This window comes from Ambystoma mexicanum, chromosome 8, assembly GCF_040938575.1.
Source record: "Ambystoma mexicanum isolate Mex_15411 chromosome 8, UKY_AmexF1_1, whole genome shotgun sequence".
Lineage (NCBI taxonomy): Eukaryota > Metazoa > Chordata > Amphibia > Caudata > Ambystomatidae > Ambystoma > Ambystoma mexicanum.
In genome coordinates this window covers 417,498,708-417,787,065 of record NC_090929.1, presented here as the reverse complement: position 1 = coordinate 417,787,065, position 288,358 = coordinate 417,498,708, and positions in this window count along the sequence as shown.

Sequence of the window (288,358 nt, the reverse complement as noted above, 5' to 3'; positions counted from 1 at the left end):
AATCTCACACAAGATAAGAATTAAGCCCTACTAGACTTAAAGAATGATACCAGTATTGTCATCCGCCCAGTGGATAAGGGTGGTTGAATTGTCCTTATGGACACATCAATGTATCTAGCTGAAGCCCATAGACAACTACATGATATTCATTGCTATGAGGCAGTTGGAACAGAAATGTTGTTGGAGACTAAAAATATACATCATTCTTTGCTTAATGAATGGCTCGAGCTGGGGCTTTTTGTGAGGATTAATATTTCTTCCTCAAAAACAACTACCAGTCACTCCTATTCTGTACTTTGTACCCAAGATACATAAAAGCCTCATGTGCCCCCCAGGTAGGCCTATCATGTCTTCCATAGGCAGCCTATTAGGATATACTGCCAAATTTGTAGATTGATTCTTGCAACACTTTGTTAATATCCTCAACTCTTACATTCGAGATACCACAGATTTACTTAATAAACTTGTCAATTTTCTGTGGGATCCTTCTTACCTTCTTGTTTCCCCAAATGTCACATCTCTCTATACTTCTCTTCAATACATATATGTTAAGAGCCTGCAGATATTTCCTAGTGTGTAGATCCATTAGTACAGACAACAGAATACCATGCTATTAGATATGCTTCAATATTGTCTGAAACACAATTCTTTCATCTTTGATGGTAGTCTTTATAGACAAACATGAGCCACTCATATTGGGTTGTGCATGGCACCTCCTATGTGAACCTTTATATGGGTTGGTGGGAGCAGACAATAGCTTGGAGCGACGACATTAACTAAGATACTGATCAGATAGTGGTTTGGTACAGGTTAATTGATGATCTGTTTCTAATATGGAAAGGCACAGAGCAGGACCTATTATTGTATATTGAACAGCTCAATGATAACACTATGAATATGAAATTAATCATTACCACAAGCCAGACAGATTTTGGTTTTCTGGATAGTATGTTGGAAGTTCAAGGAGACAAATTAATTTCCACTCTGTACCATAAACCCAAGAGTTCAAACTCAAGACTCTGTGCCAAAAGTCATCATCCAAAACCACTTATTAAATCTATACCCTACTGACAGTTTCTTATGGCCAAGCGTAATTGTTCTGAGGATATTGATTTTTCTTCTGAATCACATAAAAGAGGTGTTTGCTTTCTACATAGAGGATGCACCTTTGACACTATCAATACATCTTATGATGAAGCAGCTACTAAAAATAGAAATGATAAAACTTGATCCAGTTAAATTGAAGAATGTAGGAGATAAAACAATAAGATTTATCACTTGATATAATCATCAAGCACATAACATCAGGATATTGCACAACAAACACTGTCCGATTCGATTAGAGGATACAGATCTAAGACAGGCACGTAGTGATGTGCCACAAATAACCTTTTCTAAAGCTCCATCACTTAGAAACATCTTATCCCCCAGTGCTTTAAAGGTACACATACCAAAGAAGACTGGGGGTTCCTTCACATAAAAAAATTGGTGAATTTGCTATGAAGAATATTTTTGTGTGTCCCAATGGCAAATTATGGAGCTATAAACACAAAATAATGTGTGACACCAAACATGTTGTCTGTGTGTTGGAATGCAGTTGTGGTCTGCGCTAAAGAGGATCGTCTATAGGACCCCTTAAATTACGCATTCTACAACACTACAGGGTGTTGAAGAACTTAGGTGGAAATTATCTACTAACATAACATTTCCTACATACACATAATTGAGATGTGCACTTTGGGAAGTTCTTTGGTCTAGCCCATGTCAGTGAACATCATAGAGGAGGCCATAGGGAACTTAGATTACCCAAATTGTAGCCTATACTTATTAGCAAACTACACACTATGAAACCATTTGGCTTTCACACAGATGAAGAACTATATGTGTTTCTTCAGTAACCTGTGAAGGACCCTTGGCTCAAAAGTTATGATGAGGAAGGATAGCTCAGGGGCAATGTTTTTGTCTTGGAAGCAAGGCAGCGTGGTGCAACACATGTTCGAACCTCAATCCTGTGCTTAGAAACCACTCACTGGTATTAAGCACGTTATGAATTAACAATAAAATAAAATAAATGTATAATATACACTGGGCCTCATTACGAGGAAGGCGGTAGAGGGTTAACAGCGCCGGTAGAGCTGTCGGCTCCATTATCCATCTACCGCCTCATTACGAGGTATGCTTGCGGGTCCCGCTAAGGACGTCTGGTAAAACCAGGCATCTTTAGCGGGACACGCTAGCAGACCAGGATGCTAGCAACGGGCTCATTGTTAGCATCCTCCCCATTCCCAATTGAGCCCTATTGGGGCTCAAATGGGAATGGGGATGTACCGGGTCCGGGTTCCAGGAAAGGGAATTACCAGGCCCTCCAAGGTCAGAATGGCCTGTTAATTCCCTATTTCTGGAACCCGGACCCGTACCCAGTATGGGGTTAGCCATGCCGCTAAAAGCAGCATCGCTACCTCCATACTCGTAATGAGGTCCACTGTCCCTAAATATGTATGCATAGAGACCCTATCACCAATTAGATTTAGAGACTGCTCTGATAATTGTTAATGGGATTGTTTTTAAACATGTATGCATAGGGACCCTATCATGGATTAGATTTAGAGACTGCTTTGATAATTGTTAATGGGATTTGTATCAACTATTTAATCATTATAACACTGGCACATTTAATATCCATGTGATTTTACTCAGCAATGAATGATGCAATGTGTCTTGCTGCAATTTATTGTATTAGCATTAGCACTTTACTACTGCAATTTATGCACATATATTCTAACAATGTGACTTTCTTCAAGAATATTGTAGACAATGTTCCTCTCTGTATCTTATGTATTTAACAGGATATGGTCATGGATGGAATATTTCTGGCTTTGACCATGAGACTATGCCCACTGGGGCAAGATATGTTCTCTGTTTTCTCTCTTTCATTTTGTTTGTGAACCAATTGGATATAGAGCGAAAGTGATGATTGCACTTTACAGTTGTTAAATATATATCTGTATAAACAATTACATTTAATGGTGGGACGTGCCACCCCCTTCTGTTTGTTATAGCACCTTAGATTTTACAGTCTGTTGTTGATAGAATGATTATTTGATTTGTGACTTTGTTTCTATTTATAAATGTTAACTGCTTTCGCCTAAGTAGAAAATCATTATTTTGTTATTGCAGTTTTTACTTAACATTACATATACCCGACACCATTCCAAGATGGCGCTTGGTGTGGGCAATGATGAAGACACATGTCATTGGAAAAATGAATGAAAATCTGTTAAGGTTACCCAGTCAAAAAAGGTAAGCACTAAAAATGTTGGGATTGCAAGTGTTAAGATTCGACACTGGAAAACAAAATGTAGAGTTAACCTAACATAAAAGAAAAACATAATTAAAGCATCATTGGTGTAGCCCTAAATCACCCTCGCAACTAATTTGCAAAAAAGGGAAAAGCAGAAACATATTTTTACAATACACAGGAACACATTCACAAGAACAATTCAACACACAAGTAAAGGCTCACCCCCTCACTGCACACGTTCTAACCAATGACATAAGGAAACACTCTCAACCAAACCTTTATAATAAAGTACTTGAAACCATATGTCCTCATTCACAATTTGTAATAATAATCTCCAAACCTACAATGGAAACATGTGCAAAAACCATGTCTAATGTAAAAGTAAAAAAGACATACTCTTCCAAGTATAGCAACATCACCAAAGAAACACCCTACTTTACATCTTACCATATATTACCTGATATGTTCATATCTTTATCAATATCCCTGAAAATTATTTGAGACATTGTTATTATTAGAGGATAGAACACCATTTAACAAATACATGATTCCATTTATGTTGTACACAAAGTTTGCACTGTGCAGCACGTGATCAGGTGTGTAATTTATTGTGTCACAATATGTTCATTGTTGGCAGTAAAGTGTTATTTTCTTTGAGCTAAGGTAGAATGGCAGTTTCATACAAAATCATGCAGGTATTGTATACATTTCATGGGGAGTGTTTCTATAATAGTCATGGCATCATCATATCACTCATATAATTCATACCAAATGGAGTGTTTGCTTATTTAGACAATGAATGACCACTATTTGTGAATTTAGCATGGGGATATAAAATTGCGTGTGTATTGAAGCTGGTTCCACAATTTGAAACTTATTTATGAGTATAATTACTTATTAATGTCCGCAGTCTAACTCAATTGACCCTTTAGCACAATACCATGATACAAGAATGTACACAATAATATTAAGCAATCACCATGATTAGTGATTGTAAAACTTTGCGTTATTGGTATTATACATAGGGCATACATCTCATTGCATGTAGTATTTGAGAGTATTCCTTTAAAAGGGATTTTATCTATCTTTGGTATTTGGACTAGGAATGTATTTTCATTATTGGTGAGTGACTGTTGTATCTGTACACAAAGGACACTGCTTAATGTGTGTATATCTAACCCCAAGTATGTGGTTTGCAGTACCAAGGAAAGATGTAATCGTTGAAACACAGCCAGAAACAGGTCATAAGGATCTCGTTGTTCCTGGGTTGCAAACATCTGTTGTAATTTTCCCAGTGTTTGCATGAATGGTATCTAAAATTGTACATATAGCTAAGTGAGACACATGTACTTAAACCTTTTGGATTTCATGGATTAAAGGTTTTGTTTGTTGGCGTATGTATTGTTATATTAGCATAGCAGCTAATTCCAGTGCTCGTTGAGAAAGCTGGATGACTATTTTCTAAAGCTGTTAACTTTGGTGGTGCATTTGACAATGCATCAATGGTTTTTTACTCTTTGTTTCTTCCCTACATCACTAGCAAGATTTGTATTTCTTAGCATTATATTTATCTACAGACTTTGCTTTTTTTTTCTTTTCTATGTCAATTTGTGGTAAGAGATGCATATAATGAATGCAATCTTTTACATGTTTTAATACAGAAGATATGTTCCATCATTTTATTGGGTTCAAAACTTTTTATACACAATTCATTAGATATGTGTACACTTGAAACCACAACATAGCTCATCCTAATTGTGGAAACCTTACTTGCAACATCAACTACTGTACAGTCTAAACTGTGTTTTTGTGACTGGGAATTGTTTTCTTGTAACCCTTAGAGATGCCCAAGTAAAAAAGATCCAGGTAGATTTATACAAATTGTTCGTTTGTTAGGCCCAAACACAAGCAGATACAAAATAAGAATACTATATTTTACACACAGTGATATCGACATAGATGTGTGCAGTAGGTAGTCCCAAAGTGGAACTACACAATACCTTATATTTACACACATTTCTAAGCAATCAGGAATAGCAATAGCAGAGGTGTTTCAAGTAAAGTGGGGAGGAAAAAAGTGGTTAAACAAGTATACAACAATATGCCCTATAATTATAATGCAGTACACTTAACTTAAGCAGTCTTTCCCTAACCATCAAATAGAGTCGTGTGTCATGAAGAGTACAATCCACATGTAAATAACTACTTATCCACTTAGGAAGTGACCAAAGTCTCCCTTTAACAAAATGCGGCAAAACCCAATAGGTAAGTTTACTTGAAAGCAAACTAATACTTTAGTAAAAGAATGTGTTTCCAAAAAGGAAGGAGGTCACTCCCAATTTCTATACACTGAGAGGTCCCCAGAAGAAATTCCCAAGCAGAGCTCCACTGTGCATGGACATGTAATGGTAGTGTTAAGGATTGAACGTTACACCTGTTAAAAATCCCTGTGGTTAAGTTGAGCACCAAGCGTTGTATGTGCACTCGGCCCATGAACTCGGATTGTGAAAATTACCTTCACCAGGTTAGTAGAAATTGCTGGGGACGACCGCTCATGCTATGGGTCTTATTGCAGCTGGTCCAGGCCTTTCTGGTTAAGTGATTAAAGTAAGTGGGTTTGAGCTCTACTTCTGGCAGTTTCGGTGTTGCACAGCTGGACAGAAACGAAGGTCTCGGATGATGAACGCTGCTACTCCCATGGTGAAGCATGGCCCCCAGGGCACTACAGGCATGAGGAGGTGGAGAACAAATCCATCATCATGGGTCAGCAAGCTCGGACTTTGGCAGCAGGGATGCACAAGCTCCAGATAAGCCCCTCTTCAAGGTAGAGAGTGGCTGCTACAGGCAATAAGGTTCCTGGGCCACATGCTGAGGCTCTGTCAAGTCTCAAACCTCAAGTCAAGCAAAGATGCCACTTCAGTGAATAGCCAACACCGAGGATGCCCCAGGGACACTTCCAAAGACCACCGTCGATTGGACAACGTTGCAGCAAAGGAGAATGATTAAGCACCCCAGTCCACATGAGAAAGTCACCAATGAAGGTTTTCTCTGGTCACTGGAGAAAATCCTGAGGATCCCTGGTGGCTGGAAGCAAGGTTTAAAAAATACACAACTAATTGGGGGATGCTCTCATCATGTTATTTCATAATGTGATTGTAGTGTTTTCGTGCAATGTATCCCACTATCACGCAAATTACAGGGGGATACATTCTTGAATGTAGGTTTAACTTAAAGTTTGTTTCCGATGCATTATGCCCAACATCATTAGTTTAATGTGCACACATTTGTGAAGTGAATTTGTTTTCCCTCACATTTTGCATGTTGTCAATTGTTTTAAACATCTTACACAGGATTATTTTTAAATAAATGTTAATTGCATGCGAGCAACCACCACCATTAGCCCTTATCTGCTGTGGTGTCCCCTGCATGACATTTTAAATGTCCATGCGGCAAGTGGACAAGGATAGAGTAAAAGCAAGGCAGACTCGCTTCTACTCTTTCTTTTTCCACTCGTCATGTGGCAATGTAAACACTGCTGGCCCAGCACGCAGCGTTTACTAATGGATTCCTATGCAATCCGCCTGGTCTTGACCAGGTGCAAAACCGTGAAGGTTTCCCCAAGAATCCACTTGTGGATGCCTGCATAAAAATCTCATGCAGCTGTACAATGAAACGCACTGATGAGATGGAGGAGGAATGCACACCGGAGGACTCATCACCACTCTATGCCCCTCCTCCGTCTCGTCACTCCTGGAAAATGTGGCAGTGTGTTAAATGGAGGCATATAAGCATGACTGCTCGCTTTAACGCCTCCCTTTAACACCCTGCCTCATTTCAAATTAGGCTGTCAAACGTCCATGTGAAGAAGGTGCGCCAATACAAAGGTAGAGAGGTTAGCACAATCTCACTTCCTCATTTTATGTTGTCAATTACTACTATAGTAATAACGTCTGTTTGAATAAATGCACTATATGTTTTCCTAATGTGCTACCATTTAAAAAACGCATCAGTGGATCTTGAATACATAGTTGTAGTATTAATTGTTAATAAGGCATACATTTTCATAAGGTAACTAAGATATAGGGCCTCATTACACAGATGGCGGTAAGGGGTTACCGGCACCAGTAAGGGCACCGGTGCCGGTAATCCCTTACCGCCCTACTACGAGGTCCTTTTGCTGGTCCCTACCTTAACGGCTGGTTTTACCATCCGTTAAGGACGGGACCCGCAAAGGGACCTTGGAGGCAATTACGGTACCGCTGTTTGCGGTACCGTAATGGCCGCCTTCCCCATTCCCATTGAGCCATATAGGGGCTCAAATGGAAATGGGGAAGGGCCAATGGTGAATGGGGAATTACGGCCCTGCCAACCTTGGAATGGGGCGGTAATTCCGCCATTCACCATGGCGGGATCGGTAAATTACCGGCGGCAACCATAGCGCTAATAGCGCCATGGTTACCGCCTTCCGTGTAATGAGGCCCATATTGTTTTAAATGTAAATAGCAACAACTGCGTCATATGAAACAGCACGGCACATATACAATTATACTTTTTTTGTACAGTGTAATGTTATTGTATATTTGCCATAAGTAACTGTTATTTTCCTATTTGCCTACAGAATGGCTCATATTTGTTCATGTTTCGTTTACTTATGATGGTTTAAAAAATATTACAAATTTAACATATCGTACATGTATAGTTTTTAATCAATCGTGTACTACTTCCACAAAAACACTTTGAAATTACTGTACCAACAATTTCATTATAAGAAACAGCACTGTGCACAACGAATTATTATTGTGTCAAACAAATGGAATTATATTGTACATTTGCGATAGGTAAATGTTTTTGTCATATTCATTTGCAGAAAGATTGCATTCTTTTTTCTTATTAGCTTCTTATGGGTACAACTAAAATCCTATGTTAAAATTAGCTAAACAACGTGAATTAAATGGAATTGTAATCAGAGGGGCGAGATTTTAATGAATTATTGAATGTGTGGGCTGTTAATGGACATTGGAAATCAGGAATGTCAGTTATGCACTTCTCTCTCTATATAGAGCCACCCTCCGACCACCCGCAAGCACCTGCCACGCTAGCACTCAACATAACATCCCACTGACATACAACTGCTGCTCTTGAGATCAAATAAAGCACAACCAAATTACTTTAAGTGTTGCCCTTCTTCAATGAAAGTCTTGCCCAGTCATTGTGAATTTCCCAATTTCCTGCTGATCTCAATGTTCTCAAAACTCGCTTAAATAATGAAAGAGCATATGGTTCGCAACCCCCATATGTTTGCACCATAAAAAGCTGTGTCCCAAGTGTTCACTGCATTAAGTACAACATTGTGTTAATATGGTGGCGATCTGAAAAGTTGTACATTTGTGCCGTCCACCTGATTCAATGCAGTAGCACACTGCTTATTGCATGACATGGCTCTTGGGTGTTCTGAGAACACAGTAGCCAAGTAAATAAAACAAATTAAGTTTTTTTCACTGAATTTCAAAGGTTTGTGTTACTGAAGGTGATTCATAATGTTACTACACTAGACGTCAATTATTAGAAAGCTTAATATCGCCTTTTCACTGATTGTACATTAGAGAGCTTTGATTCTGCAGTTATGGCTAAGTTGGGGTTTGGGATGCGTTGGCATGTTCGATGGATCAGGAGGAAATGAACAACAAAAAAAGTATACATGCCCACTAAATTAATTTGAAAAGTTTTCTGAAGTTCCATTTATGGGAGAAAGTTATATGGGGGGAAAAGTTCCATTTCCCATTCAAATATCCATAAGGAATTTTTGGTCTCATATACAGAAAAAAACACGTTCCACCAATCCTTCAATACGAGCAGGTGCCTGGGCCACCTCGAGTGCTTGCTTGGTTTTCAGAAAAGCCAACCAGTTTGTTTGTTAAAATAAAAATCTTATTCACTTTGACTTATGTATGTCTTGGCTGTTAAATCTGGGGATTCCCATTTTGAACACAAAGGCTTCCATTGTATTGGATAAAGTGAAAATAATTCATTTTTATTGCATGGGAACAGGTTTGTGACTATCCATGGGTATCTGTTGACCCCCCGCATCAGAGTGGGGTGCTCTTTCACTGGCTAAGCTCTGACTGCAAAATCTGAAGTACCAGTCATCTTGGATCCAGAATCTCCATAAGGAACTTGCATATATGATACCAAATCATGCAGTGAATAAAAGTACATGAAAGGGCCGTATAGGAGGCCACTGGGGTTTATGACGACCTCAGTGTGGATGACGGCATGGGCAACAGTGATGGGATATGGACCGCTTAACAAAATTATGAAACAGTTTGGTCAGGGCAACTGCTGATCCTGGGCGGATCCGCAGATCTATCGCTGTAGGAAAATGATCTCAGTTGGAGCATAAGGTGTTGTTTGGGGGAAAGTCAGAGGCTATAGGGTGAGGGTATGATGAACCATGGTGGATTGTCATTACCAGAAGTTACGTTTTGTTTTAACACATAGGATCTTCCTAGGAACCACACATTCCATACAAAGGGTGTGCGGACATTTTTACAAAAGCACCATATAGGAGGTCCTAGGGTGGTGGAAGACATGCCTCAAAGGCATAGGTTATGGAGACCTTTGGGGCAAAAACGTTGATTTTTGCCTGTGGCAACCTTGGATTTAGTCAGGATGTGGATTGTGGAGAATATTGGCAGATACGATTTTTGACAACACATGCAGCACCGCCACCTTATTGGATAACTTCCAACACAGAGGCTGCCAGCAACCACTGCCAGTCTTGCTCCAGTCACCTGACCTTTACACTGTACTTTTCATATGCTGCTCAGCCTAACAGAAAGTTCACATTTCTGAAGTTAAAGTATGTATTGTTTAATTTCTTTTTTCGATGCATTTTATTTAGGTTAAAAAAAGTATTTGTAATGGTTGTCATTATCTTTAAGATTCATATTTGTGTTAAAGAATTAAACCTACCTTGCCATGTTTTAACCATATATGCTATATTAGGTTTCACAGCGCTTGCCTAGTATTTTACAAGTGTTCATGAATTTTACTGTATATTTGTGTCTCACTTCAAAGTTTCTTCATGTGCTTTTTTCAATGTCTGGTTTAAACATTTATAACAAAAAGAGGATGTAAATTTTTATCCATATGGAGATAAATGTGTTATTGAGTAGCACAGTGCTTTCTTAGCACTTTAAAGTGTTCTCAGCGGTTCTACTGCATACACATTGCGTATGTAGCCCTGGTTTTATTTGGCCCTTGGCCCACTGGAATGGCCATTGTCCCTAGCCACGGTGGGACGATTCTATGCCCCGGCCCCTAACAGTCCATCTGCAAAAGAAGGTGTGTTAGACAACCTGCAAACAAAGATGTTGTCCCAAGTAATTCCATAGGTGATAGTTTACCACCTGAGTTCCTAACACTGATTACGACACTCAATGACCACAGGATACCAGCACATGTTTTAGCCCCAATGGGGGAATTCTATTAAACAAATCATTAATTTAATACTTACTAAAATGTATTATGACTCCACCTCTTCTTACCACCCTGACCGTAAGGTCGCCTCTCCAGGGGATTCTGCATAAACTACTCACTTCATTCACAAATGGGTTCCATATTGGACCCCCTGAGGTAGATGAGCCTATGGACACCCTCCATATTAAGCCCGGAGTTAGCTCAGAGTGATACCTCACCTATCTCAGGGGCCTAAGTCCAGGCCCCACACATACTACCCACTACCAGGTCCCTCTGCAATCACCCTACTCACACCTCATGTAACACTGGCATTTACCTCCCTCCTTAACTTAAACATATACACATGTAAATACACATATGAATAATAATTTACATAAATACATGGGCGTGACTGCTGCATCTAACCACGCTCAAATAGCCCTCTATTTCTTCCCTCAGGGCTCTGACAGCCCCATACACAGTATCATGATGTTTGTCCATTGGGGCAGGGACTGCCCCACGTGTGCTTCTGATGAGATGGCTCACCCCTGGTGCTATCTTCTTCTATCGCAGCACTTGCTCATTAAGCATGGTAGGCTTATTTATGTGAGGTGAATGTAAATGGGTTTGTTGTATGCTGTGTAGCTGCTTGACATAGAGTATACAATGTGAAACAAGGAATTTCTTTTATTTTATTAATGTGACAAATCCCTGGGTATTGTCACTGCTTCCAAATGGGGAACCCCTTCCCATGAGACCAGGGAGGTGAGGCAGCTACTCGATAGTCCCCCTGGGGGTGGTACTCAGCAGGTGGATCTCATGGGAGGGGAAACCATCTGTCAAATCAGTGACAATATTATAGGGTCATGAGTTGTTACCCTACCATGTCCCTAGAACCTACTGGGATTATGAAGAGTACAACTGACCCAAGGGAGATCAAGGGTAGAAGGACTGAGACAAGAAGAACACCTATGACTCACTGGGAGTCCTAAAGATCAGTACTGGGATGAAGAAGATGCAAAGAGCAATGCAGAGTGCCCCTTGGAACCAACACGAGCAGTCTAGACAATTTGGAATAAGAACTGGGACGAAGAGGAGGAGTGGAGGCCTGAAGAGTATTTCTAAGAACCATAATGGGCAGTCTAGTTGTTGCCAACTGCTCATTGGTCAATGTAGAGTAGAAAAGGAAGAGAGTCTCATGAAGTAGTTGTCTAGCTCTCCCATGAGGAGCTGCAGGAGCCAGCACGGATCAGGAGGGAGGAAGGAGCACATCAGGATGCCAAGAGGGGAACTGGAAGGATCAGGTCCAATACAGAGTGGAAGGACCAGAAGGCAGACTGGCAGAGTGAAGCACCCAGTGTTCCTGAAGCCTAGGAAGACTGTGAAGGGAAGACAGCGCTGGCCAGAGGAAGATTGAGACTGCAGCATTTCCCGGGCACACCCACTGCAAGGCTCCCTAGAGGTAGGAGGAGCACTTGGGCAGACTGGTGGGAAAATAAGAAGGTGCAGTCAGCATCTTCATAGTCACAGTACCTGGCAGGTAAGTGAACCAGGTCGGTTGCACAGCAAGAGAAGCTTAAGGGTCTGGGACCCACCACACATAAACAACACAAATCATCTGCCTCGTGGCAGTACTTGAGAGGAAAGGGCACCATGTATCTGAATCCCACGAAAAATGGCTTCCTCCCTTTCAGGCAATGAGTTTGTCTATAGCATCTGCCCACTACACATACATGCTACCCATTCAATATATAGGTAGACACACAAGGCCTTTCAAAAATAACACATATTCTAATGTCTATCACAGTCATAAAAAAAACCTATACAGCTGAAGTAGTACATATAAAAAAGGAAAAAACCCTAATGGTTCACAAAGAAAAATACATATTTTTCACCATTTCATTGAGTATGCATCTAAACACCCATAATGTTTGTACAAAAGCATGCTGCAAATGACTTAGCAAAAAGAATATGAATCAAAGAAGTTAATTTAAATGTAGTGGTCTAGAGATGATTACAAGAGAAGTGTTTCTAAATTCCTTCGCTTAGTAAATCAACAAAGGTTTAAGCAGTTTTCTAAACGTCAGATGACTTCTTTCAACCTTACCCACTACATTAATATACTATCACTTATAGTAAGGTTTCAGAGTGGGGACACTCAAACTCTGCTGGCATGTTGGAACAATCAGCTTTGTTTAAGTTTTAAAAATAAAATGAAACCCTTACCTGTCCCTAGGTCTAACAGGGATACCCCTGCCTCAACATAAATACGAAGGGTCCTGTTGGAATGTTCGAAAACAATGAAGTGCAATCTCCTGTGTTTAGAAACCCCACTCTGTCCCTTACACTCTAATCTGACTCCAACAAACACACAAAGGTTGGTGGTCCAGAAAAATGACTCCCTTTTTCTGGACAGCAGGTTTACACCCAGGTTCTTCCTGGGTAGTTCAGACAGAGAGAATGACTCCCATTCCCTGACTGCAATCCTTTTCCTCCAAACGTCAACAAAGCAAAGTGCCAAAGTTCCACTCAAGGCAAAGCAAGTTGACCTTATAAAGTTCAGCTGGATTAGGGGCATGACTCCCCGCTCCTAACCTTTCTCGGGTTCTCACAAAACATAAAGGTCCCCTTCACCAAGGGGAATGGCTCCCTTCCCCTGGCCTATCTCAGGCTTATATTACACAACACCACAAAGTTCTTTTCACCAGGGGGAATGTCCCCTTCCCCTGGCCTTTCTCAAGGCTTTTATGACACAACAACACAGTGTTCTCTTTGCCAGGGTGAATATCTTCATTCCCCTGGCCTTTGCCCTGGCCTTTCTCAAGGCTTTTATGACTCCACACAGTACACAATGTCCGGAGAATAACCTCCTTCCCCTGGGCTTTCCTTCCCAATTGTAAGGTCTCTCATAGGTTTAAGACCTCTGCTTCTCTCTCTTTCTGCTTGGGCCAACTTTGTTCACTTCCCTGCCAAGTAGTGGTGGCTCCCAGACCCCGTCATTTGCCTTCAGATACTTGGTTTATTAGCTTAAACCGAGCTATGTGGTCCTCTTTTTAGGGGCCGTGTGGGTGAGGACTAAACTATGACACAACAACCACAATCCCATGAAAAATGGCTTCCTCCCTTTCAGGCAATGAGTTTGTCTATAGCATCTGCCCACTACACATACATGCTACCCATTCAATATATAGGTAGACACACAAGGCCTTTCAAAAAATAACACATATTTTAATGTCTATCACAGTCATAAAAATGCTATACAGCTCAAGTAGTACATATAAAAAAGGAAAAAGCCCTAATGGTTCACACAGAAAAATACATCTTTTTCACCATTTCATTGAGTATGCATCTAAACACCCATAACGTTTGTACAATAGTGCATACATAATATGTGGACACACCTTAGTTGTGCGTTCTTATTACAATGTTCTCCTCTTCTTTGGGAAAAACAATTTGGGCAATTTGGGCACATTGGTTTTACCAGCCGTTAAGGAAGGAGCCCGCAAAGGGACTTTCGAGGTAATTACGGTACCGCAATTTGCGGTACCGTAATTACCGCCTTCCCCATTCCCATTGAGCCCTATGGGGGCAAAAATGGGAATGGGGAAGAGCCAATGGTGAATGGGGAATTTCCGCCCCGCCATCCTTGGAATGGGGCGGTAATTTCCGCCATCCACCATGGCGCAATCGGTAAAATACTGGCGTCAACCATGGCGCTAATAGCACCATGGTTAACGCCTGGGTCGTAATGACCCCCAATAAGTGTTCAAAACCGATTTACACTATTGAGTTCTTGGCCCCTGGCAATTAGACCAGTTTGGATCCGAAAGATCTATCAGAAATCTGCACAAATCTTTGCTTTTCACTGAGGCATATATAGCAAGTTTTAGTGGCCACGCAAAGTCAACTTTCTAATATCCATCTCAGAAGAAAGTGGGACTTACTACTTTTGAATATTTTTAACTTTGGTTTGTAACATGTTCTGTATTAATGATGGGAATCAGCTATTGAGCCATTAGTTTGAACTCTTGGATTGTTCTCTTTAGTGTGCGTGTGTGTGTGTGATGTGCTTACTCCACGAAAAATGAGTTATCTCGAAGTATCACACCCTCTTGTCTATAGCATTCTGAAGTATGTTAAGAGGTTAATTTTCACAGGTGGTCTACTATATACAGTGGGCTATTGTACTGTTGTTTCAATGAGAATTAGGTTACATAGTACAAACATGATTCCTTTTCCAGTGTTCAGTGTAGATGTTTTATCATGTTTTATTTCGGTTCTCTTCATGTTGAGTTCTTTCTCCTTTTCTTTTTTTGGAACTTCTTTGTGTTTTTGTACCATTTTTCCCATGATTTAAAATGTGATTAAACACAGGTGAAATCAAATGTTGGCCTTTGCTTAATGAAGTCTATCTTTAATTTGGAATAATTCCCATGGACAGGATTCAAAAGAAGACTGAGATATCTTGCAGAGACTTGTTGATGATTTCCATGGTTCAACATGTGGATTACTGCTGAAAGCTACCACTTTCCACGCATGCAGAGTGTTTTCTAACATGTTCTTGGTTTCACAAAGGTAAAAAGTGAAGATGTGTCTGGAAAGACAAAGAGAAATCAGGTGGTGCAAATTCTAACTAGTTTTATTGTAGATTATGTGAGGGCTTTTCAAAGCAGAAATGTTTTGGTTTTTGTATGCATTTCTAGGGCACACCATAAATGAGCACAAATTCTGTGTAAAGTATCAGATTAAAAGAAGTGTTATATTTGACGTGGCTATCTACAGCAGAAATAACGTTTTTCTTTTTCAGATACATTCTACATGGTGAGGGAAGTCTGTACGTTTCGCCTCCCTGACTCTGGCCACTCTTTCACTTTCCTGCTCTCCTTGGAACCATTTCCTTTTCACCCACTGACCACGGCCTGGCTGTCACCCATGACGGAGTCACAATTTGCCTCTACACAGAGAAGACTCAGCCCTTTGGAACCCTATGTAGATGATGTGCGCAGTATTAAAGTCTAATAATGTTACATAATATGACATAACAAAAGATTCGTACCTGAGAACACAACAGAAGTAGTTAAATAATTAGATTACTTTTTTCACTTATGATTTATTGGCCTTTAAAGGGCCGTTTTCTTTTTTACAAAGGATTTTATAATTTAAACTTACACACAGATTATCAGTTCTGTTGTACCTTTGAAACAAAATATGAAAATGCCTTTGTCTTTAGGCGTTCAATTAATTTAATTGAAGGGAAGTATGTCAGGTAAGTGTTCTCCAAAACAGAGCAATATGTTGTTCGGGCCATGGAATTATTGTAAAAACTATGAACCAGTGATTTTTGTAAACATTGTATTGCTAAAAACATTTGACTTGCCAGACGGATCTGGCTGAAACTTCCCAGGGAAATTGCCTGTCATTCCCCTTTCCCCCAAACTCAAACATTTGGGGAAAATGTGTAAAATGGTTAAAACATTATCAAACATAGAAAAAACTGTTTTTGGAGCGAGCCCATTCATTTTCTTATACAGAAAAATGAACATAATTTGGACAGGCATACAGGGAATATGACTTCATGGGGTTGAGTCAAATAAAAACACAGAGGGGGGCAGATATTTATTTTATGGATAGGTTTAAATCCATCTAGTAGCTTTTTTAAAATTTGATAAAGAAGGGGTTGCAGGGGGATTCCTGTGATACTGTGATAATCCCATGGGAATGCCCAAAACAAACAGGGTAATTCATAGAATTTCGCACAAAAGTGGCGCACGCGGCTGTTGCACAGTGAGCCCGCGCGAATGTCTGCGCCAGCTGCGTGCGCTAAAATCGATATCCGCGCACAGCGTATTCATGGATTTCAGCCTCCAAAACCAGCCGTGGCGCAGAGTGGCGCAGCGACCCTGCAGCTGCGCCAGTTACGCCCCCAAGAAAGCCCTTGCGCAAGGAAAAGCCATCAAAATTCACAATTCATCGCAAAGGGCTGTGCTAACCTTGGACCAGTATACAGGGCTGCCAAACAGCAAATGGCGAGCGGGGAACGTGTAGTACTGGGGTGCGCGGGAAGTGCCACACGTGATTTCAGCAGGGTACGTGTATTTCTGGGGTGCAGGGAAGTTCAACACGCGATTACAGCAGGGTAGGTGTATTACAGGGGTACGCGGGAAGTTCCACACGCGATTCCAGCAGGGTACGTGTATTACTTGGGTGCGGGGAATTTTTACACGCGATTTCAGCAGGGTACCAGTATTACTGGGGTGCGCGGGAAGTTCCACACACGATTTCAGCAGGGTACGTGTATTTCTGGGGTGCAGGGAATTTTTACACGCGATTTCAGCAGGGTACCTGTATTACTGGGGTGCACGGGAAGTTACACACGCGATTTCAGCAGGGTACGTGTATTTCTGGGGTGCGGGGAAGTTTAACACGCGATTTCAGCAGGGTAGGTGTCTTACTGGTGTGCGCAGGAAGTTACACACGCAATTTCAGCAGGGTACGTGCATTTCTGGGATGCGGGGAAGTTTGACACGCGATTTCAGCAGGGCACGTGTTTATTATAGGGGTGCGCGCGAAGTTACACACGCGATTTCAGCAGAGTACCTGTATTTCTCGGGTGCAGGGAAGTTCAACACACGATTACAGCAGGGTACATGTATTACAGGGGTGCGCGGGAAGTCCCACACACGATTCCAGCAGGGTACGTGTATTTCTGGGGTGCGGGGAAGTTTCACACGTGATTACAGCAGGGTATGTGTATTTCTGGGGTGCGTGGAAGTGTAACACGCAATCACAGCAGGGTACCTGTATTACTGGGGTGCGCGGGAAGTCCCACACGCGATTCCAGCAGGGTACGTGTATTTCTGGGGTGCGGGGAAGTTTCACATGCGATTTCAGCAGGGTACCTGTATTACTGTGGTGCGCGGGAAGTTCCACACGCGATTACAGCAGGGTACGTGTATTACTGGGGTGCGGGCAAGTTTCACACGCGATAGGCCCTGTGCGAGTGGGGTACGTGTATTCCGGGGCTGCAGGGGAGTCCTACACGTGAATTGGCAGTGTGGGTCCTCCCAGGTGTTCCGTCTACACCCTCCATGGCCCCTGCAGGCAGACCGCACCACAGGGGACTACCCTGCACCCCTGGTCATGTCCCGCAGGCAGCCCATCCACCATGGGCATGCCCCCCCAGCCAAGCCACATGTCACCTTGCACTAGTGACCACCAACGCATTACCCCCTTGAACCCCCACCACACAGCAGTGCAGGTCACCTGCCAGCAGGCACACACTCATCTCCCCTAGCACCCCCCCCAGCAGTGTGGGGCATCTGCCAGCAGGCCCCCACTCATGTCCCACCCATGTCCCCTTGCACCCCCACCCCCAGCAGTGCAGGGCACCTGCCAGCAGGCCCCCACTCATGTCCCCTTGCACACCCACCCCCCAGCAGTGCAGGGCACCTTCCAGCAGGCCCCCACTCATGTACCACTCATGTCCCCTTGAACCCCTACCCCCCAGCAGAGTGGGGAACCTGCCAGCAGGCCCCCACTCATGTCCCACTCATGTCCCCTTACAGCACCACCCCCCAGCAGTGCAGGGCACCTGCCAGCAGGCCCACACTCATGTTCCCTTGCACACCCACCCCCCAGCAGTGTGGGGCACCTGCCAACAGGCCCCCACTCATGTCCCCTTGCACCCCCAGCACTGGGGGGCACCTGCCAGCAGGACCCCACTAATGTCCCCTAGCATCCCCACCCCCAGCACTGAGGGGCACCTGCCAGCAGGCCCCCACTCATGTCCCCTTGCACCCCCACCCCCCAGCACTGAGGGGCACCTGCCAGCAGGCCCCCACTCATGTCCCACTCATGTCCCCTTGCACCCCCACCCCTCAGCATTGTGGGGCACCTGCCAGCAGACCCCCACTCATGTCACACCCATGTCCCCTTGCACACCTACCCCCCAGCAGTGCAGGGTACCTGCCGGCAGGCCCCCACTCATGTACCACTCATGTCCCCTTGCACCCCCACCCCCCAGCAGTGTGGGGCACCTGCCAGCAGGCCCCCCACTCATGTCACACCCATGTCCCCTTACACCCCCACCCTCCAGCAGTGCAGGGCACCTGTCAGCAGGCCCCCACTCATGTCCCCTTGCACCCCCACCCCCCAGCACTGAGGGGCACCTGCCAGCAGGCCCCCACTCATGTCCCACTCATGTCCCCTTGCACCCCCACCCCCCAGCATTGTGGGGCACCTGCCAGCAGGCCCCCACTCATGTCACACCCATGTCCCCTTGCACCCCCACCCCCCAGCAGTGCAGGGCACCTGCCAGCAGGCCCCCACTCATGTCCCACTCATGTCCCCTTGCAGCACCACCCCCCAGCAGTGCAGGGCACCTGCCAGCAGGTCCCCACTCATGTCCCCTTGCACCCCCACCCCCCAGCACTGAGGGGCACCTGCCAGCAGGCCCCCACTCATGTCCCCTTGCACCCCCCAGCAGTGTGGGGCACCTGCCAGCAGGCCCCCATTCATGTCCCCCAGCACCCCCACCCCCCAGCAGTACAGGTCACCTGCCAGCAGGCCCTGACACATGTCCCCCAGCCAACACGTCATCACAATCTAGATCCCTGGCCCTTATGGCCAGCCTCCACATACCAAAGACCCACCCAAGTATTGCACCCACCCACATAGAAATGCCAATTACATGACACAACCCCAATGGCAAGTATGTAAATGAAGACATGTCCCTCACACAAACACAAGTGCAAGTGAATCTCAAAACCCATATCATGACATGCATGAAACCAATGAGATAATACCACACATCGAAGTTTGAAGAAAAAAATGTATTAAAAGCAACATGAATGGAATTAAAATCAAACAAACGACAATGGAAATTAAAAAAGAAAAGCTGCATGTCTGTAAAATAATGAAAAACAACAAATCATAAACCAAAGGAAAGGTGTCCAAAGGCACAGTTCCAAAAATGAATTCCAAGGGGAAAACAAAAGTGAAAACCATTGCTCCAGGGGGAAATCCAAACAAAAAAGTAGAATCCAACAGTCAACTACACACAGATGAACAATCCATGAAGAAATGAAACCTATCAAAAACTCCTACCTAATAAAAAAACTATATACAAAAATGTGGTCCATTGTCCAAAAGGTCCAAAATAAAGAAAAAAACAAAGGAAACCTAATACTAACTAAATAACTATTTACAAGGGCAGCGGGCAAGTCCAATGGCTCACATGTTGATGCTCCGGGGCAGGGCATCATCGAACTCCTGCTCGATGTCCCGGAGGCAGTCCTCTTCCATGGCCCTTTGGGTTTGCAGGGACGATGACATCTGGAACTCCAGGTCCCTGCGAACGGCCTCGAGGCACTCGGCCCGCCTCAGGGCCCTACGCATGGAGTTCTCTGCCCTGACCATCGTGAGTCGTGCCTCTTCCGCCTACTGCAGCTCCGCATCTATCGCATGGCCCAACCGCTGCCACACGGAAGACACTTCCCGTCCAGGGTCCTCCTGCCCTCCGGCCGATGCGTGCCCCTCCGATGTTGATGGCCCCGAGCCATTATTGCTCCCACCTACTGCCTGCTCCTGCTGCTGCTGTCCATGTGCCCTGTACATCCTCCATCTGCTGGTCTCCAGTTGTGGTGTCCACCCCTGCTGACCGCTGACTCCTGACTGTGGCAGGGATGTGAGCTCCACCAAGCTGGCTGTGTTGGTCAGCCCAGGTCCACAGGGGGCCCTGGTGGAATCTGGGCCGGAAGACGATGTGGAGAACGACCAGCACATAGCCTCCACAGAGGAGGAGAGGTCCGCCAGAGTGCGCGTCACATGTAGGAACCCTCTGACCAGGGCCCCTCCCAGCAGTGCTACGTCACGACGCTGTTCTTCGTGATGGCGTGCATTCTCTGCCCAGGAAGAACGCACGTCATCATGAATTACACGTGCGCAACGTGACACCCACCAGGATGGATCCCATACGGTTGCGGGACCCCTCGTCCGCAGGTAGTGGAGAGGCCGGTGATATGGCACTCTCCCCTACCTGCGGACGGGCTTGGGACGGGGCCTCCCTGCTGGTGCATGATGGTGCAGTCACAGGGTCAAGGACAGCGACATGCACAGGCCCCTCCGCGGTGACCTGTGCTGCCTCCTGACCCTGGCCCTGGACTGCACCACTTGCACCAGTGGTACTTCCCCCACCAGGCCCCATGTGCGGCCCAGTAGCGGGCTCCTCCTCCTCTGTGGAGACCACCAACCTGGATGTCTCCACACCGTCTTCCGCCATTGGAAGCCCCTGTGGAGGCTCACCCGGCCCTTCCGCCACAGCAGTTGAGGCAGACGCAGCACCAGCCCCCTCGCTCCCGGATGATGGTAATTCCTGGGAGGGTGGCTGGGCCTTGCGTCGCCGCCCAGTGGAGGCATCCCCGCCGCCTGGCTCCACAGCGCCGTCTCCGCCCTCTTCTTCACTTGACGCTGCGTAGAGGGAGACATAGAACCCAAGCATCAGGGTACAGTACAAAATACCCTAGACAGGAAGCAATAACACATGAGTGGCACTGTCAAATGTCACTTCCATCCTGTCATTCCACAACACATGGGTGAATGCACACAACACACATGCAGAAACAGTCCGTGCGCCTGCAATCAACATCAACATCCATGTAGAAGGGCCCCTGTAAGCCAAGATGTTGCCTTCAAAGTCACATGCATCCATGGCATTTCAAAGTCACACACACACTTCTCAGGCACACACACACACATGTGCACCATACATGTACATGACATCAGCACCCATTCCTCACCCCCCCTCCATGTCCAGGAACAGAGACAACCATGCATTCATGTGTGCATTCCACATAGAGCTCCCCATGTTGCTTTAAAACACATGCACCAACCATTTGGCTCACACATAACTGGTCTCACATGCATGACCATGATGTCGCTGCACACACACATATCCATACATGGTCTATGTCACACATACAGGCAAGCATCAGACTACCAGCACACTGCAACATGCACTGTCTCACACAGCAATACTTGGCCACTTACCGCTCAACTCCAGATGGGTCTGCCTCCGAAGGATCTGAGCATGGAGCGCTGGGCCTACGCGTTCCAGGACCCTCATCTGGATGGCACTCAGGCGTGCCTGGCCCCCCTCCATGAGGCGCCGGGCTTTGTGGAGGGTCCTGGACCTGAAGTCCTCCCAGCGCTTCTTGACGTGCTTGATGTCGCAGGTTGCCACCCCCTCCGCGTTGATGGCAACCACTACGTCGTCCCAGATCCTCTCCCGTCCTTCCTTGTTGGCGCGTGATGTTCTGAAGAGGGCATCATAATGCCCCAGGACATGCTCCACCAGGACACCAACTTCGGTGGCAGTGAAGCTGGTGGCCCTCTGCCTCTCTGGCTGGGGGTTGCTAGTGGTGCCAGATGGTGTAGTACCCGACATGGCAACCCCAGAGGCAGGAGTGGGTGGGCAACTGGGTCCTGGGGCTGGGCTGTGGAGCGATGGAATCCCATTCGGGAGTCTTCTATTCCAGCAGGGGTGGGCACAGCAACTGGACCCCTGCAGATGGCTGACGTGCATGCACCAAATAGCAGGGCACGTGGGCAGCAGGCAGACAGGCAGCAGCATATGGCTGGTGGGAGCGTGCTCGGGGCTCCTGGGGGCAGGAAAATAGCCTTCTGGGCAGGAGCGTGGTCTTCCGTGTGTGTACGCGTGGCCAGCTTGATACCGAGTGATTTGGCACGGGAAAATCTTGCACGTCAGCGTGTAATTCGAGGAAAGGCCCTTAGCGCGTAAGCGCGTCAGCACACGTACACGATATCATTGGACCAAAGGCCCTTAGCGTGTAAGCGCGTCAGCACATGTACGTGATATCATTGGACCAAAGGCCCTTAGTGCGTAGGCGCATCTGTGACGTATTGTGCACGGGCTTTGCCCTTTCGCGTGTAAAACTTGCTGCGCACTCCTGAAATTCACGTACTCCCTTGACCAGGGCCCTTTTGCGTGTGAAACTTCACGCGAACACCGTAATACACGTACCCTGCTGAAATTGCGGGTGAAACTTCACGCGAACCCCAGGAATACACGTATCCCGCTCGCTCGCACAGGGCCAATATTCCTGGGGTCGTGTGAAGTTTCACACGCGATAGGCCATGTGCAAGTGGGGTACGTGTATTTCAGGGGTTTGTGTGAAGTTTCACACGCGATAGGCCATGTGTGAGTGGGGTACATGCATTACTGGTGTTCGCAGGAAGTTTCACCCACGATAGGCCCTGTGCGAGTGGGGTACGTGTATTTCAGGGGTTTGCGTGAAGTTTCACACGTGATAGGCCATGTGCGAGTGGGGTACTTGCATTACTGGTGTTCCCAGGACGTTTCACCCGCGATAGGCCCTGTGCGAGTGGGGTACGTGTATTTCAGGGGTTTGCGTGAAGTTGCACACGTGATAGGCCATGTGCGAGTGGGGTACGTGGATTACTGATGTTCGCAGGAAGTTTCACCCGCGATAGGCCCTGTGCGAGTGGGGTACGTGTATTTCAGGGGTTCGCCTGAAGTTTCACACGCGATAGGCCATGTGCGAGTGGGGTACGTGATTACTGGTGTTCGCGGGAAGTTTCACCCGCGATAGGCCCTGTGCGAGTGTGGTACGTGTATTTCAGGGGTTCTTGGTAAGTTTCACACACGATTTAGCTGTCAGAGCGGGGTACGTGAATTTCGGGGGTGAACGGGGAGTCCTACACATGGATTGGCAGTGTGGGTCCTCCCAGGTGTTCCCTCTACACCCTCCATGGCCCCTGCAGGCAGACCACACCACAGGGGACTACCATACACCCCTGGTCATGCCCCGCAGGCAGCCCATCCACCATGGCCATGCACCCCAGACAAGCCAACTGTCCGCTTGCACCACTGATCAACAACTCATGTCCCCCAGCACCCCCACCCCCCATCAGTGCAGGGCACCTGTCAGCAGGCCCCCACTCATGTCCCAGCCATGCCCCCTTGCATCCCCACCCCCCAGCAGTGTGGGGCACCTGCCAGCAGGCCCCCACTCATGTCCCCTTGCACCCCCACCCCCCAGCATTGTGGGGCACCTGCCAGCAGGCCCCCACTCATGTCCCACTCATGCCCCCTTGAGCCCCCAACCCCCAGCATTGTGGTGCACCTGCCAGCAGGCCCCCACTCATGTCCCCCAGCCAACACGTCATCACAATCTAGATCCCTGGCCCTAATGGCCAGCCTCCACATGCCAAAGACCCACCCAAGTATTGCATCCACCCACATAGAAATGCCAATTTCATGATACAACCCCAATGGCAAATATGTAAATGAACACATGTCCGTCACACACACACAATGGGTGCAAGTGAATGTCAAAACCCATATCATGACACGCATGAAAACAATGAGATAATACCACACATTGAAGTATGAGCAAAAACATGTATTAAAAGCAACATGAATGGAATAAAAAACAAACAAACGACAAAGGGAATTAAAAACGAAAAGCTGCATGTCCGTAAAATAATGAAAAACAACAAATCATAATCCAAAGGGAAGGTGTCCAAAGTCACAGTTCAAAAAATGAAATCCAAGGGAAAAACAAAAGTGAAAACCATTGCTCCATGGGGAAATAAAATAATAAAAAAGATGAATCCAATAGTGAACTGTATACAGAAGAACAATCCAGGGTCCATGATCCCAACTGAAGAAATACTACCTAATGAAAAACTATATAAAGAAAGGTGGTGCATTGTCCAAGCGCAACCAAAATAAAGAAAAAACCAAAGGAAACCTAACACTATCTAACTATTTACAAGGGCAGCGGGCAAGTCCAACGGCTCACATGTTGATGTTCCAGGCCAGGGCATCATCAAACTCCTGCTTGATGTCCCGGAGGCGGTCCTCTTCCATGGCCCCGAGGGTTTGCAGGGACGATGACATCTGGAACTCCAGGTCCCTGCGAATGGCCTCGAGGCACTCGGCCCTCCTCAGGGCCCTACGCATGGATTTCTCCGCCCTGACCATCGTGAACCGTGCCTCTTCCACCCGCTGCCGCTCCGCATCTATCTCATGGCCCAACCGCTGCCACACGGAAGACACTTCCTGTCCAGGGTCCTCCTGCCCTCCGGCCGATGCCTGCCCCTCCGATGATGAAGGCCCCGAGCCATCATGGCTCCCACCTTGTTGCTGCTGCTGCTGTGCCGCTGCCTGTGCCCTGGCTCCTGCTGCCTGCATATCCTCCTCCAGCTGGGGTGCAGTTGTTGAGGTGCCCACCCCTGCTGGACGTCCGACTCCCGACTGTGGCAGGGATGTGTCCTCCACCAGCCTGGCCGCAGGGTCAGAGGCAGCTCCACAGGGCATCCAGGTGACACATGGGTGGGAAGATGGCACGGAGGATGACTGGCGCATAGGGGGTTCAGTTGAGGAGGGGGTCGGAACAAGGTCCACAAAACGGAGGAATCCGACCATGGTGAGCTGTCCCAGTGGGTCAACGCGGTCAACGAGCCATGCGAGAAGACGTGCAGTCTCCCCATGAAAAGACTGCAGGTCAGCTCGCATGGCATGTTGACGCAACGCCACGCCACCCAGGACAGGCTCAACCCGGTGCCGGATAGCCACATCTGCAGGGAGAGGAAGGCCAGTTGGTGTAAGCCAATCCCCTCCCTGAGAACGGGTCTGGACGTAGGTATCCCTGCTGGTGCAAGATGATGCAGTCACAGGATCGGGGACAGGATTACACACAGGCACCTCCGCGGCGGCCTGTGCTGCTTCCTGTCCCTGCCCCTGCACTGCACCAATAGCACCAGTGGAATCCCCACCTCCAGACCCCGTCTCTATCCCTTGCACGGCCTCCTCCTCCACCAAACCCCCCACCAACCTTGATGACTCCGTGCCATCTTCCTCCGTTGGGCCCTGTGGGGTCTCAGCTGCCCCTTCGGCTGCTGAGGAGTCCAACTCCAACCTCCGCCTCTTGGACCTCCCCTCGGCAGCTGCGACCTGGGACGCGGCACCGGACTCCTCACTCCCCGACGAGATGACAACCTGAAGGGGAGCCGGGCCTTGCGTCTCCGGCTGGCGGTGCGATCCCTGCCGCTGTGCTCCACAGCACCTTCTCCGCCCTCTTCATCAGTTGACGCTGCAGACAGGGAGAGATAGGAGACAGGCATCAGGGCACTGTACAATGGACTCATACACACATGACAGTTGTACATGAGTGGCATTGTCAAACTTCAGACATGGCATCACAATCCCCAACACACATGTCATTGCAACTCACACACATGAGCTATTCCACAGCCATATTGCAACAGCCAGCACCATCCATACATATACAAACAGCATGAGCAGCCAAAGGTGAGCCAGACATCACATGAAACACAGGGAGTGCACTAGACATGCACACACGCCACCACAATTACATGCATGTGTACACCTCCGTCAACTGTCGCAGTGATCGGATGGGCATCCATGTCACATCTGGCAATCAGTCTTCTACATATCAGTCTCACATGCATCCATGTTGCATCACTGTTGCACCCATGTCAAATACAGACACATGCACATCTACACGGTGCATATACATGCAGCTGGAACCAACATGCATGTGTGACACCACAACCATGCCAACTTACATACACAGTAATCAAAACATGTGTGCTCACACATCTGCATTTGGCCTGCATGCTTACCCACACATACACCATCCATGTGTCTCACACATGAAAGGACTTGCATGTGTCAGCCTCACAGCCCTGTACATACACCTCCATACATGGCCCTACAAAACCACATGTACAACCTGCACACTACTGGCACACCACCACACGCACAGCTTCCAATCATTATGCATGTACACTTACCGCTCGACTCCAGACGGGTCTGCCTCTCAAGGACCTGGACGTGGAGCGCTGGGCGTATGCGTTCCAGGACCCTCATCTGATGTTCCGACAGGTGGCCCCGGCGCCCCTTAGATTCTGCTGCCTTCAAGAGGCCTTGTTGAGGGTCCTAGACCTGAAGTCCTCCCAGCGCTTCTTGACATGTTGGAAGTCGCGGACTGCCACCTCCTCCGTGTTGATGGCAGTCACGATGTCCGTCCAGATCCGAGTCCGTCCTTCCTTGTCGGCGGCCGACCTTCCGAAGAGGGCATCATACTGCCCCAGCACTTGCTCCACCAGGACACCAACTTCGGTGGCAGTGAAGTTGGTGGCCCTCTGCCTCTCTGGCTGGGGGTTGCCAGTGGTGCCAGATGGTGTAGTGCCCGACATGGCAACCCCAGAGGTAGGTGTGGGTGGACAACTGGGTCCTGGGGCTGGGCTGTGGAGCGATGGAATAGCAGTCGGGAGTCTTCGGTTCCAGCAGGGGTGGTCACAGCAACAGCACCCCGTCATTTCCTTGTACGTTCTTTTCGTGGAGAGCGAGTGGGTGAATTCTGTACTTCTTGTCGGTTCACATGCGATTTACTTCACAGCGTTTCTAGTTCATACTCCCTGTTACCTCTGACAGCTTTTTTCTGATTTTCTGTTGGGCCTGTTTCCTCCAACAGTGTTCACTTCTTCTTTTGTCTTGTCTCCTCAGACAGTGTACAATTCTTCTTTTGGCGGGGGTGTTGCGTATTTTTCAGGCTCATTTTCCAGGCAGACGGTGAGTCGCGCACGTATTTACCAACTGTGCTTGCCCCGTGTGTCGCATACCCCTTCAGAGGTCATTGTAGGCTGCGTGTAACACGCGTATGTTCATTTTTGTGTTTCTGGGTGCCACAGCGTAGTGCGGGTTCATCTTTCCACGCACGTGGTCTACGAGGGGTTGCGTGCACGTTATTTTCTGTTTTTGGGGTGCCTGTGCGTTGCGTGACCCGTCATCTTTCCCCAGGGGCCACATACAGCCTTGCTAGAGCACTAGGGTACAAATTCCATCTAGTACCCTACCCCTTTGACACCCAATTGCCCAGGACAATAGTTTACTGCAACTCCCATACGCACAACAACATCAGTGCCATGGTTGGGAGGCGACCAAGCGGTAAGGGTGGCAAAGGTGGCCGAGCCTCAAGAGGTGGCCATGGTGGGCGCGGTAGGGGACGTGGCCGGGATTTGCAGGGTACCCCTAGCCCCCCATGTGTGGAGGACCAGTCAGGGACACCCATGCCCCCCCCATAGTTGAGGGAAACGTGGCTGACACCATCTCTGCTCAGCCCTTGTTGGACCGGCCCATTGTGGCTCCTGACCTGGCAGAGGGTGACTCCCAGGCTGACTTCCAGGTCGCCAAGTCTAGGCCACGTGTGGCGGTGCAAGTTGGTGTCACCAGGCCACGTAGATCAGGGGCAGCTATGTCATCTGCTGCCCCGAGTAGGCAGGGTGGGGAGGCTGCAGGGGCAGCTGCAGCTCCATCCACCCCAGCTCTGACTCTCCTAGCCAGGGCAGTGTTGGTCCCAGTCCATCTTGCTAACGTTCCCCCTGACTACATAACACTTCAGCCAATGGCTGCACCAAGTCCCATGCTCAGTGTGCATTCCCACACTCCAACTACCCAGTCCACCAGTGCTCCTGCCCCTAGTGGCCAGAGCGGCGTAGGCCACTCAGGATCCCCACCACCTTCCAAAAAAAAGAGGAAGAGTGCTCGTCCACTACAGGCTGATACCCCAGACACGGCTATGCAGCCCGGCACGCAAAGGAAGCGTAGCTTCAATGATGCCGAACGTGATGCACTTGTGCAGTATGTGTCTGCACATGATAGCAAAATGTTGATCACTTCAGGGTGCAAGACCACACCTGCTCGACGTCAGGCACACTGGCAGACTGTCACGGACATCATAAGTGCCCTTGGATCAGTGAGGCGCACAGCTGGTGAGTGCTACAAGCGCTGGAATGACCTTAAGCTCAGGGCAAAGAAAAAGCTGGCCTCAAGTCATGCCGCTACTCTGGTGACTGGAGGTGGGTCTCCACAAGAGGACATTGAACTCACTGTACATGAGTCTGTTGCTGGGACCTACATCAAAGAGGAACAGATCCAAGGTGTGGGAGATCTGCCAGATTACGAGGCATTGTCCGGTGAGTGCACATGCATGTGTGTGTGATCCATGTGTATGTTGTGTGTGAGAGGGGTTCTGATTGAGTGCCAGGTGAGGGTGTGTGTGCATGAGTGGTTTGGGTCACCCATGTGCTTCATCCAAAACATTCTGCGCCCCTGGATTTGGGTATTACAGTATCCCTTCTGCCCACAGTAGACTTTTTGTGCAACATCACGCCAGTTGCCCTTGAAGTGGCATCTTGCAACAACATTGTTCCGTATTTCTCATTGTTCATTCAGGCTGATTGTTTCGATCCCCCCACTTTCACTACGCATTTCTCAGCCCTATTGTCAAACGATATGTGACATGCCTATGGTACATGCCATCTGTGTGATGTCATGTGTCAAGTATGTGGATTGGACATGCCACTCGCAGGCCAATGTGTGATGGCTCTGCTAGGCAGCATGCAGCTAATGTGTTGCTCTTCCATCTTGGTGTCATCAGTGTCTGACATTTTCCTCCCCTTCAAACTCAGTGACAGTGCATGCATGGGAGGGTTATAGTCATGTGGGACATGTGTCAATCAAGTACTGGTTCTCTAGCTTGTGAGGCCTAATTGTGTGCCATGGTGCTAATGCCTGTTTCCATTTTTTGTCTTTCATGTTTCTGCAGGGGATGACACACTTGATGCGGTTGATGGTGAGGAGATGGTGCAGACCCAGGAGGGATCTCAGGCACGACCGGGCACCAGTGGGGGACGGGGTGTGGTGGTGGGTGAGAACCCACTCTTGCTGTAGACCCTTCTCTCCAAGGGTGTCTCTGGGTGCACCTCCCCAGACCTCTTTTCGGGTGTTGATTTGGATGATGAGACCTATGTGGCTTCAGAAGTAGGTGTTTCTGGGAGGGATTCTGTTCTGTCCGACCCACCTGCACCAGGGGTACAGCCCACTATGGGGATGTCAGTTTTGGTAAGTCCGCCTTTGGTGGTTACGGATGCAGGGCCACACTCCGCAACATCTGATCCTGTTCCTGGGCCAGCAGATCAGAGGGGGAATGCAGTCCTGCAGCCTCAGGCAGTGCCGACACAGCAAGGCACAGTTTGCCTTGCCCCAGACAGGTGTGGTGCCCGCCAACGCGGTGGCCGTACGCCACCAGGCAATACCTCATGGGAGAAATCCATATACGGTATGGCAAACCAACAGGCAGCAGCATCTGAGATGATGGCTCAAGCTATGGAGAGGGTGGCCACTTCCATTGTCCCCCCAGAAAGGCAGATGGAGCAACTACAGCAGGCAACAGACTCCATTTGCCAATCACTCAGGGAGGACATGTTGGCGTCCAACAGGGACGGTCGGGTGGCCCTGGTCACTCTGCGGGAAGCCATTTCTTTAGAGTCCCAGGGCCAGAGGGAAGCCCTGAGGGTAGAAGTCTGTCACCTCAGGCAGACTCTTGTGGAGCTTGAGGCTTCCACTGTCACAAGGACAGAACAGCTGCTGGAGCGGGTCACACGTACGCTCTCAGCAGAGATGCAGGCAACTCGGGAGGAGGTCCGGGCATCACGTCAGGTGGTGCATGGGGATCTCCACACCATATTCCTCCGGAACGAGACCTTCCACACCCACATGCTTGCTGCCATGGAGGACCAGACTAGGGCTTTGCGTGGGCTGCCTCCCATTGCACCACCATCTCCTGTGGCGGCAGCAGCACAAGGTGATGAGAGCGACCACAGCGATTCTGAATCTCTCACGATAGCGTAGCCGTGCAGGCCATGAGCCCATGGAGGTGGGTTTTTTTTGCATTGCAACATCCACACAGGTGGCTGTTGGTGTGCACCTTGTCCTCTGACCTCCTGGGTGGCCTCCCCCAACCCCTCTGGCCCCCACATGGCCATTTTTGATTTTTGATTTTTGATTTTTGATTTTTGATTTTTGATTTTTGATTTTTGGTTTTTGATTTTTGAGTTTTTGTTACAGTGTGTTGCCTTGTGTGGCTCCCGTGGGCATCCACTGTATTCCGGATGGGCACATGCAGGCTTGTCCTGAGTTTGGGTTAGATGCTTGGGTTCGTGAGACACACACCCCTCCTGCCTCCCATTACCATGGGCTTGCAAAGGGTGTGCCCAAGTGACAGTAAGTTACACAGTGATGTTGGACTCCCATGACATGTGTGGGCAGTCTGTAGTCAATACTGTGTATACATTCCTAGTGCATATTGTTGTAGTATTGTACATTGCATGGTGTATTGATGTGTGCTTGTGCATCCGTGTCTCCCTCCTAATTTGCAGGTTCATTCCTCATGTCTTCACAAGGCCGTCTACTTTGGAGATGGAGTTCATGTTGTAAGCAGTGCACTTCCAGATTTGCGTGGCCCCAACACTGTACAGTTGGAAGAGGTCGATGTGCTAGCATCACCAGGTTGTAAGTCTACGTATCCTTTAACTTAGTACTGTCATGTGAATGCTACGTTTGGGGTGGCTAGCTGCATTGTATTGTGGTAAGTCTTTGGTCATGTGTGTTGTCAGTTCTACATTAATGGGAGCATATTGTGTGTGGCCATTTTCCATTCGGGACACTGTACTTTGTGACACTTGTGTCATGTTTTGGGGATTCCTTTGTTTTCTTTCACATAGCATGACATGCCATGGTGTGTTGGGTGGCAGTGCTGGGGAGGTGTTGGGTGACATGGCACTGTTGTCATGTTGCATCTTGCAAGGAGGTAATGATTTTAGCAGCATAGAAGTGTGTCTTTTGATGACACAGCATTGGTGGTGTTTGTGTCGGTAGGAATGCACCCAATGGAACACTACCAGGTGAACAATCTCAGGTTGGTATGGTTTTGATAGTTGACTGTCACTTGACTCATAATCATTGATAGTCAGCTGGTATGTGCCTGTGCACTCCACAGGGGTGTGATTTTAGGTGAAGTAATTAGCCACCAGCTGCGTACGGGCTGCCACACCCCGTGCCCTTTCCCCTCCCATGCGCAGTGGGCATGCATGTGGTTGGGGATGTGGGGGCACCACCATGTCCACGGGCAGGCCCCGGCGTGTTGCAATGTTGTGCAGGACACATGCTGCCACTACGATCCTGCACACTACTGGGGGAGCGTATAACAGCTGCCCGCCAGAACGGTCAAGGGAGTGAAAGCGTGACTTCAGCACTCCGAATGTGCGCTTCACTATGCCCCAGGTTGCAATATGGGCTGTGTTGTATCTTACCGCGGGTGGCGTGGTGGGGTTCCGAATTGGCGTCATCATGTGGGTGCTCAGAGGGTAGGCACTGTCCCCTGGGGAGGTGGTGATGGGTATCATTAGTGGGGTTGTGACATTACTCAGTATCTGACATGCATGCATGTGCTGTGGCATTTAGACTCACCAATCAGCCATGTATCGCCATGCCGACCAGCTTCTAGGTCCCGGTTTAGGGTTGACATTCTGTAAATGAAACTGTCATGGGTGGACCCTGGATAGTTGGCATATACTGAGGTGAAGATTCCCTGGGCATCACATACTACCTGGACGTTGATGAAATGCCAGTGCTTGCGGTTTCTATAGATGTGCTCAGGTGCCCTGGGGGGACGTAGAGCCACATGGGTGCAGTCAATGGCACCTAGCACTTTGGGGAAGTGTGCCACCCTGTAAAAATCCTGGACGACAGCCTGCCTTTCTGCAGGTGTTCTGGGCAGGTATATGTGCCTGCGGACTGATGGGCGTGCAGTCATGATGGCCAAGACCTGGTGTAGGCAGCGTGACTGCGTGGCCTGTGACACCCCCCCCACTATGGCACTTGTCCGCTGAAATGATCCAGTGGCCAAGAAGTGCAGTACATTAAGGACCTTCACCAGGGGGCTGAGTGCTTGGGAGCAGAGGGTGGGTGATGTGAGGTCATCCTCCCACTCACTGACCAGGTCGAGTATTGTGTGAGGTGGAAACCTGTACCTCGCATACACGCGGTCATCAGGCATCCCAAAAAGGCTGGTTTTGGGTGTAAAAATTCTGGCCCTGACTATCCTCCTCCTCCTCCTGTGGTATCCCACGGCCACTGCTGCTAGGAACGGTATATTCATCCTGGCGTCTGAACTTGTTTGTTGTTTGCGCGCACTTTTATGCTGTACGGGTCGATTTACGCCTACTTCCTACTTGCGTACGTGTTTCCGGATTAGCACGTCTTTTTTAGCGTGTGCGTGCGGGCGTTCCACGCATTTGCCTCCTGTACTTCCACGCCCACCACAGTAATACACGTACCCCGCTCACCCAGGCCCAATCGCGCGTGAAACTTCCTGCGAGCCCCGGAAGTACACGTACCCCGCTCGCCCAGGCCCAATCGCGTGTAAAACTTCCCACGAGCCCCTGAAGTACACGTACCCCGCTCGCCCAGGCACAATCGCGTGTAAAACCTCCCGCGAGCCCCTGAATTACACGTACCCCGCTCTCCCAGGCACAATCGTGTGTGAAACTTCCCACGCACCCCCGAAATACACACTATTTTTGACACAGCGGGTGTCCGTGTTTGTTGCGTACCCCTTTGCACGTCATTTGTCCTAGAGGGCCACAGTATGGGACATTCATCGGAGCTGTATATACGGCTTTTTATTAGCGCACATTTTTTTAATGCGCAGGGACGCTACCGCCTGCCTTCGTGTGGCGGACATGTGTTGATGTACATAGTTGACTTTTGGTTTGTGTCGTGGGATCCCCATTTCACTGCTGGAGGGTGGGTGTGCAAGGGGACATGAGTGGGGGACTGCTGGCAGGTACCCCGCACTGCTGGGGGGTGGGTGTGCAAGGGGACATGAGTGGGTGCCTGCTGGCAGGCACACCGCACTGCTTGGGGCTGGGTGTGCAAGGGGCATGAGTGGGGGCCTGCTGGCAGGTGACCCGCAATGCTGGGGGGTGGGGGTGCAAGGGGACATGAGTGGGGGCCTGCTGGCAGGTGCCCCGCACTGCTGGGGGGTGGGTGTGCAAGGGGACATGAGTGGGGGCCTGCTGGCAGGTGCCCCGCACTGCTGGGGTGTGGGGGTGCAAGCGGACATGAGTGGGACATGAGTGTAGGCCTGCTGGCAGGTGCCCCGTACTGCTGGGGGTGTGGGGGTGCAAGGGGACATGAGTGGGACATGAGTGGGGGCCTCCTGGCAGGTGCCCTGCACTTCTGGGGGGGTGGGGGTGCAAGGGGACATGAGTGGGGGCCTGCTGGCAGGTGCCCCACACTGCTGGGGGGTGGGGGTGCAAGGGGACATGAGTGGGGGCCTGCTGGCAGGTGCCCCGCACTGCTGGGGGGTGGGTGTGCAAGGAGACATGAGTGGGGGCCTGCTGGCAGGTGCCCCGCACTGCTGGGGGGTAGGTGTGCAAGGGGACATGAGTGGGGGCCTGCTGGCATGTGCCCTGCACTGCTGGGGGGTGGGGGTGCAAGGGGACATGAGTGGGACATGAGTGGGGCGCTGCTGGCAGGTCCCCTGCACTGCTGGGTTGTGGGGGTGGAGGGGGTCATGCGTTGGTGATCAGTAGTGCAAGCTGACATGTGGCTCGCCTGGGGGGCATGCCCATGGTGGATGGGCTGCCTGCGGAACATGAAGTCCCCTGTCGTGTGGGCTGCCTGCAGGGGCTGTGGAGGGTGTAGTGGGAACACCTGGAAGGACCCACACTGCCAATTCACGTGTAGGACTCCCCTGCACCCCAGATATACAAGTACCCCACTCACACAGGGCATGTCGTGTGTGATATCCTGCGCACCCCCGAAATACACCCCGCGCGACCAAGGCCAATTGCGTGTGAAACTTCACGCGAACCCCAGGAATACACGAACCCAACTCGCACAGGGCCTCTCGTGTGTGAGACTTCCTGTGAACACGAGATTCACACGTACCCAGGCCAATTGCGTGAGCAACTTCACGCGAACCCCAGGAATACACGCACCCCACTCTCACAGGGCCTATCGCGTTTGAAACTTCCCGCGAACCCCTGGAATACACGTATCCCGCTCCCCCAGGCACGATCGCGTGTAGAACTTCACGCGCACCCCTCAAATGCACGTACCCCGCTCCCTCAGGCCCGATCGCGTGTAAAACTTCACAAGCACACGCTAATTTTTCACACAGCGGGTTTCGCTGTTTGTCGCGTACCCCTTTGCACGTCATTTGTCCTAGGGGGCCACAGTATGGGACATTCCTCAGAGCTGTATATTCGTGCTTTTTGTTAGCGCACATTTTGGCGCACATTTTTTTCCAGCGCAGGGACGCTACCGCATGCCTTTGGGTGGCAGACGGGTTTGGGTCAGTGCGCGTCTTTGCCCGTGCGCTGGTTTGCCCTATTCGATTCTATGAATACGTGTTGTAGGCGAGCGTGTGGGCGTTCCGCGCACTTGCCTCCTGTACTTCCCCCGTGACGCCCACATTTTCACGAGTTGTTCCCCATTCCGAGTGTTATGCCCCATGTTCCGCCTACTTTTGTTATGTGCGCTGCGCTATGTGCGCTTTCGCTGTGGCCTTAGCGCACGCCGTTAGATGACCTGTGCGCCTGCGTGCGCCGCGCACTTTTTCAGCGCACATCCCTGATTTTACTCGTGCACGGACTTCCATGAAAAGATGTGCGCTGGTTTCCCTGCGATATTCCCACTTGCACTGCAATTTTCGCTCTTTCACTGCGAATCGCACGTTTTTGCACGCTTGCGCCGACATTTTGGGAGCACATTAATTTCATGAATCGGCCTGAAAGTCTTTTACCCTCTGGGGTCACAGCCTTTAACCACAATTGGTTTAAAGGTGTAAGCTCCTCCTGGCGAAGTGGCCTAAAGGGTGGAACATGGTACTGGCGACAGTGGAAGAATGTGGCGAGTGGGCCAATGTCTTTTATACAAATGGGTGCAAAGTGGTTGGAGGCTTTGGCCAGTAGGACAGTGTTATTTACTACTATAGGGGAATTACCTGAAGTGGGGCAAAGGGCATGGCCAAAGGCCTGTCCAGTGGGCCATGGTGAATTACTACCATAGTGCTGCTAAAATATAGCATAGCAAAACCCATGAAATTCAGTGAAAAAGCTGTAGTTGTGACGCATTTAAGGAAACCCGGTACCACAGTAAAACCTATGTAATTCGGCTGTTGTTGCAAGTGATGCCAACCTCAGATGTTCCTGTTGCTCATAAATCAATACAGGGGAAAAGCTTTGAACAAGGTGTATTAAAGTTGAATTCATGCTCATAATGCTCATGATACAAAACAAGGTCTTCTGATCCTGGCATGCTAAGTTACTTACTGAAGGAGCGTGTGCATACTCTTTAAAAATAGGATATATCCTATTGTTTCTGCTAGGTAAGTATAATGTTGTTTAATTGAAATATGTAAGTGTCTCAAAGATTGCCAGAGTGCAGTACATAGTATTTGTTTGATGTAAATGACCTCATAATTTTTGTCAGAGTTGTATGAAAACATGCTTGTACTCTCATATATCTAGATAGACCTGTCATTAGTGTAGAAGGAACAACAAGCTGTAGGTTTGCTAGAAGCAGGCAGGCCAACTTTATGTGTAAACTGTCTATACAAACTAGAGGTAACCGTTACTTAGGATTCACTTACTTTATTCTGGTGTTGTGGAAATAACAAGGGTGTATCATTACAAAGGTATAACATTCCAATACAGTTAAAACATTCTGTTAAACATTTGTGATAGGCAAGTTACATTTGTGTTGTTAAGAGCTTTGTAAAGTGGGCGTGCAAATTATGCTTCTGCATCACCCCTTAACTGGCAACAATCTATGGGTTTTACATTTTAAATCTTTTTCACTTAATTCCAAAGGTTTTTTTACGGATGGTGTCTCATAATGTTACTTCACTAAACTTCACTTTATAAAAAACCCTCATTTTTAACCATCACATCTTCCAGTGGCTGGTGCTTGTGTGCTACTAGCCAGAAGCAAGGATGGCCTCTTGCACTACGTTATCCGGTCCCTTGCTATCGTCCATTGCCCAACTCTTTTCAATTGAGCCAAAAATCATGCCTTAAAGATTCATCAGGTGCCGTCCCTTTCTGCCCACATTTGTTCTGTGGTAAGCGTTTGCTACTTCCAACTGAAAAGCCTCATGAACGTTTTCCTTTTTCTGCACTTTAGTCATCTGGCTTCAGTTGTGACAGCAAACATTTTGTTTTACATAGACTATTACAACTCTGTCTAAGTGGAATGTCTAGCTTGTCTTATTAAGCTTCTTCAGATGGAAAATAACACTTCAGCACATCATTTATCAGGGACCCACAAGTTAAGACACAGTTGCAATGCTGCTTCACCATGTCCATCAGTTTCCAGTGGAAACGTGTGTTCATTTTAAGGTGCTGTATTTTACCCACGTCACTTTTATTGCATTGCTTCTTCTATTCTTGCATATCAAACCTTAGGGCTTCTGTACCCCATCACTCCCTGAAATTGACCTCTACCTTTCTAATGAAGCTGCCTTGCTTCTGAAAACAACAAATATTGGATGCAGCATTTTCAGTTCTAGCTTCCAGACTCTGGAATGCACTCCCCTTCATCTTTCACAACATTAAGGAACACATGACCTTCCTCTTCATGTTAAAGAATTTTCTTTTATCTGACGGATTCCTTCCATTCTTTCCATTAGCAAATAGAAATACATATGCTTGGGCGAAGGTTACACTTTATAAATGTGAAACAAATAAATTAAAAAGCTACATAGTGTGTACTCGCAGAGAGTCAAGACACAGCCCCTCCTCCTGATCAATGCTATCTCTCCCATGAGAGCCCTCCTGTCCTGCTCTGTAATCAGCATGGCAGCCCACTGCATCAGTGCTGGACTAGCAGTGGAATTCAGTAAGCTTGCAGGTTCTGGAATCAGGATTGATGAGGTAGCCCTGGGAGCGAGGGCTCTGGAACATTGGCATTCATGATCCCAAAAGCTTAGTGCACTGGCGGCTTTGACCTAGCCTTTACCTTTACAGCTTAGTTTACCATTCCAAGATGTCTGCTTTGTTGTATAATTACGCCATTTCCCTGGGAAGCTGGCCGACATATGCTTATTTCCAGTCTGGTGGTGAGTTGGCACTAGGAAGTGGCTTCTGTTGAGAAGGAAATCTCATTGCAACTGTTCCTGTTCTTCACCCGACAGGCGTTGTGCTGAGGTCCTCTTCTCGCTCTCTGTTCCAATGGTCCTTTAATTTTGGACTGTTGATTGATGTTTGGCACTGGAAGGTTTTTTCACATGGCGCTTTTTCCTCAAGTCAGGGCCATCACTCTTAGGTAACTTCAAATAGTTCTGCAAGTGCAAAGGCAGCACAGAAGCTTTGAGGGCATGTTTTTTGTTTATATGCACAAAGAACAGAGGAGTGGAGAAGTCCCTTGAGCATGACCGGTTGGAATGGCCCAAATGACCATTGCTCAGCGATTAATGTGTTGCAGGTATTGACCTCTGCTGTTCAGAGTGAAGACGGGCAAATTAATGTGTCATTCATTACTTCATTCCCTCCCCTGTCTAAATGCTACAGAAATGGAAGGTGCACGTCACTTATAGCATCGGGTTCCTCCCCACCCCCATATCGCAGGTGCGAGAGACAGTATTCACTGCAACAACCCTACCGACCCTACCCCAGAGGAATCACAGAAGAGTTGAATCTGCAAGCTATGGAGGATATGAGTATTTTGTGATCAAGATGACTATAGCAAATAATGTCACTGCTGAACACTGACACACGTAGGTGTGTTAGACACAAAGCATATACACATCCACCACAATGATTCACAAACAATGGGTCAAACTGCACTTAGACACGAAGAATAAACTTGCATTCAATAGGCTAGAAAACACATGCCTCACATATATGCTGAAACACAAGACGCATACGAATACAAAAAGCTTGCATAATGCTGAATGCAACTAAAATGGGTGGCAGTGTAAAACAAGAGTGACGACGAATGGGAGACATTAAGATGCCGCAGGAAGACCTGGTTCACTGAGTTAGTAGAAAAGCCAAAAATGAACAACTGAGACAATAGGTGCATATGCCTTGCCAAGCCTACTGTGGAAGGAAAGGTTTGGGTCGGTGTTCAAGGGGACAGATGATAACAGTTCCCAGACATTAGACACAGTTATTTCAGATTGAATAAAGAAACACATAAAAACACATAATACTGGAAGGTCAGGTTCCCATTTACAAAGGCTTAATATTAAGAAGGGAGTAGCTCGAACAAGTCTCTAGAGGCCGAGACGGGTAAAGACACCTGCATTAACAAGGGCTAATATCCTCATAAACGCTGAACAGAATAATCCAAAATGTGGTCTCCACACATGTGACCTGCAGGTGGAGGATAATGCCTATTCATTAGGCTTAGAGACAGAGGGACTGATACCTTTGTTCCCATTCAGTCCTTGGGACAATAGATACAAGGGAGTGCGATTTTGAAAGATAAACGTCCTGGCTTGTGGCCTACAGAATCAGAAATGATAACCATAGTGGGAAAAGTAGCAACTTGGTGCAATTCTCACCAATCCCAATTGTTAGTCATGTGCTGGTAACAGTCCAATGTGCCAAGGCTGAGAAAGACACCAGTGACCAATCCCTACCTAACTTCAATGCTTGTTTAACAGTGCTGCAATGGCCAATTATTGAGTATTATAATTACACATTTTACTTGTATCTTTTTAGTCGGTGGTCTCAGGAGGAGCCACCAGATAGAGGGTAGCCAATGAATGCACTAACCCCTACACAATATATATCTAGCTGATTCCCTTAATCAATCCCTTCCCACCTTAGGTTTTCTAAGATGAAACGTCAATTGTGATTTCATACCTCTTTTTAAGGTACTGCAAAGTTTGGAATTATTTGAGAGTCACAGAGATTTGCTTGATGTTGTTTTACATGGGGTTTCTTAAATAAAACAGGTGTTTGTCAAATTTGTGGACCTTTCCATTTTTTGGGTGTGGGATTTCCCTTGGCCTGTTCCCTTTGCGTAACCACAAGGGGTTTCCACCCCACTTTTATATGTGGTAGCAGAGGACGGTTAGCCCTTGTAAATATACTGCCTTTTCCTGCCGTGAGCCTAAAGGACTGTGGAGTAGCCCGTGAGGACTGGATAGCCAATCACGCATGACATGAACTGAAACGGTCATCAGGAGCCTTGCTCCTTGCAACCCGGAAGGCGGAATGGCCGATTGTGGAATGGTCGATTGTGGAAGAAGCGGTTCCGAAGACTCCAGCTGATCCATGGATGTAAGTATGAGACCCATGATTTAACAAAACAAGGTGGAAGGGAACTGGCTGTGTATTTTGAGGATTTCTTTGTATACGTTTTAGGGAAGTGATAAAGTGATTAAGCAATTATTTATTAGAGTTTTCCTGTAGTCAGGGTTACAGAATGTGATGCCTTAAGCTCCGAGAAGGGGTAGGGAATCCAAAGAAAAGAAAAAAATAGAAGGTATAAATAAACAAATATGTGTACCAGTTATCCTGTATTGAGGGCATAGAAGAAGGCGTGACATCCTAAGGGGCAGGGTTTATGGAGATTATCTTCTCACAGTCAGGAAAGGAAGATTATTTATGAAGATTACCTTGTTGAAGTCAGGACAGGAAGATTATTTGTGAAGGCTACCTTGTCAAGTTAAGGCAGGATGGTGGCCATTGGGTTTTTTGTGGTTCTGTTGTTTTGATGGTACACCATGTGTTTATTTGTGTAGAAATACTGGTGGCAGTAGAGGGTTGTGAGGAGAATTGTGATGTTGGCAGAAGGGCTGCCCGCCAGTAGGAAGCTGTGATGGAATTGTGGACAATAGACAGGGAAAGCTGTGGTTGTCAGAACAGTGGGAAATCAGTGAAAAGGGGAGAACTTAGGTTACAATTGTGGCATGAGTTTTTGTCAATATTGATCTGTGTCATAGGGCCACATGGAATTTTTGGTTTGGGCCCAGAGGGCAGAGTTTTGGTACGGACAGTGTAATGGAGGTCGCAACCTATATATATATATTGAATCAACAGCTGAATGAAGTGGAGACCCCCCCACTCAAACCTAACCAGAGAAATTCAAAGGGACTTATGTGGTGTGCAATTATGCGAAAATGTTTTTTTTATAATGTTGCAATATACTTGCATTCAAAGGGCATTGTGTTTATAATGTCGAAAATGGCATTGCCATGATATAATATGGTGGTAAAGCAAAGAATAGACAATGAGATATTCTATACACGGACAGAAAATCATTCAGGCCAAAAATGCCTTTAATGAAAATGCATGTAACCAAAATGTGGCTTGAACAAGAAGGAACTGAGGAGTGCTCCAAGTGTGTAATGATGAGCTCATTTTAAAGTTGAAACGTTCGAGGACATCATGCCTTCAGAAACTTGACTAATGGACAGAAACCAGATTAAATCGGGCCTGGTCGAAACCCTTATCTGAAAGAATCCAGCTGCACCAATTATAAGTTGAACCGAGCACCAAAGCAGAGTCAGGAATGCATGCTAGAGCGTATTTCATTTTGAAGGTTTTAGTCCAATTAAAATTAATTGCACAATGAGCTAATGTTTAACAATGTAGTTGCTTAAGACTGTGCAGGGAGAGGTGGGGGCATTTTGATCCATCCCATTTTGCTATAAACGAGCACTGTGTAATGCTGGGAGGGGGTTCTTTTGAGGCGACCACAGCAGATAGGGCTGTGCTGTGTCAGCTATGGTGAAATAAACCCTTATGAACTTAACAGCCTCTGTGCTGTTCCATTTGAGTGGTCGTTATTGAATTGTGTTGGAGTATGTGAATCCTGCACCCCAACCTCCTCAAGGTGCAGCTATCTTATTTTACAGGTACTGGAGGGTGTGCACTGACCTATGGGCACGTCAGAAGACTGTGCGCCCTCCTGTACATTTGGTAGCAGAGGACGGTTTCTGACCATCAATTATTGATAATAAAACATCACCTAATGGCCGTTGATAAAGTAACTCTAGGTCTTCGGCAATATCACGAGTCCTTCGCCATTTCGGGCTGAGTAGACTGTGAAGCACCCCATAGACAATGACTGCAGGCAGGGCCTGAAGGGACCCGGCACATCCCAGCAGACCAGACGATAACCTGAAGAAGGCGGTGATCGAGAGGGTCGGGAGAACAGAAGGTGAGTAAAAAGCTGCCATAGCCAATAGAGACAGGAACACGGGGAAAAAGAATAATGGCAGTCAAGATGTGGGAACAAAACAAATACGTTAACTGCATTTAAAATTAATAACAAGAGTAAAATATTAATGAGGGACATGCATGCAGGTGTTCAGGGTTTGTGTCTGTCTTTTTTACATGTCACGCTATGTATGTGTCTAAATTTGTATGTTGCGGCATATGGCTCGCTTCGTGGCATAACTATTTGCGTGTGCAGTTAAAACAGTGGAACTAATATAAAAATTATAACGACCAGAAAGATCGAAACACGTGTCAGCTGTTTAGTTACTAACAATTTGGTCCAATAAATTGGATTTGAAGCCAAATTTTCAATTTTTGGACTATCAATACAAGAATTTGAATGTTTATTTCTCTTGGATCTGCGCACTGTGATCACCTTCCATTCTTTAACTCATGTTTATATGCACTGTTGTTTGTTAGGGGACATCAGTGGAAGATTACCAGAGCAGCAGGCCATCTCAGTACAAATAAATGTTGGTTCTAACTATCGCACTGGCTACTAACGACCCCTAGCCTGTTCTATTATTTTAATTTTCGTTATTTGCTGGCGCTGCTGACAACCATCACATTATTGTTTTATAACTATGGCAGACTACTTACTCAACAGGGAACATGATCGGGCTGCTCTTTTTGCGCCTAGAGGAAGTACAGACAATGGGCCTCATTCCGAGTATGGCGGTAAGGGATACCGGTCACCGTTAACGAGACCGGTGCCGGTAATCCCTTACCGCCACATTCCGAGTTCCCTTTGCGCCCTAGCAGGCGTTAGGGACGAGGGCGCAAAAGGGCTTTTTAGCCAATAACGGTGACCGTAAAATACGGTCACCGTTATTTGCAATTTCCCCATTCCCCTTCAGTCCTATGGGGGCTCATTTGGGAATGGGGAAGAGCCCTGGGGAATGGGAAATTACCGCCCAGGTCAACTCGGAATAGGGTGGTAATTTCCCATTCCACCAGGGCGGTGCCGGTACGGGCCTGGTGCCGACCAAGGCGCTACTACCGCCATTGGTTAGCGCCGGACTCGGAATGAGGCCCAATGCATTCAGTAGTAACCTCAGCTCAATAGAAACACTTAGGCAAAAATGTATCAAACTGGAATGTCTTTCAAAGAAAGAATCAACAAATATTGGGAGCAAGCTTCCCTAACCAACTATCTGGAAAATGACAACACACCAAGAGGCTTACGCATTCTAATTTTTCTGAATTTTAACAACGATGAAGGCGCAGATTTAGCTGATAAATGTGAAGCCAATCTCTCACAAAGCTCTCGCACTATGATTGAAATATTAATTATGCATGCCCAAAGGGAGCATAAACGAGTACTCACAGCAATTGATTCTCTCAAAGAAGAGATCAAAGCCATGCCAAATCCAGAATCAACTAAAACAAAACATTTTGAAACTATGAACGAAATTCTAAGAGAATACCAGGATGAGATTAAACTCAGAAAATTTTGTAAATACTTCAGAGATGACCAAGATTATAGAAAAGACTGTGTGTATACTTTTCAAACTAAATATGATACAGTTCCATCTAAATCACGAGGCAGTACAGCAAACACTAGCCCTACTAGCTCAGACTCTGATTCAGATTCAGAAGTTTTGGGACCTACCTCTGAAACTCCCAAATCTAATGCAGCCACATCTGATAATGTTAATCCCAATAGAAAGGGTTTTTTAGAGCAAATCAGACGTTTCAAACAGGGCAGCCAGCCTATCACCCCTTCCAAACAAGTAAGATTTCAAAATCCACCGGTTCAAAATATGCCAATACCTATTTCCATGTCAGGGGCAGCAGGGGAGGCCAACGCAAACCTAGAAACCGGGCGCATAGGAATTCTGATAAGAGCCAATGCCAGGAAACAACAGAGCAGGGTACTCAGGCCAACTTAGTTGTGAATTTATCTGACTACAATTTGACAACAGAACAAATCAAGGTCCTAAATAAGGGTCTTTCTTTTGCACCGTCCAATCGTACAGATTATGTACAATTCCAGATAGACCTTTTTAAATCTATCAGGAAATTGAAATTAAAAAAACGTTTTGCTACCCAAGTTAAAATGTATCATCCCAAACCACCAGTACCTGCACAAAGTGAACATACTCTGTTGGATATTGATCATATTGAGACATTGGTATCCTTGGCCACGGAAACAATACCAATAAGAGAGCAAATTATGTCAGACTTTAATATATTCAAACTAAGCATTTAAACATTATGGAACTCAAACCCACATCTAAATTTACACCTATTTTTGCCAGTGACAACATTATTGATACTTTTTACAGAGCTATGATAAAGGATATACACTTACGTTTGGACAAACCTTTAAAAAAAGTTAGACATTATAATTCTGATAGATCAGAGCAATTAGCCTTGAAACAATTAGAGGTCAATTCTGCCATTACTATCAAAGAAGCCGATAAAGGAGGCAATATTGTAGTACTCAATACACAGGACTATATTCAAATGGGTTTAAAACATTTGCAGACACCTGACTGCTACACCAAATTAAGCAAAAATCCTACAAAACAAATTGTATTAGAACTTCAAACCCTGATTGAACAATGGTACACATCAGGATTTTTGTCTGAGGATGAAAAGAAATGTCTTACTATCAGTAACCCAACAATGCTGACTCTGTATTTTTTGCCCAAAATTCATAAGCACTTTGATACTCTCCCGGAAGTAAGGCCAATTATGAGTGACATTGGGTGGGTCACTGAAGCAATTTCACAATATTTAGACGAGATTTTACAACACTATGTTATCAAAATGAGTTTCTACATTAGGGACAGTACACACATTTTACAATATTTACAAACTGTCACATGGCAACCCTCTTTCCTTCTGGCCACCCTTGATGTTGCAGCCTTATATTCAAACATCAAACATGATTTGGCCATTCAGGCTATTTACTATATCTTTCGTAATACATCAGCATCCTATTATTGTCATATACAAATGGTTAAATCATTTTTACAATTTGCACTTACCAATAATGTTTGTATCTTTAACAATGTCTACTACTTGCAGTCCAAAGGTGTTGCCATGGGTGCTAAATTTGCACCGTCCCTGGCTAATCTGTTTATGTCTCATTTTGAGGAAACTCATGTTCTTAACAAACTAGAATTTAACAACAAACTGGTGTGTTGGAAAAGGTACATAGATGATGTTTTAATTATTTGGCAAGGCAGTAGTGACTCTTTTGAAGATGTTGTCACCTATGTCAATGATAAAAATGTTGGTATTACTCTTTCCGGGCACTCAAGTTCTGACACGATTACTTTTCTAGATCTAGAAATCTTTATTGAAGACAATACAATTCAAACTAGAACCTTTCGCAAATCTACATCGGTTAATGCCATATTGCATGCGAATAGTTGTCACCAAAGATCAACCATCCACAATATTCCCAGTGGCGAATTTTACAGAGCTAGGAGAAATTGTTCTAAAAATATTGATTATCAGACAGAAAGCTTAGAGCTTAACACTCGGTTTAGACAACGGGGTTATCGTGCTTCATCAATAAATAAGGCATCATTAAAATATCAATCTGTGCAGCAGGCTGATCTGTTAAGCACTAAAATTCATCAAGATACCAAACAGAGACCTGTTTCTTTAATTACACAGTATACCAGTAATTCTGCAACTCTGTTTAAACTAGCTTCCAGACATTGGCATTTGCTGAAACTGGACCCGGACCTTACACCATATGTCTCAGACAGGCCCAACTTTATTTTTACCAAGGCCAATACACTTCGTAATAGACTTAGCCCTTCCTTTTTGGATTCACCTAATATACAAAGACAAACAACATGGTTGCAAAATTCCAAAGGCTTTTTTAAATGTGGGAACTGTAATCAATGTCAATATGCATATCAGAATTGTCAGACTTTCACAGATCATAATGGTATTCAAACTGAAATTAGAGACTTCATTAACTGCAAAACCAAATTTGTGGTTTATGCTATTATTTGTGTCTGTGATCAACTCTATGTAGGAAGTACTATTAGGCAACTAAGAATTCAAATCAGGGAACATTTATCTTGCATCAACAAAATTAATGCCAATTTCCCATTAGCCTTACATTGGCAAACAGAGCATCAGGTAGCCAATAAATCGGACATACGGTTTTGGGTCTGGCCAGGGTATCTGTTGGCAAACGTGGTGGCGATCTTTGCCTGAAATTAAGGAGATTAGAAAGTGAAATTATTTGTCACTTTAGATGTACTACAGTTGGATTGAACTCAGATCATGAAATGCATGTTTGTTTTATGAATATTCATCAGATTTTACTTTATTGAGATTAACTTTTCTTCAACATTTTGTGTGTGCTTACCTTGCCAAACGTTTTCTTACTTTTTTACTTTTTGTATACTATATATTTGTGATTCATATATTGAGATTATGTTCAGAATTATTTTACTCCTTGCTACATCTCTCTAAATTTGGATACCAGTATCTGAGTACAATGAAGTTTTATGTAAACAATTCAGCATCATAATTTATGCTTTGTACATCAAGCAGATTTTTACAATGACTTACATCCGTTTTCATCACTCATTGCAAAATAGTTATCTATTTGAGGTTCCCAAGAAATGCTTTAGCAACCTCTGCTGCTCCTTATCTGCATTAATGGTATTATTGTGATTGGATCATCCATTTAGAAATCTATAATGCGTAGTGGGAACTTGCACTCGGACCTTTTAACAAATATATATGCTGTCTACCTGTCACTCATATTTGAATATTAATACACACAGACTAAGCACTTTCCTAATTACCAAATTGGTATAAATCAATACGAGTGTTTCCCCTTCTTTTCAACAGTCTATTAGTTACATTATACAGATTTACACAACATATATACTCAATGCGTTTTATAAATGATAAACGCTTCATAGTCCTTTATGAGCGTCTTTTGCTTTTCAATGTGTTAACATTCACATATACCAACACCGTTGTTGATTGTACACTTGAATATGATTACCCGGCACGTAATGTTTCTACTATGACTGCGTGCCGGAAGATCCAATAATATTGGAATGATACGGACGCACGTCAGCGCGGAAGCGTGCGTGCGTGACGTCACTCGCACAAGGTGCGCGTGACGTCACGCGCGCAGCCGTGCTTGAGTTAGAACTCTGCTAGCTCATATAGAGCTCGCACGGTGCCACTTTCTAACTGCTGGATTTTTATCAGATGATGGGGATTTGACCCCAGAACTTCCTTTTATGGAGCTATCTGCATGAGGTACACCTTATTTTGGGGTCATCAAGCCATTATAGATCGATTGGACATTTTTGGTTAATTATTATTCATGAAGGTATTTCCATTTATTTTTAGATTACTCAGACTAATATAAAGATACATACCCCCTGGAGGGTAAGTTATTTTGGTCTCATTCAATTAATAAGCAAGCAAACTCAAATGATACTTATGTTTTGTCATTTAATAGAGATATACATTCAATCAGAGACATTTTATCATTTTAGGCGGCAACAGTGTTACTTAACACATTTTTCTGACAATCACAATATTGGAACTACGGTATGTTTGCAACTTCCCGCATGCACATTATATATTATTATTTATTTATCCATACAATGGTTCACTACATGATATTCTAATTTGCCCCTATTTTCATTTTTTTCTTGTTTCATCTTGGATCACCATTCTATTTTTCATTTGGACATAACCATATACTGAAATACTGGTATGTTACTTTATTTTTGTCATTTGTTTTACCCTGTTTGAAATTGATTGTACATGATATCTATTTGAATATATCATGTTGTTTAATTCACAGCCTTGAGAACGACCAGAAAGGTCGAAACACGTGTCGGCTGTTTAGTTACTAACAAATTGGACCAATAAATTGGATTTGAAGCCAAATTTTCACTTTTTGGACTATCAATACAAGAATTTGAATTTTTATTTCTCTTGGATCTGCGCACTGTGATCACCTTCCATTCTTTAACTCGAGTTTCAAGAAAAGGCATACATTTTTGGGGTGACCCGGAGGGTCTGGGGAAATAACAAAAATGATTCATTCCGATAAGGATGAATGAGCGTGGACGAATAGACATCTTTTGCACGCTGCCAATAAGGTTAACAAGAAATGCATAATTATTGATAGCCTGTGCACGCCTCATCTGGGTTATGAGAGGCATCTGTGTGGGAACATTCAGTATTGCCTAGAGGCAGTACTCTCAGTGAGACACACTATGCAGCCGTGCAGCACTTAAGACAAGCATTTAAAATGTATAAAAGATTAAATGAGATGCCCAGGATCACACAGCGTTTAAGGGGTGAAGCTGGGATTTGTACCAATATTGCAATTCCAAGCAGCTGAGCACTTTCTCTACCAGATCTTAACACAAACTAAAACAACCTAATGTTAGAAAAGGACTTGCAACGTACGCAACCCGCATTTCCAAACCTGACAATTTTTAAAACCAAATTGTTACAGAAGGGGGTTACACAACGTGGGAATGATGTTAGCAGCAGTTCTCCATTATCAAATGGATTTCCTGCATGCAAGTAGGTAAAAACCTCGCAGAAAACAGCACAGTAATGCAAGGGATCCTATATGTTTTGACCAGGATCACTGTACCGTCTTTTGGCATAGCAAGGATACAAGCATGAACACATTTGCTGCACAGTCTCGAATTTGCATACTTGGTTGCCGCTGGGACGGATATTCTTGCACATCTTTTAAGGGATTGCTTAGTTTTAAGAATGCCCAGCTGAGCAAGCTAATTTTAACCCCTATCTGGTGCAGGAACAGTGCTGCTAATCGTGCCGCTTGTGCTGCAAACCCAAGTAATTGTGCAGGTATATTTGTGAACTTCAGATTTAAGAAACGGTTCAGCCAGCCTCACTGGAATGTGCCCTTCTTATCCTTCACATGAACACATATCCCTACAATAAGTGCTTAACACACTGAGACAACTTCTGAACTCCCGTGGATGAATATGTATTTTAACTTTGGCTATTGCCCACGATCAACAACGTTCCCACAGGGGAAAGTAACGCTACAAAGATAGTGTTACCCAAACTATGTATTCCACAATGAAAATGAAAGGCAGTGCATGTTTTAATTGATCAAGGCAGAATGTACTTGTCAAAACCATCAGGCAATGGGTTTGAAGCCTCAGCAGCATGCAATCAAATTCTCCTGGCATGAGCTATTTTAGCCCAATGTAAACTGGAATATTGCTTTAGAACAGGCAGCATTGTGGGGGCCCTGCGCAGCCACCCCATGGGCCCTCCAATAAAAACATCTCTGGGGTCTACTGTCGTGTGGCAAGGAATGAGCGATTCCTAGTAGCATGCAGCATGCAGAAGCCCGTAGGCATTATGGTGCTATTGAAAAGAAGTGGCTTGCAGAATTACAATAAAAGTCATACACTAGGAGCTGTGTGATGCAGCATCGCCTGTGGTTATAAGTGCAGACACTGCTGTGGGAAATGATAAAGGTAGGTAACCAGAGCAGGGCTGACAATTTTGCGAGAAATAAGAAGGGATGTTTCTGCGCCAAATCCACTAGAAAAGCATTCCATGATTTGGGGACAAGATGGGGGAGCTTAGCCCTGTGGCATTAGCCCTTTTTGGTGAATGAGGACAGCAGTGGGTAACAAGGAGTCCATGAGCAAGAGCACTGGGGAGTAGCGCAGGATTTAAGAAATGCTTCCTCCTCGCATTGCATGTCGGAAAAGCTTCTCACCTAGGTAGACCCTGCAGCGACACGTGTTTATGTGTTTATGTATTGTTAAATGCTGTATGGAAACAGAATGCTAGCAGTAGTGGTGATTTTTAACACTAATGTTGCAGGGTGAGCGCACATAACTGAATTGATAAATGAGGATTTTAATCCTTGCATGGGAAGGGGGAATTCAAAGCTGTGTATGACCATCCTGAGCACCCAATGGGGGAACCAGCGATGACAATGAAACAGGTCTTAGCTCCATTTCTATTCCGTTCTATTGTGGGGTGGCAAGCAGCCTAGTGCAGGTAGCCAATCTGGCCCTGGCCAATCATCGCAGAAAATACTGGCTGGGTCATTGTGCCAGCAGTCACAGTGGCACATACATGCAGGACTGCCAGAAACTTAGGCAAATGGAATATGGCAGTCAGTGTGTAAATGTTGCTTTCTATAGTATGCGTGGCTCTGAAGGAGCTAGAGAATGGAGGTCATAGTCTAATTTAGTTGTCTCCTCGCTCTCAACCCCTTTCTGGGTCAGCAGAGATCCTGTAAAGGGAAGAGTCTGTGTCTGTGCATATCTGTGAATGCCACCAGCCTCATAAATGTCACTCAATGGGGTGCTGTTGTAAAAACAAAGAAAAGATATTGAGGCTGAGTACCCCAAAAGGAAATACACCGAACGCAAGTTACAAAGGTACATACAAAGATCTTTTATACTGAACAGTTTCAAAGGACAAAGTAACCGATAGCTATCAGGCCCTCAGTACAACACAGCAAACTCCAACGTGGTTCGGTGTGTTCAGTGAGTGGAACTGTACATTAGAATAGTCTCGCTTTATATACCTTTGAAAACAGGATGTTCAACCCTACTGAGAGTTAATATTGGTTAATGCATTACAGATCTAGGTTTCGTGCAGAGTTCACACAACTGTACATTTAGGGTTTGCCTTTAATACATTCGCCAACAAGCCTCAATGGCAACAGTGTATTTTCTCGCAGAGCCTTCTCAAACAGTTTTATACAATGTAGTCAAACAAGTGTCCACAGTTCAGTATTTGGATACATTGTGTTTGACATATGCTCGCAGATTAGCTTCATTGGCACAGGTAATCCTCTACACACAGGTCAGCGAAGGACAAGGTCTCAGTTCATGACCCTAACATGTGGCCTGCGGGCAAGTTACACATTAGTTTGTACACAGAAGTCAAGACGGCCATGTTACATTCGGAATGACACTGTCCACCATTTTAGACACAGGGTGACTTTACAGAGAGAACCTAAAATGGCGGATAGACCTAAAATGGCAGTTTACATTAACTCTGAGGTCAAGACCTTGCGACGCGGATTTCCTTGCAAGTGGCTTATAAGCAGCTTGGCGTAGGCCAATACACGTATATTCATCAAATAGGAGACACAATACAATTTCCCGTTCGACACTGTTTGGACACGTGGCTTTCATACCCTTTGGTTGCAGACACCTTGGCTCAGATAGTGCTGTATTTCTGATATGTGGACTTTTAGTTAAGTTCATTGTGTGTGTGTGTGTGTTGTATGGCAGAGGCACAGTGTTCCCAGTTTTTGTGGACTGCCTTTGGGGGTGTTGATAGGTGCTTTATTTTAGAAAAGTATATTTGTGTGCATTATGTGTTAATGCCCTCACATTAGTCCAGACCAGGTGTCCATGAGCTGGGAAAAAACCATTGCAGACATTCCAGTGGATTCCAGGCTGTTTAGACTCAAAATTAGACCAGGATTTGTGATGTCATATGTCTGTGGGCTTGGACAGTAAATTGCACATCTTGGAAGCCATTTTTTCCAAAATGCCTTGCAGAGGGAGAAGCCACCGGCACACTGAGTGGGGTGAGGTGGCCTAGCTCACTCCCATATTCCCACCAAGACATGTACGCCCCACCAACTTCCAAGTCATCAGCTGCCACTGGGCTGAACTGACCCTGGCAGCAGCACCAGTTAAATGTACCAGCACTCTGTAAGACTTGCATTTGTGACTCAAAAAGGGTAGCCTTTCCTCCATGGTTGGCCATTGAGCAGCTCATCTGGCACAAAGTCATGTGTATTCTTTCAAAGAATACTGAGAGTTGCATACTGCGGCACCCTGCACTTTTAGAGCCTGTGAGGATTTTGGGAGATGCCTGCAAGGATGGCGGTGTAGTAATACCATTTAACACTGATAAGGACACGAGAAATGAATCAGCAGGGTGTTCTTTAAGTATGGCGGGGAAAAGAACAGGCTTTCATAATATTGAAAGAGAAGTAATGACACAGGGACGTCGTCCCACCAAAAGGATAAGAGGTAGCGGAAGTGACATCTCAATAACACTTGACCTCTGATGATACCACAATAGAAACATTTTAAACATTTTTAAATTCTTAGGGTAGCAAAGGGGACCGCGGGGAAACAAGGGACACCCCCGGGGGGTGCAGCCATGACCCCTGGCGACCCCCAAATGACATCCCTGCATTGGCACTCCAACGATAAAGTGCAACAAACAGAGTGTAGCATGTAACCAGGCATGGTATGAGCAAATGAGCAAAGGTTATTTTACAGCTACAAAAGTAGTGTTAGAATTAAAGGAGGTAGTGATAAACTTCATGAGATGAGGAGCAAGAGATTTTACATGGGGTTTTAAATCAACGTGCAGGCAGGAGCAGGCACTGCCCTGTAGCTGAATGGTCCATTGCCATTCATGCGTTCTATCATTTGTTTTATAGAATGCCCCTGAAATTAAAGGAGATTACTGGATCACCTACGACTGGCTTTTGGGAAGTTTTGGGGATACCACACATGTAGTGAAAGGGGTTTTGGGGGTGCTCCTAAGAATTGTTTCTAGGAGCTCCACCGTGACTGGTAGGACAGTCTGCATGGAGTCATACCAGGGGTGGTAGGTTAAAAATTTTTAGACCTTGTCAGCTGGAGTGGAGAGCATTGTGTTAAATGAAAAAAAATAATAATAATCGTTTTGAGACGGGAGGTTGAGATTCTGGTACCATAGGAATTAGATGAATGAAGAAAAACTTGAATGACAAAGTGTGAAAGCATGATGACAGTGTTGAGGTTACCAAGGAAAGCATGATTATATAGGGCATGCCTTAGTTAAACACAAGCAATTTTGAAGGCATGAACGCGGCAGAAGGCCAATGAGATTGGGTGAGTGAGAAGTAAAAGATTCCAGTATTTTTGCGGCATAATGAATATAGCCAGCGGTATGACGTGGCAGAGGAAGAAGGACATATTCTTAGAAATTCAGGCGCAGGCTGCAAATTATGAACATTTACAGGCATGAGGTAGAAACAGATGGCCTCCAGGAAAATAAAGGCAGCCATAAACTAGGAAAATATGGCAAATAAATAAAAGAGCGAGTAGAATGAAATAAGAACAGTAGTGGTTCAAGTAAGAATTCCGGGGGGACACCTGAGATAAAAACGTAAGAATTCTTGGGGGACACCGAGATAAAAACGTTAGGATTCCGGGGGGGACACCCGAGATAAAAACGTTAGAATTCCGGGGGGACACCCGAGATAAAAAACGTAAGAATTCCGGGGGGTCACCCGAGATAAAAAATGTAAGATTTCTGGGGGGACACCCGAGAGAAAAAGTAAGGATTACCAGGGGGGCACCTGAGACAAAAACATAAGGATTCGCCTTGTTCCTGCACTTTAAAGAGTGGTTAGAAGAAACGTGAACCTAGAGCCCACATAATTGGGGACGATAGGCTACGGTGACGATTAAAGATTGCACAAATGGGGTTCGTTTAAACCCCATGTCGGGGTATTCATTAGAAGGCAGGTATATGTGTGTCCAGCTGGTGTTTGACTAGTCTGTCAAGTGTCTGTTATACCTGTCCTGTTGTATGTCAAATGTAAGGAATTTTGTCTCCTTGTTGGTTGAAATCAAGTAAAAAGTTGAATGCGATTCTACAGTTGAGAAGGAATCGCACATAGATTGATGATCTCAAGTAAATTGGAAGAAAATAAAAATGTAATAATTTGCGGGAAGGGGCTGGATTGGAGCTCACTGCATTTGATGCTCGCTCATAGTAATGGGAGGGTTTGGACTCACATAAGGATATCAATAGAAACAGAGTTAAGCCCGGGAAACATTGCTCCAATTGGAGGAGTGGGTTAAAGGTACCGCCCACAAGATGTTATGCCACGGCCACAAATTGAGCCTTAATCTAAAGCCATTTTACCACGCATGGCAACTTACTTGCATGCCACATATATAAACAGATAGTTAGAAAAACTCTATGCTGCTCTCCAATCGTAAACATATAAGAGCAGGGAAAGGATGAAGAGCCTCCAGCAGCTTGGTTGAAATATGCACTGAGGGGGGGATGAGACACCTGCAGCAATGCCTGCCCCGCCTGAAACAGGAGCCGAGGGAAGTAAGCCTAGGGGACTTTGCCCATTATAGAGAGCTAAAAGCAACCACAGGTTATAGTAACCCTGCTTATGAGCCACCTTCATACAGTAGTAGCAAAAAGCAAGAGAAGTTTAAGAACAAGAATCTCACATCCCTAGCCAAGGGACAAGGGGAGACACAATGATGTGTTAATGAAGGAGAGGATCAAGCACTGACAAGGGCATCTCTCAACAAGGGAGAGAGGGAAGGAAGAGGAAAGAAAGTGAAGACAGAACTGATGAGATAGCATTTACAAAGGACAAATGGATGGGAGGACAAATCTCATTGAAACTCAATGGGAAAGGAAGTGATGATGGGAGGCCTAAGGCGGAGTTAGATGAGGCACAGATAAAAGAAAGAGAAGGAGTTAAGGGACGGAAGGATAAGAAGAAAAGTTAGGCTAAGGCGAGAACAGCTTTATCGCGAAGAGCAAGGAAAGCAGCTCGATCGCAAACCAGAGAGCAGCCTATGAACGTGACAGACAGAAACAGCAAAGGTTAGAACAAAAGGAAAGGTATGTGAGAGAAGGGATGAGGAAATTCAAAGGAAAAATTAATATAGAGATAAGAAAAAGTGAGAAGATAGGGTCAGAGAAGAGGTGAGGAAGCGCAAAAGGATTGGTCACAGAAATAAATAAACAAATAAATGAATAAATAAATCAGGAAATACTGAAAGTGAGTGGTTATCTTGAATAAAAAATGAATAAAAGGGACAAGGGATACACTCAAAAGCATAAAGAAAAAGAGCAAAACGTGGAAAACAAATAGCACTTATGAGGTTTCCTGGCTAACAAAAAAAAGGAGCATTGGGCAATAAAAAACATCAGGAGACCATGAAGACCAAAGAAAAGGAGTAAGGCTGATGGAATTGGGTCAATGAAATGAAGGAAAACTCGCACAAACCATTTTAAAGGAAATATGGTGAAGTAAGCAAAACAACTTGTGAATGACAGTAACAATTTTGATTTATTTTACAGACAAGCTATGGACCTCTTGCGTGGAAGCACAAGAAATTGTCTGCATGGCCTTAAACTAGGGAGAAAAGAGAAAAAGGTAAGTACTAGTTCACGACAAAAGGATGTGAACACGCTATTGATCCACACTAAAGGTAAAGGGATCCAGTTGAGCAACAGGAAAAGGTAGCAAGAGACACAAGGTCTTCACAAGTTAGCTGTTTTTCCCAAGATAGATATAATCAGGTTCGGAAAGAGTAAAGATATAAATGAACAGCATGGCCATTCCAGACAACCACAGAAAACAGAAGAAAAATTGAAGGTGAGTAATTATTTTCATGTTCATAATGTCAAAAGGAGTGTTATGATAGAGGTATGCAAGAATTAGAATAGGCAAAACATTAATGGGAGCAATAAAGGTGGAGGCACGTAGTAAGAATTGGTGCCATAGTCTTAGAAGACAGGGGTAGGCTAGATCAAGTTAGACAGGGACGGTGTGCAGCGAAATGCCTCTGTTTTATCTCCTTATGATGAACACAACGCACAAGCATAGACCATGGTCCAACCAACGAAGAAAAAAAGAATAGGAAGAATGGCTGCTAAGCTGAAAAAGTATGTGTAGCTTACCAGGAAGAATTTACTGCTAAGCTGAGGAAGTATGTGCAGCTAACCAGGAAGAATTTACTGCTAACCTGGAAGAAATACAGCTAAGCTGAGCAAAGAACCCAGCCGAAACTAAGTATCCCCGCGGGGTGGTTGGGAATTAGTTGTTTATGTGCACCAACGAATAGGGGAGAATGATCCAGAGAGTATTTTTTGATAGCAGAAAGGGAGGAAGGGGCTTAAAGTCTGGAAGAAAACCTGACCCCTTGCAAATGCCCGAATGACTTTTTCCTTTATTTTGACTTTCTACAGACGACGGGGATCCCCAAGGATGTTTCTGTCACCTGCTACAGACGTGCCTAGAAGACCAGGAAAAGAGAAGACGTCCTTCGTTAATTGTTTTGTCTCCTATGGGTTGCATGTGGCACCCGGAAGGGGAAATGTGTCCCATGATAGACATAATGTATTGAGTTGTATTGAAAACAAAAATCATTGTCAAAGCCAGCTGACACAGTGCTAGGAATGGGGGAGGTATTTTAGTTATGGTGTAAAAATGGCCCACAAAAGGGGAATGTTTGAAAGGAAATGTTGTGTAGCTTGTCTAGGAGGCAGGGGTGTCAGAGAAGAGGGAATGTCTCAATTTTAGGGAATAAGTAATAATAGCCAATGCGAAAAGAGATTTTGAGGAAATGGGTTGGTAGGAAATGTGTTAGATAAGTAGAGACCCGGTTATTTTACAAAAGAAACTCATTTCGTTTTATATTACAGGTATACGTCGAGGGACCTGTATGCCTTGGAAAATTGACGTGAGGAGAGAGGGAGGTTGTAGAGGAACCCAATGAAAGCCAGACGCTGAATTATGTCTGCAAAGAGACTCCCCCAACCCTGCATCCCCATGCTGAACCGTCCCCTCTTGTGAAACTATCGAACAACGGACCCATTTGAAAGAGAAACACTCTGGGAAAAAGTGAACTTCACATGAAAAGGAAAAACAATGGACTTCTGGTCTTAGGTTCAAAAGAACCTGGGTGTCACGTCCCCCGGTTTCCTAGGGTATTCTTATGCCCAGGGGAGAAGCCCGTGGCGTTTAACTTGGCGTTTGCGGCAACGCCGACGCCACCGCCGGTAATCAACTACATCTCCCAAGAGGACGATGCCCGCCAGGAACCTTTGGAACGCCTTCTACTTCTTTTTGCGTGCGTTCCACGCCTCGATTGCATTTCACTTCCTATAAATGGCCACGCCCCCAACAAGCCGGTGCTCCTAAACCATTGCGTTACGCGAGCTACGCTCTTGGATTAAGTTCCTTCTCCCCTTTTTCCTTGCCTTTCTGGTTCCTGAAATTCTATGCTTACCTTGGACTTTGGACCTTTGTTATCGTCTCCTTGGTTCTGCCTTAGACCTTCGTTTGATCAACTCCCCTGCTCGACCACGGAATACACCTCGGACTGATTTTGGATTCTGCTTCTCATCTCTGGTTTCCGGCCCCCTTCAACCCCGTAAGTCTTCAAATCACTCTTGGCCACCCGCTCCCCGAGTGGAGAACCTCACTTCTTGGTTATTGTTGGGACGCTTTGCTGTGCTCTTCATTTGTGGGATTTTTGGACGCGTTGCTGTGCTCATCATTTGTGGGATTTTTGGACGCTTTGCTGTGCTCATCATTTGTGGGATTTTTGGACGCTTTGCTGTGCTCATCATTTACTCCGCCCCCCTTGGATCTTGAGACACTTGGCTTCACTCCTTGGATAGTGGGACGCTCTACTGTTGACATCACCAATCCATCATTGAGGGAAGTCTATGGTCCCCCTTCATTCTAGCCCTGATCTTCACGCACTCCCATTCTTGTGTATTGTCACAAGTAGGTGTTCCGAAAAAAGAAAAGAATACACAGGTAAGCTTGTGGGGCTCGGAGGGGGTAGAGGGACTGGAATTGTCAACAAACGGTATGTAATATTTGCTTTGTTTGTTTTCTTCCCTCTAGCTCCGCTGTGCGTTCTGCCTTTTTGCCTGAGCCCTTGGCTTGACAGGTGTTTCTTTTCCCTGCAAGCTGTGCTCTCAGGAAGGAAGTCTGGATTACTTTAGCGGCATCTAACCCAAGTGATTCCTCAGACTCATCGTGGAACCCTCGAACCGCGACAGATTTAGGAGCCTAATACTGGTGCCTGTCTGTCCGAGATGGATCCTAATGCAGATCCTATGGCTGCTAGGATGCAAGCCTTTACCACGTTACGCACAGACATGGCAGCAGCACATGCCGCTTTGCACCAACGCATGGATGTCATGCAAAGCTTTGTGCAACCCTTGCCGGTGGATGAGGAGTTTGGGGATGTTCCCGCTCCTGTACCACCACCAGTTCCTCCGACACCCCTAGCCCCTGTGGTGTTGCCGGGTCCTTTTCCATTGGCACCACCGGAACGCTTCACGGGAGACCCAAAAACGTATAGGACATTTGTCAATCAATGTCGTTTACATTTCCTATGCCGTCCCTTGGCATTCCCTAATTCTGAAACAAAAGCAGCTTTTGTGCTCTCTCATTTAGGGGGTATGGCTGCGGCCTGGGCGAATCCATTGTTGGAGTCCAATGACCCGGTCTTGTACGATTTCGATGCCCTACTAGTCGCCATGAATCTGGTCTTTGACACCAGATATAAGGCTCAGGCTTCGGATTTAGAGTTTCTGGCAATATCCCAGGGGAAACAACCTCTTTTGGCGTATTTAGCCCGATTCAATCAGCTGGCCGCAGAGACCTCTTGGCCTGAATCAAAAAAGGCGGCAGTCTTCTATAAGGGGTTATCAGACGAACTTAAGGACGCATTGTCCGTTGTCCCTTCTATCCCTTCCGTATTTCCTGAATTGCTTGATTTGGTGTTACAGGTCGATGCTCGGATGCAACAAAGGCGTGGAGAACGCCGTCACCTTGAGCCTCGCCCTGGCAGATCCGAATTAGGATCTTCTCCAACCTCTGGAGAGGTAGAACCCATGCAAATTGGGGCAGTAAAAGGTCCCCTCTCAAAAGCAGAGAGGGAGAGAAGAATGCAAAACAATCTGTGTCTGTATTGTGGACAAACGGGACATTTCATTCGTGTCTGCCCTAAACGCCCTGTTAAACGGGCGGGAAACGCCACGACCCGTCCCTAAATCGAGCCGACGTGACGGGTCAGCCTTCCAATGGCTCATTCCTTCAAACAGCTGCCGCGCACATATATTTGGATATGTCTTTTATGTTGCCCAATTCTCAAGTCTTTTCTAGTCCAGTCATGATAGATTCCGGGGCAACAGGTAATTATATGGATGAACATCTGGCAGCAACCTATGGTATCCCGGTAGACCCTAAGGAGACACCAGAACTTGTCTATGCAGTAGACGGCTCCTGTTTGGTTTCGGGTCATGTTGTGAAACAAACACAACCCTTGCGGATGAGCACAACGGAAGGGCATGCTGAATACCTGTCCTTCGATCTCATTTCCACACCACAATTTGGGGTCATCTTGGGCCTCCCATGGTTGCGTAAGCACAACCCTATCATTGATTGGGTGGAGCAAACAGTGCTTTTTTCTTCTCCCCTGTGTTTGAAGGACTGCTTTCCACTTCACGGGACATCTCACCCATCTCCATGTAAGGCTCTGATTTCAAGTATCCTCACTTGTAATGCTACTACTAGGATGACGGTGGAAATTCCTTCTGCATATCAGGACCTGATGGAAGTGTTTGACAAAGGTTTGTCTGAACAACTGCCGCCACATCGGGAATATGACTGTCCGATTGATTTGGTACCCAATGCCATTCTCCCCCACGGAAGGATATATTCTTTGGCACGGCCTGAGGAAGAACTCCTAAAGGAGTACGTTGAGAAATCTCTGAGATTGGGCCATATAAGGCCTTCCCGTTCTCCAGCTGCTTCTCCGATTTTTTTTGTCCCAAAAAAGGAAGGGGATCTCCGGCCTTGTGTAGATTATCGTACACTTAATGCTGTGACAATAAAAAACCAGTACCCACTACCCCTCATTTCGGAGTTGTTGGATCGTCTCTCTACCGCCAAACTCTTTACGAAACTAGATCTAAGGGGGGCCTACAATCTGGTGAGAGTGCGTGCGGGCGACGAGTGGAAGACTGCCTTCAAGTGCAAATACGGCCTTTTTGAATACCTAGTAATGCCGTTTGGTCTATGTAACGCCCCCGCAACCTTCCAACACTTTGTCAATGACATCTTCCGAGACCTGTTGGATGTTTTTGTTGTGATATATCTGGATGATATATTAATATACTCGGAAACGTTATCACAACATGAGAACCATGTCCGGACGGTGTTACTCCGTCTTCGGGAACATGGGTTATATGCAAAGGCTGAAAAATGCGTCTTTCATGTTTCCTCTGTGGAGTTTCTAGGATTCGTGATATCCTCTCAGGGTGTTCACATGCATGATGCAAAGATACGAGCAGTCCTTGATTGGCCTGCTCCGACTTCGCTTAAGGGTTTACAATCTTTCCTAGGATTTGCTAACTTTTATAGACGCTTTATTGCATCCTTTTCAGCCATTGTAGTCCCATTGACACGCCTTACCAGTCCTTCAGTTCCCTTTTGTTGGGACATTCAGGCTCAGGACGCCTTTCAGGCCTTGAAAGAGGCGTTCACTACGGCTCCGGTCTTGCTACATCCAAACCCCCTATTACCTTTCATCATCGAAGCTGATGCCTCTGCCCTTGCCCTTGGGGCGATCTTATCTCAGAAATGCCCCACGACTCGGCAACTACACCCAGTAGCCTTCTTTTCCAGGAAATTGACTTCTCCGGAGAAACATTATACTATAATGGAACGTGAGCTATTGGCTATTCGAGCTGCCTTTAAGGAGTGGAGACACCATCTACTGGGGGGTCGACACCCTGTCACGGTTTACACGGACCACCGTAACCTACAAGCTCTATCCACGGTGAAATGTACCAACTCTAGACAAATCAGATGGCATTTGTTTTTTGCACAATTCAATTTCACGGTTTCTTATCGACCGGGCCCCTTGCATGGCAAGGCCGATGCACTTTCTCGTATCGGAGTTGATATCCCCTTCGAGGAGACAGTCCTTCCTGTTTTGCCACACAACACGGTTATGTGTGTCTGTGCTGCAACCGGTTCCTTATTAGAACGGATCCGTCACTGGGCTGCTGACCATGGGGAGGTACTTCAAGGGCTAAAAGCACAATTGATATCGGGATTACCTTACGTACAGGAACGTCTATATATCCCTGATGCTCGGACCCGCTTACAGGCCCTAAACTGGTCCCATGATACACGCCTGGCGGCCCATCCAGGACAAACTAAGACAGCTGATCTACTCCTCCGATGGTGTTGGTGGCCCAATATGAAACGGGATGTGGCAGACTATGTATCTAAATGTGCCGTCTGTACACAATGCAAAACGGTGCCTGGAAAACCGGTGGGGCTTCTCCAGAAAATGCCCATCCCATCACGCCCATGGCACACTGTGTCACTCGATTTTGTGGTAGAGCTACCACCAGTCCAGGGGTTTACCACTATCTTGGTGGTGGTAGATGCCTTCACCAAGATGGCACGCTTTGTCCCCTGCAATGGTGTTCCTTCTGCTCCTACATTGGCCAAGTTGTTCTTCGAACAGGTGGTTCGCCTATTCGGCCTCCCTTTGATCCTTATCTCAGATCGTGGATCCCAATTCACCTCGCGTTTCTGGCTAGCTCTCACTCGATTTCTTGGCATTGACGTTCGTCTATCCTCAGCATACCATCCTCAGACGGACGGGCAAACAGAACGTCTCAATGCCACAATGGAGCAGTATCTCCGATGTTTGTGTTTACAATATCAGTCGGACTGGCTGTCTGTATTGGGGGCTGCGGAATTCGCTTACAACAATGCCTGCCATGCATCGGCTGGTTGTTCACCCTTCTATGCCATGTATGGTTTACATCCTCGAGTTCTACCATCCACCCTTCCTTCGGTGGCACGAGTACCCGCAGCTCAGGCAACAGCCCAGTCCTTGCGATCTATCCGTGCCGCTGTGCTTCAGCATCTACACCAAGCACAAGATTGCACGAAACGGAATGCTGATAGGCATCGCAGGACAGCCCCGGAGTATCACCTGGGGGATAAGGTCTGGCTATCCACTGTGCACCTTCGCATACCAGGAAAACGTAAGCTGAATCCCCGCTACGTGGGTCCCTATACCATCACGCGATGCATCAACGCCGTGGCCTATCGTTTAGGCATACCCTCGGCTTGGAAGATCCACCCCGTGTTCCACGTCTCCCTATTACGGCCTTATGTTGCCGGTACGCGTTTGGGTGATCGTCCCGCTCCCGTTGCGATTCAGGGGGAAGAGGAATATGAGGTTCAGGCCATATTGGATACTCGAGTAATACGGGGCACCCGGCATTATCTAGTAGACTGGAAAGGCTATGGCCCCGAAGATCGTACCTGGGAACCTGCCTCAAATCTTCACGCTCCGCGTCTTTTGCGGGCGTTTCTCCGGTCTAATGGTTCGAGACCCGGGGGAGGCCCATCTTTGAGGAGGGGTACTGTCACGTCCCCCGGTTTCCTAGGGTATTCTTATGCCCAGGGGAGAAGCCCGTGGCGTTTAACTTGGCGTTTGCGGCAACGCCGACGCCACCGCCGGTAATCAACTACATCTCCCAAGAGGACGATGCCCGCCAGGAACCTTTGGAACGCCTTCTACTTCTTTTTGCGTGCGTTCCACGCCTCGATTGCATTTCACTTCCTATAAATGGCCACGCCCCCAACAAGCCGGTGCTCCTAAACCATTGCGTTACGCGAGCTACGCTCTTGGATTAAGTTCCTTCTCCCCTTTTTCCTTGCCTTTCTGGTTCCTGAAATTCTATGCTTACCTTGGACTTTGGACCTTTGTTATCGTCTCCTTGGTTCTGCCTTAGACCTTCGTTTGATCAACTCCCCTGCTCGACCACGGAATACACCTCGGACTGATTTTGGATTCTGCTTCTCATCTCTGGTTTCCGGCCCCCTTCAACCCCGTAAGTCTTCAAATCACTCTTGGCCACCCGCTCCCCGAGTGGAGAACCTCACTTCTTGGTTATTGTTGGGACGCTTTGCTGTGCTCTTCATTTGTGGGATTTTTGGACGCTTTGCTGTGCTCATCATTTGTGGGATTTTTGGACGCTTTGCTGTGCTCATCATTTGTGGGATTTTTGGACGCTTTGCTGTGCTCATCATTTACTCCGCCCCCCTTGGATCTTGAGACACTTGGCTTCACTCCTTGGATAGTGGGACGCTCTACTGTTGACATCACCAATCCATCATTGAGGGAAGTCTATGGTCCCCCTTCATTCTAGCCCTGATCTTCACGCACTCCCATTCTTGTGTATTGTCACAAGTAGGTGTTCCGAAAAAAGAAAAGAATACACAGGTAAGCTTGTGGGGCTCGGAGGGGGTAGAGGGACTGGAATTGTCAACAAACGGTATGTAATATTTGCTTTGTTTGTTTTCTTCCCTCTAGCTCCGCTGTGCGTTCTGCCTTTTTGCCTGAGCCCTTGGCTTGACAGGTGTTTCTTTTCCCTGCAAGCTGTGCTCTCAGGAAGGAAGTCTGGATTACTTTAGCGGCATCTAACCCAAGTGATTCCTCAGACTCATCGTGGAACCCTCGAACCGCGACACTGGGAGACCGACTGTGAAAACAGCACAATGGAAAGGAAAAGGCGACAGGACACAGACGGTCCACTAACGCCAAACTCATGACAACTACACCGGAAGATACAGAAAAGGAAAGAGTGTGGACAAGAGGAAAAGACAAAGTGAATTGAATGATATTCATGGGCAGGTGAAGATGCTCAAGGAGAGATTGTACTTTGTTGGGGTGGGAGTTGCAGACAAGGTGTGACATTCGACGAGACAATGGGCTAATGGGTTACCTCAAAGCTTGACCAAACCTCTTGAGTCTCACAATGGCTGTGAATAGTCCAAGGCATACAGTTAGATTAAAGGAAAACAGTTACAGGAAGTAGGGCTTACGTAGAAGGAGATGACACACACATGTGTGTTTTTAGTTTGACAATACGTTAGTATATGCCACATTATAGGATTGTGTTAAGAAATGTTTAGATAAATGTTAAGGTGAATGGAAATAGAATATGGTTTAAAGTTGTTGGTTTACAAACAACTGAACTTTAAAGACGAAGGAGTGTAATGGAGGTCCCAACCTATAAATATATATATATATATATATATATATATATTATTGAATCAACAGCTGAATGAAGTGGAGACCCCCCCACTTAAACCTAACCAGAGAAATTCAAAGGGACTTATTTGGTGTGCCATTATGCAAAAATGTTTTTTATAATGTTGCAATATACTAGTATTCAAAGGGCATTGTGTTTATAATGTCAAAAATGGCATTACCATGATATAATATGGTAAAGCACAGAATGGACAATGACATATTATTTACATGGACAGAAAATCATTCAGGCTAAAAATGCCTTTAATGAAAATGCATGTAACCAAAATGTGGCTGGAACAAGAAGGAACTGAGGAGTGCTCCAAGTGTGTAATGATGAGCTCATTTTAAAGTTGAAACGTTCGAGGACATCATGCCTTCTGAAACATGACTAATGGACAGAAACAAGATTAAATCGGGCCTGGTCGAAACCCTTATCTGAAAGAATCCAGCTGCATCAATTATAAGTTGAACCAAGCACCGAAGCAGAGTCAGGAATGCATGCTAGAGAATATTTCATTTTGAAGGTTTTAGTCCAATTAAAATTAATTGGACAATGAGCTAATGTTTAACAATGCAGTTGCTTAAAACTGTGCAGGGAGAGGTGGGGGCATTTTGCTCCCTCCCATTTTGCTATAAATGAGCACTGTGTAATGCTGGGAGGGGGTTCTTTTGAGGCAACCACAGCAGATAGGGCTGTGCTGTGTCAGCTATGGTGAAATAAACCTTTATGAACTTAACAGTCTCTGTGCTGATCCATTTGAGTGGTCCTTATTGAATTGTGTTGGAGTATGTGAATCCTGCACCCCAACCTCCTCAAGGTGCAACTATCTTATTTTACAGGTACTAGAGGGTGTGCACTGACCTATGGGCCCGTCGGAAGACTGTGCGCCCTCCTGTACAACAGCATTGTGGTGAACACCCAAATTGGTGTTGTTGAACTCAGTGAGACTTGAGAGAAGATTTGAAAAGTGGTGAAAACTGAAAAACTGAGACATATTGTTGATGAGAATATTGTGAAAATAGTGTGAGAAATACTGAGTGAGCATAACTTGCTAAGAATGGGTAACTGTTGGCAGCCAGAAGTGTGATGTGCCATCATGGGAGACACTCCCCTCATGCACCTGTGCAAGTCCCTTTCGCGGTATAAGACTAAAATATGCAAGTATATTACAGAATGGGCTCGCGAAACAGCAGGGAAAATGGTTAAAGCCTGGCCCCAGGAGAGCAGTCTTTCAAAATCTGTGCTGCAACACATGACCACATATTTATATGCTGCGTACTAGGGAAAAATGTTACGCAATAGGTTAGCAATCCTAGCGCTATGGAAAATGTTTGGGGACGAGGTGGAAGACCCATTCGGGAGAGAGTGGATGCTGAATCAGCATGAAGTAGAGGGGGTAGTGCTCATGGCTCCTCCTCATCCCCAGAACACTGATCTGCCAACTAAGAGACAGAGTTTTTACCCCTTGAAAGAATTAAAAGCAGTGACAGGCTATTCCAACCCTATATATGCGCTCCCAGCATATAGTAGTAAAGGCACAATAAATGAGGCCAAGTTAACTAACCAGAAGCCAGAGTCTGTGTGCAATGAATAGAAGGAGCGCCGCAAGCTGCAGGCAAAGGTAACAGATAGTGAGGAGGGGACACAGAAGCAGAAAACTAGGCAGGATGACCAGGTAGAGACAGGCATTGCATTGAATAAGTGGGTGGGAGGACAGACATTGCTTAAGTTAGACAGGAGGACTGTAGATGATTCTAAGGACACAGAAGAGGGGGCTAAAAGGAGACAGGAAAAGGAGTAAACAGAGGTGAGGTAGAGAAGGAAGGCAGAAGAGGAAGAGAGAGACTGGAAAGAGGTACTGAAGGAGGTAGAGGAGCAGGATAGAAATGAATTGAAATGACAGAAGAAGATGAGAAGGGAAGAGGACATAGGAGAAAGGGAAAAAGAGAGAGAAGGCATAGAAAGGTTGAGGAAGTAAAGGGAAGAAAGGGAAAAACAGAAGGAAGCCATGGAGAAAAGCGTGAGGGAAATAGAGAAAGGGAGAAACAAATATAGTCAAGTAAAGAAAGGCCGCTAAAGCAGGTGGAAAATCTCGGTAAGGAGTTCATATATCAAGGGAAGGAGAAAAGCAGAGAACAGGAGTGGGAAAGAGACAGAAGTAGGGAGAGCCGTCTTAGAGAGGTGGATGCGATAATAAAGAATGATTTGCTTAAGTTCCTTAGAGTAGTCAGCCTGTCAGCAACTTGTGGCGATTAGATATCTGTCAGTTGATGTATGTTCGCAGCAGACAGATTCCTAATTCTGAGGCTGATCAGAACGTTTAGAAGAACAATAGATAAATGAAATTGGAAATCTGTATTATTGCGCCAGACTTGGATTTGATTTCTCCTTGAATTTTTGCATTTGATAGATTTCAGCTTTTTATCATGTCCATGAATAGCCAGATAGTTGTACTTTATGATACAGTATTAAGCAAGAAATAAAATATATTTTTCCCTCAGCACCTGTTTCTCCGTCAACAGATGATGACGGTTCTTCAGGAGGGTTAAGTCTCAGTTCAGCCGAAAATGCATACACACTGCAAAATTGAAAAAAGAAATGAAATAATTATATATTGTTGCTTGACTGTTACATAAGTACATTATGATGTGATAATGATGTGTTATTTATATAGCGCCTTAATCCAAAGCGCTTTACGGAGCACATATTTACATACAATATCACCCAACCGAAATTGGTACTCATTATAGTTCAGGTTGGGCTGTGGACTAACTTGTAGTACAAAATGATACTCACTTTATTGAGTATTATGGTGATTTCCCAAAAATTGCTTGTTGTATAAGCTTCTCTATACCAACATTTTCCTTCCTCTGATAGGCGTGCCAGTATCTGCAGAGTAGTTAATCTGAAATAGAATATTTGGAGACTGATATCAGTTTGCCTACTTAGTTCATGTATTGCATGGTTTATATTTGCGATTACCTAAAATATCGTTTTAGTGATTGCAATGTGTCCATGAAACAATACATGAATAATCCTGCCTTGTTCTTACCTTGATTTCCATTTTGCGTGTGATTTTCTATAATATGGAACACTGCTCGCGGCATGATAACCAGCGATTTTTTTGCAAAATGACCGCTTATTTAAAACAGCATGATGACGTCATTGCGTGTAACGCGCTATCGCGTCATCACGTACCTACCATCTTAGGTTGGGCTATGATGCCTATTGGATAATAACTTACGGTAAATAGATGTAAAGATGAATACGAGCAGTCAGTCCAGAGTCCAACAGCATCCAATATGAACTACATTATGCAATATATTTTGTATACTGCTTTGCATGCTAGCTAGAAAGTAAATTAAATCCATCATAGTCAGAACGTACAAAAACTTCCATATTGCTAGAGGCTGAACAGTCTTTTGAGTTCTTAAGCACAAATTGCTTTGTGCTTTAAAGTAGGTTGATCTTCTCAGCGTCGTCATTGAGGCTGCTATGACACGTGTCCAAAATGCATATACAGTATGCCTCTCTGGATCGCAAGATTTATTCTTTGTTTTACTCCTATTGGAGGCATGCTTATTCTTTCTATGCCATAGAATTTCATATTGTTCTTTGATTGTCCTTTATGTTCCTGTTGATGATGAAATCCCAGAGGGAATCTTATATCTTCTTTAATGATGGATCTGAAGTGTTCTTGAATTCTTATTTTAAGGGGTCTTATACATATAATATTCTGCATAAACATTCTATTGCATAGCATTCTATTGCACCAGAAGCAACTTTCAAAAATCATCAAATTATTGACACTACTTACTATGGTTTACAAAATAACTTAAAATCAAGAAACTAAAAAAGTTTATCAGAGATGAGATGGACTATAAATGTAAAAGGATCTACACGTTCCAAAAACCATCGACATCGAGAACACACCAACCTTTTCCAAAAAGTAGACCACAAAAAATACTGGCAATTCCAACATCACCCTTATCATCGGAAGCAGAGTCTCAAAGTGACACAGATACTGAACAAGTGCCATATATAGCTCCTACAGTCACAACTGCTCCAACCAGTTGTACTTCTTCTTTTTTAGATGTCGTCCAGTACCATTCGATTGATGCAAAAAATACTGACCATGTGCAGCGAGGGTTGTCGGCATGTCCCCCGCTCCCTATGTTCGGTATTTTTGGGCTTTGGAGGTTGCAGAGGTGACCCCTGCTTCCTCAACATTGGAGACAGGGGACAAAAAAAGAAAAAAAAAATAAAATGAAAAAGGGACCCTGCGGCATCGGATCCGACCTGCATTAGAGGGACGGATCTGACACTGTATGGTTGCAGGAGTGGTGGCGGCGAACAAAGAGGTAAGTAGGGTAAGGGGTGCGGGTGGTTGGTGTAAGGAAAAAAGTTTGGTTTGTTTGGCTGAAGTAAAAAACGATTCACAGTGAAATTGACTAGCGGCAATTCCTCAACAAATCTTTTTAATTTGGTCAAACAACCCAAATCCAAGCAAGAGGGGGTGTACCCAGAGGACGATGGTTGTGATTACAAGCTCCGCAATCAGGAGGGTTCAACAGAGGACAGCCCATGTTTGCAGGACCACCTCAGCAATGTTGGACATGTAGAAAAATGGGACACAGCTCTCCAGTATGCAGAAGCAGGGGAGAGAGGCAACATAATTGGCAAGACACAAGAGTGGATGGGGACATTGTATCCCCCACCATACACTACAGAGCCACCTGACTATTATGCCCAAGATCACACACAGCCCAACAAGCACTAATGGCAGTGCAACAGCCCCAATACAAACACAGTAAGCACCCGCACAGACACCGCAACCACAGGTGCAACCGCAAGCACCAGTACAACAGAATATTGTGGCCACATGGAAACGGGCACAGAAGCACAGGCACCCACACCCAGAATAGGGAACGTAACTGTAGTGGGAGGGAACCCTTTCACTGGGACAGGGAAGAATCTATACCCACAATAGGACAGTCCACAGACTAAACTTGATGTATTCAATCCTATCCATTACACCTGACCCACAAGAGGAGCCACAAGTCGGCATGATCATAGGTGAGAAAATGTTTTCCTTCCTTATAGATACGGGGGCAACCAGATACTGTGTTAAGGAGGGGAGTGAGGTGTTGCCATGAATGCACTAGGCTCTTCTGGGGCTAAAAATGTGGGTCCATTTACTGATGACCTTCCTCTCACTGTGGTGGAACATGACCTCACCATGCCACTCTTATGTTCCCGACAGACACCAGTTAACATAATGGGTAGGGACATGAGCAAGCTCAACATGAACATATCCTTTACTGACAAGGGGATACTTTTCACCACTTCAGGGATACACTACATGAACACACATGAGTTTGTGCTAGCATTTTGTGGGCAGACAGTACAAAGGGGCATGCCCCTAGACGCTGAAGTATTCCAGTATGGGGTAAATATTTTACTAGCATAGCTCCCAGGCATACAAGGCAAAATATTGAGGTTAAGTGCAGGAATCATACTCAGTCCAGAAGTCCCCATGGATGAGGAGGAAGGACATGTGTTCCCACTAGAGCTGGAGGCAGTTATAGCGAGGGAAGAAAGGGTGATTCCCCACTGAACTGATCACAAGTGTAAACCATGGCGGGCAGTGATCGCTCCAGATGAGGGACACAGAATGACTGATTTGACAGACAAAGAGTTATTCCAAGATGAGGAAGAAGATGTCGAGGTAGTGTTTTTCATAAGCCTCACTTATTGAGTGAAGATTGAGAAAAGCGAGGTGCCACTGAAAATGGCATTGATCAAAAAGACACTTTGGTTCCCGGAAGAGCATCTAGCACAGGTACCGAGTACACCGTGGACCAGCAGTCTCTATGACATGGCTCTATTGAAGGGAGTAGGGGCAGTTAAGATTACATTCAAGCCAGGAGCAATTTTGCTCAGAGTGAAGCAGTATCTCATTTCCAAGCAAGCAGGTGAGGGTATCTTTGAGACAATTTCTGTGTTTGTGCAGCAGGGAAACTTAGTGCCATCAGAATCCCTGTGTAACACGGCTGTGTACCCAGTAAAAAAAAGCAAGAGGGGATTGTGGAGATTTATTCAGAATGTACAGCCTCTAAACAATATTGTTGAGGCTGACTTTCCATTAGTTCCTAAACCAGCGTCTATATTATGCAACATCCCAGCTGAAGTCAAACATTTCACAGTGTTTGATGCTGTGGAAGACTAGGGGGTGCTCGGTGTCCCCCACAAATGCCATGTGGTGACAGGACAGCACTGGTAAACCAGTTATGCTTCTTGCGTTATGAAGGATCGAGGCCAGTCCGTGCATGCACCCCAAGGCCACCTGTGCTGCTAAATTCCTCATAGGAGAGGTATTCCCACGTTGTGGGGTGTGCAAAGTCCTCCAGTCCGACAATGGACTGCACTTTGTGAATGTAGTGTTTGAGCACATCACAATCCTACTGGGAAGTAAGCATAAGTTCTCCTGCACTTACCACCTGCAAGCAAATGGGAATTGCAAACACTGCAATGGCTTGCTCAGAGAGAAAATTGTCAAATTGAAAATGACTCTGAAAAAAGGATGGCTCCATTGCCTGTCCTTACCACTGTTTTCATTATGAAATCAGCCCAGCTCAGACCATCACTTGACTCTTCACAAGCTGTTGACGGGTTGCTGTATGCGTATACCACTTGCTCCTCCAAACCAGAGTGCTAACTGATGCTCATAGTGACTCTGTTGTTTTGGGTTCTTAGATTTATGATTACCTAGCGGCAATGATGGCCACTGTTTTCTTTTATTTCCCAACAGCTTTGATCATGGCAGGGGAGTTCAAAGAAGAATGATGACGATAACACTCCAGTAGATCTTCAAGACTGTTTCAAACCCTCCACCCCTCTACACTGGCAATACCATCCTTTTGAGAAATGTTACCCGATCCTGGCACAAGCCCCATTTTGAGGGGCTATTTGTTATTGAGGAAATTACCCCACAGCAGTTAAGGTGGTAGGCAGGCCTGCGTGGGTACTCATAGGTAATGTCAAACTCTGTGAAGGCGAGACCTCCCGTGCCCCACGACCAGAACATGAAGCTCAAGAAGAAGAAGAAGAAGAAGGAAGAGGATCACAAACTCAAACCATGACAATGAGCAGACTACAACTGCCAGCGAACTAGTAAATGTATACATGTACACTGTGCTTTTTTATACAAGTGAAGGATCTGCTGACACAAATTGTGTTCCTCAGAACTTTTTTCCTGCAGCATAAAAGGACGAGTATTTAGATAGCTCAAGTGACAATTACCAGATGCTGTCTCTCCAGATATTTCTCTATGCTTTCCTCTCATTCGTAGCATACAGTTATAGTGTGCTTAACAAAAGTAGAGTACCAGTTCTTGCCTTATTACCAAACCCAGACACCGTTCATTTTTGGGAAATATGTATTAGTGATTGCAATACAGTTTTCCTTGTAGGTATTTAGAGTTTAGAAATTGACGTGAAAGCATCATTAAAAAAGAAATGATGAACGTAGTACATTTTGCTAATCACAGGCGTTTGGCTCACAGACAACACAATGAACATGCACCCTTGCAGTATATGCAATCATCAGCTAAAATGATTGAAGCAATATGTTTTGCACTCTGTTGTCTCTACTGCTTTACCCTCCTGAAATTACATAGAAATGTTCCCCATCACGTGTACACAGAAGAATATGGCAACATGACTCCCGTCCCCTTAGTGAACAACGTAGTGACCCAGCCCTTCCTTAGAGAGAGACATCAAGTAAAAGCTGCTATGTGTGTGTTCTCATTCCCTATGCCATGACAGCTTCTAGGACATTCGTAGCCACTGAAATTCCAGAGAATACATTTGGTGACTGTATGCCTAGGGGCCGGTTCTTGGGGAAGTGGGCCATGTAGCATTGAATGGCACAAAAAAGTTCCCCTATGAAGACAGCTAAATAAAAACAAATGCAAGGACAGAGGACTATTGGAGCAGACACAAAATGATACAGTATAGTTTGGATGGCCCATATAGAGGGGAGCTAGACTAGTGAGTCAAAAGGAATTACAGTGTCCAAAAAATGGGAGAAGGGAGATGGGGGGAATGTCTGGATGTTGGGAAAGGCCTCAACTACTGGTATATGCACAGGTGGTTACAGTAGACTATTTGGTCGAAGGACTGATGGGGTGCAAAGCACAAGCACTTTTGACAGTACCAGTGGAAGTGGTACAGACAGAGAATGATCAATGCCTCAATGAGTAGGCAGAGAACTCAAATCTGGTCACATGGGTAGAAAATGAAGCAGGCCCTGTACCCATAATACCCCTTTAGAACGCCTCACTATGCTTCCAAAATAGTGGCAGGTAAAGGTTGGAGAGTGAATGAAGGCTGCAAAGGCGCATAAAAAATTCCTGGTTTTTAAGGTAGGCACAACATTGCTTATGGATCAGTATTGGGCCTGTGGTTCCAAACCCTACATGTAGTGGCCTCCAAACTGGAGGGAAATATGCTCACTAGTACTACTGAACACTCCAGCCTTGGTAGTACCCAAGAAACACATAAAGACTTATGGGTTTCCCAAGATGGATGCACACCAAAAGAAGAAAAGATCCCCGGAAGTAAAATGGGTAAAACGCTGTAAATATCTCTTCAATAAGATGGAAGAAGCACTCAATCAGATACCAGAGGAACATAGATTATTCAGTACAATTGTGGGATGCATTTACCCACTAGGCTCTGCCCTGTGACATCACTGTGTGCTGGTGGCACTGGAACCAACAAAATGGCCGCAAAAAGCCCTATGCGCGCTAAACCTCTGAGAATTACGCAGTGAAACCAGAAAGTTGGCTGCCAATCTACTTTGCCTGTGTCAGTAGGGGAACAGGAAACCACGCTATTGAAATCTGTCATTGGGCTGCCCACAGATGAAAATGGAAACTACATGAAAGGCAGTGCTTCATTGCAAGGAAACCCAGAGGTGCCCTGAAATCCTGTTTTTCCTTGGTTGCTGAAATTACAAAATAATGGTTCCCAAACATCAGATAAGATCCAACATCTGGGTGTTACCCGTCACTTTATTTAAAGAATCCACATAAGCACACAATGTCAGGAGAAGCAGATTTCATCACAAGAATATCCACATTAAAAAAAGGTGCTTTCCTTTGAAAATCTGTAAAATATGGGTGCAGTACCGTTGGGCGCCTGTATGAAAGCTGTCATTAAATTACTCTAGAAGCTTAAACTTGTACAGTAAAATCAAATGGCTGAAATGAAGTGACCTGCTATCAAAAGCAGTATAGGTTGCCACTATTTAATTTCTATGTTTAAAAAGACTGGAATTAGAGAGTTGCTTGCCTGTTTTAAAAATTGTAACTTTAATTTCAACAAAGAACAATGTCACAATTTACTTTAAAGTAACCTGATTCAGCAAAACTTCAAAGGAGCTTCCCCCACTGGGAAACACACCACCCTTCTGCTTCTCATCAAAGGCCAGGAACTTCCATTTAGGTGTTGATTGAAAGGGGAGGGGCACTGGCTGTTGCTCCTGGGAGTGAGACAAAAGACTTACTGGATTGAAAAGAATATGCATATACAAGTGTCAACAGAAACTCCCTCCAGAGGGAAGAGGCAGGGCTTGCTCTTGACCCACCCAAAACTTTGGAGGTGGGGACAGACAGTTAAGTGTATTCTTAAAGCACAAGAAAGTACATGCTTGAAAAGGACTGACAGAGGACTGTGCAAAATTGTAAAAATGTGTAAAAGAACAGTATTGTTAATATGAAAATTCTGGTCATGGTTTAAAACTACTCAGAACTCTGTGCTTTGTTCAGAGACAAGACTACAGAATTTGTGGTTTTGTAGCAAGTGTGGCGATGCCAGAAGCATGAAACTTCACATGATTATGCCCAGATGTCATGCGCACATATGTGGACAAATCTGACATCGGGTACCAGACCAAAAGTGCGAAAAAATTGCCAAATATAGACCCAAGCTCTCACCAAGACGGGGCTCGGATGAACACTTGCTCCAACAAATATCTGATATAAATATGCTATTGGTATTAAGGTTGCAAAATTGTAGATATGTCTTGTATGAAAAATAGATTTCATGTGCAGAAACAAAGGGGAGGTACTCCTTGGATTATAAAATACAGTGTCATCATGACACCAGGTTTTCTTCTCAAATCAGGGGAGAAGAAAGACCCTAACCAATAGAATCCCTAGGGGTGTGCCGAGTAGAAGTCAGCATACCCACCCATTTAGAAAATACATAAATAGAGATAGCTTAGGACCTAGAGACACACACATTCACCCACCATCTGATTGCTGACGAAGCACTTTGCAAGAGAAATCCATATTCCAGACTTCAGATCTTTGAAAGCAGAAATGCCCATTTCCAAAGCTGAAGAGCCCTTCTCAGCTTGGCCTTTTAAAATCCTGAAACCAGATTTTACCCCAGACCTCCAAGGGGAACAAAAAAAAAGAACATTCTGGCTGAGCTGTGCTGCTTTCTTGCTAAGAATTCTTTCCAGAATTCAGAGATCCGACCCAGTAGAGCTGAGCTGTGACCAGATAGCAGCGAACCAGAACCAACCCGTCAGATCCAGTCCAATTTCGCCGTGCAGTGTCCAGGGTGCTGTGCTGAGTACAGAACCAGAGCGCCTTGAGTCCAGTCCGGTGTGCTAGCAGAATTCCAGTCCAGAAAGTATTCCTGACCAGATCTCTGACGGGTCCATTCCAAACAGTGGTAGTGAGTATCCATAGCATAGGATTGTCTCTAGCATATGTATTATCCATAGGTCATCCCTATCCAAACCCACTCTCTTTTATCCAGAACTGCATTGTAGAAAATCTTTGGTCTTACCTGAATATTTTTCTCAATCCTATAGTCCTTTAGTAATAGTAGTGTTAAAATCATCTTTGCACTAATATATTTTCTGAAGAAAGACAAGCGTCTCAGCGGGCAAAAACCAGACAGAGGCGTTGCTGGACTGGTGGCTGTGCTGTCGTGTAGTTTGTGGCTTCATAGATTCCCCTAGTATAAGAAACTTGTTTGTAATTTTTAAAAAAAGCGCAACCTTGTTTTACAAATTTTCATTCTTTCTGAAAAAACTGACCTCTACAAAAACTTTCATCACTTCGTTCATGTGCATGTTAGAAACGAAATTTTCCGTGTGATTAGAGAGATTTATTGTGACATCACCCCATTGGTGATCATTGTATAAACCATTAAATAGTGTGATATATATATATTGTGAAAATACCTAAAATAAATATTTTTAACTTTGCAAAACAGCCTGCTTCCTGGTTCAGTGTGACCGGGGAGGGGGATTCAAAGAGAGAGGTGTGATATAAGGGTATATCATTCAGAAATAAAAGAATTTATAGACATAAATAAATAATTAAGGGTTCCAGCTGTGCATCACATGCTAGGCATTGACTTAGGTGGAGTTCGGGTTGAAATCACTTACACAATAGAGATGTTCTTCACCTCTATTTTTCCTGGGGTACAAGCAAATGTAAACACCAAATGGTTACAAGTCACCCAAACCTTTATTAGTGTTAGTGCTATTTTGATTGTGTGTCCTGAGAATAGCCATCCATCAATGTAAGAAGACTGCCCAAAAGACAGTAGGGATGAAAATATTGGTTAATGTAGACCCAAAGACAGATGCGTAAACAGAGACTGGTGATATACTTTTGTTCCACATAAAAGAGAGCCCCATCATTCCTCAGGGCACACAATTATGTTATCCCTGTGATCCCTGTAACTACGTGGGATGCTGGGTGTTCTGCAAACCTGATGGAGAGTGCTGATACATGACCTTGAGGATGGACAAACACATAAAGAACTCAGGTGACCTGAGGGGGGTGACAAAGATATAGCTCCCCAAGGTACCCACCAACGGGGAGAGTCTGCAGAGAAGTGTGGTCGAGGAAACGACCAGAGATGGGAATAAAGACAGGCACATGTATTATGTCGGCCCTTCCCCTGTCCCGATGCTACAAAAACAGAAAATGCAAATCACTTATAGCATCTGACTCCTCCCCACCCCTATATCGCAGGTGCGAGAGATGGTATTCACTGAGACAACCCTACAGACCCTACCCACAACGAATCACTGAAGAGTTGAATCTGCAAGCTATGGAGGATATGAATATGTTGTGATCAAGATGACAGTAGCAAATGATGTCACTGCTGAACACTGACACACGTAGGTGCATTAGACATGAAACATATATGCAATCACCTTGAAGACACACAAACAATAGGTGAAATTGCACTAAGCTAGAAAACACATGTTTCACATATATGCTGAAATGCAAGACACATAAGAATACAAAAAGCTTGCTTAATGCTGAACCCAAATAAAACGGTTGGCATGCAAAGCAATATGGACGGCACAGTCACGGTTGGCGAGTGGGAGACATTAAGATGCTGCAGAGCTGCTGGAGGACCTGGTTCACTGAGTTAGCAGAAAAGTCAAAATAGGTGCATATGCCTTGCCATGGTTACCATGGAAAGAAAGGTTCGGGTCGGTGCTCAAGAGGATAGACGATAACAGTTCTCAGAAGTGAGGCACAGTTCTTTCAGATTGAATAAAGAAACAAATAATACTGGAAGGTCAGGTTCCCATTAACTAAGGCTTAACAATGAGAAGAGAGTAGCTCAAACAAGTTGGTAGAGGCCCGCATTAATAAGGGCTAATATCCTCATAAATGCTGACGAATTAATCCAAAATATGGTCTCCACACACGTGACCGGCAGGTGGAGGATATTGTCTATTCATTAGGCTTAGAGACAGACTTAGACCTTCATTCCCATCCAGTCTTCTGGACAATAGATACTAGATAGTGCGATGTTGAAAGCTAAACGTTCTGGCCTATGGTCTAGAGAATCAGAAATGGGAACCTATTTGGGAAAAGTATCACATTGGTGTTGTTATCACAAACCCCAATTGTAACTCATATGCAGGTAACAGTCCAAGGTGCCAAAGCTGATAAAGACACCACTGACCAATCTCTTCCTACCTTTAACGCTTGTATAACAGTGTTGCAATGGCCAATTATCGTTCATTATGATGAGATGTTTCACTTGTATCTTTTTAGTACGTGGCCTCAGGAGGAGCCATCAGATAGAGGGTAGCCAATGAATGCACTAACCGCCATACAATATATATCTAGTTGATTCCTTTAACCAATCCCTTCCGACGGATTCCCTTAAATAATCCCTTCCCACCTTAGGTTTTCTAAGAGGAAACGTCAATTGTGATGTCATACCCCTTTTTAAGGTAATGTCAAGCTTAGAATTATTTGAGAGTCACAGAGAATTGTTTGATGTTCATGCTGTCTTTGTTTAATTTAGGCTTTTTTCAAATAAAACAGGTGTTTGTCAAATTTTTGAACTCTGTTGTTTTTTGGCGTGGGATTTCCCCCGGCCCGCTCCCTTTGCGTAACCACAGGGAGTTTCCACCCCACTTTTACAGGAATGTGTCCAATGTGGTACAGTCTCTTAAAGTGGGTCTTTTATCTTAGAAATAACATTATGGTATCTTGCACGACTAGTATTTCATAATTTTATTGGGGCGACGTTTTGTAATTAGTCTAACAATAAAAATTAGTTGCTTGATTCTTGTAAATGTCAACATACTTGCCTGCTTCATTGGCACTCACCATTTGACCAATGCCAAAAAGACACTTTATGATATTCATCAAAGAACCATGGAGGCCTCTCCTGCATAGCCAGTTGAAAGCAATTGACTGCATAAAGCCTTGTGTCACAGAGTACTCTATGTGCTATTCATCAGAGATTGGAGAATGGCATTAAGAATGTGTTCACCACCTATTAAGAGTTAACTAGTCAGTTCAGCAAACTGACTTTCACCTCAATGCAAGAAAGAAGGGGAAGCCAGAGGGTTGGGAGATTAGACCCTATTTATTCACAGGGGAAAATTATGGGAAGAATATAATTGGACAGAGTTTTGAGCCATCTATCTCGTCTACATCGGACGGGCCCAAGGAGATAGGCACACTTTGTGGCTTTCTTACTCTTGAAAGGGCAGGGTTGACATTATCAGGTTGGATCATGTTTATATTGTGGTGAGAAGTTGCATCACGGGATGATGATTCACTTAGTGGGCAGAGCTTGCAAAACCCATATACTCCACCCACATAGATAAAGGTGGATCGGGAGGGACTGATCCACTTCTTCACCTGGTTAGGATTGGCACATGGTCAGTGCTGGAAATGTCCTTGTAATTTTGTGGAAGAATCTTTGAGGGTTGATCATTGTTGGGATCTGGTCCTGGAGATTCCATATGCATGAAAATTGGATCAAGGAAATGAATGGTCCTTTGATAAGCAAGATTGCATAAGGTATGTTTCATGTAATCAATGGTAATGCTCCGGCCAATTGACACTCAGACAGAAGCTAGGAATTCACAGAGAGATGCCCTCATTCAATGAAGGAGCCTCTCCTAGTTCCCCTTAAACATCCTATGTTTAGTAAACACCTCCAAAGTGTAACCTCCTGTGTTTGGGTTTTGTGTGAGTATATTTGGCACTGTGTTTAGGATGATGGAGGTGGTATAATGACAATATGCAGTGAAACCGCAGAAAGGTGTGACCAGTGAAAGTAAAACAAATTTGAGTAGAACTACCTGTAAGGGATAAAACAGGAAATGGGTTAGGCAACGCCCAATAAGAGAGACCCCTGAGGTCTTTGCTGCCCCCGATGATGTCTTGGTGCATAAACTGAAGAGGAACACAGTCACCCTCATGGCCTTATACATGGACCACGTTTTTCAAGTCATTTGGGGAGGTATTGTGGAATTATTTTGATGGCAATGAATAGTTCTTGGTCCTCCACTGAGGAACCTTTGGGTTTTAGTGACCAGCATGGATTCCATGTAGTGGTTATGAGGGGCACTGATTAGTTCCATTACATGTTTTAACAATGTTTCTCCATTCGGGATCAGGGACTGTGGGATTAAAAAGTGAACACAAAGATATCTACAGGAAGGTTGGGTCTTGGGGAGTTAGACAAGGCAATGTGACTACTTTTCCTGCACCATATGTTGTGCATGCTGTCTGTCGAGAAAAATAATCACTCATGACTCACAACATGAGACACAAAGTTCTGAGCATCCCCTTCCCTCGAAAACCCCTGGCCTTTATACCCACAGGAGCTCATGCTTTCCAACGTAAAGGGTGGTCCCCAACAGGTCAAGGTTGCACACTAAATGCACCCTGCTAGCAAAGAACAACGCCTTGTTATATCAGCCTCTGACTCCAGCTGCGCCCTTTCATGTAAGCCAGTGTTATCAGTGAGGTCACCAGCTGCCACCCCTGCTGTCTCCCTTGCGACCCCTGGCATGCCCTCTGCTACCCCTGTTGAAAACAGTTGAAAAATAAATGAAAAGAAACAACAGAAGTAAAACAGAAACCCCATGGCTGAGGGCACCACTGGGTCTTGATTCGTACTTTCAAGAGGTGTGTACCTTCAGTAGTTGCTTAGCAACCACGAAATGTTACAGAATTCTTGAAAGCATGAGTCCATGCTTTCACCCAGGACTGAAGTCCTGGAGAAAGCCAGCGCAAGTTACTGGTCTTGAGCTGAGCATAGGCGGTACGTAAAAGTTAAGTGTCTTTAATCAATCTTTTATGCTTGCTAGCTGAAACATAAAGATGATTAAATAGAAGGAGAGGGCTACAGTCCACCGTTCAACCCTATTTTTGTATTTGAGATTAAGGGACAGGTCGTCAAAAATCAAACTTGTGAACACACATCCTCTACAAAGCCAGGGTTCTCACTTAACTGCTTTCTCTCTTTCGGGGTGTACCCCAAATGGATTTCTGGGGATTTTCTTGTGTGGTATTCAAAAAACATCTTTGACACAAAAAAACACTTCTTTTCAACAATCAGAAGCAGACCCAGCTCCCTCATGGTTACAACATGTGAAATGGGGCTGGGTGGATGGTGCCAGCCTTATGCAAATTTGTTGCTGCTACTTAGACATGGGGATTTGACCCAACTACACTCAAGAGCTACCTGCATCAGATATTCCCACTTACATTAAAGATACATACCCATTGGAGGGAAACAAAACCTCTTGCTTCACATACTAGTCTGCTCTTCACGACTCTTGAACAACGCCTTGATAATGACCTCCAAGGTCGAAACACGTGTCGGCTGTCTTGTGACCAATAAATTGGGATTTGAAGCCATATCAATACGCTGTTTTATGGACTTTTAATGAGAATTTTGGGATCTGCGCATTGAGCTTACCCTCCTTGTTCAATTTCTTATTTACCTGTACTGGTGTTCATTAGGGGGCGCCAGTAGAAGGGTGCCTTTGCAGCAGGCCGTATTACCTTTCTACACTTGTGGTACTAAGTAGCGCACTATTTATGACGACCCCCAGATGTTCCTAACTTATGCAAATACAGGTTCTAAACCTTGCGACTGGTCAGGCCGAAGCAGCAGCGTCAGTGTCCGTGCAGCACCGGATTCGCCACAGCCACACAGTGAACATTTGAAATATGTTACGCGCCTTTTTGACACAGCCACCTTGACTCCTTGAATAGAAAAAATCAAGGGAGATTTCCAGGCTATTCATAGTAAATGTGCGAGGGGGAAACACGTCATAATCAATTTGATTGGAAATTATAGATTTTTTTGTGGTAACCATGAAAACCCATTTTAATTTTTCTATTCATTGGGCCAGCAAGCGTTACAGTGGTCTCAAAAGGCAGGGGTGTTTCTACGTCTGGAAAAGATCTGGGGCTACAATAATGATGGGACTGTCAAGACTCTGGGCTAACTGGTATTTTGGTAGTAGCTCCTGTCTATCCGGGGAAACAACCAAAAGACCTGGGGCTATGGGAAGGGACCTGCCCAAAGCCGCTGAGACCAAGGCACTGGCTCTGCTCCCTCTGCTTCGCCCTCTCCATCCTCTCACACACACAGACGGTAGGATACAGACAGCTCACAGGCTTGGGGGCCTGGACAATCTGTAAAATTACTGCAGTGCAGACACACGATAGGGCGTGTGTGCCTGAGGGTCCACCTTCTTCATTGGGGCCAATGCACACAACAGTGTCACACGAGTGCCCATTTTTGTAGAGATTTGGATTGTCATGATTCTGCCTCCTTTCGTTTTGGTCATCTCTCCTGCCGTGCTTGAGTTTGCATGACTCAACGGCGAGCACCTCCAGGCACAGTAATCTTTGTGCCACTGATATTTTTCTGCCACTTGACTTTGGGTGTTTTCTCGACAATTAGATGGATGAACAAATCGCCTCTGATGATATGTAGCTCTTTTAGCTATTTATCTCCTTTTATTCTTTAACCCTCACCCACCACTCTAATGAGCTTTTCTTCCCTCTCGTTCACGCTCACTTTTTCCACATTTGCATGAATAAAGATAGCGCACCATCCATTCCTGTGGCCTTGTGATTTAGCGTGCCGAAGTGGCAAATGTTTTCACGTGTTTTGAACACAGATCCGAGGCCCAAAATGCAGTATGAAGCACCCAGAAGCAGCCCATCTGTGCCAGAATCACCACACAACAGCATTAAAAACACTCTTTCGGCCACACACATTGGTACTGAAGTGAAAGTCACAAGCACAACACACACACACACACACACAGGCTACCCAAGGTGACACAGGGATCTATCTGACAGCAAACAATGACATTCAGGCCTGTCCCTCTGCTGTATGCCCTTTATGCTTCAGCCGTTTGTGGTCTCCAGCTTTACCCTGGCATACTCCTATTGATGGAAACATCCCGCGCACAGAGGTACAAACTCACATTGACCAGCAGAGCAAAGGCACACACATTGCCGCAGCCTCTCATGGAGTGGCACATCTCGGCTCTTAACACGTGGGCCCGCAACATTACTCACATAAACAGGGATATTGACTGAAACATATACACATCTTGGCACTGAGCTGCCATATAGCTGCATCGCAGATGACATGCTGGGGGCGCCGCCAGGTCCGTTGATGGCAGTGCTATGCTTTGTTGGGCTTACCTGTGCCAATCAGCCCTGGGTGACATTGGCAAATGAGGGTGAGTGGCATGTACCAGCTGCACGAGTGAGGGCAGGAAAAGGGAAATGCCACAGTGAGATTGCTACAAGCCCACTGGCACGTGGGAGTTGAAGGTGTGATTAAGGTATTAAGATTGGAGTATTTTTGTGTAGAGAGTGAGTCAAACGCCATTACCAGATGTCCCGCCCCTAACCTGCCTATATGTTGGGAACAAGAGATAGTGACAAAGACGACACCAGTAATGAAGTCAATGACACAAGCAACCATTGAAGGAAAGTACCCATTAAGAAAACCATTCTTTATGTATCCACAAAGAGCTGACAGTCTCTTGGGGAAGATCCCCGTAGAGCGGGAGAAGATGAATGAGAGAGCAGACTGGTGATGTCACATGATGTAACGTGACGCACTTGTAAGAGATAAGGGTGAAGCACATAAAGAGAACATATAGAATCCAATGGTGAAGTATAGAATCAAGTAACCTCTTATGTGTAAAATGAAGATTACAGAGTGAAGAGCACAGAAAAAATGCAAATCCTTTTTATAAATGTACAGAGTCAGCAAGGCAAGTAGACTTAGTGATCATAAAAGCCAAGCTAGCTATATGTTTTATAATAGACCGCAGGCGGTACCGCCAAGGTATATATAAGCATAAGAAATCTGGATGTTCCACATCGTTTTTTAGCCAACTCGGATCTCATTAGCAGGAAGCCTGATATGTTTCGCAGTTAACAAACATTAGCTGCCGAACAAGAAAGAATCAAGGAGGCTTGTCTGGCCCAGTGTCAAGAAGGCCACTGCAGCCAAGAACTGGTTGTCTATTCAAAGGATACAATTAACACAAGAGACGGGCCAAGCTACTGCCAAGGTGCAGCTGAGAGACAATGAGTGCCAAGTTTTATTTGTTTTAATACCATTTAATATTGAATTGAAGCTTGAATTGTGGTCTTCAGACATGTGACCTAGATGGAAATAGACTCGAGCAGATGACGTTGAGGCAAGAAGATGTGAGTATACCCATACCCCCTTATTATTCCCAGGAGTTTGTGGAGCCTGCAAGGCCATGTTCAAAGGCTAATTGATGACAGACAGCTTGAGTGATGATAGATGTTGGGCTAATTGGGTGAGGAGGTATGGTCAAGACCAACCCCCCACATCTGGAGTACCAGCTTGTGCGCTGCTAGCATGTGGATTATTCCAGAAGGGTACAAGCATGCCAACCAATTATAGAGGGTATCATATTTAAGAGCCCTATAGTTTGTGAACCAATAGATCTCTGTGTATTTTGTGACTATGAAGATGACTTGTAGTAGAGGAAGGCTTAGTGGCCCACCTAATAGTAGAGACACAATCACAACATGAAACCCCATAGAAAGTATGTGTAGATGTTTCCCATTGCCCAACCACAACCCCACATAAGTTTTTACAATTTGCCACATAGCATGACATCAATGATGATGTGTTTGTAGTATAAAAGAGTGTTTTTTATGAAAATCTTTGAGCTTGATACTGTTGCCATCCGTAGATGTCCATTCTACTCCATGTTTTAGATAATTGTTAATAAAACAGCCTACCTTTTGCCAAATTCCTGAGTTGACCTTATTAATGATGTTTGAGTCATTTCTGCATCCCCATCCTTCCCATGAGAGCTCCACCTAGTCTTAAAGAAGCCCTCGGGTTCAAGTGGTAGCGGGTCAGATGGTTTCAAATAAAACATCCATCGGTTTAGTAGGCTTAAGATTCTCGGATAATCCGACACCCTCTGCCATCTAGCTGGAAGGACGCAAAATGTCCTGTGGAGAACGGCCAATATAGTCAAGCTTGTAAGTAAAGAAGATACAGTTCGGACAGGTCCCTCTTTGATGAAACCCTCCTGGTTTCCACAGATGCCGAGCAGACTGAAGGCAACAGTGGCTAGATTGAAGGAGGGGAGACGATACCGAAGGTCCACAGCTGAAAAGCAAATGTGAGTAGAATAAGAGACTGGCAAATTGTGGAGAAAGGGGTTATGATAGAATAAAGTAAGGGGGTTGTCCTAGTGTGTGACAGGGAAACATCAACGATATATGATAGAGTGTTAAGGAGAGAGAAATAGTGTCTCGAAGCCTGGCAGTCCTCGTTCATGGAGCATAGAAGAAGTCATTTCAAAATGCAAGTGGATAAAAATAGACTACACGCAGATAGATCTGCAAAAGGAATTGACTTCATCTCCCACTGGGCAGTATTTTAGGGGCAAGTGAAAAGAGGTGTCATGACGTGCATATGAGAGTCGACTAAGTTTGTCTGTTTGCGCGTTTGATTTTTTAAAGAAGTGTTGGAAAAAACGGCAAAGATAGGCTGTGTTAAAAAGAGACAAAGGTTATCTACTGTAGGTTAATTTTGATGTCGATAATAGAGAAGATTGAAATGATTGTGAAGTAAAGGATTTGAGTGGCAAGTGTGAAGCACACTCATATTTATTATTTTTATGAAAGGGTGTTCTTGTTTAAAGACTGGTAAGTATAGACAGTCAATTGAGACTTGTCAAAATGGGAGAAGACACACCACATGTGCAAAACGATCACCCAAACACATGCCCAAGGTCAAACAATACAGTGCAGAATGGGTAAAAGGCACAGCAGATAAGAAGTTTATGGCCTGGCCACAAAGGGGATCATTGTCAAAAGCAGGGTTGCAGTGCATGACCACACACCTGCATGCAGCATTCCTGGGAAAGAAATTTGAGAAAAGGTTAGCTATTCTAGAGCTCTGGAAAAGGAGGAGAAGCAAGAGGAAAGAGCTGACAATATTTTGGCATGAGCAGGCTATTCTAGTGTCACGGTACAGAATACCACTCAAGATGGAGCACCATTTAACATTTTGGAGAGAGCTGAGAGTACAGTATCCTGATACCTCAGATATGGGTGCAATTATGGTACGTAAAATGCAGGAAGGGGAAGATCCGTTTGCTTGAATTCAGACTATTCAGGAACGGTAGTCTTTGGAAATGGCGGAGCCTTGTGGGAAATCAGTGGCAGTATTTTATTGTTATTGTTATTGTTATTTTGCACTTATATAGCGCCTTATATACCATTGGTATAGTCTGAAGGCGCTGGTAGGTTGAACGCCCTTGGGAACCGAAGTTCGGATCAGTAGAGAGAGTAGGGAGAGTCAAAAGGTGCGTGTGTGCACCGGATATGTGTGCAGCTCGTGCGGTACACGTGTAAAAGCTGCTTCTTATCGGTAGGTGTGGTGGTTGAGAGATCAGGAGAATGTGTTAGTTCTGGCAGGAGTTATCCGGAAGGGATGTGGCTGAGGAAAACGCCTGGCTGGGGGTGTGAGACCAGCAGTGTTTACATAGAATGATGTGGAGTAAGCGGCGGATGTTCTTATGAGAACAGTTATACCGAATGGTGTCATAGTATCTCTGTGTTCTAGTTGAGTGGTGATGTAAAGGAGAGAGTAAGCGTGGGGTGTGGTATGATGGGTTATATGCTCTTTCAATGTGCAAACTTCTAATGCAACTTTCCCAGACAGGGTACTGGGCGAACTTCTAAATTCTATTTTCCACAGAGAGGCTACTGGGCGAACTTCTAAGTACAATTTTCCATACAGAGGCTATTGGGAACATTTCTAAATTCAATTTATCAGAGAGGCTATTGGGCACACTTCTAAGTGTAACTCTCGCAGAGGCTATTGGGTACACTTCTAAATGCAATTTTCACAGAGCGTCTACTGGGCACACTTCTAAATTCAATTTTCCAGAGAGGCTATTGGGCAAACTTTTAAATGCAACTTTCCAGAGTGTCTATTGGATACACTTCTATAATCAACTTTCACAGATGCTATTGGTAGCACTTCTAAATGCAGCTTTCACAGCGTGGCTAATGGGTACACTTCTAAATGCAGCTTTCGCAGAGGATATTGGGCCCATATCTAAATTCAATTTTCCACAGAGAGGCTACTGGGCGCACTATTAAAATCCATTTTCCAGCGAGGCTATTGGGAATACTTCTAAATTCAATTTTCCAGCGAGGCTATTGGGAACACTTCTAAATTCAATTTACCAGAGAGGCTATTGGGCACACTTCTAAATGTAACTCTTACAGAGGCTAATGGGTACACTTCTAAATTTTACAGAGGGTTATTGGGCACACTTCTAAATGCAACTTTCCCAGAGTGGTTATTGGGAACACTATTAAATTCACAGCGAGGTTATTGGGCACACTTCTAAATGCAACTTTCCAGAGTGTCTATTGGGTACATTTCAAATGCAACTTTCCAGAGTGTCTATTGAGCACACTTCTAAATGCAATTTTCACAGAGTGGATATTGTGCACACTTCTAAATGTAACTCTCACAGGGGCTAATGGGTACACTTCTAAATTTCACAGAGGGGTTATTGGGCACACTTCTAAATGCAACTTTCCAGAGTGTCTATTGGGTACATTTCTAAATGCAACTTTCCAGAGTGTCTATTGGGGACACTTCTAAATGCAATTTTCACAGAGTGGCTATTGGGCACACCTCTAAATGCAACTTTCACAGAGGATCTTGGGCACACTTCTAAATTCCATTTACCAGGGAGGCTATTGGGCACATTTCTAAAATTCACGGAGAGGCTATTGGGCACACTTTCTAAATGCAACTTTCACATGCTAACATTCACAGTTCCATCTAGATGCGACACAGGCCGATATTCACAATTCCATCTAAGAGTGGACATGCTAACTTTCACAGTTCTATCTAAGTGTGGGCATGCTAACATGCACAATTCCATCTAAGAGTGGACATGCTAACTTTCACAGTTCTATCTAAGTGTGGGCATGCTAACATTCACAATTCCATCTAAGAGTGGACATGCAAACTTTCACAATTCCGTCTAAGAGTGGACATGCTAACTTTCACAATTCCATCTAAGAGTGGACATGCTAACTTTCACAATTCCATCTAAGAGTGGACATGCTAACTTTCACAATTCCATACAATTCCATCTAAGAGTGGACATGCTAACTTTCACAATTCCATCTAAGAGTGGACATGCTAACTTTCACAATTCCATCTAAGAGTGGACATGCTAACTTTCACAGTTCCATCTAAGTGTGGACATGCTAACTTTCACAATTCAGTCTAAGAGTGGACATGCTAACTTTCACAATTCCATCTAAGAGTGGACATGCTAACTTTCACAATTCCGTATAAGAGTGGACATGCTAACTTTCACAATTCCGTCTAAGAGTGGACATGCTAACTTTCACAATTCCATCTAAGAGTGGACATGCTAACTTTCACAATTCCATCTAAGAGTGGACATGCTAACTTTCACAGTTCTATCTAAGTGTGGACATGCTAACTTTCACAATTCCGTCTAAGAGTGGACATGCTAACATTATGGCAGTCTATGTTATTTGGAGGTAAGATAGAGTGGCATGGGCTTTCTGGAGTGGAGTGATTGCTCTACTCCCCCACCCATACCACACTCACGGTTTTGGTGGTGTCTGTTAGTTGCTGGCTTCATTGGCTTCCCCTGCGGACACCTGCAGACACATCTTGGAGCCGCCTCTGTTGGAGCCGCCCTTGGCCTTGGGGCCCTTAGCCGCTGGGGGCTGCCGGGCAGAGGGCTGCCCTGGGAGGACCAGTGATAAAGGTCGAGGGGCCTATCAGGGGGGGATGGGCGGGAGGGATGGGCTCAGGAAGAGGTTTTAGAGGAGGGGAAGTGGGGACTGACTCACCTGCTCCTAGGATAGGAAATAGGAGCAGGTGCAGGAAGCGGGTCGGTAAACACTGACGCTGCCTCGGCCGCAACAACCAATCAGGGGCGGGGGGCGGGATGGGAGGAGGGAGGGAGAGGGGAAGAACCAGCAAGCGGGGCTGGGGAGCTCGGGGCACGCGGGGGCCTGGGGGCACTTTTGAGCTTAAAAAACGCATGGAAAGGGTCGCGCAAGGGGGACCGACTCACCTGCTCCTAGGATGGGAAATAGGAGCAGGTGCAGGAAGCTGGTCGGTACACCGACGCTGCCTCGGCCGCAACAACCAATCAGGGGCGGGGGGCAGGATGGGAGGCGGGAGGCAGAGGGGAAGAACCAGGAAGCAGGGCTGGGGAGCTCGGTGCACGCGGGGGACAGGGGGCACTTTTTGAGCTTAAAAAAATGCATGGAAAGGGTTGTGCAAGGGGGACCGACTCACCTGCTCCTAGGATGGGAAATAGGAGCAGGTGCAGGAAGCGGGTCGGTACACTGACGCTGCCTCGGCCGCAACAACCAATCAGGGGCGGGGGGGCGAGATGGGAGGCAGGAGGGAGAGGGGAAGAACCAGCAAGCGGGGCTGGGGAGCTCAGGGCACGCGGGAGCCTGGGGACACTTTTGAGCTTAAAAAAACGCATGGAAAGGGTCGTGCAAGGGGGACCGACTCACCTGCTCCTAGGATGGGAAATAGGAGCAGGTGCAGGAAGCTGGTCCTTACACCGACGCTGCCTCGGCCATAACAACCAATCAGGGGCGGGGGCGGGATGGGTGGCGGGAGGGAGAGGGGAAGAACCAGGAAGCGGGGCTGGGGAGCTTGGGGCACACGGGGGCATGGGGGCACTTTTTGGGCTTAAAAAAACGCATGGAAAGGGTCGCGCAAGGGGGACAGACTCACCTGCTCCTAGGATGGGAAATAGGAGCAGGTGCAGGAAGCGGGTCGGTACACTGACGCTGCCTTGGCCGCAACAACCAATCAGGTGCGGGGGGCAGGATGGGAGGCGGGAGGGAGAGGGGAAGAACCAGGAAGCGGGGCTGGGGAGCTCGGGGCACGCAGGTGCCAGGGGGCACTTTTTGGGCTTAAAAAACGCATGGAAAGGGTCGCGCAAGGGGGACCGACTCACCTGCTCCTAGGATGGGAAATAGGAGCAGGTGCAGGAAGCGGGTCGGTACACTGACGCTGCCTCGGCCGCAACAACCAATCAGGGGCGGGGCGGGATGGGAGGCGGGAGGGAGAGGGGAAGAACCAGGAAGTGGGGCTGGGGAGCTCGGGGCACGCAGGGGCCTGGGGGCACTTTTTGAGCTTAAAAAAACGCATGGAAAGGGTCGCGCAAGGGGGACCGACTCACCTGCTCCTAGGATGGGAAATTGTACCACATTTTATGTTAAGGACTGCCAGAGCAAGTGCAGAGGCAGCTCAAGAAGTTAGTGGGTATGGAAGCAAAACCATGAGCAAAAATACAGTTGACCATAGTGCATCACTGTCAACTATGGCAAGAGAAGAATAAGAAAAAAGAGGAAACCAGAAAGCTTGAAGAAGCCAAGGTAGTACAGAAGAAATTGTCAAAATACTTGTTAGAAGGGGCGGTTTTAACAAGCGGAGAAGGGCTAGGAATGCAGCACCTATGGGTGCATCACAGGGAAATAACCAACGTCAAATGGACCAAGTAGAAAGTGGGTTCATGCAGAGAGGCCGAGGAATGGGTTTCTGAGGAAGGGGTGGTTTTCAGAATAACCAAAATAGTTTCCAGAACATGCCGAATGGCAATCAGAATATGAAAGGAGGGCAAATTTGAAGAGCGCCTGTTGTATTTTCGGAATATGGAATGGCAGGCCACATTGCACGCATGTGTGGAAATCAAGGGTACGTACAGAATGGCCAATTTTCAAGAGGGGGGACAGCTTACCCTCCAGCATATAGTCCTCAAGTTAGAACTTGATTTGCACAAGATCAGACAGTGTATCAGCAGCAAGCACCACAAATACAGCAGGCACAGCAAATGCAGCAAGCACTATTGAGTCTGCCACAAGGGTAGTCACACCCATGCAAATACAGCAGACTGCAAACACGGACAACTATGGACACCTAGAGTGGGAGGTACTACTGTAATTAATGTGAATCTTTTCACTGGTACTGGAATGAGCATATATCCACAATAGGACAGTTCACAGGTTGACTTGACCTGTTCAATACTGTCGGTAACACCAGATCCTCAAGAGGAACCGAGGGTTGATGTATCGATAGGAGTCAAATCTTTTTCTTTTTTGGTAGGCACGGATGCAACTCGCTCATGTGTACGGGAGGGAACATTTCCGTTATCGGGAAATGTCATGAATGCTCAAGGCTTCTCTGGAGCTACAAGTAGAGTTCCTTTAACTGATGAATTGCCAATTTCTGTGCGAGAATGTGATATGTCTGTGCCTTTATTGTATTCACGGCAGACACCAGTTAATATTCTTGGGTGAGATTTAATGACAAAGCTTAACATGACGATTTCGTTTACTGATGATGGCCTAGTGTGTTCCACTCCTGGTGTGAAATCAGAAAATACAATATTAAGGCTTTTACACCATGCAAAGAGAAATACACCAACACAGGCTTGTAAAGATTCCCAGAATCTTTATTGCAATACTGAACAGTTTACAAAATAAAGTACACAAATAGCTATTTGGACGTCAGTACTTCACAGAGACCACCCGCAGGTTCAATGTGAGCAGTGAACAGGAATTGCTAGCTGGACATCAGCATATTTATACAGTTTCTTCATAACGATGTCCAGCCTCCTACAAGTTAATCATGTACTGGGCTAGGGTTCGCGCCAGGTTCATTCCTAATTTACATATCTCATGCATGCGGTTTACTTCTTAATACATTTACTAACAAATACTATTATTCTCTGGGTTTAACTTTACACTCTTTACACATTTGCTTCAATGCAGGTCAAACAGATGTTTCGCATGTCATGTTTAAATAGCTTTATCGTTCTTGTATACTTGTAGGTTAACATTGCCGATTCAAGTAATCACCTGATCCCGAGGTCAACAAAGGACAAGGTCTACATGACCCTAACATGTAGCCTGCAGGCAGGTTGGACATTAACTCGCCTACCGAGGTTGAAGAGGTTAAAGTAAGAACAATAGAACACAGGTCGGCCATTTTAGGCCACAGGGTGACTTTGCACGACAAACTAAAATGGCGGCTTTAACCTAAAATGGAGGCTTGGTTAACTTAAGGTCACGACCTTGCGATGCGGATTTCCTCGCAAAGCGCCTGGGCATAGGCCAACATATACAATGAGGACGAAACAATATCATATCAGTTTTCACAAACCCTTCTTTTGGCTTATGCCAAGCGCTAAACTACTTCCGATCACTTTACGACTAACTCCACATTTCAACATCTATACACCCCAAATCATTATCAGACATATCTATTGCCATTAGGTCAGACACTAGAGTTTCTTTCGTCACGTACTCCTTGGAAACCTTATCTGGGGCGTATATTTTATGCCCTAATACATTTGTTGTTTGCGCGCAACATCCCCCTAATACCGAACATCTACCAGGAAGACACTGGGCCTCATTAGGACCCTGGCGGAGTGGGTTTCCGCCAGCGCTAATCGCGGCGGACCCGTCCGCCGTACTACGAGTTCCCTTAGCGCCATGGAGGTTTTCTCCGCCTGGTTTTACCGGGCGGAGAAAACCATGGCGCTAAGGGACCTCGTTGTTAATTACGCCGCCGTACTTTACGGCGGCGTAATTAACTCCTTCCCCACTCCCATTATACCCTATGGGGCAAGAATGGGAATGGGGAAGGGTAAAATGGGGATTGGGGATTTACCGCTCCGCCAAGGTCGGCATGGGGTGGTAAATCCGCCAACCCCCATGGCGCTATCGGCGGCTTTCCGCCATGCTCCGCGGTGCATTTAGCACCGCGGATTCCGCCAGGGTCGTAATGAGGGCCACTGTATACAACAACAAAGGAACAGTAAACTACCCAAGATAATCAGCAAGGCCGAAAGCAGCTTCCATCCCCACGAATGTAGGAGGTCCCAAAACCATGCACTAAGTTCCCAGTTTCCCTCAGGAACGTGCACTTCTGATATAAGAATATGTAGATTTTGGATCGCCCTAAAGATCGTTGGAGAGGAGTCTGGAACGTAAACGCAGCAAGCGGACCCGACTAATTTACATACTCCTCCACGCTCAGCCAGAATGACATCTAATGCCATCCGGTTCTGAAGAGCTACTAATTTTATCGCTTTTTGTTCTAACGTCATATTATAGAGTATGTCAGTGGTCCGGTTGATGGTTCTCTCTAGTACTCTCGCTAGTCCCCTGATATCTTCTGAATTCATAATTTGCCCGAAAAATGGCACAAAGGATTTCATTATGTCTCCTAGAGTTTGCGCTGTAGTATCCCCCTTCACATCTCGTCATGGACGAGTCTTCGAAATTTCTGCAGTACTGGCAATAAATACCCCAGGTAATAGAATCCCTAAATAGCAGGTTCCTTGCCAATCCCTGGGCAACCATGAAAATGCCACATTACCGCAAACAAAATAGACAGGTTCACCTACATACAGAGGTCTTTTCTCACTAGTCAAATTCGCAACGTTGGCGCAACTTCTAAAATCACCCATTGACCGTGTTCCATTCCTCTGTATGCAGAAGGAAACTGAATCGGGGCTATGGCTAACAGAATAAGATGGAGGCGTGGCATCCTTATTGCCTATAGGAGCCATTTTGAAAGAGATCAAAGACTGAAACGGGCGAGACAATCTATCAGAGGGCCTAACAGAAACAACATTTGGCTTACTCCTATTTGCAAAGAGCGAGCATCCCAGAGGCATCAAAACACGTTTTTCAAAACTATTCAAATTTGTACCATCAAAGTTCCCTGAGATGCTGTTATTCCAACGGCCAAAGAATAGTTCTCTAAGAGAAGCATAACAAGCAGTTGTCAAAGGTAAAGGATGAATGTACCAGCCTAGCCCCTTATCCCCATGTTGCGGTAAATGCGAGCAGATCCAGCAGTTAGTCCTATTAAAAATTGCATGAGTGGCATTCATTATTAACAAAAGAGTATTATTCTGATAGTTCCGTCTATGCAAAGAATCTCTAGGCGACAAGGTATGCAATTGTACGGAAGGAGTGGGTAAAACAGATACATTTTCAACAGGTAAAAAGTCCTCTAGCGGATATGCTTCCTCCAGGTACCATAATCCAAAACCAGTAGTTACTAAAAACCCAGTTATTATTACAAAAAGGCAACAATACATTTTTGGGGTCCCCTTACACGCTTGATTATTGTCTCTGCTAGTCACATATTTATCTAAAAGTTCGGTACGAGCGGTAGCGGGTGCAGGCATCGTAGTCTTCAATCGAAAAACACCAATTGTTCGTTTGCTGGAGACTCCAGTCGCGCGTCTTCTTAATGTCTTTCCCACAACCCTTAGCCAACAGAATCCTTTCGTATAGTCGGGCCAAAAGGCAAGCCCTCAAATGATTTCCTCAATCGCACAGTCAAACTGTGCCGTACGTCTATCTTCTTGGACGTAAATTATATTTCACAATTTCCAGTGCTGAAGGATCAGAAAACAGTATGTCGTCACTTCCCACTGGAGGTGGCGAGTGAACGGAAATGGGATCAGAAAATGGATGATCCGGAAGTACCACTGTTGGAGAGTGCGGAGACAAGATGGCCGTTTTGTCTGGCCTTACGAACTCTGGAACGGTCTCCGATACTCTCTTGTCAGTTATTGCTGTTTCGGGCACGTTGGTTACAGCATTGGAAAGGGATTCTGTGTCTTCTGTATCGTATGGCATGGGCTGCGGGATCCGTTTGCTGTGCATTGCGTGTATCCAGTTCTTCCGCCCCGCTACCCGCACCGCAGTCTGGGTGACTAGCAGGACCTGGTAGGGACCCCTCCACCGAGGTGCAAGGCAAGACGACCTTTCGAAAACTTTCATGAGGATCCAGTCCCCCGGTCGTAGACTGTGACCGGGACCCTCGTACCGTACAGGTAATGCCTCTCGCACCTGGTGATAAATTGAAAATAGATTTTTAGTCAACTGGTTACAGTAATCTGAAAGAAGCACATTCTCTACATCCCGCAATGAGCGACTCTTTGGCATACCCCAAATATTAGCAGGCCTCCCCATTACCACCTCAAAGGGAGAGAGCCCAGTCTTAGTTTGAGGGGTTGTTCTCATCGACAGCAACACGATCGGTAAGGCGTCCGGCCATTTTAACTTGGTGCCAGCACACGTCTTAGCGAGCTTGTTCTTCATAATGCCGTTATGCCTTTCCACTAATCCGGCACTTTGGGCATGTCTGGCCGAATGGAACCGTTTATCAATCTGCAATCCTTCGCATATTTGTAGGATTACAGCAGCGATAAAGTGTGGCCCATTATCCGACCAGATGACTCTCGGCAGCCCGAACCAAGGAAAGAACTTTTTCAACAGAGTTTTTGCCGTGGTTATGGCCGTTGCATCTCTAGCAGGGAATGCCTCAACCCACTTACTAAATGCACAAATGACGACCAACACGTATTTAAGATTGTTGCAACGTTCCATCTCAATAAAATCAAAGTGGATGACCTCAACCGGAACAGAAGGTGGAGCTAAACTTCCTCTAGGACTCGAGGTACCTTTTCCTACATAGAGCTGCAAGCAGACCATGCACCCTGGGACAAAGCGCTCCGCAATTTTGAAAATGTTATCATTGGCCCATACACTGTGTAACATTTTAGTCAATTTAGGCGCACAGACATGGGTCGGACCATGAGCCATAATGACTATCATTGTAATATAGGCGTCAGGGAGTAACCATTTTCCTTCAACATTGTCCACCCAACACCCATCACCATCCAATCTCTCTGCACCCTCAACCCATTTCTTGGTCTCCTCTACAGTAGCATCTGCTTGAATGTCTTTTACAGAATCGATACTTTCACCAAAAGTGCAAACATTTACAGTTTCCCTTACAGCATACATTTCTGAACTAAAATCAGTGGCAGTTTGGTTAGATATCTGATCAGCGAAAGCATTCCCTTTTCCTATATCATCTGTAACCTTGTGATGTGCTGTACATTTTACAATGGCTAACTGAACAGGGAGTGCGAGCGCAGAAAGTAATCGCACTATTAAAGTGCTGTGCTGTATTTTTGTGCCATGTGAGGTCAAGAAACCTTGTTCTTTCAAAGTCTACCGAAGTTGTGAACCACCCCAAAGGCATACTGACTGTCGGTATATATATTTACTGTAAGCCCTTCAGAAAGTTCACAAGCTCGAGTTAATGCAATAATTTCTGCAGCCTGCGCGGAATTATGCATAATTCTTTTGGTTTCCACAATCGTGCTTAAGGTAGTGTCATGATCTCTGCTTCCAAAAGGTCAGGGTTTTCCCAACTCCCTTGGAAGCAGATCCATAACCCAGGTTCCGAGTGCCAACCAGTCCCAATTGGGACCTTTTGGACCCAGTCCTGGCGCCAGTGGCACCAGGCTCATAAATATGCCCAGTCCCAGCGCTGGAAGCGCCGGGCTCATAATGCTTGGGTGGACTTACCTGCAGCAGGCCATGCTGCTTACTTGCCTGCCAGTTGAGCCTCTGATCCTCTTCTGTTTGGAACTACTTTTCCTGTTGGGTGGGGCAGGAGCCACTCCCTAGATTCAGAACACTGGAACTCTTCTGGAAAACAGGAACTCTTTTCTTGCCTAGGCGTGGCTGTGGAAGGAGACACCTAAGCACTACTGGAGGCTATTTAAACCACACCCGATGGATGAATCTTGCTTTGCGTTATTCTGCATCCTCAGCAGCAGGACGCTCATCGTGTCTTCTGCATCTGATCCTGGGCCTAAGGAAAAAGGGCTTACCATCCTGAATCCAGTCTTCAGCAACACCTATAAAGACAAGAAAGAACAGGTTAGCATTGCGGTCTTCAGTGACAGCTCTTCACTTACCCGGTCCATCGGCTGTCACCAACGCCTCGTGCTGCATTTCGGCATCTGAAAGACAAAGGCTTACCTACTCTTCGTGCGCTCCGGAGGTCTTCACACTGCATTCCGGCATCTGAAAGACAAAAGCTTACCAACTCTTCGCACGCTCCGGAGGCCTTCGGCGCTGCATCACGCATCTGAAAGACAAAACAAGGTGCGTTTAAAGACATTGGGGAACTTTAATACTCACGTGCCATTACTCCTTTCCACATCTAACCCAGTGGGTATTCCGGCACCCGGCAGCCGCTCCGATCTTGTACCTGCAAAATAAAAGACAGTTAGAGCGCTTCGTGAAGCAGGCAACAAGCGCTTACTTACGTGCTTCCAGGCGCTTCTATTCATCACACGGGCTCCATCTTCAACTCACTGCAGCCCGTCATCCGCCATTGCCGGAACCCTGCAAAACAAGAGACATCATTACTAAAGACTTTAAAGACATTAGAATTACTCGAAACTTACCGTTCGTGCAGTAAACGACGGACAGCAGTCCTCTGAAGTCAAGAGGCCTGCTCCCCTTATCCAGTGAAGAAACTGGTTACAGCACCCTGCCTCGAGGCAGATGGAGAGCACGGCGTTCACTTACCTAAGGTGAGAGCGTTAACCTTTGGGGTTCTACAGGAGAGGAGAAAGGGAAGAAGAGAGAGACATTCAACAACCCAGTTCATTAATCCCATATTTTCTATCTGCAGACATCTTACCCTCCGAGCCAGGCATACAGTGCACAGAGGTCCAGCCCAAAGAGCCAGCCGTGTGTTACACATCACCTTTGAAGATACGGTATACGCCCAGTCAAGACCGGCGCCTCTACGGGAATCAGGTGAGCGTTACAGGTAGTGACGTGCGGAAGTTTGAAACAAGAGCCATCACAAAATAGCTCTCCTTGTGGGCTATTCAAAGGCATATCTTTCAAATCGATTCTACCTTTAGTCTCTTGTTCTGTAGTCTAAAGGCAATCGTGTGACGTTTCGTCATCATCAACTGTATCTTGCGGGACAGGTAAAGGTTCAGCCGGATTTAATACACAACACCTCTGGTGTAAGGTGTTGTGTTTGAGTTCTATTTAATAGAATATCTACAGAGTGAGGTACCATTAAGGTTAACGCATGACCCAGGAGCATTCCCTCGCTCTGTTTTACAGACGCAGCAGCAGCAGCGACAGCTCTCAAACATCTCGGCAAAGCGCATGCAACAGGATCAAGGACGGATGAGGAATAGCCACACGGCCTATTCTTCCCCCCATGTTCCTGCGTTAACACAGCCAAAGCACATGCATCACGTTCATGCACATACAACACAAAGGCCTTTTTGATAATTTGGTGTTCCTAAAACCGGCGCCGAACACAGCGCGGTTTTGAGTAAATCAAATGCTGTCTGGTGTTCCAAAGTCCATGGCAATGGCAAAGAAATGCCCTTCTTTGTCAAAGCCAGCATTGGTTTAATCGTTAACGAAAAGTTAGGGATCCACAATCTACAGTAAGAAGCCATACCTATCAGGGCTCTAACTTCCTTCTGCGTATTTGGGACAGACATGCCAGAAATAGTTTTTATTCGTTCAGGTGTCAACCTTCTTCCCTCCTTTGACAGGATATAGCCTAAATATGCGACCTCCTGACAACAATATTGGAATTTTTTGAGTGAAGCTTTGTGGCCATGTTTTGCTAGATGACAAAACAACAACATGGTGCCTTCTTTACAGGCACCCTCAGAATCCGCAGCCAAGAGGAGATCATCTACATACTGTAGTAACGTGCAAGTAATAGGCAACTCGAGACTATCGAGTTGCTCTTTCAATGCTCTACTATAAATACTTGGACTCTCAGTGTACCCTTGTGGTGCACGAGTGAATGTGAACGAGCGTCCACCTAGGGTAAACGTGAACAAATACCTACTATCCTTGTGTATAGGAATACTGAAAAACGCATTTTTGAAGTCAACAACGCTAAAGTGAGTGGCAGAAGCCGGAATCATAGTTAGTAGCGTTGTTACTTCAGGTACAATGGGAAATTGAGGAGCCACAATTTTGTTAATAGTACGCAAATCAATTATAAACCAAAAAGAAATCGCATTATCACATTTTTTGTACACCGGCAAAATCAGGCTGTTACACAAACTACCTGTAATTTCCTCAATTACTCCACGATGTACAAAATCAGAAACTATACATTTCAAAGCCTGTTCACCTTCCACTGTGATCTTATATTGTGGAATGCGAGACAGTTTTACTCCATGTTTCAGAATAATTTTAACAGGTTCAATTTGAAGAATGCCCACATCATTATCATCAATTGCCCATAAGTATTCCGGAATGTTACTGAATTCTGGCGGTAAAGGTCGAGTCAAAAACTGAGAGGCGATTGATTGCTGAGGTGAAATTGTTAGCTGAACTCCGTCCGAGGAGCAATGTATTACTGCATTCAATTCCTTCAACAAATTTAACCCCAGCAAATTATTGTCAGGCTGAGAGGTCCTGTGTCCGCGGAAGCTGCTGAACCCCCGACAATCCCCTTGAAATGTAATTCCCAGAACTAGATTTCAATTCAGCTCTGCAAACCACACCCCAAAGGGAAAGGGGGAAGTGGATAACAAAACAACACCAGGCTGACTGCGTCAAGGCTAACCAAAGCTGAACCTGCAGAGGATATAAGAAAAGCAGATACAAATCATTTATTTACTTAATTAACCTTAGGAATGGGAAAGACTTTAAATCCTTAACTAATAATTAAGAATCATACCTGGTTCTTCTCTTGAAATTTCTTAGAGAAGCTTGTAAAGAAGCTGAAAATCTCTCTTATTTGAGACTCTTGAAATTCACAGCAACTTCTTAATTTGGGCAAATTTGGAAAGTTTTGTTCTTTGCCTCTTTTACAAAATTCACTAGTTGTCCAGTTAAATTGTCTTTATTTATTCTTTCCTTTTCTTTCAAACTTTTCTTTTGTTTTTTCAAACTATTTACAATTCAATAAAGTTTGTGAATTCTTGAAGAAACACGTGTTAAACACACACGCGGGTTATTTCAATACAGATGAATTGCACGTTGAAAACTTCCTGCATTGAAGAACACGCGCACGGTAAGCAAAGTCCACACGCAGAAAAACACACGCGCTTGCCAAAACACGCCAAGTAGAATTCACGCGCAAACGAGAACACGCGCAGAAAACACATGCGCTAATAAATTCCTGCGTTGATGAAATACCGCGCCTATTCACACGCGCCTTACAACCCAAGCGCAAAGAGTTCACACGCGATCGAGTACACGTGTTAAAAAGGACACGCGCAAGAAACCACACGCGCTATAGAGTTCTCACGCGGAAAACAGATTATCGCGTCAGGAAGCACACGCGCTGGAAACACACACGCTTTAAAGTTCTCAAGCAATGAACGAATCTCACGCTAGGAGCACACGCACTGGAAAATACACGCGCTATATAGTTCTCACGCGACGAAAAGATTCTCGCGCTAGGGAGCACACGCGCTGGCAAACACACGCGCAATTGAATACTCTCGCACGTGCAAAGGTTCAACGATAGTTTCAGATTACACGTAGTATGCGTTTTTACAAATAGCGTTCAAGCGCACTCAGAGAGTTCAATAGTATAAATTCAAAGGTAACTTTTTACGATTTCTCAAGTAAATGTCATTAAGATAAACTGAGTTGCAGTACAAACAAAGTCACTTATCTCCAGAGCGAAATCTTAAGGATCTTCAGAGTTTCCTGTCTTCAAAACGAATTCCTGACAACTGATAGCTTCTCCAGAAACCCCCAAGAAAGTAGCCGCTCAACTGCTAACGCCTGAAGGATAAAATCCACCAGGCCCAAGTCTAAAGCAGAAGCAGCCACTTAACACGTCCTCTCAGCTGGGGTTTAGATGATGAAAGGCAAAGAGTGACAGTTTAGAATGTTCATTGTTGTTCAGCAGTGTCTTCTAACCAATCAGAGCTGTCACTGTGAGACTCCATTTTGCCTTGGGTCAGAACCAGGATTCTGAATCAGCAAGTTAAGGCCAAACCAACTACAATAGAAAACTTCCCACCCACACAAGGCTAATCTAAAAAGGTTAAATAAAGAGAAATAATGAGAAGGAAACTTGAATAAGGGAAAATAGCCTGAATAGGGGAAGGAAACCTGACAGTACCCCCCTCCTAATGCCCAGTCTCTGGGCCTACCTTATGTGGATTTTTAGCATGCAACTTAGCAACTAAACGGGGGGCATGTACATCAACTGAATCTTCCCATGATCGTTCCTCAGGTCCATATCCCTTCCAATCAATTAAATACTGCAACCTTCCCCTCACTTTCCTGGAATCCAAAATGTGTTTAACCACAAATTCCTCAGATGAATCCTCCAAAACCACAGGGGAAGGTGGTGTTCTAAATCTAGTTCCTGAACAAACTGGTTTTAAAAGGCTAACATGGAAAGTAGGATGTACCTTCAATTGCTTGGGTAATTTCAATCGTACTGCCACAGGGTTGATGATTCTCTCTACCTCGAATGGGCCTACAAATCGTGGACTGAATTTATTCTTCCCCTTAATTTTTAGGTACCGAGTAGAAAGCCAAACTAAGTCTCCCGCCTTATATTCAGGACCAGCCTTCCTTCTCAAATCAGCACACCTTTTATATTTCAACTTGTTTTCTCCCAGCACCTTTTTTGCTCTATCCAAGTTATTCTTCATTACCAACAAACAATCTTCCACTCTAGGATTCCCAGAATCCTCCAACACCTCAAAACTCAGAAAGCGAGGATGAAACCCACGACCCAAAAAGAAAGGGGACATAGAAGTAGCATCTTTACCACAATTGTTGTAAGAGAATTCTGCCAACCATACCAAATCCACCCATTCCTCTCCAGCTTGTAAATAACACCTTAAAAACTTCTCCAATTCCTGATTTACTCTCTCCACTTGTCCATTACTCTCCGGATGATACCCAGAAGTCAAACTAACGTCCACTCCAAGTTTCCTACAGAAGGCCCTCCAGAATTTTGAAATAAATTGAGATCCCCTATCTGAGATAACTTGACTTGGGAGTCCATGTAGTCGAACTACACCTTGCAAAAAACTATGAGCCAGTTTTTCCGCGGTAACCTCTCCCTCCATTGTAAAAAATGCGCTTCTTTAGTAAGAAGATCCACTACAACAAGAATGGTAGTACAACCCTTATCTTGAGGGAGATCAACAATGAAATCCATAGAAATAGTGTGTCAAGGACGAGGAGGAACAGGTAATGGCTCCAATAAACCATGCGGCTTCCCAACTTGACTTTTTGCTTGTGCACAGACTACACAAGTTTTAACAAAGTTCAATGTGTCTTGGCGAATTTCTTCCCACCAAAAATTCCTTCGAACTAATTCCAGAGTCTTTCTGAAACCAGGATGTCCTGATAAAATGGATTCATGACAATTTCTCAAAACCTTTTCTCTTAACTCTTCAGTAGGTACATAAAGCTTGTTATCAAAAAAAGGAAGATTGTCTTTCAAACTTCTGGCTGGATCCAGTCTCACCCACTCCTCCATCTTCTGCAAGGACATATTCTGGCGAACTTCATTCAAAAAATCAATTTCTTTAATGGCTCAGCTAACAAAAAACGTTCTGGAGCAATTAGAGGTTCTGGTTCCAGAATCTCTCTCTCCTCACTACCAGGAAATTGGCGGGATAAGGCATCAGCTTTTTTGTTCTGACTTACAGGTTTAAAAGTCACAATGAAGTCATAATCGGCAAAGAATAAGGACCAACGAAGTTGTCGTGGAGACAAGGTTCTTGCAGATTTTAAAAACAATAAATTTCGATGATCAGTAAGAACCGTTACCGTATGTCTTGCCCCTTTCAGAAAATGTCTCCATTCTTCAAAAGCGGACTTTATTGCTAATAGTTCACGATCTGCAATTGTATAGTTCACTTCAGCGGCAGAAAACCTTCTAGAAAAGAATGCAACTGGATGTAGTTGACCAGTAGTTTCATTCATTTGAGAAAGCACCGCCCCCAACGCTAAATTTGAAGCGTCCGCCTCCACAAAAAAAGGTTTAGAGAGATCAGGATGAATTAGAATTGGACTAGAAGTAAACTTTTTGTTTTAACTCTTGAAAAGCTTTTTCTGCTTCAAGGTCCCAGTCAAATTTCACTCCTTTTTTCAAAAGTCTCGTTATAGGAGCAACCAGCCGAGAAAAACCTTTGATAAATCTCCTATCAAAATTGGCAAACCCTAAGAAACTTTGTATTTCCTTAACCTTAGTAGGAGAGGGCCATTCAAGAACTGCTTGAACTTTTTTAGGATTCATTTCTAAACCCTTAGGTGAAATTATAAAACCTAAAAACTCCACAGAATCTGTATGGAATTGACTTTTTTCCAATTTGGCAAACAAATGGTTTTCTCGCAGCTTTTGTAAGACTAAGCGCACATGTTTCTGATGTTGATCCAGGTCAGAAGAGAAAATCAAAATATCATCGATATACACGACAACAAAAATATCCAGGTATTCTCTAAAAACCTCATCAATAAAAAATTGGAAAGCCGCTGGAGCATTACATAAACTGAATGGCATAACTTGGTATTCAAACAGCCCAAACCTGGTCTTAAACGCTGTCTTCCATTCGTCCCCTTCCTGCACACGCACAAGATGGTAAGCCCCTCTCAAATCTAATTTAGAGAAAATATTTGCTCCTTGTATTTGATTAAGCATTTCCGAGATGAGAGGAAGAGGATACCGGTTCTTAACAGTGACTTTGTTAACTGCTCGATAATCTATGCAAGTTCGAAGCGTTCCATCCGGTTTTGGTACAAAAAATAAAGGAGAGGCCGCCGGTGACTTAGAATGACGAATAAACCCTTTGGCCAAATTTTCTGACAAATATTCTTTTAAATAATCATTCTCTTTCTCTGTAAGAGCATATACCCTACTACTAGGCAACATTGTTCCTGGCTCCAGCTCAATTTTACAATCAAAGGGCCTATGGGGTGGTAATTCTCCTGCCACTTTCTCATCAAATACGTCCCAAAAATCTTTGTAACACTGGGGAAGTTGACCCACTACAGCTCCCACATCATGACATCCAATTCCAGTCTCAGCCAGAAAACTAGACACTGAATTACTTTGTTTGACATCTTGCTCTAAGAGACTTCCTGAAAAGCAATTCTCTTTACAAAAATCTGACTGCATGTCAATTGTCCTAACACTCCAATCAATCAGAGGATTATGGAGAGTAAGCCAAGGCATACCCAAAATAATCTTTAACAAAGGAGCATCAATTAACTCAAACGAAATTATCTCTCTGTGACCTCCTGATAACTCCAAAGTTAAAGAACCAGTCCTATGAGTAGTAGGACCAGAAGATAGATACGTACCATCAACAGCCCTAGCCTGCTCTACAACCTCCTTCTGAATAATTGGAATTCCCAAAGATTTTGCCAGACCCCAATCCATGAAATTCCCGGTGGCACCAGAGTCAAGCATAACGGGACCATTTCCCTTACACTCCAACTCAAAGAACAAGGATACATTTACGGTTATATGGGGAACCGCAATCTGTTGTACCTTGACCGCTGAAGTAGAAATCTTCTTGGGAGTGCAACGACAGTTCCCTAAAAAGTGCCCACCTCTTCCACAATATAAACACAGATTGTTATCTCTCCTCCTAGCCTTTTCTTCCACTGTTAAAGGGCCTCAGACCCTGGGAGGTGGATTATTCCCTTTGGATCTACTCTCTACCTTAGGTCTATCCACTCTAACTAGAGACTTTACGTCACTCTGACAATGACGCCTCTCTGCCTTCCTTTCACTCAAACGAAAGTCCAATTGAATAACCAAATCAATCAGACCTTCACAAGTAGAAGGGCGTTCAACTACTCCAGACAATGCATCCTTTAACTCATCTCTAAGGCCCCGATAAAACAACGAGGCCTGTTTATCCTCGGGCCTCTTGCTTTCTAACACAAGGGACTTAAATTGTGTTATATAAGCAATCAAGTCTCTATTACCTTGTTTGAGTTCTAAAAGTTCACCATCCACTTCCAGAGATAACTGTCTTCTATCAAACATCTTTCGGAATATTTCTAAAAAACTGGTGTAATTTCCTAAAACCGTACTCTTTTGACTCACCAACAACCCAGCCCAAGCAGATGCCTCCCCAGAAAGATAGGACAACATAAAAGTTATCTTAGATGCATCCGAGGGAAATAATTCTGGTCTACTCATAAAATGTAATTCACATTGCGTCAAAAACACCATAAACCTCTTGGGATCCCCATGATAACGTTCTGGAGGCGCCAAAGGAACTGGCATAATTAAACTCCTTACCCCTTCTGCCACTGGAGGCGCCCGTTGCATTTGTGGTAAATGATCTTCACCTTCCCTTACCAGCGCCCCCTGAAACCTCATCCTCTCTCCTTTCTCCCCTCTGTTGAATTTGTGTTACTTTAACACTCAAGTCATCCACCTTTTGACTAAGTAAGGCATTTTCATCCCGAGATATTTTCAACTCCTCCCGTAACTCCCTGATCAAAGATCCTAACATCTCCATGGATTCGTCGGGGTTCATGACAGCTCGGGCGGACTAATTTATTGGCCTTTCATTCTGTCAGGCTGAGAGGTCCTGTGTCCGCGGAAGCTGCTGAACCCCCGACAATCCCCTTGAAATGTAATTCCCAGAACTAGATTTCAATTCAGCTCTGCAAACCACACCCCAAAGGGAAAGGGGGAAGTGGATAACAAAACAACACCAGGCTGACTGCGTCAAGGCTAACCAAAGCTGAACCTGCAGAGGATATAAGAAAAGCAGATACAAATCCTTTATTTACTTACTTAACCTTAGGAATGGGAAAGACTTTAAATCCTTAACCAATAATTAAGAATCATACCTGGTTCTTCTCTTGAAATTTCTTAGAGAAGCTTGTAAAGAAGCTGAAAATCTCTCTTACTTGAGACTCTTGAAATTCACAGCAACTTCTTAATTTGGGCAAATCTGGAAAGTTTTGTTCTTTGCCTCTTTTCCAAAATTCACTAGTTGTCCAGTTAAATTGTCTTTATTTATTCTTTCCTTTTCTTTCAAACTTTTCTTTTGTTTTTTCAAACTATTTACAATTCAATAAAGTTTGTGAATTCTTGAAGAAACACGTGTTAAACACACACGCGGGTTATTTCAATACAGATGAATTGCACGTTGAAAACTTCCTGCGTTGAAGAACACGCGCACGGTAAGCAAAGTCCACACGCAGAAAAACACACGCGCTTGCCAAAACACGCCAAGTAGAATTCATGCGCAAACGAGAACACGCGCAGAAAACACACGCGCTAATAAATTCCCGCGTTGATGAACTACCGCGCCTATTCACACGTGCCTTACAACCCACGCGCAAAGAGTTCACACGCGATCGAGTACACGTGTTAAAAAGGACACGCGCAAGAAAACACACGCGCAATTGAGTTCTCGCGCTGAAGCACATGCGCTTGAAAACACACGCGCTATAGAGTTCTCACGCGGCAAACAGATTATCGCGTCAGGAAGCACACGCGCTGGAAACACACACGCTTTAAAGTTCTCACGCGACGAACGAATCTCACGCTAGGAGCACCCGCGCTGGAAAACACACTCGCTGTTGAGTTCTCGCGCGGCGAGCCGATTCTCGCGTCAGGAATCACACGCACTGGAAAATACACGCGCTATATAGTTCTCACGCGACTAACAGATTCTCGCGCTAGGGAGCACACGCGCTGGCAAACACACGCGCAATTGAATACTCTCGCACACGCAAAGGTTCAACGATAGTTTCAGATTACACGTAGTACGCGTTTTTACAAATAGCGTTCAAGCGCACTCAGAGAGTTCAATAGTATAAATTCAAAGGTAACTTTTTACGATTTCTCAAGTAAATGTCATTAAGATAAACTGAGTTGCAGTACAAACAAAGTCACTTATCTCCAGAGCGAAATCTTAAGGATCTTCAGAGTTTCCTGTCTTCAAAACAAATTCCTGACAACTGATAGCTTCTCCAGAAACCCCCAAGAAAGTAGTCGCTCAACTGCTAACGCCTGAAGGATAAAATACACCAGGCCCAAGTCTAAAGCAGGAGCAGCCACTAAACACGTCCTCTCAGCTGGGGTTTAGATGATGAAAGGCAAAGAGTGACAGTTTAGAATGTTCATTGTTGTTCAGCAGTGTCTTCTACCAATCAGAGCTGTCACTGTGAGACTCCATTTTGCCTTGGGTCAGAACCAGGATTCTGAATCAGCAAGTTAAGGCCAAACCAACTACAATAGAAAACTTCCCACCCACACAAGGCTAATCTAAAAAGGATAAATAAAGAGAAATAATGAGAAGGAAACTTGAATAAGGGAAAATAGCCTGAATAGGGGAAGGAAACCTGACAATTATCTCCACAGTTTGTAGTAAGCAGAAATGGACACTGCTCCGTGAAGGGACCCACTGTTATCGGTACCGGCAAAGAGATTGGACAAACTACAGGTGTGCCTCAGAACCCTACGGAAACGTTGGATTGCCCTGACAGAGGAATGTTTGGAACCTGTCAATGGTCAATGGAACACTTTTGTGCTCACGTATCTACTAAAAATAGATGCTTCCTATTTCCCACCGCCATCTCAATGTAGGGACCTTTCTGATGAACGGGAATAGGCGTTGGTTCCAAATCCTGCTTCGGTCAATCCTAACGAAACAGAATGTCATCAAAAGGAAGTTCTTCAGAGAGGTACGCGGCAGAAGAATGATCAAAAATGTTTCTATTATCCACACTCGAAACTTGTTTTTCCTGTGAAAAAGGTTGCTGTGATTCTGGCGTAAACTGACCTCTACCAGGGCCCCCTATACCTGGGCGACCTCTGAATCATCTACCCATGTTCCCAAATGACCTTTGCTGCAGGGTCGGACATTGTGCGCGCCAGTGGCCTTCCTGTCGACAATAGGCACACTGGTTAATGGTTAGCGGAGCCAGGGGCATACTTCCCTGTGGAACGTATTGACCTCTAAATTGCGTATTACCCCCTCTAGGGCTTCTAACGATCTGTTGTAATAGTACTTTTGTTTTCAGGTCACCCTTTTTTTTCTCAAGTTTTTCCTTTTCATTATTCACACGATTTTCATAGTACTGAGTCATGTGCAGTACTTCTGATTGAGACTTCGCCTGCCAAGCGCTTTCGGAGGACATAATCTGTAACTGGATGTCAGGCAGCAATCCACATACAAATTTGTCAACAAACAGCCTTTTCCCTGACTCTGTGCCTAAGTCTTATCCACTGAAATCCGAAAACACTTGTTCGAACCGATTGAAGAACTCGGTAGCACCTTCAGACTTTCCTTGGACACAGGCCGTAAGCTTGTCCCAAATGATTCTTTTTTCAGGAACTATAGTTTTTAATTTTACAATAATCCTATCAGGCAAAGTTAATATCACTTGAGGCGGTCTCTCGCCAGCTGGTCTTTCTCTGTCGAGCCTAACCATATTATCCCATGTTTCTCCTAACCCAGGTACATCATCTACAGTCCTAATCTGTTTCCACAAATCAACTGGCAGGAGTACAGGAAATAATAATTCAATATCGCTTAAGGTGAATACTGATGATTGTAAGACCGACTCTATTTCTTTATAGAACCCCATCGGATTCTTTCTTATATCAGGAATAGATTGCTTTATGGTGTTCACTTCCTGTCTCGAGAACGGGACGTGAACAAACTGCAATACATAATGTGCAGGAATGTCCACAGCGACTATACCTCGTGCAGCATCGGCCGCAATCTCAACTTTTGGGACAAATGTCGGAGGGACCTCTCTCATAGGCAACTGAGAAGTAGGTAGCTCCAAATGCTTACTAAGCAACAGAGCCAAATCAAGCGCTAAGGTTGTCGAAGAGGTATCAATCGAAAAAGGCTCTCTTATAAACACCCAATAATTCTGCGGGACAACAAATCTTTCTTTTTACACACTCATTCTGCAGGTATTCTACCATGACCTGTATCACTTTATTTTGCATTTCTAACGTATACTGACTATACGTGTCATATACTTCGTCTGGAGTTATCGACATATCCGAAATCCATCTTATCGCATCCTTTGTACAAATTCGCGCTTCCTCACCTATCAATTCACAGCGAGAAGAAAACCGTTTCTACAAAAATATAGTACCTAAACTATCACCATTAGTTTCTTCATTCTGTAACTCTTCCAACTCCTTCCTATATACAAAAATCCTCTTGACATGCTCATATACTTTCTCCGCAGTATCCCTAGACAACGCTAAGGTATTCAAATCCCATAACCCTTGTGGCAGATCTACATCTTTTAATCTATTTCACATTATGCTCAAATGAATTCCTAACCCTTCAATAAAAACATTTTTCTCAGGAATACTTTTTAGATTTTCGAGTGTGGAAAAAACATCAGCTTGTTCACCCTTCTCCATACAATGTTTGGCCCAAGCAATCAATTCATTCTTTTTATCTGGGTACACAGTATTACGAGTCACAACCCTTGATCCCGCTCCCTGGTCTACTACAAGCGATGCGGAATCACTTGGAAGAGGAAGAGTAGACACATTCTGAATGTCAAGGAGGCAGGCAAAGGAGCGGCGGCTGGAGGAACAACAGGAAGAACAATAGGGAGGACCGGAGGAACTATAGGAGGAGGAATAACAGGAAGGGGCAAAACACCAGGAAGAGGGACGTACGGGGGGGACGCAGGGGCATCGGGCCTTCGTTCATGCAAAAGTTTGTTAATCAATTCATCGGACGTATGAAAATCTTTTGAAGGGTACATTTTCTGAATGCCTAATTGAAACGCTCTGTCCGTGTTCCTAACTGATTCCAATTGTTTATTTTGATCATATAACAGTGCCTTTTCGGCATTCGTCATATGTTGACGCATATGTTTCTCTCTACTCTTTTGTTGCTGCAAAGCTTCTGTTTTCCAACTGTGCAATGCGTCAAATGCTGCAGGTCTAGCCTGTTTCTTTATCAATACAGACTCTAAATATTCTAACCGAGGGATTTCAAAGCTACCATTGGTTGGCCACCAAAGATTAGAGTTATGTCTGGTCTGTCTGTGCCAAATATCAGTAAATGCTATACTACCAAAGCCTTTCTTACAGTAAATAGTACATGGCGGCGAACCCTCCTTTGGTGCGGGACGGCTAACTTCCAAAGATTGTCTGTCGCTGCGGAATAATGCCCTGAAGCAGGCAGACAATTTCCCAGGCATATCAGAATTCTGGTGTTACCTGGTCAAATAATTGTGCTTGCGAGTACAATATGCCAGATTCAAATTGTCAGGGTTAAATTAAGAATCGGGTCACGATTCACCTGACCAAAGGACTGGGAGGCCCGATCAGGTTACTAAGGACAATTCTAAGGACCCACGTGTCTGGTGATTTCGGCAAATTTACCCACGTCGATATATGGACCCTCGTCAAGACGTCGTCTCGGGCTACAGCTCACCGTTCAGGGATTGGATCATGCTGTTCTGTCGAGGAATTTGCTTCTCGTCCAGAGGGGCCTTTTTGTTGACACCGTCCGATCCCGGTCCGATAGCTGAGCCAACCTTCAACGAGACAAAGTCAATCTTGAGGGTCCCTATTCAGGCGCCATCTGTGAAATCAGAAAATACAATATTAAGGCTTTTATACCATGCAAAGAGAAATACACCAACACGGGCTTGTAAAGTACTTCACAGAGACCACCAGCAGGTTCAATGTGAGCAGTGAACAGGAATTGCTAGCTGGACATCAGCATATTTATACAGTTTCTTCATAACGATGTCCAGCCTCCTACTAGTTAATCATGTACTGGGCTAGAGTTCGCGCCAGGTTCATTCCTAATTTACATATCTCGTGCATGCGGTTTACTTCTTAATACATTTACTAACAAATACTATTATTCTCTGGGTTTAACTTTACACTCTTTACACATTTGCTTTAATGCAGGTCAAACAGATGTTTCGCATGTCATGTTTAAATAGCGTTATCGTTCTTGTATACTTGTAGGTTAACATCGGCGATTCAAGTAATCCCCTGATCCCGAGGTCAACAAAGGACAAGGTCTACTTGACCCTAACATGTAGCCTGCAGGCAGGTTGGACATTAACTCGCCTACAGAGGTTGAAGAGGTTAAAGTAAGAACAAGAGAACACAGGTCGGCCATTTTAGGCCACAGGGTGACTTTGCACGACAAACTAAAATGGCGGCTTTAACCTAAAATGGAGGCTTGGTTAACTTAAGGTCACGACCTTGCGATGCGGATTTCCTCGCAGAGCGACTGGGCATAGGCCAACATATACAATGAGGACGAAACAATATCATATCAGTTTTGACACTGGGATACACTATTTAAATGTGGGTGAATTTATAATGGCATTTACAGGGCATGTGGCTCTGCGAGGAGTGCCACTCGAACCTGAGATTTCTTTTGTATGGGATATGCATTTTGTTAACATGGTTGCCTGGCTTAGTGGGAAAGACTATGAGAATACCTGATGAGTTTGTGTTTACACCACAGATACCTATGAACAAAGAAGGGGGACGAGTTATCTCTCTAGAATTAATAGCAGCTGTATGTAGTACGAGGGGAATTAGCTATGCTTGAAGGATGGGATGAGGGCATGCCATGGAGAACAGTCATTGCTATTGGAGAAGATTATAGATTGACTGATGTCACAGATGAGGAGTTGCTTAAAGACAATCCAGCAGACGATGAATTGATATTTGAAATTAATATAACGTATTGGATTAAGATAGAACATAGAGAAGTCCCACAGCAAATGACGATAGTAGGGCAGCATTCAGAATATTTTGACCAGGATTTAGGCCAAGTGCCAACCACATTATGGACTACAGGCCCCTAGGATTTAGGCCTATTGGAGGGGGTAGTAGAAGTTCAGATTAAGCTGAAACCAGGAGCAATTTTACCTCGAACACGGCAGTATCCCATTTCTCGAGAGGCCTTACATTGAAATGCCGAGGCTGTCCCAACCTTACCTTGAAATCCTGAGGCTCTCTGAACCTTACATTGAAATCCTGAGGCTGTCTGAAAGAGTATATAGGTTCATGGGTACAAACACTTTAATGTTAGGGTGAGTGTTGTGATAAAAAGAAACGAGTACCAAGGCTGGTGTGCATTGGAATCTTACTGATTCAAGCATATACGCCTTTCCCACAGATATTTGTTAAATAGGAAGATCTGTGGTCAATCTTATCACCTTTCTTCCTCAAAGTGTCTCACTCACATTCAAACCAATGGTCAGTTTCTTTTGTGATGGCCACTGATTGTGCAAACACAAATAATTAACAAAACATATAAAATAAGAAATGTACTTGTAGAACTTGCAGGCTGGTCTGCTAGTCCCTTATATTACCAGACCAGACTCAACTCGGGGGAAGTCTCTGTTGGTGGTGCTCTCCTTCTACGTTTAACCATAAAAAACACAGCACCACCTCAATCCACCTCCTCAACGACATATGGGTGGAAGCTCTAGCAAATATGCACCTAACAATGCGACTCTTGCCACAGTGGGAGAGAAAGAGACATAGAGAGATGGAGAAAGAGGCAGAGACAGGAGAGCACAGAAAGACCGAGAGAGTGAGAGAGACAGAGAGAGACAGAGAGACAGAGATAGTGAGTGAAAGAGAGTGAAGAAACAGAGTGAGTGTTATAATGACGTATGATATGCAGGGTACTACTTGTTAGGCACTACAGCACACATTTAACACAATCAATAGGGTTCAGTTGCAGGAGTAGGCACAGATGGGTCGAGACCCTTCGCAATGACTTTACTTTACCCACTCTGTCCAGGCTATGAATAGCTGGATGCATGAACAATGTAGCCATTCTTACGTGGATGGAACACTGGAACAGTGCATGCAAACTTGTATCTGTGTCCAGTATACCTCTGGCTGGGTGAATGCCTGTTTTGTGTGTGTGTGAGGTTAGAGTGAGTGATGACAGTGTAGAATGTGCATGGTCGTTTACTAGAATTCTATTCCCAGAGGTCAAGTGATAAAAATAAAAGTGGGGGACTCGTCAACAAATGCAATGGGATATCACCTTTGCCAGAAATTAGCATATCAAGGTGAAATATGCACATTTCATTAACTTGCTTTTGCATAATCACTGAAATTGCACAGGATGAATGGCATTTGCCTTTCATAAAATTGACACACACACAAAACCGAGAGAGGATATTTTCTTCTAATAGTGTTTTTGAAAACGTTAACATGTGTGCATGTTTTAAACTCCAAGAACCACTACAAATGTTTTTCCTGGAGCTTTTGTTTCCGCTCCTTTCAGCTATTTGCCCCTTTACACTGGAACTCCCTGCCTCTTTCCATCCGCTCCATCCCCACCTATTCTTCAATCCGTTCCTCCTTGAAATCACTCCTTCTTCATTCCCTCCCTGACACCCTATTCTCTCTCTCTCTTTCTTTCTTTCTTTCTTTCTTTCTTTCTTTCTTTCTTTCTTTCTTTCTTTCTTTCTTTCTTTCTTTCTTTCTTTCTTTCTTTCTTTCTATCCCTCTACTACCCCTATCTCAGCTCTAGCCACTCTCCCCCTTTCTCCCTATGATCTCTCTTCCTACTATGTAATTTACTCCATAATCTCTCTCCCTCACCCTTCCTTCCCCATCCCCCTCCCCTTCTCCTCCTCTCACATGAAAATTGTTCTACATACTGTTTTTTGGTCTACTTCATGTATATTGTTTGCTTCTACTGTTCTATGCTTTGTGTATTCTTGTTGTTAAACTGTAAAGCGCCTTGGAGTAAGGCGCTATATAAATACAAATAAATACAAATACAAATACAAACTTGCAGTGCCGAAATGGGACATTTCACCTTTAGTTTGTTATTTTTCATCAGGTCATCAGTGGTAAAGTGTCCGGCCTGCAAACCTGACGATTACGATTTGATCCAGAGGAATTAATAAATTCAAAGAAGGCATTCAGGGTTCTGTCCTGTAATACACTTGGACTTGTCAGGTAACTGAATAAAGTAACTAAAAACCTTCCTGAAGAGTCACGTGCAGTCACTTTACAACACTTTCCTCAGTAGCTGGGGACACTGACAGTGTGTGCATGTCGGTGTAAGGATGTGTGTTGATGTAGGAGCCTCTGTTGGCGTATGAGTGTGTGTGTTATAAGATTGTGTGTCAATGTGGCAGTGTGAAGTGGTGTCGGAGTGCATATTGGGGTAAAACCACGCAGCGTGGCAAGGTGTGAAGGGCGCATGCGCCTATGTCTGGCTTGCTTCTTTTTGTGATCTTGGACACTGGAGTGAGGAGCATTGAATAGACCAGTTTGGGAGTGAGTATGAGAAGGAGTGAGCCCGTGTTGAAAGTCCCCCTGCCACTCAGATGATCACTCTTCAGGGGTCTCCAACAAGGGAAATAAGGTGGTTCTCTGCGTGCAACGCTCATTCAGAAGATGGCAAACCTGCACCGCCCTAGCCCCCCACCACCACTGCACGGCTTCAGAACACGCTGCATTCCAGCTCCCATCCCCACACCCCATACATAGCTGCTGGGTCTCAGTGGCGTTGCTTGTCATTGCACCATTAATGAAGTTTAATTATCTGCTCAGAGCCAATGAATAATTATACATCTTTTCAATATTCAATCACAAGCACTTGAGGCTTCATTAGCCAAAGAGAAGCAGCTGGGGCCCGTGCGAATACCGCGCGCAGTGTGTCTTAATATTCTGTCATGTCGCCATCCATTCAAAGAGTTGATGTATTTACTTATATTTAATGGAGGAATATTTCCCAGGTGCTCCTCAAAGTGCCATGCTGGTGATATTCTGAGTGTGGGATCACGCGGCGATCCCCAGAGCCGGTGTTTATTCCAGTGTGATTACTGGAGATGCCATTCCATCGAACACTTTAAAATGCTGTCATTTAAAATAGAGAACTGTCTCTCAGAAGATGACTACACCATTTGTGAAATATCACTGAGAAATCTCATCTCTTCAGGGCTTTGGCGCCTAAGCTGCAATATCGGTGCCTTTATACAGTTGTATTTACGTGCTCAGTGGGAACCTCTGTTCTGTACAATGCTTTTGGCTAATGTGCCTTCCATGAGGTCTCAGCCTCCAGCGATGAATTCCTGAATCGTCACATGGGGGCTTGCTCGCTGCCTGATTTACAAGGGACGACAGCATCCAACTGTAGGTGATGCTTGAAGCCTGGGGTGTTGCTAGGTCTGGAAAAGATCGGGGGCTAGGCTAATGCCAGGACTGTCAGGACTCAGGGCTAGCTAGCCTTTTGATTGTAGACCCTGAGCATTTATCCGGGGCTGCAACCAAAAGACCCGGGGCTATAGCCCCCTCAGCCCCTCCTAGCACCGCCTCTGCTTGAAGCCCGATTTCACAGTCTTTGATGGACTTTGCATCCACCGAACCGCATCTCCAGTGCCCCCCTTGCCTTTCTGAAACACCCACAATAATAGACTCATGCCAATTGGCTATTTCCAGCCATGTGACTCACAGCTGGTCATCCGATCTTGCAGCCTACTCATTTCTTGTATGCACCTTATCCACAGTTAAGAATCATTAAAGCTTGTCATTTTCCACGGCACCACACTTTGACCACTTCACCTTGGTGACGGACAGGCTAGCGATGGGTCCTCAGACTCCCCCGCCACAGGTAAGCCCACATACACAATCACACACGTGCTTGCTTGCATTGTTTGCTATGCTGTCCTTATTGTCTTGATTGCATCATAATTAAGACACCATGTTTTCCGTTTTTACTGATTTTTACACATAAATACAGGCAGAAGTAATTTTGGGGACTTTAAAGTCTCTTGCTTAGGCCTACAGGATGTCAACCATGCATTGCAGGCCAGTGGCTGTGAAAAGTAACACAAAACAGAGGCTTTAGAAAAAGAATGTATTTCCCTTTTCGAGATGCTTAAAAGGCTGCAGAGATGTTTCTCGGGTCGGCAGCAGCAGGACATTTGTTTTTAAGTTGAACATGGATTGCAGCTTGGTGTGCAAGAACCCAGCTCTGCGAGGAACCCATCAGAGTCATTCAAGGACTACACTTTTTTCATTTTAATATGTGTGGAAAAATACTAGTTACAATATTTATTTAAAACATGAATGTGGCTAAATGCAGATAATAGGAGCACAACATAAATATGGATAATCCAGACAGAAATGATGAAAAACAAATACCTTAAATACCATAAAACCAGCCGTCTAATCATAATATAATCTGTATTATTTAGTGTATTCATATTTAATCCCATTAGAGAATGTTGAAAAGGTGACACATATCAGATATATTAGAATGCACCTAACACTTCGATGGCAATACGCCTGAGAGCTACCGCTCCTTCCATAAGCACTTAAGGGTGACACTGTAACACATCCGTTCGGTTATGCATTTATTTTGATGCAACGGTGATAGCTAACTTATCTGGGAAGGAACGATGCCACTTTCTGAACACTTAAGCTTCTCATAGTTATGGGTACCATGCTTCCAACTTATGCTGGAATCGTCAACCGGTCCATAGCACCTCCTCCATCCATTTTGCTTTCCGACTACATTCTACTTTCACACTGTCTATCCTCGACTGGGACAAGCTTGGCCTCATGGTTTGGCATTCGCTGAATTATTTAATATGGAGTGTGTCCGGGGGTAAAATGTAAAACTAATTCTGGGTTAAACGTCCACTATCATTTAACTGGGCAGCTGGAGCACATTTCAAGCCCATCATGCAGCCAAACACATCCAGCCTCATTTTAAATGAGGCTGGTGTTAAATGGAGGCCTTAAAGCGAGGTGTAATTCTTTAACACCTCCATTTAACAACCTGTCCAATTTTCAAGTAGTGAAGCGATGGAGGAAGGGCCTGGAGCAGAGATAAAATCTCTGCTGTGCATTCCTCCCCTGTCTCATCTGTGCTTTTCTTTGTACAACTGTGTCAGATTTTCTGCCTCGGTTTTTCACCTGGTCAAGACGAGGCGCATTCTGTAGGAATCCATCAGTAAATAGCGCCTCTAATGTGTATTTGCCGTTAGTGTCTACCGCGACACGAGTGGAAAATGAAATTGTTAAAGCGAGTTTGTCTCCCTTTTACTCTTTTCTTGTTCACTCCGCCTTGTGGACAGTAAAAATTGCATTCAGGGAACTCCACAGCATGCAAGTGGTAAAGTAAAGTTGGTGGCCCGTGCATGAAATTGGCCTTTTTTAAAATAAATAACCTGAAAGGTGATCTTGACTGATCTACTCTCATGAAGTGATTACTTTGCTTGTCCAATGACAAGATCGAACTTCTACTTCTTATATCGAAGTTTTAAAGTTTCATTGTTGCGGCCTCCAGGAGAAAATAACACAGCGTCAGTCTAGCCCTTCCGAGAGATATGACAATTCTTGCAATTCTTGTATTTTTTTCCATTTTTAAGGTCTTTGGCATAAATCCTCTGTTTTAAAAGTTAGTCAGTTGTCCTTCATATCATTTAACCGAAGAGAGGGATTTTAGCGTTGAAAAGTGAAGCAAGCAGGTTCATCTCCACGAAGAAAAGGAGAGATGGGATCATCCCGGAAGCCACAGAGGTGATGGACATGTCAGTTGGGAACACCCTGCTGGGGTTGACCCCCAGGGTGCTCTATACTTACTTGATATGGCACGTAATGAACTGGATATCCCAGCCCTTTAAGATGAGTAGCAATTACCCTGAAGATGGATGGGGTTGCACATTTTTATTCATACATCAATAATCTAAATGACTCAGGTAGTTGGCAAAAAGAAGACTGTTTTAATATCAATTATCTAAAACAGGAAGCATAATGAACATCAACGAACTCGCACAATCTTTTTACTCAAACATTCTTAGTAAAAACTGTGATCTTATATGCAAAACTCATCACCAATGACGTTAACCTAAGTATGAACCAACGTCATCCTACGTGGCAAACTACAAAAACCTATGAGTATGGGTGATTGGCTCTGAGTGAACATCTAAGTATACGATCCATACTAGTCTAAAAAAGTGTGAATATTTGATTGGTTACTTAACATCAGGTGGGGCAACTAAGCCCTCCCCTAAAAATGACCACTATGAACATCACTAAATACACAACATCCCATTGGTTTACACAACTATAGGACCCCTAAATACACAGTCCTCCACAATTGGTTGGCACTCTAACCTCTGTCAATACTTTTCCATCTACGTCTAGCAGCCTGCAGGCTGTCCACCCAGGTACTGGTGAGCTCCCCTTAACCATTGCTTCCCACAAATTAGCATATCAATCCATCATCATCTCAGTGGTCTACTGTCAATTAGGCTTTGAAGTTCGGCCTTGAGAGTGTTCTTAGCTCTGAAAAATGTAGGGAGTAAAAAGCATGGTCTGCCCTCATGCGTAGGTGTGACAATCTTGTTCATCCAACTTCATGCTTCCATGTGACTAGAGACAATGGAATTGAGCCTTTTGGTGCATTTAATACTATTTTTTACTAGACCACTGATGTCTTCCTTGTTATGTTCATGCCTTCTGAACAGGAGTTTTGTTCTTTCACACAATTTGTATACAATGTCAGTTTACTCCAATTTGATAAGACCTTGGCTTCTTTGGCTCATCCAGCCTTGTCTGTTGAGATTCTCTTTCTAATTCAATTTCCTTTTTAACTGCGACACACGAGAAATTAGGCCCTCTTGCTACTGTCCAGCACTGCTATAATGCGTAGTGGAAACATCGATCCTTCATTTGTCCATAGGTATATATCTATATGTTGGCGCTTGCCGCAATCTATTCACTATAAGATAGCCTCAAGATTACTTTGTCTGCTTGAATTTCTTTTGCATCTATACACCTGTAAATTGACTTGATGTCTTCATCTGTTTCTGTGGCATATGCTTCTTCACCTTGATCCCAAGATGTCACTTATCCTTGATACTTTCTTGATGCCTTATAGAATATCTGCATCCTCTGGTCTCTGCATCTCTTCTAGGTACGTCATCTCAGCTCTGTTTGACGTATACCGGCGATGGTTGGTGACGTTACCATTCTTCCTTGTTGTTTATTTGCTCTGCTTCTTCCAGGATTTCATTCAAATGGCCATCATATTTTCTTGTATGTAGGTATGGCTTTCTCAATGGGAACCTTGTCTCCAGGATTCTCTTTGATGTCAGTATTTTCACTGGTACCGCACTGAGTCCATACTCTGTCCTTTGTTGGTTCAACTGTTCTGTGTATGTATGTCACATACTCTGGTTTCCAAGATACAGGTATAAATGGTGGAACGATTGAGGTGGGGGTACTTGACTCCTCCTCTACAGTTACCCAAGAACACACATATAGGGGCGTACCACATGACATCCAGATGGTTGATGTAAGCAACTACTGAGGTGTTGTCAGTTAGGACATAAACCTCCCAGCCCTTGATCAGCAGGGAGAAGACCAATGAGGTACACATGATTACTTCCTGTTCCCTCCAGTTAGAAGATTGAGGGATTCCTTGAAGGACCAGAGGCTTATGCTTGCGAAGACTGCCCCTCATCCTTTCACACTCACATCAACTGAGATCAATATTGGAACGGGAGGGTTGAGGAGGAACCCGATCAAGGAGTTTAATTAATCCAACCACCACTCGAGATGAGACATGATCTGAGGCATGCCAAGTCCACTGAACTCGGGGTCCAGTGATGGTGGAGGTTAGTCAAGAGGGTGCAAACATGGAGACAAGATCAGGGTGTGACAAACACTGAAGTCGATGTCAGGGTCTTTCTCAACCACTTCCGTGCAATGACAGCCTTCTGACAAGAGACACATGAAACCTCTTTGGATGATGCAGTTCCACAGTTATGAACCTGGGGTACACTGGGCTCCATTTTTGATCAGGTATTACACTGAATAATGATATTGTCCAAATATGATTGGATGATCACCCTCGTCTTCATGTATCCTCAACATCAAGGGCACTAGAGTATTTGCAAAAACCCTAGGCGTGGATCTTAGACCATTGGTGAGGACAGTAAATTGTAAATGCTGTCCGTCTACTGCAAACCTCAGGAACTTGTAGTTGGTGGACTATAGAGGGATGTGCACATAGGCATCCATGAGTCCATCAATGAGACCAGTCTCTGGAAGACACAAGGGAAATTATTGATTGGAAAGTCTCCAGATTGAATTTGATGAGTGAAGCATGGAGGCTCACCTTCTTGAGGATGGGAATGTGCCAGTAGCCCTTGTATGACTTGCGAAACAGGAAGACAGTGAAGTAGCCAGCATGTCCTCTACAATCTGGATGGACCGGAACAGATTGCATTAATTTCCAGGAGTTTCTGAATTTCATGCTGCCATGTAATGTCTTCTGGGGGTCTCTCTGCAAGAGTGTTCATCTTGTCCTTGTGTTGGAACGGGAAGAGTCAAACTCTATGGTATGCCCTCTTGAGATGTCTCCATGGTATGCACGGTGGAATTGAACCATTGTTGGTAAAATAGCCAAAGCATTTCACACATTGGGGCATAAGGTGTAACAACCAATCAGTAAGGAACAATAATATTTAGGAGGGGTAACTCCTCTGGTCTTGTGGAAAGGAACCCTCTGCTTTCCTCTGAATCACAGATAGGCCCTAGGTCCCATGGTCTGGGTTTTGGGTTTTGGGGATGTTGGTGAGGGGGAGGCTGGACTTGGAGGAGCAGGCACTTTGGTTCCAGAGAAGAGTGCCTTACTGCTTCTCTTCCTTGTGTACTTGGCGGACCATCATCTCCAGTGGATCTCCAAAAAGCAGAATGTCCAGAAATGTAAGGTGGAGTACCATCACCTTCTGGGAAGCACCCATCTGCCAGCCCCTTACATGCAGATGTTTTCTGTTAAGGATCGAGGAGCCTATGGTGAACCACGCCACCCGCATTCCATCAGATGCCAAGTCTGAGAGAAACTAGGTCTGGTGATGCATGCCATTTAGGAAGGCTTTAAATACTAATCCCTCCCCAATTTTCTAGTTGAATTTGTGCAAATGACACCGTAACAACGAGGTCATCCAAGTGACGTACGTGGATAGTAGAAGTTCTACCTGAGGGCCCCATCCACCTTCTTATCCAGTGGGTGACAAACCAGCGCCTCTCCAGTGTCAAGGAGAGATGAAGCAGGTATAGTTTGCCCATGAACATGGGAACTTAAATCCTCAGGCTACCTCTAGATCCTGACCCTGAAATTAGGGATGATTGGAAGTTCTTTCTTTGCAGTACTCCTGAAGTGCCTCACTGTAGGCATGGCATCAGAGCTAGGTGTTTCCATGGCTAGGTCCATGTGGTCCATCATGTGGTTTAGGTCCTTTCCCAAGCATCCTTGTCCAAGTACTTTCCATTTGGCTGCTCGTTAATTTCTTCACCAGAGGAGGTCAGAGATGACAAAAATAAAGGCTACAATGAAGAGGAGGAAGGAATAAGTGAACGGAGTGCCTAAATCCACTTCCACTGAGCCAGCCCCTGCCCTTGGCTGTCCTTTCTCTTGCAAAGTCTATCGGATCAGGGATTTCAGCTGCTTTGCCGAATGGGATTGATCTCTCCTCCTATGAGCCTTCTTTCCTGAGGTGTAAGCTGAAAGACTGTGCGCAAGTGGACAGCACAAAACACCTTCACATTTCTGAATATTTCCACATTTATTTTATTTTATTTTATTTATTCACGTTTGTTGAGCGCACAGCAGCCCGTGGACATAGTGGCACTTGTTGCAGTGGGTGATCATGGCTTAGTTACATACAGAAAATACAGACAAGCACGCTATGAATAGATAGTGTGCATAGTAGAGGAGGTATACAGATAGTGGGTATATGAGTGTAGACAGGTAGTTGAAGAGAATGGTTTTAAGATTTTTACAGAAGGCATAGAGAGACGTTTCAGCTCTAAGAGCAGTAGGGAGCGTGTTCCATAGCTTGGGGGCAAGATAAGGGAAGCTTATTCCTCCTGCCTTGGTCTTTTTGATACGCAGTACTGTGAGTTGGTTGGTGTAGCATAGTCTAGTAGGCCTTGTTGAGTGTGATCTGGATAGTGTGTCTGATAGGTATGAGGGTGCTGAGAGGTTGATGCATTTGTGTGTGGTTGTGAGTATTTTTAACGTAATGCGGTCTTTGACAGGGAGCCAATGAACCGTCTTTCTTGCTTCTGTGATGTGGTCTCTTCTGGGTATACTGAGTGCTGCTCTGAGTGAGTTATTTTGGGTAGTTTGGAGTCTGGCTAGGTTTATTTGGAGGTGCCAGATAGGAGTGCATTGCAGTAATCCAACTTGGCTCCTATAGTTGCTCTGGCAATGGAGAGGCAGTTTTCCTTGGTTAGAAACAGCTTAACAGCATTAATAAGTTTAGTGCTCATTGCGGAGGCAGAGACAATGGCGCTGACTTGTTTGTCCATAGATAATGTAACATCAATGTGGAGCGGTAGAAAGGCCGCTATTGGCTGCATGGCTGCCTCCAAAACCGGGTCTGGGTTCCCTGAATGGGGAATTACCGGGCTATTCTGAGTTTGGTGGGCCCGGTAATTCCTCCCTCAGGGAATCCAGGCCCGAACCTTCCCCATTCCCATTCGAGCCCCCATAGGGCACAATGGGAATGGGTGCAGGGAGCTAACAACGGGCCAATTACCACTGGCCCGTTGTTATGTCCCTGGTCCCCTCGCGGGACCCGGTAAGGACGCCTGGTTTTACCAGGCGTCCTTACCGGGACCCGCAAGGGAACCTCGTAATCAGGCGGAATGGGTTTAACGGGTCCGCATCCATTTGCGGCACCCATTAACCCATTCTGCCAGGGTGGTAATGAAGCCCCGAAAGTTTTAACAGAGGATAAGACTGGGATAACACAGTTGGTGTAGAGCGAGTCAAGGTTAGCTAATGTGGACTTTTGACCGAGAATAAGGATTTCTGTCTTGTCTCAATTGAGGAAAAGCCCATTAGTTTCCATCCAAGCTTGGATGGTGGAGTAGATTTGCTGTAAGGTAGTGGCGTCTTGGTGATGGATCCCTGTAAGGGGAAGGAGCACTTCGGTGTCATCAGCATAGCTGGTGTATATGATCCCAAGTACATCCAGCTTATCAAAGAGTGGCTTAGTGAAAAGATTGTAAAGAGTGGGGGCAGTACAGGATCCCTGGGGGGACACCACAGTGAATGATAGTGGGCTCTGCATTTGCTATATTAGAGAACACTTTCATAGCTCTCTCTGCCTTCTAGGAAGGAGGTGACCCAAGTCGCTGCATGATTGGAGAAGTGTGCAGCATGCGTGAGATGATTGGTGAGGGTATTGTGATCAACCAAATCAAACGCCGTTGAGCGGTCTAAGAGGATGAGGAGGGCAGACTTGCCCTTGTCCATGATATGGGTGATTTGTTTTTTTTAAGTCTAATAAGGCGGTTTCAGTTCCGTGCCCTTTGAGAATACCCGACTTTCTCTTACCTAAATGGAGTTAGTTTCAAGGTACAGTTGGATTTGCCTGTGGGCGGCCTTATCTAGTATTTTAAGGAGAAATGGGACAGTCGTTATGGGTCGGTAGTTATTAGGTTGAGAGGGGTCTAGCGTTGTTTTTTTTTTTTAAGAGCGGGCGCACCCGGGCCTCTTTGTTAAATGAGGCCTTGATGAAGGAGGTAAGGAAAGGATCAAGTGGCTCCGCACATTCCTTGATGATTTTTGGAGGGCACACATCGCCTTTGCATTGTGATGGTTTGAGATGTTTAAGGATGTCTATGTCATCTGCTTCTGTGATTTCCGTAAATGAAAATTTGGTAAATTTGCTGTTTTTGGAATTGGGAATGGTCTGGGTCTGATGGCTCTGCTTAGGCAATGCCTTCTAATGTTCTGATATTTTGTTTTGGAGGAGTTCTATTTTTTTTAACATAACAGATTTTATGCTGGTGCACCATGCGTCATCTTTAACGATCTCATCAGTGCAGATGTTATGTTATGTTATGTTAGATAAACTTGATAAAGCGCACATACACCCAGAGGCATCTTGGTGCTAGCTACTGAAAGGGAATCAAGACCAGTGTGAAGATACAGCCACTGAGGAGACAGCCTAGAACAAAGTAGTTTTAAGCAACCGGCGAAAGGTAAGGTGGTCTTCAGATGCACGGAGGGCCATAGGCAATTCATTCCAGGCTCTAGACACCGCCACCGAAAAGGCACGGCCTCCCACATGAGAGAGATGATAACGGGGGGTGATAAGAAGACGCGCAGATTGAGAACGTAGCAGACGAGCAGGAGTGTAATGGGTAAACTTAGCTTGAAGATATTCAGTGCCCAAGCCATAGAAGACACGATGCACCAGACACATTGATTTAAACAGAAAACGGCAGGCTACAGGAAGCCAATATAGTTTCTTAAGCAACAGAGAGATGTGAGATCCGAAGGGGGGGTGAAGTACGGAACGAACAGCAGCATTTTGTAACAATTGAAGCCTTTGGGTCAGGTAACGGGGCTGAGCCAGGTAAAGAGAGTTACAATAATCAAGAGTTCTGAGAACCAAGGCTGCCACTACCGGAGCCTGGCATTCAGCAGGGATAAAAGGCAAAACTTTCAGCAGAATGCGAAGTTTAAAATGACCAGCGCTACACACACTGGCGACCTGGTTGTTAAGAGACAAGGAGGCAGAGATTTTTACACTGAGATTGCGGACTGATTGGACTGGGAGCGGGAGGGGGCCAAGGCTCCAAGGCCAGAATTTCGAGGTCCAAAAAAGAAGAGGGGAAGAGGTACCCACCACCAGAACCTCGGTCTTACTGCCATTCAGTTTTAGCCAATTAGTCATCATCCAATGCCCTAGATCCTCCAGACAGTTCCTAAGACGTACGGCGGTCAGATGGGAGGGACTGTTAGTTCTTTAAAGATAGTAAAGTGTTCTTTGGTTTGGGAGTTAGCATCAGTGATTCGATGATTGTTAGCTTCAGATTTAGCATTGAAGATGGAGTCTTTGTATTTTTTAGCAATGGTTTGGACGTTTTCTTTAGTGATGTCTTTAGTGATGTCACAGGGGTTGATCTGTCAAGTTTTAAGCGCCTGTCGCTTACTTTTGTGTAGAGTATGGAGCTCCTCTGTGAACCAAGAATTGGAGAGGAATGATTTTTTCTCTTTTTTGTTTTCTAAAGGGGCAACAGTGTTAATAGCACGTGTAAGGGTGTCTTTGAATATCTCTGCTAGGATGTTAGGGTCTGGTGAGAATGGCGGTGCTAGGCAAGGAAGGTCAAGAAAGGCACGGATGTTATCGGCCGTAAGTTTTTTAGCATTTCTAGCAAAGGTGGCAGGTGCTGTAGTAGTAGATTTAGTGCACGGCGTTAATGGGAGGGTGAATTGTAAACAGTTGTGGTCTGTCCATATGAGGACAGTGGTAGAAACTATGGCTGAATCACAGTTATGGTCGATCACCCAATCTAGAATGCAACCTTTGGAGTGAGTAGGAGAAGTGATTTTTTGAGAGAAGCCCAGATCAAGGAGGTCCTTGGTGAGAGAAGTGGCAGTTTTGTCATTCTGGTCATTGAATCCTAAGTTGAAGTCACCTAGGAGTAGTGTTTTGGTAGATTTTTTAATATTGTCTCCGAGAAGGTGGATGACTTGACCTTGGAAGTCAGTGGGGGTACCCGGTGGTCGATAAATGACATGAATGTTTATGGTGTCTTTAGGGGAGAGTGATAGTTTGGGTCATAGGTTGTCAACCTTCTCTTCCCCTTGGTGAGGTCTGGGTCTGATAGATATGTCCTCTTTGAAGATTAGAGCTACCCCCCTTGTGTTTTGGAAGGCCTGTCCTGTCTGAGGATTGAGTAGCCTACAGGTAGGGTTAACGTAATGGTGGGGCCAGATGCTTCGTAAAGCCACGTTTCCGTGACGGCTAATATAGCTAGGTCTTGACTAGTGATAAGATCATTAACTTCTAGCGCATGGGCAGTAAGAGAGCGTACATTGAGCAGGGCACATTTGTAGTGCAGAGGCTGGTGGTTCTTTTTGATAGAGGTGGGGAGCCTATTTTAGTCAAGGAGGTATGTTGTTTGGTCGTGTTGTGGCTGGGCATTAAGTGTGTCAGCTTAGTATTACCGGATTTGCGGCCAAATGAGCAGTGGTGACTGGTGTTTGCTCTGAGAGTGGTGCGTGAACCTAGTCAGGTGTTTCTGAGTGCTGCCAGTGTGGGAATGGCAGAGATGTTCATGGGGTGGGTGCGTGTTCTAAGTCTGTGTAGTCTCTGCTGATGGTTAGGTGCGTGTGTGAGTACCTGTGTAGTGTGATGAGTAAGGTGGATGGGCCTATGCAGGAAGTCCATAGTGTGAGAATTGAGGTTGCTGGAGTTTAAGTGTTTGGCGGGCCCTAACCTGTGATGATACAGTATGCTCTTAAAGGTGAGCAAGGTGCCTATCATGCAAATGTAAAGTGGCAGGGTGTACATACTGCAATGGAGGTTACAATACATTTAGTAGGTAAACAGTATTGTGGCTTAACTGACAATTGCTGTCTAATACTAGTATGGGAACTGTTGGCAAATCTGGTGGTCTGTGGCAGGATATTTCAGGACATAATACTAGAATACATAGATAAATACTATTAGGAACACTACTGTATGCAAATAGTACTATATGCGCTATTAACTATACAATTGGCGCTATGTTAAGAGATATATGAACAGTATGGGTAAGCTATTCCTAACATTTACCTAGATATAGGTAGGAGATAGCACAACTTTGAGCAACATTAGTTAAAAAGTACATATACTTGTTATAGGGCGCATGAGGCTGCAATGTGCGGGAGTTTAACAGAGTTCGAGACAAGCTGTGTCATTAGCATTGCATCAACATCAATAATATTTCGCTGATTATGAGGGAAGAGAACATACTGTTGAATTGGCATACATGATTGTGGCAATATAAACTTTTAAGGAGCACACTTTACAATGTATAACGTTCTGCTTTATGTCTTGAACTCATAGCGTTGGTCAGACGAATATGCCACCGCGTGGTTACAGTAATGGCAGTGTCATATGTAGTTCAGAAGAGTATGCTGGAAGGCAGGGAGAGCGTTCCATATCCTGTATGGGCGTATAGCACTACGGTGTCTAGGTGTGGCTGTGCAAAGGTAGTAGTGCAGTTGCTTACCTGGAAGCTGAGCACGGGCAACGTTCTGTGGCCTCTGGCTCCTGAGGCTCCAACAGGCTCGGGACAGGGGAAGCCTTTGTGTGTAGTGCCTTCATGGGGAGGGCTGGCTCTCGCCTGCTTGTTTTGATTGGGCAGTAAAAACGGGGCAGCAGTCAATCGGCAGCCACATTGGTGATCCTGAAGCACAAGAGTGCTGATGGTCGTCAGATTTGGTGGGCGGCCATCTTTGAGAGAGAAAGCCTCATGGTAGGCAATGGAGGTTTGCTTCTTACACAGACGTGGCTTCAAGCAGGCAATCTATTGCACAGTTGCAGTTGCTGGTAGTAAAGTACCAGTAAATTCACGGCGATCCCGGTGTCAGGTGAAAATAATTCTTTTGCTTGCGATTATAAGTGAAAATCAGCCATCCGGCTTACCTTGCAACAGGCAGTTGCAGAGGGCATTTTCCTCACAGTAGCACTGCTCCAGCAGTGTTAAGGGGGGGAGCCCATGATGACAAGCCAAGAAAATGCACCTTCCCTAGTGATGCAATGCAACGAAAAGTAAAGTGCGTGGCCCGGATAGTGTCTCCTGACAGCCTGTTATGCGCAAGAGACTAGAATTCCCCCAAATAGTACACTCATCCTTATGCAGCCAGTCTTTTTTTTTGTTATTTGGCCATGTATTGTTGCAAATATCCGGTATCCTTCTCTCTTCCTCTGAGCTCATTGCCCTGCGTGTGACCGAAGCAAACCCTGGCCTCAGGGGTCAAGTCCTACAAATTAAAGTGGGGGGACTCATCAACAAATGCAATGGGATGTGACATCACCAGAAATTAGCATATCAAGGTGAAATATGCACATTTCATTAAATTGTCTTTGAATAACCACCCAAATTGCACAGTACGAAGGGCATTTGCCTTTCATAAAAAACAACACACACACAAAACCAAGAGAGGATATTTTTTTCTAATAGTGTTCTTGAAAACGTTAAAAGGTGTGCATGTTTTAAACTCAAAGAACCAATACAAATGTTTTCTCTGGGACTTGCCGTACCGAAATGGGACATTATACTTTTAGTTGTGTGTCATTTTTTCATTTTTGATCAGGTTATATAGTGCAGTGGTGAAGTGTTCAGCCTACAAACCTGACGACTGTGGTGTGATCCCCGTGGTCGGCTTTAACGCATTAATTCAAAGAGGACATTCAATGTTTCTCATTTTAGCTGGGGGGGACTGAGTCCACCGTCTGAAAAAAGTGGGAGGACTCCGTCCCCCCACGTGGACCCTCGACTTGAGCCCTGCCTGGCCTGCATGCTCATCCGTCTCCACAAACCTGCCTGTGTCTCCTAGACCTCCACCCTTGGAAGTTACAGCTCATAGACCCTTTGCCCGCATTCCTGAATCTTTCCTTTTGAAGTAACTGCTGTACGACCCTTCCCCCAGGCCCGCCCTCAATTGCCCACCATATACCTAATCTCGTGTGATCATATATCCTCCTTTAAAACTAACATCCATCCATCTATTTGTTTGAACCGTGAGGCACCAGGGAGAATGAATTACAGATAAAGGCCCTGTAGATAAGGCACCTAGAAAAAGGGCCAAAGGTACCCTTGCCCCCATAAAAGCGTGGGTTAGAATGTACATATATAGATCTACCTTTTGTAGCCTCTTGCGCATGCCAATGGTCATTGTCTAGTTTAGATTAGTTAGGAGTGTGACATCTTGTGATCCATGCCTGACCTTCACCCTCTGAAGATAAGCCCAGCTCACCCATGTGCCAACTGAACCACCCCAGCCACCGCAACCAATTCGAGGCGGCCTTTGCCTACACACCATATGGGACCGTGCGGATTGACCAACTGAAATGATCGTATTGTACTGTATGTCATGACGTCCCTTATGATAAGTTTTGGGTTGAAAAGGTGCTGCCCGTGTAACTGTTGGCAGAGTGCTCTCACGGCAGTAGAGTTCTCTGCATGCACATCTTTATTGATATAAACTTTGTTCAACTTGCAATCTATCTCCTGGCCTCATTCCCTACTGGGGTGCGTCCTTTATTTGGTTTTATTTTGAATCATGTTGGGACCAGGCGCCTTCAAAGTGGTGACCCCGACGTGATATTTCTTGATTCCCCCGTACTGTGGAGAGATCCAGGGCTTCCCCAGGAGGGCCAAACACCACCTACGGCTTGCAGATGTGTACCAAATGCGTACGCTCCTAAGCAGGTTCTGTGGGTCTCCGCTTTGCGAATACCCAACTGCTGGAGCCGGGTAGGGCCCACCGCGGGCAGGCCCCCCTTCTGGCTAGACCGCAAACGGAGGCTCTTGGAATACCATGGACACGTGAGTATTGATTGCAAGAAGAATTAAAGGTGAGAAGTATGAAGTGTATGGAACATATTTAATTAAGGGAACAGCGTTATGGGTTGTGTTGCAAACGAGTGAATAGAGTGATTGTTGAATTTAAAGAGATTGTTCTTTCTTCTATGGCCATTAGGATGTAATATGAATAAGGTGATGAAATAAGAGGCGACATGAGAACCTAGCTCCGAAAGGAAGTGGAAGGCGGAGCCGCATAGCACTGTTCCGACCAGTGCAGGAATATAAGTGGAGATAAGGATAAAGTAGGAGCCTCATATATTTAGAGGGCTTGGGAAAATAGCAGTAGTTCTTCATTTTTAGTTACCTATAATCTTTTGGAGGATGGCCCACGAGGGGCGGAAGTGAGGTGAATGTTGGATGTGTGCAGGGAAACAGATTCTTAATTAACAAAGGGCTGGGGTATATGGGACAGATTTTAAGGTTTCATGTTCTTTTTTCGATGTTGTTAGTAAAATTTGTCAGTCAGTCATGTCTAAATGTTAATTGGTTACTTTTTTTGTGCTTTTGTTGGTTTATCGTTGCACTGCATACGTAATTGATCTATTCATGAACATTGAAATCACAAGCGTAATATCAGAGGTTGAAGGCTAGTGCTATAAGCACGTGAGGTACACAATTTAAGAGGATAAGAGAAATAGTAACAACATGGGCCTAGACACGTCACTCTTGCATATTTGTAAGCACCTCCTTCTCTACAGTGACAAAATAAAGAAATATCATGGACAATGGTTGACCGGAGTAAAAGGGGAGGGCCCACCCCGGGTCTGGCCAGAAGAGGGGTCTTTCGACAAAGTATTATTAGACCTTGTAGAAACGTATTTAATGGCCAAATATAAAGGGAAGAAGCTCCAAAACAGACGCAAAGTGTTAGATTTGTGCAGAATGTTCAAATAAACACCCCCTACAAATAGCAAAGAGAAAGAACAAGAAACACCAGCTATGCCAAAGGATGGGATAGAGGAAAAGGAAAAGGAGGGGGCAGAACCAAAGACATTTTACCCCCTACTCACAAGAACCGCTGAAGGATATTGTGACCCACTGTTTTTGCCCCAACCAAGCACACCAACAACCCCAGAAGCTACTCCCTCTCCCTCATATGTCTGCAAGGACTCCATTTCTTGGGAAAAACACAAATTAAATTTTGAAGCCCGGCCAGGCCAGCAGGCTCTTAGATGTAAATAGTGAATGCCGCCCCAAGTTAATGGCCTGAGATGAAGACCAGAGCCTCTAACAAGGGCAAAAGTGATCTACCACACATTGGAGCCTGCTGGCAAAGCCTATAATGTTATTAGAGCACGTGGCATGAGATGAGGGTATGGTGTGGGTTGAAGGCAGACAGGAAGTGCAAAAGCAGTGGGTTCCGACATCTGCTCTGGGAATGCACCTTGCTGAAACAATGACAAAGCCGTTGTGAGCTGAGAAACCATCCGAGAGTGCAGGGGTTAAAAAAGCAGAGGACTAACAGTGGTGTAGGAACACCCATAAAGAAAGAAAGTTTCCGGTTTGTGGTCTAAATCATGGAAGGAAGTGTGGCATTCTGGTGGTCACAGGTGGGAGTATGGAACTAAGTGGTTTGGCTCAAGATGCACATAAATCTTGAAGGGACAAACACTGGGATCAATTTGGTAGAGCGGAGAAAGGGAAACTTGGAATGCTTTTTAAAATGACACTGTTGTGGCGTATAATAAACACAAATAAAGAAATACATACAAATACGGGCTTCTACTAATGGTTAGAACCTGCATTGCATGTTCCCTGATTGGCTGAGGAGCAGCACACTTTCCATCTATGTGAGCAGTGTTGCCAACTTGGTGTATTTCTCGCTAAATTTAGCGAGAAAGCACGGCCCCCTGGCGACTTTTCTTTTAGAAAAGGCGGCTAGTGAGAAATCTACTGACTTTTTTCTATTGGTTTGGAAACTTGCGTCATTTACGCAAGTTTCCAAACCAACGGAAAAAGTGTGCGTTTTTCAGGATTTCAGGGGTGAACAGTGCTTTCCACATATCAGGTTCACAACGGAATAGCAGCAGAAAGGGCAACGTCCCCTCATGAGAAGGAGATGCAGTCAAGCGCGGCATTGCAGATTGTGGACGAAGGTCTCAGCATATGTTTGTATTTTCTAATCCCGATTACCACGCCACACCAATGATTCTATACAAAGTGCCTTCAGGCAATTTTGTTTCTCCTAAATTTCGCTTCAGTCGAGGCAGTGAACATGCAAAATGCAAACGATCTGTATGGGGCTGCAAAAAAAAAAAAAAGAACACAAAGGCAATTGATTCTATGCCCTTTTATCTACTGCATTTTCATGTCCATGTATGCATATGGATGTAATGAGTTTTCATCTGTGCATTCGCGATTTTTATTACAAAAAAAGGGTGGGCTCATTGAGAGGCTATAACAACCGTGTCATCTGCAATCACTCATCATGCACCTGGTCAATTATGCAAATTAGGCAATGACGTCATTTAGCTACTCCTTGCTACTTTTATGGCAGCCAATAGCTGCTTTCCTTACTGAGGAGTTGGCAACACTGTATGTGAGGCCACTTGGGCAGTCTTGCGTCATCATGCCGATACAGCGTCAGAACCAATGGCGCTGACTCCTGAGATGTTGAGACCGTCTCTTCGTTGTTCCAAAGGAGGCGCAGTACACCCGTCACAAGGTTCCGAGTAGAGCGCCCATGGTGGATATGCAATGTATTTATTTATCGGTCATTTCTAAATAAGGCTGCCAGGTTGCCGTTTTCACAGATGTGTACATATAAATGCAGGAATGACAACAAAAGGGTTTAAATTTACACTAACAGGGAACAAAATATTTATACAAACTGCGCCGTGGCGCTGAAGATATGCATTATGGAGCACATTCTGGTCTGCATATTTGTGAGTTAGTAGGCAGAGTGACAAAAGTGACAAAAGTATTTATTACATGTATTGTTTTAAATGGCGCAGTTTGTATAAATGTTTCGTTCCCCGCTAGTGTAAATTAAAACCCTTTTGTTGTCATTCCTGCATCTTCAGGTGTTTTTTTGTGTTTTTTTGTTTTTTGTCTCTTGAGCTAGCAGCTATCTAGCTCCGCTGCAAACCTGGTGACCCTATGTCACGCTTTTGGTTAGGGTAGCTTTGACTCACTCTCGTTTCTACTGTACTTCCTACCCTCTTGAGTCAAGCCCCCTTCAAAAAAGAGGGTTCCGCCCACTTATCTCTCATACACATAAATGCAGCCGGGAATCAACGTGCTTCCGGTCTGTATTTATTTGGCGCGCGTGCCCCATCTGTGCTTCAATGAGAAAGGTGCCAGTTTTGTTTGGAGAGTTCCCTGAGCACGAAGAACAAACACTGGGGGTTTGATGTATGAGCCAAGCTGCGTGTCCCCAATGTGTTCTTTTCGTGAATCCCTAAAAAATCCATTAACAAACTTTGCAATTTTCAGATTTATGAAGGAAGCCAAATCCTGTGAGCCTCGTGTGTTCTTATTTTCGCTCCTAAACCCAATTATATCAGTCTGTTTTTTTTTAATGATAAATCCCAGAGGTTCACATTAAATTGGTAAATTTCACCCATTTTAACGGCGCTTGCAATCTGGCGGACTATGCTATGAAGCACAGCATCCAAATCTGATTTCCTTGTAAAAGTAAATGCTGCCAACAGCAGCCCCGGGCTGGAGATCCAGGCAAGGATAGAGTTAGTGCCAATCTCTGGGGGAAGTCCTGTGCCAGGTTCTCACGATGGTGGTAAGTGCACACTAGAAGTGCATTATATGTGTACAAAGCTGGAAATGGAGCCCAACTGCCAACCAAAAGAGTCTGTATTTAATGTCTGTACCGCGGTTGGACTGCAAAGCCAACATCTGGCACTAGAATCCTATGCGGATGCCAATGGCTTTAAAATCAATGCAGCCAAATGGCATATTTACACGATAAGAAGTTATCTTGTAAATGGCACATCTCCAATGCCCCCATGGTGGCTGTTAATGAATACAGGCTCCTGGGGGCGTGTGTAAATGACAACTCTAGGGTTATGCCCATTGTAACGCAACTCCGGCATGAGGTGCCTATGCTGCACAAGGTCTGTTTATTCTTCGCAGACATGCTCGCTACTCTCTGTGCCCAGTCCTGACCTTCTATAAGCAGAAACGGGTTCCTTTTTGAACCTACACTTCTGAAACCAAGTTAGATCGGTGTGGTTCGCACTGGAATGCCATAGAAGCAATGTTTTGGAAGATAATTCTGGTGCTTCCCCAGTGTGTCCCCATCCACTTTGTTTGGTACGAGTTGGGCCTTGTTTCCTTGGCCATTATGATTAAATGCAAAGGGTTGTCGTTTTTGGGGAAATGTGTTCTGGCTCAGCAGCATACTTTATTTCCGTTTCTGCCGACGTCAGATATCACCTTGTCTCTATGGGCCAGGGACTGCTTTGAGCTTCTGAACTAAACCACATATTGGCGTCGACCTGTTGTTTAATAATCCGATATAGGCCAGAGAAAAGCTCTGGAGTTACGTCTGGATCTACACGTGCTCACATGTGCAAACTATAAAACCTTTATACATTTTAAATATTAAGTCAAAGCTTTCCATACCCTCCCAAAATACCTAGGGAATTCCCATTTCCAGTATAGAGAGGTCACTTTCTTAGACTGCGCTTGAACTTGTTGCCCACTCGAGAGGTTCTAGGCATGCGCCAGAAATGCAAGATGGAGGAGCGCAGCTGCTGCTTTTCCAGTTCCCTTTTCGGAATTTTTGAAACTTTGAAAAACCTTTCATTATTTTGCCCATCGTTGGCTAATGCGCGTGCCCTCTTTCCGGGACAATGTTTTAAGCAGTTTAGGTTACTCTAAGAGGAGAACGGGTGAGCTATGTTGTTCAGTGTACATCATGTAAATATAACTCTGGCTGCTGCTAGATTTTTAAAGCATGTTGGCATTATATCATAGACGAACTTATTTTATTCTGTATTTATGACAATTGTATTTATAGGATATTCATCCAAAATGAATGGTATTCTTAATATATATTGTGGTTATTGATTTGACACTTGTAATTAGGTTCATATGTAATTTGCATGTTTTGGTAAAACGTTTTTTTACGGATTCAATGTATGGTTTTCTTTTTAACAGTTTTCTTTTCTATATTGTGAAGGTTGAACTATGTTTAACCGTGTGCTATTAATAATAATAAAACAAATTATATAAATGTGGAAAAGTACTAGGTATGAATTCATTTTTACAGGACAAATACAAATGTGAATAAACACTGAAAAAAAGGTCCACCAATAATTATGAATAAAGACAGGAGTACATATAAAAAATATACCGTAAAACCAGGATCCTTATCTGTAATGCGCTCATGCCTGAGATCAAGTTACTTTAGAGAGCGCTAGAGAAGCGGCTGAGTCGAAATGGCTGAGGGTGGGGAAGAGTAAGAGGAGTGGCAAAGGAAGAGGTCATCAGTGAGTCTTGCGGTATGACTAGAAAGGTATAAAGTGCTTCAATCAAAAAGCGAAACACAGGTGCTTTTTGAGATTCCTCCTGAAAGTGGATTAGACTTCTTCACACAGGTGTAGGGGAGAGAGTTCCAGAGGACTGGCACTTGCTCTGAGCATCAACATCAACACAGGCGTTATTTTGGATATCTTGCTACGGCAGCGAGAAGTGCGCTGGATGGCCTGGGGTCCTCGATGGCTATATTGGTTGATAGGGGCTTGCAAGTGGGAGGGGACATTGTTGCGGCCTGGTCTGTGCATGAAGATGAAGCAAAGAGACTGATAGGTAGCCACCGATGCAGTGTCGAACACTGCAAGGAATGGTGCTAGAGCTTATAACTGGATGAGTCAGCTTTATCACGGATATGATAGGATAGGTTACTTATAATGTGCTTTTACGGATATGATATGATAGGTTATTGATAACACGCTTAATACCCAGAGGTTTCTAAGTGCGGACCCTGGGATCAAACCTGTGGTGCTCCCTGACGTCTTGCTTCCAAGGCTAGCACGGTGCCCCTGAGCTATCCTCCCGAGACTTGGATAACTTGTAGAGCGAGTGGGGTCGACTGAGGAAGGCCAATAAAAGGGGAGTTCGGTTCTCATGAGAAATCAATGGTTCTGAAGAGGAAAAAGAAAATGGTTGATGGTTGACTGTCTAGGGAATATTACTATGTAAGGAAACATTGTTATTAAATTATATGCAAATGGTCTAGCCGTAGTCAACCATTTGATACCGCCACCCAATCTTGTCTTGTGGCTTTCTTGACTTTCAAGTCAAGTGTGCCTACAAGAATTATATTTACCATCACCTTCAACCATACATGTCACACCTTGTTCTGGGGTGTTTGATGTCAGTTTTACTTCGGCAGGGAGTGTTCCTGGATTTCCTGGTTGTGCTAGTCCACCCAAAATGGTGGGATAGAAATTCTACAACAGTGTTGGTTTGTTGCCTTAGCAATGACTGTTCTGCTTCTCCCTTAATTGAAATGCTGGGAGATGGTTGATTTTATTTCACTCCCTCTTAGAATTCCTGCTTGGTATGATGGATCGCATGCTTCCTGAGATGGCATTTATTTCAATCAGGTTACATTTCAATAGGATTAGGACGTTAGAGAGCCAGGATAAAACCCAGGCACTCTCCAAAAATGGATCCTGAGGCATGGCTTCCCTCAGGCACCCAACAAATATGTGCAGGGAAGCCACCTGCCCGATAAAGCAGGACAGCCAGGCCCTGACTCCCCAAATGAGTATACATGACTGGTACTTTGTCATCACTTTACTTGAAGGGTGTTATTTTGACGGGATGCCATCTGCCACGGTATGAAAATCTTAGCTTCTTTGATTTGTATTCTTACAAGGATGTGGGTAGTTATGATATAATATGATGTGGCATTTATAATGCGCCTGTACACAAGTGTTCGTATGCGGAACAAGACAAGGAGGAGGAAACAAAGGGAGGACAACATAACAATTTTACTAGTCCTTGTGCCTTTCAGATTGCAGATCGTTCTGTTGCTGAAGCTGCCAATCTGACACCCTTTCATAATGCTCCATACAATAATCATAATGCACACCTGTGCCTTGCTGCAACCAGTCTTTTGAGAACTACAACGCCCAATCTGCAGTGGCTCAGAGCAGGTTCAAATGTCACCGGTGCATCCTGACAGCTGCTCAGAACCAAAGTGCTTGCAGGCAAAGGTGTTTTTCTAATCGTATACACCTTTGACAGAAATTATAATAATCGTATGCCTTAATCAGTCATGGTGGAACACAAATCTTGAATTATTAGCCATGACTGCCTGTGGTATTGTTACAGATAAGGAAAACACACTTATACTGCCACAGCTATTCAACATCACACTAGTGTCAATTCTGTGAGCATGACCAGCTATGGCAGGACTGATGTGAAATGGTGTTTGGTCTGACTGTCCCAACTACAGCTATGTGGAACCATATAGCCAGCATGCTACCCTTTCATTCTCTGGCAGAAATCATTACACCCTCCTGTCAGGGCACAGGAACTTCCCTTCAGGGGTCCCCTGGAAAATGAGCTTCAAAGGCAGCGCTGACATAACAAAAGCCTCCCTGACACCAGGGCGGTGACCACTGGAGACCCTTTGAAGCAGCGGGCATTGGAAGGGGTGGAGTTAGATTTGTGAGAGAGGGAAGGTCAGCCTGCAGATGGTTCCCCTGTCTGGATTCTGAGAGGGCTTGTTCTTTTTCTTGTCCCCTCCACCTGGACAAGGTACTATGGGTTTGATGTCACAACGGAAAGGGCACTTGTTACAACACGGATTGGACCCCTTACAGCAGACATGCTTTGGACCAAACCCCTGTGCCATTTTGCCTTTACAAAGAAAGGGCCAACCCCTCAATCATTGATTCATCTCTGGACTTTCAAGAAGGCAAGAACAATTATAATTAATCTGGACCTCATTTGGGGATGCAATCTACCCCAAAGTCCTCTGCCATAAGAGGTGAAGATAAAAGGCACCCAAGGCCTAGATCTGTGTCCCCAAATGGGGGTGATTCCTGCTGGAGCAAGGCCTCCCTGTTGGCTGCACTGGTGCCAGGACCATGCCACTGGAGGAGAAGGATGACAGAGTCATTTCTAATCCTATCATGATTGTCTTCATGAAGTGTGACAGCTGCGGTTTCATCTTCAGCTTTCACACTTGCAAGGCTGGAAATGCTTTTTTTCTTTTAGAGCATTTCATAGAGAATCTCTGTGAAATGCACTCCCTGCAATGTGTTGTGGTTGTTGAGACCCTGCCATGCATTAGCATCCGCAGCAGACGCCTGACACTAATTTATGCAAAGGGGCTGATAGCACATCTTTCCGCCACTGTACAGTCCCTCTTGAAATGTGAAATGTGCAGGTCACCTTTGAGAATAAGGTGACCTGCTTATTTCTGAAAAAGTAGCATAAATGAAATGAGCAAATTCTCTGTGCTCCTTTAATTTGCACTGCGTTTTGTGGATCTGGCCCTATATTTTCATAGAATACTTATTGAAGAATCTTTTATTTGGAACATTGCCAAACCCCCCGAAGAGTACAGCCTGCCCTTTGCCCATGTTACCTAAAGAGGCAAAGGAGGTATACCTGCTGGGCGGCCCTGTTCCACCTTTATGATTGGCATGACCGCTGGTTTAGTAGTAGTGTGGGGCTGAGTAGGTGATTTCATCCCCGCTCAGCCCTGTTCCGTTGCAGAGGAGTAGTTATTTTGTCACAGTTACCATAAAAGACATTATTTTTTATTTTCATGTTGTTTATTTTATTACAAACCTTTACCATCATTAATAAGATAACAAAAAGTCAGAGAAGGAAAAGTAGAACTCCAAGAAAAAGATAATGAAAACATCAGCAATAACACAGTTCAATCACAGAAATTCTTCTTATATTATGTACAAAACTTAAAACTCCAACAATGTCATTAGATCATATTAAAACAAAGCAAAGAATGTTTCTCACCAATTCATCATACATTACCTACAAAGTTAAAACGCCAACAATTTCTGTATCGCTGCACGAGTCAGTTCCGAACGTACCTATATAAATGTGTTTAAAAACGTCATCCAAGTATTTAGTTAGGACAAATATTCATTTACATTTTTCACCCCAACATAAGAACTCCCATTAACCTCCTCCATTTAAGGCTGGCATCTCTAACATAAAATCACGCAGGTAAGTCATTTGTTTGTTTGTTTCTTTCTTTCTTTATTTGTATGGCACACCGAACCCTCAGGTAACTGGGTGCAAAGGTTACAAGTTTACTCTAAGCTTCATGTTTACAGATTTTGCATACTATGATATACAGTAGAGGACATAGTGATACATACATCAGTAGTGGATACAGAGAGGCAGCAGGATAGTCGTGAGAAAAGTAAGAGCATATTACATAATATAGTATTCAGTACAAACATGAAAAGGAAGTCACTTGTCATTGCTTCTCAGCCAGTTTAAGGTATTGTGCCTAAAACTGTGGAATGATTGTTCCACTCTCAAAGGAGGTGGTCGTGCGTTCCAGGTCTGTGCTGCCATGACAGGGAAGCTAGTTCCTCCTTATTTTTTTAATTTGAATCTGGGTATGACAAGGCAGAAGGCGTTAGCAGATCTAGTAGGGTGGGAGGTAGGTTTCATTAATTTTGTGGTGCAGCATTGTTAAAGCATTTGAATGTGAGGGTGACTGTTTTAAGTAGGATTCTGTCATTGATGGACAGACACTGCTGGACAAGAAAGAGTTAAGTGTTGCAAAGTCTCTATTGCGCTACTACACAATCTACACGTTTTGTTTGTAATACACCTGTGGTTATGCGATTTCAGAACATCCTTCATGTGAAACACGTTCATACGGAACCTCATAAACAGATCCCTGTGGTATGGACTAGGAAATGTAACCAGATATTTCGGTCGAACATTCAAGTGTTTAGTTTCTTTTTGTAAATGCACAAGAAGCCTATGCTCCATCTTCCTCGTTGCCGTCTCAAGCTAGTCTCTATGGCACAACCTTTTTTTACAGCATCCTGGTTAGGCTTTAACACATGTTTGGTTGTATCCAGCTTCATTAATATATTTCTACACTGGTCAACCAACTGCTTCAGTACCCAATCTAGGTTATCGCCTTTCCTTTCTCATAAAACTGGACATTGGGGTGGACTGGATACAAGGCAAGAGATTTCCTTACCAGTGATGCTTACATTGAAAGTAGGCCCATTCCATATAATTGTAGTTGCTACAGATTTGGTAAACGTAGAATCCTTCTCCTTAATGTACCCACAGGGTGGCCCAGATTTCCCATGAGAGGCACAGTGAAGACTATGCACCATAAGAAAGAATTGGTATCACTTTCTGTTTGATGAACTTTCGAACTGGGATTAGTGAGAATTTCCCCGATTCTTTTGTGTATTGCTACACCCTGAGCCCCCAAGCTCTTTACCTTTGCTTTCAGCTCGCCTGTCCGGGGAGCATCATTTACACTTGAATTTATACACACTCCCAAGTACCTTATTATTTCTACCGGTCTTACAATCTCAGTTTCTAATCGCCATCGAAAAAAGCTTTCTTTCATCCCTTAAAATGCTGCGGCACCAAGATTTAGGATTTAGCCACATTTGTCGTCAGCTGGTTGCATTCTTCATAATCCTGCAGTATTTTCAATTTCCTCTGTAATACGATGAACATTTGGTCAAGAATGACCAGATTGTCCGCATACATCAACCAGCCCATCGGATTACCCTTTATTCTAGGGGGAGGCCCCATTCGGTTCCATCACATCCCTTAGGTCTGAAATAAACAGATTAAACAAAACAGGGACCAGGAGACATGCCTGCTTTAGTCCTCTATGTGTTCTAATACTTTCAGACAAAAGGCCTGTGCCATTCAACATAACCTTGATTAATGTGTCTGTATGTAAAGTCTAGATAGCCAAAAAGAGGTCTGTCGGGCAGTTCCATTTTAACAACTTTCTCAAAAGCAGATCCTTGTGCTTGTAGTAGAGATTAATCTTAGCATCACATCTGCATCATTTTGGACCATTATGCTCCTATTTGAAATAAGCCAGTCCTTGTAGCTTTACCTGAGTTTTTTTTACATCTTTCAGTTCTATACTGCCCCAATAGGGAACGTGTCTTTCTAATGTCCTACCGCAGCTTTCTTTTCTGTAGGAGAATCTCCTTATCATAAGAATGTTTTGGTATAAAAGCTGTTTTTCTACAATCTGACTTCCGTTCAGTGAAGTCAGAGAGGACGGGGATATAGTTGATTACAATAGATTGATTATTTACAGTGGACAAATATCTTCTTGTCAATAGTGGCAAGTCTGAAGGATTCAAACGAAGCCTATTTTGGCCCAGGTCTACCACCCCTTCCTTCTCCCAACATTCCCCAAATGATTTAATAGTCAGGCACAATGCCATTTTCAATAATTCATAGTCACTGTTGGAATTATCTCTAATGATCTCACTAAGTGAGTGGTGTTTTGTGAAACAAAGAAGTAATCTAGAGTTGAACCTAACCATCCTCTTCGCCAAGTGATGGCACCCGGTACATCTCCATGCGTGTGTCCATTTAACCATTGGAAAGTTCTCTCATCCATATCCCTCAACCATACTGCTGCTCTGGTTCTTTCCCCCTTACTAACTCCATTAGCAACCCCACCTTTCCCAACGCTAGCCTTTAAACAATCAATATTCAGAACTCCACATAAAATAATCAATGGGTCTGGCATTGTGATGTGATGTGTTGTAATCATCGATCAAAAATGACATACAATCAACAAAGCAAGCTGACTCCCAAGCCACAGGGTTCCAAAACAAATTGATAATTACTAACATGCTATTCGTCACCTTGTTTTGTTTTGCCAGTTTAATTATCAATATTTGGATATACGGGTTAGGATTGTGCTCTTCTATCACCCTCAAAGCAACGCAATTACTTATGCTTTTTAGTAAACCAGTCAAAGGTTTAGCCCTCTGCCCTTTTTTTAGCAGGATTTAAGTAAAGACTAAACCCATCCCCAATAGGTATATTACATAGCCACATTTCCTGGAAACACAAGATATCAAACTGCTCAACATTACACTCAACATTGTTAAATAAGTGTACAAAACACCTTGTGTTCCAAGAACCCATTGACACACAGCCCCCTAAAACAGGTTCCTGGCATTACCTATTGAGTGCAAGGGCCTCAGCCATCCAAACCACAAATCATTCTTCACCAAATTCTGTTTACGGTGCTGTTCCTCTGTAATCTTTCTTGGTGAGTGATTTAGGCAGATGAATGTTATTTTTAAAGGACTGGTGTCCCTGTCCCTCCCTCTTAAGCCTCTGTTAGTATTTACACTAATTGGAAATGGGAAATGGTGTTTAAATACAATTTGGGGCACCAACAACTCTTTTGCCTGTACTAGGTTAATCTTCTTTCCCCTATCATCTTCTTCCTTTTTGTTAGGCACAGGAGAATCATTTCTACTTTCTATTAGATCGAATCCCAAGGATGGTGAAGCATCAAGCAGCAAATTGCGGACCAGAGTAGAGTGAACATGCAAACGGACCCGGTCAAATTGTTTTTAATTGACAAATTCCACCACCGCAGTGTCTGGCGAGTCAATCGCAAGCAGCTTAGGTATATGGTGAAAGGGGCGCAGAACATTGTTGTGGTTCAATATCAGGCCATCTTCTATGGCCAATAATCTTTCCAGTAGTAGGGTGTTGCCAACCACCACCACCTCCCCTGTTGTCGTAGGTCGAGATGATTCCCCTATAAGCAGTATGGCTCGCACTTTTGCTGTTACTCTTTCTTTGTGTTGCTGGTTATGGTCCCCTTGGCGATGTATTTCCACAAATGTACTTTGCAATCTGTTTGCAACTTCTTTAGCGCTTTCCTCCTTTCTGAACAAGCTATCCACTTCGAGCTGTTTTTCTGCAAGGGTCAGGAAGAGGTTGCTTTGATGTTTCTTAACTGTTTTTTCCAGAATTTCAAACAATTTGATATGCTCAATTCGAGCTGTACCCATAAAGGCACTGGACTCTGCTATTGGGGATGAATTATTTACTACCGGCATTTCTGTGACCTCATCATCATAGACTGTGATGCTTATCAGTTCATTTTGTGATGTAATTAGTTGTACAACCCCTCCTCATTCTTCCGTATGAGGATTTAAAACTTGCTCGACTGCTTTTCTCCTTGTGACAATAGCGCTCTTTTGTTGAGACAATTCTATCACTGGTTCGGGCGAGTAGCATCTCAGGTTAAAAGAAATCTTCTGGAACCGTCTGATGTTACATTTTTTATTTGAGTCATATTCTTTGTTTTTTGTCAAGGGGTTTTTATTAGCTTCCATAAATTGTTTTTTCTTTGCCTTGTGTAGAAGATTGAATAGTTGCCATCATCATCTTGAGGGTCTCTAGACGTGTATCCAAAATTGGATCATTAGTCCTTTCTATTGAGGCCATCACTTGTATCTGAACAATTACGATAGGTCGATGATCCCCCGTGTCTTCGGAGGGAAGGTTTTCCACATCCTCCAGTGCTCCTATTGAAGTTCTCACAACCAGCCACATTGGTCTCTTACTCCTATGACAGCTCCACCTTGAGGCTCATTCATGTTCGTTAGAACTACATCTAGTGTCTTTAGGTCCGTCTGGGTACTTATTTCAATCCTGGTCTGACTCAAGTTATTGACATTTTGTAATGGCAAGGTATTCGGATCATTACTCCTCTTCAGTGACTTCAAGGTTTCCCGTAACACCTCCACTAGCAGTTTTCTTTCCTGCATGTTCTCCATAAAATGTTCGGCAAGGCGATTATGAATTGAGTTCTCCGTCTCAGTTTCTCGATCCAGTCTATTTTGTGTCGTTGTTATAAATGATTCAATATAAATACATGTTCAGTGAATCATTGCCGTCACCATAGATTGATCTTTGTAACAGTCATTTATAGCCTTGTAGAGTTTTAGAAAGGGAGCCAAAGATAACATTAACACGGACATCATACTTGCCTGCGTATCAGGGTTTATCGAATTCTCGTGAATATTAGCACTGCTAGTCCTTGGATTTGTGCATGCTTGTCATGCTTTCGAGGTCTTCTTTGAATAAAAGATGAGTCTGAAGTTGAAGACACCGAATCCGACGTTAGATTATGTCTTATGTTGTTTCTGGCATTAACGAAATACCGGAGTGGTGGACACCACAATGTTTACTCGCTTTAATTAAGTGTACCGATCTCTCAGTCAGTTTTATATAATTTTAACCTGGAGCTGCCAGTTCAAAACTGGTCCTATAGCACAAGGACCTCGATAAACTTGATAACGCTGAAACTAAATGGCAATTTCTGTTTTTCATTTATTTTTTCTGGCGCAACAATTGAATATTTGTGGGACAAACCTAATGGCATGTGCGAATTTGTGAATGTATTGTATATATACCATGTGATGTATTCAAATTGACAAATATATTACAATGTTAAGATTGATGATGTAATCAAGTGCCCATGTACAGCCCTGATGAAGGTTCTTACCGAAATGCATTGGCAGAATGTATATTGATGGCAAAACATGATCGCCCCACACAGTACACTGAAAATTAATATTACTGCATAAAGGGGAATATGAATAAAACATTCCTGGCCAAAACTACATGGATATAATTGATGTTTTGATTTAACTAAAATATTGGAGAGAGAATTACACTTCTGGAAATTGCATTATGTACGTTTTACATGATAGAGTGGAGAGGTGCGTATGGTATCAGTACATAATACACATGTCTCAGGTTTCAAAGGTCATTGCGACTGAGCCAGGTGCGGGTTTGGTGCCTGAAGCTGTTGTAGGACTGATCCCGTCTTAGTTCAACTGGTAGGGCATTCCAGTACTGAGATGCTTGCATGGGAAAGCTATTGCCTCCTGTTTTCTTTAGTCGGAATCTTGGGGTTTGGAGGTAGAAAGAGTTGGCTGTTCTGGTTGGTCGTGAAGAGGTTTTTCTTATTATTCTGTCCCTGATGTATGGGGGGGGCAGCATTGTTAGTGTGCCAGTTTTGAAGGTGATCCTATCGCTGATTGTTAGCCAATTGTAGTTTCTGCGCGCATTTGAAATGTGCTCTCTGACTGGGAGGTTCAAGGCCATTCTGAGCGCGTTGTTTTGCAGGGTTTGGAGTTTATTGATGATGTATTTGTTAGCGCCTGCATAAAGTGCATTGCAGTAATCCAGATTTGAGAGGATCAGTGCATTGGCTAGGATAATGCAGCTAGCTGGTGAGAGGAAGGGTCTGCATGCTTTAATGAGTTTGCCAGTGTAGGCAGTGGATGAGGCCAGGGAGTTCACTTGTTTCTTTAAGGACAAGGTGGAGTCCAAGTAGAAACCAAGGGTCTTCACCTCTTTGGCGACAGGGATTATGTTGCCGTCGATATTGAAGGAACTGTAGTTGGAATCGAGTTTTTATAAGTTGTTCTGTGAGCCTAGAATGAGGATCTCTGTTTTTTCGTCATTCAGGTAGAGGCCATGGGTTGCCATCCATGCCTGAATGAGGGTGTACATTTTATTTACTAAAGCTGTATCCATAGCGAAATTGCCCAAAAGGGGGATGAGGATCTGGGTGTTGTCTGCATAATTTGTGTAGGTGACACCCAGTCTGTCCAATTTGTCGAATAGAGGTTTAGTAAAGATATTGTACATCGTTGGCGAGACACAGGAGCCCTGTGGGAATCCACATGTTGTCTGGGTAGGGTCTGCAGAGTCTAAGGTGGAGAAGATTCGCATACTTCTATTGTCGAGAAAGGATTGAACCCAGGCTACAGCTTCACTTGAGAAGTGGGTGGCTGACGCTAGGTGTTTGCAAAGTACTGCGTGGTCCACTAGGTCAAAGGCCACTGACTGGTCAAGGAGGAATAGCATAGCTGTATTTCCTTTGTCGTTAAGTTCGTCATTTTGGGCTTTGAGATCTATAAGTGCGGTCTCAGTGCCGTGCTGAGGTCTGAAGCCAGATTGACGAGTGCCAATGAGTTGGTTAGTCTCCAGGTATTTTTGAATTTGGAGATAGGCCACTCTGTCGATTATCTTCAGGAGGAAGGGGACCGTGGTGATGGGCCTATAGTTAGTGGGGACGGAGGGGTCCAGGGTTTGTTTTTTTAGCAGGGGGAGAACCCAGGACCCTTTTAAACTGCTTGGGACTGTGCTAGATTAGAAGGAGGCGTTGATAAGTTTGGTGACGAATGGGGCTAGGTCTCTGCCGGCATTCTTAATTATCTGGGCCGGGCAGTAATCACCTTTGCAGTTTGAGTGTTTTAGTGAGGCAATGATTTTTTCAGTTTCATGAGTAGAGACTTTAGCGAATTTGAAAGGTGTTAAGCTAAGATTGGGAGTAGTCGTGGGTGTGGGCGTACTGGGAATTTCGCTGATAGGGAGCAAGGCTTTTTTTAGGGTAATTTTGGATTGTAGGGTTTTCACTTTATTTGTGAGGGCGTTTTGGATATTGGTACACCATTGCTTGTCTTTGGGTACGTTGTCAGGTGGTGGTATAGGAGATTCAAGTTCTCGGAGGATTGCAAATAATTCCTTTGTATTGGAGCATGCGTTAGAGATTCTATCATTATAGACGTCTTTTTTAGCTTGAATTATTGTTTTCTTGTAGTTGGTAGTGCATTGTTTGAGTTTAAGTTTGTTTTCAGCTGGGGGGGTGTGTCGCCATACAGTTTCAAGCTTCCTTTTTTCCAATCTCAGTTCTTTTACATGGGGGGTGAACCAAGTATTGGGGTGGGATTGTTGTTTACTTTTACAATTCTTCAGTGGGGCGACGGTGTCCATGGCTATGGCCATGGTGTTGTTGTATATTCTGACCATGGTATCTGGGTCAGAATCTGTTGGCAGGGCATTGATGGTTGGTAGGAGTAGGGGTAAGATATTGTCAGGTGTGATATTTTTTCTGGATCTAGTGGGCACTGATTGTGCCATTATTTTTTCAATCCTGAGCCTCTTGTTGAATGTTAGGTAGAAGTTAATGAGGAAGTGGTCAGTCCACGGCTGGGGTGTAATTTTGGTGATCGTAGTAGGGCAGTTGGAGGTGGCTACCCAGTCTAATATTCTCCCTTTGTTGTGGGTGGGGGTGAGAACTTTTTGGATGAGTCTGTGTCCCTCAAGCATGGTGGCAATAGCTTGCGCTTGTTTGTCATCTGAGTCATTAAGACCTTGGTTAAGATCACCAAGGATCATTGTCTGGGATGACTTTTTTGTGTTGCTCGCTGAGAGGCTGGATAATTCCTCTTCGAATAGGCCTAGGGGCCCTGGTGGCCTATAAATGAGATAGATAATTAGGGTTTGGCATGGGGATATTGGTAGTTTAGCGGTCAGGAGTTCGCAGGATTTTAGGGTGGGCGGTGGTGTTAATCTTACATTCAGGTTGGATTTGGAGATGCTGGCTAAGCCGCCGCCTCTGGTGTTCTGGCGGTCTAGTCTTAGTAGTTGATACTCCTTGGGTATAGCTAGGGAGAGGGCTGGACCTGCTGCATCATGTAGCCAGGTTTCTGTGACTGCTAGGAGGTCGATGTTATCTAGTGTAAGGAGGTCGGCTATTTTAGTGGCATGGGCCTCGACTGATCTAGCATTGATCAGTGCTCCTGTTATGGACATTGTTTTAGCAAGACAGTTGATGTCAGAGGTAGCTAGGGTGGGTTCTTTCGTCATGGTGATAGCAGGTAGTTGTGGTTTGGGATGCGTTAAGTTCCTAGTCTGGTTTTTGGGAATGGTGCGACGGTTCGAGTAGACATTGCTAGGCGCCTGCGATTCGTAGAGGGTGGAAAGTCTAGCCTAGAGTTTCTATGGATAGTAGGGCAGGGTACATATTTAGATTGGTCCATAGTTACCAGTATTAGTTGTAGGAGCAGCAGTGGGGTGTATGTTGATAGAGTCGTGCTAATATGCATTCTGCTGACGTATAGGGTATTATAACTTATACTATAGCGTATAGCTGGGTAGGCTGAGAACACGGGCACAGGGGTGATACGGTTGAGCGGCTAAAGCAGCTAAAAAGCACAATATAGTGGCAGGCTAGATGCAACTATCAAGGCACAATGTGATAACAGGCTAAAGCAGCTACAAAACACAAGTTTTGGCAGGTTAAGGCAACTAAAAAGCACAATATAGTGGCAGGCTAGATGCAACTATCAAGGCACGGTGTGATAACAGGCTAAAGCATCTACAAAACACAATATAGTGGCAGGCTAGATAAAACTATCAAGGCATGGTATAGTGGCAGGTTAAAGCAGCTAAAAAGCACAATATAGTGTCAGGCTGTTTTATAAAGAGCACCATGTTGCCTGCATAAAGCAAAACGATCAGCAAATGCAAATATAACTTGATCCCTCAGTGTATGTGACACTCCCTAATAATATGGTCAGCGCAAATAGAAAGGGGCAGATGGGGCAACTCTGTCTCATGCCTCGCTCGATGGAAAATCTATTAGAAGGCAACCATTACTGAGTATTCTAGCAGCAGGGCGTATATACACACCCACATCCTGCAAAGTACGGCCAGCATGAAGGGAATTCCACAGAATCAAAGGTCGTCTCAGCATCTAAAATGGCAGCGACCGCTGGCAGCTCAGGGTCCCGGGTTTGCAATAGGCCAAATATTCTGTGTAGGCCATACAACGTAGATCTCCCTGGAATGAAGACAGATGGGTCAACCAACAGACATATTTATTTATCTATCTATCTATCTATCTATCTATCTGTCTATCTATCTATCTATCTATCTATCTATCTATCTATCTATCTATCTATCTATCTATTTATTTATATTGAGCCAAAAAAAGGCCAGGTGAATCACAGCGCTCACAGAATGACAAGTACACATATCTACACAACAAGACAAATAAATAACCATCTGAGCACCACATTGCAAAATACTATTATGCCAGCTGCCATTACTTACATTAAACACATTTTTATGGTTTGTTTGAAGGAAGCCAGAGTAGGGCTGCACCTCAGGTCAGGTGGTAGGTAACGTGTTCCAAAGCCACAGGACTACAATATCAAATGCACAATTGCTCACCAGAGTGAATTTTGCTCTGGGCACGTGTAGCAAGTTAGTGTTGTCGGAGCACAATGTTCTCTGAATTAGTAGCTGAGAAATCCTCTCTTATAAATAGCTTGGAGCTGGACCATTGCTGGATAAACTTTTATACATCATGGACAGAAGTCTAAATTAAATGCCAGCAGGATCCAGCACACCCTTTAGGAGCTGCTAAACCTGTATTTCCATTAAGCATGTATCCTCTGCTTCCTGCACCCCAATTATGCGAATATTATTTCTGCTGGATCTAGAACCAAGGTCCTCTTCTCTTGCTTACTCAGGGGGGTCTTCAGGGTTTTCTTAACCCTCTCCATCTCTGGGGACATTGCATCCATCCCCTCTTCTACAGTCTATATATGCTCCTCCATCGCTGCCCGCCGTGCACCATGCTTGTCCAGGTGTGTTTTCATATGGCCCAACTTGCATGTAAAGGAATCATTTTTTGTGTCCAAATTGTGGATACTGACGTGCAACTGCACAAACATTTATTTAATTTCTCCTGCCTCCACTACGGCACCTTCTGAGGCCTCCTGGCCCTGTCCTCCTTCCTGTGGGGTTGGGGCCATGGCTCTCATCCTTTTACTGGTGGTGTGAGTCTAGAGAGAATGTTTACTTTAGTTTTTGCTGTGTCTACCCGTGGCAGGAGAATAGTCGCTCAAAGCCAGGGGAGGGCAAGACAAACTGACAAGTATTCAAGCCCCCCTGGGATCAAATGCCTCCAGACTCACATGTATCAATCTGACCAATAGAGGGTCTCTCTCTCTCTGGTTCTAATATGTCAGTGTTGTGAAGAAAGAGGCCAATTGGGGATAGTCCACAGGCTCTTTTGTCAATGGACTGTTCAGGAGCCAAGAACAACTCCTGCCCAGATGAGTACCTGTCTGAGGCACCAAGTGGCTCTTAGCCAGCAGACCTGGCTTGGCCTCCTAGTTAGTATGCACAAATGTTCCCCCACAAGCCTCTGCCCGCAGGCCTCTCACTTTGGGTTGCCCGATGCCAGCTCATCTCACTCTGATCGAGGATCGATATCCCGCAGTGACACAGGGTTATGGATCCGAAGCAGAATGACGGGCCCTGTGTTGCACAGATCACTCCTCCTTGGTTGCAGCCAGATAGCCTACGAGGATGCTTAGCGGCTTCTTGGACCGCAAGCAGCATCACCCGAACCAGAACTTGACCCTCATCAGCCCGACTACAGAGACAGGACTGCGTCCCTCCAGAAAACGAGCGAGCAGTTTGTGTCCATGCACTAGCCACTCCTAAAGTCGCTGTATCGCACCCTGCCAGACCTCTGCCAGCCACGGGCAAGTGGATCCGATTTGCTATCAGCTCCTCCTACTTTAGGCAGTCCGGATGTATAGAGACTTCAGCCCCACCCGCTAACGCAATATGGAGCATGCTCCTCCTTCCAGGCCTTGGGCAGCAGCAGCAGATGCCGAACTATGTGTCATAAGCAATCCAACCCGACTTCAGCTGCCCGCCGAAATGTACATTTTTCCCAGTGATTTAATGCACTAGTACCCGCCTTTAGGTGGAAGAAAGTTACTGTTTGAAAGTACAATAATTTAGGATATCTCAAGTCATGTGGTATCGGAGGTTTGCCCCCTGTAATGGGAAGAACACCAATTTATTCCAGTACACTTGTAAACCACAGATTTCTCTGTCTTTGTCAAGTATGTGGGACCAGTTTCGGTAGGGTTCCCCAGAAAGATCAAGAGTAATCTGCTGAAAGCGCAATACTATCTTCATGCTGTGGTGCCAGCTGAAACTCATCCTCTCTGGGTCAGATCTCAGCCAGATTGCCACTCGTTCGATGGTCAAAGTGAACAGGAGCAGGGATAAGGGGCACCCTTCTCGAGTCCCCTTCTACAGTGGAAATGTTTGTGATGATACACCATTAACCTTAACCGATGCAACTGGTTGTTCAGAAAGCAGTTTGACTGATTTTAGGAGTCCCTCCCCAAAGCCCATATGTTCCATTATGTCCCAGAGAAAATGCCAAAATACAGAGTCGAAAACTTACTCAGAATCAGTTGAGAGAAACGAAAGCGGGATTTATGTAAAAGGGGTACGGTCAATTGCAATGTGAACTCGTCTCATATTCATCCTAGTTGAGCTGGTAGGCAGAAAGACACATTGATCCGGGTCGATGATGGCAGGCATAACCTTTATGAGTCGATTAGCCAGTATTTTAGCCAGGACCTTAGTTTTGCAGTTAATGAGAGAAATGGGTCTATATGAGGAGCAACTGGTAGGGGGTCTGTCTTTCTTGGGTATGACTACTATTATTGCCCCTCACAGGCCCCGGGGCCATTTACCTACTTCTTTGCACATTTTGAACAAGTCAAGTATGGGTGCCATGAGTTTGGTCGTTTTATCCAGAGATCTAAGGGGAAGCCATTTGGGCGGGGTGTTTTCCTAGATTGAAGCTTCGAGATCTATACAGTGATTTCTTCCTCAGTTATATCCAACTCTAGATGTGCTTTCGGTTGTTCAGTTATACATGGTAGCATTGTATTGTCTAGCGTGCTGTGGGCTTCTGTAAGACTGTGGCAACACAGTTTCACGCACAGTGCTTCATAGAACACAGCAAATTCTTCGGCTATTTCACTATCCCCAATAATCTCCCCAACATTCCTATCTGCTAGTTCCCTAGCAAGGCGTTAGTCTTGCAAGCCAAGTCGATAACTTCCCAGCCTTGCCCGCCATATTGTAAATTCTACTTCTCTTGTCCGATCATGCTTGGCATGCGGTGCCAAGGGGAAGGTTAGGATATTTCTCTCTGCAATGTTGTATTGGTCTTTGCATCTCGTTGGAGCGATTCTAAAGAAAATCCTTCTCCAACTTCCAGAGTTCATTCTCAATATCTTCCATAGTTTCCATTTTAACTTTATTTCTGGTCACTAGTAGAGAGATTATTTCCCCTCGTAATATCTGGCCTGTAACCTGCGGCTGCTGAACACCCAAAGGGACAATTTGATCATCAACAAGTAAAGAAGGCGAGAGCCCAAATTGGAGAAGCCTCGTAGAACTGACTCATTACTGACGATTTAAGGGTGAACATTAAGACAGTGTTTAATAAAGAAGAGAGAAGTTAAGTTGCCCTGCATAACGCTTTTCTTGTGTGGAGGATTCACGACCCAACAAGCTGCGCCGTTCTACAGATTCTGATATTGCTGCAAGAATCCGGGTACAACAACAGTGTATGTATATTGGTCTGTATTGGGGCATATTTGGATATGCAAGTGAACTGGATTCCTCTCAAGCTCCTAGTCGCCTTTTCCTAATGTGCATATGTGCTGTTTCCATCTGCAGCATGCAAAACATTGGCAGATGGTAATGAGTATTTTGGGTTCTGCAGTCTTCTGTTATGGATGGAAGAAAGGGCAGTGTGTATTTGACATGATGGAAACATATGGAACATGCGTCAATCCCCCACTTAATTCAATGTAAATATTACATTGGCTGAATAAGTAGAAGCCAACATGTAAGACGTTGAAGAGGATTTGAGGTGTTTTTGCACAAAACATATAATGTAAAAGCTGTTTGAGCATCATACTTGGCTAATGAGGAGAATTTGCAATCTTATTTTCATCGTTGGCATGGGACTCGTGGGAAGGTTTCTAAAACAACAGTTATGATGTTGGCAATTTTGGGAAAAGCCCTAGAAAGTGAGCAATCACATGGGACATGGAAATGCAGAACAATAAATTATTGCATTGGAAACACACATGTTTCTGGTTGTCCTGCTCCCATGTAGTGACTGGACTTGCCAAAATGCAAATTCACAGGGGAAACAGGGATACCACTGTGTGCCCTGTATGGGGGATTGCTCTCCGTCCATTACTGTGGTTGTACATTAATATGAGCAGGACTTAATAAAAGAACATTATTAGCACAAAAGTGAATGGCATGTATAACAAGTCAGTCACCAACATTTAGAGGCATGGCATAAATACAGCAGCATTTTCTATGGAACAGTACGTACTGGTGCTGAAATGGTGACTAGCAGCAGTATAGACCTTCTTGGTTGATGCTGATTCTTTGCATGCTGGCACATTAAATATGTGGTACCCAGCGCGGTCCCAGACTTTCCAGGGATGCCAGCTGTATTGCATAGCATGTGGGTGGGGATGCTGTCATTTCCTGTCATGTAGTACAGAGCACTTTCACCTTTGCTGCAGAAAGATGTGTCATCCTACTCTGCCCTGGCATGGAAGGTGCTGGCGATGATGGCAGAGTTGTTTTAGTGGCTGCCACACACTGAATCTTTGCACGTTGGTATCCGCCAGGCTGTCATAGAAAGACTGTGTGCAAAGGCCAGAGATTAGCGTTGTCCTTACCTCCTGCATGTGTAATTGTGGCATGAATGCCTCCTCCTCCTCCTGGTTTCCAAAATGGTGTGTTGCAGCTTGGACTCCATTTTATCTTGGTCATCATCATCGTTATCATTAGAGTCATCACCAGTGGATGTGTTTGATGCTGGTAGAGACCAGGAACATCCTACATCCTACACCTCTACAGTTGTTAATCCTAACTTGTCAGTAGATACAATCTGTAACTCCTCTACCCTTCTGCCCACAGACAGTGGGCTGAACCCTCTTTGCTTGACTCTCTCTCGCTTGCACTTTTAGATGCTGTAGACATTTTGACACCTAAGGTGGTCACTTCTCCATAGCCACTCGAAGGAAGCCTTTTTCAGATTTAGCTGCAGCCACCAAATGCACGCTCTTGCTTGAAAATGATTCTAAGATGTGTTATTCATAACTTCACAAGCACTATGTGGTGTGGCCACTTAGAGATGAAAAACTGCTTTGCAAAGTTTGAATGTAATCTAATATTTTGCCTGCCTCTAAACATGTTTTTGATGTCCTTCTCACACTATCATGTTTATTTCATGCAAGTTGGTCAGCCACTGGGAATCACTCCTTTGCAGCACCAAAATGGCACAGTCGCTTATAAGGGGATAACTATGGGGCAAAGGGTTTGTCCTGGAAGCAAGTCAACGCAGTGCAACACAGGTTCGAATCTCGATTCTGCGCTTAGAAACCAATCTCTGGTGTTACTAATGTTATAAAAGAACCAATTATAATTAGAAGTATAGGCAATGAATGTCATTTTCTCCTGCCTGCCAAGAAATATACGATCTGCAACTAGTAGTGTGTCTAAGCACAAAATGTCAATGCTCTCCATTATAGACACAGAATGCACCATCGTCCCTGAATTTGCAAATCACAGTATTTGGTCTGACTGCTAAAAGATGGTGCACTGATTAAAGGCACTGAATATCATTTCATTTTACCAACCAAGATTATAAGAGACTTTCTCTGTAGCCAATATTTGATAATACCACAACAGGACAGCACACTCAGTTGCAGCTACTGAATGGAATATTTTGCCCAGAAAAGAATTCTAACATCTGGCGTTCGTAAAATTCTGAACTTGTGATGAGTGTTGTAAGGGTGCAGAAGGAAGGTTCGGACACAAAAGTGGCATATTTTTGGATATAGGCTTTTATTAACCAATAAATGAGTTGGAAAAATGCCTTTCTAACCGTAAATACTGGGAGGGGTTTCCCTGACTCAAAGGAAACGAAGGAATGCAACAGGATGTCAAAACAAAATATCTATTACCGTTGTGTCTAAAATCCCTATCCCTGCATAGGGTTGTTTTTTTACAAAGGAAAGTGTTCATAATAACTCTTGCCAACAGAAAGGTTCCCAATGTCTTGAGTGGGCTAAAATGCAAAAGTAATGTTCTACCAGGTAAAAGTCCCAGCTTTCTAGGGGTTTGCTTCTTTCCACTGGAGTCTTTCTGGTTCTATTTTCCTTTTCTTTGGAGTCCTAAAGACCATGTATCCACTCAGGTAAATGTCACTGTATTTTATATCTGCAGAAGGGTGCGAGTCTCAGACTCAAAGTTCTTTATAATACTGGCTTGGTGTATTTCCCTACCAATCATGGGTTTTTCATCAAAACAGTGTCTCTTATTCAGGGTCCTCAACCCTGTTGTTCTCAAACTCTCTTTTGGGCACGAGTCCCAGACCTGCGAAGGTGGAACATAATAGCTTGGTTGACTCTCCTGCCAAGTATATGTCCAGCATGATTTACTCTCCAGCCAAGCATGTGTCCACTCATGGACTCTCTTTACATCTCTCAGGTTCCCAGACCCTCTTATTCTTCGGCTTTCATATGGCTCAGGGTCCCAGGTGTGCACTGTGCTCTTGCAATAGCTTGGGGTACTCTCCTGCCAAGTATGTACTCCTTTCTGTAGCGTATCTACTTTATTCAGGGTCCCAGATCCCTATTCTTTCTTATTCTTACATATGTGCGCCCAGACTCACAGTGTGCTGTTGCAATAGCCTGGTTTATTCTCCTGCCAAGCATATGCTCCCTTCAGCACTTTCCTGTCTTCTCCCAGGGTCACTTTCTTATTGTCGTATGAGTGCGGGTCCAAGATTCACACTATATGGGTGCAATAGCTTGATTTACTCTCCTGCTAAGCATATGTGCCCTTCTGCACTCTCTCAGTTTCTACCGGTGTCTCAGACCTTCTCACCTCCTTTTTTCTTTAACTCCTGGACACCTCCTGGACCCTCAGCACCTTCAGCCCTGCCAGTATACCTGTTTATCTGGTGCGCATCTTCCGCGCAGCGGTGCTTCCTTCTGGGACTCCGGTAGCGTTCGATTGCTTGCTTCAGTCGGCGGCATCCCCGCCAATCAGTTTCCCTTCGGTGTCGCGTTGGAGGCCAGTCCCTTCTAGCTCCATGGGACAGAGCTTTCACTTCCTGGCCGGTTCCCAGGTTTCGGACACAGAAAGGTTTTTATTTATTTATTTATGTATTGGTTTTTTATAATGCACACTACACAGCAAAACATGTGTTTCAAGGAGCATCAAGACAAGGTGAGGATAGGGATGAGGAAGAAGGTATGAAACACAAACAAAAACATTCTTAAACAGTCTTGAAACATTCGGAACATGCAAGTGCTATGGCATGAGAGCAGGGGGAGGGGGAGGAGGGGAAGTGCAGTGAGGGGGTAGAAGGGAAGAAAGCAAACAAAAAACACTCTGACTAGGTCGTAAGACAATTTAGAACATGCAGGTGCTGAGACATGAATAGGGGGCAGAGGGGGTAGGAAGGGGAGTGCAGGAGGGAAAGAAGGTGAGAGGTACAATAAATGGAAAAGAAATTAAAAAGTGCAGGAACAAGTGGGTAAACTGCATTAAGGAAAAACCAAACATGCAATAATGATAAGCTTTGTACTAAGCCAAGAGACAAAGGAACGTGCAAGTGATGAGAGATAAGATGAGGGGAGGGGGGCTTAAGGGGAGTACAGGTAGGGGGAAGAACCTGTGCAAAGGGAGAGGGAGGAGAAGGGACATTGAAAGCACGTGAAATGGGTGATTCAAAGGACCAGGGAAGGTGGGTTAAAGTGACAGAGAACTGAGGCAAACCTTGCAAGAAGGCAATGATGGCATAAGCAGCAGAAGTAAAAAGATATTGAGCGGATTGGTAGTCATCAGATAGCACAGGAAAACAAGTCAAGGTTGGTAAGGGGGCGGCAAAATTAGAAGACAGTGAGCACTTAGGTTATGCCAACGGTATCATAGGAAACAAATACAATTTGGTATGGTGAAGATGTAGTGCAGTATCAGAGTGGCTTCTAGATTCATAGAAGGGTGATTGTTCAAGCTGTTAGAGTCACAGAAGGGTGGATGGCCAGACCCAGTAGCGGCAATCGGCAGCTGCTGACAAAGTGTGAAGAGATGTGGGACACATGAAACAGGTGGCAGGTGTCAGGGTGCATGCTGCGCAGGCCGAAACGGAGAAGAGGATCCGAAGACACAGGGTAGAAAAAAATAGCACCTGGGTTAAACAGGAGAAAAACAAAATTCAATAGTAGGAGGCATCATGCAGTGTGATATGTGCAGCTAGATGGGCAGTGAAAGTCAGATACGGTGCATGCAGCCATGGAGTTGTGCGAGGAAGCAACGCCTACCTTGAGGGCACGGTTAAAAAAAAGAAGGTTCAGCGCTCAGGCGGCATGGAGGCAGTACTTGATGCAACCTCAGAACGGCGAGCAGAGAATGCAGACGGGAGCCAGGAGGATGAAATGGGCAGACAGGCACAGCACTCTGGCCCGGCCAGAAAAGCCAGACAGGGATCAGGACCTTAAATGTGGGACTTAGAAGTGGGCCGGCTTTGCCTGCCGGCACCTTGTATTGGAGAATAAGTAACAAAAACTGACCAATCGTTGAGGAGAGGGGCTGGCTCTTGATGAGCAGCAGGGATGCTGGATGAAGCTGTGAAATGCGGCAAACCATGTTTAGAAGGTGAGGGCTTCCCGTTCAAATCAAAGAAGCCCTGTTTGGCTTACCTTCTTACCTGCACTGGTCTTCATGGTGCCGGTAGTCAAGAAGGCAAAGCACAGTATTAGAGTGGAGGTGCCCAGGGTTCAGGGATCATCATCATCATAGTGCAAGCAAGGAAGAAAAAGAAGGCCAAATAGGGACAAGGTGCCTTAAATGTGGGCCCTAGAAGGGTGTCGGCTTTGCCTGTCGGCTCCCTGTATTGGAGAATAAGCAAGAAAAAGCAGACAATCATCGGAAAGAGGGGCTGGCTCTTGATGAGCAGCAGACATGCTGGATGAAGTTGGGAAATGTAGCGGCCATGTTTAGAAGGTGAGGGTTTCTCGTTCAAATCAAAGCAGCCCTGTTTGGCTTACCTTCTGATCCACAATGGTCTTCAAGGTGCAGGTAGTCAGGAAGGCAAGGTTCCTGGTACGCCCGTTCGGCATTACCTCAGCTTCCTGGCTCAAGGACTGCTCTCTCCATGTTGTTTTCCCTCTACCTTTTTGTTTTTCTTTGAGCCAATCATAAACGGTGAAAGACTAGACCGCTAAATCGAAATCTCTGGAGCAATCATCATACTCCTGATCCTCTTCTTCATCACAGTATTCATGCTAAAGCTACATGGCAAGCATTTGGTCTTTCCATGCTTATTAGTCAGTTCTATCAAATTAAGTGGTTTTTCCATACCATAATCGATATTAACACTGCCTAGAGAAATTGAGAGAGAACTTGATTTGGGCAATGAAGGGAGGGAGTGCTAAAGGGGGTGGGATACCACGTTCTCTGGAAGGGTGATCCCTAATCCCATAAAGGGCTTCCTCTCCCATATGATCCTTCCCCGATGCACCACCCCTAGGGGGTCTATTGTACTATGAACGCACCACCCTGCCCCTATGGGAAAGGTCTCCCGCTAGGAGAGAAGAGACGACATCCTCAGATTTGTCACTATTCTAACCTCTAAAAGATGGAAGTCACTTAATGCAATCACCTTGTGCCTATCAAGGAATATACCACTATTTATCTGGAACTAGTATGTGGTTGCACCACAAAAACACCACAGCTCTCAATTGCAACCATTGAATGCCCTCTCTCACCAAAAATAATTCACAACTGTGTAACTTCCAACAATTATTTTGTCTGGGCACAAAAAGTTGGCACACTGATTTACATCCAATTAAGGTAATTTCCTCCTACCTACAAGAAATATTAGTCTTTTCTCTGCAGCTAGCAGTTGTCCACACCACAAAAAAAGACACATTTATTTTTAGACACTGCATGAACATACTTGCTTAAAAAGAATTATAGGATTTGTTATACACAACTTTGCAACTTATGACAAGTTTCTGGTCTGATCACTACGTTTTGACACTTAATGTCATCTCTGCCTGCATACCAAAATATGACTTTCTCTCTGAAACTAGTGTTTGGTCTGACCACAAAAAGACCACACACTCAGTTACAGACACTGATGGAAGTCTCTTGTCTGGAATGAATTATTTTATTTGCTATTCATCTATTTTGCAACCTGTGACAAATGTTTTGTCTGACCACTAAAAGATGTCACACTGATTAAGCAATGGCACGTTGATTTAAAGCCACTGAAAGTAATCTCTGCCTGTCTACAATTATAAAAGCTTTTCTCTGCAACTATTACTTGGCCTCCCCATGGACAAACAACACACTTGGTTACATACCAATACACTCTCTTACCTACAAAGAATGTGAAGTTTTTTTTAATTTACAATATCGGCAGACAATTATTTGGGGTGGCCAGTAAAATATGGCACACTGATATGCAGCCACTAAAGGTAATCTAATCTGCTACTTGCCTCCACAGAATTCTGTGAAGTTTGTGTCCTCACACCGACATGAAATGACACATGCATTGCTGTCTTCCATGGTGGTCACTGGTAGGGGTGGGTGAAATGTTCACCCACGATGCGAATAGTGTGGAATCCGCACTGGGTTCCACTTGCACCCGATCCACAAAATCAGCAATACTTTTCCACCACCACTGAAATTTCACCCGATTTCGTGTGGTTTAGTACCATGCGCGGTGTTTCATTCCCATATTAGTTTCATGTTGCGCAATGGGAATCTTTGCACAGGTCTTTTTTTGATGTGTACTAGTTTTGTGCAGTGACGTGAGACACTTTACACAGGTTTTCGAACTGTATGAGGGTACGAGATGCCCTGCCCCGCTCAAATTGAGCACAGATAACATGATAGGCTGATCAATGGTTCCAGTGTTGCAAAAATCTGAATTATAGTGCTTTTTGAAGGTAAAGAGTGCATATGGGGCGACACCTATTTATGGGGTCAGAATGACTCAGGGAGTGAAGAGTGTCTTCAGTATTACTCACATATCATGAATATATAAACCTATATTCTGGAAACTGGAAGAAAATGAGCTATGCTCGAAAGTAAATTGACTCGCTGTTTGGTAGTATGGCCAAAGAAACTGAAAGATGTTCTAAGATGGATTCCAAATAGAAAATGGCATCTTGGGAGCACGTGTCAAAATGCCTGAATCATGCTTACATATTAGAAGGTCTTTGGCAGCAGTTCAAAGTAAGATAAGCACATCTGGGATGGCATATTTAGAATTTTGGGCAGGAAAAGAAGACATGATTGATAGTAAATTAGAGAAAGGCAAGGTAGTTACCAATTAGTACAGATCAGCTGAAATATTTGGCAGCAAACAAAATGAGCTCATGAGGGTTTTCATGATATAAGCTGCCAACTAAATTTGGCAGGACCTCGAGAAGCATATAAGGACTGGTTCTTAGAAGGAGTTAAAGGATGTATAATTGTGCCCGGCTGAGCCTAAAATAAGCTTATCAGTCTATGTGTCAGTCAGCCAGGGCTTGCCAAGAGTGACTAATGTGGGCTTTGTGAGTGACAAATAAGCCAACCAGTCAAAGATAAAGAGGGCTTTTATTCTGGCTAAGAGAACCAATCAGATTTGTATCCTGAAATTCCATTAAAGTATTGCGTCATTCAAAATACCTATATAAGCAAGCTGATAGAGGAGCTCTGTGTACCTTGCAGTGTATCTTGTTAACCTGTACTTGTTAACCTGTATTAAAGATGACTGTGAACCTGTACCCCAGCATCCGTTCATTTATTCCTATCCCGGTGCCAGAGTCCACAGATGGCAGAAGCTGATGCGTTGCAGTGGGGCCATCTCTACAGAACCTTGCTAAGTTTGCACAGCAGCAATTTTTTACTGTGCTAGGTTTGTTTCGTGACATGAGAAACCTTTCACTTTTTTTATTTGATTTGTGGTAGATTTGCAAAGCGGCACAAGAAACGTTGTTCTGCTGTTTTCGATTTGCACTAAGTTTGCACAGAGGCACAAGCTCTTTGCGCAGCTTTTTGTTGAATTCATACTAGGTTTGCGCAGCTGCATAAAAAACTTTGTGCCATTCTCTTTGATTTGCATTAGGTTCATGCAGCAGCATGAGAAACTTTGTTCAGCTCTTTTTGATTTGTACTAGGTTCATGCATTGGCATGATAAATTTTGTTCTGCTCTTTTCAATTCGTGCTAGGTTTGCTCAGTGGCACAGGAAACTGTGCACAGCTTGCTTCGGGACACACTTTGTGCTACTCTTTTCGATATGCAGGGGTGGTGGAATGGCAGATTTCAGAGAAACGTATCAAAATTTCACAATTTTGCCCAGATCTAGTCATTGGGATGCTCTAGAGTCAATAGTAGTGACAAAAACATGGCCTATCTTATTTTGATTTCCCACCTCTCTCTCAGCCAAATCCTATTCTAATTGCCTGTCTTTCTATCAGATAAATGCTAGTTTATTTTTTTACCTGTCCCTCAAATACAGCATTTTTCCTCAAATGCTCCAACCACCTGTTGCCTCTGCATAACAAGACTGACCCTGAAATGAAAATATGAATGCTCTGTGTGTACTATTTTGTAACGCTCACCTAATTCCCACGGAGGCGCAGGTCTGGCTTCTAGTGCTGATGCTTCTTCAATGGTGAAGCGCAGGACTCTGAAGATGGACAGGAAGGGCCCTCTACTCTGGCTTCTCCGGCTCGCAGGAATATTCCCCTGTGCGTGAAAAGGGAGTATTACCTACTGACTGAGTTATGCTCAAGCCTCCCACTCTCTTCCAACCCTCCACGATACCCTTCCAAGATTCCCCGTGAAGTCTCACCTTAGGGTCTGAAAGGACGAGCTCTCCATCCCGCTTCTGACGCAGGGGCGCGTTGAACCCAGTTACTTCACTGGATTGAGGTTGGATGGGAGTTCAGGTAAGCTTGATTATACTGGTAAGGCGCTGTAAAAGTTCTGTTGCAAGTTCAAAAGTTCAAGCTTTAAATAATAATGTTCATTGTCTTTTTTCAGGTGATGAATGAAGATTCCTTTGGAGACTTCTTGCAACAAAGCGCTGATGTTGATGTCTTTTCCCCATAGGGGCTGGGGTTCGGAATGCCGGAGATATGGCGCCGACCCGAAGTGAAACGTGCAGTTCCAGTAAAGATCTGGTAAGTCCTAGATGAGCGCTCAGGTAATGTTTTTGCATTCGCTCATCTAATGTCTTTGTCTTTTTTCCCCATAGGGGCCGGGGTCCTGCTTGGAAGCAGCAAGACCCGAAATGAAATGGGAATGACCCAACAGGTAAGTCTTAGAAGGAAACTGAGCTTTTCCTATTCCCTTCCTTCTCTCACCTCTTATTCTTGTCTTTTTCTCTAGGCTCTGGGAAGTGGCTGTGTATCGGATGATCGCTGCTGAAGATGGAGGAACCCAGGAAAGGTGGGTGAAATGCAGCGCTGCAGCGATCGTAACGAAATGCTTTTAAAAATGATGTCTTCCCTTTCAGGATCGTCGGTGATGTCTCCGTGGTGCAGATTAGCTAGTAGGTCTCTTGTCTCCCTTTGTAGGTGACCCAGGATGCTGACAGACATGGCTGAAGTCCAGATGCAGGAGCTGACACGGTGAGCGTCCAGCTGCAAGGAGCAGAACAACGCGAAGCGTGAGTTGCTGATCGGGTGTGGTTTAAATAGCTTTGGAAGAAGTTCCAAGTGTGTATCCTTCCTCCGATCAGGTATGTATCCTTCCCCGACCACACCCGGGTGGAAAGTAGTCCCACAGGTAAAGTAGTTCCTATTCAGGCCTCAAGAGGGCCTGGATGTGGCAGCATGGTCTGCATCAGGTAAGTGCACATTAAAACATGTGAACACATGTCGAGCTTTATGAGCCTGGCGCCTAAGGCGCCAGGACAGAGGTCCAACATGAGCCTGGCACCTAAGGCGCCAGGACTGAGTCCAAAGGGCCCCAGCTTGGGCCCGCTGGCACTCCCCTGGGGGAAATGATGCCTGCCTCTGGGGTTGCTGGGTCGGACCTGGCTCCTTGGAGGTAGGCATCATGACAGTACCCCCCTCAAGGCCCCTCCCAAGGTTCTTCCCTCCGGGGGTTTGGGCTTGTTCAGAAATCTCCGGTGAAACCTTTGTACTAATCGAGGTGCGTGGACATGGTTACTAGGCTCCCACGATCTCTCCTGAGGTCCATATCCCTTCCAGTCAACAAGATAGAAGAGTTTCGACTTTACCACCTTGGAGTCTAAAATGTCTTTAACTTCGAATTCTAATTCCCCTTCAATTTGAACTGGATCTGGAGGCTTGGACAATCGGGTTCCTGGTTGTACTGGCTTCAAAAGTGATGCATGAAAAACTGGATGAATACGCATGTTGGACGGTAGATCCAGTTTAAAGGCCACTGGGTTGATTATAACTTTGATGGGATAAGGTCCTATGAATCTGGGATTGAAGGTTCGCGGGCCCTTGAGGGGTAAATGTTTAGTTGCTAGCCCTACCTGGTCTCCTACTTGGTAAGGAGGAGTTTTACTTCGGTGCAAATCAGCGTTTTCTTTATACTTTTTCTTGGCTTGCTGTAAATGAGTTGCAGCTTCTTTGAAGGCTCGGGTTATTGTGGAATGCAGATGATTTACTGCGGGCATTTCCAGGGTCAGAGGTGGATCTAGATCAGAGGTCCGAGGATGGTGACCATACAAAGTATAAAAGGGGGTTTGTCCGGTTCCAGAATGCACTGAATTGTTGTATGCATATTCTGCGATCCAAAGGATGTCTTTCCAATTTAACTCGGATTGGTGTAACATGCACAGAAGATATTGCTCGAGAGTCTGATTGGTTCTCTCGGTTTGTCCGTCGGTCTGGGGGTGGTGGCTGGTGGATAACCGCACATCTATTTGTGCTAGTTGGCAACACTTCTTCCAAAAATGTGAGATAAATTGACTTCCACGATCCAAGACTAAAATGGAAGGGTAACCATGTATGCAAACTATATTCTCCAGGAATTCCTTGGCCAAGGTGGAAGCTGAAGGCAAACCCTTTAAAGGGATAAAGTGGGCCATTTTGGAGAATATGTCCACAATTACAAGGATTGTGTTGTAACCAGCACAAGGAGGCAGATCCGTTATAAAGTCCATTGACAGGGTGTGCCATGGTGCCGGTGGAATATCCAAGGGTTGAAGAAGGCCGGCTGGCCTTTTCTTTTGAGCCTTGTTTTGGGCGCAAATTCCACAAGACAGTACAAAAGACTTTATGTCTTCTCTCCAAGAAGGCCACCAGAAGTGGCGTTTGATTTTTTCCTCCGTTTTAGCGATACCAGGGTGTCCTTCCATTAAAGATTCATGATGATGGGCAATAACAAGTTCTTGCAATTCTTTACTTGGCAGAAACAACCGCTCCTGGAAGTAGGGTAAGTCATCCTTAATGGTGTAATGAGGACCCTTTTGACTCCACTCCAGTAAGGTTGAAGAGTCTAGAAGTTGTTTTACTTGCGTTTGGATATCCTCAATAGATTGCAATGAAGTTAAGCCTAAGATTCTTTGCTCAGGTATGATGGGCACAGGTTCTAAGCTCGAATTAGGTTCTTCCATGCCAATCCGGGATAAGGCGTCTGCTTTTCCATTCTTGCAGCCAGGGCGATAGGTAATTACAAAATCAAATTCTGCAAAGAATAGAGCCCATCGGAGTTGTCGTGAAGATCGAGCTTTGGCTGTCTTTAAATACTGTAAGTTTCTGTGGTCCGTAATTACGGTGATGGTGTGTCTTGCCCCGAGAAGGTAGTGACGCCAAGCCTTGAAAGCAGATTTGATGGCCAGTAACTCTTTATCGGTAATTGCGTAGTTGATTTCAGGAGGAGAACATTTTCTGGACCAAAAGGCCACTGGGTGTAGTTGGTTAGTTTTTGGGTCTCTTTGCGACAGGACAGCTCCCATGGCCGAACTGGAAGCATCGGTTTCCACTATGCACGGGAGATCTGGGTGCGGGTGCTTCAATACAGGTGCAGAGGTGAATTTGATTTTCAGGTCCTGGAAGGCTTGTTCGGCCTCAAGAGTCCATTCGAAGCGTTTGTATTTCTTTAGGAGAGTGGTGATGGGTTGGACTGTTCGGGAAAATTCCGGGATGAATCTTCGATAGAAATTGGCAAAGCCGAGCATGCTCTGAACTCCCTTCACCGAGCTTGGAGATGGCCATTTGAGGATGGCGTCCATCTTTCGCGAGTCCATTCGGACTCCTTGAGGTGTCAGGATGAATCCGAGAAACTCAACTTCTGTGGTATGAAAAACGCATTTTTCGAGTTTTGCAAATAGTCTGTGCTGGCGCAGTTTCTCAAGAACTGCCCTAACATGTTTTCTGTGATCAGATTCTGAAGAAGAGTACACCAGGATGTCGTCAATGTAAACAATGACGAAGACATCGATAAGTTCCCGAAGAACATCATTCATAAAGTACTGAAAGGCGGCAGGTGCATTGCACAAACCGAAGGGCATCACCTGATTTCGAAGAGCCCAAATTTGGTGCGGAATGCAGTCTTCCATTCGTCGCCTTCTTTTATGCGCACCAGGTGATAAGCTCCTCAGAGATCTAACTTGGTGTACACACAAGCGTCTTTCACCTGGTCGATAAGCTCAGGGATCAAGGGCAGAGGATAACGATTCTTAATTGTTATTTGATTTAGGGTGCGATAGTCTATACACGTTCTAAGGTCGCCTTCTTTTTTTGGCACAAAGAACAGAGCTGAAGAGACAGGAGACTTGGACGGGCGAATAAAACCATTGGCTAGGTACTGATCTAAATACTGACGCAAATGCAGGTTCTCAGGTTCCTTAAGCGCATAAATCCTACTACAAGGTAGTTGAGCATTGGGTACCAGAGCGATCTGGCAATCATAAGACCGATGGGGAGGTAACGTGTTAGCCTGTTCTTTCTGAAAAACCTCTTGGAATTCTTGGTATTCTGATGGTAGCTGTACAGGGGTGGAAGTTGCTGTGGCTAGACCCATAGCTGGATTTCTTGGATAACAAGTTGGTTCACAATCAGGAAAACCTATCTTCTTTGCTCGTCAGTCAATTCTGGGATTATGTGTTTCTAACCAAGGAATTCCAAGAATTACTTGAAATTGTGGGGCCTTGATCACATCAAACACGATTGCTTCCTGATGTCCATCCTGACCCACCAGTGTCACTTCAACAGTGGAATGCATTACAGGCCCTGAGGCTATTTCGGTTCCATCTACTGTAGTAATGACATCTTGGGTTACTTTCGGGCGGAGAGGAAGCTTAATCCTGGAAGTCAATTCACGGTCTATGTAATTTCCAATAGCTCCAGTGTCGATGTATGCTTTTATAGCATGCAACTGCTGAGGCTGTTTTGGGTCCACGAGCACCATTGGCATGATGAAATGCGAGGTCAAAGAGTTCGTTTTCTACGCTTGCCGGGCTAGGTAGTTTCCCGAATCAGGTGTCTCTAATTCATTATCAGTAGCTCCAACCACCTTCTTAAGTGGTTTAACTGGACAATTTCGAAGAAAGTGACCGGAAGTCCCGCAATACAGACAAAGTTGTATTTGCCGCCTTCTCTCTCGTTCTTTCTGCATTAAAGGTCCTTTAACACCACCGATTTGCATAGGTTCAGATACTTCGGTACTCTTGGAGGTAGCGTGGGTTTTGATCGGTGCTCGGTTTTCATACTTGAACCGATCTGATTTTCTATTTTGAAGTCTGTGATCAAGTTGAACCACCAAGTCAATGTAGTCTGCGCAGACCTGGGGTGGGTTTACTATCTGAGCTAGAACATCCTTAAGCTCTCCGCGCAGGCCTCGATGAAACAAGGTGATCCTTTTGCTTTCTGGCCATCCAGTTTCCACAACCAGTCTGTTAAAGGTGGCTATGTAGGACAGAAGATCCTGATTACCTTGTCGTAAGGATAGCAGTTCGTTATCAAGGGCCTGTCCTTGAGAGTGTCGAGCGAACAATCTTTCCATGCTGGCCTGGAAGCCCTGAAAATTCTGGAGAATGGGATCATCCTGATTTACCAATGGAATAGACCAATCGGCAGCACTGCCACTGAGGTAAGATAGTATAAAGGCTACCTTGGTCTGGTCGTTAGGGAAGGCTCCGGGTCTGCATAGAAAGTGTAAACGACATTGGTTCATAAAGACGGCATATTTCTTGGGATCCCCCGCAAAACGTTCAGGCGGGGCCAAAGGCATGTGTCCAGGTAGATTAATTTGTACCGGGTTACTCAAACCCATTGATGTGGAAATGTCTCCGGAATTAGGTAAAGGAGTGTGCCCTGGCTGGGCCTGTAATAACCTTTTGGCTAGGTCATCAGTTCTTTCCTTAGATAAGATCAGTTCTCTTTTGAGAGCGTTAGTCTCCTGGCGGGTTGAGTGCACCTCTGCCCGTAATTCCCCCAAAAGCTGGGCCAGCTGGTCAGTCTCGGAAGTCTCCATAGCGCCCGGGTGGGAAATTGTGGGTAGGCTTCGCGTTCTGTAACGCTCACCTGATTCCCACGGAGGCGCAGGTCTGGCTTCGAGTGCTGATGCTTCTTCAATGGTGAAGCGCAGGACTCTGAAGATGGACAGGAAGGGCCCTCTACTCTGGCTTCTCCGGCTCGCAGGAATATTCCCCTGTGCGTGAAAAGGGAGTATTACCTACTGACTGAGTTATGCTCAAGCCTCCCACTCTCTTCCAACCCTCCACGATACCCTTCCACGATTCCCTGTGAAGTCTCACCTTAGGGTCTGAAAGGACAAGCTCGCCATCCTGCTTCTGACGCAGGGGCGCGTTGAACCCAGTTACTTCACTGGATTGAGGTTGGATGGGAGTTCAGGTAAGCTTGATTATACTGGTAAGGCGCTGTAAAAGTTCTGTTGCAAGTTCAAAAGTTCAAGCTTTAAATAATAATGTTCATTGTCTTTTTTCAGGTGATGAATGAAGATTCCTTTGGAGACTTCTTGCAACAAAGCGCTGATGTTGATGTCTTTTCCCCATAGGGGCCGGGGTTCGAAATGCCGGAGATATGGCGTCGACCCGAACTGAAACGTGCAGTTCCAGTAAAGATCTGGTAAATCCTAGATGAGCGCTCAGGTAATGTTTTTGCATTCGCTCATCTAATGTCTTTGTCTTTTTTCCCCATAGGGGCCGGGGTCCTGCTTGGAAGCAGCAAGACCTGAAATAAAATGGGAATGACACAACAGGTAAGTCTTAGAAGGAAACTGAGCTTTTCCTATTCCCTTCCTTCTCTCACCTCTTATTCTTGTCTTTTTCTCTAGGCTCTGGGAAGTGGCTGTGTATCCGGATGATCGCTGCTGAAGATGGAGGAACCCAGGAAAGGTGAGTGAAATGCAGCGCTGCAGCGATCATAACGAAATGCTTTTAAAAATGATGTCTTCCCTTTCAGGATCGTCGGTGATGTCTCGGTGGTGCAGATTAGCTGGTAGGTCTCTTGTCTCCCTTTGCAGGTGACCCAGGATGCTGACAGGCGTGGCTGAAGTCCAGATGCAGGAGCTGACACGGTGAGCGTCCAGCTGCAAGGAGCAGAACAACGCAAAGCGTGAGTTGCTGATCGGGTGTGGTTTAAATAGCTTTGGAAGAAGTTCCAAGTGTGTATCCTTTCTCCGATCAGGTATGTATCCTTCCCCGACCACACCCGGGTGGAAAGTAGTCCCACAGGTAAAGTAGTTCCTATTCAGGCCTCAAGAGGGCCTGGATGTGGCAGCATGGTCTGCATCAGGTAAGTGCACATTAAAACACTTGTCGAGCTTTATGAGCCTGGCGCCTAAGGCGCCAGGACAGAGGTCCAACATGAGCCTGGCGCCTAAGGCGCCAGGACTGAGTCCAAAGGGCCCCAGCTTGGGCCCGCTGGCACTCCCCTGGGGGAAATGATGCCTGCCTCTGGGGTTGCTGGGTCGGACCTGGCTCCTTGGAGGTAGGCATCATGACATATTTTACCACAACCCACTCAAAACATTTTCCTTGACCCCTGCTAATGTTCTGAAAATCTTGATTTGTCAAAAATACTGAATATTTGTGGCTGTTTCAGTTCATGTCCAAACTATATATCCTACAACAAAACAAAAGAAGTGATGGCTGGAAGGTTTAGAATTAATCTTAACTTCTGGCATTGCTCTGGGCAACCATCCAGACCATGTTTGTTTGCCTGCCAAGCCATTACAAAAAGGGAAAGACCATATGCAAATCAGGCTTGGTCCCACCCCAAAAGGGGCAGTCCAGCCCAAACTGCTTGGTCACATCCCTTTTGCACAAGACCACAAGCATCCTCAAACATGTTTTGGCCTCGTTGAGCCTCATCCGTAAGGAGCTGCTTGGGTCTCTTGGCCCAGCAGACACAAGACCCAAGTCTGGGCATACTCAACCCACTCTGGGTAACTACAGCAAAACAAAAGAGGTGATGGCTGGAAGGTTGTGAATTAATCATAACCTCTGATGTTGCAGTGGGCAACTCTCCAGACCATCGTTCTTCACCTGGGCCTGCTCTGTATTATCGATATATGATGGCATGGCCATAGTCTTTACAATAATTGCTACTTGTGAAACCTAACATGGTTGTACTAAAGAGCAAGAGACCCCTGACCGGCCCATAGTGTCAGAGCTTGCTCTGTAGTACTTTAAGATGAGATAGCTGCACCTTGAGGTAGATGGGTGTAGGATGACTTACTCCAACACCAATCAAAAAGGACAACTCAATGGTTTGTCAAAGGGGAGTCTGTTTAATGACAAGTACAAAAAACAGGGAAACATGGAAATCAACATTGATGCAATAGCCCGTTTCGCTTCAAATACCAACGACTTCATGCAAACAGTAACAGTTATACCCAAAAATCATCATCATTGATGTGTAACACTCAAATGTTTGTCATGCAATTCTATTGGTTAGAAAAGGTAACTTTAATATACGTGCTATATCTGTATATGGGAACGGAGTGTGGGGATTGGATAAACACTATCAGTTGGGCATCTAAGCCCTTCCTTCAAAATGACTACGGTGGACATCACTAAATGTATGACGTCCCATTGGTTCTACTATCTATAGGACCCTAGATCACTTGGTCCATCGTGATTGGGTTGGCTTCACCCCATGCATAAATCTCCACTTTAATTAGCAGCACGCATAATGGTCAACCAGGTGCAGGATGCCCCAAGATTTACCCGGCCTCCCTTCCATCAGTCAGTACCTTAGTGGCTATGTGTCAATTAGTTGGCTGTGGTCGGCCTCAAAACTGTAGCTTCTTGCCAGAAAAGTTATAGCATCTTCTGTTTGGGAGACAGCCAAGCGTAGGTGCCTCTTCTCGCTCGGCTGGTCATGTGCTAGCACACCGTGAATCTGCTTAGTTTTCCTTCTATTTGTGCATTTCATTCTTATTTTCCTTGTCACCTGCCTGTGCCTCCTTATCTCGACCTTCACGGGGCAGGCTGCTCTGTTCTTAAGTTTTGATTCTCCGAAGCTACTGTCCACCTCCCTTTCTTGGTCTGACCTAGCCTTCCCAGGCACGGGTTGCTCCTGCTGAGTTTTGATTCATTTGTCTCTTCTCGTTTTAGCTGGAGTACGGATCCTGTCCTGTTTGACCCCTAGTAACCTGAGTTAATTCCGCTTTTGTGTAAAGTGGACTCACACTTATATAGTGTGCTTTGTTGAGGTAGATATATAGGTGGCGCTTGCCGCTCTATTCTTCTACTAAGCATAGCAAGCCGCACTGTTTTCTTAGCTTCTTGCAGTTACAAGCATATGTACAGGCGTTAGCTGGTTGAATATCTTCATCCTGCTTTACAGTTTAAGTTTCTTTATATTTCAACATCTTCTCTCCTTCTATGTTCATGATGTCCTTATTCATGATGTTTCGTCTCTGTGTGTCATCTTTTGATTGTCATTTCTTTCATTTGTGAGTCTGTCCGGGCCCTTGTGATGTCACCATTTGTCTTCAACTAAGGCGTGTTTAATTTCTTCTGGGACAGTGTTTAAGTGATCTTCATTTCGTGTCATTTGCTGGTAGGGTTCTCTCAATGGATACCTTACTGTCCATGGTTGTCTGGTTATTGGCAGTTCAATATGTATTGTTCTTCTGATAGGCACAGGGCAGAGCCCTAGTGCGGCTCTCTGCTGGTTTATTTGCTCATCATACATCACATTGCTCGGTGTGAACATTCCTGGTACTTCAAAATGGGCGCCTGAAGTGCAGGCTATATTTGGGACCTCCTCTACACTCCCCCCTCTGGTCGGTTTATCAACCACTTCCGTTTCCTCTTTTGGATTCATCTTACTTGGCTGTTCTGCATCAATTTCTTCTTCATCTTCTGGGTTTGTACATGATGGTTTGAAGGAGTGTCTCTTTGGAGTCCATGGGCCTCACTACGAGTCTGGAGTCTGGTTACCGCCGGACTCGTATTACCATTCCACCTCCGTGATTACCGGAATTACCGGGGCATTACAACCCCAGTTTTCCAGGAATCACGGAGGCGGAATGGTGTTAATCCCCATTCCCATCGAGTCCTATAGGACTCGATGGGAATGGGGATCATGGAAACACCGGCAGCATCTCGTAATGCTTCCAGTGTTTCCTCGTCCGCCTGCAGGCGGGCGGTGTTAAACCCGCCAGGTCAGACCTGGCGGGAACATCACCTCACGCCTCCAGGAGTCGGGATCAGGCGGTCCGGAAACAACGGTGGCGGTAAACCCGGACCGCCTGAGTTGTAATGAGGCCCCATATTTTTGTCACCCCTTTCAGGCTTCCTGCTGTTTTTACATGTTCGTCTTTGTTCAATGTCATTAGCTGACATTGTCCATTTGGACTGCAATAGATCCATTTCCCTTCATAATATCTGCAGTTCCTGGGATACAGAAACTTCATACCTTCTGACACATGTTCGCTGGCCTTCACAAAGTCTCTTATTTCATCACCAGTTAGATCTCTGGGCTTCCATCCTGGTTCGACATCAATCATGATCTTCATCCCTATGGCTTTCTTCGCAGTTTTCTGGCATTGCAAGATTATTATCTTGATACCACAAAACCCTATCATTACTAGCAGGGCTCCTTGGAACTTGAATGCATCCACCATTCATTGCGGAACCCATGAAAACAGTGATCCAAACCAGCTGTCATCATCAACTTCAACGGTTTCATTGATTATCTGGTCCTGTAGGTTTGTCAGCATTCCGATAGCCTCTGTTAAAGTTCCATTCTCTTCATCATGAGAAGGTGTAAATGTGCAACACGATTCTCCAATTTTTGCACAAACTCCTCCATCCATAGCTGTGATCATGTCAAGTACATATCTGTTCTGGAAAGTCATCAGTCAGATGGCTCTTAACTCTTCCTTGATCGCATTGAATCCTTTGATTGTTGAATTAATGGTTTGCAGTAACTCCCATCTGGTTATCTGCAACCATTTAATATTTGCTCCAACTTGGAATCTTGGCATGAGGATTGTCACAAACACTGATGAGGTGAGGCTGAACAGCCTGTGTTCATATGGGATTGCGTGAAATGCATCTTCTGATTTGGCAGAGAAATAATTTTCTCTCTTCACCCGAGTTATCAGTTCCACAGATCTCTTCTTCCTCAGGTGAGCATCTGCTTTCAGGAAACTATCAATACTCAGGTCACTTTTCAGGATCACTAGGGTTGGAACGTGGACATTCACTATTGTGCATATGCCTCTCCAGTTTTTCGGCAGTCTGATGTATGCTTTGGATCCACATGGCCAATAATGATCCATGATTACTGCAATTCCGTGAGTCATTCTTGGAGCTTCAAAAATGTGTCCGCAGTTCTGATTCTCTCCCATCTTCCTTGTGCCATTGTTCCTGAAGCATAATTTCGGGCTTTCTAGTGGCACTATTTGCAAGGGTCTTCCTACGTTCTCGACCCATGTCAGTAATCTTGCAAGCTTTGGCCATAGTGGTTTGCACAGTCTCTGTGAGTTTTCTATTGCTTCCTTGCAGGCTTCAAGGACCAGCCATGCTCGGCAGATCACTACTCCTTCTTCCCATCCGTTTGGTGAAAGCACTGTTCTCCAAATCTGCATTTGGCCTCTGTTTTTCCAAATTTGAGCTTCTTCTGGAGTTTTCCCTTGGACATTCAGTCTCGGGTTTACTTCCCATCTTATTCTTGCTCCTTTTACTTCAGGTTTCTCGTACCTGATCACTTGATTCCTAGTATGAGCTCTATTTCTCATCTTAATGTCCTGAACATAATCATTTTCATCGGGATAATCTGTTTCAGTTGCCCGCATCAATGAGGCATCACTTCCCATAAACTGGCCTCTGGTGTTGCACATTGCTATGTGTGAGAGACAGTGTGCTGTCGGGACATCGATTTCTACAGCCACAAAGATCTTGGATTTCCCCATGCTGTATGGTAAAAGTGAACAAATGAAGCATTCTCCTTCTGAATTTCGTCTTCCAACTTCTTTCATGTGCTAGTACCAAATTTTGTTCCGTAGGTGTGCTGTGCTGTGCAGGTTATCTTTTAGGTCATTATTGTCTGCATGTAAGCTTCTCTCAATTCTTAATGTTTTCCTGTAGTTTGCTCTGTATTGCTTTTTCTTGCTGGGGGGTTCTCAGGCATCCTGGTCCATGGTACAGGCTTCCTCATGCATCTTTTCTCTGCTGCATGCAATTGCCCATGCAAACCAGCCTAACACTGGTCCGGTATATGGCTGTTTTGCAGGCCTGGTACTTGTCTCTTGTGCTGGAGTCTGCGTGCTGGGTAATATAGTCTCTGTCATTTAGTTCTTCAATTCCTCTTGTCGTTTTCTCGCTCTGGTTATGTGTGGGAACAGAAAGTCTACTAACGTTTGTGTCCTTGCTGAAAGTTTTTCTGAGGCCGCTTCTGTTTTCTTAAGGCTTCTGTAGGCCTTCCTTTTAATTCTTCTCGTTTTCTTTCACTATTTCCTGTGAAAGATTTTTCAGAAGGCAGTCTCATCTTCTCTGCTGTTTTCGTTTGAGGTTCTGTGGTCATTGATGCTTGGCCTGATTCGTGTGCATTTAGTGTGTGTGTGTGTCACGATCGTGCCACTGGCGCACCAATTGGCACCCATCGCGGACTATTTGGGACGCAATTTCTTCCGTAATACTCCCTGGACAACATCTATTTATATTATTGTCTTTACTTTCAATTCGCAAGGCTTTGGAACTTACGTATTTACTTTTACAAACTACACGTCCCATAATGCACTCTGTGGCAGTTCCCATTTCCTGGCTAATCCTATACAGCAGTTCTGACGCTACAATCCCCAGAAGCCTTAGATAACAGTCCAGCTTTCTCTTTCCCAGGACTCGAGAGGGTGGAATCCAATTAAATTCAGCTGTGCTGCTCCAGGTGCTGCTAATTAGCCTACTTCATTACAGGGCAGCTCAGTATTTAAGCAGCTGCCTGCAGGAGCACAGGCCTCTTGCATTGAGCCTTCTACCAGCCCTTTGTTGCCCTGTTCCTTGGATATTTGCTGTGTCCTGTGGCTTCCAGTTCCTGCTCTTGTTCCAGAGCCCTGTGCTTCCTGCCTTGCTGCCCTGCGCCATCTCTCCCCTGCCTTTTGCCTGCTCCTTTGTGCCTTCCATACTGAAGCCCTGCTTCCTTGTTTGCAGCCCCCTGTTTCCTGGCTACTGCTCCCTTGCTCTCTTTATTGTTTGCAAACCCCTGTTCCCTGGCTACTGCTCCCTTGCTCCCTTCCTTTTCTGCAGCCCTCTGTTTTTGATCCCTGTCCTTCTCTTCCTTGAGTCTTCAGTCCTCCCCTTAGGTTATCCATTTCAGTTATACTGTTTCCTTCATTTCCTTCTGCTAGCTTTCTCTTGTTTTTCCAGCCCTGAGTTCTGTTCTACTATTCCGTGTACAGTTTCCGGTTGCCATTCCCTACATTCAGATACTAGGTTTCTGCCCTTCCTTTCTTCCGGATTCTGTTCTGAACCTTGTTCTCTTAAACTTCCTTTTCCTGGATATGTCTGTTCTTGTCTTCACTTGTGTCTTATGTAAATCCTTTGTACAGAGCTTGTCTGTTGGATTCCGGCAGGCAACCTCTTGTCGTGTTTCAGTGTTGTACTTCGTGTCATTGTTTGGTTCCTGCTGGACCCATACAGGCTTCAGTCTTGTGAATTCTGTTACCTTGTTTGTGCCTTAGGGTTCAGGTACAGGCACCCACTGCTGTTGTTCCCAGCCATGAGCATTCAGAGTGGGCCCCTGTTATTGCAATCTGTGCAGAAGGCTGGAGTTTCCAAAGGTCCGTGGAACACTCTTTCCCATTACTGCGTACACCCCAAGAGGGAACCCAGCTTGTTTGTATCTTTGTATTCCCTGCACCTTTTTTGTTCACAGCTTCTGTTGCCTATCCTTTCTTGTCTACAGGACTCCTTATAGTTCAGCTTCTTGTGTGTCCTTCTCCCTTTGGCTTAGTGAGCACGCCCTTATCCTTAGGCCAATCCTGACAGAATGCAAGAGCAACATTATTCTGCTTTCCCAATAAGGGTAGGCACATTTAAGTCTAAGGTATCCGAATCCCTGCAAAAGAAACCCATGCCTAAGACTGTAGGTTCACGCACCTTTGCTAAGAGAACTGCTAATCTTAGGGAGACATATCTTCAAAAGAATTACTTATTTTGTGATACTTATTACACACACTGGCTCAGTGATCCAACAATGTTAGCCTACAATGACATATGTGATTACGACCCTGAGCTACTATCTATAGAGGAATTGCAAGATGAAAACCACTTTTTGCAGACATTAATAGCACAGCCCATGAGAAATTCCCATAATAGCTTTAGTGCTGCCAATGCACATGTCAAGTCAGAAACTTTTGCCAATTTCGTACTCACCTCACAGAACCTGTGTTCCACTTCGCCTCTCCCAGAGCTCACTACTCCCCATTTGAATATACTTGAATCTCATTCTCCAGGCGCTTCTCTTACCTCAGAAAGCATACCACAGCAATACATTAATGGGATCCCTGTTGCCAAAGTAATTTGCTCTAGATCAGCATGGCTAGCTGCACAGTCACTCCAGGTTGCTATAAACACTGATTCAATAGGACATGACACTCAGTGTTCTGAGATTAGTGCTGCTGGTCCTGTGTCCAAAAGACCAATACAGGTAATAGAATTGCTTAATACCTCCCTGATAACTACTAACCACAGCAACACAAAGGTTAGTATTCACATTTCAACACCTTGCTCTTCTGCTACACCAGAGTCTAACATTGTAGGTCTGGAAGATGCCACAGGAACATATCAGTTGGAGAAACAGCTTGTGTGCCTTAGACGACAAACTGAAGACATCTATGATGAGTTTGTCTACTTGCTTAACAGGAATCTAGCAAGGGGCCACAATATACCAGACCAAGAGGCACTATGTAAAACAACCGACATTCTGTCTTTGAATATCGACATGGTAAGGCCTGCAATGGTAACACAGAAACTGATACAGACCTACACAGAGTAGATGGAAGACTTGAAATTGGCATATGAATACCAACTACAGCTTAACACAGCTCATACCCTTGCCAGCCAGAGTAACTCAGACTGTTACAAAACAAGTGAAGAATTCACTCCGCCAGTTGGACAAACAGCGCAATCTGCCATTTCACCACAAGCCAAGTGTATCCTTCTGAGTGAAGATTCTGCTGAGTTGAAGGACTTGCCAGTTCTTGCCTTGATGTCAGTCCTTTACTCACACTTACAGCCTCTACTGAAGCGACCAAGTCAGATATATACTCTGCTTCTATGGACATTCCAGTACCAGACTATGAGTCAGATATTGAGAACCATCCTGAACTTAACCCAGCACCTGTATGGAGTCCAGTTCTGTCTTCAGTCAGTACCCCAGATCCATCAGTCAACCAGAGCATACACGGCTTTGAAGGCCAGCCACTTGAAAGCCAGCCCTTGCCTGATACTACCCTAACCAACAGTGAAGACATGAACTTGAACAAAGTGGTCCAAGACCTATTGATAAGCACAGTCATTGGTGTCATGCTTCTTGAAACTTTTCCTTCCATTCACAAAGACTATATGAATCTCCAAGGAAATCCTGATCTACATCCCTCAATTTACACCTTTGTTGAGACAGATACTGTTCTAGAGGATACTGTTCCATTGAAGAAACCTTCCAGGTACATGAATGACAGTGAAGAATTGTAAGTGACTCCAATCAAGCAATCCCACTAAGTCAGTACCTTGTCTGGGATGCCCAAGGGAAGCCCTTATTTATGTATTTTTATGGGAAGTTATAATCTGGATGATGAACCCTTGTATAACACCCCTCTCTTAGAATCCCCCTTGACCCCACTGAGCCAAGAAGTAGGCTTGTTTTGCAAATTTAAAAGGTTTATTTGAAAAATTAAACAATATATATATATATATCACACTTCTATAAATAAATTGATAATGGATAATAATAATTTGTCATTTATATAGCGCTACGAACCCTCAGGTATCTGAGCGCTGCTTATTATTACCCACGGTGTGTGGTGCTCATTTATCGACCTCGGAAGGATGAAAGGCTGAGTTTGGCCCCGCCTGGATTCAAACCTGCGTTAGCAGACTCTGCACCGATGTCAAAGCGAGCGCTCTACTAGCTGTGCCACTTGTGAATATGAGCAGTAATCAGCAAGAGATAATCCTACAGTAGCACCGTTCTTGGTTACTTATGAATAGGAACAGAAGAATGAGGTGGGAAAGAATGCTTTATATGGTTCAAGGAAACGCAATGATGAATGAAATGCAGTACAGAAAATAACTTGATATGGCTTCAACAAAAGACAATGTAATCACTTTTCCTTGACAATTCACTCCCCCCCTTTATGCAATATAAGGAGATGGAAAGAAGACACACAGTTCTCAGGAATGCAATGAAATATAATTCAGTTCCCCCCTAGCAAGCTTAGAGGAAAACAGGTATGAGTTTTAACACAGGCAAGATACTTTGATGTGGTTGCAATTAAGTGAAAAATATGCTAAAAAGGCTTTTAATTCCCTATCGGGGTTCGGGGTGGGTGATATCTAGCTTATATTAGTTCAGGCTCACTTTAGCAATGCTCTATGAGTAACTAGCAGGTTAACACAAATTTTAGCAAAGGAAAGCAAGGAGCTGCTGATTTTTACACGTGGCTGAAATTGTGCAAAATGTCAAATCGCGGCAAATTTAATCGCGTGCGTCGAGCGTAATTACAGAGGCACTATAAGGAGTAGCAAGTCAGTTCTAGGTTTGTTGGAAAGCCTAGAATCTTAGCTTTAAAATGACTCGCTCCTAGCACAAACGGATCCGGAGATACGGCAAATTTAGTCAAGGTAGTTTTTCAGATTTGAAATTTTAAAGCTCAGAATGACAGATGACAGTTTTCAGTTTTAAAGATGACAGAATGACCCGATTCTAGGAGGCAGTTCTAATAGGCTAAAATAGTTTGGATTAGATTATTTTAAACTAAGAGATTGGTTTTGGCACATTGAGTACTCACACTATATTTTTGAAATAAGCCGTCAAGGTCTGGTCAGGTTGGACGGGACTTCCGGCGGGTGGTTCTGAAGTCACGGCTATCTGGGTCAGCTCTGCTCTCTGGGTCTGTCAAGCACCGGTTCTGCTCACAACGGTCTGGTTTGTGGTTCTCTCTGGTTCCGGATACAGCACTGCTTTCTGGATACTGCTACAGGTTCTTGCAAAAGTTCTTGGCAAAAAATATAAAACAGCTCGCCCTGCTGTTGAATAGTTTGGTTGGTTTTGAGGCCTGCTGAAGAGGATTCAGCTTGTGGATTCAGGCTTCTCTGCTACAAATTCTGGAGTTAATTTCTGCTACAGGTTCTGGAGATTGATGGATTTGAAGTCTGGATCTCTGGATGTGAAGTCTGAAGTCTCCCGGCAAAGCGTCCCGCAAGAAAGTGGAAAGTGAATGTCCCTACCTGGGTTTCAGTGGCACTTCTTATGTGTTTTGAAAATGGGTGTGTGCCTGGGCCTAGCTAAGCCTGCCCCTCTCATTTATCATTGGCCAAGCTTTCCTCTGTCCCTTGATTGGGGGAAAGAAATGGAGTGTCAGAGTGATGCTGTAGGTTTTATGGTCAAAGGAACCTCCCCTTGTCAAATTGCACACAAATCTATTTCTGACCCAAACACATATTTATCTATGTACCATTTTTCTAATATTATAGGTCCAGTTAACATATTTTCTGTAGCACCAAACCATCCGATCCCTGTCTTTGTACGATGTTGTGTCCACTTATGACAGAATTCTCCCCTTTTCATTCAGATAACGACCTCTAAACCTTTCCAGATTTTACACAAATGTGCACCAGGGATATGGGTTTCAGAAGATAAAGTGTCAGATTTTTAACATGCATACATTTGGAGTAACAACCTTTTTTCCGCTAGCAACCCCCCAGAATACACCACAGGGTCCTAACACCTCTTAAAACGTGCACAGAAAAATCACAAGAATAATGATATTACTTATATAATTCTGACAAGTCCGTACTATGAATTATCCATCTTTTTTTAAAATTATGCTCTGGCCCAAAGGGGTGTGGTTTCCCCCAAGCACATGGTGGAGTTTCTGGTTGGTCCACTTCCCCCAAGCTCAGCTTGCTCTCACAGGCACTGCCCCTCCCAGTTTCTCCCAAGAGGAAGACATTTTACGACCCCCCCCAATATAACATTTGCCTGAGTCCAGGACAGGGCTTTGTTCAACTTCTTGCAGTCTGCAGGTACCCCTCCCTTAATTCAATCAGAGAGGTGTGATCTCCTTTTGGTGGGGGGCAGCAGGATGCAGCCAGGCCTGGGAAGAGTTGTTGAGCCAGTTCAACTCCTGTCGGGGGTAGTTGTCAGGCAGAATTCAATTTCTTTAAGCCAAGCTTCAGCTAAATGTCTTGTTTGTTCCCAGTTTAAATCAAACTTACAATTTTTACACATGCAGCTAAAATGCTGATTCTAATTTCAAAACCATGACATTTAACAGTTGCAAACTATGTGACACTCAAAAGAAGGTCACTCATTTAATTTAAACATTTCGATTTTAGTGGTTTTAAATTCAATTCCAATTAAGCTGCTGACATCCACAGCTCAGCCAGTTTTGTTATAAACATTTTTTGGGCTCTTCATCTTCCCAGATTTTGTATGCACACAACACTTCATTCTGCCAGATGTCTGCTGGTGTTCAGTAAGATTTTTGAACATCTTGCAAAGTTTGAAATCGGTACTTTGAGCTTGCATTCAGGAAAACAAAGGTGATTTTAAGGCGCCTTTGGTCTAACAACACTGTTATTTTTCCTTTGACACCACCGTTCACCCCTGGCGCTTCCGGTCCATCATGCTGGCACTGGTGGGTGGCAGGTTAGGCAACCATTTTGGTGTGCGCACAACCGCGCGGTTTTCCTGGTTCTGGGATGGAATGATGGGCGGCGACAGCTCATCCCCACATCCACCCAGTCTATTGATTTAGTTTTGTTCTCGGATATAATGATGGGCGGCGACAGCTCATCCCCACATCGACCCCGTCTAATAATTCAACATGGGTCAAAACACTTGACAAACCCCCCTGCCCGACTGCACTTTGAATTTGAGTCGAGGGGGAGTCGGGTGCAAAGAATGTTTTGATCCACACGCTGGTATGTCCGCATCATCTTCTCCCAATTCTGTAGATGGCACAGTTCTGCATCTTTTCCTCCATCCGGTTGGATCGATCGGTTCTCCTCGCGGGTCCTGATGGGAATATTGGGCGGTACCCCGGGCCCCTCGGATCTTTGCTCCCGGTCCCCAGGTCGCCTTCCGTGGTCAGTCTCCATGGTTTCACCTCTCCTAGGATGATAAAGCAAAAGCGGCAATACCTATTCATAGACATTTTTCCACCACTATTGATATAGTGGGACGACATATACATTTTATAAATCACGAGAATAGATCATAGCATTCTTATTTTGAAAAAAAAGATATCATCGTGAAATATTTTTTTTTTCCAATCATAATATTTTAGAGACTATGGGCCTCATTACACGGAAGGCGGTAATCCAGGGTGCTATTAGCACCCTGGACCAATGCTGGTAAATTACCGGCACCGCCTTGGTGGAAAGGGGAATTACCGCCCTATTCCAAGGTTGGCGGGGCGGTAATTCCCCCTTCCACCATTGACCTTCCCCATTCCCATTTTTGCCCCATAGGGCATAATGGGAATGGGGAAGGAGCTAATTACGGCACCGCAATTTTGCGGTGCCGTAATTAGCACCAAGGTCCCTTAGCGGGTTGGTTTTTAACGCCTGCAAAAAGCAGGCGTTAAAGCACCAACCCGCTAAGGGACCTCGTAGTAAGGCGGTAATGGTTAACGGTCACCGTTACCATTAACGGTGGCCGTTAACCATTACCGCCTTCCGTGTAATGAGGCCCTATATGTGGGATATTTTAGGATGGGAACTGAAATTAATCTGGAGCGGCCCCCTCTGGTATTGCAGAGGACTCCTCCATTTGCTGCAAAGTGTGCCTGGGATAGCAACACTTTAGCTGATTTATATGTACCCACTTGTCTTCCCCTTCTGCCAGACTACCTTTGGGGATGCGGATCTTATACGCTACAGGGGAGATCTTGTCTATAATGTCAAATGGTCCCTTCCATGTAGGCAAACATTTTCGCTGTTTGGCCTGGTTCCTTTGGAAATTGTATAGATAGACCCGGTCCCCCACCTCGTATACTTTCCTGGTGGTTTTCAGGTCGTAGTGGGTTTTCATGCTATCAGCTGATCTTTCTAGATTCCGCTGAGCATAGGCAAAAGCATGTTGGAGGTGTTTCCTTAAATTCTCCACATACTCATGAGTTGTGGAGGCATTTATCAACGTCTGCTCTTGGGTCCTGTATAGCACATGCTGGGGAAGCACCATCTTGTGTCCGGTCATCAACTCAAATGGTGACATTTTAGTTGCAGATGAAGGGGTAGATCTGATGGCCATTAGGACCAGAGGTAGTCGGATATCCCAACTTGGCCCAGAATCTGCCACAAACTTTTTTAAGATCCTCACAATGGTTCGGTTGTAGCGTTCTACTGCCCCAGAGGAAGCTGGCCGGTAAGCAATATGTAACTTCCTTTTTACCCCCAGTATCTCCCACATCTTTGTCATTACTTCACTGGTGAAATGGCTACCTCTGTCTGACTCAATCCTTTGAGGTAGACCAAAACGGGAAAAGATGTGGTTAATCATCAGGGCAGCTGCTGTTTCTGCCTTGCAGTTTGGGGCTGGGAGACATTCCACCCACTTGGTAAACAAGCATGTAACGGTCAACATGTACTTGTTTCCTCTAGACGAGCGAATTACAGGGCCTACAAAGTCGATTTGCAAATCTGACCATGGCAGTGTCATCCCCCTCTTTTGGAGAGGCGCACGGTGTGTGAGGGATGCTGGCTGAAATTGTGCACACACAAGACGCCCCTTCAAGTATTGGTCGAGGTCCTGTCCCATGTGTGGCCAGTATGCAACCTCTCTTAAGATTTCAAGTGTTGTATGAAACCCCTATGACCGGCGGTGGCCGCATCATGGGCGTGAATTAACATCAGGCTTCGGAATGAGGTAGGAACCACACACTGATCATGGCCAGCTTGGGATTTCCTTACCAACAAACCGTCTTGGATTCGGAACATTTTTGGACATTTCATCAACACTCTTAGGTCCTCTTTCCCAATGTAATCAGTATCCGTCAGGGGAAAGTTCTCAGGGTCCTCAAGGTGTTGGTAAAACTTACCAATGATTGGATCCCCCTTCTGAGCTGTAATTAAATCAGCATCAGGGGTCTCCTTACTCCATTGGACAGTTTAAAGATCATTGTGAGCATTTGTCTGGGACCTAGTGATAGCAGTGACCTGGATTTCCCCCAACAGGGACTCTATTTCTATTAGCTCCCCTTGGATGGCCCGGTTTTGGCCAGCTGATCAGCTAAGTCATTTCCAGTTTTGTCTGGTCCCTCTACTTTGGAATGACCCTTGATCTTTTTCCAGTAGATGGTCATCCCATTCGAGGTGACCAGATCATCAATGTTTTGGATTAACTTCCCATGTTTCAAGGGTTTGTTATTAGCCCATAACATGCCTCTGGTTTTCCAATTAACCAGGTGCTCCACGAACCCGTTCCGTACATAATCCGAATCTGTGATTATGACCAGTTTGTGGAGTTGATGTTGGACAGCAGTGAGGATGGCTTGATGCACAGCCATCAATTCTGCCACCTGACTACTTCGGGGACCAATTTTGTATCCAGCGGAGGGTTCTGGGGACTCATTCACCCATGCGTTTCCTACGCCGGCCACGAGGTCTTTTTCCCCGTTGTAGTCAACATGGTAAGAGCATCCATCCACATAGACAGTGGGCATTCCCTCACACTTGTCTTCTTCAAAGACTTTGTGTGGGGAATTAAGGTATGCCTCCATGTTGTCCTTGATTTTTAGACTTTCGTCCTCGAGACAGTTTTCTCTGGCACAATCATGCAAGTCAGCCAGACCTTGCGCGAGGGGACTCTACTTGTTTTGGCCATATCTGACCTCCACAGGAAAGCCTTGCATTGACAGAATCCAGGAAGTAATTCGGGAATTACTCACATTTCCGGCCCGGATTCTGTCACTTTGGAGATATTGCAGAGGCTGGTGTGGAGTCTCCACTATGATGTGTTCCCCCTGGATAAACGGGTGGTAATTCTTCAATGCCCACACCATTGCCAGGAGTGCCTTCTCACAATCGTTGAATTTTTCCTCCACAGAGGATAAAGTTTTGCTCGCATAGGAGATTACTTTATTGACCTTGTCATGCTTTTGGTATAATACTGCCGTCTTGCATGTATTAGAGAACACTGTCTCCAGGTAGAACTCCTTGTTTCTGACAGTCTAAGCTAGGCAAGGCGCTTGAGAGAGGCTTCTCTTGAGTTGTCTTACTGCCTCGGATTGTTCTGGACCCCATTCCCACTTGACACCCCCTTCAAGAGATGAATCAGGGGTCTAGTGATCTCTGCGTAGCCCTCAATGAACTTTCTGCTGTAATTAGTCAGTCCAAGGAGGCTCCTTAGTTCCCGCAGAGTTGTGGGATCCTTCAGTTTCTGGAATGCTTCCACTTTCTTTTCCTGGGGACGGAGACCCTGAGGAGTAATGTCATGCCCCAAGAAATTAACACGGGTTCTACACCACTGTGCTTTCTGAAAGGAAAGTTTTGCTCTGACGGCCCTCAACTGTGTCAGAACATAACGGATCTCTGCTATGTGTTCCTCCACAGATGAACATTTGATGAGGACATAATCTACATAAGCCAGGTTACCCCTCGCACCCAGGTCGGGCATGGCCTTATGTAGGAAAATGTTGAATTCATTGCCGGAGTTGAGGTATCCGAAGGGAGTCCGGGTCCATGTGTACTGCTGGCCCCAAAGGTAAAAGCCAGTTTGTATTGGTCCTCCCTACTGACAGGCACGGTCCAGTATCCATTGGTCAGGTCTATTGCTTTGAATACCTGTGACCCCTGAATCTGGGCCAGCCCTTGGACAATGTAGGGCAGAGGCCATCGGGAAGTATGGACCCGTTTGTTGAGCTCCCTAAGGTCGGCGCAGAGTCTCCACTGGCCGTTTGGCTTCAATATTCCCAGCACTGGATTATTGAAGGTGCTGTGGACTGGACGGATTATTTCCCAGGACTCAAGGTTCTTAATTATTTCAGTAAGAGACTCCATGGATGCGAGAGGCAAACAATATTGCTTCACAAACACTGGAGTCATTCCAGGGTCCGTGGGAGTTGTTGTTGTGTGGATGTTGGTGCGACCACAGTCGTATGAGTCTACCGCAAAGAGATCTTGGAAATCCAAGAAAACTTGTTTCAACGTTTGCTTCTGTTCCAGAGTCACACAGGCATCAGCTAGGTTGACTCTCTCTTCCACCATCTGCCTGAAGCCTGGAAAGACTTCTGGTTTGGCTATCTCAGCGGCCTCCTCCAGCTGGGTGGAGAAGTCCCTGGTCAGAGTGCTGATTTGGACTGGAGGCTTCAGGTGGGAAAGGCAGCCCTCATGGACCTGGAAAATCACCTCGTCCCCTCTGAAGTCACAAGTCACATCTTCCTTACCAAAAGGGCAAGAAGTGTACACCAGGAAGTTCCCCCCATGCCGGGTGAAAATCCTGTCTGGTGTTGTATTGTCCTCACTGTCACTGTCAAAACAGTCCTTGGGGATCGGTCCTAACAGTTCATTTCCCAAATCAATGGATAAATGTTGGTCATCAACCGCCATTCCAATAATGGTGCCTGCGGCTAGAGTAATATGCTTTAAGTCGCTGTTATCCACCTCTATTGGAATGGTGTCATGTTCTATGTTGACTAATGGTGTTGGGTTTACCCCCAACCCTTGCTGTTGGAGAGAAGCATTTAGATGAATATAAGCATCAGGGTTTTTCAATTTTTGTCCTCTTTTAACTTTCACTTCCAGTGAGAATTGTCGGGTCCTTTCGGGGATGGTGACTTCCTCTTTAATCTGAATTTCAACTGTATAAGGTAGCAATTGAGCTGACCTAAATGCTTTTTCTGAATCATCAAAGCCCATGGGATTATTTGCTAATCGGGACCAAGCTTTGAAGTTTATTAGGTCCAAACTAACGGCAAAGCGATTGAGAATGTCACTGCCTAAGTAAAAGGCGGCAGTGACGTCTCACACGACCCAACAATTATGGACTTTGCTCTTGTTGCCAATGGAGATTTTGAGCATACACCTGCTTGGCAGGAGATGTTTGGAATTGGGTGCTTCCAGGTCCATTTCCCATTTATCTATCAATTTGAATGTGGGAATGGCTGGATCTTTTGGGAGTTGGCGGAACATGGCTTCGCTGATGAAGCTCTTACCGTTGTTCACACACACTCGAGTGAGAACAGAGTCCTTCCCATCATTTAACTGAACAGGGATGAACAACTGATCTCCAATTTGCTGAATATCAGCCAGGCTCTGAGCTGATTTCACATTTTTCTGGACTATAGGAGTGGGAGTGTCTGATTGTGGATTGGTAAAGAATTTCAGAGTGTTTCCTTCCAGTGTGGAATACCACCTTAAACTGGAAGGAAAGTTGATTTTCAGAGATAGAGAGGACCCCCCATCCCCAGTCTGTTGTCCTACTGCTATTACTGTCACGTCTGGAATTTGGTTGTTCTGGAAGTGAAATTCTACTTGGTCAGATTTTTGTTCAACCATGAGGCAGGTGCCATTTAAACTAACATGGTTGACATTCTGTTTTAATTTTATTGGTCGGCTAGTCTGGATCCAGAGGACATTCTTTACACAATCTATTAGGGGTGACAACCTTCTCAGGAGGTCGTTCCCTAGTAAACAAGGGGTGCCCTCTGGAGTCACTACTATGACCGGGTGTTTCAGCCTGTGTCGCCCAATTTTGATGTCCAAATCTGCAGTGCCCTCGACAGGAATTTCCTTCCCGTAAAAGTTCTGCAGTTGTCCAGGAAGAGAGGTGAGAGGAATATGGTAATTCTCCCCCCTTCCTGCATTTTGTTCATCAAAGGCCCTTTTGGACAGAAGGGTAGCTTGGGATCCAATGTCCACCAGTGCCAAAATTGTACCCTGCCCCTGACTTGTACCGGGGCATAGTATCTTCCCTCCTTCTCCTCCAGGGGGCACAGATAATGCACATTTTTGGACAACTGGTGGGCTAATTTTGTGGTTTTGGACATTGCTAGCGAAGAGATTTGGGCAGAATTCTGTTGAGAGCCTCGGGAATCTAAAAGAAAAAGTTGGCATCTGGAGATCAGAGCCCTTGTGGGTTCCCCTGGTTCTGGTTCTGGGCCGCCCCCCCCCCTTTTTGGAGGCAGTCACCAGGATGGGTTTGAACCAGGGGATTTCGGTATTGTGGGTTCTGGGATGAGATGATGGGCGGCGGTAGCTCAGTCTCCATATCTCCACAGTCTGGATAGGAATCCCTTGGGACCCATTTTTCTTTGGGAGGAGTTCCCCCAACTCTAAAGGAGAAGATCCTTTTCCCAGGATCCCTCTCCCTCAAATTGGAAGATCTGTACCTCCTCCACAAACTGGGCCTGTTTGGGTACTTTGTTTCTCCTATCCCCACCTCTGCTCCTTTGGAGGCAGACTTTCAGGGGCGTTTCCGGTTCCTGGGTTTCCAGGGGCTGTTTACAAGTGAGGAAGGAAGCTTCCTCCAAGGCTTTGTACCCCCCTTCCCTTTGTGCCTCCTCCCTGGGAACCGGTGGGTTATCGGGGTGCTGCCCCGTCATTGTTCTGGAGCACCAGGCCCAGATTTTGGGGAGGTCTGTGCCGGCATGCCCATCTGAGGGTTCTGTTGCGCCCTCAGTATGTGACCCAGATCCCGTGCCATATTTTGGACCTGGCGCTCAAGTTGGGAAACCCGCTCAGGTTGATACGGGGTTCTGTTTTCTCCCCTGGGCTGATCCCGGGAAGGTTAGCTATCCCTTCTCTGGTAATACCCCGGGTTGGGAAGATTTGGGTACCCCTCCACTCTTGGCCTCCCCTCTCCCGGATTAGGTTGTCTGGGCTCAGGGAATTGGAGAAAGAAGGATGGATGATTTTGGGGCTGGAAGTTGGGTGGATACATGGGGAAAAAATTCTGCCCAGGGTTTGGCGAATTTCTGCCCTCCTGTGGTAAGTTAGGAGGGAAATTCCCTGGGTTAGGTGCTTGGCCGGATCCCCCCCTTGGGCTGGAGGAGTCCACACATAACCCAAGATGGGTCGGTTTCCCTTGTAGCGGGGACTTACATAATCAGGGGAGCGAGGGACCCATTTGTGGGACTACCTCCTTGACTCCCTGTCTGTGACTAGCTCGAGGGCCTTCTGGTGTTAGAGTTATTTGGTGCAGGCAGGTTTTTAGCCCCCCCCCATCTCCAATTCTAAAACAGGGGCAACCTTTACCTCTGCCACCTTGGCAGCAGCAGGGGTGCTGTTGGATTTGGGTTTTTTCTGCGCATTATTTTTATTTTCTATGGGCTTCTGCACCTCATAGATCCGGGTAGCCTGTTCAATGACCCAGTCTAGTGACCTCTTCTCGTGAAAATCTCTCACTAGCTGGGTCATGATGTATTTGGGCAAGGCATGGAAAAAAGTATTGACAAACTCTTTGCTGTCTGTGCGCACCCTTCTGGTGGTCTGCGCAAAGGCACGCTTCAATTCTTGCACAAATTCTTGTGGGGCCTGATCCTCCCCACATTGCAAATTGTAGGCTGTCTTGCGAGCCTCTTGAGGATTTCTATGAACAGAAAAATGTTTCAAGATGGCCGCCCTATATGCGGACCATCTTGAATGGTTTTGGTCCTTCAGCCCTGCAAAGAAACTGGAGTATTCTGGCGAGAATGTCCATTTGACGTACTGGATGCAGCTACTGCTGTCCTTCAAATGGAAAGTCTCCATCATTTGCTCATAGAGCTCCAAGTGTTCCCAAACAGAATATTTGGCGTTCTTATGATAAGGCGTGATGACACTCCTTATTGCCTTTATTTGTTTCAATGGGTCCTTAAGCAAGACCCTTTTTGCCTTATTGGCCTTTTTGGTTCGGGTAACCCTGGTCCATTCATCCTCCGACTCAGAAGCACTGCTCCCAGAGGTGCCCGTCTGATCTTCCAGGTTTTCCCTTATTCTGCGAGCCTGGGAATGGCTGGCAGAATGTGGGAACCTTGTCTCCTGTGTCTTGTGACGCTCAGAGGAGTCTTCAGATCCCTCCTTGCTGCCAGAATTTGATGGGTATCCCCCCCACTGACCTAACTGGGCAGAGGTTTTCAGGATGCCCTTAGTGGGCCTACTCTCCTGGGGTTCCCCACTAAATTGCACTGTACTTAGGTGCCCATACCCGGGTGCCCGCCCATCCATTCCTGGGTGGTACTGGCCTATGAGCCCCATACTTTTGGCTGGATAGTAATCTGCCATTCCTGTGGCCCTGTGCTCATGCGTGCCAGGGGACATGGGGGTGGCAGAGTCCAGGGACTGAGAGAGATGAAGGCCTCTGGGGTAGGGCTTCTGAGGTTATGCTCAGGTGTTTCCCTTTCCCAGCGAACTTCATCTCTGTCAGCCCCTGCTCCCTGTTGCAATGCAAGAGCCTGCGTTTTCAGTTCCTCAGTTAAGGCCTTACTAGACTCTCTCAGTCTCTCCTGCATGGCTATCTGTTGCTGAAGCCTATCATTGTGCTGACAGAGAGCCTCATTTTCTCTCTGTGCCTCCTGATTGTTCCTGGAGTACTGGGCCAGTCTCTGCTGCAGGAGGTTTACCTCTTGAGTCCCATTCCTACTGGCATGCTCCTTTCTTGCCAGAGCCTCTTCCACCCTCCTGGTGTGCTCTAACAGGTTCTGCTGCTCTTTTTGGAGGTCACCCAGCCCCTGGAGGGCCAAGTGATTTTCTTCAGTTTTTCTTTTTAAATGGCAGACTTCCTGGCCTAAGGTGTCCCTTTCCTGACTAAGAGTCTGCATCTGTGCCGCCAGGTCGTCCCTTTGCCTTTGAAGGTCACCAGCTTTCTGGTGCTCCTGATCAAACTCTGCCTGGGTATCCAGGTCTTTCAGGATCAGTTTATTGCTCTCTGCCTTTTCCCTATCTAGGTGGCTTTGCAGGGTGACTACCTGCTCAGCACATGCCCTATTGAAATCTAATTGTTGCTCCATGTCAAGGATGGCACTCTGTCAAGAGTGGCACAGGGCCCCCAGGTAGGGTTTGGGTGGCTGTGTTGATGTAAGGTGACAGATAGGTGTACACACAACAGGAAACTCATCAAGAAATAAAAGTAGGCAACTGTAGTTGTGAACAGAAAGGGGCAGGAAATACAAAGATACAAACAAACTGGATTCCCTCTTGGGGTGTATGCAGATATGGAAAAAGAGTGTTCCACGGACCTTTGGAAACTCCAGCCTTCTGCACGGATTACTATTACAGAGGCCCACTCTGTCTGCTCATGGCTGGGAACAACAGCTGTGGGTGTCTGTTAAACAGAAAACGCGACAAGGGAAGGGGCAGAGGTTGCCTGCCAGAAACCAACAGTCAAGCTCTGTACAAAGGATCAACATAAGACACAAGAGAGACAAAAACAGAAATAACCAGGGACAAGGAAGTCTAAGAGAAATCTAGCAGAAGGGAATGAAGGAAGAAACGATACAATAGAAATGGGTAAACTAAAGGGGAGGACAGAGGATTCAAGGAAGAGAAGGACAGGGATCAAGAACAAGGGGTTGCAAACAAGGAAAAGAGCAATGGAGCAGCACCCAGGAAAGAGGGGGGCTGCAAACAAGGAAGCAGGGCTGCAGTACCAAATGGTACAAGGTACAGAAAAACTGTAGTGGATTGCAGAGGACTGTAGTAGGCTGCTAGCCAGAGAGTCCAGAGGAGCAGGACTGAGAGCTGTAGTAGGCAGCAGACAGAGAGCCCAGTAGGGCAGCAAGGAGCGAACCCAAAGGAACAGGGCGTAGAGGTAGATAGACCCGAGGGTCAGGGCTGAAAGCAGAAGAGAGTAGCAGGCTGCAAGGCAGGGAGCCCAGCGGAGCAGAGCAGCAAGGGGCGAGCTCAGAGGAGCAGAGCAGCAAGGCAGGGAGCCCAGCGGAGCAGAGCAGCAAGGAGCGAGAACAGAGGAGCAGAGCAGCGAGGCAGGGAGCACAAAAGGCTAGGGCTGTAGGCAGCAGGGTGTAGCAGGCTGCAAGGCAGGAAGCCCAGGGGAGCAGGGCTGTGAGGCAGGAAGCCCAAAAGGCTAGGGCTGTAGGCAGCAGGGTGTAGCAGGCTGCAAGGCAGGGAGCCCAGCGGAGCAGGGCTGTGAGGCAGGGATCCCAAAAGGCTAGGGCTGTAGGCAGCAGGGTGTAGCAGGCTGCAAGGCAGGGAGCCCAGCGGAGCAGGGCTGTGTGGCAGGGTGCCCAAAAGGCTATGGCTGTAGGCAGCAGGGTGTAGCAGGCTGCAAGGCAGGAATCCCAGAAAGAGCACTGGAACAAAAGCAGGAAAATGCAGCAGCAGGAACAGCATACAAATGCGAGGCAATAAGGGGCTGGGAGGACTCTTGATGCAAGAGACTGAGGTCCTGCAGGCAGCTGCTTAAATACCGCCCTGCCCTGTACTGAGGCAGGCTAATTGGCAGCACCTGGAGCAGCACACCTGAATACAATCTGCCTCCTCTCTCTCTGGTCCTGAGATGGTGGAAGCAGCACTGATCCCTAGGGCGTCTGGGGATTGTGGTTCCAATGCTGACAAATGGGAATGGCCAGGAATTGAGAGCTGTAGCAAGGTGTATTGTGGTACATGTAGTTAGTTGAGTTACATAAGAAGGCACCAAAGTCACGCAAATGGGAATTAAGTACCAAAGTGTGAATAGGGGTTGTTCCAAGAGTATTCTGAAGATAAATGAATAACAAATAGTCCATGATGGTTGCCAATGTGTGCGTCCATGGTGCAGGCATGACACTCCAGCTTTTTCTGGCTCTGCAGTAGGGAGTCCAAACCTTCTTGGTACTCCTTCTGCAAGGCCAGAAATCTGGTATCCTGGTCAGACTTTTCCTGTTGCAGGATACACATGTCCTCTTTGATTTTAATGCGATACTGTCTGCTCTCGTTTTCTGACTCCTGGCTTCTGTGCATCCTCTGCTCAGAAGAGACCAGGTCCGATTGGGCCTTCTCTAACACGATCTTTTGCCTATTTGCCAGATCCTGGCCTTCAGCACATTTGTCCTGCATGGCTCCCATATATAGATACAAATATGCCGCTATCCTAACAATCTTGTTGTGTTCCTCTTTAGCTTTAGGAGCCATGTATAGTTCACTCAGGGCCACATGTAAGGGACCCTGATCTCTCCAGATATCAAACCCAGTTGCAGTGACCTGTCGTGTGATTGCCTGAAACCACGCATCATGGGTCTGCTCAGTCCATTCACCTCTCACAAATGGCTTATGTAAGAAGTGCTCTCTGGCTATTTTGATGTCTACCAGTGTCGTCATTCTGGAATTTGAGTTCCTTCCTGACTTACAGAGGTTTGTATTTTATTTTGCAAAACAGACTATTTCCTTAGAGTGTTCATTAGAGGGGTGCTTTCACAGTGTAAAACAGCGTGGTGATCTAACCGGATATGTGTATCCAGTCAGTTGACACACTGTATTAAGCTGCACAAGTGGTAAGTCTAATCCAGAATATCCCGGACGGGCCCCCACTCTGTAAGTGACTCCAATCAAGCAATCCCATTAAGTCAGTGCCTTGTCAGGGATGCCCAAGGGAAGCCCTTATTTATGTATTTTTATGGCAAGTTATAATCTGGATGATGAACCCTTGTATAACACCCCTCTCTTAGAATCCCCCTTGACCCCACTGAGCCAAGAAGTAGGCTTGTTTTGCAAATTTAAAAAGGTTTATTTGAAAAATTAAACAATATATATATATACCACACTTCTATAAATAAATTGATAATGGATAGTGCGCTTGTGAATATGAGCAGTAATCAGCAAGAGATAATCCTGCATTAGCACCGTTCTTGGTTACTTATGAATAGGAACAGAAGAATGAGGTGGGAGAGAATGCTTTATATGGTTCAAGGAAACGCAATGATGAATGAAATGCAGTACAGAAAATAACGATATGGCTTCAACAAAAGACAATGTAATCACTTTTCCTTGACAATTCACTCTCCCCCTTTATGCAATATAAGGAGATGGAAAGAAGACACACAGTTCTCAGGAATGCGATCAAATATAATTCAGTTCCCCCCTAGCAAGCTTAGAGGAAAACAGGTATGAGTTTTAACACAGGCAAGATACTTTGATGTGGTTGCAATTAAGTGAAAAATATGCTAAAAAGGCTTTTAATTCCCTATAGGGGGTTCAGGGTGGGTGATATCTAGTTTATATTAGTCCAGGCTCACTTTAGCAATGCTCTTTGAGTAACTAGCAGGTTAAAACGAATTTTAGCAAAGGGAAGCAAGGAGAGGCTGATTTTTACATGTGGCTGAAATTGTGCAAAATGGCAAATCGCTGCAAATTTAATCGCCTGCATCGAGCGTAATTACGGAGGCACTATAGCAAGTCAGTTCTAGGTTCTTTGGAAAGCCTAGAATCTTAGCTTTAAGATGACAGTTAAAACTCGCTCCTAGCACAAACGGTTCCGGAGATACGGCCGATTAGTCAAGGTAGTTTTTCGGATTTGAAATTTGAAAGCTCAGAATGACAGATGACAGTTTTCAGTTTTAAAGATGACAGAATGACACGATTTTAGGAGGCAGTTCTAATAGGCTAAAATAGTTTGGATTAGATTATTTTAAACTAAGAGATTGGTTTTGGCACAGTGAGTACTCACACTATATTTTTGAAATAAGCCGTCAAGGTCTGGTCAGGTTGGACGGGACTTCTGGCGGGTGGTTCTGAAGTCCCAGCTATCAGGGTCAGCTCTGCTCTCTGGGTCTGTCAAGCACCGGTTCTGCTCACAACGGTCTGGTTTGTGGTTCTCTCTGGTTCCGGATACAGCACTGCTTTCTGGATACTGCTACAGGTTCTTGCAAAAGTTCTTGGCAAAAAATTCAAACAGCTTGCCCGGATGTTGAATAGTTTGGTTGGTTTTGAGGCCTGCTGAAGAGGATTCAGCTTGTGGATTCAGGTCTCTCTGCTACAAATTCTGGAGTTAATTTCTGCTACAGGTTCTGGAGATTGATGGATTTGAAGTGGATTTGAAGTCTGGATCTCTGGATGTGAAGTCTGAAGTCTCCCGGAAAAGCGTCCCGCAAGAAAGTGGAAAGTGAATGTCCCTACCTGGGTTTCAGTGGCACTTTTTATGTGTTTTGAAAATGGGTGTGTGCCTGGGCCTAGCTAAGCCTGCCCCTCTCATTTATCATTGGCCAAGCTTTCCTCTGTCCCTTGATTGGGGGAAAGAAATGGAGTGTCAGAGTGATGCTGTAGGTTTTATGGTCAAAGGAACCTCCCCTTGTCAAATTGCACACAAATCTATGTCTGACCCAAACACATATTTATCTATGTACCATTTTTCTAATATTATAGGTCCAGTTAACATATTTTCTGTAGCACCAAACCATCCGATCCCTGTCTTTGTACGATGTTGTGTCCACTTATGACAGAATTCTCCCCTTTTCATCCAGATAACAACCTCTAAACCTTTCCAGATTTTACACAAATGTGCACCATGGATATGGGTTTCAGATGATAAAGTGTCAGATTTTTAACATGCATACATTTGGAGTAACAACTTTTTTTTCCGCTAGCAACCCCCCAGAATACACCACAGGGTCCTAACACCTCTAAAAACGTGCAGAGAAAAATCACAAGAATAATGATATTACTTATATAATTCTGACAAGTCCGTACTATGAATTATCCATCTTTTTTTAAAATTATGCTCTGGCCCAAAGGTGTGTGGTTTCCCCCAAGCACATGGTGGAGTTTCTGGTTGGTCCACTTCCCCCAAGCTCAGCTTGCTCTCACAGGCACTGCCCCTCCCAGTTTCTCCCAAGAGGAAGCCATTTTACGACCCCCCCCAATATAACATTTGCCTGAGTCCAGGACAGGGCTTTGTTCAATTTCCTGCAGTCTGCAGGTACCCCTCCCTTAATTCAATCAGAGAGGTGTGATCTCCTTTTGGTGGGGGCAGCAGGATGCAGCCAGGCCTGGGAAGAGTTGTTGAGCCAGTTCAACTCCTGTCGGGGGTAGTTGTCAGGCAAAATTCAATTTCTTTAAGCCAAGCTTCAGCTAAATGTCCTGTTTGTTCCCAGTTTAAATCAAACTTACAATTTTTACACATGCAGCTAGAATGCTGTTTCTAAGTTCAAAACCATGACATTTAACAGTTGCAAACTATGTGACACTCAAAAGTAGGTCACTCATTTAATTTAAACATTTCGATTTTAGTGGTTTTAAATCCAATTTCAATTAAGCTGCTGACATCCACAGCTCAGCCACTTTTGTTATAAACATTGTTTTGGGCTCTTCATCTTCCCAGATTTTGTATGCACACAACACTTCATTCTGCCAGATGTCTGCTGGTGTTCAGTAAGATTTTTGAATATCCTGCAATGTTTGAAATCGGCACTTTGAGTTTGCATTCAGGAAAACAAAGGTGATTTTAAGGCGCTTTTGGTCTAACAACACTGTTATTTTTCCTTTGACACCACCTTTCACCCCTGGCGCTTCCGGTCCATCATGCTGGCATTGGTGGGTGGCAGGTTAGACAACCATTCTGGTGTGCGCACAACCGCACGGTTTTCCTGGTTCTGGGATGGAATGATGGGCGGCGACAGCTCATCCCCATATCCACCCAGTCTATTGATTTAGTTTTGTTCTGGGATAGAATGATGGGTGGTGACAGCTCATCCCCACATCTACCCCGTCTAAGAATTCAAAATGGGTCAAAACCCTTGACAGAATTAAATCCGAACAAGGATGCACCCTTGTCTGTTCATTACAATGAGTTTCCTACCTTGCCTGATGTGCCTGATGTGCCTTCCAATAGGAAAATCACATTGACTATCAATACACTGGAAGAATTGGAAGAACCCCCTAAGGCAACCAATCTAGCCACATCCCTGGTTCCACCTTTCAATGTTGCACCATTGCCAGCCCTAAGGAAAATGTCTTCCTTCAAGAAAGAAGCAATGGAGCCTGCAGCAGAGCTTCACAGGTCCTCAGTCCATGGATGCATTGTAGAATTTTGTACCTCTGAAAACCTGCCTTTCCAGGATTTAAAACCAAGGTTCATGATGTGCTATCACAGTATAAGACCCTTCTACAGTGAGACAGGCCTTGGACTCAACCTTCTTTTTGGTCTAACTACATGGGGCCTGGAGAGGGGTATACTGTCATGATTGTGCCACTGGCACACCAATTGGCACTTATTGTGGACTATTTGGGACTCAATTGCATCCGTAATACTCCCTGGACAACATCTATTAATATTATTGTCTTTACTTTCAATTCGTAAGGCTTTGGAACTTCCGTATTTACTTTTACAAACTACATTTCCCATAATGCACCCTGTGGCAGTTCCCATTTCCTGGCTATTCCTATACAGCAGTTCTGGCACTACAATCCCCAGAAGGCTTAGAGAACAGTGCAGCTTTCGCTTTACCAGGACTAGAGAGGGTGCAGGCCAATTACATTCAGCTGTGCTGCTCCAGGTGCTGCTAATTAGCCTACTTCAGCACAGGGCAGCTCAGTATTTAAGCAGCTGCCTGCAGGAGCACAGGCCTCTTGCATTGAGCCTTCTACCAGCCCTTTGTTGCCCTGTTCCTTGGATATTTGCTGTGTCCTGTGGCTTCCAGTTCCTGCTCTTGTTCCAGAGCCCTGTGCTTCCTGCGCCATCTCTCCCCTGCCTTTTGCCTGCTCCTTTGTGCCTTCCATATTGCAGCCCTGCTTCCTTGTTTGCAGCCCCCTCTTTCCTGGCTGCTGCTCCCTTGCTCTCTTCATTGTTTGCAAACCCCTGTTCCCTGGCTACAGCCCCTTTGCTCCCTTTATTTATTAAGCCCTCTGTTTCCTGGCTACTGCTCCCTTGCTCTCTTCCTTGTCTGCAGCCCTCTGTTCTTGATCCCTGTCCTTCTCTTCCTTGAGTCTTCAGACCTCCCTTTAGGCTATCCATTTCAGTTATACTGTTTCCTTCATTTCCTTCTGCTAGCTTTCTGTTGTCTTTCCAGCCCTGAGTTACTGTTCTACTATTCCGTGTACAGTTTCCGGTCGCCATTCCCTACATTCAGATACTAGGTTTCTGCCCTTCCTTTCTTCCGGATTCTGTTCTGAACCTTGTTCTCTTGAACTTCCTTTTCCTGGATATTTCTGTTCTTGTCTTCACTTGTGTCTTATGTAAATCCTTTGTACAGAGCTTGTCTGTTGGATTCCGGCAGGCAACCTCTACCCCTTCTATTGTCGCGTTTCAGTGTTGTACTTCGTGTCATTGTTTGGTTCCCGCTGGACCCGTACAGGCTTCAGTCTTGTGAGTACTGTTACCTTGTTCGTGCCTTAGGGTTCAGGTACAGACACCCACTGCTGTTGTTCCCAGCCATGAGCATTCAGAGTGGGCCCCTGTTATAGCAATCTGTGCAGAAGGCTGGATTTTCCAAAGGTCCGTGGAACACTCTTTCCCATTACTGCGCACACCCCAAGAGGGAACCCAGCTTGTTTGTATCTTTGCATTCCCTGCCCCTTTTTTGTTCACAGCTTCTGTTGCCTATTCTTTCTTGTCTACAGGACTCCTTATAGTTCAGCTTCTTCTGTGTCCTTCTCCCTTTGGCTTAGTGAGCACGCCCTTACCCTTAGGCCAATCCTGACAGTGTGTGCTTGTATTCGTCAGTACTTTTTCTCTATTCTTATCGTGCCGACACTGTCTCCAACTTTCCTGCTCATTTGTTACCATAGATGTGTGTACATCACTATTAATCACGTTCATTTCAAGTTCATTTACTCTACCATCAGATTTTCAAGGAACTGGAGTGACTATATAAGGTCTGGGTGCTTTTCTGGGTTTCGTGCGTATATCATCGGGTGGGTGCACTGAAATCGGAATGCTTCGTGCACCAATATAAAATGCAGTTCTGATCGTTAATGACAGTAAAATAATGATAAATACAATACATAAATACATTATAGTTTGATATGTAAGGCGACAACATTTTCTTCCAGAGAAGCGGGGGTGCCTCTCTGCTTGTGGGAGGACCAGGTTACTGCTCTGGGCCCCCACCTCGATCATTCGCCAAATGTCAATGTTTTTGTTCCCCCACCTAGTATCGTTCTTCGAGTTCTGTTTCAAAAGTTTCAGGTGCTTCACAAGTGTCCCTTCTCTTGCGAGTGACGATTGTCTCTTAATACAGGATACAGTTCCTTTGCTAAACTATGGAAAAATGGATTCAAATAACACTTCGATGAGTCACTTTTACTGTGCATGTTCAAAGTACTTAAGTTCCCAGTCCACTCCTCGAATCTGCTTCAGTCCTGAGGACATGTTGGACACTGGTCAGTATGAAGAAATAGGGAAAAATGACAACAAATATAACAAATATAACAAATAAGGTTCTTGACTCTGCTCCCTCGATCTGTCCCTCGGCGGAAAGTTTCCTCAGGATCTCCTCAGGATTCGATGGAGATTGGAATTTTTAATTTGGGCTACAATGGCATGCAAGATCATGTTTAGCTGAGTACACTTTACTGGATCTGTGAGAAATTTAAGTATGTCAACATTGGTCGGTCTTCCCACCAGCTCTGGAAAGTTCTCAATGAGGTGAAAGAAGACATGGTATGATAGGGACTTTTGTCCTGTCTTTGTTGAGATTCAGGATTGTACGTTCTTTCCTTGATGTGAGCAATGTCTGCACTGTCCGGGTGCGTGGAGTGCGACCAAAATGCTTACTTTATTTAAAAGATGGCTCAAATGTTCAGTGCTTGCTGGATCTCGAAGGAATGTTAATGTATCAGTTGTTCTACCAACAATAGATGGACAGTCTTCGATTATGCGAAAGAAAAGTGTATTGATGAGTTCATTTATTTCCGCCTGTGGTGGGAGCATTGGATTCTTTCTCATTGTACTCAGGGTGTATAATAAAATGTTTGGCAATGACAGTAAGCAGTTGTCTTATTATTTTTTCATTTTCAGGATTTTGGAGAAAGTCTGTGACACTGGTGAGGCTCCCTACCAGTGATGGGTATAATCTTAACACTAAGTTAAAATAGGTGAACACGTCCTTTGTGATGTCTCTACTATGGGACACTACAGGTGCTTCCAAACAAAGTCTTGGTTTTGAATGAATGAATTGGGATACTATATCTGTTTGTAACGTAGATATCCTTGATCAAAGTTTGTCAAAGTATTTTTCTCCTCATGGCTTGAGTGCTTCAGTTCAAAAGTTCAAGTCAACAAAACATGTTGTGGCTTATACGCGCAATTTTCTTCTTCACCCTGCAACTAGGATGAACAGAGTGTCCGTTTTTATGTCCTTATCTTCTTTTTTGCTTAGAGGAAGTGTCCAGGTTAAACCACAACTTGCAAAAGTTCTTTGTCTTTACTTTGCTGGTCATGCGTCCTTCTTCCTCGTAATGGATCTCGTCTGCACGTGCTGTGGTTCTTCCCCGTTGTCTGTAGTCTCTTCGCGGTGGGGTGCAGGCAGCGGGGTTCCTCCGATGTATGGCTTGATATCACCCAGGAAGATCCAAGTTCTTCTTCCTTGCAGCTTGACTGCGGATGGAGTAACATATTCAACTGTGAATGGTCCGTTGAACCTTGGTTCGTCCCACTTTTTCCTTGTGTGATTCCTCACCAAGATGGTGCTTCCAGGGAAGAAGAGTGGAACATGTAGACCTTGAGCTGAGCCCGGTGTAGTGTCTCCTTCTGTGTTCTGTGCTGCCCTGCACCCTTTTCCTTGTCGCTGCAGCTGGTCTGAAATTACACTAAGGCAAGATGTCATGCAGTTCAGATAATTTTGCATTTCAGATACAAGAACCTCTCCTGTCGACTGGGCGTCACATTTAGCTCTATCTCAGGTGTGAGGGGAGTTCTCATCCTTCTTCGTGAGGTGTAGGATGATGGTCGGAGCTGGGTTGGTTCCGAAGAGCATGCAGTGCCAGAGGAAGGCAGTGCAACCCTCCCCTCTTTAGAGTAAGCTTCAACCTGGCTATCCATTCCTTTAACAAGCCGTTGAGCCTTTCACAGATCCCATTACCTTCTGGATGATACGCCAACGAGAACTTGTGCTTTGTACCAAGCAGCAAGCTAATCTATTCAAAGATTGCATTTACAAAATGAGGGCCATTATCTGATCTCATCACTTCACACACACCCCACCTGGGGAACACTTCCCTCTCAAAAAATGTGGCCGCAAAGGCAGAGTTTGGGTGTGTACATGGACCTGCTTCTATCCATCTAGAGAATAGACACACCACAATTAAATATCTGTACCCATTGCATACTTGAATCATGTCGACGTAATCGACATGCAAGTGCTGAAAAGGCCCATTTGGCCTGGGGATGACTCCTCTTATTACTTTTAATGTGTGCCCAGCGGTGAATTGCTGGCAGATTATACAGTTCACCATGAAAAATGTAACATACTCTGCGAAATTCAGTATGATTCGGTCTTCCACGAGCGTTGCTGCTAGATTCTCTTTTGTCATATGGGCTGGGTAATGTAACTGTTCCAGCGCTATTTTTAGTAGGGTTACAGGCATTACTGGTTTACCAGTGCTGTCTTGTCACCACAAGCTGTCAGAGGGGCATAAAGAACACCTTCGACATTTCCACAAGTTTTTGACTTCCTGTGGTGCCTCCCCTTGGAGCTCCATTAGTTGTGTTTGCCCTAGATCGTTATAGGATTCCGGTGTGGTTCGTGCGATCATCATTCTTTTATGGGTGCACGCCACTTCCGCTTCCATAACCGTCTCACTTTTGGATGCCATATGCTTGGCTTCCATGTCTGCTGCGTGATTTCGCGTGAGACAAAATCTGTCCCTTTCGTGTGGGCAGTGCATTTCATGACCGCTATGCCCACTGGGAGCTGTAGTGCCTTAATCAGCCTGTCCAATAAGGCAGGGTGCTGCACTGGTGTGCCGTCCGCTTAGAGGTAGCTCCTCCTTTTCCAGCGCGCTAAGCCTGCATGCACTGTTGACGTCACTTAGGCGGAGTCACTATATGTTACTTCCTGGTCTGCGTGATTATCAATGGTGAGTATCAACGCCAATAATTCTGCAGCCTGTGCTGAATAGTGAGATGGTATCCGCGCACTAACAAGTACTCAAAATTCTCCATTTGCTATGTGTTTCATCACAGCGACGCCTGTGTATCTTTGCCCATCACTTTGGTCGATCCTCGAAGACCCGTCAATAAAGATGATCTCTCCTCCTGCCAAGGCATTTTCTTTCACCCTGGGGATTTCATCATAGAATTCTTCACAATTCGTGCAGTCATGTATCGGCTCTCCTTCAGTGACTGGCTCTGCTACAAACATAGCTGGGTTCACTATCTTACATCGGACTATTTTAATCGATGGGTTTGATATGATCACTTCATAGGCAGAAGCTCTCTGAGATGTCAATGTGCCCTTTGGTTTCTCTAAAATGGCAAATAATGAGTGCTTGACGTATAACGTCATGGAACATCCCATTACAATGGTTGTCGCTTTCTCTCTGACGAACACCGCGGCGGCTAAACTTTGTTCGCATGGGAAGTGGCCTTTCATTACTGGGTCCAGGTTCCCACTGTAATATGCTAAGGGCTTGTACCCCAGCAAGGTTCTTTGAGCGAGCACTGCGGTCATAACGCTGCCATCTGTGTGTGAAAACAGGTAAAATGCCTCTGCATAATTGGGAATTCCGAGAACTGGAGCTGTACAAATCGCTCTCTTGAGTTCAGTAAACCCTTTCTCCATTGTCTCAGATCATTCAATCTTTTCCTTTGTCAATTGGGCCTTCTTTAGGGCCTGAAGTAAAATCTTAGTATAAGAGCTGTAATCGAAAACCCATGCCCTAACATAGTTGCACAGGCCTAGAAAGCTCTGCATTTGCTGTATCGTGTGTGGCTTAGCCGTGTTCAGTATGGCTTCAGCCCTTTCTGGGGTCACCTTCTTGCCTTCATGTGAGATTAGCTGGCCTAAGTACAGCACTTCCTGTTGACAATATTGTAACTTTTCCTTGCCAACCTTATACCCATTCTCAGCCAGTATAGTCAGTAGCTGAATAGAATCGTGCCTGCAATGCTCTTCTGTGGTGCTGCAGATTAGGATGTCATCCACTCTGTTGGAAATAGACAGAGACTCACAGTATCCCTGTGGCAGCCTCATGCTTTTCAGACGCATTGGTCTGAACGTGAATGACGTCAGATCTTGTGAGTCAAGGTGCAACAGGATTGAGAAAAAGGCATTTTTCAAGTCAGTCAGTGTGAAATATTTTGCCTCGACGGGTATTACATAGAATTGTAACCTGGTTAGGGACTAAAGGTAACTCGGCTTCAACAATATCATTTATTGCTCGTAAATCCTGAATTAAATGCCCCCCTTTGATTTCTTGACAGGATAAACTGCCATATTACATGGTGATTCTAACGTCACTAAGATGCCCTGGTCCATCATAGCAGAAATTGTCTTAAAAATCCCTTCATCTGCCTCTCTGGAAATGGGATATTGTCGGACACTCTGTAAAATTGCTCCTGGTTTTAGTTTAATTTTCACTTCTCCCACCCCCTTCAAGAGGCCTACATCATAGTGTCCTGTAGTCCACACTGAGACAGGCACTTTAGCTATATCATCATCAAAATACTCTGTACGCATCAGCGCCAACATCATGCTCTGATGCACTTCTCTTTTAATCATTTTTACCCAAAAGATGAGACTTACTTCCACCATTGTTTCTCCCATGTCTGATTGTTCTTCAAACAGATCATCGTCGGTGACGTCAGTCACTCGATACCCTTCTTCAATGGCGATAATCGTGCACCATTGTCTGCCTTCATCATCGTACCCATCAACCAATACTACTTTCCCTCGCACTGCTGCTGAGTGTATCATCAAGGGAAATACTTGTCCCTCCTCCTCATGCATGGGTATTCTCGGTCTGAATAAGAACTCATCAGGGGTTCTAATTACTTTATCTGCAAGGCCTGACAATCCGGCCATAAGCACATGCATGCCGTATGCGAAGATTTCTGGCTCTAATGGTATGGCCCTCATGACTATGTGTCCTGAGTATGCTCTAACCATTTCGCATACATTTGAATAGTGCATTCCTGGAGTGGAGCAAACTATGCCCTCTCCGTGAAAGAAATTGTCATGTTCAACTTTGTCATTAAGTCTTGGCCCAAAATGTTTTCTGGAGTCTGACGCGAATACAGGAAGGGCACATTCATTTCGCACTCTCCTATGGAGACTGGGAGTGCATCTGTAAAGGGAACTCGACTGTGAGCTCCTGTAAAACTCTGAGTATCTATGGCCTCGCCGGACAAGGAAAACTTGCCTTCATGTATGCACGAGCGTGTTGCACCCGTGTCCACTAGGAAAGAATATTCTTTATCCCCTATAACGACATCCACCCTTGGTTATCTATGAGGGTCTGGTGTCACTGATAGGATAGAGCACATAAGGGTTCCCAGTGAGCTGTCCTAGTTTATATATAAGTTTGGCCCACTATGCACTTGTGGATTTTCCCCATTCCTAGTGTTGCTTCCCCTTCCAGGGTTCTGGGTCTCTAGTAGTTGCGGTGGTGCCTGTTGGGATTGTCCTTGTGGAGAATTCCCCATGTTTTGTGGTTGCGCTCCCAGTTGTGCTCCTTGCGCTTGTTGCTGCACCGTGTGATTCTGTGCAACGCCCTCTTGTAAAACTGCAGGTGGATTTGCCGTGCCTGCTCCCATTCCTTGGCCGTTTCACATTGTGCCTTGACTTCTGCATGTGCGCGCCAAATGCCCTGTCATTCCACACAGCCAACAAACTGGCGTGGTCGGATTATTTGCCCATTTGACATATCCAGGTTACCATTTTGCACATTTTGAAAGCCTCCTTGATTACTTTGGAAACCTCCCTGATTGCTCTGCCATCCTCTTCTTCTAGATCCTCTTCCCCGTGGGTAAAGCCCTACATTACCCTGGTTATTCTGTTGTGGATTAGCCACCTGCTGCATGCTTGATTCAGCTGCGTATGTTAGCATGGCTCCTTCAAGAGCATACTTTGATAACTTCATTTGCACCAGCTTCGCTTACTCACCCTTTCAAGTTGCCTCCTTTTTGCAATTCTTTTTTTACAACAGTCTACAGTAATGTGCGATAGTCAACTGTATTTCAGCCCAAGGCTTAGCCTCAACTCGTACCAATCTCTTCAGTTGTTTCTGCACCGGTTCTGGCATCCTTTGGCACAATATATGGTAAAACACAGGTATTGATTTCGTCCAATATTCATGCATTTCGAGCACCCTCGCGTCTTGGAAATTCTGTATATAAATTAACGGATCCTCTGACTCCTTCATTTTTCGAGTCATTATAGCTCCCATATAGGAAGTGTCTGGGTAAAGCACTCATAGTGCTTTCCATACTGCTGATCTGCAATTGTTAAATGGTGCTCCGTCATGCGCAGTGTTAATTGTGGTTACACCAGGGTAGCCTGCCCGTGTCCACACATCGTCTGCTCTCTCACCAAGTATGGCGATCAGAAGACCTTTAATGTCCTCTATAGCTAGCGTGTTCCTCCTGTCATTTTTTCTAACTCGTGTATCCATTTTCCGGCTCCCGATGTCAGCATTGGAAGCTTGTTTTTGGAGTTTTCTCAATCCATGTGTGGCCATGGAATATATTGTTGTCTTGCTCCCCCCTTTTCTAGTAGTGGAAATTGGAATGCGCAGCCCTCTTTCTCTTCTCTCATAGTTCTCCTATCTATCGCAGGGGCAATATTCCCGCATCGCCGTCTACCTGACAATGTCCTCAGTCTGTCTACATAGGGCGGTGACGACACCCCCCTCTGATCATGAAGTACTCCTTCATGCCGGTCAGACTGTGTGGCTGACTCTGATGCCCTCAGTGTTGACTCGGTAGTGTATGACCATCGTATCCCTCTTTCCCTCGGGAGTCATCTTTTGGGCCGTCTCCCTTCCTCGTTTGCCTCGTGCTCCTCCTCTTCGGAGTCGGGCATTGTTTGTTCCCAATTCACGCAACTTCTTGTGTCTTCATTGTTTCTACTGATTTCTAATCTGTCCAGAGACAGTTTCCTATTCCCACTACTTCAGGTGACATCCTCAGTGTCATACAGTTGAATGCTTTCCAAGCGCTCGTCCTCCCCCTCTCTTTGGGGTATTTGTTCTAGCCCCATTTCATCATATACTCTATCTATCACTTCCCCGATGCTTCTGGTGTCCAAGTCATCTTCAATATTTGCCCTAGACGTGCCTGGTACTGAATTGTAAGAAACAATTCTTCAATGTCTTCCCAGTCTACAACTGGATCGGGTTTTTTAACTTCCCTCTCCAAATATTCGATATCGCGTGCCCTCTGTCTTCGCTTACGTTCGATATCGTCATCAAATTCTTTGCGCTTCTTCGCCTCTTCTCTGATCCTATCTTCTTCCCTTCTCTTTTCATTTCTACGTTCATCTGCCCTTCAAATTTCCTCATCTCTCCATCCCCTTATCCTTTTTTCACGTACCCTTTGCTCTTCTTCTAACCTTTGCTGTTTCTGTCTGTCTTGATCATAGGCTGCTCTCGAGTTGCAATCAAGCTGTTTTTCGTGCTCCTCGTGATATAGCTGTTCTCGCCTTAGTCTATCTTTCCTTCTTATCCTTTCGTCTCTTAACTCTTTCTCTTTCTCCTTTCTCTGTGCCTCATCTAATCTCTCCTTTGGTCTCATGTCATCATTGCCTTTCCCATGGAGTTTCAATAAGATTTGTCCTCCCATCCAATCGTCCTTTGTGGATGCTATCTCATCAGTTCTGTCTTCGCTCCCTTTCCATTTCTTTTCCTCTCTCTCCTTGTCAAGAGATGCACTTGTCTGTGCCTGATCCTTCCTTTCGTCATCGCGTCTCCCCTTGTCCCTTGGGACTGTGGAGGTAAGAGTCTTGTCCTTATCCTTCCCTTGATTTACGTCACTACTGTATGTAGGTGACACATATGTGGGGTTGCTGTACCCCGTGGCTGCTTTAAGCTGCCTTAACGGGTATAATCCCTCGTTCTTACTTCCTTCACTTGCCGTTTCATGTGGGGCAGGTGGCGCGGTAGGCATCTCACCCCTCTCTGTGCATACATTTAGTATCCAATCTACTGGCGGCTCTTCCTTCTTTGTCTGTTCATACATCTTGCAAAGTTCTAGAACAGCGAGGCGTTTTTCTAACTTCTTGCCTGTCTATGTGGCATGCAAATATGTCATCATATGTTGTAAAACGGCTTTAGATAAAGACCCATTTTGTGGCTTTGGCATAAACATCTTGTGGGCAGTACCTTTAACCCACTCGGTGCTATACTTCTTTAGCTTGGGTGCATGTTTTGGCAACTGCTTGCATAAGTTTCGCTAATAGAGATATGTCTTCTATGTTTAAATCTGTTCTCCTTCCTATTATATAACACTTGTTAATGCTTTCATGCAACTTCAACACTTCCAATAATATGAGTGAGCACCAAACACTGCAAGCTCCAATCCAAATTTTCCACTAAAATTTTTATATTACCAATTTCCTCCAGAAAACATCAATTCATGTGCAATTCTGTCTCAGCTATCAAATCGTGCAACTTTTTAATCAGTTCTCTTAACAAAAATGTTCACATATGACGTCACAACAAAACATGTAAAACAGCCACTTAACAGATGAGACGGACACCACCTGGACACAGATATCTCTGCCTCTAATCATTACCCCTTCATGGAGTCTAAACAAACCCCTTTCACAATATCTTTACACTTTGTTGTAGTCTAATTGTTCTCCATTATGTGGGACTCTGGGTACATGCATCTTCTGGCCGCTATATTAAAGCGCAGGAATAAGGCGAATCCTCTCACTTCTCAGGTGTCCGCCCTGGTAAACTCTCTCTTCTCGTGTGTCCACCCCAGTAACCTCTATTTATTCAATTATTCTCGAGTCATTGTCCCCTTATATATATATAGTCTTCTCTACTTCTGACTATTTTATTTTTCCTCCTCTCTCAGTTACCTTTTCCCTTTACTTGTTCTTAAGGCGTACACTGTTTGCCAAAGCACTCAATTTTTGCTTTCCTCACCGTTCTTATGGTTCCTCTCTGGACCCTCGGGATTACCACCTTCGTTACCGCCTTCTTCAGATTTTCGCCTGATCAGCTGCCCGTAGGAATGGGAAGGGATGTGTTGGGAAAACGGGTCCCTTCAGGCCCCGACTGCTGTTTTGCTTTATACTACCATTGTCTACAGGGAGCTTCACAGTCTACTCAGCCGAATGGCAAAGGACTCGTGATATTGCCGAAGACCTAGAGTTACTTTATGTTGACGGTCAATAGATGTCTTCTTTGAATCAATAATTGATGGTCACCAACCATACTCTGCTACCAAGTGTACTAAAGAGCGAGAGACCCCTGACAGGCCCATAGTGTCAGAGCTTGCTCTGTAGTACTTTAAGACGAGATAGCTGCACCTTGAGGTGGATGGGGTGTAGGATCTCTTACTCCAACACCAATCAATAAGGACAACTCAATGGTTTGGCAAAGGGGAGTCTGTTAAATGACACGTACAAAAAACAGGGAAACATGGAAATCAATAGTGATGCGATAGCCCAACTCGCGTCAACTCCCAACGACTTCATGCAAACAGTAACACTTATACTCAAAATTCGTCATCATTGTCATGTAACACTCAAAAGTTTGGCATGCAATTCTATTGGTTGGAAAAGGTAACTTTAATATAGGTGCTATATCTGTATATGGTAATGGAGTGTGGGGATTGGATAAACAGTATCAGGTGGGCGTCTAAGCCCTTCCTTCAAAATGACTACTGTGGACATCACTTATAGTATGACGTCCCATTGGTTCTACTATCTATAGGACCCTAGATTATTAGGTCCATGGTGATTGGGTTGGCTTCACCCCATGCATAAATCTCCACTTTAATTAGCAGCACGCAGAATGGTCAACCAGGTGCAGGATACCCCAAGATTCACCCTGCCTCCCTTCCATCAATCAGTACTTTAGTGGCTATGTGTCAATTAGTTGGCTGTGGTTAGCCTGGAAACTGTAGCTTCTAGTTAGGAAAGTTATGGTATCTTATGTTTGGGAGACAGCCAGGCGTAGATGCCTCTTCTCGCTTGGCTGATCACGTGCTAGCACACTGTGAATCTGCCTAGTTTTCCTTCTATTTGTGCATTTAATTCTTATTTGCCTTGTCACCTGCCTGGGCCTCCTTAGCTCGACCTTCACGGGGCAGGATGCTCTGTTCTTAAGTCTCGATTCTCCGAAGCTACTGTCCGCCTGCCTTTCTTGGTCTGACCTTGCCTTCCCAGGCACGGGTTGTTCCTGCTGAGTTTCGATTCAGTCGTCTCTTCTCGTTTTAGCTGTACGGATCCTGTCCTTTTTGACGCCTAGTAACCTGAATTAATTCTGCTTTTGTGTAAAGTGGACTCGCACTTATATAGTGTGCTTTGTTGAGGTAGATATATAGGTGGCGCTTGCCACTCTATTCTTTTACTAAGCATAGCAAGCGCACTGTTTTCTTAGCTTCTTGCGGTTACAAGCATATGTACAAGCGTTACCTGGTTGAATATCTTCATCCTGCTTTACAGTTTAAGTTTCTTTATATTTCAACATCGTCTCTCCTTCTACGTTCATGATGTCCTTATTCACGACATTTCGTCTCTATGTGTGTCATCTTTTGATTGTCGTTTCTTTCATTTGTGAGTCTGTCCGGGCCCTCGTGATATCACCATTCGTCTTCAATTAAGGCCTGTTGAATTTCTTCTGGGACAGTGTTTAAGCGATCTTCATTTCGTGTAATTTGCTGGTAGGGTTTTCTCAATGGATACCTTACTGTCCATGGTTGTCTGGTTATTGGCACTTCAATAGGTATTGCTCTTCTGATGGGCACCGGACAGAGCCCTAGTGCGGCTCTCTGCTGGTTTATTTGCTCATTATACGTCACATTTCTCGGTGTGAACGTTCCTGGTATTTCAAAATGGGCGATTGGAGTGCAGGCTATATTTGGGACCTTCTCTAAAACTTTTTTGAGTGCAGTGTGAGCAAATGTGTGCTGTGAACCAGCAATGCATTAAAGGGTGTGTCAGTGTGACAGAGGTACTCATGAAACACCTGCAGAGGTTTACCTTAATTGTTACAGGTTTCCACCTTTCTCACCTGTCTGTGTTGTTTATTGGAGTTCTTCGATGGAGTCTTCTTTCGCACAGTTCGGGTCTTGTATAACCCTGTGCATATGTCCTCGGGTTCCAGCGTGTGTTCAGCGTCCCGTCTCCTGGGAACATTCAGATGTCCGGGAAAAGTCCAGGAAACAACGAAGGGTGCACTCGGGGGAACGAGTGCACGGAGATCCGGGATGCAACATAGGACAAGAAGGGAAGGAATGAAAGAGGAGGAATTTAGGGGACCAGGAACCAGGAATCAAAGGAGTTCGCAAAAATGAACTATGGCAGCACACATCTAGCCACTTCAAGTGGTAGCGTTGAGACACGCAGGGCCGCGGGGGCATGTCAGCTTTATAGAATGTAATGCGTACGATGCGGAAACTGGTAAACAGCGTTCCGCAGCCATGTTGGGAGTACTACTGAGTGTAAGCCCCTATGGGTCAGGGACCAGGAAGTCCAGAAGGGATGCGTCCAATGGTTCATGACAGCATGCCTCCTCCGAAGACCTGTTCCTCTGGGTTTGCCCGGGTGTATGAGGTGGTACCTTTTGAGTAATCTGGGGGCGTTTAGGTTTGAGACTGGTTCCCAGGTGCGTTCACTGGGAGGGTACCCTTTCCACTCAACCGGACACTGTAGCTGACCACGTCTGTACCTGGAGTCACATATTCTGGACACTTTGTATTCTAGCTGGTCATCGACAACCACAGGGGTAGACCTTGGAGCAGTCCAGGAGGACTGAAAGTATGGTTTCATTAGAGATGTGTGAAACACTGGGTGGATTCTCTTCCAGGAGTCTAGTAGTTTGAGTCGGAAGGCCACTGGGTTAATGATTTCCTTTATGGAAAAGGGGCCACAGTACTGGGGAGCCAACTTATTTGGTCCTACGTGTCGAGGCAGTAGTTTCGAGGATAGCCAGACCTTATCACCCACTGCATAGGAAGGCCCTGGTCTTCTTTTGAGTCTGCATAGTGGTTGGTGTTATTTCCGGCCTTTTCGAGATGTTCTTTGGCTTCCTTGTGTACGTTGATGAGGGTTTCAATCCAGGAGTCGACTGTAGGAACTGGTGTAGGATGTGGGAGAATGGTTGGTAGAACCGAAGGGTGTAATCCTTGGCTGCAGAAGAAAGGGCTGGCCTTGACAGCCGAGTGATCCTAATTGTTGTAGGCTAATTCAGCCACAGGTATTAAGAGTGACCAATCATCCTGGACCTTGGTGGTTAAACAATGAAGATATTGCGCCAGGGTTTGGTTCACACGTTCAGTAGCTCCGCTGGTCTGTGGATGATAACCTGAGGAGAGGGCACATTGGATTCCTAGTATACGGCACAAGTGTTTCCATAATTGAGATATGTACTGAGGTCCACTGAGGTCCTCTGTCTGATATGATCTTGGAAGGGAGTCCATGAAGTCGGAATATGTGTTCCAGGAAGATTCCAGCGAGTTCTGAGGAAGATGGTAGTTTATATAAGGATGTAAAATGAGCCATGTGAGTGAATAAATCAATGGTAACCATGATAGTTGTGTATCCCCTGGAAGATGGTAATTCCACAATGAAGTCCGTAGCAATTAATTCCCAGGGCCTTGTTGGTAGCGTTGGTTGGAGTAGGAGACCCAACGGTCTCTTGTTATCATGCTTGTTTTGATTGCAGACTGTACAGGCTTGGATGTACTGCTGGACGTCAACTTTCATCTTTGGCCACCAAAACTGTCTTTGTATTCAACTGAGAATGTCGGTGATGCCACGATGTCCTGAATGAGGGGTATCATGACAGAGGCTTGTAATCTTTTGTCGCAGTCTCTGTGTGGGGATGACCAGGCCATTATCCTTGAACAAATACCCGTCCTTTGTTCTAAGATTCCATCGATTCTTCCCAGTAAATTCCTTCCAGATCTCAGAGGACTGGGTTTGAATCTGAATGTCTTCCAGGAGGCTGATTGCTTGGGCTACAAAAATTGTGTGGGGAAACATCTTTGGGAAGGATCAATCTTCAAGAGTTTCATAGTCGGGACGTCGGGATAAGGCGTCAGCAATTATGTTGTGTGTTCCAGGAACATGATGGATTTGGAACTGGTACTGGGCAAAGAAGAAGACCCAACAGGCTTGACGACTATTCCTACATTCCAGGGATTGTAGAACTTGAAGACTCCGATGGTCCGTACGGACCTGGACAGGATGTTTTGCTCCCAGGAGTAGATGACACCACTCTGTGAAGGCTTGACGGATGGCTAACAGTTCCTTTTCCAGAACAGAATAATGAGTCTCGCTAGGAGTTAGGGTTTGTGAGAGATAAGCGATGGGGTGTTCTAACTTGTCCTCGAATTCCTGCTTTAGGACTGCTCCGATGTCGTAGTTGGAGGCATCCGTCTCCACTAGGAAAGGTCGATCAATGTCAGGTTGAGCCAGGATGGGGGCTTGTGTAAACTCTGACTTCAATCGTTGGAACGCTTCATCTTGGGCTGCTGTCCAGAGAAAGGGAGTATCCTTCTTCAAAAATGTAATGATCGGTTGGACTATCTCCGAAAAGGAAGGTATGAATTTCCGGTAGAAGTTGACAAGCCCCAGGAAGGATTGAATCTGTTTCACAGTAGTTGGAACAGGCCAGGATAGTATGGAATTTACTTTTGAGTGGTCCATTCCAATTCCTTCTGGACTAAGGACAAATCCGAGATAGTGAACAGTAGAGACATGGAAAAGGCATTTCTCGGGTTTAGCCAGGAGCTTATGTTCACGTAGCCGCTGTAAGACTGCCTTAACATGCTCTTCATGCTTAAGATGGTCCTTGGAGTATATCAGAATATCGGCCAGGTAAACTATGACGAAGAGGAACAGTATATCGGAGAACACCCGGTCCATAAAACGTTGGAAGACCGCTGGGGCATTGGCGAGTCTGAAGGGCATAACCAGGTATTCAAAGTGACCAAAGGGTGTTCTAAAGGCTGTTTTCTATTCGTCACCCTCCTTTATATGGATCAGATGGTAGGTACCTCTGAGATCCAATTTCGTGAAGACTACAGCTCCTCTCACCACTTCCAGGATATCCGAGATTAAGGGCAATGGGTAGTGGTCCTTGAGGGTGCATTGATTTAGACCACGATAATCTAGACAAGGCCTAAGCTCCTTGGTATCTTTCTTGGGAACAAAAAACAACGAAGCTCCCGCCAGGGGTTTGGATGGTCATATGGTGCCATTTTCTAGGTTGGTATCCAAGTATTCTCAGAGGGCCCTTTTCTCTGGTTCTGATAGAATGAACATCCTTCCAAAGGGAATCACTGCTGAGGGTTCAGTATCAATAGCGCAGTCTTCAGGTCTTTGAGTAGGTAGGGCCTGAAGTATGGCAGTTGAAAACACATGAGTGTAATCCTGAAAGGCCCTGGGGACCTGGATACTATTTGAGACCGTGAATGGGCCTTGATGGTCTGTCAGTTTACCTTCAGAGGATGTTGACGAGGATTCCAGGGATAGACAGTGAGACATACAATGTTCGGAACCAAGAAACAAGGATCTTGCCGCCCAGTTGATGTATGGATTGTGCTTCTGTAACCAGGGGATACCCAGTACCATTGGATAATGGGCAGATTTTATGATGTCAAATTTGATCACCTCTCGATGATGGTTTATCGAGAGCTGGATCTCTTTGGTTTGCAGGGTTATGGATCCTGAAGAGAGAGGTCTTCCATCGATGGCCTCTACAGGTTGCATGATGTCTCGAGTTTCATATGGAATGTGGTGGGTAGTGACCCAATCTTGATCTATAAATATCCCCATGGCCCCACAATCCACCAATGCCAGAATGGGGTAAGTTTCTTTCTTGGACGGCGATAGAAAGGCCTGAAAGATCACAAGGTTGTTTTGTCCAGGAGAGTTCAAGGATGGAATGGATGTGGAGCAAACATCTCTCTCCCGAAGCTGTGCTCCATCTAGGATCGGGAGCTGGCATCTCACGAATGCCGTGGAGGGGCTAAAGGACATTCTCTCACAAGATGTTTATATGAGGCACAGTACATACACAACCCAGTGTTAATCAGTTGCATCCTTTCTTGCGTGGATATTGGTCCACGGAAGGCCCCCAGTTGCATGGGTTCTGATTCTGTGGTCGGCGCAGGAGTGTGCTCAGGTCTAGAGGAAGGTTCTATAGAGGTCTTTTGGTAAGGCATTTTAGTCTTCTTCTTTTCCGCTTTCCTTTCCTGGATACAAAAGTCTATTTGCAAAGAGAGGTCCATAAGAGCCTGGAAAGAACCTGGGCGAGCTACCTTGGCTAGCTCGTCTTTTATCTCTTCGTTCAGTCCTCTTCGAAAAAGGGTAAAGCAGGCCTCCAAGGACCAATCTGCTTCCTTGGCCAGTTGCTTAAAGCGTGTTACATGGGTAAGCATATCCAGGGACCCTTGTTGGAAATCCAGTAGGCGTTCTTGGGCACTGTAAACCTGTTCTGGGCAGTCAAACATGGTCTTTAGAGCCCGTACGAACCCATCATAGTCATCCAGCAGGGCATCTCCAGAATTAACTAAGAGCGTAGCCCAAATTAATGCATTCCCGGAAAGATGCGAAATCAGAAAGCCCACCTTAGCCCTGGGGGTAGAGAAGTAGTAGGGCTTAAAGGTAAAGTGAACTAAACACGAATCAAGGAAGCCACGAAGGTTCTTTGATGAACCATCATATTTATCCACTACTCTGCCCAGCAATACACTTTGCTTGGTCGCGGAATCACGTGACAGGACTAATTGTTTTAATGCGGCATTCTCGTCTTTGAGATTCTGAACTTCTGTTGTTAAATCCTGCATGCCGCGCATGAGGTCTTGCACTGCAGCCTCCATGTCTGTATCTGTATCAGTTTGTTGGCGTCTCACTCTGTCACAGGTTTCCCCCCTTCTCACCTGTCTGTGTTGTTTATTGGAGTTCTTCGATGGAGTCTTCTTTCGCACAGTTTTTCTTTTATAACCCTGTGCGTATGTCCTCGGGTTCCAGCGTGTGTTCAGCGTCCCGTCTCCTGGGAACGTTCAGATGTCCGGGAAAAGTCCAGGAAACAACGAAGGGTGCACTCGGGGGAACGAGTGCACGGAGATCTGGGATGCAACAGAGGACAAGAAGGGAAGGAATGAAAGAGGAGGAATTTAGGGGACCAGGAACCAGGATTCAAAGGAGTTGGCAAAAACGAACTACGGCAGCACATGTCTAGCCACTGCAAGCGGTAGAGTTGAGACGCGCAGGGCCGCGGGGGTGTGTCAGCTTTATAGAACGTAATGTGTACGACGCGGAAACTGGTAAACAGCGTTCTGCGTTCGGCGGCCATGTTGGGAGTACTGCTGAGTGTAAGCCCCTATGGGTCAGGGACCAGGAAGTCCAGAAGGGACGCGTCCGATGGTTCATGACACTAATGGCACGTTTTCGTTTTACATGGTACTATGCTGTTTTGGCTCTATAAATGAAGCAAGAGCTGGACAGAAGTCACTTACCATGTCACTTACCATGTGTTTCTCTCTTCTTTTCGCTAACACATTCCTCGAGCCACTTTCCAATTGCACTAACAAAATACTTATTTGTGAGGCTTTCTGACACTTGGGAGGGGTTGCTAGTGCATTCTGCTCACTCAATGTTAAGGTAAGTTTAATGCTGCAAATTCTGTAAATGTTTGTTTAGGTTTGGGGAAGGCTTTCACATGTGAATCGTGTTACAGTTTGCATGGGGTTGGGGGATGGCGTGGCTCTAAAATTCGTATAAGAGTTTAAGTGGGTTTGGGGAATGGCCCTCCTCTTGCACTCAAATAAGAGTCTGCACAGGCTTGGAGAATGTCCCTGCTCTGGGAATCATACCAGAGTCCATATCAGGGAATTGTGTAGGAGGCTATGTAGCTTTGGGCATGGTCATTCTTGGAATCATGCAAGTGTTAATATAGTTTTGGGGAGCAGCCCTGTTTTGCACATGATATAGGAGCCAATGCATGTTTTTGCTCAGGAGTCAAGTCCTAAAAAGAAAATGGGGGGCCTAATTAACACACCAATTGAATGTGGTGTGACCAGAAATTACTATTTGAAAGTGCCCTCTGAAAAAAAGTGGGGGGAGCTTCTGGAAAAAATGGGGGTACTCCATCCACATGCATGTACCCTGGACTAGAGCCCTGTTTTTGCGAATGACTCTTCTTAGGTGTCTATACAGATATGGTAAATAGCCTTCCTCTGGGGATCCTTTAAGACTCAGAGTAGCTTGGGGGAATGTCTGAGATCTGGGAGTCGTATAACAATCTGTTTAGGCTTTGGGAAAGCCCTTGCACTAGTATCCTGCAAGGTTCCATGTAGGCTTTGCGAATGAGTGCGCTCTCGAATCAGGTAGGAGTCCATGAAAGGGTGGTGAACAGCACTTTACAAGGAATCACGTACAAATATTTTGATTTAGGAAATGTATCTCCTCATGGAATCATGTATGACTTAGGGCCTCATTACACGGATGGCGGTAGGGATTTACCGGTACCAGTAAAATACTGGTACCGGTAAATCCCTACCGCCTTACTACGAGGTCCCTTAGCGGGTTGGTGCTTCAACGCCTGCTTTTTGCAGGCGTTAAAAACCAACCCGCTAAGGGACCTCGGAGCTAATTACGGCACCGCAAAATTGCGGTGCCGTAATTAGCGCCTTCCCCATTCCCATAGAGCCCTATGGGGCAGAAATGGGAATGGGGAAGGGCAATGGCGGAAGGGGGATTTACCGCCCCACCAACCTTGGAATGGGGCGGTAAATCCCCTTTCCGCCAAGGCGGTGCCGGTATTTTACCGGCATGAGCCATGGCGCTAATAGCGCCATGGCTCACCGCCTTCCGTGTAATGAGGCCCTTAGTGTCGTTTTGGAGAAACGACCTGGTCAGGGAATTAGTGCTAAATCAGTACAGTGACCAGAGGTGTGGTTTCATCACCAGTCCCTGCTGCCTGTTCTTGCTACTTTTGTTGTCACAAATGACTAATCAGAAAGACAACTCTGTCACCATTTCATCATGCTTCAGAACTTCAACAATTATATTTGATATATTGTATTTTATTAATTGAGCTATCCTCCGATTACCTTGTCAATGTTTAAATACCTTCCTATTGAACTGTGAAAACAGCAGCTTGTCTTCCTGGTATGATCTTGGGCTGAATGCCTGAGTGATGGGAAGGCCAACAATCACAAGAGAAGATCTTTTAATCTAGGCATTCTGGGAGATCAGGCCTCCAGCACCTGGACCCAGCCGCCTGGAACAGAGAGGGCCAGATTCTCAAACATGAGTGAAAATGAAAGAAAAATACAGTGGATGCGCTTTTTTCATTTGGGCTTGTTGCTGAAATGCAAAGGTCACCTTATTCTCAAAGGTGACCTGCACATTTAAGGAGGCGCTGGACAGTGGTACAAAGATGTGCTATCTAGCCCCCATGGGTACATTTGTATTGGGAGTACGCTTACAACCCTAATGTACGACATGCTCCCAGCACCATGTAGTTGCTTGGAGTGCATTTCACCAAGACAGGCTGTTAAAGGGCCCATCTCGGAGACATGCCAGAGGAAACAGATGCATTTCTATCCCTGCTAAAAGGATTGAAATGCAACTGCGAGAGATGTGATTAGAACCATGGCTGTCACTCTTCAGAGGATAATCATGTGTGTGGGATGGCGCTCATTTCAGGGCATTTATAAACACATCACATTTGTGAATTTGGGATGCGCCTCTAAATGCCCACCCTTATTTGCACAAAGGGGGTAAAAAGGGCATCTGAATGAACACGTCTATGATGAGCTCATTCAGATGCCCTTTGTGAATTGGGCTGCTCCTTTTTTTGGCTCAAGTGAGGAGAAAGGTTTTGAGAATCTGAGTTTCAGCCAATTCTTCAGAAAAACCATTTGAATCTCACTCTTTGCTGAACATCTTAACCTACCAGCCACGGGGAAACGACTCAAGAACCTCCAGTTCCTAAATCATCTCAAACTACTCAGTTCCAGAAAACAACTCAATATTTGTCATTCCCTTAACATGGCCCTACACGTTTAGACCACAGATTCAATTACACTCCATGTTTTCAGCATATCCACATGAAATACATTTCAGTACTGAGGCTGTACTGGCGTAGGAAAATAGTGCTCTTGGCAATGGTGGTTCTGCTGGGTGTGCCTCTGGCATATCATGACATATCACGGCGCAGTGTAGCCAATGCATGATTAAACTAAATTAGTACCTGGCGAGAGTCAAACAGAATGCAACACGCATTCTGATTGGCTCTCGCTGGGTTGTTACCCGGCCGAGATTCCAGATGCCTTGTCCTCAGCAGGGGCATGGCACACTCTCAGCCAATGAGGAGGCTCAAAGCGGGGCCATCCCCACTCCGAGCCTCCCACGGCCGAGACGCTGCGTTCTCCTCCCACCGGGGACTCGGGTAAGGCTTTTCTTTTTCTTTTTTTCCCTTTCCTCCCTCCTCCCTCCTCCTTCCTCCCTGTCCTCCCCACACCACTTACCTTCTTGCTCCTTCGTCCCCGGTGGGGCATGATGGCAGCCTCCATCCGTGTGGAGACTCGGAGCAGGGCCATCCTCGCTCCGCGCCTCCACCCAGCTGGAGGTTTCCATCGTCCCCCACGGGGACGCAGGTATGTTTATTTATTTTCGGGAGCGGACGCGCTGGGAACACTTCTGTTACATCTTTTGGAAAACCGCAAATTATCATACACAAAACATATCAGATACAACATAATCCTGTGTTCCCCATTGGCTAACACGTATTCAGAAATCTACACAAAATCTAAACATTCCCTATAGTTCATTGGTCAAGCATACCTAAATACAACCCCTTACAAGATGACCTAATTATACAGTCAGCAGAAAACAGTGTGATGTGATTGGCCCACTATATTCAGGTACTTGGTTGCAACAAAGGGCACTCCTTATTGGTCAAGGTGACTTTGTCCAACTCGTGATGTGCATACGTCGACAGGAACCAATCAGGGAGCAAACGGGACCACCAAGGTCAACCCCGGCTGGGAATACAATGGCTTCCTTATGAGACCAGAGCATTTAGCATTCCCTGATAGCTCCTTCGACCTTGCAGTTGTACTCTTTGGCATCACCTCTTGCTACTACTGTCTTAAAACACGTTACTTCCCCAGCACGCCTCCTACCTTATCACTCTTGGGAGCCAGGTGCTTTATAAACAACTCAGTCAAGGCACTGCTCTTGGGGATGAAATTCTCATATTTATTTTCTCTATTTGCTCAGACACCTGTCATTCAATCGACCTGTCACTTCTCAGTGGGAACAGTATTACTCCAAACCTAGCTTTACACCTTGGCCATGCAAGACACTAGGCTCTGTTCCCATGAGATGTGTCCTTCGCATCGGTAGCACTACTCTAATTGTCTGAAACCAACATTCCGCTCTCAGCTCAGTGAGCTGTTCAGCCAGGCACAATAAACTGCTATCTGCTCTGCACGGCTCCCTTCCTCCATAACCATGGCTGTCTGTACACTCACTGGGAGGACGGATGCATACACTCTAATTAAATGGACACAGCAAAACCTCCAAAAGGCAGCCTAATTGTCTAACTACCAGAAGCTGGTATTCTTAATGAGGCCGAATCCAAAATGCCAGAACTCTTGCCCAAGTGGCATACAGCCCTCATGTTCCTACATCATGACCTTAGCCTGTCTCACTGCTGGACACTTAAGCTACCTTTTCACCTGCTACCAACTGCTTTCCTACATATAAAATAAAACAGCATATTCTAAGCTCTCCTTGCTTCAACCAATGCACCACTTCAATCACTACTACTAGCTACAAAACTATTAAGCACACCATCGCTCTAACCTCTAAATATAATAAGCAATGTAATTAAATTGTTGCTCCTTCTTTCATTGTGTAAGGCTCTGTGATGCTCTTTAAAATGTGTCAACTCTAACTACTAATAACACGTGTGCAGAACTGCCAAACGAAGCAGCAAAATACTGACACTAACTGACCAGCTCTTTTTGCTAGTACAATTTACGCAGTCTAAACCTTTTTCCACGGTTGAGGCATTGCACTTGCATCCCAACAGGCCCTAGTGGGATAGGCCAGGGGATCCTCCCTGCACCACCACCAGGCCCTGAATCAAGCAGGAGGTGGCAGCACCCAACCCCCATGACAGACTGCACCCTCTACTCCAAGGGCCAGGCAGGGGCTTTGCTCAAGTATCCACCAAACATACATTTAACTGAACTTAATTTTTTTTATCATTCAAACTTTATTTAGGCTCTTTTCATTTTACAACAATCACCAGTACAATGTGTCTTAACCTAGACAAATATGAAGATATAATTCCACAACTGAACTCCATCTATGCTCGTGGTGAGTTCTCACAGACCATATACATAAAGTCTGTGCTTGTATTGGAAGGAAAGAACATGAAAAAACAAAAGTAAACACAAAACACATAAAAATATAAAATGTGGTGCAAAGATACTCAGTGATTGCAACACATATAAGAACCTCGTGTCAATTACAGAATTTGGTGACTTCTGACGCCCTCTCCCCATGATTCGAGTCACATTCGGAGACCTATACCAGTGAAAATTATGACATTTCATGGGGCTTATGATGGATGTTGGGATTATTCTGCCTGCTCACATATTTGATTAATGGGGACCAGTCGGCTAAGTATTGCTGCATCCGTCCCTGCAGTGCCCCATCGATTTCTCTCATGGCTGCCACATACCAAAATCCTGCCCACCATTCCCTAATGTCCTGTTCACCCTGACTGTTCCAATGTTTTGCTATGCCAGCCTTGCTGTCACTAAGATGTAGGTAACAAATTGAGATCCCCTGGCCCTGAGGTTATAATGGCCCTGGAAATCTTCATTGCCCAATAGCGACACCAAGGGGTCGAGTTCCAGCTCGAATCCAGAGATCTCTTTAATTTGTGTGACTACTTTCCCCCAGAACCCTTGGATCTGGATGCACCCGCACCACATGTGAATAAAAGAGCCAGGGGTTGTCCCACAGCACCAGCATTGGGGGGAGAGCTGCAGATTCATTTTGTGCAGCCAATCTGGGGTCAGATACCACCTGCACATTATTTTGAGACCATTTTCAGTCTCCTACGAATAAATCTTAAAAGGTAGTCATGGAGGTGATCCTGAAACATTTGCCCCAGCCTGTGCAACCCACCCTCATGCTATCGAAAGAGCTGTACTCTACTCAGTCCCGTGGGGAATGCGCTGTTTTCCCACATCCCTGTCATAGGAGAGGGGAACATGGTTTTAGCGTATTGCTGCGCTGCCTTGTCCCAGGACTCCATTGTAGTGGTTGTTGCTGAGGGCTCTTGCCTGCCCAGTCTTCTAGCTCTTGGGGGGAAACAGCACCAATGATGTATGGGGGAGCCCAGGGCCTCCTGTTCGATAACACGCAATGCTTTGGATTATTCTCTGTGGCTCGACTCTCCAAGACAGGTGCGATTTCAGCCTCAAAAAGGTAGCTCTTGACATCAGGTATCGCTAGACCCCCACCACCCTTGCTGTCAGAAGCATGTGCCTAGCAACCCTGGGAAACATTTTGGACCATAGAAATCTAAAAATATGTGCCTGCAGATCTTTCAGTGCTGCCCTGGAGATCCAAATTGGTAGTGCTTGGAATGTATACATGTGGGCTGTATTGACTCACTTTTGCTCTGCTATGCTGCATCACTCTGTTATGATGGTGCCAGAAATAGCAAAATGGCTGCAAAACCCTTGTGTGCGCCAAAACCCCTGAAAATCGCGCTTTGCCACAAACAAAAAGATGGCTGCACAATCTGCCACGCATGTTGTCAGTGGTAGAACAGAGCTCTCACTACTGAAATGTGACACTGGGCTCCACAACAATTGAAAGTGGAGTGCAGAAGGAAAAAGCAATGCTTTGCTAAATGAAACTCCAAGATTGCTTTAAATCTCTTTTTCTTTGTTGCTGAAACTTCAGAATCCTAGTACAGAACACCATTTAAATATTCAAAATTTTTGCTGGTGCAACAATTCACTTGGTTTAAGGAATCATTGTAAACTTACACTGTCTTGAAAAGCTGAGAGCATAAAGAGATTCCCACAGCAAAAGTGGGCTGCCTGTGGATCTGTCAAAAATCTCTGTGCAGCAGAGGGCTGCTGTGATTATAGCTGTCAGGGGCCTGCCTGATTAAACTTTAACATGTACATACTGAAAATCAAATGTTTGCAATCTAAGAGGCCTGTTACTGATAGTAACCCATATAGTAATGGTTTGATCCCATGGTTTAAAATCTTGAATGAGAATTCTAGCTGTATTTGATACAACTAGTTTGTTTTGTGCTAAGGAAAAGGCCATAGAATTTAACAATTAATTTAAACCTGGCAGAAGCTGCAGAACTTGAATAACAGGGTTTTCTCACAGAAGGAAGGTCTTTCCCCCCAGGCAGGAAATCACAGAGCAGTGTTAATTACAGGGTAGGAAAGATCCTGGTCTACGGAGGCAAAAGGAACAATGACAAGCTGCCGCTCAGGAAATTCGAAGTGTGAAGACAGTCGTAAATGGCCTCTGCAAGGAACAAACATGGGGGATGGCTCCTGGGCTTCCAGGGAGAGACCAAGGGGTGGAGCCAAACAACCATTTGTTGCTTAACATGGACAAATAACATATATTAAAAAGACTGATAACTTACTGTTTAAAATTGTGAAAAATATATAAATAACAGAGTTGTTAATTTAATTTCTGGCTGCATGGGTGAAGAGAAGCCAGAACTGGGTGACATGTTCTGGACAGCAATGGCAAAAAATGTGATTTTACGCCAAATGTATTTCCACTAGAATTATGAAACTTTATACACTTATTCCCATGTTAAACACGCACACTTGTAGAAATGTGCTTAAAAATTGGACATTGTGTTCATAGTGAAAAGGGAGGCAAGCTCCCACAGCTATGGTGTTTTGAGGAATAGCTGCTATGTAAAATATGTAATCTGTATATGTGATTTTTATAGAGGTTGCACATGTGAAAATATGTATTTTGCCAAAAGTAGATTTTGTGTTCCAGGGGTGGATTCTCAGCCTCATAAAATTGCACCATAAAGATGACACTCCGTTTCTCTCCTCCTATCAAGGCAGAGAGTAGACTCTGACCCAATCACCTTTCAAAGGGGCAAGCTTAGGCTAAACCGGCCCACACACACCATTATGATGTCATTTCATAGCATATATAGAGACAGCTTACCACTCATAAGGACAGACAGATTCACTCATTATGCTGATTCTGGTGGAGCACCCTGCTGCTGAACACTACATCTTCCTTGCTCCAGACTCCAGAAACTTGGCAAAATCAAAAAGGTCTATTGCATAGCTGAACCATTCTCAGCTAGGCCTCAAATTCTAGAACAGAATCCCACAAGCCTAAGGGGAAGCATCATAATACAGCCGGGCTGTGCTGTTACTGCTTGCCTGCTGAAGTGAAATGCCCTCAGAACCAATAAGGGCAGATCCGATCCAGTCCTGTGCTGTGCTGTGACCAGAGCGCCTAGCTGACCCTGTCCAGTCCTGTGCCGTGCTGTGACCAGAATGTCTTGCTGACCCTGACCAGTCTGATGTGCCCAGCCGTCTTTCCTAAACCAGATCCAATCCCACGACCAGAACTGACGGTCCCATTTAAAAAAGTATCCAGCGAGTATAAATAAGAAGAATTGTGTCACTAGCATATGTACTTTGCATAGTCTTATCCCTATGTTATACCCATCATATCTTGGATTCAGAACCTGTATTGTTAGGAGTATCTTTGAATTGTCTGAAACCTCTCTCCAAACCATCCTATCTTTCCTCCAGAACTATTACTGTTAAATTATCTTCGCGCTGATCCTTTTCTCTTCTGAAGAAGGCGAGTTTCTTTAGCCGGCAGTCACCCTGATCAAGTGACTGTGTTCCTGTGTGGTATTCGTTTTGATCATAGTCATCCTCTAGTCTAAGAAACCCATTTGTCAATTTTAAGAGCGCATTTCTGTTTTCCATTCTTGCGCCTATCTCGAAAAACGACCTCTACTTAAACGTCTGTAACTCCCACAGTTTTGGTGATAAAAATGAAATTTCAACTTCTGCTTGTAGCTAACATCCACAGTTTTCCATCATATCCAAAAGTGCATTCCAAATCTAGCGCTTCTCCCGTTACCACGAATATCGCGCAGTGGAAAGTTTGCCGCACATTTTCATTTTGGGAAATTTTTACACATGTAAAACAGCTTTTAATTGCTTCCGACTTGAATTTTAAGATTTCAAATGTTTTCTTGGGATTAAATTGTTGCTTGTGTTTATTTGCAACTATCCAAAGCTGCTCCCATAAGAATTTAGAACAATTTCAGCAATTTTGATCATATTTGGTGTTTTTGCCCAGTCTATTCTAAAGATAACTTTAAAAGCCATTTTGACAGCTTGACAGTCAATTCCGTTTTCTCTTGTGTTTGAAAAGGGGAAAGTGGGATTGATGTTCCATTTGATTTCTGCAGTTCATGAATACCTGCTCTCTCCTCCTATCTCTTTACATTGCCTACTGGGGGTTGAGGGGTGTGCAGGGGGAACCTCTAACCACAGTGCTATCTGATCTGAACCCACACAAAATTATTTTCTGTGCTGAATGGTTTTTCTCACTAATTACTCCTTTTGTATTAAAGATAGTATTCAGTGTTACCTCACCCCATTGGTGATTGTTGTGTACCTATTAAAACATATGGTGATTAAATTTTAAATACATAAATAAATATTTACCTTTGCAAACCAGGCTGATTCCTGGTTCAGTGTGACCGGGGGGAGGGGGGGTTCCAGGAGAAGGGCGTGATATGAGTGGTATATCGTTCAGAATAAAGAACTTTTAGACAAAAACAAATAATGATTTCAGTTGTGCACTACATGCTAGGCGTTGACCTGGGTGGGTGCCGGATTGAAATCACTTACATACAGCAGTCTCGGCAGTAGGGTCCTTTTGCTCACCGTTGTTCTACCCAACCATGAGATTCCAGATGATGTTAGGAATTCCTGTATGTAAAAAAGGAGATTGTCAGCGTATAGCGCCAGTTTATGATGATAGCCCACCACTTCCACCCCCATAATATCCCTCTAAGAGCGCACTAAACAAGCCAATGGCTCGATCGCTAGGGCGAACAGGAGGGGGTACAAAGGACACCACTTCCGGGTCCCCCTTTGCAAGTTCACTGGATTAGACAGAACCCCATTCACCTTGATCCGAGTAGAGGAGAGAACAAAATTGGCAAATACCAGTTTACTAAACCGTGAGCCAAACCCAAACCCACTGAGAACATTGGACAAGTATCGCCAATCCACTCGATCAAATGCTTTTTCAGCATCAATTGAGAGAAGAGCCAGTGATTGTTTGTGTTGCCGTGCCCAGGCCATGATTTCCACCGTCCAATGAATGTTATCGATTGACTGGTGGCCGGGAACTAAACCCGTCTGATCTTTCGCCACTATTCCTGGGAGTACCACTGCTAAGCATGTCACTAACATTTTTGAGAATATGCAGGCGTCATGATTTAAGACTGCTATAGGCCTGTATGAAGAGCATAGTGTGGAGTCTTTCAGAGGTTTGGCGAGCAATTATTAATGTCGATTCCCCCATTGAAGTCATGATAGACCCACTATCAATAAAGGAGTTGAATGCTTCCGCCATACGGTGAGCTAAGACTTAAGATAATTTTTTGTAAAACAGGGCCATGAACCCATCCGGTCCTGGGGCTTTATTCCTGGGGAGGGTCTGAATAGCCTGTGTGACCTCCTCTGTTGTTATGGGTGATTCTAGTGTCTGCTTGAGTGCTTCGGCTATTTGGGGGAGAAGGGAACCCAACAGTAATGCGTCCTGTTGCAGACCTTGGAGAGGGTCTGCTGTATATAGTTGCATGTTACCTGACCGGCATAGTTATAATGAGGCCTAGAGAGATTCACTTTATGGGAGTACCAGCTGTTGCCCAAAGATATGGAGATGGAGAGAGACCTGGCAAATCGCTGGTGACGCAAGATAGGAGTAATAATGGGAAATCATGCATCAGGAATGACAAGGGTCACATGGTGCATGTTACTGTGGATCTTAATGCAATGTTTGAATCATTTTACAGTAAGCTATATTCTAAAAGCAATGATTAATCATAACAAGGACATTTTATCATATTTGGAGGTGTTGTCACTAACCCAGCTCTCTAGTGACACTACACAATTACTAGAGGCTATTCTGACAATTTCAGAGATTGAGAGGGCCATAGAGAGCCTCCCCAAAGGTAAAGCACCTGGCTCTGATGGGCTTGGTAGAAAACTTGATAAACAGCATAAATCCTCAGTGAACATCTACTGGAGGTATCGGAGGAGGCCCTAGATACACAGATACTTCCAGCCTCCATGCACAAGGCTTTTATTATGATGCTTCTGAAACCTAAAAAACCTGCTCAGGTGTGTGGGTCCTATAGACCACTATACAGAACTCTTGAAAGTGATAAAAATAAGCAGGGGCACCCACCAGGGCTGCCCTCAATCCCCACTACTCTTTGAGATTGTGATAGAATCACTAGTAGACATTATGAGGCATAATTTTAAACATGCAAGGAAGGGTAGCAGAATCAATGGACACACAAACATTACCTTACTATATGCTGATGACATTTTGTTATTTGTCAGAAACCCAGACGAAAACTTAGAACCAATCATGCGAGAGGTGGTGGAATTTGGCCTATGCTCAGGCTTGTAGATAAATCCAACTAAATCTTAGTTATTTCCACTTGCGACTTGTCCACATAATATGGTGAGCTTTACATGGAAACTGGGCGAGATCATGTATTTTTGGATTCAAATATCCAACTCCTATATCTCCTTACATAAAGATAATTATGGGGCATATCTCGAACACATAAAATACACCACTGGGCGAAGCTTCCAGTGACAATTGCAGGTAGTATTTCTTTGCTTAAGATGGTGGTTTTAATGCAATTACTGTATTTGTTTCAAAATGTCCAGATGTGGCCAGGTCAAACCTTCTTTAAGGAATTGGATTCAGCTATTTTTAAATTCATGTGGCATTCCTGTGCCAACCAGATTAAATGGTCTGATCTCCCTAAACCATTCGATAGGTGGGCAGAGGGGTTTGCAGTCCCTAACTTTAAACTATATTGTATGGTGGCACAAGCACAATTTGTGTATTGGTTTATGTTGACGGTTGCTCCCTCACATATGCAGATGCATGGTGAATAATGGTGAGTCCGATCATTGATATTGACCCCTACACATACAGATAGGTGGGTAATCGACCGGTGAAGACCACCATCTCGAAGTGGAAGAGACTATATGGTATGATGGGTGTAACACACCCTACTATAAAGAATTTTCTTTAAGAAGATGTCACTCGCTGGCATCTATGCTAGATGTGGGGATTTGATAAAAGCGGTTGATATTACATTACCAGATATTGGGAGACATGTACACCAATGGAATGTTTATTACAATATACATTACCATCTGGCACATACGTTGCAATCCCCTTCGACTGCTGCAATACTGTATACTGCGGGTGTCTTTTCAAACCCACTAGAATTGTCACCCGGATGAGCCGCTGATGGATCCATTTCTATCTTATATCGTCAGTGTGGGAGGAGGTAGGCAATGTTGGGCCTCATTACGAGTTTGGCAGTGTGGTAAAGACTGGTGGTAAAGAAGTGGTGATGGTGGTGTGGTAACACTGCATTACCACACTGCTGAGCTACAGGTTTGGAGGTAAGGCAGAGGAAACACCTCCAGAAGAATGCTGGCGGTAATTCCTCGAATTTACCACGCAAAACGGCCAAATTAGCAGCATTACTACTGGTGGTAATAGCACCAAAATCCTCATGGAGTCCCATGGACTCCAGGCAATAGGGACTAACACCACTTACCCCCACTTGTAATCCAGTGGTAACATCTCTGGGGTTAATACTGCCAGTGGGAATAACGATGGACAAAGTGATGGTAACAAGAATACTGGGCCTCATTCCGAGGCTGGCTGTAAGGGTTAACGGTCACCGTTAATGGCAACGGTGACCGTTAACACTTACCACCATATTCCGAGTTCCCTTTTGCGGGTTGGCATTTAACGCCTGCTTTTAGCAGGCGTTAAAAATCCAACCCGCAAAGGGACCTTGGAGTAAATTACGGCACCGTAATTTACGGTGCCGTAATTTACGGTGCCGTAATTTACTCCTTCCCCATTCCCATGGAGCCCTATGGGGGCAGGAATGGGGATGGGGAACCGGTATGGTGAATGGGGAATTACCGGTCCCTCCAACCTTGGAATGGACCGGTAATTACTCCATTCACCATGCCGGATTTCCATGGAGTAAATAGCTCCATGGTTGCTTACCATGGTGCTATTTACTCCATGGATAGCGCCAGCCTCGGAATGAGGCCCACTGTCTGGTTGTATTTCAATGATATTACCACCAGGATACCATGAAAATTGTAATGAAGCTGATTGTCTCCACGCTATACACATTGTTAATAGAACATGTACCGGAACAACCCAGTCGTATCCGCGTGAAATGGAACAGAGATTTGGAAATGGAAATATCAGATGAAGTGTGGAGGTCTATGTGTCATGATGCCTACCTCCAAGGAGCCAGGTCCGACCCAGCAACCCCAGAGGCAGGCATCATTTCCCCCAGGGAAGTGCCAGCGGGCTCAAGCTGGGGCCCTTTGGACACAGTCCTGGCGCCTTAGGCGCCAGGCTCATGTTGGACCCCTGTTGTGGCGCCTTAGGCGCCAGGCTCATAAAGCTAGACATGTGTTGAAGTGTTTTAATGTGCACATACCTGATGCAGACCATGCTGCTACATACAGGCCCTCTTGAGGCCTGAATGGAACTACTTTACCTGTGGGACTACTTCCACCTGGGTGTGGTCGGGGAAGGATACATACCTGATCGGTGGAAGGATACATACCTGGAACTTCTTCCAAAGCTATTTAAACCACGCCCGATCAGCAACTCACGCTTCGCGTTGTTCTGCTCCTCGCAGCTGGATGCTCACCGTGTCAGCTCCTCGATCTGGACTTCAGCCACGCCTGTCAGCATCCTGGGGCACCTGCAAAGGGAGATAAGAGAGAATTGGAGAGAAAGAAGACCTTACCTGCTGAAGCTGTATCACGGAGACATCACACCAACGATCCTGAAAGGGAAGACATCATTTTAAAAGCTTTTCGCTTCGATCGCTGCAGCGCTGCATTTCACTCACCTTTCCTGCCACCTCCATCTTCAGCAGCGATCATCCGGATCCGCAGCCACTTCCCAGAGCCTGGAGAGAGAAAGACAAGAACACAAGGTGAGAGAAGGAAGGGAATAGGAAAAGCTCAGTTTCCTTCTAAGACTTACCTGTTGGGTCATTCCCATTTCATTTCGGGTCCTGCTGCTTGCTGGCATTCCGGACCCCGGCCCCTATGGGGAAAAAAGACAAAGACATTGAAAGAGCGAATGCAAAGACATTACCCGAACGCTCATCCAGAATTTATCTGTCATTTATTGGAACTGCACGTTTTACTTCGGGTCGGCGCCATATCTCCGGCATTCCGAACCCCGGCCCCTAAGGGGAAAAAGACATAAGCGTTAGCGCTTGCTGCAATAAGACAATAAACATTATTATTAAGCTTGAACCTTTGAACTTGCAACAGAACTCTTACAGCGCCTTACCTGAATAGTCAAGCTTATTTGAACTTCCATCAAACCTCAATCCAGTGAAGTAACTGGGTTTCAACGCGCCCCTGCATCAGAAGCAGGATGGAGAACTCATCCTTCCAGACCCTAAGGTGAGACTTCACGGGGAATCGTGGAAGGGTATCGTGGAGGGTTGGAAGGGAGTGGAAGGCTTGAGCGCTATTCTGTCAGTAGGTAATACTCCCTTTTCACGCACAGGGGAATATTCCTGCGAGCCAGAGAAGCCAGAGTAGAGGGGCCCTACCTGTCCATCTGCAGAGTCCTGCGCTCACCATTGAAGAAGCATCAGCACTCAAAGCCAGACCTGCGCCTCTGTGGGAATCAGGTGAGCATGACACTATGTGCTCCTTGTCATGTGAGGTGTCCTTAAATTCTAAGTTTCGATTAATCCAATTGAAAATACTCAACAGATGTCACTACACACTGGCCAGGTTGGAGTGCATGGGTAAACATCCTAGATGTGGGTTCGAAGATACAAACAATTTACATATGCTTTGGGCGTGTCCTAGTTTGTTTACATTTTGGCATGGGATGTGTGCAACATTGGGGAAAATATTGGATATCCCGCTCACTCCCACACCCTGTGCCTGCTATGTCAATATGAAGGGGTAGCCAAGCTCACCCGGAAATTACTGCACTGATGTCTTTTGTTAGCTATATGATGTATATTACAGAAATTGATGCATTCAGTCGCACCAACCAAGAAATGGATGAGGGATATAATATGGGAAAATAACATGGAAGAGTCATGGAGAATCCAGTCTCTTTGTGCCCGAAGGATATCTGCTTGGCCTTCAGAATATTTGGGATGAGTAATGCAGACACCAGAGACTGAAGGATGGGTCTGGGTGGTATTCATATGGCTGGAGTCTATCTGTGAAGCAATGTGATGTGATGTTAAAAGTTGTGATGGCCACTGGATGCAATGTCATGCTTCTACCTGTTTTTATTTCCTTTTTAATTTTGGAACTGCCATTGAAAATGGCTGCTATGTATGTGATAAATATATACATAATGTAGCCAGGTATAAACAATAAATGTTTTTAAAAAAATACAAAATCTAAATTTGGCTGCCTTATCCAAGAGGACCCTTTGATCAGTCTTGGGCATGCACACGGAAGAGTTTGTGGGGACCTTCACTCTGGGATGGAGAAATGTGGTACAGCATGGAAAGCCGTAGCATGATGCTTCCCCGTATAATATAAGAATTCATACAATCTGGGATCTCCATGGCTGTAGAATGGGTTACCTTCTGATTGGCAGCATCAAGATCCACATTTCTAAGTTTTAGCGGACCAATAGATATAGGTGAGATCTTTTCCTCTTGCTATGCCCAACTGGCTTATTTTTAATCAATTTACATAATTTTCCTTAGGGTGATATGGCTTGTATGATCTTTTATCAACTTTTTAGGATGAGAAATACATCTGTTTATTAACTGAACTTTTATTTGCCATCATTGGTTATGATCTGTCAAATGGAGTATTGTGATTGTCCTAGAAATGGCAATAAAGAGACTTGAACAGAATGATTTGTCAGAGATTTAGAGATCAACAGTAATAACCCGCAACAGACTTGCTAAAGGGAACTTGATCCTAGGGCTTAGGGAGTGACCGCCAAGGTAATCTGATGTCCAAAGATTCTTATGCATCCATGTCCTACATTTCCAGTGATGTGTTGAGTTCTGACAAAGGCCAATGAGCAGAAACACAAAGTGGTGCTTGTGACGCCATATTGGCCGAGAAAGGGGTGCCTCCCTTTCATCAGGAAGATATCAAACTCCCCCAAGGGTTGCTCCCAATTGTAATGGTTTATATATATTTATTCTAAAATAGTTCACTTTGAGGACGGATGTACCTAATGTAATGCTCCCCCAGTGAAAAAATCATACCCCACAATCAGAGGTAAGAAACAGGTTGTTTTTAAAATGAATATTGGGCTTGTATATAAAATAATAAATCAAGGAATTAAAGGTTGTCCCCTAACCAAAAATGCAGTGGAAATCATCCACGATACACCAAATTAATACAAATAGCTTGATGGCAGAAAGGAAAATGCAACCTGCATGCTGTTGTCTCACTAATGTTTTCATTTCAAATATAATATCCAACCATACATTGAAAATCTCATTTAAATGACTTATCTGGACAATAGACTCAATACCTAAGAATGTAGACACACACACTGACATGTTTGATTTATCTTTTGTGAAAACATCAATCTATAGTAAAGAATCATGTCTGTCTCAAACCCACCACCCCCTGACATTAAACGATGAAACAGTTCAAGGGGTAACGTTTAAAATAAAACAAAGTTTTGTTTATAGAAATTTGGTTGACTGATTTAAATATGGAATATTGGACATATATGTGTGAAATGTTTGATTCCTAACCTGAACATGGATATTATGTGATATCTTTTGTGAGATTGGATTGGTTGCAATTAATTGTAAAGGTTTGGGTTTCAAAGGGATACATGCAGATTCTGTAAAGCATATAATGCTCTCCAAGTTTAAGGGTTGAATATTGTGAGGGGTCAGAAATTAAAGCCAGAAACAAAGTTGTCAGGTTTTTGATTTAAGACTTTTACTCAACTTAAATGGGTTGGAAAAATGCGTCTCTGACTGTTTACTAAAGGGGAGTTTCCCTACTTAGAACCGTTGTCAGGATGTCATAAACCAAAATCTGACCTTGTGTCCAAACATTTTATCCAAAACCCTCACACTGCAAACAAAATAACAAAGTACAACGGGAAATGTCTTTAACTTGGTATTTGCAAAAGGTGTTCTGAAATATAAATGGAACAGCTCCAAAGTAAATTCTCTCCAAAATGGAAGACGTTAGTTCCAGAGGGTGATTCCCTTCCCCTGGATTCTTCAATGGTATCACAAATCTCTCTGCGTCTAACAGTTCTTTGCATTTTTCTTGACCCACAACAATCCTGTTAGATAACAGCTGTTTAGTCTGGTAAATTCTTCTTCAACACAGGTTCTTTCTTTTCACACAAGTCCCTTCTTTGTTTAAGAACACTGTTTCTGCTTGACACTCTTTGTAGGTTTGCAAACTCCCCTGCCAGGACTCTTCATGCGCTTTCAACTGCCTGTCGTACTCCCTTGCCAGGACTTCTCTTGTACTTTCAACTTCCTGGTGTATGCTTGCCAGGACTTCTCATTTATTATAGTTCCTTTTAACATCCAAGCAGCATATACCTTTCTTAGCTTGGTATATTTATTTATTCATGTTCTTTTAAGCTTTCCCCACATTTGCATTAGCTTCTTATTGGGGTTCGGTTTGTAACTCTGCCCTTTCACTTCAGAAACAATCTTATTATTATTGCACATTCCGTAAATTAACAATGTTCAAATTCTCTTTGGCACAGTCACTGAAACGTCCGGGGTCTCCACTCTGCTCAGGCTGACTCACTGGCTCTGTGTGGCATCTTCGGTCTTGCTTGCAATTATGCAGCTTCACTTTACCGCTTGTTTCCCACTCTGGATGGCTCTGACGTTTCTCCATCTTCTCTTGCAGCTCCTCTCCTGCAATCTGTCTTCTCTTCACCTCCCGGTAAGGTCAATGCTGTTTCTCGCAGCTGTCAGACACCCAGAAATCCTCTAGCATTTGTTGGCATCTCCATGGCACACGTTACTCACAGCACGTTAGTTGTTAGTTTCCTTCTGTGCTGGTTAGCTCCTTTAGTCCGCCACAATGGCTTGTGCCTCCAGGTTCCACACATCGGCTTGTGCCTCCACCTTCCGCACACTGGCTCGTGCCTCTAACTTCTCTCCGCCTTCAGTGGAGATGCCACATCTTCTCCTTAGCTCCCTCTCATAGTTTGGTTAACATTTTTAAACGGTCCTGCGCACAGGTTTGTTCACCTAACAACTGGCACACACATTACGCATGACGCTCCTGCTGCTTTGCATCAAGTCCTTTATCCTCCTTATCTCAGTACTTAGGTAATTGTAGGACTTGAAGCCTATTGATGGTTTCTGATGCATAATGCTTGGAAAGTCTTTCTCAATGATTCCACATGGAAGATCAATTCTACATGAAGGAAAACTAGAACCGAAATGGTTTTTTTTGAGCTTTTACTCTTCAGGTTATATATGGGAGTTTGGGCTAAAGGGTGTTGGGAAAAGGTTTCTTTATTTTCCCTATGTGGAAAAGATGCATGGGAAAAGGCCAGTAGGATATTGGCCAACCGGGGGTCTTCCTCATGGGAAAATGGGGGATACCTTTCCTCATTCAATGAAGCCATGACATCTCCCTGGTTGCTGTCTCCTACCATGTGATCCTCCCTCCTGTAGCCGCCACCAGGGTCAGGATCAGGTAGCGGCTGCCATCCTCTGGCCACATGGGAGGAGGTTACCACCGGGGGATATGTGATGACTCCACTGGATTCATAGTTTTAGGTTACTGAAAGTTAACAGAATATTAATGCAGCATAATAGCTATATTCCGTCCCATGTAACATAAATGTGGACTTTAAACCATTTCCCCTTGTAATAGTAAACAAATACTAGGTTGTTCTATCACCAGATATGGTGTGACCTATAATGCAAATTCTAACTTTGTAAGTAATGTCTCATTGCCATTTTCTTTATAGAACATTGCGGAACACACGTAGAAGCATATTCACAATATTGTCTTCTTTTATTAAAGCCTATAAGCATAACATGTTTCCTTATAGAAGAGTTACTAGTCAATTTTCTTTCTACTTTGTTTTGTCTGTTCAACCTTATTTACTTGTTTTTCCATCTTAAGGTAACATTCTGACATCACATCATTTAATAGAGAACATCATATTCAATCAGGTCATGTTTACAGGTCCCGTTTGCACCAACCTGTATAAGAATTGGACTTCTAGTGTCTCAATGTTATAAAAAATGTTGTTTAATAACAATTTATTCTCACAATGTTCATTTGATCTTCATCTCATGACGGCAATGATAAACTTGTCCTTCTTGTCAAGTCTTTCTTTGTTGTAGGTCCTCCTTATTTCCTCTAATTTTCTTTTCCGTTGACACCTTTTCCTTCTGATAGGTCCTGAGTTTTCTCTAAGCAAAGGAACACTCCCCAAATCCCTTTGGATAAATTTCCAATCTGGAAGTAATTTTAGATTATTTGACTGATAGAGAGGGGTAGAAAGGTTGGTTTAATATATGGCATGGAGTTTTTTACCTAGGAGTTATGGTGACATTTGTAGAGTTATAACTTTCTTGAGAGACTGCAGCGTGACAGTGCCGATGCAGGAAGGTAAACACGGGTAGCACGTTGTGCTCATTTTGAACAACGGTAACTTTGGGGCTTTTCTGGTGGAGAGAGTGGCAAGCCAATTGTGTAGATGTTTTTTTAAACAACAAGGAGGATTGGTAGAGTGAATTTTGTGTGTTATTGAATAAAGGGAGTCCCCCATGCCTAGTGGTACTTGGATAATGGAAAGAGGCTGGTTTAGGAACTTAGTTATACAATAGTCATATCGCAGTGGGACCCTGAAGGTGTAGGGCATTTTATAGATGGTACCCATAATTTACCAGATTAAATGTGTAGGAGCACCCCAACAGTGTGGGTTTGAAGCTGTACTTTGATAGGGGCATGAGATTGTGTAACAAGTATAGTTTGTTGTTTTTTTCAGACAGTTTGGGAACAGATCTAAGGGTGCCAGGGACATAGTTACACGATCCCCAGCATTAGGAGCCAGGCTGTTTTGAATTTTCATCAACCAGGATGGAAGTGTGGATTTTCTGAATGTAGAGAACTAATGTATGAGAACATTTAATAATATAGGTAGTGTGTCCCACCCAGAGGTATCTATTCTTGTTTTTTGTAGTGTTCTGGTGCAGGTCATCTCACGTGACCATCTTGAAAAATGTTCCTGCCCTACTGTTGAGGTGCAATAGTGAATGTATGCACTGAAAGGAAATACCAAACACTGTAAATAGGTATTGTGGTCAAACGTTGGTGTTTGATGGTGCAGTAATGAGCACAAACAAGATTGTTGTCTAAGGTTGATGGAATATGTGAGTCAAGTTGTTGTTTGTGGTGTCACACTAACGTTATTGGTGATTTGTCTGTCTTTTCCCTTTTATGCCATAGTGTTTTGGGTCTTTCCTCCACTTTGGAGACCAATTTTCGCACCCGTCAACCTACATAGAATTTGTGGCATTTTGAGCCATGAAGAAGGTTGAATCAATGAATTTTAGGGACTGAAACATGTCGGGCAGTTTATATTACAACACAACGGGACCAAATATGAATTTATTCTAAGGCCTGCGTGTTTTGGCTTTAATCAAATGATGTATTGATGATTTTTATGTGAACATACCTTGAATAGAATTCTTTGTACTGTGGATGCCATATGTAATGTAACATATTGTGCAACATTACCTGGTTCTTTTAAAATTGATGGTTTTTATAATAAAATTAAATGTATTTTGTTATGACCCTGTGAACTGCATAAGTTCGGTATTTTTGGGATAGCGATCACTAATTCTTAATAGTTTGATTTGTGTTTTGAAGTTCTCTCTTTCATATACATTAGATGGATACACAAGATACACGTTCTTCATAAACTAATTTTATTTATTTATTTTAACAATATATTTTTACTAATACAAACCAAGCATTCATCTTTTCACCTAAACATTCTTACGCAGTGCAGATTTAATTTAATGATTTTTTCTGATCATGTTCAAATCTTATTCAGAGTCCACCTCAACTATATGTTCAGATGATTCTTCCATTTGTCTGAGAATTTAATGGGGATGACAGCTCTTCAGCTGGTTAATATTTACTCAGTATTCCGTAAATATCTTGTCTATAATGTCAAAGACTACTTTCCAACAAAGGCAGAAACTGCCACTTCTTAGATTGGTTCCTTGGAAATTAACAATGTCGATTCATTTACCAACTTCATATTCCCTTTTCTAGGTCTTGAGGTTATAGTATGTCTTCATGCCGCCTGCTGTCTTCTCCAGGTTTCATTGGGCATAGGGGAATGCATGCTGCAGATGTTTTTGAAGATTTGTTAAGTATTCTATAAGTCATAGAGGCATATATCAATATCTACCCTAGTGTATTTGTATTTGTATTTATTGAAATTTGAGTATAGCTTTCGCCAAAGCACTGAACATAAAATGGAACGGTACAAACAATTTAGAGTATTGATGGAGTAACATAAAATGCAGAAACAAGGCTAGAAATCAGAAAAAAAGGACAATATATGAATTTAAAGATGCGTCAGAAAGATATGGTAGGTAGTAGAAGAGTGAACATCATGAGGCAAAGAATTCCAGTGAAATGGAGCCAATTGAGAGAAGGAACGCAGGATGAAGCAGGAGGAAGCGCATGGAGGTTTGGGGACAACAAGACAGAAATTGGATTGTGAGCAGAGAGAGCGAGAGGGGAGTAAAAGAATATTAGCCAAGAAAGATAGGAGGGAGAAAGGCGATGAAGGAATTTATAGAGAATAGATAGACAATGAAAAACAAAAGCAGAGATTTGAAGGATATAATCAAAGCCGATGATAATGAGGAAGCAATCGATCCCTGAGGTGGAAGACAGAAGAGCAGATGATCAGGTGATCAGTGTAACAGACGTTGTGTTAATTTAATTTATTCACCACTCATCGGTTCAAAAGGAGACATTTGTGTGGCTAAAGTATGAGCCATTAGAGCCAGTGCTAGTCTTAAGTCCCAACTGTGTGCAGAATACAATGCAAACTTGTTTAGAATTCACAGAATTGTTTTGTTATTACCTCCTGCAAAATGCTGGGGCGTTAGATAATATGTCGTTTTCTTTATACTCCAAGAGTTTCCCACATCTTAGTCATCACTTCTCTGGTTGAATGACTACCCCAGTCTCACTTAATCTTTTGTGAAAGTCCAAATGAGAAGATAAGTGGTTGATCAATAAAGTGACAGATGGCTCTGCTTCACAATTTGAGGCTGTGGGACATTCAATCCTCTTTGTAAATAGGCAAGCAACTGTTAACATGTAATTGTTACCATGCCCAGAACGGACCACTGTTTCAATAAAGTCAATAAGACCAAGGCAACATCATTACCTTTTTCTGGAGAAGCCCAGCGAGTATGAGAACACAGTTGGAACTGAGCACATACCCGACACCCCTTCCAATATGTATTTAAACCATAACCCCTGTGTGGCCAGTAAGAAACATCATGTTGGATCTCCATAGTCCCTTGAAATACCCAATGGCCAGTTATGTTTGCTGCATAATGGGCGTGATTTAACATAATACTTCTGGAGAAGGTCGTTGCAACCAGATTGGTGTTTCTAACCAACAAACTATCTTGAATTTAAAGCATCCTATCATATGACATTTCAATATTATTCTCATATCTCCCTTCCCCTGATAATCTTGTTCTGATAGGTGAAAGTTTTCTGGGCATTGTAGATATTGATCAGATTTCCCTAATATTTGGATCCTCTTTTTGGGCATTAATTAAATTGATATCTGGAACATCTCTACTCCATTAAAGAATGTACCATTCAATTTCAGCATGAGATTGTGATTGAGTCACTGCAATTATTTGTATTTCTCCCAGGGGTTGTTCCATGTCAATGAATTTCTCTGGTAGAGCTCTAGTTTTGGCTACCTGATCTGCCATATAATTTCCTGTTTTATTAGGACTCTCTATCTTAGAATTACCTTTAAAATTGTTTACAGTGTGTGATCATGCTTTTTTTACATCTTCAAATAATCTGATTTGGATCTGTTTTCGATTCTTCAAGGATTTGTTGTTAGCACCAACATACCCCTGACTTAACGATCTATAAATGGTTCTGCAAATCAATTTCAGGCATATTCTGGAAAAGTAGTCATGACTAAATCCTGGAGTTGATGATTTACATCAGCTAGGGCAGGTTGATAGATGGCCATCAGCTCTGCCACCTGACTATTCTGGGAACCAGTTTTATAACCCACTCATGGTCCAGGGGTGCAATTCACCCAAGCATTCCCATTGGTAGCTATTAATTCCTTCTCATCATTTTCTGTAACATAGTAAAATGATCTATCCACATAAACTGTGGCATTCCTCAATAAGTGTTTTTGTCATATACCATGCGAGGAGAAGCCAGATATGACTCCATATTCCCAACTGTTTTAACATCTTCTAAACAATTATCCTTGACACAGTCATGTAGAGCTGCTAATCATTGAGCTATTGGACTCTTTATCTTCTGATCTCTACAGGGAAGTCTTGCAAAGAAGAATCCAGGAAATATTCCTTAAGTTATAGACATTCCCAGTCCACATCCGATTGGTCTGAAAATATCGCAGAGCCTGATGGGAGGTCCCAAATATAATATGTTCCCCATGGATGCTAGTTTATCAACAACCATCGCAGTGCCAAGAGGGATTTTTTGCATTAGTTAAATTCTACTTAAACAGATGATAATGGGTTGTATGCGATTTTGTCGCTGAAAAAACCCTGAGATGGCTTTTTAATGAGTCACGTATAAAGGTGGGAAAAATTTTGCGAGTCCCTTTTCACTGTGCCTATTATCTACATGCAGTTAGTTTCTATGGTCTCACAGGGCAATCTGATCAATTTTACATTAATATGATTCAATCTCTATAAAGGTTTCTACAGTTGTTTATTCTCATTTAACTAACATAACCTACACCTGACCTTAAAAGTACCTATTAATAGAGTTTTGTCTCCCTTCACGCATCAATCCCTGAAGCCTTCCTTAAATCCGTCCTATTTGTTCCTTTTATAACTGTAACCTTTTCTTTTTTGCAATTGTCTATCAAACATGCATTACTGCATTATTCCCACAATTGGTTATTTTTACATCGATTCAATGTTTTTATCCCTCGTTATTTCTGGAATTCATTATTTTTACAGCTTCCATTATTCTCTCTTTATTTTTTCTGTTACTGGTTACCTGATAATGTCATACTTGCATATGAATATATCTTATTAACTAAGTCATGCTTCTTATAAAATGGCACAGTTAATAGATGTTGTAAAATCCAGTTTCTTGGAAAAGATTGTCGTTTTTAATGGGATAAACCAAACAGGGAGCTTGGGAAATACTTCTTTTCAGTTTTGTCACACCCTCAGTTTTTGAGTACAGTCCCTCCCACTTCACTCTTGCCATCAATAGATTCATTAAATGTAGGGTGATCTCTGCATACTTCTCTATGAATGTATCTTTGTAGTTGGTAATTCCTATAGGACTTTGGAATTCATGTAAACTTAAGATGTTCTTCAACTTTCAGAAAATACTCAAGCTTCTTCAGGGGATTAACGCCCACAGCATTTATCTCAAGACCTAGGAAGTTTTATTTTTGGTTCTTCACAATTTTGCTTTTTGAGCACAGAATTTTGCATCTGCAATTGTTAATTGTTTCAGCACGTGGCAAATAACCATTCAGTGTTCTTCCATAATTTCTCTTTCCATAAAGTGAGGCATGGCTTTATGTAGGAATATATTAAATATATTTCCACTGTTAATGAACCAAAATCACATACATTTCTATACATACTGCTGTCTGCGAAAGGTAAAGCATGTTTATATTGGTGTTTCGGGAGTACCGTGATGGTCCAATGTCCATTAGTAAAATCGAGAGCAGAGTATAATTTATAACCTTGGATCAGCACAAATCCCTGATGTAAGGGAGTGCAACATTGACATATGTACCCAATTGTTCTGTTCCCTTCGATTGCACAGTTTCCATTGCCACTGGGGATTAATATTTCTAGTGCTGCGTTAAATAAACATACCATCGATCAAGAAAATGATCCCAGCGGACTTCATATTTTTGATAATATTCATGAGTGTGACATGAATTAGTGGCCTGTACTGAATGTATTTTTATCATGTTTGGGGTTTCATGGACTTGACCTTGAGCTGCCACCATGTGGGGATCTTCCTCAAGGTCAAGTGTGGTAGTCAAACCTTCTGTAGGAATACAAATACATTATGAAACACAAATGGAGCATGGTATTCCTCCCCTCTCCTCATGTTCCATGTCACAGCCTCTGCTTGGAGTGTGGTCTCTACAATAATTTGGAGATTAAGGAAAATCCTCCTTTCCCTTACTCTTGAACAGGTGCATTATATTGTCTTTTTTTGTCTAGGTGTTTATTAGTTAATGTAATTTCTTTGAATTGATTTGTCACACTTCTTTGAATGAGAAAACTCTAAGTGCACTCTCCATTGGGATCTCCTCTTTCTCAAATGTGATTGCCATGTTTTTTCTTTGCTGAACTTTATTTTCTTGCATTTATTTGATTTTAACTCAATGAATGAGGAGGTGCCATTGTTGGTTTCTACCAATTTTTCAGCAAATGCAGGAGTATTTTCATGGGGCATAAAAGAAGTGTCCACCAAGCCTTGTTATATCTTTTCTAGGGTATCCTCCTTTTCCTAGTGAATTTTTATTTGTTATAAGTTCCCCCTATCATAGTCCACCCTGACTCATTGATTCAGTTTGGAGTGCATTTCTAAGAGAATTTGTACTTGAGCTCAACTGTTGGGGTCTCATAGTTGGACAAATGCTCTCTGTTAGTTGTTTGAAATGTTGCTCTAATTGAGAATTATTTCATCTTCTCTCTTCACTCTTTGTTTATATCTTGGTTCCTCCCTTGGAACATTATTGTCTCTTCTAGGGGATTAGTTTTGACCATTCTGAAAACATTTGTATTTATTGCTTGGCCTCCACTCACTCTGATAATGGGATCTGTTATCCTGGTACTTAGGAGGACGGAAAAAGTTATTTTTGTAGTTGGTTATAGGAGGAGGAGAAATTCTGGTTTGGATTCCAATGGGAAACTGATCCTGGGATCTGATTATCTCTTTCTGGCAGGGAAGCATATTTGTACTCCAGGATAGGCCTAGAACCTAACTACCAGAGACTAATGTACTAATGTAAGTCTCTGGTCATGTTGGATTGGTATTTTGCATTGCAGGTGGAGGACTATTCAGTTTGCTTGGAGGAACAGAGAGTCTTCTCTTCCTGTTAGTATGTTTAAAAGCAGAAGGGTAAGTCTCTGGCCCCATCTCTATGTCCAGCAGAGGAGTAATCTTCACCTCAGCTACCTTACTGGAGGCCGGTGCAGGTGTCTGTATGGGGTTCTTGTGTGTATTGTTCTGAGCTCTTTGGTCTGTACTTCATAGATCCTTGTTGCTTGGGTGATAACACACTCCAATGATCTAGAGTCATCAAAATCACGTATTAGCTGAATCACTCCATATTTTAGATGGGGGTGTAATAAAGTATTCATAGAATCCTGACATTCGGTATCACCATGTCCATATGCATTATCGAGTTTTTGAAGAACCTCCCTAGGAGATTGGTCCTCAGCACACATTAGGTTATAGGCTGCCTTGCAGGCTTCCTGGAGGAGTCTATGTGTCAACAAATATTTTTAAATGCCCACTTTATCAGAGGTCCATTTATAATGATGTGGGTCCTCAGTTCCGGTAAAGAAACTAGAAAACTCTGAGGAAAATTCCATTTTATGTACTCACTATTATTTTGGTCTTTTTTCATTCCAAATGATGCCATCACCTATGCATGCAAGTCTAAATGTCCCCATACAGAATATTTGGCATTTGTATTGTAAGAGTACATAACGTTTTTGATGGTCTTGATCTGGTTGATTGAGTCTTTCACAAAATGTGATTGTGTTTTTCTCAATTGAGTGCAAGTTTCCTGAGTAGAGCCAGTGCCACTACTTGAATCCCTTTGCTGTTCATATTTATTCTCCTTGTCATACTGTCATAATGCTGTACCATGGCTTCCTGTGCATACAGTAAAGGGGCCCCTCTTTCCTCTTTTCTCAATTTTCTTTCTGCATTAAAGGATCAGAAATTATTCTCAGAAATTTCTCAGAAATTATTTCTGAGATGTTGGATAATATGGATTTTTTAACTCATGTTAACACAATCAGTGTTTCCCCGTCTTCCTAGGGAGTACGGGTTTCCCTCATTGTCCCCTGTTCTGAAAGAGGTTTTTAGAATGCCCTTTCTGGGTTGACTTTCTTGATTCTTGATTCTTGATTCTTGATTTTCATGGTTAGCCTGATGGGCTCAATGGTCTCTCTGTTGCATCATACATAGTAATTATTGATCTCTTAACTAATTTTGATACATTTCTACTGCGTCACCATACTCTCATTTCCTCTCCTACCCACTCCTCACATACTAAGTGGGCTACATAGGCTCCACTCGTCTGTATCTGACAGAGAACTCTGATCTTCTTGACATTGTGGATATGTTTGGGACGGGGAAATGACTTGGCTATAACCAGACGTACTAATTTCACTAATGATTCCCAGGGAAGGTCTGGGCAGTTCAGAGGTGGTCTCAGGGATATGGGAGAGTCTCGTCATTTAGGAAACCCTAGAGCTTTTTTGTCACATTTGGATTGGAAAGACGGGGAAGGATGGCATCATCAATTACTCTGAGTCGCTGAGGTTGATGATTGCCTTGGCATATTGTTTATCCCATGTCCTGGCTCCACAAGATATCATGGCAGGTCAAAAAGCAGAAATCCAGCCACATGAATGGAAATGCAGTTGGTTCTATTGGTCCAAATATGTTGGTGTCAACATGGTCCTCACCACATAGGTTTGTGTCCCACTATAGAATGCAAGTGATGGACTCTCAAGATAATGCCTTTGGTGTGGGAGGGGCACCTTCTTTTGATGAATAACATACTTGCACCCGGTATCAACATGGCTTGAGAATGAAACTTCCTAAGTGTATAAGCAGTACTTTGTTGGGGTTATCTCCAATCAATCAATCAATCAATCAATCAAATAACTGTATTTGTCCATAAGGCCATCAAAGTACATCCTAACACAGAAAGATAATTTAAATAATTGCTAATATACAATGTAGACTGAACAATCAATCAGACATGGCGATACAACCGCTTGTTAGAGTTCCCTTTGGAATTATGTATACATGATCGCTGTGACATATTAGTTGCCTATGGATCTCCTCCCCAATGGGAGTTAATTTGCATCCAAGAGGATAGGGTTGTAGTCGGTGCTCCCAGAGGTGTGCATGATACCAGGGAGGCAGTGAGGACTAATTGAGATCAGGCTGTTTGTTTGCCGGCCACCCTTCCCTTCGCTGACCAACACACCATTGGCCACCCCCCAGTCCCAAAACTCCAATCACAAGTTCACTGTTGGAATTACCCTCACAGTTCTGTCTGAAACAGTTTGCTATGGCTTCCCAGGCTACGAGAGGACAGCCGCCCATTGTCCAGAGCCAATGCACGCATGTATTAAGCAGTGCATCCCTTGGTCCCCGTTGATTGGGTTTCATTATCGGTAGCCCTCCATTCTTTCCAGTGATCATTTTTATTGGTCAGGCTCTCCCGGGTTGGAAATCTGGGAGCATTACGAAAATTGTCATTAGGGCCATTGTTCCCCACATTGGTTAAGACCCTATTGGCCCTTGTTGCATACAAAGGATGGGAACGGGTGGCCTGTTGTGATCCCTAGGTAACGGCTGCCATGCATGCTGTTCATTATGATTTCATTGCCAAAGTGAAAATACATGAGGTGCACAATGGGTTGGAGTCTTGGTTTCAGTATCAGTGGCATCCATAGTGAGGTCAGTGTTTGTTATGACACCCAGGTGGTCTGTGATGACATATGTTTCTGACCCCTTTAGGTGGCAATCTAGGGCTCTGGCTTTCGTATGGCTGAAGGTTAACACCTCCTTGGCTCCACCTCCCTCTTTCCCTTGGGCATCGATCAATGTTAGCAGGATCCTTTTAATGTCCATTAGCTCTGCGAGTACTTGCTTGTAGTCACAGTTGCAGTCATGAGCAGAACAGGTCTCATTCGGGTGATCATCTATGGTGGAAAAAGAGCTTGGGTCTGATGATTGAGGACATTTTGCCTGGGAAAACAGGGTGGGGGGCTTTTCCCTGTACTCAAGGCCATCAAGTTCTTTCTCCAATCCCCCACAATAGCACCAAGCCCTTTTTCAAATGTGCTCCATCCCACAGATTCCGTTTCAGCTGCTGCTTCTCTACTGCTATCGGTCTCTACAAATGTGGGGGCCTCCGTCGCCCCTGGGTTTGAACTTGGCAGATTTGGGTGCAAGCCACCGTTACTGCAAAGAGTGGCAGCGTGTAGACCTAATGAGGTTTGACAGAGGGCACTGGGGGGCCCTCCTGGACACAGTTGTTGGTTATAGATGGTCTGTGGGGTGAGATAGCGGACAACAGCCCCCCCCTTTCCCTCTTGGATTTTAGATCCGATGTTAGCAGCAGTTTGCGAGAATGTGAAGGGAGCTAGTGTAGTTACCACAGTAGCGGTCGCAGCTTCAGCAATCACCCTTAATCCCCCATTGTCCAAGCTAAGGGGGGCACGGGGTGGTCCCAAAAACTGCTGGATATCTTTAATTAGAAGATGAGCGTCACCAAAGGAATTAGGATGGGGCTCGGTGGCTGCTGATCTCAGGGGCTCCAGGTCAACTGGATGTAGGGGACCTGCAGTGTGTAGGACGGGGGGTTGCTTCTTCCTCCTGAGCTTTAATAATTTCCTTTTTGGACCCAATTCGTGACCAGTGTTACTTTCAGGGTCAGTTGCAGAGCCAAAGACAGGGAAGAATGCAGGCACAATCTCCAGTGTCTTAACAGGCAGGGCTGACATGATCCAATGTGGGCAGGTGGGCTATCATAGTTGGGTTAGGCCATGGGATGTGGTACACACTCAGTCCTGAGAACATATATACATATGACAAAGTGGCAAGGGTGTGTGAGGGTGTGTGAAAAATCCCCAGTGATTATTGGTCCACCAACTCAACATTTGCCTTGCTGTTTACCTTCCTTTGAAATCCCTCACCGATGCTGCGTTGCGAAAATGCAACTTAGGTGTGAGGCACACCGCACGTCAATCCGTGTGAGTAGGGTAAAGGAAGATCCAATGATGCTAGGATGGGGGTCCACCACAGACTTGCAAATACCCCCAGTGGGACGCCAACAACCCGCGTCCCCCTTTCCTCATCACGGGGGAAGCTGTGGATTAGGAAACAGATGAGCAGCAGGTGGGAGGAGCAACAGCAATGGAAAAGAGCAGTTCCCATGTCCCCAGCCGGACACCAACCCCCATGCCCTTTCCTCCCCATGGGCTTCACCTGTGGGATGTTTTTACCCATGCATCCAAGCCCTACCATAAAACTGTGCAGTACTGGCATGGAAAACATCATGATGGCCAGAACTCCCCAGAGAGTGCACAGGGAAAACATGAAGAATAGGCTGCCACCCATTTTTGCCTATGTTGTGAGCACAGGAGGGCACTGCCTAAAACCACCATTGGGCTACACACACAGTAGCCTGAAACCTTTGGGAATGGCAATGCTGATTGACAAAAAGCAACTCAGAACTGTGGGGAATTCATTTTCTTAATCCCAAAAATGGTTCCAATACCGGTACTCACCACTATCAGAAAGCCGGCGTTTTAAAACCACCAGACTTTTGTGTAAAACTGAACAGAGGAACTCAAACCAGGCCAAGGAAAGACTTGCTAAGAGGTGGACACAATGTAAAACTATATTCTGAAATGACTTGAAGGAAGTAATTATTTAATGTATATGTAAAAATTGTAAGTTTGATTTAAACTGGGAACTAAAGTGACATTTAGCTGAATTCTGTCTGACAACTACCCCCGACAGAAGTTGAAACTGGATCAACAGCTGTGTTCCCAGGCCTGACTGCATTCTGCTGCCCCCAAATAAAGGAGGTGACACCTCTCTGATTGAATTACCTGGGGACTGCAGGAAACTGAACAATGGACTCAGGCAAATGTTATAATGGGGGGCCGTAAAGTGGCTTCCTCTTGGGAGAAGTGGGAGGAGAAGTGCCTGTGAGAGCCAGCTGAGCTTGGGGGAAGTGGATAAACCAGTTCTTCCACCATGTGATGTGGGAAGCCACACCCCTTTTTGACCAGGGCATAAGTTAAAAAGATAGATAACTCATAGTGCGGACTGGTCAAAATTACATAAGTAATATCATTATTCTTGTGATTTTTCTGTGCATGTTTTAAGAGGCATTAGGACCCTGTGGTGTATTCTGGGGGGTTGCTAGCGGAAAATAGCGTCTCACTCCAAATGTCTGCATGTTAAAAATCTGACACTTCATCAATTAATGACCAGGGGAGGATCCTCTGACCCATGAACAGACCTCATCATGATGACAATCCATTTCCTTCCCCCAATCATGGGAGAGGGGAGAATTGGGCCAATGACAAGTAGAGAGGGGCAGGCTCTGTTATGCCACGCACACACTCACTTCCAAAACACATAAAAAGAGTCTGCTGGGACAGGTAGAGACATTCAATTCCATTTACTGCGGGATGCTCTGCCGGGAGACTCCAGACTTCACATCCATCAATCTTCAGAGACCAGAAATTTACTTCAGAACTTAAAGCAAGGGCCTAAACCCACAAACTGAGAACTCTTCTCAGCAGGCCTCAGCATCCTTAAAATCATTTGCAAACTATTCCACAGCCGGGTGAGCTGTCTGAATTCTTTGCCAAGAACCTTTGTCAGTACCCAGAAAGCAGTGTTACATCCAGAATCCACTTGATCCGGACCAGAAAGCAGAGCAGTATCTAGAACCAGGGGCTGCTGTATCCAGAGAGGCTAGACCAGCAGAGCATAGCTGACCCAGACCGCTGTGAGCAGAACCAGAGATCCGGATCGCTGTGAGCAGAACCGATGCCTGATTGACCCGCTGAGCAGACAGAACCGCCGCCGGAAGTGTTGACCAGATCCGTAACGAGGCCTATTTCAAATTTATATTGTGAGTACCTAGCAGAACTGTGCAGAACCAATCTCTTAGTTAAAATAATCTAATCTAAACTATTTTAACCTACTCCCTATACTTTTTCTGCAATCGCGATTTACGCACTCGCGGAATTTACCGCGATTTGCGATTTTGGCTCAATTTCTCCACTTGTCAAAATAGCTGCTCCATTCCTTCCTTTGTTAAAATCCGTTTGCAACCTGGTAATAACTCATAGAGCATTGCTAACGTGAGCCTGAACTAATACCAACAAGCATCTCTCACTCACCCTGAATCTCTAGAGGGAATTAAAATCAGTTAGCACATTTTCCCATCCATTGCCATCACATTTAAAAGCATTTTGTGCATGTGTTTTAAAAAGCATACCTGTTGTCTAATCTTGCTGGGGGGAACTGAATTCCGTATTGTATTTGATTGTATTCCTGAAGACTGTAGGCCTCATTACACGGACGGCGGTAAGGGTTAACGGTCACCGTTAATGGTACAGGTGACCGTTATCCCTTACCGCCTTACTACGAGGTCCCTTTGCGGGTTGGAGACTTTAACGCCTGCTTTTTGCAGGCGTTAAAAACCAACCCGCAAAGGGACCAGGGAGCTAATTACGGTACCGCAATTTGCGGTGCCGTAATTAGCACCTTCACCATTCCCATTATGCCCTATGGGGCAAAAATGGGAATGGGGAAGGGCAATGGTGGAAGGGGGAATTACCGCCCCACCAACCTTAGAATAGGGCGGTAATTCCCCTTTCCACCAAGGTGGTGCCGGTATTTTACCGGCATGGACCAAGGTGCTAATAGCACCTTGGTCCACCGCCGTCCGTGTAATGAGGCCCTGTGAGTGTTACTTCCATCTCCTTGCATTGCATATAGGGGGGATGAATTGCCACCAGGGGAAAAGTGAACATATTATCTCTTGTGAAACCATATCAGTTTATTTTCTGTACTGCATTTATTCCACCTTGCATTTCCTTGAAACCATAAAGCATTTCAGCTACCACATCCTCTATACTACTTCTAAGTAACCAAATCAGTTTACCAGTAGAACCTTATCCATTGTTGATCACTGTCATATTTTAAGTGTGATATCCAATATTAATTTATTATAAAATTGTGATAGATATATATTGTTATATTTCTCAAATAAACCTTTCAAATTTGCAAAACAGACCTACTTCTTGGCTCAGTGGGGTCAGGGGGATTCTAAGAGAGGGGTGTTATATAAGGGTTGTCATCCAGAGTACATGAACTGGACCTAAAAATATATCAATAAGGGTTTTCCTCAGCATCCCAGACTAGGCATTGACTTAGCTGTAGCGTTGAAGTGAAGCCGCTTAACAAAGTGGGGGCTCGTAGCCGGAGATTCTAGGTTAGATCTATCACTTGTGCAGATTAATACAGTGTGCTAACTGACAGGAGACATACATCCGGTCGGATCACCATGCTGCGTTACGCTGTAAAGCACTCCTCAAAGGAACGCTCTAAGGAAACGGTCTGTTTTGTAAAAATAAAATACAAACTTCTGTAAGTCAGGAAGGAACTCAAATTCTAGAGTGACGACACTGGTAGACATCAAAATAGCCAGAGAGCACTTCTTACATAACCTATTTGTGAGAGGTGAGTGGACTCATCAGGACCAAACGGTCTGGTTGCAGGCAATCGTGCAACAGGTCACTGAAACAGGGTTAGATATATGGAGAGATCAGGGTCCCCTACATGTGGCCCTGAGTGAACTATATATGGCTCCTAAAGCCAAAGATGAACATAATAAGATTGCCAGGATAGCGGCATATTTGTACCTATATATGGGAGCCATGCAGGACAAATGTTCTGAAGGCCAGGATCTGGCAAATAGGCAACAGATGGCGTTAGAGAAGGCCCAATCTGATCTGGACTCTTCTGAGCAGAGGCTGCTCAGGAGCCAGGAGTCAGAAAATGACAGCAGACAGTGCATCACTAAAATAAAGGAGGATATGGATGTGCTGCAACAGGAAAAGGCTGACCAGGATACCAGATTTCTGGCCTTACAGAGGGAGTACCAAGAAGGTTTGGACTCCCTACTGCAGAGCCAGAAAAAGCTGGAGCAACAATTAGATTTCAATAGGGCATGTGCTGAGCAGGTAGTCACCCTGCAAAGCCACCTAGATAGGGAAATAGAGGAAAGCAATAAACTGATTTTGAAAGACCTGGATACCCAGGTAGAGTTTGACCAGGAGCGCCAGAAAGCTGGTGCCTTCCAAAGGCAAAGGGACAACCTGGTGGCGCAGATGCAGGCTCTTAGTCAGGAAAGGGATACCTTAGGCCGGGAAGTCTGCCACTTTAAAAGGAAAATGGAAGAAAATCACCTGGCCCTCCAGGGACTGGGTGACCTCTAAAAAGAACACCAGAACTTGTTAGAGCACACCAGGAGGGTGGAGGAGGCTCTGGCAAGAAAGGAGCAGGCCAGTAGGGATGGGACTCAGGAGGTAACTCTCCTGCAGCAGAGACTGGCCCAGTACTCCAGGACCAATCAGGAGGCACAGAGAGAGAATGAGGCTCCCTGCCAGCACAATGATAGGCTCCAGCAACAGGTAGCGATGCAGGAGAGACTGATAGAGTCTAGTAAGGCCTTAACTGAGGAACTGAAAGAGCAGGCTCTTGCATTGCAACAGGGAACAGGGGCGGATAGAGATGAGGTTCGCTGGGAAAGAGAAACTCCTGAGCATAACCTCAGGAGCCCTAATAACAGAGGCCTTCATCTCTCCCAGTCCCTGGACTCTGCCACCCCCATGTCCCCTTGCGCACATGAGCCCAGGGCCACAGGGATGTCAGATTACTATCCAGCTAGAAGTATGGAGCTCATAGGCCAGTACCTCCCAGGAATGGATGGACGGGCATCCGGGTATGGGCACCCAAGCACCGTGCAATTTAGGGGGGAACCCCAGGAGAGTAGGCCCATTAAGGGCATACTGAAAACCTCTGCCCAGTTAGGTCAGTGGGGGGGTACCCATCAAATCCTGGCAGCAAGGAGGGACTGATGGCTCCTCTGAGCATTACAGGACACTGGAGACCAGGTCCCCACATTCAGCCAGCCATTCCCAGGCTCGCAGAATCCGGGAAAACCTGGAAGATCAGACGGGCACCTCTGGGAGCAGTGCTTCGGAGTCAGAGGTTGAATGGACCAGGGTTACCCGAACCAAAAAGGCCAACAAGGCAAAAAGGGACTTGCTTAAGGACCCATTGAAACAAATAAAGGCAATAAGGAGTGTCATCACGCCTTATCATAAGAACGCCAAGTATTCTGTTTGGGAACACTTGGAGCTCTATGAGCAAATGATGGAGACTTTCCATTTGAAGGACAGCAGTAGCTGCATCCAGTACGTCAAATGGACGTTCTCCACAGAATACTCCAGTTTCTTTGCAGGGCTGGAGGATCAAAACCATTCAAGGTGGTCCACATACACGGCGGCCATCTTGAAACATTTTTCTGTGCACAGAAATCCTCAAGAGGCTCGCAAGGCAGCCTACAATTTGCAATGTGGGGAGGATCAAGCCCCACAAGAGTTTGTGCAAGAATTAAAGCGTGCTTTTGCGCAGACCACCAGAAGGGTGCGCACGGCTAGCAGAGAATTTATCAATATGTTTTTCCATGCCTTACCAAATACATAATGACCCAGCTCGTGAGAGATTTTCATGAGAAAAGATCTTTAGACTCGGTCATTGAACAGACTACACGGATCTATGAGGTGCAGAAGCCCATCGAAAAAAAAAATAATGCGCAGAAAAACCCCAAAACCAACAGCACCCCTGCTGCTGCCAAGGTGGCGGAGGTAAAGGTTGCCCCCGTTTTAGATTTGGAGATGGGGGGGCCTAAAAACCTGCCTGCACCAAATAATTCACAGCCCAGAAGGCCCTCGGGCCAGTCACAGACAGGGAGTCGAGGAGGTAGTGCCACAAATGGGGTCCCCTGCTCACCTGACTATGTAAGTCCCCGCTACAAGGGAAACCGACCAATCCTGGGTTATGTGTGGACTCCTCCAGCCCAAGGGTGGGGATCCAGCCAAGCACCTTCCCCCAGGAGGGCAGAAATTCACCAAATCCTGGGCAGAACTTGTTCCCCAGGGATCCACCCAATTTCCAGCCCCAAAATCATCCATCCTTCTTTCCCCAATTCCCTGAGCCCAGACAACCTAATCCTGGAGAGGGGAGGCCAAGGGTGGAGGGGTACCCAAATCTTCCCAATCCGGGGTATTACCAGAGAAGGGATAGCTACCCTTCCCGGGATCAGCCCAGGGGAGAAAATAGGGCCCCGTATCAGCCTGAGCGGGTTTCCCAGTTAGAGCGCCATGTCCAAAATATGGCACGGGATCTGGGTCACATACTGAGGGCTCAACAGAACCCTCAGATGAGCATGCCACCGCAGAATGCCCTAAACTCTGGACCTGGTGCTCCAGAACAATGACGGGGGCAGCACTCCGATAACCCACCGGTTCCCAGGGAGGAGGCACAAGGGGAAGGGGGTGTAAAGCCTTGGAGGAAGCTTCCTTCCCAACTTGTAAACAGCCCCTGGAAAACCAGGAACTGGAAACAAAATCTCCTGCCCCTGAAAGCCTGCCTCCCAAGGAGCAGAGGGGGAGTAGGAGAAACAAAGGACTCAAACAGACCACTTTGTGGAGGAGGTACAGGTCTTCCAATTTGAGGGAGAGGGATCCTCAGAAGATCCTGGGAAAAGGATCTTCTCCTTCAGAGATGGGGGAACTCCTCCCAAGGAAAAATGGGTCCCAAGGGATGCCAATTCAGACTGGGGAGATGTGGAGACTGAGCTACTGCCGCCCATCATCTCATCCCAGAACCGACAATACCAAAATCCCCTGGTTCAAACCCATCCTGGTGACTGCCTCCAAAAAGGGAGGTGCGGCCCAGAACCGGAACCAGGGGAACCCACAATGGCTCTGATCTCTAGTTGCCAACTTTTTCTTTCAGATTCCCCAGGCTCTCCACAGAATTCTGCCCAAATCTCTTCGCTAGCAATGTCCAAAACCAGAAAGTTAGCCAACGAGTTGTCCAAAAATGTGCATTATCTGTGCCCCCTTGAGGAGAAGGAGGGAAGATATTATGCCCCGGTACATGTACAGGGGCAGGGTACAATTTTGGCACTGGTGGACACTGGATCCCAAGCGACCCTTCTGTCCAAAAGGGCCTTTGATGAACTAAATGCAGGAAGGGGGAGAATTACCATATTCCTCTCACCTCTCTTCCTGGACAACTCCAGAACTTTGACGGGAAGGAAATTCCTGTCGAAGGGACTGCAGACTTGGACATTAAAATTGGGCGACACAAGGTGAAACACCCGGTCATAGTAGTGACTCCAGAGGGTACCCCTTGTTTACTAGGGAACGACCTCCTGAGAAGGTTGTCACCCCTAATAGATTGTGTAAACAAGGTCCTCTGGACCCAGACTAGCCGACCAATAAAATTAAAACAGAGTGTCAACCATGTTAGTTTAAATGGCACCTGCCACATGGTTGAACAAAAATCTGACCAAGTAGAATTTCACTTCCAGAATAGCCAGATTCCAGATGTGGCAGTAATAGCAGTAGGACAACAGACTGGTGATGGGGGGTCCTCTCTATTTCTGAAAATCAACCTTCCTTCCAGTTTAAAGTGGTATTCCACACTGGAAGGAAACACTCTGAAATGTTATACTAATCCACAACCAGACACTCCCACTCCTATCGTTCAGAAAGATGTGAAATCAGCTCAGAGCCTGGCTGCTATTCAGCAAATTGGAGATCAGTTGTTCATCCCTGTTCAGTTAAATGATGGGAAGGACTCTGTTCCCACTCAAGTGTGTGTGAACAACGGTAAGAGCTTCATCAGCGAAGCCATATTCCGACAACTCCCAAAAGATCCAGCCATTCCCACATTCAAACTGATAGACAAATGGGAAATGGACCTGGAAGCACCTAATTCCAAACATCTCCTGCCAAGCAGGTGTATGCTCAAAATCTCCATTGGCAACAAGAGCATAGACCATAATTGTTGGGTCGTGCGAGACGTCACTGCCGCCTTTTACTTAGGCAGTGACATTCTCAATCGCTTTGCCATTAGTTTGGACCTAATAAACTTCAAAGCTTGGTCCCGATTAGCGGATAATCCCATGGGCTTTGATGATCCAGAAAAAGCATTTAGGTCAGCTCAATTGCTACCTAATGCAGTTGAAATTCAGATTATAGAGAAAGTCACCATCCCAGAAAGGACCCGACAATTCTCCCTGGAAGTGAAAGTTAAAAGAGGACAAAAATTGAAAAACCCTGATGCTTATATTCATCTAAATGCTTCTCTCCAACAGCAAGGGTTAGGGGTAAACCCAACACCATTAGTCAACATAGAACATGACACCATTCCAATAGAGGCGGATAACAGCGACTTAAAGAGTATTACTCTAGCCGCAGGCACCATTATTGGAATGGCGGTTGATGACCGACATTTCTCCATTGATTTAGGAAATGAACTGTTAGGAGCGATCCCCAAAGACTGTTTTGACAGTGACAGTGAGGACAATACAACACCAGACAGGATTTTCACCCGGCATGGGGGGAACTTCCTGGTGTACACTTCTTGCCCTTATGGTAAGGAAGATGTGACTTGTGACTTCAGGAGGGATGAGGTGATTTTCCAGGTCCATGAGGGCTGCCTTTCCCACCTGAAGCCTCCAGTCCAAATCAGCACTCTGACCAGGGACTTCTCCACCCAGCTGGAGGAGGCCGCTGAGATAGCCAAACCAGACGTCTTTCCAGGCTTCAGGCAGATGGTGGAAGAGAGAGTCAACCTAGCTGATGCCTGTGTGACTCTGGAACAGAAGCAAAAGTTGAAACAAGTTTTCTTGGATTTCCAAGATCTCTTTGCGGTAGACTCATATGACTGTGGTCGCACCGACATCCACACGACAACAATTTCCACGGACTGTGGAATGACTCCAGTGTTTGTGAAGCAATATCGTTTGCCTCTCGCATCCATGGAGTCCCTTACTGAAATAATTAAGAACCTTGAGTCCCGGGGAATAATCCGTCCAGTCCACAGCACCTTCAATAATCCGGTGCTGGGAATATTGAAGCCAAATGGCCAGTGGAGACTCTGCGCCGACCTTAGGGAGCTCAACAAACGGGTCCATACTTCCCGATGGCCTATGCCCTACATTGACCAAGGGCTGGCCCAGATTAAAGGGTCACAGGTATTCACAGCAGTAGACCTGACCAATGGATACTGGACCGTGCCTGTCAGTAGGGAGGACCAAATACAAACTGGCTTTTACCTTTGGGGGCCAGCAGTACACATGGACCCGGACTCCCTTCGGATACCTCAACTCCGGCAATGAATTCAACATTTTCCTACATAAGGCTATCCCCGTCCTGGGTGCGAGGGTTAACCTGGCTTATGTAGATGATGTCCTCATCAAAAGTTCATCTGTGGAGGAACACATAGCGGAGATCCGTTATGTTCTGACACAGTTCAGGGCCACCGGAGCAAAACTTTCCTTTCAGAAAGCACAGTGGTGTAGAACCCGTGTTAATTTCTTGGGGCATGAGATTACTCCTCAGGGTCTCTGTCCCCAGGAAAAGAAAGTGGAAGCACTCCAGAAACTGAAGGATCCCACAACTCTGCGGGAACTAAGGAGCCTCCTTGGACTGACTAATTACAGCAGAAAGTTCATTGAGGTCTACGCAGAGATCACCAGACCCCTGATTCATCTCTTGAAGGGGGGGGGTCAAGTGGGAATGGGGTCCAGAACAATCTGAGGCAGTAAGACAACTCAAGAGAAGCCTCTCCCAAGCGCCTTTCCTAGCTTACCGTGTCAGAAACAAGGAGTTCTTCCTGGAGACAGGGTTCTCTAATACGTGCTTGACGGCAGTATTATACCAAAAGCATGACAAGGTCAATAAAGTAATCTCCTATGCGAGCAAAACTTTATCCTCTGTGGAGGAAAAATTCAACGATTGTGAAAAGGCACTCCTGGCAACGGTGTGGGCATTGAAGAATTACCGCCCGTTCATCCAGGGGGAACACATCATAGTGGAGACTCCACACCAGCCTCTGCAATACCTCCAAAGTGACAGAATCCGGGCCGGAAATGTGAGTAATTCCCGAATTACTTCCTGGATTCTGTCAATGCAAGGCTTTCCTGTGGAGGCCAGATATGGCCAAAACAAGAAGAGTCCCCTCGCCCAAGGTCTGGCTAACTTGCATGAATGTGCCAGAGAAAACTGTCTCGAGGACGAAAGTCTAAAAATCAAGGACAACATGGAGGCATACCTTAATTCCCCACACAAAGTCTTTGAAGAAGACAAGTGTGAGGGAATGCCCACTGTCTATGTGGATGGATGCTCTTACCATGTTGACAACAATGGGGAGAAAGAACTGGTGGCCAGCGTAGGGAATTCATGGGTGAAGGAGTTTCCAGAACCCTCCGCTGGATACAAAATTGGTCCCCGAAGTAGTCAGGTGGCAGAGTTGATGGCTGTGCATCAGGCCATCCTCACTGCTGTCCAACATCAACTCCACGAACTGGTCATAATCACAGATTGGGATTATGTACGGAACGGGTTCGTGGAGCACCTGGTTAATTGGAAAGTCAGAGGCATGTTATGTGCTAATAACAAACCCCTGAAACATGGGAAGTTAATCCAAAATATTGATGATCTGGTCACATCGAATGGGATGACCATCTACTGGAAAAAGATCAAGGGTCATTCCAAAGTAGAGGGACCAGACAAAACTGGAAATGACTTAGCTGATCAGCTGGCCAAAACCGGGGCCATCCAAGGGGATCTAATCGAAATAGAGTCCCTGTTGGGGGAAATCCAGGTCACTGCCATCACCAGGTCCCAGACAAATGCTCACAATGATCTTTCAACTGCACAATGGAGTAAGGAGACCCCTGATGCTGATTTGATTACAGCTCAGAATGGGGATCCAATAATTGGTAAGTTTTACCAACACATTGAGGACCCTGAGAACTCTCCCCTGACGGATACCGATTACATTGGGAAAGAGGACCTAAGAGTGTTGATGAAATGTCCAAAAAGGTTCAGAATCCAAGACGGTTTGCTGGTAAGGAAATCCAAAGCTGGCCACGATCAGTGGGTGGTTCCTACCTCATTCCGAAGCCTGATGTTAAGTCATACCCATGATGCGGCCACCGCCGGTCATAGGGGGTTTCACACAACACTGGAAATCTTAAGAGAGGTTGCATACTGGCCACACATGGGGCAGGACCTCGACCAATACCTGAAGGGGTGCCTTGTGTGTGCACAGTTTCAGCCATCATCCCTCACACACCGTACGCCTCTCCAAAAGAGGGGGATGACACTGTCATGGTCAGATTTGCAAATCGACTTTGTAGGCCCTGTAATTCGCTCGTCTAGAGGAAACAAGTACATGTTGACCGTTAAATGCTTGTTTACCAAGTGGGTGGAATGCCTCCCGGCCCCAAACTGCAAGGCAGAAACAGCAGTTGTCCTGATGATTAACCACATTTTTTCCCGTTTTGGTCTACCTCAAAGGATTGAGTCAGACCGAGGTAGCCATTTCACCAGTGAAGTAATGACAAAGATGTGGGAGATACTGGGGGTCAAAAGAAAGCTACATATTGTTTACCGGCCAGCTTCTTCTGGAGCAGTGGAGAGATACAACCGAACCATTGGGAGCATCTTAAAAAGGTTTGTGGCAGATTCTAGGCCAAGTTTGGATATCCGACTACCTCTGGTCCTAATGGCCATCAGATCTACCCCTTCATCTGCTACTAAAATGTCACTATTTGAGTTGATGACCAGATGCAAGATGGTGCTTCCCCTTCATTTGCTCTACAGGACCCAAGAGCAGACACTGTTAAATGCCTCCACAACTCATGAGTATGTGGAGAATTTAAGGAAACACCTCCAACTTGCTTTTGTCTATGCTCAGCGGAAGCTAGAAAGATCAGCTGATAGCATGAAAACCCACTACGACCTGAAGACCACCAGGAAGGAATATACTGTGGGGGACCGGGTCTATCTATACAATTTCCAAAGGAACCAGGCCAAACAGCGAACATTTTTGCCTACATGGAAGGGACTGTTTGAAATTATAGACAAGATCTCCCCTGTTGCATACAAGATCCGCATCCCCAAAGGCAGTTTGGCAGAAGGGGAAGACAAGTGGGTACATATAAATCAGCTAAAGTGTTGCCATCCCAGGCACACCCTGCAGCAACTGGAGGAGTCCTCTGCAATACCAGAGGGGGCCGCTCCAGAGTAAGTCAGTTCAAACTCTAAAATATTCCAAATATCAAAAATATAGTAACGTAATGCAAATGTTCCCTGTTATATATTGTTTTTAAAATCAGACTGCAAAATGCATTCGGATGTATAATATGTACATGTTCGCCACACCATTAATAGTGGTGGAGAAATGTCCATGAATAGGTATTGCCGCTTGCATTGTCGTCCTAGGAGAAAGAAAACAATGAGACTGACCACGGAAGGCGACTGGGGACCCGGAGCGAAGACCTGGGGCCCAGGGTACCGCCCAATCCTCCCATCAGGACCAGCAAGGAGAACTGATTGATCGACTGGAGGGAGGAAAAGATGCTGAACTGTGCCATCTATGGAATTGGAAGAAGAGGAGGCGAACATCCCAGATCTTGCGAGTACCATCAGTGAAAGGACAGAATGGCCATCGCAAGAGGGGGGGCTTGTGGGATGTTTTTACCCATGCACCCAAGCCCTACCATAAAACTGTGCAGTACTGGCATGGAAAAAATCATGATGGCCAGAACTCCCCAGAGAGTGCACAGGGAAAACATGAAGAATAGTCTGCCACCCATTTTTGCCTATGTTGTGAGCACAGGAGGGCACTGCCTAAAACCATCATTGGGCTACACACACAGTAGCCTGAAACCATTGGGAATGGCAATACTGATTGCCAAAAAGCAACTCAGAACTGTGGGGAATTCATTTTCTTAATCCCAAAAATGGTTGCAATACCGGTAATCATCACTATCAGAAAGCCGGCGTTTTAAAACCACCAGACTTTTGTGTAAAACTGAACAGAGGAACTCAAACCAGGCCAAGGAAAGACTTGCTAAGAGGTGGACACAATGTAAAACTATATTCTGAAATGACTTGAAGAAAGTAATTATTTAATGTATATGTAAAAATTGTAAGTTTGATTTAAACTGGGAACTAAAGTGACATTTAGCTGAATTCTGCCTGACAACTACCCCCGACAGGAGTTGAAACTGGATCAACAGCTGTGTTCCCAGGCCTGGCTGCATTCTGCTGCCCCCACAAAAAGGAGGTGACACCTCTCTGATTGAATTACCTGAGGACTGCTGGAAACTGAACAATGGACTCAGGCAAATGTTATATTGGGGGGGCCGTAAAGTGGCTTCCTCTTGGGAGAAGTGGGAGGAGAAGTGCCTGTGAGAGCCAGCTGAGCTTGAGGGAAGTGGATAAACCAGTTCTTCCACCATGTGATGTGGGAAGCCACACCCCTTTTTGACCAGGGCATAAGTTAAAAAGATAGATAACTCATAGTGCGGACTGGTCAAAATTACATAAGTAATATCATTATTCTTGTGATTTTTCTGTGCACGTTTTAAGAAGCGTTAGGACCCTGTGGTGTATTCTGGGGGGGTTGCTAGCGGAAAATAGGGTCTCACTCCAAATGTCTGCATGTTAAAAATCTGATACTTCATCAATTAATGTCCATACTCCTTGCGCACATGTGTGTAATTTTTGGTAAATGCCCGATATTGGTAAACCAGTCAAAAAGCGCAAAATGTTGTCATTTTTGAATGCAAGCCCCCAGGAAGATCAGAGGCGGACAAGCATGGACCATAAGGAATATATAATGTGTACATGTAATTTCAACCAATTGTGTATCTGGGAAATATGTATTTGAATCAAATATAGATTTGTGGGCAAATTGACCAGGGGACGATCCTCTGACCCATAAACAGACCGCATCATGATGACAATCCATTTGCTTCCCCCAATCATGGGAGAGGGGAGAACTGGGCCAATGACAAGTAGAGAGGGGCAGGCTCAGTTATGCCACGCACACACCCACTTCCAAAACACATAAAAAGAGACTGCTGGGAAAGGTAGAGACATTCAATTCCATTTACTGCGGGACGCTCTGCCGGGAGACTCCAAACTTCACATCCATCAATCTTCAGAGACCAGAAATTTACTTCAGAACTTAAAGCAAGGGCCTAAACCCACAATCTGAAAACTCTTCTCAGCAGGCCTCAGCATCCTTAAAATCATTTGCAAACTATTCCACAGCCGGGCGAGCTGTCTGAATTCTTTGCCAAGAACCTTTGCCAGTACCCAGAAAGCAGTGTTACATCCAGAATCCACTTGATCCGGACCGGAAAGCAGAGCAGTATCCAGAACTAGAGGCCGCTGTATCCAGAGAGGCTAGACCAGCGGAGCAGAGCTGACCCAGACCGCTGTGAGCAGAACCAGAGATCCGGATCACTGTGAGCAGAACCGGTGCCTGATTGATCCGCCAAGCAGACAGAACCGCCGCCGGACGTGTTGACCAGATCCGTGACGAGGCCTATTTCAAATTTATATTGTGAGTACCTAGCAGAACTGTGCAGAACCAATCTCTTAGTTAAAATAATCTAATCCAAACTATTTTAACCTAAGTAGAACTGCCTCCTAGTAATCGTGTCATCTGTCATTCTAAAGCTGCGAGCTGTCATCTGTCATTCTAAAGCTGCACAACTGTCACCTGTCAATTCTGCAGCTGCAAGCTGTCACCTGTCATTTTGAGTTTTACTTTAAATCCGAAAATCTACCTTTATTAAATCGTCTGTATCTCCGGAACCGTTTATCCTAGGAATGTGGTTTAACTTTCATTATAAAGCTGTGATTCTAGGCTTTCCAACGAACCTAGAACCTACTCCCTATACTTTTTCCGCAATCGCGATTTACGCACTCGCAAAATTTACTTCGATTTGCGATTTTGGCTCACTTTCTCTACTTGTCAAAATAGCAGCTCCATTCCTTCCTTTGTTAAAATCCATTTGCAACCTGAGAGCAGGTGCTGCAGATCAGGCTACTGATCCAGCAGGGCACAGGTGTACACTGTGCTTTGGCATGGACACATCTGGAGCATACATAGGCTTTGCTCTCATTAGCTACACATGTGTTCTCTTATGAAAGGGAGTTCTGGTTAGTAGAGTACCATTTCTTTGTTTCTCTCTTTTATTATTGGCGTGGAAACATAACATATCAAACACATCAAAGACATCATAACCTGTGTTCAGAGCCTTTGATCTTCTCAAACAGCTACTTTAATTCTCTACACCTCTTCAAGACTTCCATAGAGCAGTCATTAAACATGCGGATACTTACACAAACTCTCAGTATCAGACCCTTAAGTCGTAAAGCCTTCAAGATGGTTAATATGTGTTGGAAATTCAGTAACCTTATAGTAATTATTCTCGGGCATTCACCTTTGCCCAGTTTAGGGATAGGCGCCGTAGCAGCCAGTTCGATCAAATATTCCATCGGATTAGGTAGTTGCAGATCCCCCTGGAGCAGTTTATATATGAACCCTGCCAATTCCGTTGTGTCCATGTTTTCTGGCACACCGACCAGTCGTATATCGCCCCTTCTGGAGCTATTCTCTTGGTCATCAATTTTCACATTCAGCCTCTGCATTTTGTTTATCGCTGCATCCAGTTCTGATGTGTTGGTGTCTTGGTTGTCCTCCAGCGCACTGATTCTTTGTGGTTCGCACAGCCTGAAGGTCAAGCTGCATGTTAAATTCCTTCATCTCCTTAACTATATCATGAACAGTGGTCTTTGTTTCTTGCATATGCAGGGTTAAGGGCTTTCATCTCTTGTAAGATCGCTTGCAGTTGTGCCGCGGTGTCCATCTTGCTCATGCCCCTTGTCAGTATTCGTGACCCAGCACGCTTCAGTGTTGGCCAATCCCATCCACTTGTACTATCTGTGTCAGAGTCGGATGAGCAGCCAGGCATTATGTTCCTGCACACTATTGTTCTGAGGCCACACACCTGCCCATATCAGACATTAACAATGGGGAAGTCTCACCGTAGATCTGTACCAGCCTTCCAGCCATGTTTGCTCTATACGTAGTGGGGATGGCAACCACAGGATATCCCTGTCGACTCCTTCAAACACACATTACCTTGATACCACAATGTGCAGCTGCATTGCCTATCAGTAGGGGCAGGAGCCATTGTGTATGGTCAAGCAATGCAGAGACAAAGGCTGTATGACAGGTATATGGGCCCCAGAGTACTCACTGGCTTAAACACGGTAGAGATTGAACAGCCAACCACCGGACACGACCGTTTTATCCTCCTATGTACTATTTTTGATCTTCTGGACTCACCCATGTGTTCAATACCTCCCTGCTGCTTCTCTTCACTGAAGCCGGTATCTCTTCCAGGGCTCATATGACACTGTGTAGCTCAGAATATGACAGGCATGCAATCAGGCCCACTGAGCAATCGTCCCTATCTCACAGCATTGCTCCCGGATCACCACAGGGGGAAGACCGGGCCCGCAGTACACACCACTGTCGGTGCTCAGCTGAGGTTACCCAAGCCAGGGTTCGATATACCCGCCGCCCCAGTCAGTGATTGTGGGCGGCGCACCCTGTTCTCAGCCCTCCTCCATCACTGGCGGAGCCTCCACCACTCGTCTGCAGAGCGTCCCAGTGGGCGATCACCATGCCACACTGTAAGGAACTAGACCTCAGGGTGCCTGACCATCTGCTTTGCTGGTCGGCTACCTGTGCATGGCCTCCAAGCTCTCCATACGCAACTTATCGCACAGCTTCTCGTCCCCTTGGGGGGAGCTCCCACTTCAGTTGGCTATCTTGCTTGGGCTCTCGAGCGCCAATCCATAGATTACTCTTTCTGAGATGGAATTACCTGCATCATTGTATTATGAATACAAATCAAAAAGGCCAGGGCTTCTATGCCCTTGCCAGATGGCACTTCCTCACAGAGTGCTAATAATGCATTTATTTATTTATTTATTACATTTGTTACACGCCCAGACCCAGAGGTATCACGGCTTAATTCATATTTTTAGAGCCCTTTTTAACCCAATCCAAGTTATACCGCCTTTATTGACTCTATACAAGTGATTTTGTGCCGTTCACACTATTGTGCATGCAAACTATTCTGTGAAATTGAGGGAACGAGGATGGCCCAGTGGCATGGCTGTCCATGTCCATTCCATCGCTATGTTTTTTTGTGTGAAAATGCGTAGCTTGCAGCCATCATTGTAGAATCACCCACATTCCTGAATCAGCCACAGTCCGCGCCATGCAGCAGCGGCTTTCACTTTCTTGCCTTCTCCGCTTTGTCTGGGGTAAATGGGGAGTGGTAGTACCATTAAGAGACACGGTTGGAAGCGAAAGGCTATAATTGTCTGTATAGATTTGCCAGTGAAGAGAAATAAAGGCCCAAGAGGGGTTGAAAGGCCAAGGCTTTATATTAAATGTTTTCTGCTGGGCTGCATTTCTTTCATTCCGCAGGTCTGAGGAGAAAGGGGCGATTGCTTGTGAATAGGGGTTTCACACAGAACGAGACCACGGCCAAGAACAGGCGGGTAGTGAGTGAAGGCTGACATGTGTCTAGGTCACGCCGTCCTTTAATTTTACCCGCTCGCACATTCAACCGTGTCAATCACCTCCACGCTTCTAGAACAGCGAGGAAATTAGGGTCTTCATTTTGTGCAGTTCTGTTTCTGCCCTCTCTGTCCCCGTGTAAGGAACGGCATAGACACCTTCCATTCTATGGCAAGACTTCAGGCGAGCATTATCCTTCAACTTCATTTATTACTCCAGCAATGCTCGCCTCCCAGTCTTTAATTCATGAATACTCCCTGCGCAGTGAGCAGGGGTAATCTACATTGTCACCGAAAAACATACTGTGGAACAGCTTTGGAGGTAGTCTTTCGCCCATCAGAGAGGGACTGGTGAATGTGACCCCTTGAAGCATTTTCCGGAAATTAACCACGCCGAAAGTAAAATGGCGTTATTCGTTTCATCCCCAATGGGGCTCTTAGTTGGTAACAGTAATTTTGCACTGAAATGCTCACTTTCCTGTTAGAGTTCTCTTTCCTGTCACCTATGAATATGCTGTGCTAATGACATGGGCAGCAGTAGTAGGGTTTCCTTTTTTAAAAAAAACCTTTTCAGCATCACCATCTTCTGGAAAGGTTGGCGCGAAAATAGAGGTGCTGATGAGGGCAAGCCGGAAATGCCCAAGCCCTGAGTGCCGCTACTATGTGATTTGGCGTGGAACTTGGATATGATTTTTGTAGGGAAGATCGAATAAATCACAGCGCTGGGAGATGGGGTTATCCACTATTTTAGGGGGTGACGAGTGGGACGGTGTGGGGGTTGAGAAACAGGAACAATTGTTAGCCTTGAAATAATTCCGTCAAGTTGAAGGTGGTATTGTGCTAGGCATGAAGTTGCCTTGCGCGGGATTGACTGCGTTTTTAGATTAAGGCGGCAGGAGATAAATCATTTTGTTGAGAGTTTTTACCACTCCAGGTTCTCTTTTAAGGCATGAGGGGACGGCGAGACCAACCCGACTGAGTGATCTCCCAGTTTTATTAAATGAGGTCGAAAGGGTGTGCTGGTGAAACTAAACCAGAAGGGTCCCACGTCAGTTGATTCGTGCTTTTCCAGGATTGCTGTCCCTGTCGTTCAGTGTGGAAAGCCGTTTTGGGTCCTTTGGGTGCTCATCTCTGCTGTTGGATGTCTGAAGTGGTCCACTATTGGGGTGTGAGTTCATTTGTCCGATTATTTCCAGGGGGCATTTGGCTGTGGGGTGGCTGTTGACTGAGGTTAGTTATGTGATGACAGCCTCAGATGAAAGTCTGACACATACTGCCCAGCTGAATGACAGCAACTGCTTCAAAATGAAGGAGCTAGTGTTTACGTTGGCCGAAGTGGCATACTTTTTCTGCAGCCCTTGAGTGGCAGGATTGCATACATCCTGAGGAGTAGATTTCTCTATCGGGCACTGTACCTTTCGACGCGCTGGGTTCTGTGTATGAAATAGGCTTAGAAAGACTCTGCAACTTGCTTGACTCCGCTCAGGTAGAAGTGGATGAGAGCTCAACACCAGGACGTCCAGGTATTACCCAAATTGACCTTTTACAATTGACCTTTTGTCCTAATTGACCTAATAACAGTGTTCCTAATTGACCTTCTGCACAATTGACCCTTATCTTTATTTTACATGTGTGGGGTGGGTTTGGGGTAATAAATAATATAATGGGATTGGGTAGAGGGTTGCAGTGGTTATTGGATTGAGAAGGGAGTTGCAGGGGGTTTCCGCCGCATGTATGTCCTAATTGTCCTTCATTTCACGATCAATTGTGACAAGGTCAATTCTCCCACAATCAATTGTGAAAAGGTCAATTAGTATACATCCGACTGCAAACATTTGAAAATCAAAAACTCTAATATTTCTGCTGGCCGTGGCACTTGCCTAATTCCTGGTACACCCTTTTTTGGCATGGCCTGTTCGGCATGGGCCGATTTGGCGGGGCCATTTCAGCGCGGCCAGTTCGGAGACGGGATGTTTTGGTGCTGGGATGTTTTGACGCTGCAGCACATGCCTGCCCACGAGAACTTGTGAATGAGTGCGTGGGAGTTGAGGCTACTGCTGGTCAATGGGGGTGGTGGGATGAGGGCATCCCTGGCACGGGCCTGCTTCGGTAGCCGTTTTCATGTAAAATCGCATGGCCAGCGTCCCAGTCCCCCCACCATGGCAGCCAGCTGTGGGTAGTGTTTGATAAGTGGGGGTCAAAGAGTGGGCAGCAGAGAGCAGGCATAGTGCTTGCATGAACGGTGTGATAGCAGAGAGCTTTTCTATGCACACTGCTTTTGGCTGTGTAGAGGCACCGAGGGTTGTGTTGTGAGTCATGGATCTGCCAAGCTGTAGCACCCAGCCAGCTCCAACTTAATCCCCTTCCAACCTTCGCATTTTTTCTTCTTGAATCCTTTAATTTCGATGCAGACAGTACAGCGTGGGACCCCGCACCAAACCGACTCATGTGCCAAACCGGCCATGCAAAATCGGCCCACGCCGAACTGGCCATGCCGAAATGTCCTGCTCCGCCTAACTCCACTGATAAGTTCTATAATTGACACTCTTGCCACAGCAGCAAGTCATTTGTTTGGCGTGACATGAAGCTGCTAGTTTAAAACAACAAAACTGCAGAAATTCAGCAATTAGTGGATGCTAAACCACCTTAACATTGAGAACCTATGGCGCAGCCCATGAGCACACTGATGTCATTAGTGATGACATCACATATGACATGAATGGTGACATCTCATGTGACATTTTGAAGTACGACATGTTAGATGTGAAGTTAGGACAATTAACTCCATACATTTCGTGTTCTTTGCAGTGTAGAAGTGACTTCAATTTAAATAGCGTGGTGAAGTAAAGGGGCCTCCCAGCCAATGAGGAAGCCTGGAATGCGGTCTATTCCCGTGTTCTAAGCATGCTCATAAGTGGGAGGCTACCGTCTTCTCTGCCTGGCATGTGAGTCCTCAGTGTCCTGGAGCCCCGTGCCCCCTTTCACTGACCCCTCCCCATTTCAACCTCCCCGATCCACTCCCCTCCCCAACCCCAGCCCCACTTACCTTACACGTGGCTGCCTTACCGACAATGGTCCCGGAACACTTGCCGTCCCGGTAGCACTCGCTGCATCAATGGTGACCATTTTGTTTTGTAGTCTTTTTTTAAGTGGAGAAACAGCAACTGCGCCATTGCTTTACTTAAAAAAAACACTATTAGCACCCTCGGAAAGCATATCGGGGAGCTGAGAGAAATATACCCCTCCGAGGGAATTGCATTACCCGACTGGTAATGCCCTCCCATGCCTGGTTATATTGCTTAATTATTGCATCTTTCTCACTTTTGTATGTGATACACTCTACCAGTGATGTCATAAGTAGTGCCATAGGTGTAGTCAGTGATGTCATCAGTGTGCTCTAGTTTCCAAAGATGTAATTTATGATGCCATCTGTGATGTCATCAATATGTTCATGGACTGTGCAATAAAGGGAGCAGAGTTGAGGTGGCAAAGCTCCCGTCACTGCAACTAAAGATTTTTTTTTTAAATGTATTTTTATTGTGATCAACAGTAGCATCAGCCTCAAGGCTCAAACATATACAATTGGCTAGAAAAAAAATGGGATCACTGAACGTACAAGTTTAAATTCTGAAGCGATAGAAGTGAAGAACAAGGCCCCCTGCCATGAAGAGAGTATAAGAAGGATGGCGGCAGGGGCAAGGTAAAGTAAACGTAAGGAATGTAAAGCAGCAGAAAAGGGAAATAAGAGACAGGATAAACCACCCCTCTCCTCCCAACTCCCTTTTGCAGGCTTGACCATGGCAAATGACAGCAAGTTGAATGGTTTATTGGTTTTGTAGATAATTTGTGTGAGCTCAAGCGAGTAGGCCAATGAAAGTAAAAAAAGAAAAAAAAACAAAAGAGAAAACTCAGTGGCCCTCATTACGACCCTGGCGGAAAGTGACTGACCGGACCGCCACAGCGTAAATAGCGTTTCCGCCATTGCACGAAGGAGCAAAGTGCGGCCCATTCCGACCCATCGGGCACGAGCACCACGGCATGGCGGAAGTGCAAAGTCCGCGATGGCGGAAATGACCCCAAAACGGCCCACACCGCCGCCGTACGGCGCCCTAGGTGCAATACCGCCACCCATCACAGCGGACACCGCAGTGTGCGCCTACCGGAAAGTACGGTGACCGTAAATATACGGAAACGGAAGTAAAAACATGGGCCCGGAACGGGGAACATCCCGCCGTACACCTATAAAACCACTAAAACCACACAACCACTAAAAACACTACCCTGAGACACACCCCAACCCGTCATCCACCCTAGCGAAACCAAGAAAAATGGGAAAAGTAGCGAAGAAAGCGTGCGACCGCAAGCGGCAGGTCCACTTCTCCCGTGAGGAACTCACCGTGCTAACAGAGACCCTCCAGGAGAATGCTGCCGTCGTCTTCTGCACACAAATGACCAGGACGGCACTTGCAAACAAGAAGGCCATATGGGCTCTGGTGGCACAGCGGGTAAGTGCGGTGGGGACCGCACCCCGCACCCCACAGTAATGCCGAAAGCGATGGGACGACCTGCGGATACGCGTCCGCAGCATACTCTCTGCCAACCGCAACATTGCCACAGCCACCGGGGGAGGTCCTGAATCACCCATCAAGTTGACCCCCTGGGAAGAAATCTGTGCCTCCACCATCGGAATGGAGAGCATAGAGGGAGTCGGAGGGATGGAGAAAGGAGTGCAGACATCCGAAGATTCAGGTAGGTGGGCCAAATAAAACAATGCTAAATCCACAATGTCCAATCATGTGAAGTACCATGTGTCCACATAGTGCAACAGAAACACATGTCCAGGAGAACGTCCACACACATCGGCCTGATAGCGCACTTTAAAACTCACAATAAATACATAAATAATTAAAAACCCCTAAAACACCCACTACACGTGCAGCAGGCACACCCTAACTGCAGGCTGCCAAACAACTGCACCCTCACTCCACACACAAATGAAAGCACCTCCAAGGCCCCGACCCAAATCACCCTCAGGTACCACCCCAATGCATGTGATACAATGCCATTCCAATACCCACAGACCCATTAATAACCCTCGCCCTCCTTTACTCCACCACAGGGTCCGATCCAAGCGGCGAGCATCAGGACACCCCTACCAGCACACCTGCAAAGAGGGCCAAGACCAACGGCCAAAGACCCTCCACCTCAGCTGCACGCATCAAGACACGGCAGCAGCACAAATCAGGTGGCAGCACAGAGGAGGGAACATCAACAGGCACCCCAGCAGCCAGCATGCCCACAACACCACCACCACAGGTCCCCCCAACGGATGCCACAGAAGGCACTGCCTCTGGTGGCAGCAGCACCATAGGTGACACCCCATTGATGGCAGCATGCTCCGACACAGAAGACGGGGATGTCGAAGTCAGATCCATCCATGACCTGTCCCAATCCCCCTGTCTGTCCCATCCCGTACAACATGAGGATACCACGCAGGGGCACCCACAAGACGACGACTGGCCATCCCCCACAAGCCCTGTGGCAAGGCAACATGAGGTCAACAGCCCCTCTGTGACACCCCCGCAAATGGCCATGGCCCAGCAGAGGCAACAGTCCCTCGACCAGTTAATCGTGCAACAGCAGCAACTGGCCACGCTCCTCAAGGACCATGCCGATGAATGTGGGGGCACTAAGGCAGACATAGAAACATCAACTGAGACACTTAGGGCAGAAATGGTGAGAAGTACAGAGACACTAAGGGCACAAATGGAGAGTAGCACCGAGAGCCTGAGAGTCCAAATGGAGACTAGCACCGAGAGCCTGAGAGTCCAAATGGAGAGTGGCACCGAGAGCCTGAGAGTCCAAATGGAGAGAAGCACCTAGAGCCTGAGGGGGGAACTGCATGCGACGTCCACAGACGTATGTGCCGAACTTGCCGCAGTGCGCCGTGTGCTCACTGAGCTCTCACAAACACTTAGGGACATGCATGGACGTGAGCAGGCAGAGACATCATCCGTTGCAAGTTCCGTCCAGGGCAGCCCCCAACGTAGATCTGGGAGGAACCTGCGCTCCACAGGCAGGGGTGCCCCTGATACCCGCAGAGGGGGCTTGCAATAGCGACAGCCCACTGACAATGAGCATCTTTGGACACTGGTGTTCGGGGGGGAGGTAGGAGGGTGGAGGGGGTGTGTTGGGCTCACTTGGGTGGCGGGTCGATAGGGTGTTCAATATGATATCACATATGCCATAAACAGTGCACGATCAACCAATGTGATGTGTGGACAATGATCATTGTGTACTAGGCCATCATAGGCGTACAGTCCATATTGTGCATGTACCAGACACACACAGTGCCACGAGTACCGTGTCCATGTATCAGCCACCAGGCGTGAGTGCTAGAAGCATGCATCAATGAGATGCTGACGAATGTCACGGCCCTCTGGTGCCTCGCAGACTCCTTGAGGTGCTGCCACATCCCCACCCTCATCATGACCATCATCAGGTGCTTGCAGTTCTGCGTCAGGGGGCATGGGCACATTTCTACGTACGCACATGTTGTGGAGCATGACACATGCCATCACCATCTTTGCAACCTTCTCATGGTGGTACAGGAGTGCCCCGCCAGACCTGCTGAGGCAGCGGAAACGAGTCTTCAGTAGGCCGAATGCCTGTTCAATGACTACACGGGTACGTGAGTGGGCATGGTTGTAGTCCTCCTCATGCTGGTCCCGTGGGTTCCGGACTGGTGTGAGGAGCCATCTCTTCAGTGGATATCCAGCATCACCTGTATGTGGACGATAAACGGATTATGTGGAATGCCATTGCTACGTACGCACACCACCCCCCCCCTTCCTGCCAGGTCATTGCCGAATCACATACCCCACATTATCATGCATGTAATGAGACTCACCGAGTAGCCAGGATCTGTTCCCTGCGTGTCGCTCCATGTAGCGTGGTATTGTAGAGTTCCTCAAGACCATAGAATCATGGGTTGATCCAGGGAATCGGGCACAACAATGTGTAATGATCCTGTTGGAGTCACACACCATTTGTACATTCAGGGAATGAAATTGTTTTCGGTTGCGGTACTGGGCCTCCATGGCATGTGGGACGACCAATTCAACATGGGTGCAGTCGATGGCACCAATGCAACCCGGTATGCCGGCAAGTGCATGGAATCCCACTTTCGTGTTTGTAATTTCCTGCTCCGAGCGTGGTAGGGAGATGTAGTCGTCTGCGTGCTGCAGGAGGGCATCGAGCACTTGCAATAGTGTCCGTGAGAACAGTGGCTGAGAAATGCCATGCAACTGTCCGACTGTGTGCTGGTAGGTGCCTGTGGCCAGGAAGTGGAGTACAGACACCACCTTCAGTAGGGGTGGGATGGCGGTTGGGCTATCTATCATGCTGACAAGGTCAGCCTGTGTCATGTCCACAATGGCGGCTATGGTGTCCCGGTCCAAACGGTAGAGGGTGTGGATCTGCTCATCAGTGAGGTTGAACGGATGTGCTCGGAGGCGTGGGATTGCGGCCTGCCTGCGTGGTGGTAGTGGCTGTGCTGGCGGCCCTTGCTGGCCCTGCCTTGCCCTCCTCCTCCTCCTGCGTCTCCTCCGTGCGGCCGGTTGTAGTTGGTGTTCGTCTTCTTCTTGGAGTTGGAGTACTTGCAGTGCTATCAGGTCCCCCAGGGCCAACATCGCGAGTCCTGCCGGTAGCATTTCGGAGTGGGTGTGGTTGTGGGAGGAGACTGGGTGTGCAATTTATGTGTTTTCAGGCTGTATGGCCTCCACCTGTGGTGATTCATTCCACCTGTGCAAGCTGCTCTCCCCTTTGGCCGAGCACGTCCCGCACACAACGCTGCAATTCGGTAATGGCATCTTGCTATTGCAATCATGTATTTGTACCCGATGGCCGTGTAACATTTGTTGATATGTACATTCGGCTATGGTCCCATTGTTTCACATACAATCTTTGCCGTCGCGAACAGACTTGTGAAGGGTCAGTGGAACGTAGTACTCGAGTAACGGTGGGCCCTCATGCATCACTGTACCGAGTTGCACCGACGGGCGGGGCGTCCCATTTGTGGGTGAAGGCAGTTGCCATTTTCACACACAGCCGCACTAGATGGATTAATTTGTGATTTCAAACGGCCACAGATGCCTTTTCGACGTGATGTTGCAAATGAGGAATTCGAAGGGCGGCGCTTTCGGTTTTCAGCTCGCGGCGAGGAGATGCCCACAGGTCTGACTGCAAATATAACGTTCTATTGTTCAATGTCCTTGAGACAGGGGCCATGGCGAGGAAGCAATGATTGACATGAATAGTTTGGGATGCGCAATAGCGACGTGGGCGATGAGGCCGGACGTTCCCAAATACATGTTACTTCACAACACTGGAATTACGGGCTGGGGCACTGTGGATTTTGCAGGCTGCATAACGCACAGACTGAATGGATATTTCTAATGTTATGTGAGTAAATGTTCAGGCGTTTTTATACCGGGATGAGGGAATGATGAATGGATGCATGGGCAGATGATTTGATACAGAGTTTGCCATGTTCAGGGCTTCTTGGAATCTATCCGCCTCCCCTGCGCTATGTGATGCAGGGCTGCCATAGTGGGACCATCGTCTATCTGGCCTTGTTGAGCCCTCCCTTTCTCGACGCGCCTTCAGACACTTGTGTCCATGCACGTTAACAATCCCATCAGATGGATTCTGTTTTCACAGACGCATGCACAGGTACACTCGTTTGTGATGGTGTTTACACCTCGATATAGATGGTTATGAGTCGCAAGTGGTTTTGGGGTGGTGATGATCCTTTGGAGTGGGCTAGCATGCATATGGCTGTGGATTCAGTGTGATCATTGAAGTGAGTTGTTCGGATGTAGTTCTGATGGCCATTCTGTTCTTTTTCTTTTCTTTTGGTTGACAGGTATCTCCTCCCCTTTTGCCACTGCCATCTGTATGCCACTCCTGCAGATGGCTTTTACTCCCGACACCTGCTGCTTCGTGTTAATCAGTGGAGCAGCATTACGATCTTATGGGACGATCGCCAATGGGCCACATGCCCTTACGCAGTACTAGTGGCTCGGAGCAACATTTCGGCCTTTCAGCTGGACTAGTACCTCCCCATTGGGACGGCCCTGCGGTTCTGTGCGCTTCCATGTTGCCTTTTCGTACGTGAATGTGGCTCTGTGTACCATGATGGTACAGGGCGTCACACAAGTAGTGGCTGGTCATTTCTTGCGGATGCAGCCCACAATGGTGAAATGTGTTTTGGAGTTCATGGCCTGATGGCTGTATGGGCTTGGTGATTTTGTTGTGCATTAAATTTCTATTCTGATTTGGCCCGTGTAGCGTTCTTCTTTGCAAGTGATGTGGCATATTCCTATTTGGGGAGCGATGTATTGTGAGGAGATCTGCATTGGGTTCCAGCTTCGGAGTTTAGTTGCGTGGTACTGTACTGGGCGCGTTTGCCTACGAAGCCCGTGAGGTCAGGGATGGGGGCTGCCAATATGACTATTTGAATGTTGTCATGCTCAGGGGCGGGGGATTGGGTTTTGTGTAACAGATGCCGGTCAGCCAGGTGGACTGGTGGAATGATGTGATTTTCGGAATATTGCTGGTCACAGGTGCCTGTGTTTGCGTGCGTTTCTTGGTGGGGGACTGTGGTCATGTCCATTAGGATGGCTTCTGTATTCGTGCCATCTGTGCCCTGCAGCTCCCATTGGCCCCTCTTGTGTTTCATTTGTTCGTTGGCATGCATGGGTGACTTGTACATTTCAATGGTTGCATTGTGACTTCATTGCACCTACGGGGAGTTGTACTTTGTGGGCAGGGAGCGGTGTACAGGCACTCAGTGGGGCCGTTTACGGTTGATTCGCGATGCCGTACTTCTCACCATGGCAGAATGGTACATTCCGCCATGCTTGATGGCGTTAGGTACATGTCCGCTAGGGTCGGAATTAGCGTACCCTTGCGCCATGGTGGTGTTTACGGTTTGGCATGGCGCGCGCGCGCGTGCTTGGTGCAGTTAACGTTGGCGTTCACTACGGTGTCGCTAATGGCTTCGTACTTTGCGGTGACGGGTCATAGTCGCACCGAGCGCTATTCGATGGCGGTATTGCATTTCCGCCATCGTTTTCCGAATTCCGCCAGGGTCGTAATGAGGGCCAGTGTATCCATCAAGGAGAGTGAAGCGGGAGGACGACTCTGCGTGCGGGTCCCCGTGAGGCTGCGTTCGTTTGAAGGTTTGGGAGCTTTTTAGATGACAAATTCTCATGTGGCAGCCAATCTAGCTTCACCTCTAGGGCAGTGGAGCAGGTGCTAGTGCGGGTCCGCTAAAGCCTCTCTGTGATACTGCAAAAATGGGAGCCATTGCTGATCTATGTGGGAGTGAGATTACAATAGGAGAGCAGTTAGACTTTCCATTTCATCGATTTCTTTTGCTTTCCCCAACCAGTCCCGTTTTGTGGGAAGAGAAGAGGCTTTCCATTTCATTGTAACACAGACCCGGGCCGCTAGAAGCGGATTTCTGGGCATATGAGGAAGGAGAGCGTATCTGTCTTCAATTTGTTCGATCCCAAAGAGAGCCAGTCGTGGAGATAAAACTCTGCTGATGCCCTCAATTTCATACATCCACCCCAGGATCTCTTTCCAAAACACTTGTATGTAAGGACAACTCCGCCATTGGTGCCAATATGTGCTAACTTGTTTGAATCCTCTCCAGCAGTAGGGGGAGATGCCCTGGATACATTTTAGCCAGACCTTGAGGGTTTAAGTGCCATTGCATGAGTATCCTGCAGTTGTGCATCTTATACTGCATAGCTATGGAGGATTTCCACACCGCTCTGTATACAGCGTCCCAGCCCGCTTGGTTGTCTTCCCACCTCAGTTCCACGTCCCACTTCACCTTAGTGCTTGGGGGGTGAGAGCGCCCTCTGTCAATGAGTGCTCTGTACATGCAGGATATAAGGCCTTTGGTGCTTGAATGTGTGTTAAAACAGCCCATTCTCTAAAGTGACCCACTGTTTAAACTTCAATTCCCTGATGTGGTCTACAAGAACACAGAGTACCGCTGCTGCGTAATAACTGTGGATGTCTGGGTACATGAGGCTCCCTTTTCCTTCACCAGAATAAGATTTTTGTAAGCAATGCGAGGCCTACCTTTGTCCCAGAGAAACAACAGCATGGCCCCTTTTACTATGTTCAAGAATGTGTTCTTTGAAAGGAAGCGCAATTGGCAAAGATTGAAAGAGGAAAAGGAGCCGCAGCAGAACATTTATTTTGATTGCCATTAGTCTGCCAGCCCATGAGAGCTTGAGTTTACTCCACCTGCCTAGGTCCTGTTGGATCCCCGCCCATAGCGATTTGTAATTATCGTGGGACCATATCCTGGAGGTGTCTTGTTATCGTTATCCCTAGATATTTAATGCTGGCTTGTGAGACTTGGAGGTCCCATGTCTGCAGGATGGTGATGGGGGAAGGGTCTGGGTCTCTGAGGGGGAGAACTATTGTTTTATTTCTCTTCATGCAAAACCCTGAGTGCGTCCCGTATTCCTTTTTTCGTGCAGGAGAGCTGGAATCGAAAGCTAAGGATGGGTGACGTAGGCCAATACATCATCAGCGAAAAGCGCTAGCTTATACTCAACCCCATATCTATGAAGGCCTATAATTCTGGAGTATTGTCTGATATTTTGAGCTAGGGGCACCATGACCAGTACATAGATCATTGGTGAGAGAGGACACCCCTGCCTGGTTCCCCTAGTCAGGTGGAATTGCCGAGAAGCAACCCCGTTTACTACGACCCTGCCTTGAGTATTCTGGTAGAGTGCCTTGGCCCCCCTGATCCAGCCAGGGCACAGACACGCCTTATAAAGGACATCCGCCATGAACCTCAATTCCACCCGGTCGAAAGCTTTTTCGATGTTGACCGAATCTAGGTTGGTTCTACTTCCGACGCAGGGATGGAGGCCATGAGGTCTAAGGTTTTACGGATGTTGTCTGCTCCCTGCCTATCCGTGACATACGCAGCAGGATCACTGTGTATTAGTTGAGGGAGGACTCTGCTTAATCATTTAGCCAGGATGCTGGCATAGACCTTAGCATCAACATTAAGTAGCGAAATTGGTCTGTAGGACCCACAGTCTAGCTTGTCCTTACCCTCTTTGGGTATAACTATGATTCTAGCTTCTGTGAATGAAGGCGGGGCAGAGCCGGATTCGAGTATGTTGTTAAAAAGAAGCGTGAGGAATGGGACTGTGGTGGTCATACTTGTTCTGAATGCTCGAATTTCCCCCAGGAGGAGGCGTATGTTTTCCTTGGTGGACAATTCCTGGTCTCCCACTGGAATCTGGGAGTCTTCTTGGGCAGATGGGGATGCCATTTGTACACTATCTCGATGGAACTTCTGCCATTTCTGGACTGGACAGGCTGCGGCTCCAGGCTGCATGTGGGGTGCACTTTTAGAGACTCTGCCAATGTGTAGGTAATGGCTCGTGCGTTGAATTCGAGTTTATGACTACTTCTGCCCCGGGTGTGACTACGTGATTGGTCCCCAAGGAAGAGTCCGCCTCTTGCTACAATCACCACCTCTGTGCTCTTCGTGTATCTGCTTATTTTTGCGCCCAGTTCAATTGCCGCTACTAGACTTCATGCCGGGCGCCACTCCTTCTGCTGTTCGTCTGGGAGGGCAGGCGAACCGTGTGCCCCCGAGCAGGGGATTTCCTCTCCACAGGAACTTAACATGATGAACGGTTGAGGGATATTTATGGGGGTAATTAATGCTGTGCCTTTTGAGCTATATCTGGTGCCCAAGCCTGTCCATTGTTCTGGCTGATGCTAAAGCCGCATGCTGACTGGCTCAGGGGTCTGCGTGTAACGGTAGCCCACCCGCTGCCAGCCCAGAGAGATGCCCACTGCTACCTGATGGTCCTTTACTGGGACTGTGTCTCTCTCTTCGGGGTTCTTACGTGTGTTGCAGGCCAGTGATGCTTCTGGGCAGTCTTAGTGAGGCAATCTGGGGTATAGGAATCACGCTTTGTCCCCCCGGCTGCTGTTGATGTTCTTATTGTTGCTGAGAGGAAAGGTTGAAGGAGCCTCCCTCTCCTTACCTTGCTCCCATGCACTGAAGCACACCGGATCATCCACCGAGGGTCCTGGTGCCAGCTAGCAGGGTCTCGTGGGCGGGGGCGATGGAGCCGAGGCAGGGTAACACCCCCCCCAGTTCCTTCTGCTCTGCGTCTGCTGGGCCGGTATGATGTACACAAAAAAAAGGGGGGAAGGGGCACCAAGATTGCATGGTCACCTCCTGTGCAGGCTACCCGCCAGTGGATGGGACGTGGTGAGGAGCATTTAGATGTCGGCACAGTCACTCCTGTGCAAGCAGGGGGGACGCAGGGAGCGCCTACAAGGTTCCAGGGGCCGCAGGAAGTCCCCAGCCCTCTCCAGCCTGTTGGTGCCTCCACGTAAACCTCTGCGGGCGTAGCTGCGCTGCGGGGGACGGCGCAGGGACCCACCAGAGCTCACACTTGCCCAGCTGACGACCACTGGGGCACCCTCAGAGTGCTGGTGCTCTTTTTGCTGCCACTGACCCACCGCCGGTCCACCGAGGGCTCGCCCAGGTGGCGGGCCACCTTCCACGCTACCCGCACTGTCCTCTACGCCACTGGAGCTCTCAAGGAGGGCGCACAGCCCTCAGCACATCTCTGGGAAACTCTCCTGGGTGATGACCATGCACTGCACCATTGTCAGCACACTGCCGTTGGCTCGTTGTACCGATACTTTTACAGCGGGCCCTTCTTCCTGAAGGGCTTTTTCCGGGCACCGCTCTCCGCTGTTGGAGGGCCTCTCCCAGAGGGGGGGGGGGGGGGACTTTGTTGGTCGTGTTAAGTGGGCAGATTCATCCGATATCCGATTTTCACTGAAATTAGGGCTGCAGGTGCCAGACACCTCCCGCTTCTTTAGCCTTCAGTTTGATATGCTTGCGGGCTTGGCAAGCTTGGATAATTCGCTTTATGCCGGGCGTTTCAGGGGAGCTCGGCACTCAGGCTTCTGTTCAGCCTGCGCCCCCTGGTGGTCTCTGCAACTAAAGTTTTTTGACAGAATTTCAAGATTACTGTTGTGGTGAACTGCTACAACTTAACGGTGTCTTAACTAACATATTTTCACAGTTATATGTGATCTTGCCGACTACAATTACAGAGAATTACAGAATGTTTGTTTGTTTTTTTCGGGCTTGGAGGTCCCCCCTCCAAGCCCGACATTTTTTTAACCTTTTACCACCACCCCAAGCATATCACGACCCATTTTAACCCCTTACCCCACAACCCTTTATTTATTTAATAAATGTTTGCACTGTTTTTCTGTGTTTGTGTCCGCTCTGATATTTATCACTCTGTTTTGTTTGCAATAAAATGACTGGAAACCATTTTCACTGAATGTCTAGTGTTTCTAATGCTGTATTTCTCACCACCTGTACTACCATAGTTTTTCCATTTGATATAATCAGTGATGACATGATATCATCATTGTACTCATACTCTTAAGCTACTAAACAAGGGGCTTTAAGTTAAACATGTTTACCTTAAATGAAGTACACAGTTTCTGGGGTTTCTTATTCACTTATTCTTCCCGTTCAGAGTTTGCTTTGATGCTCATTTGAGATGTACAATTTATACCTGATGACCTTTGGGATGACCAAAGCTATACCTGAAAATAACTGTGATAAAACTCTAAAGAAGCTGCTGTCTCTATGTTTGCTCTGACCAAGAACAAGAACCAGGGCACAACCCTCCCCCATAGAAACTGCACAACCAAACACAATTCTGATGCCTCTTTACATGTAAACTATGCAACCAGGTGCTAACTTGTCATCCCCGACAAACTTGCATCCAGATACAAACACCAAACTCAAACTGCTCTCAGAGGATCCCATTAAAAATGAATAACAGAGGCTCAAAAACTCCTGCTTCTCGCACTAATAACATGTATTCTCATGTCTAACCATATTTAAAGCGGTATATTTGAGCAGGTCCAAGACTTCGATACATGTACAAAGGTATATTTGTTAAATGCTAGTAAGGCCTTAAAAACGCCCTTTGAATTACGTTACATTCAGGGAAGCTAAGCGAAAGCATTCATAATTGTACATCGAACAGAAAATAGTGTTCTCATTTGGGAGTCTGGTAGGGGCTACAAATGACCTTGTTATTAGAACACTGTGCGCGCTTAGTAAAACCCTCTGACTGCACTCTGAGCTTTCTGGGATGAGCGCCAAGTGCCCTTGTCATTAGAACAATATGGCTGCATATTGGAAACAAAACTGAATAACAGCTATTTAAGAAAAGTGCATTTAATGAAGTACACACAACACTGCATTTCCTGCACAGCCTTTTACAGTGGGTAAATGGTGTGGTAGCCTGGCTCATAATACAAACAAGTTTTTTACTTTGCAGAAAAGAGGTTGAGCTATGATAATGGGCGTTGCAGCTAGTGAAAGTGGGTGAAAGGTGCGTTAGCCTTGTTCTTGAGACAAACGTTTTACTTCGTAGCAAATATGTTGAGCTCTGATACTCTGATACATGTGATACTCTGATACCCAGGGGGCTGGGTAGCATTTTGTTTAGCCAACTTCAAGCTGCTGACAGATAGATATGCTAATTCTTGGCATTAACAGTGAAACCCCAGAGAGTATAAAAACAGCTGCGTTTGAAAGCCAGAAGAGATTGTGTCTGTGCACAGACCGGACCAAAGCTGGCAAGAAGGCAAGAGGCAGACGGATGGTTGTAAGAGAGGCAGGCACTGGGGACTCTATAATTTTTTCCTGGATTGATTTTAAAGCCACAAAATCAGATTTCTAGATTTTCTGAGGCATTTGAGTACCCAGAGGATCTGCCTATTGACTTTTGAGCAGAACTATTGATTTTATTTGAGCTGTATGGGGAATATTTTTGCTTCCGCCTCTGCCCCTCCCCCAACCCCCAAGGCAAATCAGCTCCCCACCTATGAACACATCTTATTCTTGATTGGCTTCATGCTGGCACCATGGTCAATCCCGATTGACATTAACTCTTTTTGAAGCCTTTTTTCCTATTGTTCTGCTTTTTCTGGACAAAAAGATCATGGTGCTTGGTGATAGGTGGCTTTTGACATTTTTGGGCATTTTCCCTAGATTGTAGACCGTCCAAGGCACCCATGTTCCATTTCCAGCCCTCCCATCTCCCTACCATCTACAAATAGTGAGTATGGGAGGTGATTTACCCTTCGTTGATATCACGTTGAGAAGGGTATTGAGGCATTGAAAGGGTAAGTGCTTTTATGTGCTTTGAGGTGGTTTTGGGTGCTTCTATGAAGATTGCCTAGCAAGATTTGGTGAGGTTGCCTAGCAAGACCTGCAGCTAGTTGTTTTTTAGGTGGCTATGATATCTTGGAGAAGGCAGTCTTGTGTTTTGAGTATATATAGAGGCAATGAAAATGATTGCTGCTTATTCATTTATGACTTTTCACATTTTAAGTGTGTTGTGCACAGTGACCATTATGGTAGAAATGTTTCTTTATTACCTATTTCCCATTAATAACAGATTTACTTTATTCATGAGAGCTTAAGAAGCATTACTTGACTGTTCATTAATGAGTGTTTTATCAAGAAGCATTTTAACATGAACTTTAAGAGTCGGCTGTCTATTAAATGTTTGGTTTATTGATGTGTCATATATGGTACATGTCTTTTAATACACTTCTGAAGGGTTACTGGAAGGTATGAGCAGTGCCTGTCAATAAAGAATAATGTGACATTAGTCAACCTCTCCTGTGCAGACGAATGAGTAGCAGCCACCCACTGCAGGGGGTGGTTTGCCTGTTCTCTTTACTGATGCACAGTGACAGGTATATGCTCTTCCCTACTCTCTTCCTACCACATCCCCTGCTGAGTGGGCGGGGGTGTTGGACACTCCCCAGGGGGTGAAAGAGGGGCTCTGGAGATAGGGGTTATAAGAATCACATCACTTTGGAGACCATGGCAGGGCATTGCTCATCCTCTCCTACACGCAAATAATATCCTCCCTACTTAGCTATCGAAGAGGAGCTAGCGGGGTTACTACAGGCCTGCCATTACAAAGAATAATATACATTATAGTGAAAAGCAGGGTGTATAATACATAGCTTAAAGCACTCTAGTGAAGCACATGGTCTATTTTCAATCAAGTTCTCTTAACAGCTTTCTAGCTAAGATATATTACAATGGCTAACCTACATGTTGATGTCCCTACATCTGTAATCTGCTGCTGTGCATTAACTAGGTGGTTACGGGAAGGAAGTGTTAGAGAGATCAAAAGCAACTTTACAGTGGCAGTAGCAGTGCCTGGAGGATTGCCAGGGAAAACCTTGTTTACAGATATGAAGACGCCTTGCGTCAAGCTAGGAGACATGTTTGTTTATTTTAATTATTTTATTGGGTATTTGTGAAGCGCTTATACATCAAGACATTTTATTGCAAAGTGCCCACAGGGCAAAAGGAAAGGAAAGGGAACAAAACAAGACAATGGAATACAATAACAATGATGAGCCAGAGGCAGAGGCAGTCCTGCTACGCCTTGTGAACATTCGTAATGTGCAAGTTCGAAACCCTATACATTAGGAGGTTTCTAGATCAAATGCACGCGTTATAGGTATAACCAGAACTGGTTTCAAGGAGGCTTGACATTTCCCATTACAACGGCTGGACATGGGGCCTCATTCCGAGATTGGAGGTAACCATGGTGCTATTAGCACCATGGCTGCCTCCAATACCAGTACCGACTCCGACCTCGTTCAATGGGGACTTACCGGTGTAGTCCGACCTTTGCGGGACCGGTAAGACCCCATTGAAAAAGGCAATCCCCATTCCCATTTGAGCCCCAATAGGGCTCAATGGGAATGGGGAGGGAGCTAATAACAGTACCGCAATTTGTGGTACCGTTATTTGCTCCCTGGTCCCTTTGAGGCTCCCGCTAAGGCTGCCTGGTAAAACCAGGCGCCCATAGTGGGACCCGCTAAGGGACCTCGGAATAGGGCGCAAAGTGATTACCGGCACCGATGTCCTTAATGGTGCTCAGTATTCCTTTGCGCCCACGTCGGAATGGGGTACATGGTCTTTTATCTATGGAAGGGTTAACCTTAGAACATACCCTTAGGTTCCCCCCAAATAGGGAGGCAAATGTGCCATATACTTGGGAGGTATATGACATTCTGGTAAGACATTTTGACACTGTCCGCGCTCAAGCTGTAGAATATAGAGCCCAGGCCAGTAATAGCAGGGGAGGAAGAAACACTTCCATTTAAGACCCTCTGAGTCAGTGAGACTAGAAGTATTCAGACGTCTAGCAGTATTGCCCAGTGACCAGGAAAGGAAATGCCAGTTTTGTCACATCGTAACAGCTATTTACAGGTCCCTAGGCAGAGATCATTTGGGTAGATCCGAGGGGAGGGCAAAATAAGCACTCTAAAAAAAGAAAGCACCACCTACTAGTACCACTGGTACCAGACAAAAACCAGGCAGAAATACCTTCTCAGCTAGAGGCAGAAAGATAAGGATAAGGGCTGCGGCCTACTAAAGAAGAAAGGGAGACCTTTTGAAGCAGAACTACATCGGTAGAAAGAGATATTACCAGTCCCAGGTGAAAAGCTGGTTGAGCTAGGAGACCCTACATGGTCAGAAGTGGTGAAAAGAGTACCTACTAGTTAAGAGATAGGGCACAGTTTACGCAGCAACAAAGATACATAGGCGAAGACTATCCTTCTTCTCCTTCACAGAAAGAGAAGAAACAGGACTCAGCATCCAAGGTAGAGCAGAACCCCATCAGGAGGGAGGAGCAGAAAGAATAAAGGAAGCACACTGCAGCTTTAAGTCTGGATGATGGCAAGAGCTCTAAACCAGACTCACAGGACAATGCCAGTGACTAAAGAGGCAAGTGACTGTGGATCCGCGCTCGCCTAGGATTGTTGACATTTTTAATTAAATGGAATGATGGTAGACCAACCTCAGGAAAATGTGTGGGGTTAATCCACACATATTTTCCTATGCTCAAATCAGGACAAATGCATAGACCTGTGTCCTATGGGAGGACACAGCCTACAGGCACTGTCTGCCGTGTCATATTTTGTTGGAATGTGACAGCCAGGAGTACATTATGTCAGCTCAAGGAAGGGGGAGGACCAAGCTTCCCCCTGCCATGGGCAGCCTGATTAACTAACAAAGGCTCCATTTATTAGCCCTGCTCTTTTGTTGGGCTCTGCAGTTGCTGGCAGTGATTAACATACCAATTAGATGATACTTCAAACAGACCCGCATGGGGCATGGCTGCAGAGGTTAACAAAAGAGACAGGAAACCCAACAACTTTTCAGATGTAACTGTGTCAACCTGAAGCCAGTTGCCGCCCTCAGTATCAATGAGAATAATTGGGTAAATCATACAACCATAGTGCAGCATCGCATAATTAACCTGCCTCTTCTTTCTCAATGTGAGGGTAAAACATCTTATGAGTTGCTGTTTGGGGCTCCATTGTTTATGCCTGATTTACACAATCCTTATAGATCTCACCAGGCCAGATCAGGTGCTTCTCATAAATCTCCTGAGAGACTCCATCCATGGTGAAGAAGCATTTCCACAGCAGCAAGACAAAGACAAGCCACAGAAAATCTTGAAGTCGGGGGGATTACGTCCTAGAGAATATCCATGATAAAGAAGCACTTGGACTGTGCTACAAACCTCCCCTGAAGGTACTGAAACATATTGGCTCAAGCGCAGTAGTCCTACCAACCCTGCCTCCTAAGAAAGGTACTTGTCAAGTGTCTGTTGACCACCTTAAGGCAACTCCAGATGGTTACACCCCTGTTCCTGAGGGAGGAGACTCTCTATCTCGAACAACCTGAGAAGCAGACAAGAATAGAAGGACACAAGATGTTAAACATTTCTCAAAAAAAAACCTAATCCTATGAAAATGTCTCTATTTTTCCAGAGATCTTGAATATGAGGATTTTTGGCCATTGAAAGTGCATTGAAACCTACAAATTATGTGTTGGAGCGGTGATATTGTTTTACACGTTGCTGTGGATAAGTCTTGTCACCTTTTTTGTATTATTGATTCGGGACATCTTTTATTCCCAAAGGAGATCCCAATGATCAGCCGACAGTCAAACGTTTCAACCTAAGATGCAGCACATACTCCAAACCCAATACACAAGAGTTAGGTTCAGACAGCTGATGTGGGAGGAGTCTCAACACAAATAAGCATATACCCGCTAGGGTTGGGCAATTTTGGACATGCCAGGATAGACCCTACAGTGGGCCTAGTATTCAACTCCAGGTACATACACTATTGGTGATAGATGAATCTAAGCTAGTGACCCCGAAGATGCACTTCACAAACACCTATAGGGAGCTCTTGAGATCCAAGACCGAAAACACATAGACATTACATATACCCTAATCTCAGCTTTACATCATTTCAATTGTTGTCAATATACAACCCGAAGCAATTTGAGCAACCTCTGATCAAAGCTTTTGTTCGAGAAGCACTGCTAGCTCCTGAAGATGATCTAGAAAGGTTATCTGACATGGCAGACCATGGGCCTCATTATGAGTCCGGCGGTATCCGTACCGGAAAAAAAAGCTCTGCTGCCGCCAGAATAATGTTTTTCCGGTGTCTGGCAATGGGCAATTACTGGGGAATGACAGCCCCTGCGGACCCGGTAATTGCCCATTGCAAGGCACCGGAAAAATGACTCCCTATTCCCATTTGAGTCTCATTTGCCTCAATGGGAATGGGGAGGACGGTAGCACCGGCACCATTCAAAATGGTGCCGGTGCTACCAGCAAGGTCTGCGGGCGGGTGCTGGGGAGGCACCTGCTCGCAGACCTCATAGACCTCATAGTTTGCCGGTCTGGTAAAAACGGTACTGGCAAGCTTACTGGTAACGTTGTACCAGGACCAGCAAACTTGTAATAACCCCACATGTATGTTTTGTGAATTATTTGGACACTTTTCTTTGCTATAAGTGAAAACCAGTGCAGTGGTTAGACGTAACCTACTGGGTGCATTGTCCTGTTCCTTTTCTGAACTTGCCACCAGAGGTTAAGGCACAATTCCGTTATGTACCAAAGGCCCTATGTAAAGGGACAGCGTATAACACAAAATAGATATATATTCCCCTCACTGCCTAGCGATGGCCAGTTTATGTGGTCTACACATTCTGTGGAGTATGATAAAGCATTCTATGCCACAATGAGAGAGGAAATGTGGCAAGACACAGCCTCTCTTAAGACATCACGGGGAGGTGAATCTTGGCAGGCACATGGAGCAAACACTCTAGATGTAGCATGTAGAAATATTCATTTGATGTATTTCCTCAATCGCACTCATTATTCTGTAATGTGTAGTTTAACCCATTTACCCATATTTCCAGATTGGAAGGCCAAAGAGGGTGGCTTTTGGTGGACAACTAAACAGCTTAATAAAGCAATAAAGGAAGGTTAATATGAAAAAATTACAAATGCTTCAGGCATTCGCATAGATTTAAATATTGGTGGCAATGAATGTCATAAAAGGCACAAAGGTTTACGTGCAGGGCCATGCATAGCTTGGGCTTCACAAAACATTTCACAAACCTGTGCCATTCCCATTGGCAAAACATGTCAACTAATGGCAAAGCAAGCACCTCTAAATGAGGTTGTTAGTGAAATATACACATGGGGAAATTCAGATAATTGGTCAGCAATCGTAGACAGGATAGGTCACCAAGAAAGGGCAAGGAAGAAAAGGGAGGCACAAGAAGTTGAACTTACCTGGCCAAAAGATGTCCTGGAAATCCATAGACTGGCTGAACTGGCCATAGAGATGAGCCATTTTGTGGCTGATGACAAATTCATTGCATTGCAGCAGGGGATCTACAAGCTGAGAGATGTGGTAGTGGATATGGTGCAAATTATCCAAGAAGACTTGGAAGCTATACAGTATGAACAACAAGCACTGGCTGAGCATCTGAATATCACAGGCTTTCTGGACACACTGTGGACACACTGGCCCTCATTACGACCCTGGCGGAAATTGACTGACCGGACCGCAACAGCGTAAATAGCGTTTCCGCCATAGCACGAAGGAGCAAAGTGCGGCCAATCACGACCCATCGGGCACGAGCATTACGCCATGGCGGAATCCGAAAGGCTGCGATGGCGGAAATGACCCCAAAACGGCCCTTACCGCCGCCGTACGCTGCACCAGGTGCAATACCGCCACCCATCTTAGCGGTCACCGTAATGAGCGGTCACCGTAACGAGCGTGCACCGCAAATTACGGCCACCGTAAATATACGGAAACGGAAGTGAAAGCATGTGGCCGGAACGGGAAACAGCACGCCGCACAACTATAAAATCCGAATCCCAACACAACCATAAAAAATCCGACCCTGACACACATCCCAACCCGTTAGCAACCCCAGTTAAAAAAATAAATATGGGAAAGGTAGCCAAGAAAGCGTGTGACCGCAAGCGGCAGGTACACTTCTCCCGAGAGGAACTGACCGTGCTCACCGAGACCCTACAGGAAAATTCCGCCGTCGTCTTCTCCAGTCAAATGACCAGGACGGCCCTTGCCAACAAGAAGGCCATATGGGTCCTGGTGGCACAGCGCGTAAGTGCGGTGGGGACAACACCCCGCACGCCACAGCAATGTCGCAAGCGGTGGGACGACCTGCGGATCCGCGTACGCAGCATACTTTCTGCGAACAGGAACATCGCCACAGCTACCGGGGGGGGATCAGAGTCGCCCATCAAGTTGACCCCCTGGGAGGATATCTGCGCCTCCACCATAGGAATGGAGAGCATAGAGGGAGTCGGAGGGATGGAGAAAGGAGTGCCGACATCCGGAGAATCAGGTAGGTTGGCCAAGAGAAACAATGCGAAATCCACAAACCACGAACATGTGCAGTACCATGTGACCCCATAGTGCAATACATACTTAGCCCTGACAGCGCCCTCTAAAAGTCAGAATGAACAAACAAATCAATTAAGAAGCCATAAACAACCCCTACATGTGCAGCATGCACCCCCTAACTGCAGGCAGCCAAATGAATGCATCCTCAATCCACACGAAAATGAGACCACCTCCAAGGCCCAGTCCCAAATCAGCCTCATGTACCACCCCAATGCATTTGATACGTTGCCATTCCGAATCCGACAGACCCATAACTAACGCTCGCCCCTCTTTACTCCACCACAGGGTCCGATACCAACGACGAGCTGCAGGACACCCCTACCAGCACGCCTGCAAAGAGGGCCAGGACCAACGTCCCAAGAGCCTCCACCTCAGGTGCAAGGATCAAGACACGGCAGCAGCAGGAATCAAGTGGCAGCACACTGGAGGGGACTGCAACAGGCACCCCAGCAGCCAGCAAGTCCACAACCCCAGCACCACAGGTCCCCCCAAAGAACGTATCTGATGGCACTGCCTCTGGTGGTAGCAGCACCATAGGTGACACAGCTGTCATGCCAGCATGCTCCGACACGGAAAACAGTGCTGGCGACGTAGGTACCATCCATGACCTTTCCCAATCCCCCTGCATGTTCCATCCCCTACACCATGACGAAACCACGCAGGGGCACCCTGAAGACGACGACTGGCCAACCCCCACAAGTCCTGTGCCAAGGCAACATGTGTTGAGCAGCCCCCCTGTCACACCACCGCAAATGTCCATGGCCCAGCAGAGGCAACAGTCCCTCGACCTGCTGATCGAGCAACAGCAGGAAGCGTCCACGCTACTCAAGGACCATGCAAATGAATGCGGGGGTTCCAGGGCAGCCATGGAAACATCCACCGAGACACTCAGGGCACAAATAGAGAAAAGTAGTGAGAGCCTCAGGGGAGAAATGGAGAGAAGCACCGAGAGCCTGAGAGCACAAATGGAGAAAAGCACCGAGAGCCTGAGGGGGGAACTGCATGCGACGTCCAAAGACGTCTGTGCTGAACTTGCTGCTGTGCGCCGTGTGCTCTCGGAGCTCTCACAAACCCTCAGAGACATGCATGGACGCGAGCAGGCAGAGACCTCATCCGTGGCAAGTTCCGTCCAGGGCAGCCCCCAACGCAGATCTGGCAGGAACCTGCGCTCCACGGGCAGGGGTGCCCCTGATACCCGTAGAGGGGGCTTGCAATAGCGTCTACCCACGGACAGCATGCATATTTGGACACTGGTGTTGGGGGGGGAGGTAGTAGGGTGGAGGGGGTGTGTTGGGCTTCACTGGGTGGCGGGTCCATAGGGTGTATAAATCAAATCACATCAACAATACAGCACCTCATTATCATCCAATGACATGTGTGGACATTGATATTTGCGTACGAGGCCTTCATAGGCGTACAGTCCACAATGTGCCTGTACTACACACACACAGTGCCACAGGTCCCCTTTCCGTGTAATAGGCACCATGCGTGGTTGCTAGAAGCATGCATCTATGATGCTCTGTCGGATTGCACGTGCATCCTGTGCCTCATGGACTCCTTGAGGTGCCTCCACATCCCCACCCTCATCATCATCATCATCTTCAGGTGCATGCAGTACAGCGTCAGGGGGCATGGGCACATTCCTACGTATGCACATGTTGTGCAGCATGACACATGCCATGACCATCTTAGAAACCTTCTCATGGCTGTATATGAGTGCCCCGCCAGACCTGCTGAGGCTGCGGAAACGAGCCTTCAGTAGGCCGAATGCCTGTTCAATGACCACACGGGTACGTGAGTGGGCATGGTTGTAGTCCTCCTCATGCTCGTTCTGTGGGTTCCGGATTGGTGTAAGGAGCCATCTCTTCAGTGGATACCCGGCATCACCTGTATGAGACGAATAAAGGGTGTCAGTGGAATGATAGTGCTAAGTAGCCCCCCCCCCCCCTGCAAGGTCATTGACGCATCAAATGGGCCACGATGTCATGCATGGAATGAGACTCACCGAGTAGCCAGGATCTGTGCCCTGCGTGTCGCTCCATGTAGCGTGGTATTCTTGTGTTCCTCAGGACCATAGAATCATGGGTAGATCCTGGAAATCTGGCACAACAATGCGTAAATATCTTGTTGGAGTCACACACCATTTGCACATTGATTGAATGAAATTGTTTCCGGTTGCGGTACTGGACCTCCATGGCATGTGGGACAACCAATTCAACATGGGTGCAGTCGATGGCACCAATGCAACCCGGGATGCCGCCAAGTGCATGGAATCCCACTTTAGCGTTGGTAATCTCCTGGTACGTGCGTGGTAGTGTGATGTGGTCGTCGGCGTGCTTCAGGAGGGCATCGTGCACTTGGAAGAGTGTCCGTGAGAACAGTGGCTGTGAAATGCCATGCAACTGTCCCACTGTGTGCTGGTAGGTGCCTGTGGCCAGGAAGTGGAGTGCAGACACCACCTTCAGTAGGGGTGGGATGGCGGTTGGGCTATCTATCATGCTCACGAGGTCAGCATGTGTCATGTCCACAATGGCGATTATGGTGTCCCGGTCCAAACGGTAGAGGGTGTGGATCTGCTCAGCAGTGAGGTTGAACGGATCGGCTCGGAGGCGTGGGATTGCGGGCCGCCTGCGTGGTGGTAGTGGCAGTGCTTGTGGGCCTTGCTGACCCTGCCTTGCCCTCCTCCTCCTCCTCCTCCTCCGTCTCCCCTGTGCGCCCGGTTGTTGTACCTGTTGTTGTTCGTCGTCTTCTTGTAGTTGTAGCACTTGCAGTGCTATCTGGTACCCCAGGCCCAACATCGCTAGTCCTGCCGGTAGCATTTTGGAGTGGGAGTGGTTGAGGGAGGGGTTTGGGTCTGCAATATATGTGCTGTCGGCCTGTATGGCCTCCACCTGTGCTGATTGAATGAATCTGTGGCAGATGCAATCCCTTCTGGTCGAGCACGGCCCGCACGTAAGGCTGCATTTGGCCGCATGGCATCTTGGGATTGGAATCATGTATCTAATCCCGATGGCAGTGTGATGTACTTTGACTGATTTTCATGCTATGCTCCCATTGTTACACATGCTATGATTGCAGCCGCTTACATACCTGTGAAGAGTCAGTGGTATGTAGGGCTCGATCGATGGCCGACCCTCATGCAGCACAGTAACGTACTTCACCGACGGGCGTGGCGTCCCATTTGTGATTGCAGCCAGTTAGCATCATGACACACAGCCGCACTACATTGATGTAATTGTGAATGCAAGCGTTCACAGAAGCCTTTTCGACGTAATGTTGCAAGTGAGGAATTCGAAGGCCAGCATTTTGGGTTTTGAAGTAGCGGCGAGGATACGCCCACAGGTCTGGCTGGAAATGTAACGTTCTATTGTAGAATGTCCTTGGGACATGGCCCATAACGAGCAGGCAATGAATGATATGAATTGAAGGGGATGCGCAATAGCGTAGTGGACGATGAGGCAGGACGTTCCCAAATCCATCTTGCTTCACAACACTACAGATCCGGCCAGGGGCACAGTGGTTTTTGCGGACTGCATTACGCACAGACGCGATGGAAGTTTCACATATTATGTGAGTGAATATTCATGCGTTTTCATTGCGGGATGAGGGAATGATGTGTGGATGCATGGACTGATGAATCCGTTTAGGGTCTGCCATGTACATGGGTTTTTTGGTTCACTCCCCTTGCCCTGCGTTATGTGATGCAAGGCTGCCATAGTGGGACATACGTCTCTCTGCCCTTGTCGGATCCTCCCTGTCTCGACGCGCCTTCATACACTTGTGTCTAGGCACGTTACTAATCCCATGTCATGGGTTCTATCTTGACGGACGCATGCACAGTAACCGACGTTGCCAATGGTGTATTTAGCTCGATTGGTTTCGTTGTGATTCGATACTGGATTAGGGGTGTGTATATTCCTTTGGAGTGGGCTAGCATGCATATGGGTGTGGATTTGGTGTGTTGAATGAAGATTGTAATGCATCATGAGTCCCGTAATGCAATCGGTTGATTTGTGTTTCTTTTGGGTGACAGGTATCTCCTGCCCTATTGCAGATGCCATCTCTACGCCACTCCTCCAGATGGTTTTTACTCTCGACTCCTGCAGCTTCGGGTGAATCAGTGGAGCACCATTTCGATCATATGGGACGATCGCCAATGGGCCACATGCCCTTACGCTGTACTGGTGGCTAGGTGCAACATTTCGGCCTTTCAGCTCGACTAGTGCCTGCCTCATGGGACGGACCTGCGGTGCTTGCCGCTTCCATGTTGCCTTTTGGAACGTTGATGTAAGCCCTGTGTGCCATGATGGTACAGGGCGTCACACAAGTGGAAGCCGGTCAATTATTGCAGATGCAGCCCTCGGTGATGATGGTTGTTTTGGTGGGATTTTGCAAATTGATGTGGGGCCTTTGTCATTTGGATGTGCATTTAAATTGTATTCCGATATTTGTCGTGTTGCGTTGTTCTTTGCAGGTGATGTGGCGATTTTCGCTTTGTGGCGGTATGTATTGCGTGTTGATCTGCTTTGTGTTCCGCCTTCTGAGTTGAGTTGTGTGGTACAGTACTGGCCGCGTTTGCCTACGTAGCACAGTATGGTCACGGATAGAGGCTGCCATTGTGTCTGTTTACATGATGTGCTGTTCAGGGGCGGGGGATTGGCTTTTGGCCGACTGGTGCCTGTCAGCCAGGTCGATTGGTGGAATGATGGGTTGTTCAGAATGTGGCTGGTCACAGGTGACTGTGTTTGCGTGCGTTTGTTGGAGGGGGACTGGGGTCATGTCCATTGGAATAGCTTCTGTATTGATGCCATCTGTGCCCTGCAGCTCCCATCGGCCCCTCTTGGGATGAGCCTGGCTGCTCAGTCACTCTGCCGACTTGTGTGGTACATGCTTCTGCTGATGGTTGGTTTGTTTACTGGCATGAGTACAGGGCTGGTGCAATCCCCCTCAGGATGCTGTTGTGGATGTTGCCTTGCGCTGGTGGCAAGCGATGGGGGACTACTGTTGTTTTGTGTCATGTGTTCTTGATTTTCATTTTGATGTGTTGTACCTTCACATGCCTGTGCTGCGTCAGTACGGCTATGGTGACATGCCGTACATGGATGCCCACTCACGGGGCGCTTTGAGCCCCTGCATGCTTTTCTACGTTGGCATGCATGGGTGAATCGTGGATTTCACTGGTTGCATAGTGTGAGTACATTGCGCCTGCCAGGAGTTGTGCAATGAGGCCAGGGAGTGGAGTACAGGCACTCAGTGGGCCATTTACGGTTGGTTCGCGTTGCCGTATTTCTCGCCATGGCGGAATGGTACTTTACGACGTGCTTGATGGCGTTCAGTACATGTCCGCTAGGGTCAGAATTCGCGTACCGTTGCGCCATGGCGGTGATTCCGGTTTTGCAAGGCGCGCGTGCGCGTACTTGGTGCAGTTAGCGTTGCCGTTCACTGCGGTGTCGCTAATGGCATCGTACTTTACGGTGACGGGTCATGATCGCAACGAGCGGTGTTCGATGGCGGTATTGCATTTCCGCCATCATTTTTCCATTTCCGCAAGGGTCGTAATGAGGCCCACTGTCTACGGGGATTCCAGATTGGTCGACCATCACATGGCCAGAGCAATGACACAACTGAAACTATGAAGACAAGCCCAAAGACACGCCATTTTAGAGTACACTTTTACTCGGCTGAGTGTAACACAGAAGATTTTCTTTGGAATATCGCATGGGATATCACGTTAGCGCCAGCGCATTTCAAGAGGGCGTTATTTTTTTTCATTGCATTAAAAGAGGATTACACA